The sequence below is a fragment of the Botrytis porri genome, assembly GCF_014898465.1.
Source record: "Botrytis porri strain MUCL 3234 chromosome Unknown BPOR_010, whole genome shotgun sequence".
In the NCBI taxonomy this organism is placed as follows: Eukaryota; Fungi; Ascomycota; class Leotiomycetes; order Helotiales; family Sclerotiniaceae; genus Botrytis; species Botrytis porri.
In genome coordinates this window covers 683,290-965,773 of record NW_024066084.1, presented here as the reverse complement: position 1 = coordinate 965,773, position 282,484 = coordinate 683,290, and the positions used below count along the sequence as shown (strand labels likewise).

At 38.9% G+C, this 282,484-nt stretch overlaps 74 protein-coding genes across 74 annotated transcripts in view; 41 read left to right on the top strand and 33 right to left on the bottom strand.

Moving 5' to 3' along the window:
* EAF01_007737 (uncharacterized protein) overlaps window positions 1-287 on the bottom strand; it is a gene marked incomplete at both ends in the record, with an annotated part of 1,046 nt that extends 759 nt beyond the window's left edge. The window contains 2 exons of the mRNA XM_038915993.1: window positions 1-161; window positions 211-287. The exon at window positions 1-161 is cut by the window's left edge and continues 573 nt beyond it. Coding sequence (XP_038768464.1) covers window positions 1-161; window positions 211-287 — 238 coding nt within the window. The remainder of the gene's footprint in view (window positions 162-210) is intronic.
* Window positions 288-755: 468 nt separating this feature from the next.
* Window positions 756-3,462, top strand: EAF01_007736 (uncharacterized protein). Its single transcript, XM_038915992.1, has 2 exons — window positions 756-1,636; window positions 1,688-3,462. Exons 1-2 carry the CDS (start codon window positions 1,124-1,126, stop codon window positions 3,281-3,283), a joined length of 2,109 nt encoding a protein of 702 aa, XP_038768463.1. The 5' UTR covers window positions 756-1,123; the 3' UTR covers window positions 3,284-3,462.
* A 3,885-nt stretch (window positions 3,463-7,347) lies between these two features.
* On the top strand, window positions 7,348-8,466 carry EAF01_007735 (uncharacterized protein; the record flags this gene model as incomplete). The annotated part of the gene is made up of 1 exon (XM_038915991.1): window positions 7,348-8,466. One exon carries the CDS (start codon window positions 7,348-7,350, stop codon window positions 8,464-8,466), a length of 1,119 nt encoding a protein of 372 aa, XP_038768462.1.
* Window positions 8,467-9,350: 884 nt separating this feature from the next.
* EAF01_007734 (uncharacterized protein) lies at window positions 9,351-11,669 on the top strand (the record flags this gene model as incomplete). The annotated part of the gene is made up of 2 exons (XM_038915990.1): window positions 9,351-10,790; window positions 10,974-11,669. The coding sequence occupies exons 1-2, from the start codon at window positions 9,993-9,995 to the stop codon at window positions 11,667-11,669; spliced, it is 1,494 nt and encodes a 497-aa protein (XP_038768461.1). The 5' UTR covers window positions 9,351-9,992.
* Window positions 11,670-22,589: 10,920 nt separating this feature from the next.
* EAF01_007733 (uncharacterized protein) lies at window positions 22,590-24,260 on the top strand (the record flags this gene model as incomplete). Its single annotated transcript, XM_038915989.1, has 3 exons — window positions 22,590-22,713; window positions 22,782-23,828; window positions 23,881-24,260. 3 exons carry the CDS (start codon window positions 22,590-22,592, stop codon window positions 24,258-24,260), a joined length of 1,551 nt encoding a protein of 516 aa, XP_038768460.1.
* Window positions 24,261-27,395: 3,135 nt separating this feature from the next.
* On the top strand, window positions 27,396-27,874 carry EAF01_007732 (uncharacterized protein; the record flags this gene model as incomplete). Its single annotated transcript, XM_038915988.1, has 2 exons — window positions 27,396-27,589; window positions 27,657-27,874. The coding sequence occupies 2 exons, from the start codon at window positions 27,396-27,398 to the stop codon at window positions 27,850-27,852; spliced, it is 390 nt and encodes a 129-aa protein (XP_038768459.1). The 3' UTR covers window positions 27,853-27,874.
* A 425-nt stretch (window positions 27,875-28,299) lies between these two features.
* On the bottom strand, window positions 28,300-29,569 carry EAF01_007731 (uncharacterized protein; the record flags this gene model as incomplete). Its single annotated transcript, XM_038915987.1, has 2 exons — window positions 28,300-28,410; window positions 28,630-29,569. The coding sequence occupies one exon, from the start codon at window positions 29,567-29,569 to the stop codon at window positions 28,688-28,690; it is 882 nt and encodes a 293-aa protein (XP_038768458.1). The 3' UTR covers window positions 28,300-28,410; window positions 28,630-28,687.
* A 654-nt stretch (window positions 29,570-30,223) lies between these two features.
* Window positions 30,224-32,589, bottom strand: EAF01_007730 (uncharacterized protein; the record flags this gene model as incomplete). The annotated part of the gene is made up of 4 exons (XM_038915986.1): window positions 30,224-30,582; window positions 30,828-31,609; window positions 31,694-31,980; window positions 32,056-32,589. The coding sequence occupies 4 exons, from the start codon at window positions 32,587-32,589 to the stop codon at window positions 30,224-30,226; spliced, it is 1,962 nt and encodes a 653-aa protein (XP_038768457.1).
* Window positions 32,590-33,410: 821 nt separating this feature from the next.
* On the bottom strand, window positions 33,411-40,702 carry EAF01_007729 (uncharacterized protein; the record flags this gene model as incomplete). The annotated part of the gene is made up of 9 exons (XM_038915985.1): window positions 33,411-34,297; window positions 34,345-34,665; window positions 34,716-38,646; window positions 38,757-39,058; window positions 39,111-39,223; window positions 39,279-39,485; window positions 39,542-39,747; window positions 39,800-40,010; window positions 40,063-40,702. The coding sequence occupies 9 exons, from the start codon at window positions 40,700-40,702 to the stop codon at window positions 33,479-33,481; spliced, it is 6,750 nt and encodes a 2,249-aa protein (XP_038768456.1). The 3' UTR covers window positions 33,411-33,478.
* Window positions 40,703-41,556: 854 nt separating this feature from the next.
* Window positions 41,557-43,439, top strand: EAF01_007728 (uncharacterized protein). The gene is made up of 4 exons (XM_038915984.1): window positions 41,557-42,285; window positions 42,344-42,362; window positions 42,418-42,969; window positions 43,025-43,439. The coding sequence occupies exons 1-4, from the start codon at window positions 42,244-42,246 to the stop codon at window positions 43,198-43,200; spliced, it is 789 nt and encodes a 262-aa protein (XP_038768455.1). The 5' UTR covers window positions 41,557-42,243; the 3' UTR covers window positions 43,201-43,439.
* Window positions 43,440-44,221: 782 nt separating this feature from the next.
* On the top strand, window positions 44,222-49,129 carry EAF01_007727 (uncharacterized protein; the record flags this gene model as incomplete). Its single annotated transcript, XM_038915983.1, has 12 exons — window positions 44,222-44,620; window positions 44,673-44,778; window positions 44,839-44,926; window positions 44,983-45,037; window positions 45,089-45,593; window positions 45,642-45,660; window positions 45,712-45,789; window positions 45,850-46,210; window positions 46,265-46,519; window positions 46,578-47,336; window positions 47,387-48,874; window positions 48,940-49,129. The coding sequence occupies 12 exons, from the start codon at window positions 44,222-44,224 to the stop codon at window positions 48,964-48,966; spliced, it is 4,140 nt and encodes a 1,379-aa protein (XP_038768454.1). The 3' UTR covers window positions 48,967-49,129.
* Window positions 49,130-54,056: 4,927 nt separating this feature from the next.
* EAF01_007726 (uncharacterized protein) lies at window positions 54,057-54,986 on the top strand (the record flags this gene model as incomplete). Its single annotated transcript, XM_038915982.1, has 1 exon — window positions 54,057-54,986. One exon carries the CDS (start codon window positions 54,057-54,059, stop codon window positions 54,984-54,986), a length of 930 nt encoding a protein of 309 aa, XP_038768453.1.
* Window positions 54,987-57,093: 2,107 nt separating this feature from the next.
* On the top strand, window positions 57,094-58,726 carry EAF01_007725 (uncharacterized protein; the record flags this gene model as incomplete). The annotated part of the gene is made up of 2 exons (XM_038915981.1): window positions 57,094-57,441; window positions 57,965-58,726. 2 exons carry the CDS (start codon window positions 57,094-57,096, stop codon window positions 58,724-58,726), a joined length of 1,110 nt encoding a protein of 369 aa, XP_038768452.1.
* Window positions 58,727-60,466: 1,740 nt separating this feature from the next.
* EAF01_007724 (uncharacterized protein) lies at window positions 60,467-61,726 on the top strand (the record flags this gene model as incomplete). The annotated part of the gene is made up of 2 exons (XM_038915980.1): window positions 60,467-60,717; window positions 60,931-61,726. 2 exons carry the CDS (start codon window positions 60,467-60,469, stop codon window positions 61,724-61,726), a joined length of 1,047 nt encoding a protein of 348 aa, XP_038768451.1.
* Window positions 61,727-62,183: 457 nt separating this feature from the next.
* EAF01_007723 (uncharacterized protein) lies at window positions 62,184-63,307 on the bottom strand (the record flags this gene model as incomplete). The annotated part of the gene is made up of 3 exons (XM_038915979.1): window positions 62,184-62,230; window positions 62,308-62,959; window positions 63,008-63,307. 3 exons carry the CDS (start codon window positions 63,305-63,307, stop codon window positions 62,184-62,186), a joined length of 999 nt encoding a protein of 332 aa, XP_038768450.1.
* A 1,041-nt stretch (window positions 63,308-64,348) lies between these two features.
* Window positions 64,349-65,197, bottom strand: EAF01_007722 (uncharacterized protein; the record flags this gene model as incomplete). The annotated part of the gene is made up of 1 exon (XM_038915978.1): window positions 64,349-65,197. The coding sequence occupies one exon, from the start codon at window positions 65,195-65,197 to the stop codon at window positions 64,349-64,351; it is 849 nt and encodes a 282-aa protein (XP_038768449.1).
* A 1,351-nt stretch (window positions 65,198-66,548) lies between these two features.
* EAF01_007721 (uncharacterized protein) lies at window positions 66,549-69,080 on the top strand. The gene is made up of 2 exons (XM_038915977.1): window positions 66,549-67,024; window positions 67,080-69,080. Exons 1-2 carry the CDS (start codon window positions 66,900-66,902, stop codon window positions 68,524-68,526), a joined length of 1,572 nt encoding a protein of 523 aa, XP_038768448.1. The 5' UTR covers window positions 66,549-66,899; the 3' UTR covers window positions 68,527-69,080.
* Window positions 69,081-70,468: 1,388 nt separating this feature from the next.
* EAF01_007720 (uncharacterized protein) lies at window positions 70,469-71,241 on the top strand (the record flags this gene model as incomplete). Its single annotated transcript, XM_038915976.1, has 4 exons — window positions 70,469-70,499; window positions 70,555-70,611; window positions 70,723-70,878; window positions 70,985-71,241. The coding sequence occupies 4 exons, from the start codon at window positions 70,469-70,471 to the stop codon at window positions 71,239-71,241; spliced, it is 501 nt and encodes a 166-aa protein (XP_038768447.1).
* A 542-nt stretch (window positions 71,242-71,783) lies between these two features.
* EAF01_007719 (uncharacterized protein) lies at window positions 71,784-73,025 on the top strand (the record flags this gene model as incomplete). Its single annotated transcript, XM_038915975.1, has 5 exons — window positions 71,784-71,877; window positions 72,027-72,176; window positions 72,291-72,455; window positions 72,572-72,727; window positions 72,826-73,025. The coding sequence occupies 5 exons, from the start codon at window positions 71,784-71,786 to the stop codon at window positions 73,023-73,025; spliced, it is 765 nt and encodes a 254-aa protein (XP_038768446.1).
* Window positions 73,026-73,071: 46 nt separating this feature from the next.
* EAF01_007718 (uncharacterized protein) lies at window positions 73,072-74,419 on the top strand (the record flags this gene model as incomplete). The annotated part of the gene is made up of 4 exons (XM_038915974.1): window positions 73,072-73,243; window positions 73,600-73,752; window positions 73,815-73,875; window positions 73,933-74,419. The coding sequence occupies 4 exons, from the start codon at window positions 73,072-73,074 to the stop codon at window positions 74,417-74,419; spliced, it is 873 nt and encodes a 290-aa protein (XP_038768445.1).
* A 1,559-nt stretch (window positions 74,420-75,978) lies between these two features.
* EAF01_007717 (uncharacterized protein) lies at window positions 75,979-77,970 on the bottom strand (the record flags this gene model as incomplete). The annotated part of the gene is made up of 1 exon (XM_038915973.1): window positions 75,979-77,970. The coding sequence occupies one exon, from the start codon at window positions 77,968-77,970 to the stop codon at window positions 75,979-75,981; it is 1,992 nt and encodes a 663-aa protein (XP_038768444.1).
* Window positions 77,971-78,862: 892 nt separating this feature from the next.
* Window positions 78,863-80,095, bottom strand: EAF01_007716 (uncharacterized protein; the record flags this gene model as incomplete). The annotated part of the gene is made up of 1 exon (XM_038915972.1): window positions 78,863-80,095. The coding sequence occupies one exon, from the start codon at window positions 80,093-80,095 to the stop codon at window positions 78,863-78,865; it is 1,233 nt and encodes a 410-aa protein (XP_038768443.1).
* A 1,095-nt stretch (window positions 80,096-81,190) lies between these two features.
* EAF01_007715 (uncharacterized protein) lies at window positions 81,191-82,124 on the top strand (the record flags this gene model as incomplete). The annotated part of the gene is made up of 3 exons (XM_038915971.1): window positions 81,191-81,268; window positions 81,403-81,850; window positions 81,910-82,124. The coding sequence occupies 3 exons, from the start codon at window positions 81,191-81,193 to the stop codon at window positions 82,122-82,124; spliced, it is 741 nt and encodes a 246-aa protein (XP_038768442.1).
* Window positions 82,125-82,602: 478 nt separating this feature from the next.
* Window positions 82,603-85,867, bottom strand: EAF01_007714 (uncharacterized protein; the record flags this gene model as incomplete). The annotated part of the gene is made up of 3 exons (XM_038915970.1): window positions 82,603-83,091; window positions 83,154-85,564; window positions 85,621-85,867. The coding sequence occupies 3 exons, from the start codon at window positions 85,865-85,867 to the stop codon at window positions 82,603-82,605; spliced, it is 3,147 nt and encodes a 1,048-aa protein (XP_038768441.1).
* Window positions 85,868-129,074: 43,207 nt separating this feature from the next.
* EAF01_007713 (uncharacterized protein) lies at window positions 129,075-129,884 on the bottom strand (the record flags this gene model as incomplete). Its single annotated transcript, XM_038915969.1, has 1 exon — window positions 129,075-129,884. One exon carries the CDS (start codon window positions 129,882-129,884, stop codon window positions 129,075-129,077), a length of 810 nt encoding a protein of 269 aa, XP_038768440.1.
* Window positions 129,885-130,218: 334 nt separating this feature from the next.
* Window positions 130,219-132,633, top strand: EAF01_007712 (uncharacterized protein). Its single transcript, XM_038915968.1, has 3 exons — window positions 130,219-130,353; window positions 130,409-131,250; window positions 131,443-132,633. Exons 1-3 carry the CDS (start codon window positions 130,257-130,259, stop codon window positions 132,340-132,342), a joined length of 1,839 nt encoding a protein of 612 aa, XP_038768439.1. The 5' UTR covers window positions 130,219-130,256; the 3' UTR covers window positions 132,343-132,633.
* Window positions 132,634-132,785: 152 nt separating this feature from the next.
* On the bottom strand, window positions 132,786-133,091 carry EAF01_007711 (uncharacterized protein; the record flags this gene model as incomplete). Its single annotated transcript, XM_038915967.1, has 1 exon — window positions 132,786-133,091. The coding sequence occupies one exon, from the start codon at window positions 133,089-133,091 to the stop codon at window positions 132,786-132,788; it is 306 nt and encodes a 101-aa protein (XP_038768438.1).
* Window positions 133,092-137,111: 4,020 nt separating this feature from the next.
* On the top strand, window positions 137,112-139,484 carry EAF01_007710 (uncharacterized protein; the record flags this gene model as incomplete). Its single annotated transcript, XM_038915966.1, has 5 exons — window positions 137,112-137,222; window positions 137,282-137,794; window positions 137,855-138,568; window positions 138,624-139,208; window positions 139,293-139,484. 5 exons carry the CDS (start codon window positions 137,112-137,114, stop codon window positions 139,482-139,484), a joined length of 2,115 nt encoding a protein of 704 aa, XP_038768437.1.
* A 773-nt stretch (window positions 139,485-140,257) lies between these two features.
* EAF01_007709 (uncharacterized protein) lies at window positions 140,258-140,647 on the bottom strand (the record flags this gene model as incomplete). Its single annotated transcript, XM_038915965.1, has 1 exon — window positions 140,258-140,647. One exon carries the CDS (start codon window positions 140,645-140,647, stop codon window positions 140,258-140,260), a length of 390 nt encoding a protein of 129 aa, XP_038768436.1.
* Window positions 140,648-140,788: 141 nt separating this feature from the next.
* On the bottom strand, window positions 140,789-141,082 carry EAF01_007708 (uncharacterized protein; the record flags this gene model as incomplete). The annotated part of the gene is made up of 1 exon (XM_038915964.1): window positions 140,789-141,082. One exon carries the CDS (start codon window positions 141,080-141,082, stop codon window positions 140,789-140,791), a length of 294 nt encoding a protein of 97 aa, XP_038768435.1.
* Window positions 141,083-141,448: 366 nt separating this feature from the next.
* EAF01_007707 (uncharacterized protein) lies at window positions 141,449-141,937 on the bottom strand (the record flags this gene model as incomplete). The annotated part of the gene is made up of 1 exon (XM_038915963.1): window positions 141,449-141,937. The coding sequence occupies one exon, from the start codon at window positions 141,935-141,937 to the stop codon at window positions 141,449-141,451; it is 489 nt and encodes a 162-aa protein (XP_038768434.1).
* A 1,687-nt stretch (window positions 141,938-143,624) lies between these two features.
* EAF01_007706 (uncharacterized protein) lies at window positions 143,625-144,746 on the top strand (the record flags this gene model as incomplete). The annotated part of the gene is made up of 1 exon (XM_038915962.1): window positions 143,625-144,746. The coding sequence occupies one exon, from the start codon at window positions 143,625-143,627 to the stop codon at window positions 144,744-144,746; it is 1,122 nt and encodes a 373-aa protein (XP_038768433.1).
* Window positions 144,747-145,091: 345 nt separating this feature from the next.
* Window positions 145,092-147,671, bottom strand: EAF01_007705 (uncharacterized protein; the record flags this gene model as incomplete). Its single annotated transcript, XM_038915961.1, has 9 exons — window positions 145,092-145,666; window positions 145,723-145,889; window positions 145,964-146,196; window positions 146,245-146,256; window positions 146,330-146,557; window positions 146,611-146,777; window positions 146,852-147,125; window positions 147,194-147,227; window positions 147,427-147,671. The coding sequence occupies 9 exons, from the start codon at window positions 147,669-147,671 to the stop codon at window positions 145,092-145,094; spliced, it is 1,935 nt and encodes a 644-aa protein (XP_038768432.1).
* A 922-nt stretch (window positions 147,672-148,593) lies between these two features.
* Window positions 148,594-149,780, top strand: EAF01_007704 (uncharacterized protein; the record flags this gene model as incomplete). The annotated part of the gene is made up of 4 exons (XM_038915960.1): window positions 148,594-148,859; window positions 148,967-149,021; window positions 149,085-149,167; window positions 149,255-149,780. The coding sequence occupies 4 exons, from the start codon at window positions 148,594-148,596 to the stop codon at window positions 149,337-149,339; spliced, it is 489 nt and encodes a 162-aa protein (XP_038768431.1). The 3' UTR covers window positions 149,340-149,780.
* A 280-nt stretch (window positions 149,781-150,060) lies between these two features.
* On the bottom strand, window positions 150,061-151,294 carry EAF01_007703 (uncharacterized protein; the record flags this gene model as incomplete). Its single annotated transcript, XM_038915959.1, has 2 exons — window positions 150,061-151,166; window positions 151,225-151,294. The coding sequence occupies 2 exons, from the start codon at window positions 151,292-151,294 to the stop codon at window positions 150,061-150,063; spliced, it is 1,176 nt and encodes a 391-aa protein (XP_038768430.1).
* A 480-nt stretch (window positions 151,295-151,774) lies between these two features.
* On the top strand, window positions 151,775-152,914 carry EAF01_007702 (uncharacterized protein; the record flags this gene model as incomplete). The annotated part of the gene is made up of 1 exon (XM_038915958.1): window positions 151,775-152,914. The coding sequence occupies one exon, from the start codon at window positions 151,775-151,777 to the stop codon at window positions 152,912-152,914; it is 1,140 nt and encodes a 379-aa protein (XP_038768429.1).
* A 203-nt stretch (window positions 152,915-153,117) lies between these two features.
* On the bottom strand, window positions 153,118-153,521 carry EAF01_007701 (uncharacterized protein; the record flags this gene model as incomplete). Its single annotated transcript, XM_038915957.1, has 2 exons — window positions 153,118-153,288; window positions 153,357-153,521. The coding sequence occupies 2 exons, from the start codon at window positions 153,519-153,521 to the stop codon at window positions 153,118-153,120; spliced, it is 336 nt and encodes a 111-aa protein (XP_038768428.1).
* Window positions 153,522-154,994: 1,473 nt separating this feature from the next.
* EAF01_007700 (uncharacterized protein) lies at window positions 154,995-157,062 on the top strand (the record flags this gene model as incomplete). The annotated part of the gene is made up of 4 exons (XM_038915956.1): window positions 154,995-155,117; window positions 155,175-155,703; window positions 155,755-155,886; window positions 155,936-157,062. 4 exons carry the CDS (start codon window positions 154,995-154,997, stop codon window positions 157,060-157,062), a joined length of 1,911 nt encoding a protein of 636 aa, XP_038768427.1.
* Window positions 157,063-158,496: 1,434 nt separating this feature from the next.
* On the bottom strand, window positions 158,497-159,078 carry EAF01_007699 (uncharacterized protein; the record flags this gene model as incomplete). Its single annotated transcript, XM_038915955.1, has 1 exon — window positions 158,497-159,078. The coding sequence occupies one exon, from the start codon at window positions 159,076-159,078 to the stop codon at window positions 158,497-158,499; it is 582 nt and encodes a 193-aa protein (XP_038768426.1).
* A 136-nt stretch (window positions 159,079-159,214) lies between these two features.
* On the bottom strand, window positions 159,215-160,013 carry EAF01_007698 (uncharacterized protein; the record flags this gene model as incomplete). The annotated part of the gene is made up of 3 exons (XM_038915954.1): window positions 159,215-159,475; window positions 159,576-159,630; window positions 159,703-160,013. The coding sequence occupies 3 exons, from the start codon at window positions 160,011-160,013 to the stop codon at window positions 159,215-159,217; spliced, it is 627 nt and encodes a 208-aa protein (XP_038768425.1).
* A 1,184-nt stretch (window positions 160,014-161,197) lies between these two features.
* EAF01_007697 (uncharacterized protein) lies at window positions 161,198-162,379 on the top strand (the record flags this gene model as incomplete). Its single annotated transcript, XM_038915953.1, has 1 exon — window positions 161,198-162,379. The coding sequence occupies one exon, from the start codon at window positions 161,198-161,200 to the stop codon at window positions 162,377-162,379; it is 1,182 nt and encodes a 393-aa protein (XP_038768424.1).
* A 2,567-nt stretch (window positions 162,380-164,946) lies between these two features.
* Window positions 164,947-165,470, top strand: EAF01_007696 (uncharacterized protein; the record flags this gene model as incomplete). The annotated part of the gene is given in 2 exon segments (XM_038915952.1): window positions 164,947-164,955; window positions 164,970-165,470. 2 exon segments carry the CDS (start codon window positions 164,947-164,949, stop codon window positions 165,468-165,470), a joined length of 510 nt encoding a protein of 169 aa, XP_038768423.1.
* A 311-nt stretch (window positions 165,471-165,781) lies between these two features.
* EAF01_007695 (uncharacterized protein) lies at window positions 165,782-167,154 on the top strand (the record flags this gene model as incomplete). The annotated part of the gene is made up of 3 exons (XM_038915951.1): window positions 165,782-165,919; window positions 165,974-166,162; window positions 166,654-167,154. The coding sequence occupies 3 exons, from the start codon at window positions 165,782-165,784 to the stop codon at window positions 167,152-167,154; spliced, it is 828 nt and encodes a 275-aa protein (XP_038768422.1).
* A 1,193-nt stretch (window positions 167,155-168,347) lies between these two features.
* Window positions 168,348-169,822, bottom strand: EAF01_007694 (uncharacterized protein; the record flags this gene model as incomplete). The annotated part of the gene is made up of 4 exons (XM_038915950.1): window positions 168,348-168,445; window positions 168,539-169,103; window positions 169,156-169,329; window positions 169,391-169,822. 4 exons carry the CDS (start codon window positions 169,820-169,822, stop codon window positions 168,348-168,350), a joined length of 1,269 nt encoding a protein of 422 aa, XP_038768421.1.
* Window positions 169,823-171,205: 1,383 nt separating this feature from the next.
* EAF01_007693 (uncharacterized protein) lies at window positions 171,206-172,889 on the bottom strand (the record flags this gene model as incomplete). Its single annotated transcript, XM_038915949.1, has 3 exons — window positions 171,206-171,544; window positions 171,607-172,688; window positions 172,739-172,889. 3 exons carry the CDS (start codon window positions 172,887-172,889, stop codon window positions 171,206-171,208), a joined length of 1,572 nt encoding a protein of 523 aa, XP_038768420.1.
* Window positions 172,890-173,761: 872 nt separating this feature from the next.
* EAF01_007692 (uncharacterized protein) lies at window positions 173,762-174,205 on the top strand (the record flags this gene model as incomplete). Its single annotated transcript, XM_038915948.1, has 1 exon — window positions 173,762-174,205. The coding sequence occupies one exon, from the start codon at window positions 173,762-173,764 to the stop codon at window positions 174,203-174,205; it is 444 nt and encodes a 147-aa protein (XP_038768419.1).
* Window positions 174,206-175,158: 953 nt separating this feature from the next.
* On the top strand, window positions 175,159-175,368 carry EAF01_007691 (uncharacterized protein; the record flags this gene model as incomplete). Its single annotated transcript, XM_038915947.1, has 1 exon — window positions 175,159-175,368. The coding sequence occupies one exon, from the start codon at window positions 175,159-175,161 to the stop codon at window positions 175,366-175,368; it is 210 nt and encodes a 69-aa protein (XP_038768418.1).
* A 911-nt stretch (window positions 175,369-176,279) lies between these two features.
* Window positions 176,280-176,870, bottom strand: EAF01_007690 (uncharacterized protein; the record flags this gene model as incomplete). Its single annotated transcript, XM_038915946.1, has 1 exon — window positions 176,280-176,870. The coding sequence occupies one exon, from the start codon at window positions 176,868-176,870 to the stop codon at window positions 176,280-176,282; it is 591 nt and encodes a 196-aa protein (XP_038768417.1).
* Window positions 176,871-179,696: 2,826 nt separating this feature from the next.
* On the bottom strand, window positions 179,697-181,861 carry EAF01_007689 (uncharacterized protein; the record flags this gene model as incomplete). Its single annotated transcript, XM_038915945.1, has 6 exons — window positions 179,697-180,137; window positions 180,190-180,624; window positions 180,676-181,127; window positions 181,201-181,337; window positions 181,502-181,566; window positions 181,811-181,861. The coding sequence occupies 6 exons, from the start codon at window positions 181,859-181,861 to the stop codon at window positions 179,697-179,699; spliced, it is 1,581 nt and encodes a 526-aa protein (XP_038768416.1).
* A 1,429-nt stretch (window positions 181,862-183,290) lies between these two features.
* Window positions 183,291-184,418, top strand: EAF01_007688 (uncharacterized protein; the record flags this gene model as incomplete). The annotated part of the gene is made up of 1 exon (XM_038915944.1): window positions 183,291-184,418. The coding sequence occupies one exon, from the start codon at window positions 183,291-183,293 to the stop codon at window positions 184,416-184,418; it is 1,128 nt and encodes a 375-aa protein (XP_038768415.1).
* Window positions 184,419-185,351: 933 nt separating this feature from the next.
* EAF01_007687 (uncharacterized protein) lies at window positions 185,352-187,046 on the top strand (the record flags this gene model as incomplete). Its single annotated transcript, XM_038915943.1, has 2 exons — window positions 185,352-185,549; window positions 185,604-187,046. 2 exons carry the CDS (start codon window positions 185,352-185,354, stop codon window positions 187,044-187,046), a joined length of 1,641 nt encoding a protein of 546 aa, XP_038768414.1.
* A 1,093-nt stretch (window positions 187,047-188,139) lies between these two features.
* EAF01_007686 (uncharacterized protein) lies at window positions 188,140-189,064 on the top strand (the record flags this gene model as incomplete). Its single annotated transcript, XM_038915942.1, has 3 exons — window positions 188,140-188,521; window positions 188,569-188,783; window positions 188,912-189,064. The coding sequence occupies 3 exons, from the start codon at window positions 188,140-188,142 to the stop codon at window positions 189,062-189,064; spliced, it is 750 nt and encodes a 249-aa protein (XP_038768413.1).
* A 454-nt stretch (window positions 189,065-189,518) lies between these two features.
* On the top strand, window positions 189,519-191,906 carry EAF01_007685 (uncharacterized protein; the record flags this gene model as incomplete). Its single annotated transcript, XM_038915941.1, has 3 exons — window positions 189,519-189,563; window positions 189,622-189,885; window positions 189,948-191,906. 3 exons carry the CDS (start codon window positions 189,519-189,521, stop codon window positions 191,904-191,906), a joined length of 2,268 nt encoding a protein of 755 aa, XP_038768412.1.
* Window positions 191,907-192,808: 902 nt separating this feature from the next.
* EAF01_007684 (uncharacterized protein) lies at window positions 192,809-194,811 on the top strand (the record flags this gene model as incomplete). The annotated part of the gene is made up of 4 exons (XM_038915940.1): window positions 192,809-193,061; window positions 193,162-193,530; window positions 193,601-194,545; window positions 194,601-194,811. Exons 1-4 carry the CDS (start codon window positions 192,922-192,924, stop codon window positions 194,809-194,811), a joined length of 1,665 nt encoding a protein of 554 aa, XP_038768411.1. The 5' UTR covers window positions 192,809-192,921.
* A 614-nt stretch (window positions 194,812-195,425) lies between these two features.
* Window positions 195,426-197,476, bottom strand: EAF01_007683 (uncharacterized protein; the record flags this gene model as incomplete). Its single annotated transcript, XM_038915939.1, has 3 exons — window positions 195,426-196,288; window positions 196,341-196,665; window positions 196,721-197,476. The coding sequence occupies 3 exons, from the start codon at window positions 197,474-197,476 to the stop codon at window positions 195,426-195,428; spliced, it is 1,944 nt and encodes a 647-aa protein (XP_038768410.1).
* A 2,202-nt stretch (window positions 197,477-199,678) lies between these two features.
* On the top strand, window positions 199,679-202,191 carry EAF01_007682 (uncharacterized protein; the record flags this gene model as incomplete). Its single annotated transcript, XM_038915938.1, has 7 exons — window positions 199,679-199,815; window positions 199,885-199,937; window positions 199,991-200,924; window positions 200,971-201,171; window positions 201,224-201,390; window positions 201,444-201,650; window positions 201,710-202,191. 7 exons carry the CDS (start codon window positions 199,679-199,681, stop codon window positions 202,189-202,191), a joined length of 2,181 nt encoding a protein of 726 aa, XP_038768409.1.
* Window positions 202,192-202,654: 463 nt separating this feature from the next.
* Window positions 202,655-205,263, top strand: EAF01_007681 (uncharacterized protein). The gene is made up of 3 exons (XM_038915937.1): window positions 202,655-202,967; window positions 203,024-204,333; window positions 204,425-205,263. The coding sequence occupies exons 2-3, from the start codon at window positions 203,082-203,084 to the stop codon at window positions 205,060-205,062; spliced, it is 1,890 nt and encodes a 629-aa protein (XP_038768408.1). The 5' UTR covers window positions 202,655-202,967; window positions 203,024-203,081; the 3' UTR covers window positions 205,063-205,263.
* A 1,425-nt stretch (window positions 205,264-206,688) lies between these two features.
* Window positions 206,689-209,090, bottom strand: EAF01_007680 (uncharacterized protein). The gene is made up of 3 exons (XM_038915936.1): window positions 208,962-209,090; window positions 207,790-208,762; window positions 206,689-207,735 (listed from the first exon to the last, which is right to left on the bottom strand). Exons 2-3 carry the CDS (start codon window positions 208,380-208,382, stop codon window positions 207,123-207,125), a joined length of 1,206 nt encoding a protein of 401 aa, XP_038768407.1. The 5' UTR covers window positions 208,383-208,762; window positions 208,962-209,090; the 3' UTR covers window positions 206,689-207,122.
* Window positions 209,091-217,066: 7,976 nt separating this feature from the next.
* On the bottom strand, window positions 217,067-219,873 carry EAF01_007679 (uncharacterized protein; the record flags this gene model as incomplete). Its single annotated transcript, XM_038915935.1, has 6 exons — window positions 217,067-218,084; window positions 218,131-218,348; window positions 218,441-218,552; window positions 218,606-218,900; window positions 218,962-219,334; window positions 219,421-219,873. 6 exons carry the CDS (start codon window positions 219,871-219,873, stop codon window positions 217,067-217,069), a joined length of 2,469 nt encoding a protein of 822 aa, XP_038768406.1.
* A 597-nt stretch (window positions 219,874-220,470) lies between these two features.
* Window positions 220,471-221,315, top strand: EAF01_007678 (uncharacterized protein; the record flags this gene model as incomplete). The annotated part of the gene is made up of 3 exons (XM_038915934.1): window positions 220,471-220,612; window positions 220,667-220,956; window positions 221,010-221,315. 3 exons carry the CDS (start codon window positions 220,471-220,473, stop codon window positions 221,313-221,315), a joined length of 738 nt encoding a protein of 245 aa, XP_038768405.1.
* A 704-nt stretch (window positions 221,316-222,019) lies between these two features.
* On the top strand, window positions 222,020-223,492 carry EAF01_007677 (uncharacterized protein; the record flags this gene model as incomplete). The annotated part of the gene is made up of 4 exons (XM_038915933.1): window positions 222,020-222,053; window positions 222,107-222,466; window positions 222,529-223,408; window positions 223,468-223,492. 4 exons carry the CDS (start codon window positions 222,020-222,022, stop codon window positions 223,490-223,492), a joined length of 1,299 nt encoding a protein of 432 aa, XP_038768404.1.
* A 406-nt stretch (window positions 223,493-223,898) lies between these two features.
* EAF01_007676 (uncharacterized protein) lies at window positions 223,899-226,591 on the bottom strand. Its single transcript, XM_038915932.1, has 2 exons — window positions 225,994-226,591; window positions 223,899-225,938 (listed from the first exon to the last, which is right to left on the bottom strand). Exons 1-2 carry the CDS (start codon window positions 226,255-226,257, stop codon window positions 224,211-224,213), a joined length of 1,992 nt encoding a protein of 663 aa, XP_038768403.1. The 5' UTR covers window positions 226,258-226,591; the 3' UTR covers window positions 223,899-224,210.
* Window positions 226,592-227,605: 1,014 nt separating this feature from the next.
* EAF01_007675 (uncharacterized protein) lies at window positions 227,606-231,019 on the top strand (the record flags this gene model as incomplete). The annotated part of the gene is made up of 4 exons (XM_038915931.1): window positions 227,606-227,782; window positions 227,849-229,037; window positions 229,088-230,425; window positions 230,478-231,019. The coding sequence occupies 4 exons, from the start codon at window positions 227,606-227,608 to the stop codon at window positions 231,017-231,019; spliced, it is 3,246 nt and encodes a 1,081-aa protein (XP_038768402.1).
* Window positions 231,020-231,304: 285 nt separating this feature from the next.
* On the top strand, window positions 231,305-233,806 carry EAF01_007674 (uncharacterized protein; the record flags this gene model as incomplete). Its single annotated transcript, XM_038915930.1, has 2 exons — window positions 231,305-232,519; window positions 232,574-233,806. The coding sequence occupies 2 exons, from the start codon at window positions 231,305-231,307 to the stop codon at window positions 233,804-233,806; spliced, it is 2,448 nt and encodes an 815-aa protein (XP_038768401.1).
* Window positions 233,807-234,298: 492 nt separating this feature from the next.
* EAF01_007673 (uncharacterized protein) lies at window positions 234,299-235,408 on the bottom strand (the record flags this gene model as incomplete). The annotated part of the gene is made up of 1 exon (XM_038915929.1): window positions 234,299-235,408. The coding sequence occupies one exon, from the start codon at window positions 235,406-235,408 to the stop codon at window positions 234,299-234,301; it is 1,110 nt and encodes a 369-aa protein (XP_038768400.1).
* Window positions 235,409-237,197: 1,789 nt separating this feature from the next.
* Window positions 237,198-238,949, top strand: EAF01_007672 (uncharacterized protein; the record flags this gene model as incomplete). Its single annotated transcript, XM_038915928.1, has 2 exons — window positions 237,198-237,383; window positions 237,437-238,949. 2 exons carry the CDS (start codon window positions 237,198-237,200, stop codon window positions 238,907-238,909), a joined length of 1,659 nt encoding a protein of 552 aa, XP_038768399.1. The 3' UTR covers window positions 238,910-238,949.
* A 250-nt stretch (window positions 238,950-239,199) lies between these two features.
* EAF01_007671 (uncharacterized protein) lies at window positions 239,200-239,760 on the bottom strand (the record flags this gene model as incomplete). Its single annotated transcript, XM_038915927.1, has 2 exons — window positions 239,200-239,385; window positions 239,596-239,760. 2 exons carry the CDS (start codon window positions 239,758-239,760, stop codon window positions 239,200-239,202), a joined length of 351 nt encoding a protein of 116 aa, XP_038768398.1.
* Window positions 239,761-240,448: 688 nt separating this feature from the next.
* Window positions 240,449-241,535, bottom strand: EAF01_007670 (uncharacterized protein; the record flags this gene model as incomplete). The annotated part of the gene is made up of 2 exons (XM_038915926.1): window positions 240,449-240,640; window positions 240,699-241,535. The coding sequence occupies 2 exons, from the start codon at window positions 241,533-241,535 to the stop codon at window positions 240,449-240,451; spliced, it is 1,029 nt and encodes a 342-aa protein (XP_038768397.1).
* A 690-nt stretch (window positions 241,536-242,225) lies between these two features.
* Window positions 242,226-242,802, top strand: EAF01_007669 (uncharacterized protein; the record flags this gene model as incomplete). Its single annotated transcript, XM_038915925.1, has 2 exons — window positions 242,226-242,650; window positions 242,727-242,802. The coding sequence occupies 2 exons, from the start codon at window positions 242,226-242,228 to the stop codon at window positions 242,800-242,802; spliced, it is 501 nt and encodes a 166-aa protein (XP_038768396.1).
* A 414-nt stretch (window positions 242,803-243,216) lies between these two features.
* EAF01_007668 (uncharacterized protein) lies at window positions 243,217-244,928 on the top strand (the record flags this gene model as incomplete). The annotated part of the gene is made up of 2 exons (XM_038915924.1): window positions 243,217-243,408; window positions 243,456-244,928. 2 exons carry the CDS (start codon window positions 243,217-243,219, stop codon window positions 244,926-244,928), a joined length of 1,665 nt encoding a protein of 554 aa, XP_038768395.1.
* A 10,757-nt stretch (window positions 244,929-255,685) lies between these two features.
* On the bottom strand, window positions 255,686-257,518 carry EAF01_007667 (uncharacterized protein; the record flags this gene model as incomplete). The annotated part of the gene is made up of 4 exons (XM_038915923.1): window positions 255,686-256,811; window positions 256,863-257,076; window positions 257,128-257,195; window positions 257,256-257,518. The coding sequence occupies 4 exons, from the start codon at window positions 257,516-257,518 to the stop codon at window positions 255,686-255,688; spliced, it is 1,671 nt and encodes a 556-aa protein (XP_038768394.1).
* Window positions 257,519-275,977: 18,459 nt separating this feature from the next.
* On the bottom strand, window positions 275,978-276,495 carry EAF01_007666 (uncharacterized protein; the record flags this gene model as incomplete). The annotated part of the gene is made up of 2 exons (XM_038915922.1): window positions 275,978-276,382; window positions 276,442-276,495. The coding sequence occupies 2 exons, from the start codon at window positions 276,493-276,495 to the stop codon at window positions 275,978-275,980; spliced, it is 459 nt and encodes a 152-aa protein (XP_038768393.1).
* Window positions 276,496-277,735: 1,240 nt separating this feature from the next.
* Window positions 277,736-278,356, bottom strand: EAF01_007665 (uncharacterized protein; the record flags this gene model as incomplete). The annotated part of the gene is made up of 2 exons (XM_038915921.1): window positions 277,736-278,274; window positions 278,329-278,356. 2 exons carry the CDS (start codon window positions 278,354-278,356, stop codon window positions 277,736-277,738), a joined length of 567 nt encoding a protein of 188 aa, XP_038768392.1.
* A 2,209-nt stretch (window positions 278,357-280,565) lies between these two features.
* On the top strand, window positions 280,566-282,204 carry EAF01_007664 (uncharacterized protein; the record flags this gene model as incomplete). Its single annotated transcript, XM_038915920.1, has 3 exons — window positions 280,566-280,699; window positions 280,804-280,984; window positions 281,040-282,204. The coding sequence occupies 3 exons, from the start codon at window positions 280,566-280,568 to the stop codon at window positions 281,427-281,429; spliced, it is 705 nt and encodes a 234-aa protein (XP_038768391.1). The 3' UTR covers window positions 281,430-282,204.
* Window positions 282,205-282,484: the final 280 nt, after the last annotated feature.

The window sequence follows — 282,484 nt, the reverse complement described above, 5'->3', positions numbered from 1 at the left end:
CAAAGTTCGTAACACTGATTCCAAATAGTGCTGAATCGAGTCCGGCATAAAGACCTGTAATACCCTCACGCTCGATGATGTGCTTTACAGCGTCAAGGAATCCCGAATCAGCGCGTTTTGATTCGACTTGTGCGCGCGTGGAAAGCGTAATGAGAGGATAGCTTCAGTTTGTTAACCTTTGAAATGCGGAGAAGGATAGGGGTCTAATACGTAAGAGCCATGGAGAGAATGCCCCCACCAGCACCGGACAGAGCATGAGCAACATTATCTGATTGTTGAGCTGCCATGATTGTTTTGTATAGGTATATGTGATGTTGATGACGTTCTGATATTGAAAATAAGGAGTGTTAATTTAATATGGAGAAATTCAAGATTGGAACTATCATATGAAAGACGTGAAGAATGAAGAAAGATGAATTATTATTATTCTCAATACCTAGGTAGTTTCGTCCGCTCTTTACATCAGATGGATGTGCATTGTCAATTTACATATCAAAGGCCCAATTCCGACTTACCGAGGCATTGCGGAGCCCCCCCTTGCATTGTCCCGGAGATTCCCCACCCCCAATTTAATTTGTACTAACACGTGCTTGGGAAGCAATCCACGTGCCGATGATCTATTCTTATCTATGATTAGTAATCACTCGGCTTGGAAACGCCAAGCTCAGATTAAACTTCACTTCAAACTTAACATCAATTTATTTCTCCTCATTAACAATTATTTGGTTCAAAGTATAATTATCATCAATTATTCATCATTCTTGTCAACGCTAAATATATACCCCTTTTTGTTTAACTTGTCGCGAAATATATCTAATTCTTTGTCATTAGTTATATAGTATATACCCAACATCGTTTGTTTCTATCGTTAAAATCATTTGTCTCTCTTGTCAGCTGTCAATTGGAGTACCGGTATCATTATTAGGAGACAGGGGAAGCGTGTCTTTCATTAGCAGTTCTTTCCTTTGGGTGTATATTTCAAACATTAGAAGTAAATTTCATTATATCTATCAAGTCATCATATTGTAGTCAAAGTTGCTCACACATTTTCTTAAAACTACGCATTTTCAATACTTGTATCAGAAATTTTATCTGGGTTATCTGAGAATTCAAAAGTGGGAGAATGCTCCCAGTCCTTCACGTCCCTGCAATGACCCCTGAAGCTACAAAGCGTAGTAAATATGCCACGATCGCGCCTCAAGGAGGCGAACAATATATCCAAGCCCATAATCAAGCGCCATGTGCAAATGTACAGGATAGAGTGATGCCTGAGCATCCGGGACAACCTTCGTCGCTAGGCAATTCGTCGTCAAGTCACCAGAATTCTCGAAGTCTACCGTCGAGAGAAGTTACAGACGAGAACTTTGACGATGCCTACGTAGGCTTCATCATGTACTGCAATCCTGCTGTGGCATCAGATACAGATACTGCTGAATTGAAGCGAATATTTCGCGCGCCTCCAAAAAGTGATAACAAAAGTTTCAGCACTTTTGTATTGTTCGAATTGATTTGTAAATTAGAGAATAAGGAGATTAAAACATGGGCACAATTGGCAATAGATTTGGGAGTTGAACCTCCTTCTTTGGAGAAAGGTCAAAGTGCCCAGAAGGTACAACAATATGCTGTTAGGCTCAAGGTATGCGAGTAGATCTCAGAAACTCGTCAATGTAACGCTAACAATATTTAGCGGTGGCTGCACGCAATGCATGTTGATGCATTTTTTGAATATTTATTGAACAAACCTCATGTGTATTGGACACAAGTACCATCGCCTGGCGAACCACCATCAGAGCATGGTCGGGATGGGGTACCCGCCGATGAAGATTTGGCTCTCCGCGCTTTGCTTCCGGAAACAAGACCTAAGCGCGGGCGAAAGAAGGCTGAGGATAGGGAAGAGGATGAGATAGGAAGATCACCATCTCAACGTCCTCGGTTACACTCGCCTACACTGTCTGAAGATTTTATGATTCCCAGGGCGTCCTTACATCCGGATAGTGCTACACCAGCGACAGCAAATTCTTCTTTCCAGCAAGGCTTCGATACTCGTCTAAGCCCATGGTCTGCAACAGAAGTTCGAGGCCCTTTAGTAGACAACTTCAGATGGGGTGCTCCACCAGAAAGTGCAACTCCTCTATCAGCTTATCCACAGTCAGCTCTCACTCCATCGAATAGAACACATCTATGGCCGGATAGCAATGAACCTCAATCAGCCACAACGCCAAATAAATCTCGGTCGAGGCGTCGTCATGGGCCTGCAGTATCATCAGCATGGCCAAGTAATGGTAGTGCCTCTACTAGAAAATTACGAGGTAGACCACCTAATAACCGTTCTGTTACAGATGGTCCTTTTTCAACCTTTCCTGCCAATCCTGGTTCAACAAGAGATACACCAACCGCTACTCCTATAGTAGCAGATTCCGAAATCTCTCATTTCTTTCCTGCTGGCGTCAGGGTCAATCCACCTACTGCCATTCCACAAACTCAAAATTCTCGACCAAGCCGACTTTCACTACAAGTCCCACAAAGAAAAGGTGGAAATGTTCGATTAGCAACACCGCCACCACCCGTGGTACTTCTAAACGGAGAGACCGATACGAATATGCAAAATGATTTGATTGAACAATCTCAACAAACGTCATTAATGGAGTATTTCAACAACACTGCCAACGGACCCCAGGACTCCAGTTTCGAACACTTTGTCAGTATAGCATTCCGACAAAACGAAGATTTTGACCGCACCAACATCGATGCTTTAGAATCCCATTTCATTGGAGAAATTCTTGCCGCCGAATGGTACGACGTAGCCGGAAATTCAATCCAACGATGCTCTATAGACGAAGCATCCAAAATCTGCAAGCAAGTCATCCGAAATCTCCAAGCCGAATCTAGCAGCACAGAAGCATTCCTTATTAATCTTTCAGCACTAGCAGGCGGTCCCCTCATGACACGTCTTCGCGTCACAAGACTTGAATTCCCCGGCCCACCCCCAAGAACGGATTATGAATGTCATTGGAAAATGAGATTCGGTAGTCTTGAAGGGGATTTTACGATAAGAGCTACAGTTGTGGAGAATGATCTAGAGATGGGAATGAGGGAAGGAATGGGAAATATGGGGAGAGGAATAGATAATAATGAGGAGAGTTGGAAGGCGAAATATCTCAGTTTGCAACAGCAGATTAAGGAGAGAGATGCAAAGGTTATGAGGCTGAAGAGGGGAATGGTCGATGCGTTGGTTATTAGTGAAGAATGGATCAAGGGAGGTAAAGTCTTTCAGAACCAATGATGGTGGAGGTGGTAACAAGGCTTGATAAAGTTTGAAATCGAGGCAATATTCCGGTTTGGGAGTTCGGATGGAAATCACGGTGGTTGATAGAGGGGTTTTCTAGTACGGTGGTGCTTGAAATATATATTTAGCATAAATTCGATATCCACAAGGCATACTACAAGATACATATTTGTTAAGAAATTTTGCAGAACTCATTCATACATTCAGAGTCGAGAATACATGATGACAATAAGGGTTATTTATACCCAGGAGGTGGGAATATGTGATCATTTGTATCCACCCCCCTGGTCATTAGATACGCAATAAAACTTTTATCGTGCGAGTGTATGAGTGAATGAGAGATTTATTCACATAATAGATGATTTCTTCCTAATCGAATCCTTTCCTCTCGTATGTAGTCAGATCACCAGTTAGATTTCTTGACGTCGGTGTAGCGTTAGGTAGGTATGTTCTATATATGTAACACAACCCGGTGGGATCACCCACGCCGCAATCCACAAGTTGAGGAAAGTAAGAGAAAAGTTCCAATGATCTTGCTAGAGATGTCTTTATTATTGACTCTATAATTTCTTTTCGATTCGAAGAAACTACATCCACAATGTCACTTGGTGCATAATCTTACATGTTGATGGATATATATCATAGTTGTCTCATGTCTTCTACATACTTCTATTAAATTTCCTTCTCCCCAAACCCCGTTTTTATACTCTCCATCTCTGCCTCAGATAACAGGAATACACATAGTGCGCTTTTGAAGGATTACTTTTACTATCCTGGATCCAATTTATGTTTAGGTTTATCTCGAACTTCGAGGATAAAAATCGGTAGGTTGTGGATTGAAGATGGATTGTTGGAATGTGATATTCCTATTGTTTTACTTTTGCTTTCGAGGGGGATGATGGGGATGATGGGGATGATGGGTATGATGGGGATGATGGGGTGGAGGGTTGTGATGTTGTGAAATTGTGGAATTGTGAGGTTGTGGAATGAAGATCGTATTTGAGAGTCAGGTGGAAAGCATGGTAGGAGTGAGAGGATGTTGGGTGAGAAGGGGGTTGATGTATTTTGGGATGGAGAGGAATGGATCGGATTGCGTTAATACGGTGCACAGAGGTGCGTGTTAAGAGGAGTGAGGATGTTAGTTTGATATGATTTTGAATCTTGGGATCGAGCTCTATTAGAGTCAGTCCAGGTAATTTGTTGCGCGAAAGAGAGAGACTTGATGCGATGGATGGGAAGTGCTGGAAACCAAGTTGTTCGTGTCTTGTAGCTGTGTATCCGATGATTAGAAATGAAGCCTCGATACTCGTAGGTGAATAGTTGGACTTTTGGAAGGGAATCCCGAGGGAATTTGAAATGTATACTCGTTAGTTTCATGCTAGGTTCGCCATGATTGGAGCAGGAAATCTGAGAGTTGATGCGGGGTCGCTTTTCCTCGCATGTGGTGTTCTTCGAAGGAGTGTGGGACTCGATTCGAGTATTTTGATGTGCAATAGGAGAATTGAAAGCTCATTATTTGAGCTTGGGGGGGATTTCCCAGAATTGAAGGGCGAATATTCGGAATTAAATTTATACATTATGTACTGCATATTTCTTGGCCCTAGATAAGAGACAGAAAGAATATGGGAGCAAATGAGCGAACGAAAAAAAGAAGCAACGATTCTTCAAGCTCTTTTAATAAATGACAATGATACCCTCGTGCTAGAAGACTGGCTAGATGAGAGAATGGAACATCAGGATTTCAACTCGAGTGTCCTGATGACGGAGTTGGGGGCTGAGGAAGAAGATCAGAAGATATTTTATAGAGGAAGTTTTGCGGCGATGATGGTGGGTTTGGCGTGCCATAAGAAGGTGGGTGATAGGTTGAGACTGGAATTTATGGGTTTTGAACTGGTGTGAAGAGATGATGAGGTGGGGGGGGGGGAATGGCCGGTGTGGATGGAGGATGAGAGGGTTAGGGAGAGGGAAATGAGAGAGGTGGAAGTTTGGGGGGAAGGGGAAGGGGAAGGAGGATGATTGATATTATTATGGGATGAATCGTTGTGGTGAGAATGGAGTGTGGCTTACTAGATTGAATTTATGTTTTTCTCTCGAAATTCGAACTCTCTTCAAGCATTTGAAGTAATTTGAGATTCCATCCATTTCAGATATTCAATCTACATCACCACGATGTAGCGAACCAACGACACTTCATAAATTTCCATCAAGCCGCGTGGATAAATGACGCGGGAAGCCGAACACCTCTCCGATAAATTTCTACTTCTAAATCACTCGAGAATACTTTTCTCTCCTCTCTTCAAACCCATAGAGAATCCGAGGATACGAATTCACCAACAGTCCCTAATGTATCCAAAAAACACACAGCTCCCGTTTCAATATACAGTCAGAATATACGCGAATGAGAAATCATGATTCCTGTTACTATGCATGATTATCGATATGGCCGATGTATTTGGAGGAGTAAGAAGGGGAGGGAAGGAGTGTATTAATAGAAATGAAAGTATAAATGTAATCTTATAAGATCTTACATACGAATCATGGTTTTTGGTATGGAGTGATATGTCGATTTGTAAGAATGGTCAAGTAAGTACTCGTAGATACTAGAAATCATTGAATAGGTATTGCTCATAACTCTCTCCTCATCTATGCGAAATCTTACCGAATCATTACCGATGTGTTGACTCTCAAAATGATTAGTTGTAGTGTTTTAAAAAGTTACGTTTCTCTTTATATCAATCAATAGCTCTGATTTGAAGGAGCTTGAAGATGTTCCGATGGTTTTTGAAATCATTGTTTGTTGATTTTATATTGAATATATAGTATGAGTCAACGACTGTGGTAGTCTACTATTTCTCTACTTTAGCATGTGCTTTTTATGACGTTGCGAATATATACTTTAATAATGTAGTCTTATCACAATAACTACCAGGGGCTGTAACTCAGTGGTAGAGTGCCTCGTTTGCATTGTCAGATATCTTCACTGATAAATCTCGATGAAGTCCAGGGTTCGACTCCCTGCCGCTCCAATAAAATTTTGCACTTTTTTGTATCCATCCATCTATCCAAGAGTTGTTGATGTTTTCTCATTTTCGTGTTGGAGGTTTCATGTAGCGGGGTGGGAGAAGGGGACGTCGCTGCTTTTGCGAGTGGGGTGAGTGCATCGTTTACTCCGTATCACTTTTCTTTCTTGATGCATGCCCCTGTGGAAAATTCGAGAATGGTAGGTACTGGGGGTAGTAATTATCTTTTTTGATATTGAGGAATAACGTCTTCTTGCTTTCATACTCTGATATACTCTCTTCATCGTAGGTAGCTCATTAGGTAGCATTGGAACAAATAGGTATAGGTAGTTTGTACATTTTGAATGCCCTAATTGTCCCCCATAAGTATTATCATATATATCAGTCTCGTAGAGCATATAAAATCGTAAAACCGGAAAAACGGAATAAAACTTCTTTCCGTGGCTTACATAATCCCAGTCCCTGGTCGGACGTCGGCAGTTCAAAACGTCATGAAGAGTTTTTTTTTTGATTTATAAGCTCTAACTTAACGGATCTTCGCGAATTACCGCAACATGGGGCAAAATGATCTTATCCATCTGTACGGAAAGCTCCAGATCTCTGCAGAAACTATCTCTTCCCACAATATCAGAGAACTAGCCACTTTCATAATATCATTCCCCCCGAACACCCCCCCCCCCCCGCTACCCTCGGAGATATCTTGGATGCATGATACGCCCAATCAAAGATACTCGCTACAATCTTGCTACCGTATACACGCTCTCTCTCTCTGGTATAGTAAGCATCGATAATTCAATGACATGGTTGCTAGGACCATCTTGCTGAACAATCAACTTACCTGGCTTTTCCCCATTCATGCGCAACTGCGCGATGTTCCCACATATCAATTGAAGGAAGGTATAAAGGTAGGTAGGTGGTCTCTTCTTGCTTTCAATTCATTCCATTTCATCTTGATTCAGTCGAGTATATACACAGACAAGCAATTGAACCTGTAACTACACATTCATACATACACCAATCACCCGATAATACGACACAAACATGTCTTCATCACCACTTTTCACCCCTCTCAAAGTCGGAACTTCCGAGCTCCAACATCGAATCGCCATGGCACCTCTCACTCGATTCCGTGCCGATGACAACCACGTACCCCTTCCAATGGTTACCGAATACTACGCCCAACGTGCTTCTGTTCCTGGCACACTCCTCATCTCTGAAGCTACCTTCATTGCTCCCCAAGCCGCGGGTTATGCCAACCCCCCTGGTATTTGGAGCAAAGAACAAATTGCCGGATGGAAAAAGGTCACCGACGCTGTACACGCAAAGAAATCATACATCTGGATGCAGTTGTGGGCATTAGGAAGAGCTGCAGACCCATCAAACTTACAAGAAGAAGGTGGTTACAAACTCAAGTCTTCGAGTGATGTTGCCTTCGAGGGAGGTGGCAAGCCAGAACCTTTGACCGAGGCCGAGATCAAGGAATATATTGGTTTATACGCACAAGCTGCCAAGAACGCAATTGAAGCTGGATTCGACGGTGTTGAGATTCACGGAGCAAATGGTTATTTGATCGATCAATTCTTCCAAGACACAGCCAACAGACGTACCGACTCCTGGGGAGGAAGTATTGAGAACCGCGCACGTTTTGGTCTTGAGGTTACCAAGGCTATCGTTGCAGCTGTTGGTGCTGAGAAGACTAGTATCAGATTGAGTCCATTTTCTCCTTTCCAAGGAATGAAGATGGCAGATCCTGTTCCACAATTCTCCTACATCGCCCAAGAACTCAAGAAATTGAGCCTTGCATACCTGCACGTTGTTGAGTCAAGAATTACCGGAGATGCAGATTGCGAAGTAACTGAAAAGGTTGACTTTTTGATCGATATCTGGAACAACATCAGCCCAGTTCTCCTCGCTGGAGGTTTCAAACCCGACTCTGCAAAGAGAGCTGTTGAAGAATACAAAGGAAAGGATATTGTGATTGTATTCGGAAGATACTTCATCACCAACCCAGATCTTCCATTCAGAGTTAAGGAGGGAATTGAGTTCACTCCATACGATAGAGATTTCTTTTATAACAAGAAGGAGGCTGAGGGATATACCTCTTATCCTTTCAGCAAGGAGTTTGAGGCGCAACAAAAGGCCATTGAATCTTCAGCATAATATATATACATTTAGACATGTTTTTATAGACGCATGGATGGGTGGATGGATAGATAGATAGAAAGATAGATAGATAAATACCCAGTAGATAGATAGAGTGTATTAATGTTATGATATACTTTTTTAAACACAATACCAGTTTCATTGCATTGTGATATGAGATGATTCAAAGAGAAGTTCGATTGAGAGCATTCATCATTACCACTGTGAATAAGATAGGCTGCTTACCACTAGGTGGCTTTATATTCTTCAAAAGTTCTTGAAACCTTGAAGATTCAGTAGTCTGATGTACTGTAAGAAGAATTGGGAGTGGAATTGGAGTGCGTATATGAAGCGGAAAGAAACCCTCGATGATCTTTCGTTTTCTTGCTAAACCTTGTGATTGTTCCGATTGATTTAGTTGTCCCAATTGTTCTGATTAATTATCCCAGTTGATATCAATATCCCAATTCATATGATATGAGAAAAGCAATGACCAACAACTCGTTGATATCAGAAGAAACGGGAGAAATTTACCTAGGTCTTCGGACCAAGGATTGTTTGTACGTTTAACGAAAGAAATTCCCCTTTTGTCTGATTACCTTGAAGTTCAACAAACTGATTGACTACTTAGATATTCACTCGACATAGCTTACATGTCCCAAGGCCGAAGATATAAAAAGTTAGAAATCTGGGGATCCCCGGATCGTTGAATAGCTAGCTACCTACCTTGTTAATAAAGTACCGAGTGAAAGCAGAAGGAATGCTAATACCATGTCTTAGATCAATCGCTGAATACAGTAAGCTCGGTCGGGCCGAACACTAACGAGCTTATAATCGGAGGAGGGTCTCCAGGGTTCTTACTCCTATCGATGTAGTATTCCGATCCCTTAACTTTCCAATTGCGTTTTCAACCGCGCTGCGCCATTTTGTACCTCTCCTCTTTTCCTTTGTCAACGTACGAGTTCAGTTGGGGGATGTATATCAAGGATGCTAAGATTACATGTGGAAACATAATTGAATCCTTTGACATACGGAGAAATTAGAAACCAACCCACTGTTATTCACAGAACAAAACCCATAACATCATGCATTAACTTTCCTTCACTCCTCCAAAGCTTTAAATGAATAAATGGGTTGGCTTTCTTCACGAAGTACAGATTCGCAAGCTCATAAGTTCATAAATTCCGCTCCTCCACATATCTCCTATAGGATAGAATTGTCGAGACGAGCTCGAATCTGAACCCCGGATTCAAACGTCTAGCCACCACCTTCCTCTCTTTATCATATCTCCAAAAGGGACGTCCAACACTACCTATATGCTAGGATCACTATTTACACCTCTTATTATAAGCTTGACTCTTCCCTGAGCACGTTCTATGTTGCATTGCTCTTAGGTAGCTCGGAGCTAGGTTTACCATACCTAGCCATTTCGGCCCGTCCATAATCCCTCATTACGGTTGTGAGACAACCCCAACTGGACCACATACATCCTTCCTGGCAGGACCTGGCAGGACCAGACCGGCATCGACGTTCAAAACTACACCATGACATTCCTTCCTAAACGTTACTTTCGTGCCCCACGATCCCCCCTTCATCCCCATTCACGTCTTCCGAATCTGGTTCTCGCTCTCTTGGTGTTTTTCCTCTTAGATGCTTATTGGATCATCATCCAACTTCCAAATCCAATACGTACTATCACGCCTCCATCTTCGGCGATTGATTCATCGGATTTGACGTCAAATCAACATGAAGCCTCCTCATTATCAGGCCAAAATCCTTTGTCGATGGAAAGGGCTGAAAGGGAGGGGGATCAAGAATCATTATTGTTTAGTGATGTTGAAAATAGACAGGCCTTTCAGGGATCTAGACCACAAATCGGAAATCCCAATAATGAAACAATTTTCATAGCAGCCATATTTCGTAAATCTGAAATAATGCTTAGGCAAAATTGGTCTCCGGCTCTTGTATCCCTGGTTCATCATCTGGGCCCCCAGAATGTGTATGTCTCGGTTATTGAATCGGGTTCGTGGGATGGGACGAAAGCGGCCCTGATAGATTTGGATGGGATGTTAGGGGAAGCGGGAGTGGAACGAACGATTGAATTGGGTATGGATCGTCTGGCTCAGCTTGAAGAATTAAAACATGTGCCAGAGGAGGGGCAGGATAGAACTGGATGGTTGCATACAGGGAGGAAAGAAAGTGAAAGTGGGTGGGAAATGAGACGGATACCTTATCTGGCGAGATTGAGGAATAGAGCTATGGAGCCTCTGCTGAGGGTATGGGATGAGGGCAGAGGAAGGAAGTTTGATAAGATTTTGTGGATTAACGATGTGGTTTTTACGGTATGTTGCCACGTGTTTCTTCTCCTTTTTTTCTCTTCGTTTGTGACTTATGTTCATGGTCATTGTCATTTTCATTGCCATCGCCTTCCCTTATCTCTATCTCTATTCTCGCTCTATTCGTTCCATTCATTCCATTCACTATTTCCATCCCTACATCAGAACGTCTAGCTAAATCCAAAACAGACAACCGATGTAACAACTTTACTTGCTACCAACAACAACTTCTATGCAGCAGCCTGCTCCCTAGACTTTTCCCTTCCTTCCCAATACTATGATACCTTTGTCCTTCGCGACTTATCCGGTCGAAAAACTTCATCACTTTCCTGGCCTTATTTTTACGCCTCACAATCTCTAAATGCATTGAAAAGAAATGACCCCGTACCTGTTAAAAGTTGTTGGAACGGAATGGTCGTTTTCGATGGGGAACCTTGGTATCCTTCCTCTTTCATTTCCTCGAATTCAAAGAAGGAATTCCAAGGTCTTAAATTCAGAGGCGTCCCTGATTCTCTCGCGGAAAAACATGTAGAGGGTAGCGAATGTTGTCTTATTCATGCAGATAATCCGCTGAGAGAAGAGAAGGGGATTTATGTGAATCCGAATGTGAGGGTGGGGTATAAGAGGGAAGTTTATGAGATGGTTAATGGGAGGGGGGGATGGCCTGGGAGGTGGGAAGCTGTGAGAGGAGTTTGGGGGGCTAGGATAGGGTGGGTGAGGGAATGGGGGAGTGGGTGGGTGGAGAGGGGACGGGTGGAGAGGAGAGTGCAAATGTGGGTTCAGGAGGGGAAGGGAGAGGGAGAGGAAGGGAGAGAAGAATTGGGATTGGAATGTTTGATTAATGAAATGCAGGTGTTGTATCAGAGTGGGTGGAGACATATTTGATTATTTGGGGTTTCTTTTGTTAGATTTACATTCATTTGTTCTGTCGAGGAGTTGGCTTGGTTATTGGGATTTATTGAAATGTAGATGTTATGGGTCGTTATTGGAGTTGGCGGGCGTGGAATTTTGGAGGATTGATTGCACCATATATGGATGAGTATTGTCTTATATAGTCATGTAGATGTATACATTTGGTGCAAGAGAACTAGGCAGAATGGAATAGGAAAAAAGGGGAGCATACAAAATGCATATTTATCGAGGCACAGGCAGGAGGTATAGCAGGAAAGATTTATTTTATATCGATTTTGGGATTGGCCTCTGGGGAATTTTGAAGGGGATGTTAGAGGGTTTAATATAGTGTTCAATTCGTTGCAATGATTTTGTTGTGAAGGTTCAGAGTGATGTTTAGCTACATATCGTGTGGAAAAGGATTTAAGGGGGAGATGGTATCACAGAGAAGAAAAGAAAAGGGGAGGTCGAGTGGGATCGGGAAATTGTGAGGATGTTTTCTGAAAATATGTTTTCAGATTCTTAGTTGCGTAATATTCTCATTTCCTCTTCGTCCTGCTCCTCATCCTCATACTTATATTAATCATCAATATCACATTTACAATTACGAATACGAATACAGGGATAGGTAAGACTTATAACGAACTTACTTACAACTTACAACTTACAACTTACAGATGTAAACTATAACTACAGCCCGGAAGCAAACTATAAGAAGCATGGAATGAATAAATGGATGAATGGATCGGTGATCTGATTACTCATCAAGATGATGAGATGAGATTGATATGTATCCGAGAAAGTTCGGATCCGAATATACATATTCACATTCACATCGTATATTCTACCTAGGTAGGTCCAGGTGGTTTATGGAATATTCATGGAATCTTCAGAACAGTAGTAATGGGAGTTATGGGAATTATAATAATGGTGCGATTGTGAGATTATGGTAAGTAATCATTTTTAGTAGAGTCATCATGGTAATGGTGGGATTATGGGATTATGATTATACTAGGTAGGTACCTAGGGAGTCTTTTGAATTCACGAGACTGAGACTACGAGACTACGAGACTACCCGTGGACGGGGATGAAATGGTGAGTGGGTGAGATGGGATGGATGGATGAGGTGAGATGAGTGTCATGTATGAGTATTTATTCTAGGTTTTTTTTCTTCAAGATGGAAAATTAAAATAATGAGGAAAAAGGAAGTGAGAATCATAAAGAGAGGATAAAGGGAATAGAAAAGGAAGAAGCGAGTGAGTAAGGAGAGAAGAGAAGAGGAGAGAAAATCGATCGGTTTGAGGTTTGATTTTAATTATATGAGAAGAGAGGGAAGGAGAGGAGGGTGAGATGAAATAGGTTGCGATGTTATGGGTAGTGTAGTTTTAAATAAGATGTTATGGGATAGTACGATGTATGTGATGAAAGAGGTGGGTAGGATAAAGTTTTAATTAGTGTGAGAAATATAGATAGATAAATAGATAAATAGATAAATATTTAAATGGAGATTATATATATTTATCTATGGATAATATACTTTAGATGTTTAGATAATCTACTTACTTATAGACATATTATATAGCTACTATAGTACATACCTACCTATAGTACATCTGTAATCAAAATTCGTAATGAAAAGTTTGATAGATTTAAGACTCGAGAGTTGAGACTGGAGACTCGAGAGCTGGGAGTCGAGACCCGAGAATTGAGATTTATTGCTAGTGTAACTTACGTATTGCACAATAGGAAGAGAAATTGAATGGAAGCGAAGATGAAGAGTAGACGAGGTAGACCGAGAGAATGGGAAGGGAATTGTACATTGTGCATTGTGCATGCATGATCGGGATCGGATGAGGAAGGGGATGAGAGAGGATAGCGAGGATGGATGGGGTCTCTACCATCTAAGATGTGATGTATGTATTATTGATGTAGATGAGTAGACTGGAATAGTGAATTATTTGTACATGGGTTCTAGGAGACGGGAGATGGATATGTAGATACATAAACACATAAATTCCTCTTCTTGGAAATGAATTGAAAAAGATGCAGAGGTTTATATAGCTATGTATAGGTGGGTGTGTAACTATATCTAACGAAAAGAAGTATGTAGAGTACATAGCAAAGAGATGAAAAGATATTTAGCCATCACCTAATTATCTATCTATCACTCTTGCCTACCTCTAGAAATAATACTAAAATTCTCCTACCTACGTACTCAACCTTATCTACACCCCATCCATACACTCAACCCCATCTACACACCCTAAATACTACAATACACTTTACACCCATTCATATAATCCAATTTCTTCTCCTTTCCCCCCTCCCCCTAATAACTAACTGCACGCACGCACCCGTCTTGGAACTCGCTAGATAACGCGGAACTGCAAAGTGCAAAGTAAGTGTCTATCGAGTATTAGGTATCTATCTATCTATCTATCTATCTATCTATCTAGGAGATAGGGGATGCATGTAGGATGCCGTTGGAATTTATCTGGGTGCATAGGGATTAGGTCGGATTGGATTGGATTTGATTGGGTTTTCTTTAGGTTAGGTTGTATTGGGATTGGGATTGGGTTAGGTTGATGTGATTTGGGTCGACTTTTTGGGATAAGGGGGAGAGGGATGAGATGGTATGATGTGATGGGATAGCATGGGAGGACACATGATATGATGGAGGGATATGTTCAGCATTTTTCTGAATATGCAATCCAATAGAATAGAATAAGATAGACGGAATGAGACAGGTGAATATTTATGTATTGAGTACCTAGTTTCTAGGTAGATAAGAATTGAGATTCCCCAATAGATGAATGAAAACATGTCCCAGAAATTTCAAATATATCAATATCCACCTAGGTACTCTTTAAACCATACAACCCAGAATCTTTTCCATTCCCTACGCCCGTCAAAATTCGCATAAATATGAATATAAATATAATAAACCTACATACACACATACACCTCTGTATACATACATAAACAAATCTCCGCATTTGATGACATGCATACACACATGCATATACACACATACACACACACATACATACATACGCGTCCCCTCCTCCAACCCCAAAAGCCCATCACACTTCCTACTGGTAAACCGCAGCTCTCCCCGTTCCCCAGATCTCCCCCCCCCCTAGAACTTACATCTCTTCCTTCCTTTCATACAAACGAAACCGATTCAAAATCGCAAAGGAATTAATAAAAAAAAGAATACAAAATACGTTCCCGTATCACCACACTCATCACACTTCCATCACATTACACAAAAAACAAAACATGATACCAAAACGGCACAAAACCATCTTACCGGCTCTGAACCTGCATTTTCCGAACCGAGTATATATGTTGTGGAAGTCATACGTATATTACGTATGTAGAGATAACATAGAGTGTTATGTAGTGTAGTGTAATGTACGCCCGTAAACACGCTTTAGCCATCTTTTTTTCATTTGTGAATAGAAGATTAATTTATTTCCAGGGGCGGGATATGGTGGGTGTGTGAGATGTGGTGTTGTGGTTGGGAAGTGTGCGATGGGACGGAAGGAAGGCTGGAAGAGAGAAGGGCTGGCAAGGATGAATGTGGAGAGAATGGTGAAATGTTTTGCGATTTTGATTGTTGTGGTTGGATTTGTCTTGAAAATCTTCTGGAGATAAAATCGTGTACTTTCACTTATTTCGATGGGGCAATCAGGTGCAGCTGGATTATTGAACGAGCTTGCTTGGTATAAATGATCATGCTATCGGCTCGGGTAGATACAGTACGGCCGACGTGGTACGAACTGGCTTCATAATATGGTAGAGTCTAGTCTATGACTGAAGCTTCATATCCAAGTACAAAGTATAGTATCATGCTTGGCTAATCTTGCAACAAGCGCTGGAAGTTTATTTAATAACAAAAATTAGGTACGTAGATGAGTATGACCAAATCTCCAATGTAGTCGTCGCTTACATGGAGCTGGCTTGTCTAACATTGACGGGTAAAGATGATTGAGTAGTCAATATCAATTAAAGAAAAAATGCCAATATAAAAGAATCGGGAGGTGATATGAGCATTTCTTTATTACTGGACCGTGATTAAATATGTCCCTGACTAAATCCTTTAAAATGGTTCGTTGACTTCTGATTTGGTGAATGAGAGCAGCTGAGCTCATCTCATATATGTCTAGGATACTTTCCAGCCGTGTGTTCTTGAGGAACCATGCTTCAAGATATAAATGCAAGTAGCATGCGTACTTTACACAAAGATTCAGCAGAAAGAAAGAACGTCACAATCATTCCATCCCAGAGTATGTTTTTGTGTTCAAAATTGTTTTGGAAACTTTATTTGGTGTAGCCATACATCCGTTCGAGGCAAAATTTGAAGGCCATAGAAAACTTCTAGGTAAGGGGTAACATGGTGATCAATTGGCGATATGAAGATACGCCACTGTATGGTATCACGACTTGTAGGCAGGTACCCTTAAATTATGAGATGAAAATTGGGGGTAGATAAATGAAAATGTTGTGATCCCGTGAGGTTGTACTTCTTGAGAAATTTTACTTCAAATTCCGTTATTCAATGAGAGCGAAAGAAGCTTCGTCGAGACTCATCGTGTTAGCTGGGCACATTCATATGATTATATGAATCTTGTTGATGAAATAATAAGGCAGTAAGAATATGTGATGTAAGAATATGAGCACATAGATAGAGTACCAGGTGTATTCACATTTTACCAATCCACTTAGATTGGTTCGAGGTGTACAACTTCAAGTACATGGAAGTACAAGAATGATCGATATAAGGTTCCATGTAGTCGGTAGCAAACGGAACTAATTGAATGGTACATACTGATCTCCATGATGTGACTTGATGTTCCACGATACAAGTTATCTGTCACGCAGGCCGAGTGGTAGGAGAGAAAGCTTCAGGGAAATTATGTGCTTGGAAGAAATTCCCGGAAGCTGGATTCATCCACAGAACCATATTCCATGATTGGATGGAAAGCTGTGAAGTGTGGAAAGTACATGTATTTGGTGCAGCATGCATACCGCGGAGGCATTGTAATGAAGTATTGCCATGGATCTTCATTGATTTGGTGGCTTAGCACATGGCAGTCCAGACTTTGAAAAGGCTGGAAATGGGTAATGGTGGTGTGGAGCGTGTGGTAGAGGGGAATGCTCGAATGGGCTGAGAGGAAGAAAGACACCGAAAAGCGAAAAGTACCTCAAGCCTCATGATGAGTGTAACAGTAACATCAACAAAGTGCCATTTCCAAGTACGAGTCTGCTAGTACAATAAGTCACCTCAACCTTCACTATTCATACATACCCAGTACATACATACAAAATTGAACATCTGAATTGAGGACGTGAAGGATCACCTGGGCATAAAACGAATGGGGGCCGTGCAGGAGACTGAGCCACGAGCTGAGGATGAATTCTTGATGATGATTGATGGCCATATCCGAAGGATCGTCGATGCGGATGAAGAACCCGTCAGGAAATCTGACTGATCTTTATTGTTCCTTCAAGATCTGAATATCAATCAATCCTCTTTTCTTCCTGCCGAAATCCTTCTTACTGGATGAGGTACGTACCTAGGTAGTTAACGTTAATGTAGCGTTAGCGCTAGCGTAGCTTTAGCAATATGGAGTATATAACTTACAGATTTTAAGTTATACCGTCTATCTTATGTTTCGCTACGTGAATGCTATTTCGAGTTTTCATTTTGTATATTTGTATATTTGTATATTTACAAGATATAAAATACTACCTACTGTAGATATCAATTATAAATCCTTTTTATTCATTTGACTGTACCTACTATTTACAGAGTATTACCTGACCTGAATAGCGTCATCACATCTTGTCAGCTCTTATTAGGCCCTTTCCATCATTTTTACCATTTACCCCATTTTAACAAAAACTCCAATTCACACCTGGACTTCATTTATTGGCTAATACTTTAAGCTTTCACTCCAAATGCACGCTCACACGTTGTTACGGAGGTCGATCTAGATTTACCACGTTCATACATCGTGGATTGATCAGCCTAACTTACACTCTAAAGACCTCCTAATGCAACTTAAAACCCTGCAAGGGTATTGGCAAATTGCTAAGATTTTCACTGAGATATGATGGTCCGAATCTTGGCCCAAAACCATGTTTCGGGGCGGTTATGAGGGCTGCCACAGGGCACGTCGATTGATTTAGCTTACTCCGAAGCATTGCTGGCCTCTACTGCAAGTTCATCACCATTTATTTGTTCATGTCACCTGTAATCACGGCGGCGTGACGGCGTCACCTCCTTCATGAGATGCATCCCCCGAGCCGAGGATGAGGGATTTCATGAGTAAGAGTAAGAAATTCCAAGGTTTAAACTCGGGGATTCGTGGATTCAATCCAGATTGGGCTCACAGCGTCGTAGGCAAGGATTTATGAGTAAGCTCCCTGCTGCCCTCCCCTCCCCTCAATGATACCGGCATCCTGATATCCTGGGTGAACAGCGTCTATTGACAAGCGCCAGGTAGCAGATTGTAACAAATCATATCATTGATCAACAATCTTCGGTCCTTTACAAAACTGCAATGACACCGATAAACATTTGAGCCTGAATGCACAAAGTGATAAAGCCCTGTGTAATACTTTGAGAAGGGGTGAGATCTCACTCCACACAAAACCCTGGTGAAGTCAAATACCCTGTAATTGGTACCTAAGTACCTTTCGGTCGTCAGACGGGCGAGAATAAGCATCTAATCTAGGATAGATAAGTACCTCTATAGATCATTGTTGACGAGGTGGTTCACTAATGAATCATGTCACCGTTTTGTACAATGAATCAGTCTAGATACCATCCTATTTAGTGATTGACGTACTCCGGAGATCTCGAATGTCTGAGAAAGTTTGAAGGGGCGTGTGTAGTTCTCGGTCAGCGTGGCCCCGAACCTCCAGATGATTTTTTGAAGCCCTGTTCTTTTATGCCGCGCATTGTGCAGCAACAGGGTCGGAGCAGGTCGAAGCCTACCGTGTATACTAGGGTCCTTTCATCGGGGAACAAGGTTCAAGATAGCTTAATGCTGCTTTTGAAACAACGGCAGATATATGCCAATGATGAATGGATAAATGTGTTAGCTGATATCGATAGCACTGCTCGTTTGATAAATTGGGTATACGGGATGGGATGGGATGAGATTGGAATCACTGGATAGGATGCAACGGCAAGAATGCCGTTTTGAGGAGACGAGCGATTAGAGTTTGTGTGAAGAGATGCAATATCCAACTACCTAGTATTTACCAAGGTGCTCCGCAGACACTCCGTAGCCTCTTCGCAGGCAAACTGCAGTGTACATTGTAAGTACTAGGTAGACACTCTGTAAAAAACTTCCCGGATTAATACTCGGGAACATTTTGTGGAGAAGTTTGTCCTGTCAGGCACGAGCGTTCAAGAAACAGAGCCATAGATTGATCTGAGCTTTGATCTTTCTAGATGGGTAGATATTGTCGACAAGTCTAGGTAGTAAAGTAGTAAGCTGGCACGATATCGATCGATACTGCAAGTCAATTGTCTTGGATCAAAGACCTCATGGATGCTTGGAAGGCTTGATATCTCCGTCTAGCCCCCAGACTTCAGAGTCAAGATGGAAGGAAGTCCCTAAGACACTTTCACTTCCAAGCTTCTCCTAGATTCTGTAGTATCGTTATTTCGATATCATGTCTTAGTCCCGTACAACTTATATTCTGTGCCAGCTCAACAAAGCCGTTGAGAGTACCTAGTCAAGTAACACAATGGAAACTGTTTCCCTGTCATTGTCAAGTCAAGATCTTCGGGATTTTCAGTATTGGGTGAGGGATTTGAGTTGCAGTATCTGGAGGAGGTGACTTATCAGATCAGATCATCTAATCTTCAAAACTATGAGAGACAAAAGACATTTTGCTCTCGATCATATCGAATTCCCATTGAGCTGTGATTCCCAAGGAATACCAATGAACAATCAGACCACGCTAATCACATCTACTTGCCATGTATCATGATCATGTAGCTTTGCGAGACCTGCAGCATGCCTCAGTTAATTAGTCATACATGATCCAGATACCAATATTTGACCCAAGAGCCTCCCGCGCGCGATGTTGAGGTATTGAGGGGAAATGGATGAAAAAATGGGGCAGCTATCGATTATCTTGCTGTCTGTTCTAGTCTGACCTGATCCAAAGAAGAATAAGCATCAAATGGCGACATGTCCAATCATTAATCTATCACGATTTGACGATGTAATCCATGGATATATGGCTGACATAAATGATTAGGGGATGCGGCACAGACAGTAGCCAGATGAGAATAGTTTACGAACTCGATACCCAGGCATTGATGGAACAGTTATGATTTCTTATGATTGCTTAGATATCCTTTCGGACTTCTCACACTTTCGATTGTGATCTCGCCGATGACTTGCATGGCTACTACCGATTATCTTTCTTGTACTTCTCTCTCTGCCTCTCTCTCTCTCTCTCTCTCCACAATCCAAGGCGCTATAGTCATATAAACTAGATGCTTAAGCTTACTTACTTGCTCCGAACTAATGCAAGTAAACTCAAACTTCACAAATCCCTCTTTCGGAGTCTTTCCCTTAGATGGCAGATAGATGATACATACCTACCTACCTATGGCTAGCCAGAATTTACCGGTTTCGGTCAATTGATATGATCGATCTTTCATTGCGAGGGGAGGGAGGGGGAGAGACAAGCTGGGGAAGAAAGTCTAGTTTTCAACCAAATACTATTAGTTAGATAATAATGAATGAATAACTATAATTACTTTTTCTCGAGGAAATTACACTTCAATTGGTTTAGATTGACATTTAAACATGGCCATAAATAATCCTAGAACATGAGGACAATAATCCTAGTACCAACCCACGCAGCAATTGCACATTGTAGAAACACAAGGGAGGAGCATCATCACACCCTTTTAATCCATTTTCATGGATCCAGTTGATGGGTGGTCATCAAATCAAAGTCGAGGAAAGTACTACATAGAGGGTTTAGTACAATCTACACACACTCACACATTGATCAAATAACCTTCCCATTCTATATCTGTGGAATACTTCTCTTTCAGTATTAGAAAAGGGAACAAGTATTCGGAATCTTGGATCTTGGCCGCACAATCAAAGAAACATCGGCAGTTCAGATTTTCCTGGATATAACATACCGGTATTCATCCAGTAGAGCTTAATCCTATGGCTTTAAGTCTCGACACAAATCACTCCACCGTGTTTTGTTACACCTTCCTACGAAATACTTGAATCTCTTCCCCCTTCATCTTCTCTCATCTCTCGCCAATATCAAATACGAGACAGACCATCTTTCACCTCCCAAAAAGGTGCTGAAACCTACCTACACACTCTACACACTCTACATATCATACTCACCCTTTCTTCAAGTCAAGTTGGCCATTTTGCCCGTGGTGCACATATCTACAAAGTTTCTCCCTGAGTCGCCATCATTGTACTCTTGCACTAAGAGATTCCTTGACCCTGTCCTCCTGTACAGCACCCAGTCCAGTACAAAGGGAACCCACAATCCGCCTTCCACCATCCACACCATCCACACCATCCACACTTGGCGACCATACGTCTTCCCGACTGTGCACCTCATCATTGTTATTAAAAAGAAGAGACTACCAATTCCCCAGTCTATTGTAACGGTCTCCATAAACCTTTTCCCACGCACAATTTCAACTTCACAAGGGGCTGGTCGTTCTTCTTCTTCTCCTTCACAATTAGCACAAGCCTCAAGGGATCTTCTTCTCCTTCTCCTTCTTCTTCTTTACTCCGTACAATCAGCACAAGGACTCTTGTTCTTGCAAATCACCAAACCACTTTTTCTTTCTATCCTAGAAGGAGGGGAATCGTATCTGAGTACTCGAACTTGGACACATTCTGCTTACTAGGACTGGATTCTGATAGCTAGGTATGTACTACTTACTACTTGTACTACTTATCCGTTACTAGTACTTGCACCTGCACTTGCACTTGCACTTCTTTCTTCCCCCAGATCTGTTAACCACCCGAAAACAGACTTTCCTCGATCCAATTATATACGGGACCACATTCCAGTACTCGGTCGTATACTTCCTCCCATCAACATCGAGCACAATTATATACTTTATTGGTATCACGAAAACTTATGAACCTCATCATCACCCTTGATTGAAGATATCTTTTATACAAACAGAGCAAAGTTGAACGTCCAGATTTTACCAAAACCCTTTTTATTCTTAATTTTTTTATACTTTCCACCCGTGGCTACTTGTTGAAAAGGGAAGACGAGTCGATACATATTACGGTACATTACCTCCTACATACTAGGTACTTTACCCATACAAACTCAAAATCCCACCAACCCACCATAACCACCATAATCACCATAATCACCTTAACCACCTTAACCACCTTTTAACCAACGAGTCTTTAGTGCTGTACGCGAGGACCCGACCACCGATCACCGCTCCCCGAAAACCATAATCCATCATTCTCCCTTGCAGAACAAGAACACAACTTTACCTTTATCTGCACTCTTCCAGAAAAATTCTTAAATCCTCACACCATACAAAGCTTCAATTCAATCTACGACTCAAGTTAACTCTCACGAGATACGATACACAATATATAGCATACGATATTCGAGATTCACTCCTCAAGATTCAATATCTTCCCAACCAGCTTGAACCACCTTGAACCACCCAGGTATCCTATCCATCCTATCACTCCAATACTCCGAATTGTCTCTCTTCAATTGCGACTCGCGAATCGCGAATCTTGCCCGCTTTCTATCTTCAGTCCTAAATTAAGAAAAGCCCCCGCCGCCACTCAAAATAGAATAGACGATAAGTAATCAGAGCAAGCGATTGCGTCGATCAAATCGATTAGGATGGATTCACGTCCGCCATCAACTAGAATGCCCACTGGGCTGGCTGAAGTTTTGAATGAAGTCGGCCCCGAAGAGCGTATGAGAGACTCTGCTTATTATTCGAATCTAGATTCGTCATCGAAGCGTGAGTCTTGGGGCATTCTCTTCAACATGCGCTTCTAACAACATGCTAACGAATACTTCCCAATTTAGATAACTCGCAACAATTATCGAACGGCGAAGTCATCATGGCACCTTCGCCAACTGGTTATCAATCCTCCAGTGCTGATATAAGTCCCTCGCCTGCAGCAAATCACATTGCCAATCAACAGCTTACCTCTCCAACTTCGAATGGCATGAGCGTCGCATCAATGGTCTCTCCATCATACGAACATTCCATGGCGAATTCACTACTGTCTATGGGCCAGTCAAATAGACAATCGTATGGATCGGGACTGGGAGCTTTTTCAATGAACGGAGATTCCCGTCGGGAGAGTGTCGATTCAAGATTGGGGTTTCAAGAGTTGCGACTCAATTCCCCATACGCCAGCCAGAACCAATCAACCACTTCTATCCAAAGCACTTTACAGCAGCAGCGCAACCCTGGGAATGCCGCCGATCGCTTGTCAAACCCTCGATTCTCGAACAGCTATCAACCTCAACGTCTGCCAGAGCCGCCAACATCCCCCAGAAGTACAGTCCCAAAGACTGCCCCCAAGATTACCGGTCCTGCCATGTCTAGCATCGCTCGAGCTGCTGAACCAACTAGGGGAGAAGCCTGGGCGTTTCCTGAGGAGCCAATCAGAGTATCAAACTCACACGATCGCCATGCCGAGGACAGCCAGAGCATAAGCAGAGTTGGTACCTCGTTCTTAAATCTTGACTCGAGACGTAGCAGTATGGCAGACTCGGTCGCAAGCAGCCAATATACCACAGAATCACGCCTGCCAGCTGGGCAGAGAAGATTGGAAGATGGAGTGTCGGTCGATTTCAGATCATCGCGAGCATCATCTGAGTTTCAAAATGTATCACATCACCATCATTCTCTACAAAATCGACAAGTGCATGATTTACAAGCTGAAGATGCCGATTCTCCAAACAATGGGCAACCTTACAGCCGCACACCTGAACTTCGTGTCAGCCACAAACTTGCGGAAAGGAAGCGTCGAACTGAAATGAAGGAATTGTTCGAAACCTTGAGGGATTTGATGCCCCAAGAGCGCGGTAATAAAGCTAGCAAGTGGGAGATATTGACAAAAGGTATTCAACCCGAACATCATACATTGACTATGTACTAAGATGATTACTATAGCCATCGCCGAACACCACACACAGACAAAGGAAATTCAAGATTTGAAATCGAGGCTTCACAATTCACAACTAGAGAATGAGAGTCTTCGCCGTGAGAACAATGTCATCCGCTTGGAGAACTCACAGCTTCGTAACGAAGTAAATCAAGGCGGCTCCAACAATCACCAGTCTGTGATGAACGGCTTCACTCCAATACCACAGAACAGCGGTCAACACGTCAACATGAATGCGTACCAACAAGAGAATTATGCTCCAAGAGGCTCTTATCAACGCGAGGAACAATTGCCACCACTTCGTGGAATATCACAACCTGAATCCATGAGTGGAGTTCAATATCAATCGGACTTGAACCGTAATGGTTATCGTGATCCTCGGTTCTAGATCGAGTTCGAATTGTTTGGACGATCTATGATTCGCTTTCTCGATAACATTTGCGACAAAAGTTTTCAATCCAAACAAGAATTTCACCTTTATCATGATTTGCCTGCAATTGTCTCTTCCACGAGAGTCTACCCTCTGAAGATTCACTTTTCTCCGGTCACGAAGATCTCTTTTTAGCGATATTATACCCCATAGTGTTATGAAAATCCGATTGAGACCGAATCTGGCTCTTTGTTACTTGATAGCTTTTCTCGAGCATACCCATTCTTCCCTGCTTCTCACCTATCTATCCACGAGGAACGTGTTCTATTAGAAAACCCGTTGGCGTTTTAAGTTTTACTTCGCAGTATCTATATTTCCTCTTCTTCTTGCACTCGTCAATTACTTGACGTGTTTTCAATATCTTATTACATTGAATAAATAAAGTGGCCAATATGGCACTTTTCTCTCTTATACAAAAAGTGGAGCGTACATTTCTCGTGCGTCGAGGAGTTAACATGGGTTTTTTTTTGCATTTCTGGTATGGAGCAGATGGGAAACTGCAATATCCGGGTGAAAAAAAATCATAATCGGATTTTATGGGTGGGCGATGATATGGAATATGGGAGATACTGATTCTACGAAAGAGTGGAAGAAGGCGTTAATCGATTATACCCGCTCTCATCTTGTGGTTTCTATTACTATCTCACCTTTTTGAAGACCATTTCGAATTTCACTGTTCGATCGTCTTTGATCGAATCAATTGGAGATGGGAATCTAGAAAGTTGGATAGACGGAAATTTGCATGGACAGGATGAGATAGCACAAACTACTTGGGCGCTGCGATTTTTGGACTTTTGGGCCTACTACATTACTTAGATTTTGGAACGTACGAAACAGGGGCAGGATTGGGGATGTATGGATCAATGGGAAGATGAATGGTTGGTTGGGGGTGAAATGTTAAGATAATGAATGCCGCTCGTCAAGACAGGAATAGAATGGATGGCATTTGTCTGAAATGATTTCAGTCACTGTCGTTGTTTAATTATTGCTATTGAATGACTGATTTGCGAAATGTAGTATGTGAAGTTGTGTCCTCCTATAGTGTGAATGTCCTAGTGTGTATATTTCTTCCGAAAAGTGATGGGTGGGTTGATATCTGATTTTGAATAGTTGACTAGTTCGAAGGCTCCTTCTGCCTGATTTGTCTAGGGGCTTCTCCGGCAATTTCTAGATGGATCTCACCGTATAGCTCGAGTGAGCATCATGCGAGTTTGAAAGAAGAGGACGGGAGGGGGAAAAGAAAATATTTTGATGAGTAATGGCGAGATTGAATGGATTGTTTAAATAAAGGGAATAGTGATATTTGGTAAAGAAAAAGAGTAGTAGCCGGGGTAGGGCAATTGGATTGAGAAGGTAGTGGAAAGAGAGAAGAAGAGGAGAGAGGGAACGAAGGAAAGAAGGAAGGAAGGGAGAGATGAGGGGGTGAATGAGTGGAAGGAGAGGGATGAGGGATATGAATGGGGAAGAGAACAAGGGGGTTGTGAGTGGATGATGATATTATATGATATGGTACGGTATGAGATCAATATAAGAGGAAAGATCGAAGAAAGAAGAGGAGAAAGATTTGATGTCATGTCATTGGATGTCATGTTAGGTCATGGGAGAAAGTAGATTGTGAAGTTGTGGTTGTCTTGTTGTCTTGTTGTCTTTTTGAGGGTTTGTTTTTGTTTTTGGGGGAGAGGGAGGTAGAGGGGAGAGAGTAGATTTGAAGATTGACGTCTTGATAAGTATCGAGATCTGAAGATGCGAAGATCTGAAGAGATAGATAGTAGTGATGATGATGACGATGATAATGAAGTCATTGTGTATTGTTCACTGCTCACTGCTCATAGGGTTGTGAATGTGAATGTACATGTCATGATTCAGATCTCGTGTTTCATATCCATCTGATGTTGGGAGCTGAGTTGGGATGCGTGTGGATGGGGATGTGGATATGTATTTACTGGTAATTGGATGGATGCATAGATGCATAGACTCGCATCGGCTTCAGTTAGGGTGCTAGGGTTGAGGGTAGAAAATCCCTAGGTAGGTACTCTAGATGGGTACTTGGGTAGCTATGTATAATGTAGGATATCGAGGAAGACGTCAGACTTTGATTTTTATCAGCGGGTGGATACATGATATCAAGTTTGAATAACAAGTGGTTCTGAATGCTGAGAGGTACTTTTCTTATTGTCATTATTGAATTGTATTTTATTTTTATTTTTAAGAATAGCGTGGTGGAATGGTTCGCATGGTGAAACGTGATGGATGGATGTGGTTGCGATGCGAGGTTTGAGGTTTGGGATTTGGGATTTTAGATCTTAGCTTTGAGAACTTAAGAAGGTATGACGTCAATTCTCTTGTTACTATTCCTGCGATTCTTCCGATTGATGTCAAGTATACTAGGTAATGCGGAGAGGAAATGATAGTGTCGTCTGATCATTAGGGCTGTGATGGATGGCGCTGGATGGATGTCTAAGTGGACATACGGGGTACGCCTGGAAGGGAGATGGTATATTTCGTCATTTGATTCGATTGTGCTTGGATTATTAGATGAAAAGGGGGTTGCGAGGTTGGGGTGCAGGACTCGGGACTCGGGAGGAAGTGTATTTCTTGCTGGGAAGTGAATGATCATTTGGAGGGGAGGGGAGGGGATGGGATAGGATGATATGATATCATGTTATAGGAGGTTTGTACTCTATTGCGAGAAAGGGAGTAGGGAATTATGTGAACTGAGGTTTTGTGCATTGTGCATTGTCATGACTTCAATGTGGAGCTGAGAGGGAGGGGAAGAGAGGGGAAGAAGTATGCTTAATGGGTGGGGAGAGGATGATTGTTGAATGTATGGACTTGTACTTTATGGGTATGGGTATATATATCATGAGGAATTCCCAAGTTCTAGGAGATTCATTCTTTCACATCATATCAGATTGACAGTAAAGAATTTACTCTTCTCTTCTCTTCTCTCATATATATTCTACAAACACATACAAGGTACAAGATACAATATCTCCAAACCAAATTCTCATTACGTACATTCCACTACACGTTTAATCACTCCTTAAAACTCCAACTACTTCACAAATCCCACACCCCTCAAACCATCTCAAAATGTACACCCAAATCTCTCAACTCACCACCGCTCTCGCCATCCTCTTCACTCTCACCACCGCACTTCCTGCTCCTCTCGACACAAATACAAAAATATCTTCCTGTTCCACCGATACCGTTGATTCCACATGCATTGATACATATAATACTTGTATGACAGCTGCATCTGGGAACAATGATGCGATTGCTAGTTGGTAAGTTTAAAGTTTATCCCTCATTCAATCAACAGAAAAACTTAGAAAAAAACTAACAAATCAATAGCGCAGTCACCCTCTCCACCTGCACAAGCGCAAGCGCGAAAAGAGATGAGGAAAAACATGGAGAAGAGAGTAGCAACAGTCTGTACGAATGGTGCGTGGGGAAGTGTGGCGTGTGTGGGCGCGTTTGGCACGTGTATGAAGGAGGCGAATGGGGCGGGGGAGATTACAAGTTGTGCGTTGGCGTTGAGTGCGTGTGAGGTGGGGGTTAATACGAAGTGAGGGGGGGGAGTGGAAGGGGAATAGGAGGGAGGAGGAAAGGGGGATGCCATAGGAAAAGGATGGGATGGAATGGGATGGGAGTGGTTGAAAGAAGAGAGAAGGGGAGAGACAAATGCAAGGACGATTGGTGTGTATTACTTTGTAATTTATTCGGATTTAATTTGAATTTCAAAGAGATGAATCATTATAAGAATAACTGTATTTATGTATGTATGTATTTCAATCAACCCATTCATATGTATCCGAGTTCCAGTCCAGCAACCTCGTCAATCCCACTACATCACATCATATCACACAAAGTTTTTGCAACAATTTACCAAAAATAACTAACTTGGAGCTGCATCCTAATTCCTGATCACCACCTCTCTTCTCCCTCTCATATTTCATACTTGATTATCTCCATATCGACCAATGTTTAAAAAAAACTAATAAGGAACCTCAAAATAACTGAAGTAATCGGTGGGATCTCCCCCTTCTGTTAATCCTCCGCCGGGAACGTAGATTCTGTTTCCGACGGCTACTGCGGATGTTCCGTGCTAGAGGGGAAGAGGAGGTTAGTAGGAATCGTTATTGTGGAATTTGGGGTTGAGGCTTAAGGGGGATTTGAGTGTCACTTAAAAGAAAAATGAAGGGGTGTGAAAAGGGGGAAGAGTGGAAAAGGGGCAGGTAGGATGGAAACAAGACACGAGAAATCCAAGAAAAGCCCTCAGAACGAACAATCCTCAAAGTCAACAAGAAGAGAAACACAAACATACCCTCGGAACATCCATCGGCGCATAACTCCTCCACTCATCCCTCTCAGCATCATACCCCTCATTCTCCGCAAAAACCCCCCCTCTCGCTCTCCCTATTCCCCTCCCCCCCTACAACAAAAATCCTCTCTCCCACCACCGCACTAGCCACCCCCCCTCTCGGGGTCAGCATCCCCTTTTTCTCGCTCCACCCCCCAACCTGAAAATCATACATATAATTCGTTCCCACCACATTATCATGTCCAAACGCTCTTCCCCCAATAACATAAAACGGGCCATTATCCCCAATAAACCCCTTTCCGGCATGATCTCTCGGTTCGGGGAGATCAGGAAGAGAAGTCCATCGCTCGAAACCGGATGTGTAGGCGGTGAAATAGGAGACGCTGGGTTGGTAGGTTTCGGAGACGTTGAGAGAGGTGAGTCCCCCAGCGAGATAGATGGTGTTTCCGCGACGGGCGACGGCTGCAGCGCCGATTTGGAGACCGGAGGGAATGGAAGTGAAGAGTTGCGACCAGGTGTTGCTGCTGGGGTCGTAGCGGTAGCAGGTGCGGCTGGCGAGCCAGGTGCCGGCGGGAGAGGGGGTAAGGCCGCCGAGGAGATAGATGGCGCCGTTGAGGATGGCGGCGTTGGCGTGGTTGAGGGGGAGGGGGAGGTCGGCCGCACGGGACCATGTATTGGTTGTGAGGGAGAAGCGCTGCATGAGGGTTGTGGTAGGATAGGGGTCACTGGTGGAGTTGGAGGGGATGATGCCGCCGAGAATGTAGATGTAGGGGTCTAGATATACGGTTGTGTGTTCTTGACGGGGATAGAGGGGGATGGATGGGAGTCGGTGCCAGGATCCTGGGTTATAGGTGAGGTTGGTGTCTGGAGGAGATTGTGGGAGAGCGGTGCTGAGAGTGAAGAGTGAGAGAATGATGGGGAGTGAAAGGGGGGGGGAAATCATCGTGATAGATTGACAAGTAGCACACACAGTATATACTCAAGATACACTAAAGATTCAAAATCTCAAAAACGAAACCAGAGATCAACTTTTGAATGCCGCAAACCTATGAATTTATAAGCTTTTCGAAACATAAATCGGGAACAGCGAACTCATAAAGTAAAAAAAACCGACACTACATTCTAACACCAATTGAATCCAACATTCCCGATTGGTCAATTGCCATCCCCTCAACAACCTGCAGTCCGTGTAACTAAGCAACGTAAATGATCGACCATTGACCAATCCATTTTTATCCAGATGTCGAACATATGCAGGTCGCCATATCAAAAACGGTGATACGACTGCGAATCAAGGATCGATGATGCCAAGAGAAGACTCGGTGAAGCGCGCATCGCATTGCATCTGCAAGATATCAATAGTTATCAGATGTGCGACCCAAACATGCAGAAAGTTTTAATTAGAGTTTTCTCCCCATTGCATTGGTAAAGGGTCGCGGCGACAGAACGGCGTATTCGTAATGCGAAAAGTCGTGTATCTCCTTGTATATTCCCACAATGAACGAATATAATTAGTTGAATCACTGACCACTTCTAATTTTTGAACCTATATTCATCTTCCCATAGTCTTTAGATCCACTTAAATCCCTTCTACCCATCAACTTCCCTCATAAAAGCCTCCCTCGCCACCACCCAACTCCATGAGTTTTAGCACCTCTCCCATCCTTGCTTTCTTCTCTAATTCCTTTCTCGATATCTTACACTTTGCCGTATATCCGCACTTCTTTCCACCTCCAAAAAATGTTTCATCCGGACAACTATGGCCCCATAGCTCCAGCACGAGTACCCAGACGACCAATCCGGTGACAGTGGAAATCAGTGTGAGGGAATCTAGGGATGAGAGAGGAAGACATATGAGTATTATGCAGACAATGAGACGGTTTACCAGGCGGTAGCGTTTAGCGAGTCGAATGCCGTGGTGGTCTTTTTTATGGATGTGGCAGGCCGATATGATACCTAAAGGGAAAAGGTCAGTTGAGGGATATGAAGACTAATGAGTGCATGGTATGACGGGACACTTCTCGACTTTCGACATTTCATGACTTCACAATCTATCTTTTCATTGTTCGATCTCTCATGAGATATTGTAACAATTCCTAAGATATGCGAATCGACATGTTAAGAGATATTTCCGAATCGATTTCTGCAGTGTCCTGTCAATCCATACACCACTGGTGGAGAGAGTGAAAGGGAGGTCATACCCATACAAAAGAGTGCAACCCCGAAACCAGCACAATAAAACCAACGCAACCCATGAGAAATCTCAGATTCAGATTTCTCCTGGTATGCTTCCGTCAGACTCTCAAGAGAAGTATCACCACAATCTCTCGCAACAACGAGTCTAGAAAGTGCAGCACCCCCTAGAACATAACTCATAATAAAGGGTAAATGTGCAAAACTCCAGATGATAGAAGCGATAGCATCTCGTCGAATAGCATGCGCAAAAAGATCCATACCGTCTAAATCAAAATATATCCAATTAAAAACAAATGCTTGAATGAGGCCCAGAACGGCTTTTCCAAAGAATGCATTTAGCCCAAATGACGCTGCGTTTTGATAGATAATAGCGACAACTGAATAGCCAAAGACCAATGTCACAAATGCGTTTGTTCTCTCAGTTTTATGTTCGATATTTGTAGCAGGGTAGAATTCAAATACTCGATCGGTCCACTCGGCCAGTCTGGTTGAAATGAATTTAGAACCTCGAACGAGGAATACTACACCTACCGCCCCTGTTAAATCTATGAATATGGCAACAGCAATGATGGCGAATCTTTGGGGTAAATCGACGTAGATGCTTCCTATCCAAAGAATACTGGGGATCAGAATAATGATGGCTTGAGCTATTAGCATGCCTCGAACCATGGGTATAAGCCATGCGAGAAATAAATAATATGAGCCCATGAAAAGCCGAGCGGTTAGATAGAATGCTACTAGCATTGCGTATGCGTTTTCGAAGGCTTCCAACATATTTGTGGTGAGACTATCTAAGATTAGCATGAAAATAAGTGCGCATTGATGACAGCATATAGAAAGAAGCATTAGATGAATATACGTTTTCACTCACCCAAGTAAACACGCCATGACAAACATTATTGAGATTCTTTGAGCTATGTCATCGGTTTCGAACCAAGAGATAATAAGAGCCAGATCGCTCCAAATCTTCCAACTCATGATAAAGGTTATGACAAATCTTAGGAGCTCATATCCAGTGGGACTTTCAGCGGCATGATCTCCGTTTATAGCGAGAATACCGACGTATAAAAGGTCCACAAAGAGTTCAAATGATGCTACTTCAGTAGTTCCTGATGCTCTCCATAGTAAACCGCGGTGAAAATATTGCCTGACAGTGGGCTGAGATGCTGTTAGTTCGAATACAACGAGGAGAAAACAAAATGAGTGTGCATTAATATCGTTGTTAGACTTCACCTTTTTATATAGTTTCACAATTCTCCCCTTCCTCTTTTCTGCTGCCCAATCCTTCTTTTCATGATCATCAGGTCCATGATATAACGAGCTCGCCCGACTGGTGTGTTCCGGCCCATCATCATAAGTTCTCAAATGCGCACTATACCCATATTTCGAAAAATTCGCATCCAATGCCACGGAATGATCTGTCAACATATGAAGCTCTGAGCCCAAGGTTTCTAGTTCTAATTTCACATTTTCGAATTCATCATAAGCGTCACCGTGCTTATCTTTTAGTGCCTGTCGCTTAGATTCATGATGACTATGCGCGGTTCGAAGCGCGTCGAGATGTTCAGGAGATCCATTGATGACGAGATCAAAAGGTTGATCTTTTTCTATGGTGCTGAGACGTCGACGGAGGAGATCAGCTTCTTCTGGAGATGGCGCTATGTGCACTTTTCGGCCATTGGGAAGCATGAAATTGCGAAGTCGATGACCTCTGTGGTGATGACTGTGGGGAGTGGGAGTCCCAGGCGAAATTGGGGTTGTAGACATCTTCAATGTAGGTATGTGAGTTGCGTAAAAGATAGCTCACACTTGGATAGTTATTGATTTTTATACAGATTGATGCTGTAAGGTATTTATATGGCTGCTGATACCAAGAAATTGTGGCTGTCCGATAAACAAATGGAGTCAAACAGATACTACAATATCATGTACTCAAGCAACGTTATTGATTGTCATCCAAAGTCCATACCAACAAAAGCAGAAGATGTCGATAAATTGACATAAAAGACCATCTTTAGCTGACATGAAACCACCTTCATTCATTAAGATGAGAGGAGCAGTGAGCTAGGGGCCAAGAGAAAAAGGACCAAGCGTTTGATCGCCAAGCTTAGTAATCGCATCAGCTCTCAATCCCCTCGCTAGGGGTATATCATAAGGCGTTGAGAAATTTACTTTATGTTGTTCTATAAAAGTTATGAAGTTCCTTGTTTGTTATTCTGAAATGGTTGGCTAGGTATCTAGTATTTCATTTTAGTTGTGTATTCCAAAAAAGAACAGAAGAGACTCAGGAGTTACGATTACTTCGGATTAGATAGAATTAGCGTTCGGATCCGGAGTGTTGGGTCAAGTACCTTCAATCCACTTTGATTGGTCATCTCTGGACGGAAATATTAGGCCCCTGAGAGCTGAGGGAACGTCCGTTATTCGTTATTCGTGATGATTGCTGTTCTCAATTCGGGCTGCACGGTCTGCGATTAAGGTTCGTTCAATCAAATGGCCAAGGAAAAAGGGAACGAGATCGTATTGATAAGCACATTGACTTGATAAATTGAGATGATTGGTTTAAATTATAGTTTGAGCCACAAGTAAGCCTTAAAAAGATATTAACTTCTATAATTCCAACTCACACCCAGCCAGCCAGGTTCCATGATATCGTCTAAAAACTACACAATTTACTCTTTCCACAAATACCTCTCGCCAACATTTCAATACTTCCGCTGCTCAACAATTCCAAAACCTGTAAATTGGCCTCAAATTCCCTCGCAATGAAATTCCTTACCTCAATTGCGACCAAAGAATCTAATGCGTAGTTTGATAAACTTCGTGTAACATCCATATCTTCTGCTTCCAACATCAAAACACAAGGTAAAATATGTAATAATCCTCGTGTAACGGCTTCCTGCGCTTCCTCAATTGTAGTGGCGTTCTTGAGTGCGGCATTGAAGGATATGTTGGCTGATGGAGAATCGGAGAGAGATGACGAAAGAGCCTCGTGAGCGAGTCGTAGATGTTTAAATTTGGCATCATTAGTCCAAAATGGTGGTGGAGTGGTGATACGCATTCCCGTTATTGTGTGATTGTTGCATGTACTAGCCAAACGACCAGTAATGGCAGCCCCGAGAAGTGCTAATACCTCTGCTTCGCATATAGTGTCACTTCCGAGATTTTTGCTTACTTCGGCTGCTGCGTCGAGGTTTTCCGCGAGATATCCGGCGTCGGACACGGCGGTAAGATCCAGGGATGAGGCAGGCAAGCCTTGAGCGAGACGATATTGGACAAATGCGTTTAGGAATGTATTGGCCGCAGCATACGAAGCCTGACCCCTGTTTCCCACTGCACCGGCGGCCGAAGAAATAGCGACGAAAAAATCCAATTTTTGCGACTTGAGAGCATTGTGGAAGTTCCAAGCACCTTGAACTTTAGATTCAATAACCGAAGTATATTCTTCGTACATCATCTTCTCAAATAGAACATCCTGCTCCTGTTAGTTATATTCAAATATCACCAGACCGTTGTACTTACTCGTAGGACCATAGCTCCATGAATGACACCTCTGACTTCAGGCAGATCGGTAAGCTCATTCGTGACCAAATTATTCACTGCCTCGCTATCTGACACGTCACAACGTCGAATTACGATATTGGCACCAACAGTACTGAGATCATCAACCATCTTCTTAACTTTCCCAGTGACGGAGCCATTTCTGGACACAAGAACAAGATGCTTGGCACCTTTGCTAACCATCCATCTAGCCATACTTCGGCCCAAACCACCAGTTCCTCCAATGAGAATATATGTGGCATCTGGGCGAAGTATCTTGCTTCTCTTATCAGCGGGGGTGGCCTGTGATATTGTTAGTATTTTGCATGGCAGTGTATTTAGAAATAACCAACCTTGACCATGTCATCTTGCTCGGGTGCGATGATTAATTTCCCATCGAATTTTGCTGATTGTAATGTCTTGAAAGCTGTCTCAATATCCGAAATTGAGAAGACTGTGGTGCTGATAGGCTTGATGGCACCTTGAATTAAGAAGCTAGAGATCTTTGAAAGAACAGCGCTCAAAATTTTAGGTCTTTGAATACCCAGAGATACCAAGTCAACTGAAGAGTAACTTCTGTTGGTTCCGCTTCCAAGTTTTGGATGATTTTCTTGTTTTGCGAGATTGACGAAGCGCCCAAAGTTGCTCAAGCATGAAGATATTTCTTGGAGCGTATCTGCATCTGTTGGGATACAATTCAACACAATGTCAAAGTTGCCTCTGTATGTTTGTTGGAGATCTTTCGGACCGAATGAAGTATTATGGCTTACAATTATCTCCTTTTCAGAGAGGCCGTACGTTTTTTTGAGTAAATCCTTCTTCTCAATGCTGCCAACGGTTACGAAAACCTTGACACCCATAGTCTGGGCGAGATTAATAGCTGCTTGCCCGAATGCACTGGATCCTCCATGAATCAAGACAGCATCGTCTGGAAGTAACCGTCCTATGTCGTTCAGACCATAGTATGCAGTGCAGAATGCCACAGGAATCGATGCACCAACCTCAAATGATATATCATGATTGATCTTAAAAGCAGCAGAAGAATCCAAAAGAGCCCGGCTTGAGTAAACTCCTTGAGATGCTGCAATTCCTGCAATACGATCGCCCTTGGCAAAGTTGGTCACACGACTACCTGTTTTTGTAACGATACCACTACATTCGCAGCCAAAGCCGGCATAATCAGTATGCCCTGAAACAGCAGGGAGATCCATTGAATTCATGCCGATTGCTTTAACCTCAATCTCGATCTTATTATCTTCTATTGATTCCTCTGATGATGCATCGATGAAGTGAAGGGTTTCCAAAACACCTGGTACTGAGATGGCCATCTTCAATGGTCGGTGTTCTTGTCCAAATCGTGTCAACTCCAGAGCAGAATCTTTTGTTTGTTTGTGAACATATTCATTCAATTCTGAGTCATTGATGATACGTGGTGTAAGGAATATCCCATTTCTCTCCATAAATTCCATTTCACAGTTTGCGTTAGCTTCTGGATCAAAAACACCTTTGAAGACTTTCAAGATAGCGTTGGAGGTATTCTCATCAGAAAGAACGCTCTCTGGATCCAAGTCCAAGGTTGAGAATTTGAGCATTGTCTCGGACCGAATACTTCTGCTTAGACCAGTGACCATGTTGGTCGTAGGATTAGATGAATCAGCATATGCCCCTTTGACCACCCAGAGTACTCCACGGGATCCGATCAACGCTTTTTGTAACGCAAGGAATTGGGAACATGTGAGTGTTGACAACAATGGCTTATCAAGCTCTGAAATGACGAGACAGAGCTTTTCGGTTGTGTCAACCTGAGATAGATTACCCATCTCGGGTCTTTTCCCTGTCAAATGCTCTAGAGAGTTGGCCAGTAAGGTCGAAAGAGCTGATTGCTCATCCGAACTCTCATGAATAATGACGATTTCTTCGGATGGATAATCACGACTTTTTACTTCATTCGTTGTACCATTCACTGACCCATTGGATGCCTCTGATACCTCATTGGAGGCTCCATTTTGTTCTGTAGAGGTTGAAGGCTGGAATATAGGCTCCCAATCCAGTTTGTAACAAAGTTCCCTGTGTATGTCATTCTCTGAACTTGAATTTGTTTCTACGATTGGCGAAACTGTCAAATCGCGAATTGTGATTAGTGGAGCTTCTGATAGGTAATTGTCCACGGCAAACATTGAGACATTGGTGGCCTTGGGATAACCAGATAGAAAGGTACCCTCACAAAAGGCCCGAAGGGATGCACCCGGACTTCTCATGAATTTTGTTATTTCTCGGGATATCGTTATTTGTCCAACGGATGAAGGCAAATATACAGTATCCAATGAAGTCTTTCCTGCTTCAATGATTGGCCAATACATCTCAATGACTTGTTCGAGTAATGCTGGATGTATTATCATGTCTTCTTGATGCTCCTTTGGCATTTCTTGCTTGGTATCAGGAACCACGACGTGTGCCATCGAGGCGTTTTCACAAGCGAAGCAATCATTCATACCTTGGAAACTCGATCCGTATGAAACACCGATGTTTGAAAGCGAATCGTATAATTCGGATTTGTTGATGACACTTGTCGCTGCTTCAGTAATCTTTCCGATACTTGATTTCATCTCAAGTCCAAGATCGTGATTGCCTAGTTTAGTGGCTACTATTCCCTGGCAATGCAAGGTCCATCCTTTATTTGCAGCCCACGAATGAACTTTGAACTCGTCCCAAATATCAGAAGCACAATTGTCTGATATGCGGGAACGTAGCTGAAGAGTGATTTCGACAGGCTCTTCAGTAAGCATAAGGGGCTTGGTGACCGAGACATCGCGAAGCTCGAAGTTGTCGTATTGAATATTATTAGATGCTGCTTTCTGTGATGCTGCTTCGATTGCTATCTCAATGAAAGCAGACATGGGAAAAAGTGTCAGGGATTGAATTTTATGGTGTCGAAGCCATGGAACATCATCGATTCGAAGGATATTTCTCCAAGTTGGCTCCAGATCATTCGAGTAATTGGCCAGGGTACCTAGAAGATCATGACGTTGAGCTGTGCGACTTTTGTGCTTCTGAATCAGGCGTGGTTCATGCCAGTACTTTGATGTGTGGTTCCAAGGGTATCGAGGCATATCGATCAGCAATGAAGGAGGATTTAGAGGGGGAGTAATATTAATGGCGCCAAGGTCAAGAAATGCGCCTTTCGTGAATAATGTTGAAGCTAAATCGATTGCTGTCTCTACAGCATCCTTCTTTCTCACAAGCGCAGATGAATAAGGAATTTTCATTGCATCCTTCCCACAAGCCTTGAGAATCTGCTTGATTGGGCCAGCAAGGGCTGAATGAGGCCCAAGTTCAATGAGCATATTCACACCAGTTTTATGTCCATCGCCTGGTGCACACATATCTGTCAAAGCTTCAGAAAATCGAACCGCTTGTGTCAGATTATCTACCCAATATTGGGCCTCAAGTCTTGAGCCCTCAACAAGGTGACCGAGTAACGAAGAATGGAATTTGACATTTGAAGTTTTGGGTGGAGCAAGAGACTGAAGGCAGCTTCGGTAATCTTTTGAGACCAAGCTCATGTGATGGGAATGATAAGCCACATCAACTTGTAGCTTTCTGTTGAACATTTGTTTCTGTTCCATTAATGCTTGAAGTTCGTCGATTGCCGGCTCGTCTCCTGAGACAGTCAAACTAGACGGACTGTTAAAGCAAGCTATACGAGCTGTCTTTGCGCTAAGTTGATCGATGAGTGGCTCTATCTCTTCCTTGGTACAGCCTACAGCCATCATTGACCCCCGAAGATCTGGAAACTTCTTCCTTAATCCAACAGTCGCTAGACCTCTGTAGTAGGCAATAGCCATGCAGGAGTCAAGAGGTAAGATTCCAGCTGCGTATGCCGCTCCGATTTCGCCACTGGAATGACCAGCGACGGCTGCTGGAATTACGTTCCAACTTCTTAATAAATCAGTCAAGGCCAGCTGGATAGCTGTACATGCAGGTTGACTTATATGAGCTTCATTGATAAGCGACGATGTGGCATCTTTGTTTAGTTCGGTGATGAGGGAGAAAGGAGCCCCGAATGAAATGAGGCATTTGTCACAAGCATCTAAGGATGCAGCGAAGACCGGATAATGTTCATAGAGCTCCCGGCCCATTGCATTCCATTGAGCACCCTGTCCGGTAAATATGAAACCTATACGCAGTGGCTCAATCTCTCTCATTGGGGTAACCTTTCCAGAATTAAGTGCTTGTATAAGCTCGAAGGATGATGTGGCCGGAATGGCGACTCTCCATTGTAGTCTAAGTATTATTAAGTTAGTACCGGTGCCGTCAATCTTCTCGGAACAGGAACAATACGGTTCAAGTGAGAAACCTTGAATCGTAACTAGATGGATGAAATGAGTACTTACAGAGATCTTCGTTGTCCAAGTGTGTAAGCAACGTTGCTCATTAGACCATTTTGAAAGAATTCCGGTCTTCTTTCTAAATAGATTCCAATGTTCTTCATGAGTGCCTCTAGCGCTCCTTTATCGTTCGCGGACAAGGCGATCATTCTTCTACCTTGCAGCGCTTTCTCGCTAGATTCGGGCTCAAGTTTAGCTATGAAAGGCGCTCGTTCTAAAACAACATGTGCATTTGTACCTCCAAACCCAAAGTTGTTTACACTAGCAAACTTCTTAGCTCTTGGCCACGGGCGTTGACTGATCGGAACCTATGGAAAATCAGCATTAAGTCAGTCTACTATAGGTTGATCTATGACCAACCTTCAAATGCCATTTTGAAAAGGGTATATTCTCATTGGGCGTCTTGAAGTCGTGATTAGGCAAGATGAAGCCTCTTTCAAGCATCATAGCTGCCTTAATCACGGATATGATACCTGCGAGATATTTCTTAGCCTTTTGGGCAATTGAGGATAACCAAGTGATACTCACCAGAAGCAGCTTCCAGATGTCCAATGTTTGATTTCACGGATCCAATGAAGAGGGGGTTTCTGGCATTTCTGCCTTCTCCAAATACATTATACAGAGCGGTAGCTTCTATAGGATCTCCAACCTTAGTACCGGTTCCGTGAGCTTCCACGTAACCTGTGTCTTTTGGATCGATACCAGCACTTTCGTAGACCCATTTCATGAGCGATTCTAATTCGGTCAACATTACGGAAGGCAATCTCAATTGGAATACTCTCTGGACTTACCTTGTGCAGAACCATTAGGCATAGTTATTCCGGGAGTTTTACCATCTTGATTGATGCCGCTTCCTCTTATCACGGCCCTGATGTTATCGTTATCCTTAAGAGCTTGCTCTAAAGGTTTCAAAACAACCAAACCACAACCCTCACCGCGTCCATAACCAGTGCCTCGGCTGTCAAAAGAAAAAGATCTTCCTTCATCGGAAAATAAACTGTGTATATTAGATGGGATCCCGGAACGCTATAGAGTTATGGCAGACTCACCGAGAATTTGACATCGAGATCCAATTTTCTGGTAGCATATTGAGATGGCATCCACCAGTGATAGCCGATTTGCACTCTCCGTTTCGAATACTCTGGCAAGCCTGATGTAAGGCAACCAAACTCGAAGAGCACGCAGTATCCATGGTAAAACTAGGCCCTCGTAAATCAAAGAAGTGAGAAATACGATTTGACTGCATGGCAAAAGCGCATCCTAGATTGATTATTTAGTAAAGCACAGTGTGTGATCAAAAAGAGTTATCTACCTGTAGCTTGGTACATAGGAATATTATCGGTGTCCACAAATGATGCGGATTCGTACTCTGAAAATGAGCCACCGACGAATACACCCACATCCTTCCCAACAATTTCATGTTTCGGGATTCCCGCACTCTCCAAAGCTTCAAAGGTACATTCCAGTAGAATTCGTTGCTGAGGATCCATCGAAGTTGCTTCTTGAGCTGTAAGACTGAAAAACGGAGCATCAAAAAGCCCTACATCTTCTTTGAGAAAATTTCCACCAGCTGCATTAAAACAGCCCGCCTTCCCTGGATTTGGATGATAGAAGCTTGCGGTATCAAATCTTTCCTTCGGTATTTCTGACCAACCGCTTCGAGCTCTCGAACAGAGCTCCCAAAACTCATCTGGAGTGCTAACATTTCCCGGCAGCCGACATGAAATTCCAACGATTGCTATGGGTATCTGCTTTGCAAGTTGGGGTTGGCTATACCCAGAGATATATCCGTCTTTGAAAGCTTGAGAATAAATGTCTTTGAAGGCCTTGACTTCAGGCGCATCGTCGCTTTCTGCTGGAGCAGCTTCGAAGGTCTGCTCTGATACCGTTTCCTGAACTGCACCATTCGTACCCTCCTGGGGCGAATTCCAGGTGATCGCTGAAGGCGCCATTTCTGTCTTGCTGTTATTAAAGTCGTATGGTATTAGAATAACATTGTAAAATAAGAATCACAAGAACATGTAAATCGTTTTGGCTATATCATGCGCTGAAGTGATTTGTCAATTCCTTTTTGGGCGCCAGTTCACGCTGATCTTCACTTAGAGATAGTCGTGTTTCAAATGATAGCTAGAATGATGGGAGATATGAGCTTTGAGTTCCCGGTCAAGTGTCGGGTATGCAAACGGATAAATTCTCGCACGGCTGCCATCCCATGTTCAAAGCGGGTGGTATTGCACAAACCGTGTCAATCAAATCTTGGCCTTTCATCCCATCTAATTGACAATTCATTCTGATCATAAAATGGAATATCGAAAGGGCGGAAATGATAAACCCGTCAGGTTCTGGGGGGACAAACCTCTCAAAGCGTGCTGGGTATTGCATCACGTCTTATCATCCCCATGTTGCATCGGTCTGCACCCGGTAATGAACTCTGTCGTCGTTCGTTCCATGACCAAGAATTGATCGTAACATATACTTTCAACACCACGTTCCAAAAGATATGGTGAGCATGATCCATGAACAATAACAAATGGAGCATTGACCAACAGCTGGGCCTAAAGCTTAGCTACAACACAAACCGTGAACACGGGGAAAGAGGCATGAAACAGGAATGCAGACAAAAACAAAGCTGAAGCACATACTTCCTTTTCTGATTCAAGTTACCTCTAAGCTAGGGTCGGTGAAACCGGCGATTAGTGCATACCTGGCAAGTCAGTCCAAGGATTTTACGCTTTTGACTGGACGTTGTGTTGTGCACTGAACCTCATTTCGAAACATCCAAAAGGACTTGAGATCAGACTCGACTAGAAAAAGTGCATTTGCATTTTGCCTTCACCGTGTCTGTGTGTTGTTGGTGTGGCGTACCTAGGCAACCTGATCATTCCTCCAGCCACAATCACACAAACACCTCACGCCCACCACCTGGGCACTCCAGCTCCAGCTCCCAATCTTCTTCGACTCAAGTGTTCCTGATCGACCGGTAATCCCCTCACCTCCATCCTCAAATACCCCCCATATAATCTGTGGATCTATACCCAGAACTTCTACCCAGTGGTCTCTTATTGAATAGAAACGATCTAAGATTCATTAATGAAGAGTCGCCAGTCCAATCACTCAATGAAGATGCAGGATATCCACAATATCCGACTCGGTCGAGATCACATCCCCAGTTCCTTCCGTCTGTGCACATCATCTTAAACTTGTTACAAGATGACAGACTTGATTTGAAGGGATGTTTGTATTATCCAAGTTTCAATATAGAGATCTCCAGAAGTTGGATGGGTTCCCTGGCTGTGAAGCAATATGGATCCTTGACCAGATCTTCCATTCTTAAAAGCTTAAGGAACTTCATAAACCCCGGATAAAGACCTCTATCAAACTTTATATTTGCAATAAATTACTCGCCATTCCTACCGTTAATATAATATTAAACTTTTCTATATCAAATTTCAGAATCTCACCTTCCCAGAACTATTCTCAATCATTCTCAATCATGAAGTTTCTATGTCTTTGCGGAGCATACGGAAGCTCAGATGTAAGTACAATCCCTTAACATCGCTTGCAAACTTAGTGCTTAAGCTGACCATACGCAGAAATTTAGAGTGCAGCTTGGTGTGTATCTTCGGCAGTTCTTATTGACATGTGAATCATGCTTACTTTAAAATAGCTCCTCTCATTAAGGAATTAGCGTCTGATGAGACTGCCGAATTATTCTTTGCTCATGGTCCAGTCGACGCCTTTCCTCCCGAAGGATATGAAGATTATTTCGGCCCGGGGCCACATTATCGATTCATAAAGCCCGGAAATACAGAAGAAGGTGGAAGTGATCTTCTTGATCGCATTCGAAACTTTCCCAAGGGTGCAACCGCAGAGGATCAAATGCGAGAACTTATGAGGGGTGGAATTGGCTCCGCCGTTCCTGTCCCAAATGCAGATGGTACTTATGGTGATGAGAGTGCACAAGATGCCATGGAGTACTTATACGATATTATGCAAGAAGAAGGACCTTTCGATGGAATCATTGGATACTCAGAGGGAGCCACAGTTGCAGGAACGCTGCTTTTGCATGAACAAAAAAGATTCGAAATCGAGGGAAGAACGCCAATGTTCAAGTGTGCTATATTCTTTGCCGGGTGGCCTCCAATGACACCAGAATTTGATGGAATTGTTCTTGCGGATGAAACCGATTTGACAATCACCATTCCAACCGTTCACATCAGTAAGTCTAAACAATTCTCAAATGCACCATAAACATTCTCTGACGTTCTATTTAGTTGGCTCGTTAGACCCATATCTTGCAGGATGTATCTCGCTGTACAATGTGTGCGATATGGACAATGCGTACCTCTTCGATCATGGAAAAGGTCACACATTGCCAAGAGATCCAGAGACAGTCCGAGAGCTTGGAAACATAATACGCACAATGGGCTCAAACATAGGCCTTTTGTGAAGTATCAGAGGAGACAATGCAATGAAGCATTTATTTGAAATGCCTAATAGAAGGTCTTGCGCCCTTGTAGTGAGCAGGCCTCACACATGCTGTGGAACTTGGGATTGCTAGACCGTACACAGGACACTTTTTTCTCCCTTACAAAAAGTTTAATAATTACACGATACCAAATTTAGAGGCGACTTGGCAGGATCTAAGGCATTATTATGACTATTATATTCATAGTCCAGAAATATTATTTCATCAATTGACAGAATGTTAATTTGTGATGATATCATTGCGCTGGTGTTTGGTCATCGCTTGATAGAACAATCATCCTTCTCGTTGAACCTACATATATATTCTTCGTACCTGGCTCTATAAATTTACTGGGAGTAGCTACATGTACATACCATTCTTCAAAGTGGCGAAGAAGTTGTTTCGTGCTCGGTGATCTCAAGTTTCACGATTTTCACATTCTGAAGGGGACTTTAGCCGAAGGTGCTATTATGCAACAATTGCGCCTATGTATTCTGCCACGCCAAGTCAAAGAAAGAAACAACTATCCTTTCAACTTGTTTGACTTTAAATAAGTAATAGTCGATCTTATAGAACAATGGAGATCGAGAATTTTACATACAGAGGTGGATTCCCTGCTATGATTATTCAAGGGACTTATCAGCAGATAGGCAAACTTTGAACAGGATCAATTGCGCTCATTTCTTATTCAAACAACTGCGCATTAGATTTCCTGTCATGTATCATGTTTCAATATAGACCAATCAGGCCGTGTACTACAGCATTCAAAGCTCGCGGTCAGACCAAGGGTTCTCCATATGCACGGATGTGAGGTCTATTTCTGGCTCCACCATCAATCTTTAATTTCTTCTCCTGAGACCTAGTCAGGTTTACAATGAAAGAGAGGGGCGATTTTGAAACAAGAAACTTTATGTAGACACTGAGTGATGTTGATTTGCCACCTTGAAAGAGGTGATACTGTTATGAGTATCTCTATGGAAACTTTACCTCTCAGAAAGTAAAGATGGCGGGGAAAACTGATCGCAGGTCGTCATCATTACCTCCACCAAACTTCTCTCAATCAAATGTACCTTTATTGTCAGATGTGGAGGCAGGCTATGAAGATGGCGAGAAAACAGATCCGTCACCGTCGAGTATAGGGATGGCAGAACGGAGTCACAAATCTTATGGAGCTCCATTACAAACAGACGCTCTAATGGAAGAGATTCTCTTCCCACATTCCGGCGACTTTAATTCACCTACCTCGCCAGCGCAATGGCCAGCCTCAGCAAAGGAACCTTTACTTCCAGGAGAGGAAGGTATTCGAATAGACGATGGGAACGTCGAAGTTATTGATCCTCAACCGAAAACTAAGGCACCTTATATCAGCGCAGAGTATAAGCTTGCATTGTCTCATTTTAGGGTGAGTGTTCGCCTTATACTGGACACCCGCACATGACTAAAATCTCCAATAGCGAATATTCTCTTATACAAATAGTGATGACAAATTACTCCTCTTTGCAGCAGGAGGTGCTTCAGTGTTCACCGGTATCACATTACCTCTCATGAATGTTGTGTTTGGTAAGAACTATGAACTTCAATTTGTCTGGTGACTGTTCGCAGTGCTGACCGTATCTCTAGGTTCACTGGTTGGTGATTTCAGTGGGTTTTATAATCCCAACTCGGATGAAACGAAAGAGGTATTCACCGAGGCTATCAATCAAAATGTGTGGGTAGCAGCATGTGTAAATAGGATTGATGATAGATACTAATGCGAATGTATAGAATTTACATGCTTTATCTGTTTTTGGGCAGGCTTCTCCTCGATTATGTCGCTGTTGTGAGTGGATTGCATATATCTCTCCTCAAAAATTCTCTAACACTCTTATAGCTGGGATTTCGAATGGTGAGCATTCGAATCTCCGCATCAATGCGAATAGCGTACCTCAATGCCCTTTTTTGTCAACCCATTTCGGTGCTTGATACCTTACCATCAGGGCAAACAGCATCCATCATCACTATTACTGCGAATATACTCCAACTTGGTATCTCGGAAAAGCTCTCCATGTTTCTCCAAAGTCTTTCTTTAATTTTGTCGGCTTTGATAGTCGCATTTTACTACAATTGGCTGCTCACACTTGTGACTAGCACTGGCTTAATATTTATCATTGCATTTTATTCATACACCATTCCGCGCTTGGTAAAGATGCTGAAGCAAGTCGAGGAAGCTGACCAAGTCTCGTCTTCTATTGCGAGTGAAGTCTTCAGTTCAATCAGGATGGTTGTCGCTTGTGAAGCTGAAGGGAAAATGGCAAACAGATATGCTGCATGGGTAAAAGAATCTCGGCGGCGAGGTTTACTTATGTCTCCCTTGGTAGCAATCCAGCAAGCTCCTGGTACGTCCTCACAAGCCTGTTACCTTACTTATGCTAACCAAAACTTAGTATTTTTTGCAATTCATGCGTACGTCTTCACCACACCCCTCATGAGAATTTATTCTTACAGAAGTAACAGTACTTTTGCAATGTCATTTTGGTTCGCCATAAAACTGTACCTAGAATCCGAAATTGCTAGCGTCTCAACTATAATCATGTTCGTTCTCATTGATCACCCTACTTCACTTTGATACATGACATTAATCAATAACCTTAGCGTTTTATCGTCTATAATGACTATAGTAATGTCTATTGGGGGTATAGCAGCCCCCATTACTGCTGCTGCACAAGCCGCCGGTGCTGCGGGTATCCTTTTCAGTATAATTGATGCCCCACAGCCGAAAACAGATGGTGTCAAGGCGCCAGATGTTTCTTCCAGGGAAGATATCGTTCTCGAGAATGTTAATTTTGCCTATCCTCTGAGACATGATGTTAAGGTGCTTGACAATCTCAGTGTTCGATTTCCTGCAGGAAAATTGACAGCTATTGTCGGAGCATCAGGCTCAGGGAAGAGTACCATTGTCGGGTTGATTGAAAGGTGGTATGAGCTTGATGGAAATCTCACGGATAATGCCATTGTAAGTTTCAAGACATGAAACAATGCTTGAATATCATCACTGACAAATCACAAGACACTTTTCTTCCGAAATGGTACAATCACTGTCGGCGGCCGAAAATTACATGAGATTGACTTAAAGTGGTGGAGGTCACAAATAGGACTTGTTCAGCAAGAGCCATTTCTATTCAATACTACTATCTACAGAAATGTGGAATATGGTTTGATAGGTACCAAATGGGAATATGAATCCCACGAAAAGAAAAGGAGATTAGTGAGACGAGCTTGCAAGGAAGCATTCGCAGATGAATTCATCAAACGACTTCCAGAGGTAATGCTAGCCCTGGAATCATGATTTATCCATTTGAATATGTTTCTAACTTTCATAGGGATATGAAACAATGGTAGGCGACTCTGGGATAAAACTCAGTGGGGGTCAACGACAGAGACTGGCAATTGCGAGAAGTATTGTTAAGCAGCCAAAGATATTAATTCTTGACGAAGCAACCAGCGCTATCGATGTCAGAAGTGAAAGAATAGTCCAAGCGGCACTTGACAAAGTTTCTAAAAACCGAACTACGATCACAATAGCGCATCGACTATCTACCGTTATCAAGGCTGACAATATCGTCGTTATGAAGAAAGGTCAGGTAGTACAGCAGGGAACTCATGAACAGCTGTTAATGGACTTGAATGGTCCATATTGGGCACTTGCAAATTCTCAACAGTTGGGAAATGGTGAGCTTTCTAGGAAAGAAATCGATACCCTGAGCGATCCGGAGAAACAAAGAGTAGACTCGCCAGCATTCGAAAGGATCAGTCTTGAGGTAGAAGAAGATTCACCCAGCTTGGAAATGCAATTCCCTGTAGCAAAGCCAAAAACTCCCGTGGGAAGCTTTATACTTTTTCTTTGGGAACAAAAGCCACGATGGGTTTTGTATATGATAATGTTTCTCAGCTCCTTGGGGGCTGGTGCTTCATTCCCATTGCATGCATTTCTATTTGCAAAACTCATTTCGCTATTTAATTTATGGGGAAAGGCTCTTCAAGTCCAGACCAATTATTGGTGCTTCATGTTTACGTTGTTGGCCATCAGTGTGGGTCTCAGTTATTATGCCCTCGGGTGGTCTTCAAATACAGTCTCATTCGTAAGTTTTTGTCAATTTTCGGCTACCTCAGTGACTAACAATACTGTCAGAATATCACAGCTACATATCGCCAAGAATACTTTCAAAATGTTCTCTCGAAGCCCGTATCATACTATGATGAGGAAGAGAATTCCGTGGGTAGTCTGACGGCTAGAATGGCGAGTGATCCTACTCAACTTCAGCAGTTACTCGGAATCAACATGGCAATCGTGCTCATTTCTATGTTTAACATTTTTGGATCTGTGGCAATGTCCTTTTATTTTGGCTGGAAACTCACTTTATTGACCGTGGTGACGACGATGCCAATCATTCTAGCCGCAGGGTTCTTTCGACTTCGATACGAAACCCAATTCGAGAAAATGAACAACGAAGTATTTGCTGAGAGCTCAAAGTTCGCTACTGAATCTATCGGTGCTTTTCGAACGGTATCAGCTCTTACTCTCGAATCGGAGATCTGTGGACGATATGAAAAACTCTTAAGAAACTATACGAAAAAAGCTTTCCGGAAAGCTAGATTCTCTACTTTTATATTTGCAATGAGTGATAGTATCGCGATACTATGTATGGCCTTTGTTCTCTGGTATGGCGGCCAGCTTCTAGCGGACCATGAGTATACACCTTTTAATTATCTAGTTGTATACTTAGCCGTTGTACAAGGTAGTACTACCGCGGGTCAATCTCTAAGTTTCGGACCAAATGTGGCGCAAGCTTTTGCAGCAGCAGATCGTATCCATGGTATGAGACCTGAAGATAGCAAAGTTGATGAGTCGGTGCTATACGATTTTGCAGATGCTCACGATCCGGAAAAAAGCTCACGTGGAGTCAAAATCGAGCTCAAGAATGTTTCTTTCAAGTATCCTACTCGTGATGTTCCAGTGCTCAACGGACTCGACATGATTATCGAAAAGGGTCAATTCGCAGCCATCGTCGGTCCATCTGGATGCGGAAAAACAAGTATCATATCTCTACTCGAGCGCTTTTACCAAATCCAGAGTGGTCAAATTATGTATCAGGACACGAACATCAATGATATCTCTCTTGAAGAATACCGGAAGTTTATCTCGTTGGTTGCGCAAGAACCCTCCTTATTTGAAGGTTCAATTCGCGACAACATTCTCCTGGGTATCTCAGACGAAGAAGAGGTATCAGACACCGTACTCCATCAAATCTGTCGCGACGCAGAGATCCATGACTTCATATCCTCGCTTCCCGAAGGTTACAACACTGCCGTAGGCGCCCATGGAGTTGCACTATCGGGTGGTCAGAAACAACGTATCGCTATTGCACGAGCCTTGATTCGAAATCCAAAATTATTGTTGTTAGATGAAGCGACGTCTAATTTAGATTCTGAGACAGAGAGGAGTGTGCAAGCTGTGTTTGAAAGGACTGGGAAAGGAAGAACCATGATTGTTGTTGCGCATAGATTGGCGACTGTTCAGAATGCGGATGTCATTTTCGTCCTAGGAGAAGGAGGGAATGTGGTGGAAAGAGGAAGTCATGGACGTTTGTTGGGAATGAAAGGATTATATTGGCAAATGGTATGTTTCTCATGTTCTAATTGGTGGTGTAGATTCTAGAGTGAAAGGCTAATCATCGACTGTAGTGTCAAGCGCAAGCTTTAGATCGATAAAGTTGGGAGAGTTTTTGGTTGCTTCATTGCCATGTTGGAACGTATTTTGGGGGATTGGACGGAGTATTTGAAGTTGGCGACTTTAGTGTATCTGGCGCATTGTGTGTTTGTTGAATATAATGGAACTCAGACACCGGGAAATCTTCACCCTCACGAGTAGCAAGAGTTTCAAAACGTGGCATCATCTCATCATTTTTCTAGTTACAAGCCATTCCACAGCATGAAATCAGAATGGTAAAGGCCAGTCCTACCTGCAACACACTTTTGTGGGTGGAAAATGCATAAGTTTATCCATCAATTAATAAGATGGATTTTGTAACATTTCACGTGATGTGATATCTACCTTTTTTCACTCGAAAGTTTATTCAAAATAATTTTAAATAATCTCAAATTTAGACATGCAACAAAACACCAGACATCACGCGACAATCACGGGAGTAATGAGGCTTACTTGCACTGCCAATCCCAAAGTACAAACGGCAGACGAGATTAGGCATCGGTAAAGCTGTATCACGGCTCGGGCCCTGGAGTCGAGAGACACGGAAAGGCGAAGCAGTCGACTACTTGGTCGACTCAAATGCATTTTAGGTTGCAAAGTCAAACATTGTGTTGGGCTTTGATTCTGGTTGAGAGGGGGCCTTGTCAAAGTCTAGCTAGCTACGGTTACACTTAATGTATGGTTCCGCGCGCACGTTAGAATCTGTAGTCGTCCGCGATTCAAAGTCGCAGGTATTGCTTCGCCACTGCTTCGCCAGATTTTGGAAAACTTGCAAGGGACTCTCAATATGATAAAGGTTATTGGTGGACCTTTATGGCTGACACAGCAAAGAAGCAAAAAACAGTATTTGCAGGAGAGGCTACGCATGTTTAAGCGCCGTCCCGCCAATTAACCGATTTCCCTACTACGTGCACATCCCTGCTATATACACGATCTCGATCACCCATTTTGAATAACTTTAAAAATTAATAACAATTCCAATTTATAAGATAAAGAACTAGCAATTTAATTGATAAATAACAAAATATAATAAAATCTTTAGATTTTGAATTTCAATGAAACTTGTAATGCTCATCCTTTATTAAATTATAATATAACCTTTTTCTTTTTTTTCTTTAAATTATTAACCTTTACAGTATTAAAGAGCTTTATAATCTTTATTAATATTAAATCTATAATAGAAAAAGTTTTAGGAAACTTTTTATCTCTTTTGATTAAAGATTTTATTGATTTTAGAGTCTTTTTAACCTTCTTTTTCATATTATATTGTTACGACGGCATCCAACATACCGCATCACATGATCAGAAAGTCACGGGATTAGGGACTCCCACTGGATCCCACTGCTCCTACCTGGTGGGACACAATGGGATCAATAGGACAACAGAGAATGAAGGTCTATATAAGAGAATAGGTTTCATTACAATATAAAGCTTTATACTCAAGAATAATCATTAATTTTATTACTATAATTATAAGAATTATAACTAATTATAACCTTATTGAATTTCTATTTGAAATTTAATCTAAATCATCTCAAGAGAACTCTAGACACTTCCACGTGACCCTAGAGGCAGCTCCTGTAACATATATATAATCTGATAATCAATTTTTCTTTACAATACCCTCTTTTTTTGTTTCAATCTCCTTCTATTCCTTTTCAACTTTCTTTTTAGATTTTATTTAAAACTTAGCTTCCTTCTTTTACTCCTCTTTAAATACTTTATTTTCTTAATATACTTTAGTTTTAATAATAATAGAAAATAATTATAAAAATATATTATTTCTCTTTTTTTTAATAAAATTTAAATACTTTTAATAAGCTTTTTTTCCGTTTTTTAAGCTTTAAACTTTTTTTTAAATCTTTAGATCTATATTTTTATATAGAAACTTCAGTTTTTAATATAATTACAGCCTTAAAAAGCTTTAAAGTAATTTTATAAATAAAAATATAATGAAATTCTAATTTCATTCTATATATTGTTTTTAATGTATATAGTGTAGTAAAAGTATCCCTACAAGTTTTAAATAATATAGGTAATATAAAAGAAACTTTTGGAATAATATAGTTGATTATAAGACTCTTATTTATAAAATATATACTCGTTTTTCAAAGAATTATAAAATATTATACCTTGTATAAATAAGCTTCTAAACCTTTTTAAATATACCCTAAAATATATAATTTATTATACAATAATTCTCTTATTATTATATATCAAATTATTTAATAATATACTGTAATTTATTGAAAAGATATTAAAGGTTTTAATATCAAAAGGTTATAATTAATATATAAAATAAAAAGAAAGAATTAAAACAATAATCTTTAATTTATTATATTTTGAAAGGAATTTTATATTAATATAATTAAAATAATTAATAATAATAAATAAACAATATCTTCCATTTGCTTTTTAATATGTAATAAGATCGAATATGTTTATAAGTTAATATAAATTAAAAGTATTCAATAATTATTTATTACTTAAGGCTTCAAAATAGACTTTATCCTTTTCCCCTGTTACGGGAGCTGCCTCTAGGGTCACGTGGAAGTGTCTAGAGATCTCTCGAGGTGGTTTAGACTAGACTTCAAGTAGGAATTCAATAAGGTTGTAACTGGTTGCAATTCTCGTAACTATAGTAATGAAACTAATGATTGTTCTTGAGCACGAAGCTCTACATTGTAATGAAATCCCATTCCCTTATACAGATCTTCGTACTCTGATGTTGGTTGGAGTTTCTTGGAGTCCTGGCTCCTGGGGACTCCACCACGTGACACTTGTCACATGGCATTCTGTTACCCATCGTAACATCCCCTACATCCTAAACCCATATATCTTATAGATCCCCTAAATCTTCTTTATAAATAAGAACAGAAGGGAGAGCTATTCTATTAGTATATATAGTTGTCAATAGGGTGATAAACTCTTTTGATTTATCTTGCCTAGCTTTTATCATTTTGCCTCTATTATAGGCATTAGCACTTATTATCCTCTTCATAATCCTACTCATACTAATTATAAAGCTTTTCTCATACTAATTATATATATCTCTCGACCATATATCGTATTTTATAATCACTTTTATTAACTAAATTAAAAAAAGAGGGATATTAGCAAAAGCGTTTTAAATAATAAAAATCAATAACAATAAAAAATAATTTAAACTAAATTATAAAAATAATCAAATATAATAATATTATTGACTTTTATATATAAATTATCAATATAATGAAGATATCGACTTTTAAGATATATTGAATACCTTTTAATAAAATTACTAGTTTAATTCTTTTCTATCTTTTTATTTAAAATCTTTTCTATAAGGGTTTTAATTATATAGCTTATAAGAAGAATAGATTTTTATATTAGCTTATTAATTTAATTAATTAAAACCTTTTTCTAATTATTAGAAAGTATTTGTTTTATATTAAAAAGGAATTGTTTTTTTTGAGGTAATTTTATTTTTATATTATTAAGAAAATATGGATTAATCAATTTTAAAGAAATTAGCTATTTGAATGTATTTAGAAGTTTAAATCCCTTTTAAATAATCTAATATAAACTTTATATAAGCCTTTAAAGGTATATTATTAATGTTTGAAGCTATAATATTGATATTTTCAAAGTTGTATATATAATAGGAATGTGTATATATGTTACGGGAGCTGCCTCTAGAATTATGCGGAAATATCTAGAGTTCTCTTGAGATGGTTTAGATTAGACTTCAAATAGGAATTCAATAAGATTATAATTGATTGTAATTCTTGTAATTATAGTAATAAAACTAATAATTGTTCTTAAGTATGAAGCTTTACATTATAATAAAACCCCTTTCCTTATAGACCTTTATACTTTAATCAAATCAATAAGTCTACTTGACTATTCAAATCGACAAATCAAATCGACTTTTCTTTACATAACATTTGTCCTTGTGATCTAATAAGGCTACTATTCATTTAATCTATACTTACTAATTAACCTATAGCCACTATATATCCTGTACCTATTATAGAATAAATGCTAATAAAAGATAAATATTTATCTTTTAATCACTACTTATTTATTCAATTATCATTATCTTTAATTACCCTTTAATTCAATTATCCCTATAATACTGTTTTCGTAGGTTCCAATATCAAGGCCTTAGGTTTATCTTATAATCCATATTGCGGTGCGGGTACCTCCGTAACAATATAGTAGGGAAATCGGTTATGTAGTGTTTCCCAACTTGAATGACATCTCAACCTCGAATATCGATCAATTATCATGAATGATCTGCAACTGATTGGAGCCTACATTGTGGGCTCTAGACGCCACAGAAGTGACGTAGGTAACACTGCTCATGTTAAATATCCGAAACAAGATACTTCAGACGCGTCACGGAGGACATCATATTGGTGAAGTCCAAAGGCCCAAACGGAATCTTAAGTACAATCATTGGATGAATAGGCTATTTGCAGCACCTTTTATTGGAGGCCTAAATCTCGCATTCACTGAATTCTATACTTGGTCACCAACCACGCGTCTTGTCTTGTTTTGATATGAGCATTTAGAAGTTTCGAAAAGTTTCAAATTTCCGCGTGTGTTACACCGACTGCGCCATACCTTGATTATTTAATCATATTGGCTAAGGCCGTTTTCTGGTAGCCTTCCATGCAAATGCGGGACATTGCAATCTACAAGGTCCCGATAACCTATCGATCTGTGCTTCTCTGAATCCATTCGCGGCTTCAAATGCAAAATGCCGAATATTACATCAGCCCAGTTGTATTAGCCTGCTCCATGCAGCTCGAGAACGACCAGAACTCAATACTGTATTAATCCTCAATCCATGCCCATGAGTCATTTGTCCCAATGAAATATTGTGGCGTTGAAAACGTGTTTTAATGTGCGGGTAGACACATCATGTTGCTTTATGCTTTAAAACGTGATGAATCTAAAGGCCCAACTGGAAGTGCACTAAATAATCATAGTTCGTGCTCGTGTTTACTTACTTAATATCGAAGATGCTCGAAAATCACATTATAAAGGAATTTGAAAGATGTTTGAAAATAATCCAGGCCCGCAGACTTCTCCCATAACCTTCAAAATGGATTACAGTATTCCTCCGATGACACCATTTGACACACCACCCAGTATCACATATGTACCTCCGATGGCAATCAAGAAAACCACACAGGACGAAAGATCTCCCATTCAGATTCATGATGCGGCAACATTCGAAGGACAACAAATTGGCGCTATCCTTCCAATCAGGAGAGCATTAAGACCCACGGCTTTCTGTTCACCGCTCGCAAAAGTCGGTGATTATGTCGAAATTCTGGCTAACTACAACGTCAGTCAAGTTGAAGTCAAGAATCTTCGTACTGGTATGTCAGGAACCATCGATTGGGAGGATCTGCTTCCGGTTCCGTACGACGGAAAATGCGGTTGCGTGGGTGGAGGATGTCGATGTATCTACGAAACTTGGCAAGTATATTCTGCACGCCGTCCACCGAGACTGACGCCCGTTTATGGTGGTCAGGATATGAGCGGGTCATATGGTATGGATTTTAAACTTCCCACAGAGGAGGAGTGGATAAAGGTTGATGACGTCAATACCAAAACTTACACATCGACAGCTTCGCCTCTTCAGACGTCTAATTATCAAAATTTCCCATTATATACGACCAATTTTACAACAAAGACACTTCCAGATGTGAACGACCCCTTGACAGCCGCCGGACAAACACCCGGAGCCATTCTAGCTGTGAAGCAACAAGCGCACTATCCTCACGACTTTGGCCCAATTCTAGAAACTGAAATCGGAGATCGATGCAAGTTTCTCGAAGCCTGCGAGCGAGGTTGGGGCAGAGTGAACGTTAAAAATCTCCGCACTGGGAAGGAGGGATATCTGCGATGGCAAGCTTTCAAGCCGGTTAATCCGAGAAATACATGTTCTTGTCTTAACGCCTGGTGTTACTGCGAGTATGAGGATTTTGAGAAGAGCAAAGCGTATTGCGAAGCTCATAGATTATGAAATGAATTGGGTTGTGGTTGTGTTGGATGACGTAATGATGTTATGACTGGTAGAGGTTGTTGGATAGGATGATGGATTCCCACTTCACTTAGATACTTTAGGCAATTGGGGAATAAGCGTGCATTCTTTTGGAAAGATCACTCGTTTTAATAACTGGTGGATCTGAGATGCTACTCTGTGTTGAGCTTACGATTGCTCGAGATATTTGTTAGTCTAGGTAGCTCAACAAAGCCACTACTAGTAATATTTCAGTATGCGATGACCAAAATAGATGGTACAACGATTTTAATCATAGTTGTGTAGGTTTAGCGATTTATTTCAACATATGATATGTTCTGTTCCAGATGTAATTGGATAAACTTCCACCCAAGACCCCCCAAATTGGGGCATTTCCAGTATGCAAATTCCCGCCTGCAAGCACTCATAATTCTACGCGAAGCCACTGCCTTGGCTAACCCACTGACTTGGCGGCCCAAAGTTTGTGCGGGGTCCTAATCTCGTTTCCCTTCCTACTGCCACTTTTATTTTGATTTGACCTTTCACACTAAAAAGAGCCATCGGTATCCAACTTCAGGTACGAATACACTTAAGGAAATTCTAAGTGGTATTGTTTCGAAACCAGTTTTCTTGTTCACAGCTACGAGAGATTGTTCGAGTGACGGTTATGTGAGTGTTCGACTAGGTGAGATTCTTTAACTTTCCGAAACGACTATCTAGCCTAAACTTGGAGCAATTATCAGACTGGGAAATGAGATAGTAGGGTAGATAGAGCCCAATGAGATAATTCGACAGCTAGAAACGAATCAGTGCTTAGATAATAGAAGATAATTTCTTCATCAATTTGAGCTAGACCAAGTAAAATTAGCTTAGAGAACGGACACAGAAGATGGAATCTAGCACAGAGGATCGCCTTTCCACCCCCAATTTTATAAGGTGGACATGACGGTATTAATGCCTAAAATTCGATGTAAGCGCAAGCGAGGTGTATGATAGAGAGCAAAAATAAATTAAAAAATAGTCCCATTGCCGGGTCACAACACGATGTAGCTATATCGTACTTTAGACACGGATGTGTAGTATTTATATTAAGTCGGGTACCCTACTTTCGGGCCACCCCCCTTTTGGGCCACTTTTTACACCAAAAATGGAATTTTTAACTTTCTTATTTATGAATAGAATTTATTGAAAATTTATATATATATAATTCAGATCGTTTTGAATCTAATCTGAAATTTTGAAATTTTTAGGATTTTTCTGTATTGAAATCTAGAGCTTCAAAATATCGATTTTTAAATTTGTATGAGAATTACATACAAATTTAAAACTTTTATAAAATCTTTAATAACTTTTTAATAAAAATTGCTAAAAATAAACTAAAAAGTTTTATTATAAGTTTATAGTATATTTACTTTAAAAGATTAAAAAAAAAAAAAAAAACTTCTTGTAAATAAATATTTAAAAGAATACCCTCAAAATTATAGAAATTATTTATACTACTCTAAACTCACTGTATACTATATCTCTATATCTGTTAATTTTTTTTAATTTTTTTTTTAATTTCTATATAAATTTAAATTCAAAACTTTCAAAAAGATATACAGTTTTCTTTTAATAATTGTTATTAAAAAGTTATTAAAGATTTTATAAAAGTTTTAAATTTATATATAATTCCTATACAAATTAAAAAATCGATATTTTAAAGCTCTAGATCTCAATATAGAAAAATCCTAAAAACCTAAAAATTTCAGAATAAGCCTAAAATGGCTTAAATTATATATGTTCAAATTTTTATTAAATTAGATTATATATTGATAGAGATATTGATAGACTAAAAAAGCGATTTTTGGTGTAAAAGGGTGGCCCAAAACAGGGGTGGCCTGAAAGTAGGGTGGTCGATTTAGTAGTCGAGGTTTAGAAACAGTCTTTTGCCAACAATTTTCGTCATTCATTTTCAGGACTTTAAATTTCTGTGTATCTTCGAATTAGATGATCACAATTGCCATCCTTTCTTTGATTGCCCACCTACAAACTTATTGAATTGTGATACCTAGGTAGGTAGTATCTGATTTTGAAATTGGTGTGTGACGCCACACTTTACTTTCCACAAATGTGGCTGGAATTTGAATCCACACTATGTCTCGAAGAATTCTACGATGGCGATATTCCAGCATATGCAATTCTTTCACACCGATGGGGCAAGAAAGAGGTAACATTTCATGATATGCAAGTTGGTGATTGTACGAATGAAGAAGCACTCGCAAAAATTCAAGGATGTTGTAGGCAGGCCGGACTAGACGGTTGGATGTATGCTTGGATTGATACTTGTTGTATTGATAAAGCGAGCAGTGCAGAGCTCTCAGAAGCTATCAACTCCATGTTTCAATGGTATCAGAAAGCAGAAATTTGCTATGCTTATTTGAGCGATATTGAAAAGCATCCTCATCCTTCAAAACCGGTAAAACTAAAATCCAGTGATTGATTCACAAGGGGTTGGACACTGCAAGAACTACTTGCTCCACAAAATTGGCCTTCTTCGACCGAAACTGGTATCTAATTGGTAGTAAGGAAGATCTTTAAGATGACCTTCGAGCAATTACTGGGATTTTGGACATGAATATCTGGAGAAGCGCTTCTATTGCCCAAAAGATGTCTTAGGCTTCTCGAAGATCGACAACCAGGGTTGAAGATCAGGCTTATAATCTCCTGGGTCTATTCGACGTTAACATGGCCCCATTATATGGAGAAGGCAAGAAAGCCTTTATGAGACTTCAACTTGAGATATTGGCTATATCTGATGATGAATTAATATTTGCATGGAGAGATCCGAGTGAGATAGGAGGGGGGGCTACTAGCTCATTCTCCAGAAGCTTTTCGCGACTCCGCCGAGATCGTCACTAAAGTATTTGACACCATACAAAAACGGAATTCAAACTCAACGAGAACACCGTACATTATGACGAACAAGGGCTTACATTTAGGAGTCACCACTTGCAACACCTTTCACAGATTGTTCTTGTGGTTATGTTAGGCATCTCGCACACGAATCTTCCGCCTACCTATCAGACACCAAGCTTGCCCCTCTACAATGTTGCTATGAGGGGAATACCAATTCAGATAACCCATACGTATTGGCAGTATACCTCATTCACAATAGTGGTAACGAATTCTCGAGAATCGATCCCGAGTCCATCGAGATAATTGACATTCGTCGACTCGATAGAAGTCCACTCTCGCACGTGAAAACTGAAACAAGTCCGTGCCTGGACAAATTTGAATATATGGAAAATATGTTCGTCAGGCAGAATCAACCTATCAATAGGGTCCTTGAACCTTATGATTTTTGTACAGAGACCAAGGCATTGGCAGAGTTAGGTTTTACTACGATGACCGAATGGCTATCTACTACTCGACAGACGAAAACAACAAAATCTGAGCATGAAATACGAATGCAAACCAGTCAATTACAGCCAAATGGTATGACGGCCATAATAACCTTCACTCAGGGTACTAGTATGGAAAGAGGCTACTTGGGAATCCACGCGTTTGTATTCAATATTACGATTACTTCACGCGGATCTCTCGTTAGTTTGATGGAAGTACCAGTGCATCAAAAGCAGAGATTACTTGAGTATGAACAAGAGAGTTTCAGTGATAGGAGAGCACCACATGCAAAATCTCTACTCAGACGACTTTATGCTGGGAATTTGGTTGCCCCAATACTTACCAAGGTCGAAGACTGAGGTATCGAGTTCACTTTGAATTTAAGAAAAAGGCTTTGTAGACTCGTGGTAGTGATAGAGATAGATACAGCTTCAAAGATGTTTTCAGTGGGTTCTGGGCAGCATCTTAATACAAAAAGTAACTAAAAAGTCATCATGCCAAATCTTGGAATAAATTCAAATCACATTCGATACTTGCCGGCTGTTGCACAAGACCTGCTGCTTCGTAAATATATATAGCCGACAGATAATTTGCCCATGAATATGTCTTGAGTTAAAATGAGAATCCAAGAACCGAGGCCGTGCTACTATTCACTTCTGTCTATAAGATCGGGAAGCTCAACTGATCTCCAGAATATGGATGCATTACCAGTTCTCTATCACTTGGCAACCCTACTTCACAAGTGATTCCAACCCCATTTCGAAGGACAAGAGTCTAGATATGCAAATCTTTATCAAACGGGCGATTTCAAGGCGCCAGAATTTTCGAATCTGAGTTTGCGAGTATCAGGTTTGCTCTCGGCTGGAGATGATACAATTCGATTTAATATATTCCAACGGCAAGAACTTTGCTTGTAATCACTTTATTGGAATTTGGCGGTTTTAGTATATTGCTTCGGTGGGGCAGCATTCTCAAGCTTACCCTGACGCAATATTCATTTCTCCCACCGAACTCGCGCTGGAAACACTCTCGCCTACATCGCATACAAAAAGAACTGCACGCAGTAATGCAAGGTAGATCATAGTAATTGGGGGACCAACAAAACCATCTGTGCCCTGCGTATGCCCTGCGTGTGCCCTGCATTTACCCCGCCATGCACCACTATTTACATTGTCCTTGACAGGCTCAGAATTTGATGAATTGTTGTAGAGCCGACCCAATGATGAAGGGGAGAGCATTCCACCGAAATGAATGCCCCGATTAGTAAGGTGGCAGTGAGATTTGTTTTTAAATGAGACCTGAACTGGATGCTCAAACATTTTGAAATTTCAGTGGTTGCGTAAACCCCTTGTAAGGCAGATTGATCAGCCTGTCGCCTGACAGTACAGATGCAACGTAGTGTAAGAAATTGCCCATACGAATTGTCTCCAATTGAGAGTTGATGCCAAGATAGAAGCCTATAGCACGACTGAAACCCTACCAGCCGGCAATGATAGAAGAATTTATACCTCCGTAGAGAGGGATTGACAGGACAGCACTCAACAACTGCAGAGTTGCAAGCTTGATAAACAGTTTCTTGTATCGATAGATACAGAGCAAGCTTCAATTGCCATCAAGTGCTTTTGTCTGGTATTGATAAGAATCTAATACCTGAATTATACATGGCTCTCGATGAGAGAGCCTATGCTCACGAGTAAAGGATAATATGAAGAGGCTAGAAGGCACTCTTGATGTCCTGTTGATATTGGAATTATTCGGTTGGTTTGCAGGCTAATTTTTGATTGGATAAAAGTTTCACTTAAAACTGAATCCTGTCATTCAAATGGGATGATCTAGTCCTAAACTTGTCATCTTTGAGAATATATTTCTACCAATTTCAAAGAGCTTATGGATTGTCAATTTTCTTTTCCATGACCAAAAGATTAACTATTTGGTTCATACTTATAAATACCTTACTTGGACCACCATTCGGAATAACAGTTTCCCCGAACTCCACCATGGATTACTTTCACCGCTTTACCTCTGGTTCAAAAGATCAAGCTCAAGCTTCGAACTCTCAATCCCTCTCCAATTGTACCAATTCTGCACCTTAGCAAAAAATGGAGAACCATCGACAGCAAGAAGAGTCTGTCGCTTCTGCAGTATCTTCTCCATCTGAACCCAAGAAGCCAAGAAAGAAGAAGGTTCTGTTGATGGGTAAATCGGGTTCAGGAAAGAGTTCTATGAGAAGCATTATATTTTCGAACTATGTCGCAAAGGATACAAGACGATTGGGAGCAACAATTGATGTCGATCTAAGCCATGTCAAATTTCTAGGAAATTTGACACTCAATCTATGGGACTGTGGAGGGTGAGTTCTTGTTATATGATAATTTCCAGCTTTCTATAAACATGGGGTGCGGGGTACTAGTCGCAAGTTACATTCGAGTTTTGGCAGACTTTATCAGATGTCAAATTGGTCCCCATACTGTTCGCAGATCAATAATGAACTTTCCATATCATTATAGTCTCTATTGCTGCATTTTTAATATTACACTTTTGAACGTGGCTAACAAACATCTAGTCAGGATGCCTTCATGGAAAACTACCTCTCTCAACAACGTCAACATGTATTCTCTAGTGTCGGCGTCCTCATCTACGTTTTCGATATCGAATCTCGGGATTTCGATCGTGATCTCTTGACATATCGTTCGATCATTACCGCGCTCACTCAATTCTCACCAACCGCAAGTATCTACGTCTTGATTCATAAGATGGATCTTGTCCTTCCGAACCAGCGTGAGGATATCTTCCATGAGAGAATCTCACTCGTCCGATCTAAATCAGAATCATTCAATATCGTTCCATTTGCAACATCTATCTGGGATCAATCACTCTACAAGGCATGGGCGGAAATCATTCACGATCTAGTTCCTAATCTCGGAGAAATCGAAAGACATCTCTCTTCACTTGGTACTATCATTGAAGCTGAAGAAGTTCTCTTATTTGAGCGCTCTTCTTTCCTTGTTGTCTCGAGCTGGACTTCCCCAGAGGGAGAAGCAAATCCTACCACTGATCGATTCGAGCGTCTTTCAAATATCATCAAAAACTTCAAACAAAGCACCTCTCGTTATACTGGTACACCCAAATCCGCCGAACAGTTCAGTTTATTCGAATTGAAGATGCCAAACTTCAGTATGTTTGTCGTTAAATTTACAACCAATACATACCTTGCGGCCATCCTTCCACCGGGAGAGGAACGCTTCAATTGTGCTTTGGAGAATGCGAAGATTGCTGCGAGGGATTTCGAAGAACTTGATAGTCCAGCGAGAAAGAGTGCTGATAGAGGTGCAACAAGTACCGAGGCTGGAATTGTTTAGATGGATATGAAGATCGATCGATAGATAAATGCTACTTTCAGATATGACGATATGATATGACACAATACAATGCAAATGGGATCTGGCATGGCGTTGGATTTGGGAATACCCTTGGCTTTTCATGTATAATAAGATGGCAGGGAAGGAGCATCGGCGGGGCGAAATTAAATAGTTGCTAATAAGGTTTACTCAGGTATCCTATGCCCGTATGACTGTGACTCAAGAGATATGCCATGTTTGTGTGACGGTGCCACATCTCGGAACATAGGTACACACTTTCACAGACATATGCTCGCGTGCGGTGATATTTCGAGGCTAGTCACAAGTGTGATGATTTTAGACGAGATTATATTCGAGCTAATTTAAAAACAACAACGTCAACAAAGAGGGTGGCTTTTCACAATTTGAAGTAATATCATTATTTTGGTGTTCGATTGTGGCCTTCAAGTCCCAACACTCACGCAAAGGAGTCCAAATCCACACCGAGACCACAGAGGGTAGTATCTATAGCACATGTCAGTATCTAACCGCGCACATCTCAAACGGGAGATAGAAGGAATGAGAAAGAGATCAAAGTATACCGAGACTATACTGCTTAGCAACCGCTTTTGTCCAACCCCCCATAAAGGTAGTCACTGTATTTACACCCTCTTTATAATCCTGTTGCACAGCCCATAAGGGCAAATCACTTCCAATGTCTGTACTCCTACTGGCAAATATACCGCTCCATTGATTACCATTTGCATAGATGCCCCATCTCAATCCTGTGGCTTTCATTGCTGCGACCCATTGCTTGGCGAGCTTTTCGTTGGCCGCAGCACCGAGATTCCAGGCATTGCAGGGAGAATTGGAGACGGATGTGGGCTCGATATCGAGCCAGAGAGTGTGGATGTTCATATTGTTGTCGGAGATTACTTTGAGGTATTCGGCCATCTGGGTATCGACGCTCTTGCAGTTGGGCTCGGAACCGGTTGGTGTACCGGTGCAGGGGAAGAGGTAGGAGTCGATGCGGGTGAAACCAGCGGCTTTGGCGTTTTTGTAGGAGGCTACGAAGTTCTTGTCTACTTGGCCGCCGGTTCCGCAAGCTTGCTGGTATCCCCGTATGGCGACTACGTCTTTGGTTTTCTTGGCGCACTCGAAGAATGCTGAGGTGCCCAGTTGGGATATATCGATACCTAGAGAGCCCGCACCGGTAGATGGTGGAGTAGTACCACCGCCACTCTTGATGCAGCACTAACGATTGTTAATATATGGAACTTGGAAAATGTGATACAGGCGCACCTGAATATTAGCCGGTCCGGGACAAAGACCGCTACTGAAAGAACCACCAGAGCAGGCGACGGATGTCGCTTGACATGCACCCTTTCCGCTGGAACATGTTGCTACGCAGCATTGATTATCGACACCTCCTGGACAAGCACCAGCGATGTACTTTCCACCTGAGCAGGAGCTAGAAGTGCTCTGACAGAAGCCAGGACCGCTAGATGTTGAGCATGCAGTTGATGCTCTAGGAAAAAGAGGGTTGCTAGAAGCGACAGCAATGATACCTGTGAAGGCAATGAAGATCTTGGAGAAAGACATAGTTGACAATTTTGAACTATCGAAATGAGAAAATATCGAAGAAAGAATGAGAATAATATTGCATACTAAGTAGAAAGCTGAGAATAAGGTATATGACGATGCTACTTTCCTATATTTTTATATCTTCACTTATTCTCAACGATCAGCCTCATATTGGGCAGGATCGTCACCTTCATTTCCACATTCTTCAGCCTTGCACAGCCTTATCGTCATTGTGTGTCATGCTTCTCTCTTGAGTGACGGTGGTAAAATTCTGCCGCCTGGTTAGGATTCCAGAATCCTTCCGCTATTGTTCGTATTCAACGGCAGAACAGTTTTTAGTGTATCGTTTCAATCCTTAATCTCCCCAAAACGCGGGGCGAGAACATGGGGTATGTAATCTTGTGTTACATTCAGCCGCTGCCATCACTTGAGTGGAATTCTGGACACCCTGACTTTGTGTGAAGCTGGGGATAATGGTAATGCATCTTCCTTGAGATATACGTGTTCTATGAGAAGTTGGTTGATGAAGCTCTCATGATCATTTGTAGGAGGGAAAGGATTGAATGGGTTTTGAGGAAATGCGGGTATGCAACCTTGAGCAATGTAACGCTTATGTAATTTTAATCTTGGTTGCATGCATGCTGTACCACCTCAACAACCCCAACTAGAATCGTTGATAATGTTGTTACCGTTCTAATGTCGATCTATTTTGGTACCAGAAAATCTCGAATCTCGTTTCCACGACCACTGATGTTATGACACCTTACCATTGATCGTCGGTGCTTTTCTTGGAGTGCGCCAGCAAGATCCTTCTGTCGCACAGCTGAAATAAAGCCAGTTTCGGCTCATTCGTCGGTGTTTATCCATTCCCGATTCATGCCGTTAGCATCGACATCACACACAAATCATGAGAACTAAGTTCTGTTCTGCATGTTCCAGAAGCCTGAGATCAATCACATTGTGTAAATGTGATGAATTTTGCCTTTATGCGCTGAATGTCATTGAAATACAGAAATCAAATTTGCTGGACCGAATCGACTGTTCATGCCGATAACCCCTTCATGGAATGTCCCGATCATCTCCATGGAAAAACCTCAAGATTGCGCCAGCAACAACCAATCCATCGTGCCTGAAATGCGCGCTATCCTTCGCATTTTTTGCAACCTCCTTATCCTTAATTCCGCCACTCTCGACGCGCATTTCAATTTCGAGATGCACCATATCTCCGTCAAACCCAAGATGTCCTTGACTCGTAAACAGTCTCTCCCTCAAATACAGACCTTGAATCTTTGTATGTTCCGTACTGGCCCAATTCTCAACGTTGTCATCTTCAGACAGCAAATCAGTTGTCGACGCTGATGGTACAATAGTCACTTGATCTTGATGCATTTGGTGTAGACTAAGCTTTTTGTCTTTCGTTTGGAACAATCTCTGTCCCACAGACGTCAAATCCATCTCCGTATGTGACAATTCCCATTTTCCAGACGGCTCTTGTTCCACTTTTGCCCCTAAAGTCCGCGATAATATTTGATGACCAAAGCAAACACCACTGAACTTCATATCTCTTCTTTCAATCCAAAGATCTCGCAAGAATCGGAGCAATTGTTGGATCCATGGGTCATCTCCATGAGCATCGTACATGCTTCCTGTGATCAATATGGCGTTGATCGATGGATCAACGTCGGAGACTTGAGGAACGTGCCCATGATGGCCATTTTCAGGATCATCGACAACATAGTGCATCTCTGTCTCTATTTTCAAGGGTGGGTCGTGTTCTTTTCCAGCATCTTGGAATAGAGCGTTCAAGATATCACTGTATCCGCCTTTTTCGTCTTTGATATCAGGATGCGGCGAATCTGTCTCAAGGACCAGCATTCGAACTGGGTCTTCGGATTCCTGAGTTGCCATTGTTGCAAAGCTCATTTAATCAAGTCGAAATCTATGCTGTGGTGGAATCACTCGAGTTGAAGGGAACGGTCGCTGTCTTGCCGCTGAATGATGGATTTTCTCTTCGCTCCTTGTTGCAGTATAAGGCGCGCAAATTATTCAGGACGAGGATTCGTGCTGTTATGTATCTGGGATATGTCTCATAGGCAAGAAATTTCGAGTCATCATGGACAATGACGAGGTTCTCCACACAGACTAGGCTCGGCTCTTAGCCAGTGCCGAGCAAATTTTGGCACCAGCATAGTATGAAGCGTCACATTTCCCGTCATTTGTGCTCTGCAGAAGCTCCCCGTACCAATTTTATCGATTTAGAAGAGAACTTTTGTCTCCGTACAAGACTAGAAAAGTTCCTATGACCTTATGCCAACTTCGGAAGCCAAGACGCCAGGCTTTTCAGGTTAGCCCGTCAGTGACGTCGATCGCTCGATTTTCCCTCAGCCATCTAGGCTAGGATAGGATACCAGTATTCAAACTTAGAAAATTGGAACCGTATTCTTGGAACCTTTCTAGGGAATCATTGGCCAACATTTAAGTGTTCAAAATTTCAAAACGCCTTGCTTGGTTGAATGATGGAAATTCTCGTCCAATTGAGAACTTTGTAAGATTGATCCACGCTCGGGGGCTCAATAACTCTACTAAATTAGTTTTGGGGGAGAATGAGGGGATCTTCTAATTTTATCATTTAACGTGCTATTCAAGTACCAAAACCATTTCGTAGTAGTTGATTTCCGGAAATGTCTCGTGGATCTACAGCTAGGCCAGCCTGTGGGTCTCGGGGCGGGATGTCCATTTTCGATATGGCAAATTCCCTACTGAATCAACTATGGAAAGAATCATCCGCTGGTGTGTCAATCGAAACGTTTCTCGATATTGACATCAGAGAACTCTTCAAAAGTTCCGTACAAAGTGCGACAATCAACGACCTCTTTGGCTGATGAGACTTTTACATCCATTGCGCGTCCATCTTTTCCTGGCTTTATATATATTCATACAACAAAGTGTATAGTTATATGAAATCCAAGTACAGTCTTCTTTGTCAGTGTGAAGGAATCGTGCTTATCTTAATAAGCTGAGTCTTAGGTCTGGGCGGGGACTATGTCATTCATATGAATGATTCCACGAATCGGGGTTGACTTACCCCCAGGAATGGAATGTGCAAGGACCTCATGCACAGCGGCTCCGACAACGTTGTAAGATACAAGTATGTACCCAGTACATATTGCTAAATCGCCTTATCGGCACACTTTTCGTATCTCACAGTACGGTGCAATTCTGAATCTGGTTCGCAACTTGGTGAAAACCTGAACAACAAACACTTTTAAAGGCTATTTCAAAGCTAATTTGAATCAGATATTGTGAGATTTTGCCAAGCTTCGGACTCTCAGAAATTTGTCGATTTTTCCAATCAAAATTGAAATACTAAAAGCTTTCAGGTGTCAAAAATGGGAGTCCGGCTTTATCACCTGGCCTGGATGACCCACCAGTTCCTTCAGCGTTCAATATATTCCGACAGGGGTAAGGATCAGCTGTATACTCGGTTGTAGCGGACGTGAGATCCATTTTGTCATGTTACATTTGAGCACATAGCCCTGCTAGAATCTTGGTGTTCTACAGCTGCATTAGTAGTCGTCTCGAGATCTTCTTCCAACACACCATCCAGAAAATGTTCTTAGTTATAACACCTCCACCGCAGCTAAAACGAGATCCCATTACAGGGGAAGAAACTTCAATACCATTACGAAAGCGAAGAGGATTGCCAAAAGTTCACTCGGGTTGTACAACATGCAAGTATGCCTCCCCGAAAAGCCTACATTATTTTCCCCCTATGCCTAACAAGCACCAGAACTCGACGAATTAAATGCGATGAAGGTAATCCAGAGTGCAATCGCTGTAGAATATTTTATAAAGGCACATCTCAAAAGTGTAGCTATTTAACACGTGAAATTCCAAAATCTAGAGTCGCAATCAGGACGATCCTACCGAAGGAGGTCGCGAATAGTATCGGGCAATCACTTTTCAGTCATGGTCCCATAAACAGTGTTTCCGATATCACATTCGAAAGTCCAAGACACTTTCAATACTTTCGGTTTTTCTGTAGTGATGTTACCACTCAAGTTTTCGGTGGATTCTATTCTGAACTGTGGAGCTGTGTCATTCTTCAAGCATGTCATGAGGAACCATGCATTCTCCAAGCCGTTTGTGCAATTGGGGCTCTCAGTAGGGTCATGAAAGCGCGCAAGCAGGGCCATCTTATGACGATGAATGATGATTATAGATTTGCCATACAGGAATATGGTAAAGCTCTTGGAGGAATCAAAAAGCTCATACCTATCCGAATGACTTTACTTGCCACATTACTCATATTTTCCTTTGAGAACTTTCACGGAAATCAAATGGCGGCGATAACTCAAATCCAAAGCGCTGCGAGTTTACTGCAGGCATGGATGAAAGGCCGCGAAAAGCGTCAGATAACGGATCAAACAATATCACCCGCCCCGAATATTATTGAAGACGCCATTTTTGCCACGTTTCATAGCACGCATATTGGGTTAGTTTCTGCCATCGATCCCACGATTGCACAAGCACAAGATATCATACATGGAACTCAAATGTATATTCCCAGCCTGATTCCAACGCGATTTACAAGCATCGATAATGCAGGGGCAAATTTCACGGCAATTTGCAAGCAGGTCATCAGCTTTCTCATGAGCACAGTAACACTTATCCGAGGAGGAGAAGAGCCCACGGAAGATAAAATATCAGATTCGGCAATATGGAATCATCGAATGCTCGATTGGTCTCCAGCAGCGGTTGAATTCAAGGAGATCTTAAACAAACTTGATCAATGGCATATTGCTTTTGAGCCATTGGCCGCGCGCGTGAGAGAAGAAGATGCCGAAATTATGAGAACTCGTGTGTTAGGAGCGCACTGGCTAACAACACGTAATAGCTTTCATTCGGCTTTCTTTCCACATACTCCTGCTCATTTCTATCAAGGCAGCTTTGAAGAGGTCGTGGAAATTTGCAAAATAGTTGCTGCTCATCCAAATTTCGAAAAGGGATTTGTGTTTCATGCTGGAATCATACCATCACTCATGGCAGCGGCGATGTTCGGGGTTAGTTCTACCCGGAAAAAGGCCATAAAAGTACTGCTAGATATTGTACCTAGGAGAGAAGGTAACTGGGATGCTGCAATTTGTGCCAGAAATGCTATTGCTGCACTGAAAATGGAATATGATAAATCAAGACAGGCTACTCGGGAAACGAATAAGGTCGTGGAGGATGTGTAGAACACAATGTCAGGGAACGCTAAGACATTAAGAAGATTGAGTGCATCCTACTGCACCATTCCCAAAAAGAGGATACATCCAGCATCGAGATGATAGGTATGTTGGCAGAATTGATACAACCGAGGATCTCTCGTCTAGGAGAGGGTGGGACAACATCTCGCTTCATTCGGTTTTGCATACCTTTTGATTAGCAGCACATTGGGTCGTTTGAAGCCGAGAGATTTTGGTTTTCTGCATACATTATTTGCTCGCGCAACGGAAAGGGACTTTTAGAGTTTAATGTTGTAGATGTATTATTGCAGGCAATATGCAGCGAGTTCGAGGTATATCTGCTCAACACACACTGCTTTTGGCAGTTTGCTTGTTTGCTTGTAAACAACTGGATACTAGTCATTGTTCAATTGGATTGGCTCGCGGATATTAATTTGTTATTCTTCTTATGTTTTTCAATTCAAAAACATGTTCTATCTATTTCTAATCTTGTTTTTCGCTATTTCACTAATTCTGTTGTGGTTGTTCGAATGGTAGTAGATATCTGATTGAATTCAAAACAATGTATCAGGCCACCCCGGAATATTGAGATCCTTCCCCAGGCCATCGATTTAGAATCTTTCCAATATCCCAGTACAGTTGCCTGGTAGCTGAATCTAAATTTTTTGTTTGTTTTTTTGAATAGAAATGATTAGGCAGGAAATTCCTAATGCAATCAAAAACGAGAAAAAAAAGTGATAAGTTACACAAGATGATGCTGGTATCCGGGATAAAAACAAACGGAGAAAGCAAAACCAATATACACCAAGTTTCATGGATAAGTTCCTGCAGGCAGTTTACGCTCAAAATAAGTATCTATTGGGTTTCAGTGCGTGCGAGTACCCCGCTGTTGTTGCGGAAGAAATGTTCGATTGTGAATATCTTGGAAATAAGATCAGAAGAATTCAATGTACTTGAAGTATCTTTGAGATAGAGATGAAGAGATAACAATTATGACTATTGTTCTTAGCTGATCAAATCAGTTTAGAAATGAATGATCTGCTATACAGAATAGATTGGAAATTTGTTTCAATGAAAAAGAGTTATCCCTCACTGTGTTACGGCCTTTACAAAATAGAAACGTGACATTGAATTATTTGACTTTATTCCGACTTCAATTAATAGATAACATCAAGCTTGCAGGACTTCTAGAGTACCGAAACTTGATTTTCCCATTGCAGCTCTTTCCTCCCGCTTCTTTTGGCTATTCAGGATTCACTTATTTAAAGTCCCAAATCTCGACCCATTCTCGCACATCCTTCTTCTTCCTCACAAACTCAACAACCTTCTACAACTTCCATCAACTTCAACAATACTCTGATCAATCATCTATTTTCATCTATCGCATAACATTCTTGAATACTGTGAGTAATTTCCTATTTCTATTATCATTCTCTTCAATAGAAATGATCATGATCTATGAGGGACTGATACTAACTTGGATTTCTAGATCGTCGTCGTCGATATCGCACAAAGCGCCCTCTCCACAGCAACTACACTTAACAAGAAAACACCCACCCAACCAAGTAAGTTATTATTCTCTTACTCCAACAACTCTCTATTATCGAACATTCCCATCTATCAATATACTATTCTTGTCAGTCTTGACAAATAAATTTTCTTCATAATTGTCGCAAAGTGCGCTGTTTGGATCTCCCGATCTTGTTCACCTTCACTTGAGCATACTCAGAATTCACTGTTGATCACGCACTAAAAATATTCTCCATCTTTCGTTGTCTCTTTCTCTCATCACCTCTTTCATTTCTTCTTGCTTTTCCAAACATAATCTTCCACTTCCCACTCCTCCACCCTTTACATACCTTTGCTACTCCGACTTACCAGTCTATTCGACTATCCAAATTCAAAGAACCATACTGATTTATCCATTTGCAGCACTTCCAATACCGCAGCTATGCCAAATTGGAAGACGTACGAAGCAACCGGTATGTTCATGGAACGATTACCTTCTCTCTTACAACTATACTCACACGGTAATAGTTCGCCTCCTCAGCGCCATTGTCGCTGCCCACCCAAACCTCAAACTCGATTACGCAGGTTAGTGATCAATTTCATCCAGAATCCGCCCTCCTTCTCAGTTTTAGCCCTGCACAATTTCAATAATTCTTCAAACATTTTTCTTTTGTCTTTGATCCCTGATTTTGCCAGCAATATCCAAATACTACGGGGATGAGTCAAATTATCAGCAGATTTGGCGCGGTATGAATGGTATAAAGCGAAATGCCGAGAGCCTCCGAAAAGCAGTCGATGCAGGTCTCAATGCGTCTACCGTCGATCTCGAGAATGATTTTAGCGTTAAGAAAGGTATCATTCATCATGGACTATAAGCTATTATTATTCACTTTTTTCTTCACCCACAATGAAAATTTCGCGGAAACTCCTCCTCGTTTGTGTATTGATTTTCATATAGCAATCAGCGTTCGCTTTGGTGGAGATTGCACCATCTCTGCACTTGACAACAGATTTAGGCGTCTGAAGTCCGATGCTAAGCTGATCAATGCTGCCGTTGCCAAAGGAGAAGATCCTATCCTCATGAACGTGGGAGATACAAAGGGAGAAATTGCCTGCAAAGGAAAGGGTGGGAATGAGTTGAACTTTTTCGTCTCTCCAGTTCCATATCACAAGAGCACAGATTTGTCAATTTTGCCTACACTAATGCTGCATTAGCGATTCCTGAACTTATGGGATCAGCAACTCCAGCTAGTCACATCTAATCGCAGCTTCGAGAGACCATCAAACCTCTTGGTGAACGCTTGATTGCCATGCGTGATCCCGACGAGGACTGTAAAGATGTCGATTTGACAGACTTGGGTCCTCATCGATATAAGGCTGGTCAGGAAGTTCTGTCCATGTTTTCGAATCTTTGCTCTACATTTTAACACCAAGCACATTTCCTTCTTTTCGAATTCCACTGATATTCCCTTAGAGATTGCTGCAAAGATGGGATCAGATGTCACTCCTATTAGTGTCAAAGCACAATTCAGTCGAAGCTTCAGAGTTCTGGCTGCTCGTCAAAATGCTTTATGTGCTGTTGGCAAAGACCCCAAGGATGCCAATTTGGACGGATTGGGTAGTCAACAGAAGACTGGTGATATTTTTATTCTTAAAACAAGCTCTACTCATGTTTTGCGGAACACTGCCATACCCACCAATCACACTTTCTTTATGTTTGCACAAAACTGATCTTAAGTCCAGAGGTTGCCAAGTACATGGGCTCGGATGTCACTCCCACAGCTATCAAGATGCAGTACAATGCATCCATCAGAGCTCTTTCCCGCCGTCAAATAGCTTTGTTTGATGCCGGTCAAGATCCTTTGGATGTCTCTTTGGAGAAACTAAAAGGTGGTCGGAAGTTCTGTCAATTATTTGCTTCTGGATTTTATGATCACGTTTCACTACATTAGCTTGTTGATTTTCATTCTGTCTGGGCACCACTGATATCACATCATTAGAGACTGCGAAGGTCATGGGATCAGACATTACTGCTTCATCTCTCAATAATCACTTTCATCGTACTGTCAAAGTTCTTGGCAATCGTCAAATGTGGATGCTATCAACGGGTCAAGACTCTAAGAACGTTAGCCTTGATGGTCTAGGAGGTGGTCAGAAATTCTATCATCTATTCTACGGTTTTCATGGGCAATTTCATCACAGCACAGCACAACACATGAATTCTTTCAACCACAATTGGCCAGCACTGACACCTTGACGGTTAGAGATTGTTGCAATCATGGGATCCGATGTTACCGTCGAAGCCATTAAGCAACAAATTGGCAAGCGTATCAAGGTTCTAGGCAGTCGCGAAACCAAGATGCGAACAGCTGGTCAAGATCCTAAGAATGTTGACCTGGAAGACCTAATGCCTTCCAAGAAGGAAAAAGGTGGCCAGGAACTCTGTCTATCTTTATCTTTTGTGCTTTTTTCTTCAATTTATATTGAACATCCCCTGGCTCGCTGCAATCATTGTCACATGATGCCCATGGCTGATCAATTGCAGAAATGGACAAACATATGGGAGATTGTACTGCTTCTAGATCTGGTCTTCGATTTCAATTTGATACTCGTTACAAGGTCATTGCCAAAGATCAAAAGGCTATGCTGGCTGTAGACAAATATCCTTTAACGGTTGATATTGCCACTAGTGGCAAGACCGGTTTGAAGTTCTACCATGTTTTACTCAGAGAATCTGATTTTTTATTCTTTTATATCTATACACATATTTATTTCAAGCACATATTAACTCTTGCCCAGAAGTTCAACAGTGTTTTGGTTCAGATGCTTCTGCTGGTGGAATCAAATTCCAATTTGCAACCACCATCAAGAAGAATGTCGACCAGATTCGCAGTGCGAGAGCTGCTGGCAAAGACTGCAAGGACATTGTGTTCAATTCCAATGGTCTCCTCGACTCACATATTCTATTGCGAGGATTAAATACATACATGTTTCCCTAGCACTACCCAATCGTTTTGTTTTCAATATTAATGTTGATCAACAGAAATGGCAAAGCACTTCGGTTCGGACACAGATGTCACCTCAATGAAATGGCAATTCCGCGGCATCAGAGCTGGTGCTAAGATCCAACAAGACGCAGTGCTCAACGGAAAAGATCCCAAGGACTTTGACGTAGCTCTGAATCCTGATCCTAGAAAACGCGGCAATCAGGGCGAGTGTTCTTTGGAAGCGATATTGTTTCGTTGCTGTTTCATTTGATCTATGTTCTGTTAAGAAATGACATGAAGAATACATCATCAATCTGACCCATCATCTAGAAATCAGCAATATGTTCGGCAAGGACTCTACAAGAGGCGGAATTGAGTTTCAATTTCGAGCTTTAAAAGCCAATGCACATCGCCAGCGCGAAGCGTTCGAGGCTGGAATTGATCCATAAACCCTCAATATTGGTACCATCAAATGCGAGAATTTCCCCGTTGCCCTCTCCTAAATTTCATTTTGTCATTAGCACATACCTTTAATTTTTTAATTTTTATTGGAAAAACTCAGGTCAGATATTAATATACATAATAGCAATGGCAAAGTGGTTGGATGATGGCACCACCATAGCTGCTCTGGAGCATCGATTTCGACCAATCAAAGCTGCTGCTAAGAATGATCTTGATATTTTCTACCCCTTTCACCCTGGTGTTGATATCACACACCTACGCCTTCATATTTCATTTTGTCATCGTCAATTTACCACTACCACTCATACATTGAAGGAATATTTCACTAACATCTCTCAGCCACCGCCGAAAAATTTGGTGATGGTGTTACAGGTAAGGCTGTTTCCACTCGCTTAGAAAGGTAGGTATTCGCTCTCCCCTTTTTATTCACAAATAACGAAACTAACATAAACGACAGAATGCGCAAAGAACCCGCTTGGGATCTTGATTCTCCACCCGGTACTAATGATTCCCTAGGTACAACACCCAAGAAGGCTCGTGCTCAACGCACCCCCAAGAAATCCGCCAAGAAGGCTGCTACATCCAGCAATGAGGGAGATGATGATAGTGACATGGATATGGCTAGCCCATCCAAGAAAGGCTCTCCAGTGAAGAAGGAAAACCTCAACAAAGTTAAAGGCAGCCGCGTCGAAAAGAAACCCGCTACTCCTAGCCGTGCTGCGAAGAGTAATATCAAGAGCTATGTTGATTCCGACGACGAGGGAGACGATGATTTGATCATCAAGGATGAGGATGTCGGAGCTTATGATTTTGGTCGCGCCGCAGATGGTGATGAGGATATGCTTGGTGGTGGTGGATTTGGGGGACATGGTCATGGAAATGGTCATGTAATGGAAGGTGATGATGTGGAGGAGGAAGATGTTTTCTACGATGATGAGTCTTAGATTTTTCGGGATTGGGGAGGAGATGATATGATGGAATGGAGTATCTAATTACGCGATGACAACACACGATCACGGATTCATGCGGCGGTATTTAGGATCCTGGATGATGCACTTTCATCGCGAAGATACGACAAGACAACCCTCTTCATCGTCCGACTTTCCTCAAATTCTCGATGTGACACTTTCCTCGCCTATTCTTCACGCAAATACTTCATGATTACCTTCGATTGAGATAACCTCATCTTATTATGCTTTCGACTTTTGACTTTCAATTTCCAATTCTTTCTTTTACAGTTTCCTTCATCGACTTGCTTTCTCTCCCTCGCCTGGGTACTTCGCTATCACATTCGCATAGCAGAAATTTCCCTCCTTTCCTTTCGACAGGTTAAGATTGTGCTTTGGTCATCTGATTTCATCGCTTTCTCTTTCTGAGGCTCGCAACAACAACTCAATGAGCTCTTGAGAGAGCAGCCAACTCTTCTCTGGTATCTACTTACTGGAGAGAGATACCTTTGAGCTCTCTGAGTCTGCGGTGTTATTAAGCAGCTTTGGCTGCTGGTGGATGGATACAAATGCTGTTAGCATGCTCGAGAACACTCACTCGCTGGATCCAGCGTTCTTCAACTCGTCTTGATTTCTCGCGCGGGGGGTGCAATACAATGCGATTCAATGCTTTACGACAAGATACGATACGAAACAATACGAGAGGATAGGACACAACAACTCGCGACTTCCCCATCCACTTCAAATCAAATCAATTTCTTTCATTTCTTTGGTCCGCTTCAGGTGTTTCATATCTCTTCGTTTATTCATTCGGTTCGGTCTGGATAGTCAGTCAGTTCGCCAATCAGTCAGTTGGTTAGTCAGTTACTCGTTTAATTCAGAATGGTGGGATTTGGAGGAATATCATAGTCTCACTCTCTCTCATCTGCTACACCCACTCCATTCACTCCATCCACCTCCAAAACCTCAGGATATCAGATTATCAGCGAATGATTCCGAATGACAGGCAGATGAATAGAAAGCAGATGGCAGACAGACACAGATAAACGACAAATTGTTCCGTTTAATCTCTTCAGGATCGGGTGTTATGAGAATTATGAGAATTCATTATGGTTAATCAATGATAGTCCAGCCAGAATGAATAAAAGTTTTGCGAGGTTTTTATTATCTTTGAAGTTTTGAGTTTGTTTGGATGTGAGTCGTAAGTGATGTGTGAGATATGTGTTGATCGCGTTTGAGTGTGAATGTGAGGAGAAGGAAATAGATCCCCAATAAATTCCATGTCAAAAATAACAGAGCAATAAAACGACGTTAGAATTTTGCAAGGAAAAACCAGGAGAATTTCCGTTCTCTCAAAATTCATATAATAGTACTCAATCTCATAATTCATTCTCCTAAACGCCCAACACCATAACTAATCCCACCCACCAATCATGCATGCAAGCGACTAATTCATTCCAATCCACAAGATGCATCCGCATCCGCCTCCAAATCCAAAGCAGCCATGCAATCAATAACCATTCTGATGCGATTTCCCATCTCCAGCTACCATCTTACTAATTCAAGAGAACATCCCACAATCCCTCTCCCTCCACATAAGCATGATGAATAACATTAACCAACCAAACATCCTCTTTAATGCCATCAATAATCTTCCTCGTTTGACTATCCTTCCCATAAACTCTTGCCCATTCTCCCCAAATGCCAAATGCTTCTTCCGTCCATGCTCTAAAACTAACTTCCTCGATAATCGTTGGTGTAATGATTTCTTTTCCAGGAAATGCACCCCATGTAACTGCATTTGTGCTTCCGACCGCTTTATCACTGGATATGAAGTCTCCTTTAGCATTTGAAGCGTAGAAAGAGACTATATCACGGAGTTCAGGGGATGTAAGTTTAGCCTGTAGAGTTATCCAATCTGCTGTTGGAAGGAAGAGTTCTACGAATGCTTTTTGAAATACGAATCCATTTTTGGGTCCCCATCCAAAAATTGAGTCTGAGGATTTGAGTCCGTTGACTGCAGGTTGGGAAGCTACCGTCCACCAACCTTTCTTATTGAGGCTGAGGAGTTGCTTTTTGATGGAGTTGGTTTCTTCATTGAGGCCTTCCTCACTCCAAGGAATGGCTGTGAGTTGACCTTCTAGATGACGAATGAAGATGTCCGTGATATCAGCTCTGGAACCTGGATGCCCCCAAAGTTTGATAGCTTGATTAATAGACATGTGGAGTGAAACACCGTATCCATCAATCTCTCCATAAGCAGGAGAACGAGCATCACCCCAACGACCGTTAGGAAAGTCATCCCATGTGGCCTCCCGACCAAGACTACCTTCTCCTTCACTAATCGCAAGCGTATTGGCTCGAGAGTTGACAGCTTCAGCTGGAATGCCAGCTTCTAGTGCTGTGGCTTCAAAGCTAGGATTGGAGGTTTGAGGTGCAGTAATTATAATGCGATTATAAGGATCCGATCCAACAGATGATCGACGTCTGGAGCTACGTTTGTGAGAACCACTATGAATAGACACCAAATCTGCAATATCAGGAATCGTAGGAACATATTCTGGCTCCAAAGCGGCGACGGTTTCAGCGTCTGGAATAAGTTGTGTGCGTTCCAAAATGAATGATACCGCTTTCTCTAAATTGAGGGTGTAGAAATGGAAACCTTTAGGACCCGAGTACTGAGATTTTGTGCTCTTCAAATGCTCGACCATTTCGCTCAAAATATCCACTCCTACTTTTTTGACCATCTCATCATCTCCTCGAACCGCATCCAATCTTGTTATGATAGTTGAGGGTAACTTCGCGTGGCTAAGTTTCGTAGTTCGTTTGATCATTTGATAACTTTGAATTGGCATCATGCCAGGTATAATAGGGATATTCTTAAATGCGCCACTAGGGTGCTCTCGTAGCTTTTCTTCAAATCCATCGTATGCATCGACATCGAAGAATAATTGTGTCATGATGAAATCCGCGCCCGCTTGAACCTTCTCCACCAAGTATGGCAAATCATGTTCCAGGCTTTGACCCTCTGGGTGACCTTCATCCGCATGTCCTTCTGGGTATGCCGCCACTCCCACACAAAAGTAATCGCCGTATTGTTTTCTAATATATCGTACCAAATCGATTGCCCACTCAAACTCCCAATCCATAGCAGGCGTATCACCATTCTTCTCATCAATGGCACGATATTCCTCACTCCTAGGGGGATCGCCCCTCAAAGCCAATATATTCCTAATTCCCAATGCCTTTGCATCTTCCAATGCTTGGTCCACCAATGCTCGACTCATGTTTGTGCAAGTCAAATGTAGACACGTTGTGAGGCCCAAATCCCTCTGACATAACTCTGCGAGTTCTAAAGACTTGGTCGCAGTTGATCCACCAGCTCCCCATGTAACAGTGACAAATAAAGGTCTCAATGCTCTAGACATTCTATCAAGACGAGCACGTAGATTCGAGGAACCCATTGAGGTCTTGGGTGGAAAGAATTCGAGGGAGAAGTAATTGGTGCCAGGAGGCAATGCCGCGATCTTTTCTGTGATTTTCTCCATTTTGTTGTGATTGTTCTTGCACAGATATTCTATCAAATGCGATTATTCGAATTTGCCTTTGAATTGATGAATTTGTTTCTTGTTGTGTTCTATTTTCGAAATCGTTCGTTGGTTTTGTATCATGTAGGTATGGATGTATGGTAAGGCTGGCTGTTTTGATGTGGCGGGGCTACTATTTTTTCCTTCAGGTGGGATGTGATGAGGGCGATCAAATGACATTAAAGAATAACGAAATACGGCACCAAAACTTGATACAATTGGTGGTTTCGATGCAATATAAGCCAACAAAAGAGAATTATTTGGAAATATATCTTCATTCTAGGTTTCTTGCCAAATAATCTCGTAGATCAGGTTACATAGAACGTCATTTAATTAATACAATTGCTTCCAATCATTGTGCCTTCGTAAATATGAGCTTACAGGTTACAGATAAGCCGTGATTGTTGTTGATCAAAGGATTCATCAAAGAATTCTACGAGGTCATACAAAGATGGTGGCACCTTTCCTGTATAATGTTGAGTATTGCTCGACGTTTTTGTTGTCCAGGATTCGGTGAATTGTTCCCAGAGAAAGTGTCACGAACATTCTGTCAGGCTAGCCACAGTGTATTATTATATAACTTCATACTGCATTAAAGTGCTAGCAACTTGTAACAGCAGACTTGTGGAAGTATTCTATCTATCGATATAAGTCTGATGTATTGTACAGTTGTAAGCCGAGTACTACCATACTTTACAGCCTGTTGCAGATAGACCTATCTTCAGATCCTAACTCCACACAAGTCCCTTAACCAATCTTATTCCCTTAATTTATTGACAGCCAAAGAGATGCCTTGGTGAATCTATCCTCATCTCATCTTTCCCAAGTACTCCTTTCAACCCATATCTTCTTATTACTTACGAGCAGCAGCTTGCAAATCCTCCAAAACTCTCTCTACAATATCCCTCTTCCGAACATAATCCATGTTGAAATAATCCATCCAGACTTTGCGGCAAGACCATGTTTGGAAAAATGAATTTGTTACCCAAGTTGGTTCAACAATAGATGGCCGTGGTGGCGGGCGGTTAGGATCAGGAGGGATGATCGAAGTCGAAGTGTAACCCCAGTATTCAATAGTGGTATACTTAGTCTTGCGTGGATTGCGGGTGACGGTTCTGATCTTTCCCGATAAGGTGAAATCATCTGGTGGAGGACGGCATTCGGGTCTCGGAACGGTGATGTACGGATCTTCTTTTCTTTTGGCGAGCCAACGACCAGCTGGTAGGTCTTCCGGCTCTGGAAGTTGGTTGGTTGGTGCTCGGATAACTTCCTTTTCGGTTGGAGATTTTGGAGATAAATCTTCTAAATTCGAAGCACGTGTAATAGTCATAAGACTTGTCGATTTTGTGACCCTGGCAATTTTACGTGTAATCTGCGCCTGGAGATGGTCGCTAGTCTGTGATGCAGCCTTAGTCGGTTTTTGGAGACCACTCTCACTTTGTTTTGCAGTCGGCTCTTCGAAAACATTGCGAACGGGTGATGCAGCAACTGAGCGGTTTGAAATTATTGCTGTGGAGGTAGGAGTCGCAAGTGCCAATGGACCTTTTGGACAAGAATCTTTGATACATCGGTAGGTACCTTCGCGGGTTGTAGATGCATTTTTAAGGACAGAGATTGATACAACAAATTCATGGCCTTCGTCATTGAAGGTCGCCATCAATCTACGAATAGCAACTTCTTCATTGGTGCAGCGTTGCATAAAAGCCCAATCTTTTCCAGTATTCATAGTATTGACACTTCCACACTGCAAAACGATCTCTTGTTCATTGATTCTTACCCAATCAGCCTCGTTGTATTCCTCGAGATCATGTGATGGTACAAGTTTGAGGTCCTTAGGGTCGATATAATGTGGCTCTTCTCTACCAAGTTGAAGATTTGGTGTGGCATCATCGTTAATGCCGATTCTTCCATGAAGGTTGCTCAAGAGATGAGTTATGGTTTCATAATGACTAAAGAGCATCTGATTCTCTTCGGAGAATTCGATTGAAGTTTGATTGGAAGGAAATGGATTATGGGAAGTAGATGCCTGACTTGAGCCTACGAGGACTGCAAGGCCAGTCGCGCCGATGAGGACTGATAACAACATCCTGGAGTTTGACTGTCTGGTGTATGAGCGTGAGAGTTTGCGTATGAGAAGAAAGAAAGTTGAACATGTACGTAGACAAGACTTTATATATGTATATTATGCTTTAGAAAAAAAAGAAGAAAAAAAAAGATCAACCACTTGTCACAACGTCACTTTCCTTAAAGTTTAGCCATCCAGTAAATTATCTACTATTGGAACTAAGATGTATGCAGCTTGACAAGTAGAAGGTTAGTCACGAGATTAGTTCTACTATTGTCCTATCAAAACTCTGACAGTAGGATGCTAGCATAAAACGTTCTTGCTCAAAATAACGATATTGATCGAACTATCAGATGGATGACCCTTCAAAGTCTTTAGAAAGCCAAAGTATAGTGAAAAGGGAGATAAATGAAGAAGTGATGGTCAACTAAGACTTTAGCTCAACATCTGACATCTGACGTGACTCCAGAGCTCTCTAGTTCTTTCCTAGCAAATTCTCGGCGCAAGATAGGTAAAGTGATCATCACTTGATGACTCTGGTATATGTGTTCATTAATGAAATCACTGCAGAATCTGGAATGTCAAAATTGCAAAGAAACATGACAGGATAAGAGGTTCATCCAGTTTTACATGATGCTCAGTATCGTTTCTACTCACAAAGTTGAAAATGCATTGATGTAAACCGCTGACAAATTAATAGCGAAGCTCGGAGAATTCCGCTGGCACATCTAGCTAGTCTCTGAAATGATTAGCGGAAGCTGTCACATCTGCGATGACTAATACAAATTCCTTATCTTTCTTTATCAGTTAGGAACATACTGTGATATCGCGATGGAGACTTCTCTAATCGTCGGCGTGTAGATATTACCCCTCCATACAAAGAATAATTGCATAAGGTATAACTTCTTTAATATGAGGCATCTGAGTTAAGTTTTTGCTATAAGTTTGGTAGGATATTGAAAGATTCTTTTGGTTCTTTTTCTTAATTCTTTCCATCATCGCATCTCTGTCACTTATCTTCGTCTCGATATCTCCACATTCCCTTTACCGTGAAGGAATTAAATAGTGAAAATCAAGAGAAAGCTTTCCACTCCTACATACACAACTTTGATATCAATGGCAGCAGGAACAGACGCAGAAATGGCAGAGCCCACTCTCCCCCAAACTTACAATGCATTCTTCTACGGTACTCTCGTAAGTCTCTCCTCTCTCTCTCTTTCTCGCTGACTCTGATTTTCATACTCGCTTTTTGCCCTCCATATTCTACTCTTCCTCTACTTTCTCCACTCTTTGTTCCTTTACTATCACTAACCCTTTCCCGCAACTAGATGGCCCCCGAAGTTCTCTACCGCGTAATCTACGGTGCCTCCAACCACCCTTCCACTTCTCTAACCATCACTCCCGCCCTTCTCCATGACTACTGTCGTCACCGTGTTCGCTTTGCCGACTATCCAGCCATCATCTCCGAGCCAGGTCATACCGTCCGCGGTACCTACGTAACTGGTCTTACGCCCTCCAACATGCGTAATTTAGATTACTTCGAAGGATCTCAATACGAGCGAAAAGTAGTCACTGTAAAGCTCCTAGCCCCAAAAGATAAAAGTACACACGGCGCCAATGCAATCATGGCCGAAGCTGTCGAAACCGGAGAAGAGAAAGAAGCGCAAACATACGTCTTTACAGATCTGAATTCTTTAGAGAAAGGAGAATGGGATTTCGAGTTCTTCAGACGAGAGAAATTGAGAAATTGGGCGGATGAAAGTGAGGAGTATGCCGGTTTGTGAACACGCTTTCTTGATATGAAGGGGAAGATCTCACTAAATACAGGAATTTAGAAGTTGATGCGAAGACTGCGAAAAGCAACGAGAGTGAAATTGGGATTCATGATTTCCTGGATCAACCGGATCCTACGGGCGGACGGGGCATCAAAACGGCTATGGGAAAGGAGTTGAAGGAGTTAGAGGATAAAAAAAGAGAGGAAGAATGGATTCTGGAGGAGAAGAAGAGAATTGCTAGAGAGAAGTCGGAGTGTCAATGTACTATTGGATAGATGAGCATTTTGGGGTTGATTTGGGATAGATATCAGGAAAATGCATAAGATTGAATTTTATTGCATTGGGAATCTACTATTTGATTTTTAGTACAAGATTTGTGGTTTGGCATAGAGGAAAGTGGGTTGCATTTCTGTTTTTCAGTACTGAAATTGGAGCGCAGGAAGGATAGACATAGAATTGACATATAAATGATCCACGTTCACTTCCTGGGTGATCAAGCACCTGGGAAGTACTAGTTGCCCAGCTATATTCTCCTTATGAAATTCTTCACTTGACACTTTTTATCGCACCTGAATGTAAAGAAGCATATCTTATATTTAACCAGTGTCATGATTCCTTAAAATAGAAGGCTAATACTTTACACAAAGTAACTCCATCGCCATCTATAAAAGCGCCATCGCAATGCCCGTATAAAAATATAAAAGAAATCTATTGTCCCCCCTTCCCCTAATTTCCAAACTCCTCATGTTCAAATCAAGCAGCCCACTGTCTCATCCACAACTCCATCCAGCCGCCATTGACCGGCTCCAATTGTCTCAACGTCTCACTCTTAGCAGCCGTCTTCTCCGTCTCCAAATTCGCAAGCCGAGCTCCCTCTGCCATCGTCTCGTAAAATTCTAAAAGTTTAATACCCCGATTCTGAGCGATTTCTCCACGATCGGCGGATTGGCGAAGGAGGGACACCCATTCTTCCCACGAGACGATCTTGCAGTCTGCGCCGATTTGGGAGGTGAGGATGGGGGAGATGGTGGACCAGGTTATGGAGGTGGGGTTTACAAGGTGGTAGAAGGGGGTTTGGGTTTGGATGGAGGGAGAAGAGGAAGAGGGAGTGGGAGTGGGTTCGGAGAGATCGGCTAGGTCGAGGATGATGTGGGAGAGGATATCGACGGGAACCCAGTCGATACGGGTCATGGCTGCGAGGGTTGTGGGGACCGCTTTCATGTATTGAGATGTTGAGACGATCTGGGATTGTTTGTTAGGATTCTGCTATTTTGTTTCTTCAAAAGGGAGAGATGGAAACTTACAGTAGGGAACCATTCCTGGATATTCCATCTTCCCTTCTCTTTCTTCACAGGTCCAGATACCTGTCCAACACGCAGTACCTGTGTGCGTACACCACCAACTCTATTAGCTTCCGCCAAAAGCACCTCGGAGATAAGTTTGGAAGAACCATATCCCATAGCTGCTGCATTCCAATCATCAATGATAAGTTCTGGAATAGGCTTTTCCCAGTTCTTTCCCTGCGTAACACCGATCGAAGAAATGAATGATACAATAGCGTTATTATTGCTATGTGCCGCGAAATCAATAAGGTTTCGTACGCCTCGGATATGAGGTTCAAAAGATGCAAGACTCAAGTTAAAGTCTACTTGCCATTGGTTGTGGATGATATGGGTGACATTGTTCAATAACTCATCATATGATTCTTGATCGAGTCCAAAGCGTGGTTGCGACATGTCGGTCTTGAAAAATGTAACCTTGCTGAAATCGGTGTTGAGACCATGGCTTGAGCTGGCACCCCTTTGTCTCTCCTCACCATTGACAGCTCGGTTAAGTGCGTAAACTTTAGAGATGTGTGGTAAGGCGACTAGATCGTCGAGCATGTAACTACCCATTGATCCGGTACTTCCTGTCAAGATGACGGAAATCTTAGCATGTGAATCATGAGCAGCGGTGCCTGAAGTCTTGGTTGGCAAGTCTTTGGCGTATTTTTCAAACATTGCCTGTCTCTCTTCGAAGTCGGTTTTTGAAGAATCTTCTTGGTTCTCTAATGGACGAGCAAGTTTGAAGACAACTGATGCGAGAGATTTGACGGTTGGGTTTTTGTAGATGGTACTAGCTTGTAGTTTCTCGGTCTCGACATTGTCCTTCTTCAAAGCTGATCGCAATTGCCTCAAAAGAGTGAAAACGAGTAAAGAATCAAATGATCCGCTTGCAAAGACGTCCTCATCAACACTAAGTTCATTAACGTTAGCTATCTTAGCAACCAAATCTTTCAATGTAGAAGTCAATGCTTCCAAAGAACTAGTATCGAGATTGCTGTCATCACCACCTTCTGTGTTGGCGAAGAGCTCTTCAATTTCCGGTTCGTAGACTTTTATTGTTGCTGCACGTTGAACAGTGCCCTTTCCAGCACGCAAGAATGGCTTCTCGGGTTTGGCGAACATAACGAAGCCATCTTTGATTTGGCCGTGAGTTGGTGAGCCTTTGTTTGCAGTGTCGATGAAAGGTTGGATACGAGAAATCAAATCCTTTTTATTGTCTTCAGTCACTTCTATTGGGTCGATCAACTCGATAATGACAGCAGGTTGGAAGCGAGCTTGGCCAACAATAATTGCTGAGCGGACTAATTCGTGTTCGTTGATGGCTTGTTCCATTGTGACAGGATTTAGCTTCTCGCCGTTTGAGAACACAATGATATCATCTGCTCTGCCACGATAGAGCCACATGTCTGGTTTTGTGGGGTGTTTGGAATACAAATCGTTTGTAGAAATTTCATTGAGCTCGGGGAAGGTATGGAACATTCCTTGTATTTTTTCCAACTTTGGATCTCGGACGACAAACATTTCATAGAGACCGTCACCTCTGTCCACAAATTTGAGACCATTGTCGGCGTGAAATTTGAAGTATCTCCAATCTTCTCTTCCTGCCCAGATGAGTGCGAAAAGGCTAGCTTCTGTGCTTCCAATCAGATTCTGAAGAACTGTGATCTTGGTAAGGATATCTCCAGCTTGTTGTCCAACTGGTCCACCACCAAAGCAAATGTACTTGATGTTTTTCTTTTGAATCAATTCTAGACTCGAGGAAGAGAATGCAAGTTCTTCGACTGTTGATGGAGCAAGCATCAAAGAATCAATACCAGCATGCTCAACCATATCGTCCACTAAACTGGACGTTACTGGGGCTGATGGTGATGCCAACACAATGTGAATATCGTGAAACAATGCGCTGAAAAGAGCCATAAAAACACCGGCAGCATGAAAAGCTGGGAAACTTGAAAAGGCTTTTGATCCTTTCCACATGTCCGACTGAAGGGACTCTCCATTTTCACATTTCACCAAACTTTGTGCATCCAGAACGGCACCTAAAGCATGTCGAACAACAATAGATTTAGGAAGACCTGTTGATCCAGATGTGTGCAAGACAAGAGTAGGCTCTTGAGCTGCCTCTGCCCATGTTTTATTGTAGGCATAATGTGGAACTGGTGTTTCGTCGAGGAAGAAGTCGAGTTCTGGACAGTCGAGAATAGTCATTGGACGGACCTTAAGGACTTCACGGATATTGCTAGTACTGTGGCTGGGTAATAACCAAATGTTACACTCGGCTTGTTTTATGACATTGAGATGTCCTTCGACACTATTTCTTGGGGAGTTGAGGAGGATCTTGTAGCCTGCTTTCACGAGTGCTATGACAAGGATTTGATATCTCAGATCCCCTTCAAAATAGTTAGCACGCAACATCAACGCGATCGCATGTATATTCTAGACTTGCCTGGACCAACATATCCTACGGATGGGAAGTTCTCGCCCTTTCCAAGCAACTCCTCGATCCACCAAGCAGCTCTGTTTACCGCATTGGCGAGGCGCTTTTGTGATACTTCGACGAAACCATCTACTGCTTTGGTGGTTTTCGCATAAGAATATATGATACGATTAGGATCGCTTACAGCCTTTTCGTCAACCACGGTTGGTAGTAAACGCTGTCCGTAAGCTGGAGTTTGTCTTTGAACGGAGCCCATTTCAAGTGCTTATGTATAACAGGTCGAGTAATAAATAAAAAGGGAATATTTGTATAGTTTGTTATTATTGGAAGCAAATACTTCAAGTTTATTGAAGAGCAGTAAGAAGGTGATGATAGAATGAAATTGATGATGAACTGAAAGGAAGATTGCGATACTCGGGATTTAGATGATACTTATATCTCCAGAGCCCCCTATAAAATGGAGACTTTTGACCCATCTCATGAATGAACGACGAGATATCTCACCTCCATTGACATCCACCTACACATACTCAAGATCGGAGTGGGTTCGATGGTTTCTTGTGTTCCGATCCGCCTAGCGGGTATATCGGAACTTACGACACGCTCCATACGAAATTCAACAAAAACCCTCACTAATAACGACTATAGCGTCCATCAAGCTTTGCCTAAGAAGCGCGGGAGAAAAGTGCGGCCCGTCAAGATGATTAATTAGCTCACCGTTTCGATTAAAGCCAGCATTAGCCTCGAAGTGATGGTGCAAAGATCAAATGTAGAGTTTGTTGATAGAAATTTGCCCATCTACCCTTTCTCAATCCATACGAGCTTCTTGAAGCTTTTACAGACAAGGTCGCCTTGATAGCTATAGGAACAGTGCGGAGTACTCTTAGCACTAACGCCGGCAATCAGAAAAGGGTGCGATTGAAATAGGACACGCTAAGAAAACTAAACTCTATTAAGTACAATCTACACTACAACTCTAAAATGAAATCTTCAATCGAAAGCCTGATTAAAACGTTTATGGCTTCGCTTAAACGATCTTCGAATCTCTATATAATAATAGCTTTTTATATCAATTCTAACGAATCAAGGTATTCTAATAATTCGAAGAATCTAGTTCTAATTTGCTCTAATCACTCTTTTATATTCAATCTTATACACATATCACCTGACTCAATATCATATGATTCCTTATCAACTTCCACCTTCTTTATACCTATATATAACTCAAACTCATATTATTCGAATTTTACAGTGTATTTAAGCCAATCAGACTCCTCTATTTCCTCAAAATATAATTATACTAAAAACACATACTTATATAAAAGAAGCCACTATTTACTAAACATATAATTACATTCCTCATTATTTTCTTCGAAATATAATATTATATAACGTGGTTTATTAGTAAATAGATTATATTAATGAATGAGTTATTTTCACTTCAATTTACTTTCTTTTCTTTCAATATATGTTTTATTAATAATTTATAATGAATTCGAATAATAAAGAAGCTTATATATTCCTTACTATTGAAGTTATTCAAAAAAATAAAAAATAAGTATTCGAAAGATTATAAAAATATATAATATTTTGAATATAATATTATAATAAAGAATAAAAGGTTTTACCTTTTATTTTAAATGTTAATCTAAATCTTATAATCTTTTGAAATTAGAAAAGGATATTATTATCGAATATATACTTGATATGAATTTGAAAGGTTTTCTATTTAAATTTAAGAATATGAAAGATATAACGAATTATATTCTTGAATTAAAAGGTATATAGAATATTGAAAAGCTTTAAACATATTAATTTGTAAAGCATCGAATTAAATTGAAGATACATTTTAATTATATTTATAATTTTCAAAAAGCTTTTTATAAGAATCCTAAGCTTATTAAAGAGTGATTTTAATTAATTACAAATATATAAACGAAATACAACATTTTGAATAAAGATTTCTATAATTTCAATAAAACGAATTTTATGATAAAGATTATATATACTATGACGGGCATCTTAATAATTATAGTAAAGCTCTTCTATTCTTCTTATCAAGACTACACTATTATATACATATTTGCTTAAGTAAACAATATTACCAAGTAGTATATTATATCTCCCTTAGTTTAAAGAAAATAATAACGTTCTTATTATTTATACATATAAATCATTTAATATAATCTTTTTTATACAACTAGACTTTTACCTTTAATATACAATACTATTTCAACAAATATTATCTATTACTATCTAAAAGTAAGTAATATCAAATTACCTCCTTCAAATACAAATAATTTATAACTATATATATTTAATAAACTAAAAAACAATAAAAATTAATAGCACAGAGTTATACCTATTTAATATCAAAATAATATAATATTAATTATAAATATATTTAAAGTTCACTTTTAATTATAAACATTTACTTATAAAAACTCATACTTCTCCATATCTACTATAACTATATAGCTTTCAAGATTATATAAATTCATCATATTAAATAACTTCTTTGTTACAGCCTTATTTATATTTATTTCAATTAATATATGAATTATAAAATGTTTTTTATAAAAAATATATTATATATCATTAATTCATACTTTCAAGCTATCTCTATATCTAAATACTACTTTCAATATTAATTTTTAATTAATCTTATCTTCAATAACAAAAATATTAAGTATTACCTATAAATCTTTAATTTATCTCTCTATTCCTTTACTATTACTTATTTTAATTAATATCTTTTTAATCTTAATTCCTATCTTTATTATAATTATAAAAAGCTATTCTATATCTTTCAATAATTAATATAGTATTTGTACTATTATATTATTAAAGCGAATTATATCAACTACAATCTTTATTATTTCTGATTTATTATTTAATAGACAATTTATAAATAGGTTGATAGATTTGATATATACTTTGAACTCATTATAATTATACTTATTATATTATAAAATCTTCTTTTAAGAACTAAATTTATTATAATTTTTCTTTGATTTTAATATTATGAATATTTCCTGATTGATTAACCTTTTAGCTGATTTGCTTCTTTTAGAATTATTTCCTATATTTCTATTATATCTTCTATCGATAAGTATTAATCCTTTTATAATTTTTCCTTTATATATATTATCTACATTTAAGAATTATCCTTACATTTACACTTTAATATTAAAATTAAACAGAAATATTTATAACAAAAAAGCCTTTCTTATTACTTTACTAATAATATTATTTTTATTAAATACTTTTCCTAAGAATATCAAATTGTTGTTTCCCCTTAGTCTAATTATATTTTATTCTGTACACCCTACTTTAATTATATAGACTTTTCCTTATAAAGATATTATTAGAAAATCGAAAATCTTAACCTTTATATAGATCAATCTGTTTATACTAAACGTTTTTAAATAGAATTTACTGTATTTATATGTCAGAATTAATATATTAAGTAATACTATAATTATATATATCGAAGGGAATATATATACTAAAAACCCATTTATCTTTTTACTATTATGAAAATTGTTGAATAACAATTTTCATAATATAGACAAATTGTAGTACTTCTAGTTATATATATTATTAAGATTTTTATTATGTTACGGGAGCTGCTTCTAGGATCACGTGGAAGTGGCTAGAGATCTCTCGAAATAGTTTAAACTAGATTTCAAATAGGAATTCAAATAAGGTTGTAACTGGTTGCAATTCTCGTAACTATAGTAATAAAACTAATAATTGTTCTTAAGTATGAAGCTCTATATTATAATGAAACCCATTCTCTTATATAGACCTTCGTACTTTCCTGAACAGCTAGAAGAGCTAATCTCTCCTGGAGCACTGTCGCTCTATATCTATCCATTACGTAATATTCATTCTCGTGATTTATAATGATACTACTACTTATCTAACCTATACTTACTTTGTAACCTATAACCGCTGTCCACCCTGTCCCTACTATAGAGTAGATACCAACAAAAATAGGTACCTATCTTTTAATTACTAATTACTTATCTGATTATCTTTATCTTTAGTTACTCTTCAATTCAATTGTCCCTATAATACTGTTTTCGTAGGTTCCAACACCAAGGCCTTAGGTTTATCTTATAATCCATATTGCGGTGCGGGTACCTCCATAACATATTATTATTATTAAATAATTATTTCATTTAATCTATCTTTTATTATCCCTTTATCTTTTTAATAAATATATTATTTACCTTAATCTTAACGAATTAATTTAAGACTATAATGCTATATATATTATACAACTATATTTATATTATATTTATAAAGACTTAAAAGTTTATAAGAGTTATACCTTTAGCTATTATATTATATTCTACTGAAAGATTGAAGGTACCTGCTCATATATAGATTATATTACTTCCTTTACCTTCAACAACCTTACTTTTTATATCACTATTATTATTATTTCCATTCTCAGCTTTATTTTTAATATTATTATTCTTATAATCCATACTATTAGCTCTATCGTTATATTTATCAAAAACAATCTTATTAATAATAATACCTATCTTTCTTTTTTTATTAATAGTTTTACTATTAGAATATTGATTTAATAAAATAGATATACAGTATTTCTTCTTTTCTTTTAAATTCATTGGATTGTTATTACTAATATTTTTAGGGATATAATTCTCCTTGCTTTTCTTCCAGTCTACCATCTTTTTTAATTCAGTATATATAACTTTAATATTGTTATTATTTAGGGTTGACAATTTATTTTCTAATCCTTTTATTAGAATCTTATGATTTTTTAAAGGATAATCTCAAGGTTGTTTGATTTTTTCCTTTTTCCTTTTTCATTATTATTTTATTATTATCTATAATAAAGTAATAATATTGATATAAAATAGAATTAGTGGGAAATAAAATGTAAAAGTAATATAGTATTAATATAACATAAATTGTTTTTACAAAATAGATTTGTAAAAAATAAAAGTAAAGTTAACAAACTATTAGTTAAAAACTCTAATATATAAATAAAATTAAAAGATAAATTGATTTGATAATAATTTGTAAATTAATTAATTTATAGGTTAATAATAAATAAATAATAGATTTTATAATCTATTATTGTTATTATGATATTAATAATTGCCTGTTATTAATTAGCTATCATTTTATTGTTTTTAATGATTATATATATTTGATTATTATATCTTTATATAATCAATCATATCCTTGTTTTATATATAATAATTTCTTTTTGGTTTCTTTTATTAATATATTTTTTAGCTATTGATTTTCAAAATTCTAGCCTATACTCTTTCTATCTTATATAATATCTTATTATATCTATAGGAACTTTTCTTTCTTAATAATTTTTTTATTTCAAACTTTTTATAATCTTTAATAATAACTCTATTAGGTTTGTCTGGTTTAATATATGTATAAGGATCTTTTTTGATGGGAGTTAATTTGAGATATATAATTAATATAATTGAATATATTTTCTAATATTCTGATATATTAAGTTTATATGTTAACATATCTATATATTTTATTATAAAAAAAGATCTAGTATATTATTATTTTAGTTTTTTATTATTTATTAATAAAATAAAATATTTCTTGTATAATCTCAAATAAATTAAATCTTTTATTTCGAAAAAGATAGGTTTATATACTTTATTATATTATCTTTTTGATGTTATAATGGTGAAAGTAATATAATTTATAATATTCATTCGAAATGATTGGATTGGTAAACTCATTATTGTTGTATTAATAAACTGTATTATATTATTAAAGGTAAAACTATATACTATTTTATTTAATAATCTTTTTATACTTTTTTATTTAGAATTGTTAACGTGGTTTATCATCGAGTGGCCCATATTATCAAGTAGCCCATTTTCATTTCAATTTATACTTTCAAACCCATATTATTCAATAATAATTAAATCAATTAATTAAAACTATTAAGAATCTAATAATCTAGGATTTATTACATTATTTTGATAGATTCTTATATTATATCCTATCTTTCTACATTTACTACAATATCAATTAGAAAATGCTTTTCTATTAGAATTCCCTTCTTTTTGATGCTTATCATGTTGAATCTAAATATCAACCTTTTATTAAGATAATATATTAAGAGCCTCTTATTCAATAAGCACTCCTCCTTAATATAATTGAGTTTTTTTTATATATTAATATTTACTTAATATCTTATTTGCTATTCAAAATATATAATTCTCTATATTTAAAAGTGTATTCTTATAAGTGTATTCTTATAAGCTAATCTTTTATACTTTTAGCTAGAATTAATACAATTTCGAATATAAATATAGAAGAACTTAATTAATAACGAGTTATTCGAGATTTAATTAATATTAATTAAGAAAAAGCTTTTATTGAATTATAAGGAATTTAAAAGATCCATTGATTTAGATTGAAAGAGGGGGGGGTAGGTATATGAATTTGAATATCTAATTTCGAAAGTATAGTTTCAAAATTAAATAGGATTAAATTTATTCCTTAGAATTCTAATTTTATATTCTGAAAAGTAATTGATTTTTTATATACAATTTTAAAAGCTATAAAGAATTCAACCTTTGAAATATGATTGATATATACCTTAATAAATCCATCAATTTGATTATCATATGAACATTTTAGATTGTTAAAATAGCTAATATCAAATGATTGAATTAAATAACTTAAATGTAGTAGTAAATATAAATATATAATATTGTTCTCTTTATAGTATATTTGAAAAGTTATTGATTCGTGACTTTCATACTTATTTAGTATCAACATTCGATATTTACTCTTTCTTCAATTCTTAGTATACTTATTGAAGTGTTTCAATTATTCTAAACCTGTCTCATTATTCGTTTATCTATTAGATATAGGTTTAATAGCCTATTCCATAAGAAGATTCGTTTCAATATATTAATTGAAGAGATGAACTTGTTCTTGAACTATTAAAAATAAGGGAATAGTTTCATTCTTTTTATTTCTATATATTATTGCTATAGCTTATTCTCGATTACCTAATTATACTATCTTATTTCTACTATTTTGTTTAGTATTAGTTATTACTATTGTTACATATATAATCCTCATTATAAAGCCTGTTTCATCGAAATTATAGAAATCTCTATTCAAAATGTTGTATTTCACTTATATATTCACAATTAATCGAAACCATTCTTTAAGAAGCTTAGGATTCTTATAAAAAGCTCTTTAAAAGTTATAAACATAACTAAAATATGTCTTTAATTTAATTCAACGTTTTACAAATTGATGTATTTAAAGCTTCCTAATATGTTTTGTACCCTTTGATTCGAAAATATTATTCGTTATATCTTCTATATTCTTTAATTTAAATAGAAATTCTTTTAAATTTATATCAAGTATATATTGAATAATTATCTTTTCTTTTAATTTTATAATTTTATAACAATTTGCTCGAGTTTCTATACGAAAAGGTAAACCTTTTATTCTATATTAAAGAATTATACAAAGAATATTATAAAGTATAACAATCTTTTAAATGCTTAATTTTTTATTTTTATGAATAGCTTTAATAGTAAGGAGTATACGAGCTTCTTAATTATTCAAATTCATTATAGATTATTAATAAAATACATATTGAAAGAGATAGATATAAATTGAGATGAAAGTAGACTACTCGATGATATAAGCCACTCGATGATAAACCATGTTAAGATAAAATTGTAATATTAATAGTATCTCCCTTCATTTTTTTATATCCTTTATTAAATTTAAATAATATTTTCATATAATCTTTATAATTTGATTTATAATCTCAAATTGCCTGTTTATTTATATATAATATATTATTAAGTATAACAAATTTATTCCTAACATTATGAAAATAGTTTTTTATATATTCAATAGGAATTTCAAATTCCAATTATTTATAATAATCTTGGGGCATTTTTAATTTAAATTAAATATTTTCATTACTAATAAATATCCCCACTTTTTTATTAACTATATAGATTTTCCTATAATTAATAAAACCTTTTTAAACAATTTACAGATATCTATCATTACCATATCAAATCCATTTATAGTTTTTAATAATATTAAAATGAAATTAATAATAATAATATAGAATAATACTAAAAGGGCCGGAATTGACTATAGTGCGCCATAAGGCCTATATCTTTTTGTTGAGAATACCTAGTATTTTCCACAATAATAAAGATATTCCCTAATTAGAGCGAATATCTTTTTGATATAAAAGTTTCTTTTTATAAGGTTTATAAACTTAATATATCCTAAATAACCGTTTTTATATAAAAGATTAAAGATATTTGTGAAGAATGTAGGGTTCCGGAGGAATCACGGTCGGGGCCGAAGGTCACGCTTATATAATATATTATGTGATATAATGAAAAACCGAGCCTTTTTGAATCTAATAAGGGCTTTATAGGTACTCAAAATCTTTATATATACTATTCTTTGAGTAGTAGGTAATGGGGAAAAATGAGGATAATTTAATTTTTTTATAATATTATATGATTCACTTTAATTATAAGCCTGGTAAGTATTTGAATTATAGAATATTTTTTTAAAAGATTTTTAAATAACTTATACAAATTTATAAAATTAGAATATATTTATTATACTTTTATTTTCTTATAATCATTTTTTATCACATATTTTCTTTTTATAATATAATTTTATTAATTTCTTGTAAAATTCTTTTCGAATTTAAATCTTTATAATAAAAGTTAAGCTAATTATTCTTCTTAATAATAAAAAGAATTATAAAAACGTTTTTCTAGATAATTGTATTAAGTGAATTAAATAATATAAAAAATTAGAAAAAAAAAAAACTTTTGGAATTTAGAAATATATTGAGTTTAATGAGGGTAATAATAAGATTAATTTTTCTTTAAAATTTATTCAATTAAAGTGTTACGACGGCATCCAACATACCGCGTCACATGGTCAGGAAGTCACGTGATGGACCTAGAGGATCTAGGGGATCGAAGAATAAACATCTAGATCCATAGGATCCAGAGGATCCAGACAAGACAGAACTGTAGGTTCTGCAGAGCAGGAAGGTCTATATAAGAGAACAGATTTCATTACAATGTAGAGCTTCGTGCTCAAGAACAATCATTAGTTTCATTACTATAGTTACGAGAATTGCAACCAGTTACCAACCTTATTGAATTCCTACTTGAAGTCTAGTCTAAACCACCTCGAGAGATCTCTAGACACTTCCACGTGACCCTAGAGGCAGCTCCCGTAACATAAAGTTATTTATAGTTACATTTTGATTGGAATTATTCATTATCAAATCTATCAAATAAGATAATATTGTTATTAAAAAGATTATAAATAATATAAATACTATTTTATTTTAAAGATACTTAAAGAAATAAAAATAGCTTTAATTCTTATGGAATAGTAATTTTCAAATGTATAAGATTAGATTTAAAGAATGAACTCGAAATAAAAAAGAGTATAATATAATTAAGATATAAATTATTGAATTAATATTAATTATTATTTTAGTGAGGGTATAGAATATATTTATTATTAATAACGGATTGTATTTCACAAGAATACTTATTATAATATTTCAGAAAAAGCTATAATCATTTGATAATAAGATATAAGAATTAATATATTTTAGGTACATTAAAGTTATTAATAATATTAATAATTAAATAATATTAAAAATAAATTAAAACTTATTTTAAGGTAATGAAATATAAAATTTTGGAAATTATTGAAACATTAGGCATTAAATTCTTTTTGATTGGAGTTGTAGTTAGATTTATATTAGAATGAATAAGTTCAGATGTTACGGGAGCTGCCTCTAGGGTCACGTGGAAGTGTCTAGAGATCTCTCGAGGTGGTTTAGACTAGACTTCAAGTAGGAATTCAATAAGGTTGTAACTGGTTGCAATTCTCGTAACTATAGTAATGAAACTAATGATTGTTCTTGAGCACGAAGCTCTACATTGTAATGAAACCCATTCCCTTATATAGACCTTCGTTCTCTGTGCTCAGTCGGATCACAAATGATCCTTCTGATCCGATCAACTGGATCACTAATGATCCCTCTGATCCGGTTACCTAAGCGTCGGGGTCACGTGACGTCTATTGTGGCAGACCATCGTAACACTATCCCCTTCCTAGCTTAGCGCTTGTCCCCAAGCGTTACTTATAGTGTTTACCCCACTTCTTGTAATAATGTAATGACTGATTTCTTTCTTTCATAATGCCTGTTGTTAGGACTCCCAAATCAACTGAAAATCGTGCTTGCTTGTATACCAAATTCAAAGAGAGAGGTTTTATTATGGATGATCCTTGTGCTCGTTGTTCTTCCCGCAAACTGGAATGTCGTGTTTTGTCAGAGTCTCGTCGTTGTGGTGAGTGTGTTAAAGCTGGTCTGAAGTGTGACCTTCTTCCTCCCACTGTCTCGGATTGGGATGCTTTGGAGCGCGAGGAACAACGTCTGGAAACGGAGCGCCGTGCTACTCTTTCTAAATTGATTCGCCTCGACACTCAGCAACGATCCCTTCGTGACCGTGCTGGTGCCATGTTGCGTCGTGGTCTGAAAACCTTGGATGAGCTGGATGCAGCTGAGGAAAAGGATAGGTTGGAAAATGAACGTGTTGAAAAGGAGCGGGAACAAGCATCTGTTTCGACTGCTGATCCTAGCGACGACTCCTTTGCTTTCGATTCTTCTTCTTTGGATCCTTCGATCCTTGCCTCAATGGATTCTCCTTCTTTCTGGGCAAATCCGGGTATTGCTGGTGGAACGCCTCCAACTTCCCAGGGCAGTTGAGGTTTGTTCTTGGTTCCCATGAATTCTCGGTATGTGGATAATCTAACCATTTGATTAAATACTTGATTGTGCCTCTGACGTACTTGCAATCTAGTATTGTTTCGACATCGTATATGGCGTTCGGGTTAACTGGTTCGATTTCCGTAAATGGCGCACTTGGCGCTCCTGGTGGTGCTGGTTCGAGTAAGGATATGTGAAACACTGGGTGAATATTCATCGTGTCTGGTAGTTTCAACCGATAATTAACGGCTCCTATTACCTTATCAATCTTGAATGGTCCTAGTTTTCTGTGATCTAGTTTATTGCTTGGTCTTTTGGTTTCGATGTTTCGTCGTAGCAGATAAACTTTATCCCCCTCTTTAAGCGTAGGTTCCATACTACGTTTCGTATTGTAGTAGGCTGCTGTTCTGGATGATATAAATCTTAGATCAAGAGCAAGCTGCTCTTGTAAATCCTTTAATTGTTCGACTTGTATTATTGCTGATTCGGCATTAACCTCCTGTGGTATCGGTGTTTGGTATGCTTTAGGATTGAACCCAAAGTTAGCGCGTGCTGGTGTAATCTTTGTGGTTTCCGTTTCCGATGTGTTATATGCGAATTGTGCCATAGGTAATAGTTCTACCCAATTGTCCTGTCGGTAATTTACGTAGCATCTAAGATATGCTTCCATTGTCTGATTGGTCCTCTCTGTTTGACCATCTGTTTGTGGGTGGAAAGATGTCGATAGCTTTCTCTTGATACCCATAAGTGCTAGCAAGGTAGTCCAGAATTTCGAGGTAAAGAGCTTGTCTCGATCCGAGATTATCTCATCTGGTACTCCGTGTATGCTTACTATGCCCCTTAGGAACACATATGCTAGTTGCTCAGCATCCCATGTTTCCTTGAATGGTATCATATAAGCAAATTTTGTTAGTCTATCTACTACATTGAGTATCGCGTCGTACTCAATTCCTGTAGTAGGATCTTTTGAGAGTGGTAGTTTAACCACAAAGTCCCATGTAATGGACTTCCATGGCTGAGAAGGCATGTCTGGGGTCTGGAGCTGACCATACGGAGCGTGTCGTGATGACTTGTTTCGTATGCAGGTGTCACAATTTCCAACAACTTCTTCAACTATCGTTCTCATTCGTGGGAAGTAACTGATTTCCCGTATTCTTGCAAATGTTCTTGCAATCCCTTGATGTCCGTGTGCGGGCAACCCATGTTGTTCCGTCACAAATTCCTTGGTCATTCGGCTAGGAATGTATACTTTTCCGTGGAAGTATATTGTATCGTTTTCTATCGTGAATCCTGGTTCTGTTGCCTTGAGTATGCGTATTGCTGTAGCATCGCCTTCGTAGTATGATTGGATCTTGTTCTTTAGATGATTATCTTCCAATATATGAGTGGCTGCTAGTTGCGGTGCATTGTAGACCAGTGATTCGCCTTCCCGTTTGAATATAGCGTATGATTCGTACGACTTGTTTTCCTGATATTCCGGTTTTCGGCTTAGAGCATCGGCTCTAGCGTTTTCTGATCCCTTGACATATGAAATCTTAAAATTGTAATTGGCCATGGTTTCCGACCATCTGACCTGTCGTCTGTTTAATTGCTTCGTTGTGGTGAAGTAAACCAAGTTCTTATGATCCGTATACACCTGTACTGTGTATTTTGATCCTTCCAAATATACTCGCCATTCTCTAAATGCATCGACTATCGCCAGTAGTTCTTTGTCGTATATTTCGTAATTTAGTTCGGCTGGTGATAGTTTTCGAGAGTAGAATGCGATTGGTTGATATTTCTCATTCTGACCTGGTTGACTCAGAACTGCCCCTATAGCGAAATCTGAGGAATCCGTTTCCACTATGATTTGCTTTTCTGGGTCAAATGTTAACAGTATTGGTTCTCCGGCTACTGCCTGTTTGAGTGCTTCGAAGGACTCCTGCGCCTTGGCGGTCCATTCGAACGTTCCTTGCTCTTTTCTGGTTAAATTGGTTAAGGGTACTGTAATCCCTGAATAACCTTTAATAAATCTTCGGTAGAAGTTGACGAATCCCAAAAAAGACTGTACTTCTTTAATCGTGGTAGGCTGCTTCCATTCGAGCACTGCCTTGACCTTATCCTTGCTCATCTTGAGCCCTTGGCTTGATACGGTGAATCCTAGGAACTCCGTTTCCGTAACATGGAATTCACATTTGCTTGGTTTACATAGCAAATCGGCTTTGGCTAAGCTTTCGAGGATGCTGCTGACGTCCTTGATGTGTTGGCTCTCGTTGTTTGAATATACTAGGATGTCGTCCAAGTAGCATATACAACAAGTGTCTAAGTATGGTGACAACACATTGTTCATGAGTCTCATGAAAGTAGCTGGTGCGTTAGTTAGCCCGAACGGCATAACCTGGTATTCGTATAGCCCGTATCTTGTTTTGAAAGCGGTTTTCCATTCCTCGCCTTCCTTCATTCTGATCAAATGGTACCCGTTGCGCAGGTCCATCTTGGTGAATATGGTAGCTCCGCCCAATCGATCTCTTAATTCCGTAGCTAATGGAAGTGGATATCGATCCTTCTTGGTAAGCGTGTTGAGCTTTCTGTAGTCCACAACTAGTCTCTTAGTACCATCCTTCTTGGGTACCCACATAGTTGGACTTGCCACTTGGGACGTGGATTCCCTGATCCATCCCTTGGCCAAATTGTCATCGATATATTCCCTGAGCGTCTTCAGCTCATCGGCTGACATTGAATAAATTGGGGTGTGCACAGGCATCTTGCCTTCCTCCAATATTATCTCATGATCCCATGGCTTGTGTTCTGGCAAAGCCTCATGGATCCCTGGTTCCTTGAACACATGTTCGTATTTCTTGTACTGTTCTGGTATCATAGGCTCTTCTGCCTTGATTGCGATTTCCTGCCGTGTCGTTGGCTTCTGCATTTGTAGAGGAGGTGTACTGGCCTTCGCTCTTAATGGAGGACCCTGGACTGGGTGTCCTACGTCGCCGGTGTTGTTCGCGTTCAACTCTCCTTGGCGCGTGTTACGTCTCGCGGACGCCTTGAACGTGTCGTCGTGACCGTTCTTGCACTGATCAAATGTCACTGTCTCTTGTGACCAATCTATCTTAGGATTGTGTGCCTTCAACCATGGCATCCCTAAGATGATCTGTTGTTGGCCCAATGGCACAACGTCAAGCTGTATAACCTCTGAATGTTGGGTTATGTTCATTTGTACTGGTCGTGTCTCCTGTGAAACATTCCCGTCAGATCCTGCTAGTTGTCCGTCAACTAACTGCAATTGGTAGGGTTTTTGTTTCTTCTGGAGTGGAACTCCCAAGTACTTTGCAGCTTCTGGTGCAATAAAGTTTCCTGTAGCCCCTGAATCTATCATGGCTTGCTGTATTTGTCCGTTTATTTTGACCTTGCAGTATATCTGTCCTGCTTGTCCTGTAGCATTCAATTGCTGGGTAACTTGTTTTTTGTCTGTTTCATTGGATTGTTGGTTCCTTGTCTTTCTTTTCTTGGGGAACCATCCGGTTGCTTCTTTATCTGATCGATGGATTCCGCAGAATTCATCATAGCAAGCAGTCCAGCTCATCATCGCGTGATCTGCTGGTATCTCTTCCTTAATACATTCTTCCGTTACCGACGGTGATGGGGTTCGGTAATACTCCTGTTCCCACAAATCTACTGCATTCATACCCTCTTGGTTTCGTGGTAACTCATCCAATAATTTCCGGAATTCTTCACTGGTGAAGGTCTCAGTTTCTTCGGTCTTAGCTGGATGTTCCTGGGATACAAAGGTAGCGTTAAGTTGGCCTTTGCCGAACTTGGGTTTGAAGTTGTCTTTCTTTCCTCCTGTCTTCTTACTTCGGCAATCCGCTGCCCGGTGCCCTGTTTTTCCACATTCAAAGCATAAGTTGTTTTCTCGTCTACGTTTCTTTTCCTGATCATCATTCCTGTTTGCGTGGTGCGTGGCGTCTAACTCCATAGGGTCTCCGTATCTCTGTGGATTGTATCGTGGTCTACCCTCGTTCTTGCGGTAACGCCCTTGGTTTTGATTTTCTTGAGGTTTGTATGATCTTTGGCTTTGCTTAAATCTGTAGAGACGATCGTCGGCTTCAATAGAGTCCTTGATTAAGTCGTTCAAATCATTACTCTCGCCGTCTCGGTCTAGTTCCAATCGTACTTCTGGTTTGAGCCCTTTTCGGTAATGGCTCATGATGGCGGTCTTATCCCATTTGGTCATTCCTGCATATCTTCGGAACTCCGTAGCGTACTTGAGGGCTGATCCTGTTTGCTTGATGTTAAAGATCTTTTCCTCGGCTATCTCTAACTCGTTGGCGTTTCCGAAAATCCTACGGATTTCTGTTTTGAACCCTTCGAAGCTCTCGAAGATTACTCTGGTAGGTTTCATGCGGTATCGCTCGCTGTTCTCGAAGTAGTCCCGCAAGTATGGCTGAATCCATTTGCCTGCTTCTCCTCTGAGGTATGATACGGCCCATACACTCTTGGATTCCTTTTCGGTAAACTTGTCTTCGTTGAATCTGAAGTAGATTTCAAGTTGCAAGAGGAAGGTGTCGAGTTCCTGTCGACTTCCTTGGTATTTGTCTGGTAAGGCAATCTTGAGTGTTTCGTTGATGGTAATTTCCTTGGGAGCATCGGTCATCTCGACATCGTCGGTGTCGGGTGCTTGTGCCTGACTGCTCGCGGATGCACTGGTGGGTGCCATATCGTCGGTTGGTATTGAATCGGTACTTGAAGCAGAAATGGTGCTCAAAGTGTTACGGGAGCTGCCTCTAGGGTCACGTGGAAGTGTCTAGAGATCTCTCGAGGTGGTTTAGACTAGACTTCAAGTAGGAATTCAATAAGGTTGTAACTGGTTGCAATTCTCGTAACTATAGTAATGAAACTAATGATTGTTCTTGAGCACGAAGCTCTACATTGTAATGAAACCCATTCCCTTATATAGACCTTCGTTCTCTGTGCTCAGTCGGATCACAAATGATCCTTCTGATCCGATCAACTGGATCACTAATGATCCCTCTGATCCGGTTACCTAAGCGTCGGGGTCACGTGACGTCTATTGTGGCAGACCATCGTAACATCAGAGCTTTGAAATATAATTATAATATAACTCGAAAACTTTGATATAAGATTTCTGTAGAAATGTAAGGATATTTGCGGTATACTTGTAACTACTTTTCTCTATATAATATTAGTTAAAGGAAAAAATGAGGATGGTATAGATTAATATTTAATACTTTAAGGTGGATCATTTAATATAAATGTATTTAGGTTATACTTATATATTAAACCTGGTAAGAGATTCCACAAATGGCCCAGTATTAAATGCTATCGACTAGAATATATACTTATTAAATTTAATTCGGAGTCGATCTCGGGTATATTTATTAATTAAGATATAAGGGAGATATTTGATAGGGTTTAATTGAATAAATTCAAAGATAATTAAGTTATTTAAAGAGAAAAGGAATAATTGAAAGTTTATATTAAAAAAAAAGGAATGAAAATTTTATTCCTTTTTTATAGGATAGATAAATATCATTATAATTATCTTAAACTCAAATGACTTTAAAAAGATTGAACTACTTATTAATATTTATTCTAATTTTAAATTAACTAATTATTTATTATTAATATTTATTTTAATGAATAATTGTAGTGTAATATATATTATAAATGATAAAAAATTGTTTATAAAAGAATTATATTGAAAAATTAAAAATAAAAGGAAAGTTTATATTAAATTCTTGTTCTTTTTAATTGAATGTTATAGTATAAAAGTGATTAGTAACTATCTTGAAGGTAATATAGGGCCGAATATAAGGAACTTGATTTTTAAGAATATTACTTATATCCATAACTTTAATATCAATATTATTTTTAAGGTAATTTTTAATAAAACGAAAATCTAATATTATAATTTGAATTGTATATTAAAGGAGAATAAAATACTTAAGAAAAGTAAGGTTATTAAAAAATTGGAATATAAATTTATAATTTTTTTATTAAATATAAGCCTTTATATTCTTATTCACCTTCCCTATATATTCTAAATAATCTGATTGATATTCTAATATATTTAATAATTATAAGAAAAGTGTTGAAATGGTTTAGACAATAAAAAAGAAAGTATTTAAAATCGAAAAATGATTCAAATAATCTTTAGCATAGGTGTATAGATTATTTGAATTAAAAAGTATTGAAATATTTAATTTATTTAATAAGAAATATTAAGATTATAAGAATACTTTATATTAAATGTACATATTATTCAATAGCTTATATGAAATAAGTGATATTTTGCTAGTTAAGTTTATAATCATTAATCAAACCCTTTTAAAAAAATAACTTGGAATCTTTTTAATTTCGAAGTTGGTTATAATGAGTTGTTTTAATTATTATTAATCAAAAACGAATTTAATAAAAAGATTTTCTTTTTTCTTTTATTACAAAAGATTCTTATATATATTTATAGAACTATTTAGAATTTTAATACTTTTATAAAAAGATAATATAGATTATCAATCTATATCTTATATTATAATAATAATACTTTAATTATAAATATTAATGGGGAAATAGAATATTAAAAATGGATATAGGAATAAAGCATAGGTTTTGAACTCACTTTTATTTATACTTATGAGTCAAATAATAATGCTGAAAGAGTAGAACAAAAAGTATATATTAAAGTAATTGTAATATAAAAGGGAGCTGATCTTTCTCCAGATCTTTAATTAAAGAGTATATTAGTAGTAACTTATTTATATAATATTAATCTCTCAAAAGTATTAGATTGAAAATCTTTGAATAAGAAATTGAACTTATAATTCCATAAATACTTTAGACATTATAATTTAGTAATTATTTAAAAAGTTACTTCTAATTTGTAACCAAATTGAAATAGAATTTATACATATGGATATAGAGTATATTCATTTTTTAAGAATAAAAAAGCCAAAAGATATATGAAAGACTTTAAAATTTATTTATACAAATCTATTGAATATCTTATTGAATATATAAACAAGAATATATATTGTATTTAAATATTACAACTTAAATAAGTTATTACAATAAGAAATATAATATTTGATAAAGATATTTTCTTCTCATCAATTAAAGATTTTAATAGTAGGATAGGTATTGATATTATAAAATATATTATTGAATTATTAAAAAATAATGAAATTAAGGAGTAATTTTTTATAATAGAACATGAAGATAAATTAATCTTTAATAATTTAGATGAAGGATTAGTAGATTTGAAAACGAGGAGTGCTTTATTTATTAGGGAGTTTGTTTTTAATAAGAATCTAAACTTAAGAGTAAATAAGGTATAAGTATTTTCAATAGGGTTAATAATATTCGAATATATTTCAAGTTTGATTAATATTGGTTGAAATAAGTTTATAATGAGGAAGATTATTTTGTAATTATTAGAATGCGAACCTTCAATAATTTAGAATGATGGAAAGAATTTAGGGGAGGAAGAACAAACCTTTAATTATATGAATATCCTTATATATTTAATTATAGAATTATTGCTAATAATCTATAACCTAATTATACTCTCATTTTGTAATAAGAATTTAAAACTGGAAAATGAGTATTATAAACCTTGAATTATAGTATTATAGTTAATATAACTAGCCAAAAGGACTTGGATTAGAGCCCAAACTACTGCTAAAAAAAGATTAAAAGTTAAAGCTATATAAAAAGCTATAAAGAAAGAGAAGGCTAATCTATCGATCAACTCCATTCTTAATATAACTTTCGATAAAGAGATTAGAGTTATTCCAAAATCCAAAATCCTTAGGTATTAGAATAGAAAAGGATAAGTTCATTAACCAATTTAATATAATTAGAGGAAAAAACTTTTAAATAGGATTGTTTTTATAATAATTGAGTAAGAATAAAGTATTGTTTTTTTTAGTACTTTTCAATAGCACTATTATATTTGATTAATTTGAATAAATACTTGGAAATAGTACCAACTCGAAAGATAAGGTATTAATAATTATACATACAATTATTACTATATTTATATAATAATTTGAAAAAAGAAAATTAGGTATTATATTTAGAGTATCTGATTTTGAATTACTAATCATTTTCACTTTGGTGCTAAAAGGGGACTTTTTAAATTTAAATAAAGTCCTACCAATTCTATGTATATATATAATATTATTATTAAAGAAGTTGATAAGGTATATAGATTTAAAGAAATATATTTTTAAATTATATTTCAAGTATATAATGGAATTAGAGATTTAAAGGCTTAAAAGTATAAACTATTGAAGAATTTTTAAAAGATTTGAGGTTTAAATATACTTATTATTTTTAAAATAGATGTATAATTATAAGTTGAATTTAGATGGTTATTTGAAAAGATGTAAGATTAAATTAATAATATACAGGGATTTATAAGATACTTCAACCATTGAGACTATTTTTGTTGTCATTTTAATAATAGCATCATTTTGAATAATAATGGCGCTTGTTGTATAAAAAGACTTAAAAGTGAAGTAATTTGATATAATAAATACATATATAATATATTTAGATTGAATACTTTCGAATTTATTGTTTGCTTTTTACTAAATGATTTTAGGCAGCTAGGTATGGTTATAAAAATAGACCAGGCTCTTTATAATTTTAAAGATTTTGTGGCATTTTAATATGGAGAATTCATATCGAAGTTAAAATGCTTAGATTTAAAGGATAATAAAGAAGATTTATGTATTTACTATATCAAGAATAGGATAATGAGATTATTATTTTTTATAAATAATTATTTTATAGTATATACGAAGAAAGATAAAAAAGAAGCTTATTAAATAATGACTAGACTTGGACATTATTATGTACTAAAGGAATTAGGTAATATTAAATGATTTTTGGGAATTTGGATTATAAGAAATAGAAAACTAAAAAAGCTATAATTTATTTATAATACTTATATTAAAAAGATTGTAAAGGAATTCAATCTCACAAAAGAAAAGTATTTATTAATACTTTTATTTTATTATAATTTGTTTTAATATAAAAAATAATCATTTAAAAAGGATATCAAAAAGTTTCAAGAATTAATTGGATCTATTTTTTATTTTATTATTATAATTTAAGTAGATGTAGTATTTATTGTAAGCAAATTGTTATAGTTCTTAAAGAATTCAAACCCTATTCATTTAATAATTATAATGGAAGTAATATCTTATTTTTAAAGTATTAAATTCTTATTAATGAAGTATATTAAGGATAGTAATAGTACAATACAATGTATTATAGCATTTAATTCTTTATTTACTAATAATCTAAAAACAAGATGATTATTTTAAGGGTATACAATCTTAATGTATTAAGGTTTAATGATATGGAAAACTTTTTATTAAAATATTATAATTATATTAATAATGAAAACAAAACTTTTCAATATTAAAAGGATTATAAAAAAGATTATAATGTTTAAGAGGTATTTTAAAGAAATATGACTTAAGGTAATATTTATTTAAATCTTTTATAACAATTAATAAACTATTCGCTTGATAATAAAGAAAAACTATAGAATCCGGATAAAGCTATATTATATTAATATTCAGAATATATAATTATAATAGGAACACAGAAAAGAAAGCTTTATTATTACTTATATATCAATAGATGAAATACCAGCTAATAATTTAATAAAAGTATTAATTCAATAGAAGTTTAAGTGTTTTCAGTTATTATTGAATTATTAAAATCTTTATAAATATATTAAAAAGATTAATTAATATATATCGAATCCGGCTAATATAATTTTATGAAAAGTCGGTAAAGTTATAAATATTGAACAAGCTTATTATTATCAGTTATATTATATCTTCTTTCATTTATACTTATATTTTCTTTTATTTATAAGTATAATTTATTATTATAGATAAACTAACATTTCATTTATTTAAAAATATAGATTTAAAAAACACTAATTGAATCCGAAAACATTCATTTAAAGCCTACCAAACTCATTATCGAAACTATTCATTATTACAGGATTATATATTAGTATTATTTGAGAATTGATAGTATAAAAACATACAACAAGTAAAGGATAAACAAGAAAAATGTTACGAAAATTAATAACAATAATAAAATAAATAAATATAAAATAAATCATTTAAGTAAAAAGAATATAAAAGAAAAGTATATTAAAAAATATTTGAAAAGGAATATTTTCAATTTAAAGTTAAAATAACTCGAATAAAATTGAAAAAAATCTGGGAACAATATTTATTTGAATAGAGATAAAAATATATGTTTTTTGAAAAGAAGGAATAGGTTAAGAGAACAAATTAACAGGAATAGGGCTATTATTATTCTAAAAAGGATCCCAATTATTATTTCAAATCTAAAAGGTAAAGACTCTCCGGAAAACAAAAGATCTTTTAATAATTATTAATAAATCAGATAACTTAATGGGCAATGTATTAACCAAATCTTTACAAAAAGAATTAATTACATTTTTAAATCCTAAAATAAATTCTAACTTACTTATATAAGCAGCTATCTGAGCGTATATCTTTCTTATATCTTCTGTAACTATACAAAAAAAGAGTAGTATTTTTGCTAAAGTAATCATATTCTAATGGATAATGAAATTCGTCTGGTCGGTATTAATATTACTTTTGATTTTAATAAGCCTTTTTTTAAAATACTTGTACAAATTCTTTAAATAAGTTGTTTTATAGTTCCGGTAGCTTTAATAAATAATGAAATTATTATAATTAAAATAGTTCGAAAACTTATTTAATATAAAATATTTAAAGCAAAAAAGGTAAATTAAAGAGTTTGTAATATCAAAATTAAAATTAATTAGGAAAATGATTAAGATAAAAGTAATATAGATCATTTACTAAAACTTAGTAGTATATCTTTTCTTTTTGAAAGGATATCTTTTCTCTTTAATATAATTCGAATTAGAATTTTCAATAATAATTAAAAACTTATAATTTTAATTAATAGGATTAATTATTCTTTTGGAGAATTGGTTGAAATTAAGTAAGTATATCTCTTTATCAAGTTTATTATTAAGAGGAATAAAATTATTAAGAGTAAGAATATTATTTTTATATCAAATGGGAATTTTTCTTTCTTTAGGTATATTATTATTAATATTATTATCATTATTATAATATTCAGCTTCTTTTTTGTATTTATTATTTTTATATTGGTTAGGGGGAGTTAGGGAAATGTGCTGAGATCGATAAGGTAGAGATTGTTCAAAGTTAATTATAAACAACCCAGTATTATTTATCGCAGAAGGATTATTGCTAGCAGATTTCGATATATATTATAAAATAGAAAGAAATAAGATAGAAATTGAGGGAGATTATATTCTTTTTAATTTCTATAAAATAAGGAGTTAGTATTAATTAGAATAATTAAAGGCTATTAGAAAGAAGCTATATTATTATACTAATTAAAGGAGATAACTCATAGAATATAATTATTAAAGAAAACAAATTAGAAAAAGGTAATATTGATATTAAAATGATTGAATATTAATATATAAAAAAGAAAGGGGAAAGTTGGCTATTATATACCTTCGAAAACACTTGTAAATTAATTAATTTATAATATTATTTACTATATTAATATTACAAATACTTTTCAATTTTATAATAATAAAGATTGCGGATAATTATATAAGAACCAAAAGCTTGAGTATATCAAAAATGACCATATTTTAGTACTTTATAGTTAATAGTTATATAAAAAGATAATGAAATTCAAAAAGAAAAAAGAGATTGAAGATGATATGTATAACAAATGGAGTTATATTGAATACGAATAAGCGAAAAGTACCGTATTTACGCGTAGTTTTACGATGTAGCATAATAAATAATAAGCTTTTTTTAATAATAATAAATAACTATATCAAATTATAATACAATTTGCGTTTTATATTATAAGGGAATTAATGAAGTAGGATTATAAGCATTAAATAAGAACAACAATTTTAAGCCTTATATCAATACTTTAATATATAGGGACTTATAGAAATAAAGAGTATATAAAGAATATAAAGTTCCGGAGGAATTATGGCCAGAATTGAAGGTTATATTTATATAATATATTATATAATATAATAAGAAATCGGGCCTTTTTGGGCCTAGTAAGAGTTCTATAGGTACTCAAAATCCCTATATATACTATTCTTCGGGTAGTAGGTAATAAAGAAAAACGAGGACAATTCAACTCTTCTTATAATACTATGTGATTCACCTCAATATTATAATGTATTATATATAGAATATATAAGTATCTTAAGTTTTTATTACTATCGATTCTATATAAAAGATTATTTCGAATTTCAAATAGAAATATTATTACATTATTCTTCAGTATATTGTTTTTAAATATTAAATCGAATATATTTAACTAATATGTTTCTTTTTTATATTCCTTTAACAATTTTTCATGGAATATATTAGTTATTTTTATTAAGATTATTATAAAGTTATATAAACTTGGGCCCTTTATAGCTGGTCGAGTGAACAGAAATTCGGGTTCTTTAGGACTGTAGTCTAACGCTAATGTATTGTTTCCTTTATATAGTAGGTGGGATAAAGTGTTTAGGATTATATTCTCTTTATTTATTTTGTGTCTAATATTAAGGCTAAATATGAAGATAAATTCAGCCGTTAATATTAATTTGAGATTCAATTTGCTAATTAATATAGTAATTATAATATCAGATTTCTTTGAGATATACATTAATATATTATAGTTTATATATATTATCACAAACAATATTTTATTACACTGAATAATATGATTTACCTTATGTAACCCCTATACTAAAGCTATCATTTCTAACTCAAATAATTAATATCTCGTTTTTACATCTCAAAATTATTATAAAAGGAAAAGAATTAGTTTTATATTTGTTTGTATAAGATACTTTTAAAAAATTTCATTTCTTTTAATATAATATAATATAATATTAATACCTTAGGCCTTTAAGATATCGAAATCTATAAATAAATGTTGATTTGGATTTACATATATTAAAATTTGTTTTTTTAATAATATTAATTTTATTATCTCAAATACTACCTATTTTACTTCTAAAGATATTTAGAACAATTTATATATAAAAAAGTTTTTCTAGCTTTTCCCTTATATGGCGCTCTTTTTAATAACTAGATCTTTCTTTTCTAAAATAGTTCGATTATCTGAGTATATCTTTTAATAAACTAATATAAATATTCTATAATCTCCAGGAAGTATTTCAAATCTTATAAATTCTTTGGAAAAGCGATTTTCCTTAATACTTCAAGCTAATCTTTTATATTAAAGAGTTTGTATAATATGATTTAATATTGAGTACACCATATTACTAAATACATTACTTTTATCTCAATTTATACTCTCTAATTTTAATACATGATTAATAATTATTTATTATATAATCAACGAGAAAAGAAGCTCAAATACTCTTAGTTATTGAAGTTATTCAAAAAGATAAAAAGCTTAATATTTATAAAGTTGTTAAACTATATAATATAATATATATAATACTTCTCTATAGAATGAAAGATTTACCCTTTTGTATAGAAATTTAAGCGAATAATTATAAGATTACAAAATTAGAAGAAAAGATGATTATTTAATATATATTTGATATAGGTTTAAAAGGATTTCCATTTAAATTAAAGAATATAAAAGATATAACAAATAATATTCTCAAATCAAAAAGTGTGAAATATATTAGGAAGCTTTGAGTATATCGATTTATAAAGTGTCGAATTGAATTAAAGATATATTTTAATTATGTTTATAACTTTCAAAAAACTCTTTACAAGGATTCTAAGCTTTTTGAAGAGTGGTTTCAATTAATTACAAACATATAAGCGAAATACAGCATTTTGAATAAAGATTTCTATAATTTTGATGAAATAGGCTTTATAATAAGGATTATATATATAACAATAATAATAACTAATATTAAACGAAATAATAGAAATAAGGTAATATAATTAGGTAATTAAGAATGAACTATAGTAATAATATATAGAAATGAAAAGGGTGGAATTATTCCTTTATTTTTAATAATTTAAGAACAAGTTTATCTTTCTAATTAGTATATCGAAACAAGTCTTTCTATAGAATAAATTATTAAATTTATATTTAATAGATAAACAAATAATGAAATAGATTTAAAATAATTGAAACACTTCAATAAATATATTAAGAATTGAAGAAAGGGTAAATATCGAATATTAATATTAGATAGGTATGAAAATCACAAATCAATAGCTTTTCAAATATACTATAAAAAGAATAATATTATATATTTATATTTATTATTATATTCAAATCATTTAATTTAATTATTTGATATTGACTGTTTTAGTAATCTAAAATGTTCATATAATAATCAAATTGATGGATTTATTAAGACATATATTAATTATATTTCAAAGATTGAATTCTTTATAGCTTTTAAAGCTATATACAAGGAATCAATTATCTTTCAGAATATGAAATCAGGATTTTGAAGAATAGATTTAATCCTATTTAATCCTAAAGCTGTACTCTTGAAATTAGATATTTGAATTCGTATACCTACCCTCCCCTCTTTCAATCTAGATCAATAAATCCTTTAAACCTCTCACAACCTAATTAAAGTTCTTTCTTAATCAATATTAATTAAATCTCAAATAACTTGTTATCAAATAAGCTTTTCTATATTTATATTCGAAATTATATTAGCTTTAATTAAGAGTATAAAGAGATTAGCTTATAAAAATATACTGTTAAATATAAAGATTTATATACTTCAAATAGTAAATAAAGTATTAAGTAAATATTGATATACAAAAAAAACTTAATTATATTAAGAAGGAATGTTTACCGAATAAAAGGTTCTTAATATATTATTTTAATAAAAGATTGATATTCAGATTTAATATAATAAGCATCAAAAAAAAGGGAATTCTAATAGGAAAGTATTTTTTAATTGATATTATAATAAATATAAAAAGACAGGTTATAATACAAGAACTTATTAAAATAATGTAATAGATTCTAAATTCTTAAATTCTTTATAGTTTTAATTAATTAATTCAATTGTTATTGAATAATATAAGATTGAAAATGTAAATTGAGGTAAAAGTAGTACATTTGATGATATGGTGTACTCTGTGTTAAACCATATTATATCTATTTTCTATTTTAATACAATTATAAAAAAATAATCGATAAAACATTTAAAATTCTTAATAATAATATTATATTTTATAAGTTTAAAGAAGAAATAGTATAAATAATCAAAATGTTTAAATAAAGTTTTGTTTATGATTATTATATTATTGATATATACTTTAATAAAATCTTTAAGATTTTTTAGAATAAAATTTATTTAATGTTATATATATACTAAGGAATTTCTAAATCCTATTAATAAATAATTAAAAATATATTATTCTAAATATATAATTATTATAAAACATTTTTTTAATATTAAATATACTTGTTATTAAAAGAAAAAAGAGATATAATTCATTATTATAATATATTTATAATCTTAAATAACTTTAAGAATATTTTTTTAAAATAATATTAAGTATATATTATATATATTAACTTTCAACGCCCACCCACATACTACATATAGAAGCCCTCACAAAACCCCTGGATATCTATCTAAACGAGCTACAAGCTATAACAAGATTCAAATTGAAAAGGATAAATATATTAAAACTAATTTAGAAAGAATATAATAGAGTATATAGGAGATGTAGATTTATAAAAAGATTAAAAAGAATTTATATTACTTTCAAAAGGATGAAGCTTGAATAAGTCTTATTTAAATTAAAATATAATAAAGTTATTAGGAATTATGAACAAAAATATAAAATAAAAGAGAATAATAAACGAATTCTATATTAAACAAATATAATAATCTATTTTCGATTTCAAAGTATAGTAGATTAGATGACTATATAAAGAAACACTTTTCAGAATCATTACGGATTTAGAACACCTGTAACTCTAGATTATTGAATTAATAGGGACTAATTCAAGATCTACAATAATTTAAAAAAAAAGATTAGTTTAATAATATTAAACATTAAAACAAAAAAGATAGGTTTAAAAGGTTTCCTTGTAAAATAAAGGGTTTTAGAATATATACTGGAATATACATAATATAAATAGAGGAATTAGATTACTAATTATATTATATTCTATTATACAGACATGATATTATAACAATAGAGGCTCCGAATCCAGATATAATGGATGTACAACTTTATACGAAACTCGAGATCATTTAAAAGGGTAATCATATAGCTTATCGAAACAGAACTACTTTTTTAGTATATATTTTCATTAGAAATATTAATATATAAATATTAAAAACATAAATCGAAATTATAGAAATAATTATAGGAATACAATAACATTAATAAAACCCTATTGAATCTCAAACTTCATTCTTAAAGAATTGAGACGTAACTTTTGTACTAACTTTGTCATCATTATCAAGATCCTCCCCCTAAAAACTATATTATATTAATTAATAATAATAACAAAAAGGATATAAGAAACAATTTATAATAATATAATATATATTGATAAATTAAATGAAGAAGAATGTAATTGACTCTATAGCCTCGATTTATTGTATTCGTATAACAGCTTCAGTAGCGGTAAAAGCGTGGCGCAATCCTTTAATTATAGTATGTATAGTAGCCTCAAATGTATTAAAAAGATCACAATACTCAACAGGAACCTCAATAAACTAATCGATATTAATGATATTAGTGATGATAGGCAATTTTTTATAAATACGAAGGTTATAAGTAATTATGAAGATATCAAGGTTCTAATTATTATTATAAATATTAGGATTACCTACAACCCTTTGTGTATCCTCCTTATAGATAATAGTGATATGTAAAGCAGCTATTATAATATTCATACAACCTATAGAAATCTATATCAATAAGTGTTTTATCAACTAGGAATTCTTAAAATTAAGATTTGAAAACAAGATACTCATATTATAATACACACCCTTTTTAATATAACAATAGAGGCACTTCTTATAAGTATGAATATAGGTTATAACAAGATTATAAGTAAATTAATACAGGTATTTGACATAACAACCACGAAGTGGACACATGATAGAACAAAAGCAGAAAGGGAACCTCTAAGCACCTACCCTCTTCTTAAAAGGCATTTTGAAAGGGTACTACTTTGAAAATAACAAATTGAAATTCGAGTTGATAGAGATAAAGAAATAATAAAGTAAACATAAAACAAAACACAATAGGATATTTAAAGGAAAATAAAGGGATTTATGTTTTACCATAAAGGACAAAATAAATAATAAATAAAAGATCAAATAAAATAAATAAAAAGAAAAAGAAAAAGAGTAAAAAATAAAAAGCAAATAAAGAAATACAATTGTTATAGGGTAAAGGTAGGTAACCATAGAGTTATATTATTGTAATAATAATAATATCAATAATAACAAAAATTATTGTATTATAAAAGAAGAAAAAGGGAATCTACATTACCATATTAAATAGAAATAGGTTATACATTATTAATTTATAGAATAAAAACAAAGCAATTATAATGATATTGTCTTCAAAAATATAGGTATTATAGATTATAAATATTGAATAAAATAGGTATATAATATAAATGATTTAATAAGATATCAAAAAAGAGTAGATTTTTATATCTTTTTCTTATCTATTTCATTTAATTAGATATAGATATAAGTATATCGTATAGTCTTAACATAACTATATAGATCAAATCGATTATGAATTTACTACTACTACTACTATATTAATTTTATTAAGATTATATATATTTATAATTATATAAGTCTTTTTTTTTAATAAATAAAATTCATTACACTATAAACATTAAAAAGATAAACAATATTAAAAAACGAATTTGTTCAAGGTATTCCTATATCATTAGATTATTAAAACCCTTTTCTATTACCTTTTAATTCTTAAATTCTAAAGGGTAGGCCTTTATTTTATACTTAAGCTCTTTCTCCTATTCAAAATATAATTCTATAATCAATTATTTGTTCTCCAGTAATTTAATAAAGCTTACATTTTTCCAGAATATCTTTAGGAAATTGTTTAATAAATTCGCTAGTATTTTTGTTATTATAATATCCCTATATATAATAGTTTTAGTATAATGAACTATTTTATTTACTTTAGGTATAATATAGATGGTAACTGTAATAGGATATGGTAATCCTTTAATTATTAGATTTAATATTTCTTCTGTATTATATATTACTTTATAAACTTTATTGAAATTGAAATCTATTAAATTTCCGATTATGATATTTGTCGGTAAAGTAATATAATTATTTAAATTGTTATATACTAGTATTACTATAAAGTTAATATTGTATTAGTATATATATAAGAACAACAATATCTCTTTTGACTTGAATAGTAAATCTTTGTTTTCATCTTTTGTTTTGTATTGTATTAGAATTAGTACTGTTTGATCTAAAACTAGTTTAGTTTTTATCTTTGATTTTACTATAATACGTTTTTGATTTAATTTATGTATTGATATTATAATGGGTATTAAAACTTTATATAAATTGATTATCGCTTACTTTTTGGATATTAAAATGTTAATTCCTTTTAATATTAAAACATCATTTCCTATAATTATCTTAATATTTAGTTTATTTATTAGATGTACCTTGTATCTGAAATATATTATAATTAGCTTATTATCTTGAATATTTAAGAATATAAAAATAATAATAATATATTTAATAAATTAAATATATTTAGCTTTTATACCTTTTACTTTTATCGGTTTTGCTTGAATATGTATCTGTACATTCTCTAATAAATTGATAAGCTATTCTTTTTCGATTATTATTATTTAGGAATTTATATTTAAATAAATCTTTATAAACTTTATCTTTATATTAAATTATATATAAGCTGTAATGAAATGCCAGCCTTTAAATTCATATTTAATATTAATATATTTCCCTATATTGATAATAGAGTTAAAGAATATTATCTACTTTAAGTTCTTATCTTATTATATTTCTACTATTTGGAATAATATTATTCGTTCTTTATTCAAAAGTATATAATTCATTTATAAGTATTTAAACAATTTATTATAAGAATTGAACTCTTTTTTTGTAGTATTTATAATTCATAAATTGTACTGATTATATAATTAATAATATTATTATAATAAAGTAGTTTATAAACTTATTATAATATTTATTTGTTTCTTTTTCAAATCTAAACAATCCTATAGATTATAATGTTATATTCCAGCTATATCTATTATAATTATCTAACTTCTTTTAAGCCTGTTCCTCTTAATTATAATCGATCAAAAAAGAGTCACCCCTTTATAGAAAGTCTGCCCCTACTTTATACTCTTTATCTAAAATGTTTATAACAAATGATTTGTTTATTGTTACTTGAAAAGCTTTTTACTTATATTATTGAGGTTACAATTATCTTTATTATATTTGTCTAATATCTAGGCTTTTAGGTCTATAAGTTTAATAATTACCTTATTACTTATAACTATTCTACATTAATCTAATACATTTTAGTTAAGGTTTATTTGTCTTTAATGTAGATAGTAATTTACTTTTTATATTATGTTGTTAATTTTAACATTATTATTAATCTATTAATTGTTGGTTAGAGTATTATTGTCGAAATTGATATAGATTTAATTAATATCTGTCTTATTCTTGATAATTATTATTATAATATTGATTTGTTTGAATCTTATTGTAATTAAGATTATAGTTTTCATATTGATTTTTATTTCTTATTGACAATTAGGATACAATTACTTGAAAAATCAATTCTAAATTATTAATTTATTTAAATAATTCTAATAGTTAAGTTTTTAGTTAAGAATATTTAATATATAATTGAAAATTCAGAATGAGATTGTTCTAAATGATAATAAATTGATGTTACGACGGGTAACATTGAATCATGTGATAAGTGTCATGTGATAGGACGTTGGAGCCTTTGGAGCCTAGGATTCAAGGAGCCAGAAGCTTTTGAAGTTTAGGATCCAAGGGATTCAAGTAGAACAAAACTATAGGTTTTGTAGAGCAGAAAGGTTTATATAAAAAGAACGGGTTTCATTATAATATAAAGCTTTATGCTCAAGAACAATCATTAGTTTCATTATTATAATTACAAAAATTACAATCAATTACAACCTTATTAAATTCCTACTTGAAATCTAATCTAAACCATCTCGAGAGATCTCTAGACACTTCTATATGACCCTAAAGGCAGCTCCCGTAACAATTAATTATACTTGAATATTATACTAATTATTTTAGTATTTTATAATATTATATTAATAAAGCTTTTAATTATATAGCTGTCTTATAAATCCTTTATTCTATATTGATTTTTAAAGAGATTTTATATAACTATTTTGGAATATATTTTGAAATACTTTTTTAGAATATTATATAAAATTATAGTTATAATTATTATAATAAGTGTTTGTTTCATATTGATTAGTTCTATAGTATGCTAGGTATATATTACCTCATATAAATAATTAGAAAAGACTTTAATTACTACTATATTACTATTTGTTAATATAAAGTGCTTAAATCGAAATAAAAAGGTATATACATTGATGTATATAATCGATTTCTTTATTATTATCACCCCAATATTATATACATCTTTTTCTAAGGAATCAAAATAGCTTATTTTATTTATCTTTAAGAATAATTAGTACACCAATTACATTATATTTGGGAGGTTTGGTGACATTATTGGTAATACATATAAACATATCTAATATACAATTGCTACTAATATCTATTCCAACTATACTAATATAAAAGATATATTTTTGAATTGATTTATTATATTACTCTATAATAAGGTAGTTTCTAATTAATTATAAATACTTAATCCTTTATTATTAAAAGCATTACTCTCTTTTTATTTAAACAATCCTTTTATATTATATCTTTCGCATCTATTAAGAAGTAATAATATTACTGTTACTTCAAATATATTATTATCTTCTATCTAACAATTATAACCAAAACCTATAAATTAAAAGTTATTTGTTTTTGATATATTTAATAACAACTAAGATATTATTAAATTATTAAAATAAAGCCAACTTGCTTATCCTCAAATATCCTGTTTATATAACTATCTTTGTAGATATTATTCCAATAATAAAGATGTATACAATACCTGAAAGTATAATGTAATGCCTTGTATTGACTCTAATAAATTCACTGATTTAATAATAAATACAATTGTTATTAAGGCTATATAAAATAGGAATGAACTTTATAAAGAATCCTTTACAGATTTAGATTTTTAATTATTTAAATGAATATTAGAATTATATTTTAAGCTTTTTCCCTCTTTTTATTACAATTCTTTATTTACTCAATTTTCGCTTTTATCTTTTAAACTTCAAATCAATTCTAAGACTATTGTTATAATAAAAGATAAAAGAGTATAATATACTATCTTCTTTTCAAAAATCTTTATTACCCATCTTAAAGTTGTTTTATTAATTGTTCAATTAAACAAGAAGCTTTTAAAAGTAATATAAATAGAATAAGTATAATACTGTAATATCTCTATCTCATATAAACTTAATATTTGTTCTAAAACTATTATATTATTCTTATAAATATCCTCAATAATAGATTACAATTTCTTAAGGATTATTTTATTAGATTAATATTTTGTTTATAAAAAAGCAAACAATTAATAAGCTTAAGTAATAGTCTCTACTTTTATCAATTAATATTAAATTACTAAAGAATATAGAATTTGAAATTCTCAATAGTATTCTAACAATTAATAATTCTTAAAGTTTTTTTCAATTATACTTAATTTAAAAAAATATTTTAAATAAAAAGATTAAATTAAATTCAAACTTATTATCAAATGTAACAAGTATCTTAATAATTATAATAAAGCTCTTCTATTCTTCTTATTAAGACTACACTATTATATACATACTTACTTAGGTAAGCGACGTTACCGGGTAGCGTGCTATATATACAGTAATAATTATTATTAATACTGAAAAATGTAGTAAAATAAATTAGTACAATCAGGTAATCGAGAATGAGTTATAGTAAATAATATATAGAAATAAAAAAAGTAAAACTATTCTCTTATTTCTAGTAGTTTAAGAATAAGTTCATTTGTTCAATTAATATATCGAAATAAATCTTTCTATGAAATAAACTATTAAACTTATATTTAATGAATAAATAAATATTAAGATAGGTTTAAAATGATTGAAATACTTTAATAAGTATATTAAGAATTGAAGAAAGAGTAAATATCGAATGTTGATGCTGAATGAGTATAAAAGTTATGAATTAGTAGCTTTTCAAGTATATTATAAAGAGAATAATATTATATATTATCACGGAATTCACTATATAGTGTAACCCTATAGGACTAATCCTAGTATTCTTTTGAATTACTTAATTATTTATATGTTCTATATACTTAATTAGATAATTCCATTATTTAATCAGGGTATATAAAGTAGGTGTGATTTTTATAATCATACTTCAAGTTAATTTAATTTATAATCATTTTATATATTTATCTTTAGATTGAGGTAATTATTAGACCTAGTTATTAACTTCATAATAGTTATAAGTTTGATTAGTATTTATATTATATTCTTATTATTTATATATATCTTTTGATCATTTTAATTTATATATATTCATTTTTATTCATTTTTATAAGAACTTGTTATATTCAAATTCAATTCTTTAGAAATCATTCGATTTATTATTTATAAATATTAATTAAAATGATTTTTAAGTATATAATACCTCTATATATCGAAAGATATCTAAAAGAATATCAAATTAATAAATTCCAAAATTATTCTGATTATTTCAATCAGTTTTGGAGAATCCTTAAAAGATAGAAAAACTTTTTATTAGTTAATCTTTATTAATAAAAAAGATTAGTTTATTAAGGATTTATTTAAGCTTATTATAATCATCAATCTTATAAGAAAATACAATTTGAACAATAATATAAAGTACCTTGCTAATCTTAATACTTATAAACAATCTCAATAAAAGGATTTAAAAAGAAACATTAAAATAATTTTATCATTATCCTTTAAAAAATTAATACTTAAATCTGTAAAGTTTAAAGTAAGCATTTTTCAAGATATTTTAGTAAAATACTTTATATTTCAAAAAGAGTATTGTTATTAAAGAAATAAATATAATATTATATATAAATTATAAAATTATTTTATTTTATAAAACTCATTCTCGAAAATAATAATATAAAAGCTTTATTATTCAAAATAATCATTTAGAAGCTATAAAATAAACTTATATTTACTATTACAACTACAAAATCTATTATTACTTAAGAATATCGAAATGTTCTTTAACAAGTAATTATAGATTGAATTGATTCAATCAAGTAGTATAATAAATAAATTAAAGTTTATATAATTATAAAATTATATTATATCGAAATAAAGAATAACTTAGTAATTATTAACTTTTTATAAACTATAAAAGTATATATACTTTTCATTTAAATAAATATTATACTTATTTAAATTAAGATTAATAATTAATTCGAAATTCCTAATTATTTTTTAAAGTAATTTGAGGATATCTTTAATAATTTAATCTATTAAAATTCTTTAGTATTTAAAAACAAGGATATGTTCTTAATAATTAATTTTGAATCTAAATAAAATCTTAACAATCTATAAGAAAAGTAAAGTAATACTTAAAGAAAAGGTTTTAAAAGGAAAACTGATTAATATAAATGTCCTTATAAGTTAGAATCTAATTGGAAAAACAGAAAAGTAAATGCTAGTTATTATTTTAAGATATATTAATTAGTAGAGTATATACTTATTAAAAAATACGAAATTTGAAGTTCAGTTTTATTAATAGAAAAGGAGTATAATAATATATAAAAAAGAATTAAGAATAATTGATAATTGAATATATAGAAAACCTAGGAGTAAAAAGAATGAATTAATTCAAGAAATAATATTTCTCAATTATTAAATTTAAGAAACTTAGAATCTGTCGGAACACATGACCAACAACATGACATTATATGTAACACTTTACCCCATATACATACAAAGTACATAAGTGAGGGTAGTATATGTATATAGATATAATAATTCCTTTTTCATATGAAAAGGGTAAACAGAAATAAACAACCTTTTTATTCATACATATTATATATACACATCTTACCAAGTCTACCCAACAGAATCAAAAATAATAATTTGTTTTATTTAAGGGTTTATTAATTATAGAATATATATTATTACCTTTAATTCACTTTATTAATTATCTAATAGTACTATACTTGATAATAATAGTATTATATACTTAATTAACAATATTAATCTCCTTAATAAACATGAATATATATCTTCATCAATATTAAACTATATTAAAATAAAAACAATAAAAATTCAGATTATTGAACAAGATATTTATACAATTAAGAATATTCTTTAAAGACTTTAAAGCTTAAAAAATGATCTGATTCTTTGAATATTATATATATTTCTAGATTTTATATCAATATCATTTCGGAAATAATGCTTTTAAATATAAGAATATAATTTTTAAGGATTAATTCTATCTTATAAAAAGATAATCTTGAGAATAATCATATTATTACTTAATATATTTATAAAAATAACCTTTTATTTTTAGAATATAAATCTTTTTTCTTCTACTTACTCAAACTAAATTTTATACCAATAAATTCAAATCTACTAATATATCTCATAATCAATATTAATATCAAATAATCATTTTACTAATTAAAAAACTTATTCAAACCTTAAAAAGATTTTATAGACTTATAATATAAAAGATTAGAATATTTAAATAAAAAATCTTTTAAACATCTTATTTTCTTAATAAGAAATATAAAAATAAAAGGACTTATTAAAATCAAATGTATTAACTACTTATATACTTATATTAAACAAATAATATCATAAAATGAATTTCAATCATTTCATCCTTTTTATAAATTTCAATAAGATTTATTCGATTTTCTATATATATATACTAGAGTATTCTGACCTCTAATAATCAAGAATATATTTAATAAAAAGATCTTTAGCTTTTTATTATACTAAAAGATTCATTTTAAAATGTTCAATATAATCCAGAACTTTCTTTCTTAAACATTTTGAAAATATAATCTTTCAATAATTTATATCAAATAGAATAATAATATGTTAATTATTAATATTATAAGAAACATTATATATAAGAATTAAATTAAAGTTAAAGATATAAAACTTGAGTTATTTTTATTTAATATATACAAATTAAATGAAGAATTTGAATGAATAGGATAAGAAGTAATTATTAAATAAATCAAAATGTGAATTTCCTTAGGTATACTTAATCTTTTATAAATCGAAGTGATATAAGCTACTACTTATTTATATAATATTAATCCTTTTAAAGCTCGATTATTCAAATCTTTAAATAAAATGCTAAATATTTGATTTTATAAATATCTATAATTATCTGTTCTAATAATTGTAAATTACTTAATTATCGATCTATAGTCAAACTAAAGTAAAATATACTAATATAATTGTAAAGTATACTTTCTAAATAAAGAACGAGAATTAAGTATAAATAAGAGAATATATAAAACTAATCTTAAAATTAATATCGAATATCTTATTGGATATATATCAAATTTCCTAATCTATTATATCTGAATACCTAAGCTCAAGAAGATTATTGTTATTCAAAATACTACTTTTTTCGAAAAAAGAATATACAAAATAAATAAAATAAATAAAATTATTAATATATACATAAATCAAGAGCTATAATAGTTTACATTAGCTCTCAATATTCAGCAAATAATCAATATCGATAATATTATTATTAATCAAAATAATAATATAATAACTTCAACACATATTACTACTAATTCAATTAATATTATTATACACATTTCAAATACACCTCAAAACGAGCAGAATTTAAGAATATTTTTGAAAAATAAAAGCTTATATATGAATATTAAAAGTAGTAGTACACATAAGGCTCTATATTCTGAAAAAACCCTAAAAATAAAAAACCGAATTCAAATTCAAAAACGAACTATTAATTAAATACAAAAATCTATTAGTTTTACTTTAACAATATTAAATAATCATAATAATTAATTAAATAGTATAAAATATAAGCATATTAATAATACTACTCAAATCATACATAAGGAATACAAGAGTAATTCAAATATTCATTTTACTAATATTATAAACTCCTATATCATTAAAGAAATAATATCATTAGAAAGATTATCTCCTTCAACATATATAATCAATTAATTTAAGAAAGATCAACTTTCACTTTTTTTTAATTGAAAATCTAAAAGATAAAAAATCATAAGAATTAAACTCCCTTATTTAACTTTCAATCCATTTGAATATTAATCCTTTGATTTTAATAAATCAACTCCTAATATCAATATATCTATAAATCATTATTATCAAATTCAATAACAAAAAAGGCTATAAAACAATTCGTTAATTATTAATCATATATTTATAAATACTTTTATTACAAAATTATTATTAAAAAATAATTCCTGTATTAAAGATTTCTATTCAACATTTTGATTTAGTTATTCAAATATAAATATATAAAGAGAATATCACTTATTTATTATTATATACAATATAATCGCCTTTATTATATGAACAAAACCTAGTTCTTTTAATGCATTTAAAAATAAAACTTTAGAAGAGCTATCTAACTTATATTTATCAGAATTATCCAAAATATTTTAACGTTACTATTAATTCAAGAATCATTTCCTAAAAAAATGATTTAAATATAAATATAAGATTAAGATAAACAATCTAAAAAATTATAAAATATAATATGAAATTAATATAGAAGATGTATTAATTGCTTTTATACTATTGTAATGAGTATTTATATATAAATATAATAAACAAGGATTTTTAACATAATATCAAGCTAAATTAATTATTTATAATAATCTTCATATAAAAAATACAATTAAATTAACCTATACCACAACATTTACTAGAAGATTATTTAGGATTATAATAATACTAATAGTAAAATATAATCTGAAAATAAAGTAATTTAATGTTGTTAATATATTTATTAATATTTATAAGGATTTATTAAGTATATCTATAATTTATTACTTACTAGATAAATTCAAAGAACCAAATAAGTACATAGTTCTTAATTATATACTATATAGTCTTTAAGATTCCCCCACATTATAATTTAAGGATTTTAATAAAACATTCGAGAATTTAAATTTAAATTAATATAAAAAGGAACTCTATCTTTTTATAAATCCAAATCAAACTATTTTAATACTATTCTTTATAGATAATATATAAATTATATATTATTATAAGTATATATTAATAATTAATAATATTATCTTTAATATCAAGATTATCTATAAATTGAAAGATCTAAATAATATAAAGTGGTTTTTAAGTATTCAGATCATTTATAATCAGAAAATAGGAAAATGTCACGGAATTCACTGTATAGTGTAACCCTATAGGACTAATCCTAGTACTCCTCCGAATTACTTAATCATTTGTGTGCCCTATATACCTAATTAGGCGACTCCATCGCCTGATTAGGATATATAAAGTAGGTGTGATTCTTATAATCATACCTTAAGTCAATCTAGTTTATAATCACTTTATATACCTATCTCCAGATCAAGGTGATCATTAGACCTAGCTATTACCTCCGTGATAGAAAATTATAATTAATATATAATATTTATATTAAGAAGATTATAAAGAAGTTTAATTTTAATAATAATAACACATATACTCCGCTATCAATTATAGAATTTATGAAATATAATGAAAAGATATCTATTATAATTATATAAATCTATTAAGAAAAGATAAAATTAATATTATATATTGTAATTATAATTAGAGTAGATATTATATTTGTAATATTACAATTTAATTATTTTCTAATTAATCTATCTCTAAATTATATAAAAGTAATTAATTATTATATTCAATATCTTTAAAATATAAGATACTATTTAATTAAATATTATTGAGAATAATTCCTATAGCTTTTATTATTCTCAAATATATTATTTATTAATAATAAAGAATCATAAAGATCATTATAAGGATTTATAATCTCATTGTTTAATAAATTAATAATATAAAAAGCTTTGAGACAAAATACCATTATTACTTTTACAATCAAAGTCGAATTACTTAATATAAAACATATATCAGAAGAGATATTAGCTATATTTTGATTCCTTAAAGAGATCAATCTTATAATTAAACAATTAATTATGATCTTCTATAACAATTAATAAACGATTAAATTAATAATAAATAAGAATAAAAGAATTATTACTAAGTTGAAACATATTAATATATAAAATATATGATTACAATAGGAATATTCAAAAGACAATTTCCATCTTATATATTTGTTTACAATAAAAATAATAGTAGACAAATTAACTAATAACTTATCATATCAAAAGTTTAATCATTTTATATTCCTACTAAACCTATAAGATATAAACTTTAGAATTAATAAGATCAAACAATATATTTTCCTTCAAAAATATACTTCTTTATAATAAATTCGATCTCAAGTTATATTAATTCAAGTTTCTATTTCTTTTTAATAAGCTTGTTATCAAAATCAACTACATCTTTTTTATTAATAGTATTATATTAATTATTAAGATTATTATTATTATTTATATCAAATTCAATCCTTTTCTTTTTACCCTTTGAATTATCACGAGCAAATTGAGATCTAGTCTTAAAGATTATTATATAAATCTTTATATCAATCTTTATACATTTGATTATAGAAGATTGAGTTATAAAAGAAGATCTCTATTTTTTAATCAGAGAAAAAGGTAATGATTTTTTTAATAAAAAGAAGTAAATAAATAATCATAATGATTAAATAAAAGGAGGAGATATAATTTATATTAGTAATAAAAACGAATCGAGATTAATAAACTCATTATTCTTTTTAATTATCATTAACATAATCATTATTATAATATAAGCCGACTTCTAGTTCGAAATAGTCTTCTAAAAGATATATTAATAGATTATAATAAAATAAAAGTTTAATATATACCTACTTAAAAAGTATTATAAATTCAAAATCGAAAAGCTTTATTAATCAAACTCCCAAAAATCTTAAAAAAATTAGAAGAGGTATATAAGTATATATAATATACTTCTAATATTTAAAAGAAGATATATTTCTCTATTTAAAACATTTACTATATTTCTTATAACAATTAAAAAGAAAAGAACAAATATATTCTATATAAGGAATATTATTTTATATATCCTTATTCCTCAAATTATACTTAGAATCCTTTCTTTTATTTTTTTAATAAACTTTATAAATAGATAATCATTTTTTATTCAATATAAAAGTAGGATTAAGATTATTAAAAAAAGAAGAAAACTTCGAAAAGAAGGTATTAATGCTATTTAGAAAAAGATTAAAAAGATAATCATTTTTTTCATTATTTATAAAAGGATTATTATAATTCGTTTAAGTAATTATTATACAATCTTTCTTTATACCAATTTGATAAGCTCAAATACTTTCAACTTTCTTCAAAAAGCTATTATCTCAATCTTACTAATATATACTAAAGAATGATCTAACCTATGTAATATATTTATCGAAATAAAACAATCAAACTTCAGCTAAAGGTAATAATTTATTATAAAAATATTAAACATTTAATTCATTAGATTTGATATTACTCTTAATAATATATATAAAGAACAGTTGATATAATAATTAAAAATATCAATAAATTTAAGAAATTCTTTAATAAAAAAGATATAATAAAAAAATATATTAAAAATATCAAATATAAATCTTAAAAAAAAGGATTATCCTTTTCTTATATCTATATCAATCAAATTCTATTCAAATCCATTACTACTACAAAGCATTATATATATACGAATCTATCGAATCAATTAATCCAAACATTTAATCAAGTTATGAATACTACAATATATATAATCCTACAAGCAAAAACCTAAAGATTAATACTCATTTCACAACTACCTACAATCCAACAACAACTTTCTTTTTCTTTTTCTTGAACAATTATACATATTTATATACCTCACACTCTTTCATTTAATAAATAAGTTTATTCAACAAATAAAAATTACAATAACTATTCGAGTAAAATACTTACCAACACTTATATTACTTATTATCTAAAAAAATTTCCTTTATTTGCTATATAAATCCTTTAATATAATCATCAAAGTATTAAGCAATTTAAAAAGTATATTACAAAATTTATTATATAATATAACCCTTTAGAATTAATCCTAATACTCCTTCAAATTACTTAATCATTTATATACCCTATATATCTAATTAAACGACTCTATCACCTAATCAAAATATATAAAACAAATATAATCCTTATAATCATACCTCAAATCAATCTAATTTATAATCATTCTATATACCTATCTCCAGATCAGAATGATTATTAGATCTGTCTATTACCTCCATGATATATATTTATATTTATTATTATATTCAAATCATTTAATTTAATTATTTAATATTAACTGTTTTAGTAATTTAAAATATTTATATAATAATCAAATTAATAAGTTTATCAAGGTATATATCAATTATATTTCAAAGATTAAATTCTTTATAGCTTTTAAAATTATATATAAAGAATCAATTATCTTTCAGAATATAAAATCAGAATTCCGAGGAATAGATTTAATACTATTTGATTTTAAAGCTATATTCTCGAAATTAGATATTTGAATTCGTATATTTACTCCTCCCTTTTTCAATCTAAATCAATAAATCTCTCAAATTTTTATAACTTAATTAAAGCTCTTTCTCAATTAATATTAATTAAATCTCGAATAACTTATTATCAATCAAGCTCCCTTACATTTATATTCGAAATTATACTAATTCTAACTAAGAATATAAAGAGATTAGTTTATAAAAACATACTTTTGAATACAAAGATTTATATACTTCAAAAAACAAATAAGATATTAAATAAATATCGACATATAAAGAAAACTTAATTATATTAAGGAGGAGTATTTACTAAACAAAAAGCTTTTGATATATTATCTTAATAAAAAGTTAATATTTAGATTCAACATAATAAGCATTAAAAAAGGGGGAATTCTAATAAAAAAGTATTTTTTAGTAAATGTTGTAGTAAATATAGAAAGACAGGAAATAATACAAGAACTTGTCAAAATAATATAATAAACCCTAGATTATTAGATTCTTTATAGTTTTAATTAATTGATTTGATTATTATTAAATAATATAGTTTTGAAAGTGTAAATTGAGGTGAAAATGACCCATTCATTAATATGACCCGCTCACTGATAAACCATGTTAGTAGTAAAGGCAAATGATTTATTTCGATTTAAAGATAAAAAGAAAATATGATTTATAAGCCTCGTATATCAAGATATAAGGTTTTAAATAAGCCTCGTAACACCCTCCTATATGTACATAAAAACCTAATCTTGAACATACTTTATTTCAATTCCTTATTAGGTTTAAGTTCAATTAGTGTGTCGCCATTTCAATCGCTCCTAAAGGGATAAGACAACGAATAATCAATCAGAGCGAAAGAAGTATTTGTCTTTCGAATCCAGAACGGAAATATCGGCTATATAAGAGTTGAGGCCCTGACTTATCGCACACCACCCTTTTTCGTAACAAAATCCCCGCAAAAATACTATTTTCTTATATAAATTAATTATTTTCATAATTCTTTAACTATTTGAAGAATTGATTTGAAAATTGTATATATAAGAAATAACTATATAAAGAATATTCAATTGAAATAATTCCTTGAAATTATAAAAATTAATAAAGTTATAGTTTTTTAAAATTGAAATTTTTCAAAATTTATAGCATATAATACTTTTCCTATATAAAAAAACTACTTTTTTCAAGTTTTTCAATACTTTCAACTTTAAGAACCTATAATTTTATCAAAAAAATAACTAAAAATATTTCATTTGTTTTTTTGAATCATTTTAATAATTCTCAATCTTATATATTATTTTTATAAACTTAATTCATAAATTAATTGAATTAATATATAGTTTAAAAGTTGAAGAAATGAGGGTTTTTGGTGTGTTTTTACTTAATGTGCGATAAGCCGGGGCCTAAACTCTTACATACATCATCAACACACAACGTCGGATTGCAGTGGTGGAAAAAGCATGTTTCATCAAAGCGCGGGCAGATTCACGGGAGCAACCCTAAAGCCGTAGACAATCTGCGTTTAGTTAGCCTACGCACTTTTGACATTTCTAGTGGCTTTTTGAACGAATGATATTTGATTCTACAAACATTATCTTGTGCTAGCATAACGCTCTCCCATACCAATCCACTCGAATATCAATATACTATCGTAGTATTTCTATCGTCTGCCGTCACAACCGAGGACTCCATTCAAACCAGGGAAGGCTTCTTCTTGATCCCCAATGCAGCAGCATGATCTTTTTTCTTTTTCACAACTCGTTTGAAGCTCGGAGGTGGCATTGCTAATGCCTCCTCTTTGGTAATCTTTGGTGCTGGTCCTGCACCGACATCATCAGCATCATCTTCTATAATCTCTTCCATGGCCTCCTGTCTCCTCATAAACGCCCTTCGAGCCGCTTCTTCGTCTTCTCTTTCCTGTCTTTCTCGTTCCGAATCAACATTTTCTCGTGTTACAGTGACTTCAGCTCCATCCTTTCCGACCCGTTCATTCCTTGCGTTTCTTGTGCGAATTTCATCCAATGCATCGGCGACAGCCATTTCCGTTTTTGCTTCTGCGGTTTTGTCCTCTAATTCTTGCATGGCATCTCGCTCTTGTTCTTCTCTTTCCAAACGATCGAGTCTCTCCTCATCACTTTCTTGAAGACCCCCTCCATTAGCACGCCATGGTTCGGTATTTCTTTTGGCGCCACGCTCACACTGATAATCCATGTTTTTAGGATCCGTCTTGAAGGTAATTTCGCCAGAACATCTCGTACATTTGATGTAAAACCTATAAATTGAGATAGCCAGGTATTTCTCCTCCGTAGTTTCTTTGCGCGCGTTGAACTTGCGCCCTTTGTAGATATATTCTCCACAAGCCGTACATTTCATGGGGAATGGTGCCATCAAGCGGACTGTCTGTACTTTTGGGCCTACTTGTTTGGGAGCGCGCGACTTAACAATCTTCGAAGGATCGAAATCAGGTGGGTAGTACTTGGTGAGAACTTTTCGCTCGGACATCTTGAATTAAGCTGCCGTAAATAATCTGATCGTTATCGTAGTAGATTTTTAGGTGTCCAAAGGGGATGAAAGTAATTTCGATTCTGATTTGGCGATGCAGTGATGGATTATAGGTGAGAAACAAGACAAGGCGACGAAGTTCTGGATCAAATTGATAGCCCAGTCTGCGGTAGAATGTGTTATGTAAGCCTTTATCGCCTAGCCTCGTGAAAATCATTGACAAAGATCTCAGCCTCGCGTCACCCCACGCGACTGCCTCGCTATGAAAACAAACATTAAACCTAATTTAGTACCCCTTCGTAATTGATATATCCTTTGAAATTGATCATAGTAATCGAAACTTGATTGTATGGATACAATTTACGATAAGATATGGAGAAATTCTTGAGAGATTGGCGGCAGGATGCTATGAACAAGCACCAATACGACTCGGCAATATTCATTGGAGATAAATTGCTAGCTATAACAAGTACTACCTCTTCCATACTCCTCTTGACTACTTTCTGGATCTAACCATTTTATAGAAAGTGATAAAGATGCTTTCTGGCTTGCACAAGTGCACTTCTCTACGGGAAACTATACAAGAGCTCAGAGTTTCCTAACCAAACAAGACTTGATAGCTCGAAATCCATCCTGTCGGTACCTTGCAGGCCATTGTCTGATAAAACAATCGAGATTCGAGGAGGCTTTGAGTATACTCGGCGAGAAGAACCCTACACACTTGATATCAACGGCCGGTCACAACAGGAAAAAATTACAACATACAAGAGGTCATGCCCGAAATGGATCAACGACACAGAGCAGTCGGCATAGACACGATGAGATAGCAAAAGATGAAGCGGCAAATGTCAAGTTCGAAGCTGCAATGTGCTTTCTACGAGGACTTTGCTATGCTAAACAAAATGCTTTCGATAGAGCGAAGGAATGTTACAAAGATGCTGTTCGAATAGATGTACAATGCTTCGAAGCATTCGAGCAGCTTATGAAGAACTGTCTGATGTCACCAGAGGAGGAATGGCAATTTCTAGAATCCCTGGATTTCGATACTATATCCGTTACGGACGATACTTCATCTTCACAAGAAGCTGCCGAATTTACAAAAATGCTTTATACTACTCGACTTTCGAAATACAAGAATCCTGCGGCTTTTACAACAGCGACAGAAACACTCTCAACACATTACAATCTTGCTACAAATCCCGATCTTTTATTGTCTAAAGCGGATCTGTTCTTTACACAATGCAGGTTTAAGGATGCTTTAGCCATCACAAATTCTATTCTCGAAGAGGACAAATACAATTTTAGTATATACCCCTTACATTTAGCATGTCTGTACGAATTACAACTGAAGAATGCTTTGTTCCTAGTAAGTGACATGGTCTTCTTTCTTTCCTAGCACACTTGCATTTATCGACTTCTTTTTCATGCCTCGCATTGATGAATCCTTGGTTCAGGAATATGGCGCATCTTTTTCGGGTGGACATAGCACGGCTCAATTTTCAGAGAAGTTCGAAGGAAAAGCTATGACACGCCATAAATGCTGACATTATATTGACAGGTATCACACGATCTAGCGGATAATCATCCAGAAGAGCCCTGTACATGGCTTGCCGTGGGAATCTATTATTTGGCCATAAACAAAGTCGCTGAAGCTCGACGTTATTTCAGTAAAGCCAGTATGATGGATCCTCATTTTGGACCTGCTTGGATTGGATTCGCCCATACTTTCGCAGCAGAAGGAGAACATGATCAAGCAATCTCAGCATATTCGACAGCAGCAAGACTTTTTATGGGCACTCATTTGCCCCAACTATTTTTAGGCATGCAAAATCACATGCTGAATAACATGACTCTAGCTGATGAGTTTTTGAAAACCGCATACGAACTCTGCAAAACCGATCCATTACTTCTGAACGAGATGGGAGTTGTATTCTATCACCAAGAACGACTCGAAGATGCCGTCTTAATATTAAGGAAAGCTCTCGAAATTGCTGAAGAGATCGACAGTGATCCACAAGCTTGGATATCCACTCGCTCGAATCTGGGTCATGCATATCGACGTCTTCATCAATGGGATGCCGCTTTGGCGGAATTTGATGCCGTACTTCGGCAGGGTGGAAAAGATGCGGCTATTTTTTGTGCAAAGGGTTTGGTATTAATGGAGCAGAGAAAACCTTTTGAAGCCGTTTTGATGTTTCACGAAGCACTTGCTATTTCACCTCAAGATGCTATTGCAACCGAATTGCTTAATAAGGCTTTGGAGGAAACGGCCATTCATGGTATCAATGGGAGTAGGATTTTTGATGATGAGGAAGATGACATTGAGAGGGAGTTATCATTGAGAAAAGATGAGGTTTTAGCAAGTTTAAGACCAAGCAGAATGAAAGGGAAGGGGAAGTCGAGGAGCAAAGTGGTGATAAATGAAGTCAATTCAATGGAGCTTAGTGATGGTGATTAGTATTCTTTCGGTGAATTGGTTAAGGAGCTGGGGTCTCGGAAAGGTGGTAACAAGGAGGGGAGGTCTGAGATGGAAACCTCTCACGTCTTTACAATTGTTGGAGTTTTGTTTCTCTTTTAGGGGCGTATGACTGTGGGACGGAAGGCAATTGTGACAATAGCAGAATAAATGGGTAAAGAGGGGGTAAAAATGCATTCTGACTGGCGTATAGCATTTGAAACTTGATCACCTGTTCGCTAATAAGGGATGGTTGTTGGTCAATTTAGATATACATTTACATGGGGTATTAGTCAATTAAATGGTTATAGTATTATACACCAACCTATAGATAATAAGGAGCGAGAGATATCCAATTAATTTTCCGCCAAACTTCTAAACCGTGCCATACAGCCTGAAGTCCGAATCATCAATCATAAATTCGTACTCTCAGGCCTCTCATTCCTTTAATCTTCATCCCATTTTCCCCCCTTGACTCCATACCTCCAACCTAAATACCCCAGAGCCCCCATTGCGCTCCCTGCACTGATACTCCCAACTCTCACCCTCCAATCCACCAAAGAACCAGACTTGAACTTCCAAAGAGCACCAACTATCATACCGCCATACATCCAATCATCAGATTCCATCTGTCCTTTGCTTTCTAGAAGACGCCAGCTGCGATCCTGATATTCAATATCTGTACGCCCGTACATACGGGCAATGGTTGCGATGGTAAGGAGGGAAGTGACGCCGAGAGTGTTAGTGCCCATAGAGCGGAGATTGAGAAGTTGGGAGGGAAAGGATGAAGATTGGGCGCGGAAGTAGGGAGGCGGGCAAGGGGAGTTTGCGGTAGATGAGAGTGCTGGCGGAGATGAAGGGGGTGAGGAAAGCGGCGGTGGGGGGACCGCGAGTGAGGATGTGGGTCCAGAGGATAGGTCCGGCGTAGGGTTGGTCTTCGGTATAGGGGGGGTGGGGCCAGTAGCGGGATATTTTGAGAGGGGTGGGAGGGGTGGATTGATGGATTGATGGATTGATGGATTGGCGGGAGAGATGTTGGATGGTGTGTAGGGACCCTGAAGTTTAGGGTGGGAAATTAGAGTTTGATCAGGTTGTATTGTAAGATTATTTATATTCATCGATTTATGGGGCGGACTTCAATGACCCTTGTAGTCTTACTTTGTCGGATAATGGGATTCCACAAAACGATAGTTATGGAAAACGGAAATTAGGAGGAAGGGTATTGTCCGGCATAGAGTTTTTTGATGCCGATGCTATGCTATTCCTGTTGATATTCGAAGTCGTGAATGGAGATTTGGGAGTGGAAGGAACGCCGATCGGAGATGGTAGATGCGATGAGCTTTTTTCCTTTAATACTATATATACAATATTCACAATATTCACTATCTGAGTATCACTCCTGTTGAATAATGAGGGGTAGGTACCTAGGTAGCCTGATATCAGCCACGTTATCTCGGTGGTGTGACTTTGTCTTTGTTGTCTTTCGAATCTTCGCTTCACGATAATCTTATAACGTAGTTTATCAGCATATGGCCCATATCAGCATATGACTCATTTTCATCTCAATTTACACCTTTCTTTTTCAACATATATTTTATTAACAATCCATTATAAATTCGAATAATTAAAAAGTCTATATACTCCTTGTTATCGAAGCTATTCAGAAAAACAAAAAATAAAGTATTCGAAAAATTACTAATATATATAATATCCTATATACAACATTACAATATAAAATTAACAATTTTACCCCTTATACAAAATATCAATATAAATCTTATAATCTTTTAGAATTAAAAGAGGATATTATTATTGAATATATATTCAATATAGATTTAAAAGGTTTTTTATTTAAACTTAGAAATATAAAAAATATAATAAATTATATTCTCGAATTAAATGTTACAACGGATTAGTAACAGGCTGTAGAATCACTGACTTATAGGCTATAATGGTATTATAGGCCTCAGTGATTCAGCTGCAGTATACCGGGGGACACTAGGCACTCAAGGAAAGCCTCAGGCATGTATATAGTATTAGTTATAGAATACACTGAATCATAGGACATGGTTCCTAGGACAGTAGGGTCCTAAGAAGAATAAGCAATACAGGACACAGTAAGCAAGAGAGGTCTTGCTAGGATTAGTAAGCTCCCAAGGGATTAGCCCTAGGACAGGAAATAAGACAGGACGACAAGACTCACGGGACTAGTATCACGTGATGGACCATCCCATCAGTCCCACCGATTATTATCAATGGGATCAGTGGGATCCCACTACGCCCACTACTCTCAGTGAGTGGGATCGATGGGATCGCAGAGTGCAAAGGTCTATATAAGGGAAAGGGTTTCCTTACATGTAGAGCTTCGTGCTCAAGAACAATCATTAGTTTCATTACTATAGTTACGAGAATTGCAACCAGTTACAACCTTATTGAATTCCTACTTGAAGTCTAGTCTAAACCACCTCGAGAGATCTCTAGACACTTCCACGTGACCCTAGAGGCAGCTCCCGTAACATTAAAAGGTATAAAGAATGTTAGAAAGCTTTAAGCATATTAATTTGTAAAATATTGAATCAAATTAAAGATATATTTTAATTATATTTAGAATTTTCAAAGAATTTTTTATAAAAATCCTAAATTTATTAAAGAATGGTTTTGATTAATTACAAATATATAAACGAAATACAATATTTTGAATAGAGATTTCTATAATTTTAATAAAATAGACTTTATAATAGGGGTTATATATATAATAATAATTATTATTAATATTAAGAAATATAGTAGAAGTAAATCAGTACAACTAAACAATTGAGAATGAACTATAATAATAATATATAGAAATAAAAGGAATGAAATTATCCCTTTATTTCTAATAGTTTAAAAACAAATTCATCTTTTTAATTAATACACCAAAACAAATTTTCTTATAGAATAAACTATTAAATCTATATCTAATAAATGGATAAATAATGAAACAGATTTAAAATAATTGAAACATTTTAATAAATATATTAAGAATTGAAAAAAGAATAAATATCGAATATTAATACTAAATAAATATAAAAGTTATAAATCAATAGTTTTTCAAGTATACTATAAAGAAAATAATATTATATATTTATATTTACTATTATATTTAAGTTATTTAATTTAATTACTTAATATTAATTGTTTTAGTAATCTAAAACATTTATATGGTGATCAAATTGATAGATTTATTAAGATATATATTAATTATATTTTGAAGGTTGAATTCTTTATAGCTTTTGAAATTGTATACAAAAAATTAATTATCTTTTAGAATATAAAATTAGGATTTTAAGGAATAAATTTAATACTATTTAATTCTAAAGTTATATTTTCGAAATTAAATATTCGAATTTGTATGTTTATCTTCCCCTTTTTCGATTTAAATTAATAGATTTCTTAAATCTCTTATAACCCAATTGAAGCTCTTTTTCAATCAATATTAATTAAATCTCAAATAACTTGTTATTAATCAAGCTTCCTTATATTTATATTCGAAATTATATTAACTCTAATTAAGGATATAAAAAGATTAATTTATAAAAATACACTTTTAAATATAAAGAATTATACACTTTGAGTAATAAATAAAGTATTAAATAAATATTAATATATAAAAAAAACCTAATTATATTAAGGAGAAGTATTTATTAAATAAAAAGCTTTTAATATATTATCTCAATAAAAGATTGATATTTAGATTTAATGTAATGAGTATTAAAAAAAGGAGAATTCTAATAGGAAAGTATTTTCTAATTGATATTATAGTAAATATGGAAAAACAGGATATAATATAAAAATCTATCAAAATAATGTAATAGATTCTAAATTATTAAATTCTTAATAGTTTCAATTAATTAATTCAATTGTTATTAAATAATATGAGTTTGAAAGTGTAAATTGAGGTGAAAGTGGGCTATATGTTGATATGGGCTATATGCTGATAAACTATGTTATTGCAATTTCTGTGTACATATGTTAGCGGCATTAAAAGGAACATCTTGATCGTTATAATACAGTGGATTCGCTTAAATGGTACTTCGTATCTTACTCCAGCCTTATAAAATGAAGTCATCTCCTATTCTTTGTCTTTGGGTTAGGAGATTCAATAAGTAGTAGGTATTAGTTTGATGGGGCGGCGTTTGCTAGTGCAAATCGAATGTTTACTGCTCTGAGAGCCAAACGGTAATACGAAAGCGAAATACTTTGTGAGCATATTGTCGGGTCTAGGAAATTCGTTGTATGTAAGTAAAGGTAAGGTAGAGGGAGGTAGAGTCAAGATGACAAAAAGAGATAGGTGGGGCTTCGAGAATGTCTCTCCGACCATCCAGCCATCCCTCAACCTTGGAATGTAGGAGTCAATCAGCCGCCTAAGACCTCGAAACAACATTGCTCGTTCCAATCCACCGCGTCCATCTTTCTTGTACATTGAGTACCGGTATGTCGAGAAGAATATGGTATGCTAAAATCAGAATTATTTAGTATCATTCGTGTGGCGGATCTTCAATATGAACAAGCGGATTGATACCGTGGTATATCAACCTTGTCCGCACATCCCGCCATCGGTCACAATCTGGGAAAGATCTTCTCCATACAGCTACTTCCGTAGTTCCGCGGTTATCAGTAGCTAGACAGCAAGCCTAGCTTTCGATGACCTCCTCCTCATCATATCAACTTACTTCGACATCCAATTTTCCATTTCATTGTCTCGTCAAAGTTTCAAGAGATTATATACAGACATGAGTTCCATGAGTCTACCCAGAAAGCTCTGGGAGCATCCCAATCCCAAAAGCACAGCTATGTATAAACTGATGCAGGAAATCAATCAAAAACACAATCTTCAGATCGATGTAATTTGAGCTACCGGTACCTTTTCTCCTGTCTTTGATATACTAATTGACTACTTCAGAACTTCTGGGATCTCTGGCAATATTCCACCACTCACCGAGCTCAATTCTGGGATCAGTGTTTCCAATACCTCAACCTAATCTATAGCGGCTCATACACAACCGTCGTTGATGAGAATGCACCTATAGGTTCCATACCGCGTTGGTTCTCGGGTGTATATATGAATTTTGCTGAAAATATCTTGTATTCGCGAGTACCCGGTCATGCATCATCCCATGGAGGTACGATTGGGAAAGAAGAAGATAAGATTGCTTTGACTGAGGTTCGAGAAGGAGGAACAGAAATACGTGATATTAGTTGGGGGGAGTTGAGAAAAGGAGTAGCGGAATTAGCTAGTGCTATGAAAGACCATGGTGTTGGGATGGGTGATAGAGTGGTGGTTGTGGCTAGTAATTCTTTTGATACTTTGAAGGTGTGCCTGGCTGTAGCATCGCTTGGAGGTTTGTTTAGTAGTAGTTCGACGGATATGGGTGTTCAAGGTGTTTTGCAACGGGCTTTGCAGGTTGAACCAAAGGTATGTCTAGCATTTCCAGATGAAGTAGTGATGTGTGAAGAAGTAACTTACATATAATAGTATATTTTTATGGATGATTGGGCCGTCTACAATGGCAAGACTGTTGATCTTCGCGAAAAGATGTTGGCGATTGTGCATGGGATGAAAAATGTTAAAGAATTCAAAGGAATGGTTTCCATGCCTAGATTTCAAACGCCCTCAGATATCACCGACTTCCCTCGTACCCAGAGTCTATCCACTTACCTCTCAAAACCTACATCTCGAACTATTACTTTCGCCAAAACAGCTTTCCACGATCCTTTCTTCATTGCATATTCATCTGGTACCACTGGAACACCAAAATGTATCGTCCATTCCATTGGTGGCGCAATCCTCAGCGCAGCTAAAGAAGGAACTTTCCATCTAGAAACCGATCCCCAGTCTACTGTCCTTCAATACACCACAACCGGATGGATAATGTATTTCATGTCCATCTCCAATCTACTCAACGGATGTCGCGTAGTTCTCTATGATGGAAGTCCCTTTCAACCCGATCTCACTACCTTTGTAAAACTTCTCGGCAATTTAAAAGTCACGCACTTCGGGACATCCCCAAAGTGGATGGCCGAAATGCAGAAAAATAAGATTGCACCAAGAGATGTGACAGATCTTTCGAGTTTGCAGTCGGTGACGAGCACGGGTATGGTATTGTCGGATCAGCTTTTTGAATGGTTTTATGATATAGGATTTTCAAAAAGAGTGCATTTGGCTAATATTTCCGGAGGAACGGATATTGTAGGTTGTCTCATATTCTAGGTATGTTGACAACAAGTGTGCTGATGATTCGAAGGCAGGATCTTTTGGTCAAGGGAATCCCCTGACTCCAGTTTACATTGGAGGTACTCAAGGTCCTAGCTTAGGCACACCTATCGCGGTTTACGATGCTCTCGTCGAAAGCGGACAAGGTGTTTCAGTTGAGCACGGCACGCCTGGTGAATTAGTAGCTCCCCATGCTTTCCCTAATATCCCCGTCTTCTTCTTTCGCGACCACAACGGTTCTTTGTACCATTCCTCTTACTTTTCGAAATATACTCATGTCTGGACGCATGGTGATTTTGTATCCATTCACCCCGTAACTCATAACTTACATTTCCTCTGTCGAGCAGATGGCGTTTTAAATCCGAGTGGTGTTCGTTTTGGCAGCGCGGAGATATATAGTATTATTGAGAAATATTTTGGGGCGGAAGTCCAAGAGAGTTTGTGCGTGGGGCAGAAAAGAGAAGGGGATGAAGATGAGAGGGTAATGTTATTTTTAGTAATGAGAGAGGGTAAGAAATTTAGCGAAAGGTTGAGAGAAAAGGTGAAAGAGGTAATTGGAAGGGAATTAAGTAAAAGACATGTTCCGAAATGGATCTTCGAAGCCCCGGATATTCCTGTGAGTTCATCTTTTCAACTCTGAAGGAATCTCTTACTCTATAGATCTCGCGCATTGAAACTAATCTTCTGCAAACCTATCTAGACAACAGTAAATCTGAAGAAAGTCGAACTTCCAGTGAAGCAAATCGTATCGGGGAAGATTATCAAACCGAGTGGTACGTTGCTGAATCCGGAGAGTTTGAAATTCTTCTATCGGTTTGCGAAGGTGGAAGAGCTTGCTAGTGGAGACGGAGAAGGGGATGAGGGGGCGGGCAAGAGAGAGAGTAAACTATAGAGAGATAGATTGGGAAATAGAAAGAATGAGGAAGGGAAACTTGGGTATAGACTGGGTGGTTAAGTAGTTTAGGTATATTTGGTCTTGTCTTTGAGCATTAATCTATAAAAAAAAATACCGTGCGAATAGGAGTTTCAAAAGAGAAGAGCAATGTCTCTTTTGATTGGAGACAAGTAGAAGAATGAAAGTAGATGGAATGACGTTGCTATTTGAGGTAGGAAGTATCATTTTAGTATACTTCGAACTCTCTAATAGAACTGAATCATAGCATTCAAGACCCGCCAGACGTTTCGTCTATTTATACTTTTTCTTTCCGTTTGGAAGAGGAAGAAAAATGGCTGCACCTGCACGCACACACTGAAGCCTCAAAATCACACACCTTGAACACACCTACTTCCAACCCTATTACACTATTTGAATAGCCAAACGATTCAAGGGAACAAACAGGCTTCCTATACTAACTATGGCATTCAGTACCGGCAAAATTAAAATCCAATCAAACTACCACCCCAACTCATTCGTCTCGTCCCGATTATCCTAACTCCGCTACTGCGCAGAAAATGAAACTCAATAATATCAAACGAGCCCCAGAACCATCATCAAACCAAGTGGTCACAATATTCTAAGCGTAGTATCCACAACAATAGTCAACTCATCCTCCAAGTCTTGTGGTTGAGAAGCTGGAATCTCATGTTGCTGAGCCGCCTTCAGCCAGTTTCTTTCACTTCCACTCAAACTCTCAATATCATTACCTCTCTTCGTTGAATTGCTCATCACGTCTTCGAAAAAAGTATGGTCGAGTTCTCTTTCTGTGTTTTGTTGGATAGTTTTTGGTTGCTCTGTTTCATGTATACACATGAAGTCTCGATATTATTATCTCTTCCTGTTGTGCTACTTGTAAGATCATCGAAAAAAGTATGATCGACTTCTTTTTCCATATTTTGCTGAAGCGTTTTCTGTTGCCCTGTTTCATTCACATACGAATCCTCGATGTCTCCATCTTCCTTTGCTGAACCACTCATTAGTTCATCGAAAAAGGAATCGTCGAGCCCCCCTTCCACATCTAGTAACGAAATACCCATATCACTAGTACAGAACGTTGGGACGACCTCAGGGGAAGAAGTCGATTGGACTGGAGATTGTTCGAGTTGGCTATCTATCATGGCTTCATGATCCTCAAGATTTGAGCCAGTGTGTTTGTGTATATTTTCGCCGGTATGTTAGTTTGAGAAGACAAACAATTCCTCCTCCAAGATTGCAGTAGGTTCCCAGGAATCTAACCAATTTTCAATGATCTGGATACTCTAGCCGTCCGTCAACCCTCGAAAATACTCAGTGTCACGGACAAATTGAATATGGTGAAGATGAGCGTCTTTGATGGCCTCGATAATATTCTTTGGGTTAATCTTGGGATCTCTGAACCACATTTTTCCAGAGACGCATTCCTCCAATGTTTGGGCACTTGTCGTTTCGACTTCTCTTTCTACCAATGGTTGTGGAACATTTTCCAACGAAGATCTCAATTTCTCTGCAAGCTCAAGTCGCTGTGCCGCAATCTTCATGAGCATCTTGTTCAAATCATCCATGTGCCGACTCATCTCGTCTTTATTAGCATTCTCCTTCTACGTCCCCTTCTTTCTATGTGTTTCCAATACCTCTTCGAATATGACTACCATTTTCATGATTCGCGTCTTCAAGTCAAAGTTCTCCTCATAGACTGCTTCCAATTTCTTTTGGAGTTCATGTTTGATTTTCGTATATTGCGCATTTAAAACAGAAATCTCCTTATTAGCTGTTTTCAATTTCTTCATGAATCCATCTTCCATTCTCATATATTTCGTATCTAAGGCGAAAACTTGAGTAGTATATTGCTCATCGAAGACCTTCTTGGCCGCCACGAGGCCCGGGGTCAGCAATTTCTCATACAGTACCTCCGGCCATTTACTTTGAGGATTGCCAAGTTTCTAAAGTGTTTTTTTTTGCATAACCTCGGATAATCCCAATTCTGATATGGCCATTGCGGATGAACTGATGTCATTGAAAACCCATTCAAGAACGAATATTCCTTCTCTAGGCTCGGACCCAGGCTCTTTTGGAAGATCTTGTTCTTCTGCTTCTGTTTGGATTTCATTCCCTTGATCTTCACTTGAACAAGACCCTTGATTGCTATCTGAGGTTGCGATCATCTTCTTATCCCCCCTGGGCACATGGCCAGCTAGTGAAGTTGCCCTTTTAGAAAGAAATAGGCCCTTAATCATTCCGAGTATTTTGAAATCACCGTCGTGTATCTCAGATCCTATCTTCTCCTGAGACAGCTCTAAGTCTGTCGACGCGTGCCGGAGCTTCCCATTTCCGTTGATTTCATCAAATAGCTCCGAATATACCACTCCTGTGTGGACTGCCCGGCCGAATTTCAGCAAGTCTGAATTGTGCCAGCATCTCAAGTTGATCATAGCCGCATCTTCTGAGGGTAAAAATTCTTTCAATTCTGAGCTGGTAGGACTACCATCAAAATACAATCCAATGCCATGTAGCTTTTAAAAATCTCATTGTGTGTCTATTTATCGAAAGAGGATTTTGAAAACTTGTAGTCGAGGAGTCAGTACTTGCTCTGGCTAACAAACTTTCATTCCAACATTCCGTGGATCACACTGAGCCAACGATATTAATGGCCGCTTACCCAAAGCTCTCTCTATGGTTATACTTAGTGGATATACCAAAACAAAATAAAGCGCCATCTGTTACAAAATAGAGTATGATTCTTTTCAGATTGGGGCAAGCAGGTACCTATCCTACTTAAAGTGTATAACAACCGATCGCGCATACGACTGCTATCAAATACAGGGCCGTGGAACCCACAACCGTTTTTGTAATCTTGGTATTGAAGAGTATTAAGACACACCACTATCACAAGCGGCCTTACTTCCTATCCAGAAGGTTTTATCAACGTCAACACCCAGTGCAGTCTTTGTATTGCGTGCAGTGACCATCTACTCAGGGATGGTAATGGTGATGTAAATGATGTTTAATTGACTGGAATCCAGATCTATTCTCCCTTTAAGATCTGTTTTTGGATGCCAGGGCAGAAAACAGCCGCTTATTGGAAGTTCCCACAAGAAACCTCTCATTTCACCGCCATTATAAATATAGAACTTGCTGTTGGCTTTCACCAAGAGCGTACTCCTTCAGTCTATGCAGGAACAATAAATAGAAGGCTGTGATTAACACGTACTTTTTAAAGAATGTAATTGCTCATAGACCTCGATTGCCAATCTTTCAGCTTGGAGACTTTCCATATTATCCGCTGACTGCACGTTTGTATGTGGGTGGGACATCGTGATCGCATTGAATAATGACGAGAGTTGAGATGACTCTTGCTCTTCGAATACGGGTGACACTTTCAATCCACAGTCTCGAGATATACCGAGGATGGAGTTGTGGGTCACTGCATTTAATGCTGCTTCCCGTAAAACCCTTGGCATGACACCTGAAAGGTTATATCAAATTTTCTTTTTCGACTCTACGTACGAGTTTTGAAAGCACGTCGTAAGCGCCAATGCGATTTGAGAAAGTAGAGAAAGACATTTGATTTGTTACCAAAGATGTTCAACAAACGATGCCCCAATCCATTGAATCAACTTCACAGGCAACTCCAGCAGGCATCTGCGGCAGAAGACTGCGTCTCCCATACCGACAGTAAAGCAAAAATTCTGTCTTTCAGAGCAGGTAGACGATATGAAATTGCTGTGGCTACCCGAACGAATTGGAACGATTCCGTGAGAATTCTAAGAAATTGCAGCAGAATTATAATCGTATTGATTTGAGGAGAACTCGGCAATTATAAGATGAACTTCACTGGATAGCAACGGCAACTGCATCAAGTATTTTGTGTTTATGCCATATATGCATCAAGTGAAGACACAAGCAACAACAGAAGTGGTTTTCGTCCAGTAAGAAATATCACGTGAAAGACTAGTAAGGTCAAGGATAAACGCGGGGGATTCGCCAAGGGCTGACAGTTCGGGGTTCGGTAGAAATCACACCGGATTTCAAGAGTAGATATATCATGAGTGGAAGGAGTAAGAATTGTCAAGTTCAGAGAATTCAAATCCCATTACTTCTAATACAATCGAGACGAAAATGCCGCAAAAAGTGTTCAATGTTGCCTCGAACGATGTTCGAAAGGCCATCGACTCCTTGATTTTTCAAATGGTTCATATCAAGGATGAATCTGGAAAATTTCTATTGAAATTGGAAGATGGCAGAGTCATCGATACCAAAGGGTGGCAAGGATGGGAGTGGACTCATGGTGTTGGACTTTATGGTCTTTGGAAAGATCATTGTCTCACCGGTTCTCAAGACTCCCTGGAGATTATCGAAAAGTGGTTTCAAAATCGCTTCGATGAAGGGGGAACTACCAAGAATATCAACACAGTGGCCGCGATGTTGACGCTAGCATACGTGTATGAAGAGAAAAAGGTCAATAAGTTCTTGCCATGGTTGGAGAACTGGGCAGAATGGGCAATGTATGAGCTTCCACGAACAAAATATGGTGGAATGTCACACATGACATACAACTCGACCAACGCTCAAGAATTGTGGGACGATACGCTTATGATGACGGTTCTTCCATTGGCGAAGATTGGGAAAGTCTTAGATCGACCTCATTATGTCGAAGAAGCGAAAAGGCAATTTCTCCTCCATATCAAATATCTTTTCGACACCAAGACTGGATTATTCTTTCATGGATGGACTTTTGCAGATGGAGGACATAATTTTGCAAAGGCGTTGTGGGCGAGAGGTAACTCTTGGTTAACAATTGTCATTCCAGAGATGTTGGAATTGCTCGATTTGCCAACCAACGATTCATTCCGTATTCATCTTATCGACACTCTGGAAGCGCAGTGTCACGCATTGGTTCAATATCAAGAAGATGATGGTTTGTGGCGTACACTTCTGGACCAATCTGCAGATTCAGGATCCTATGTTGAAAGTTCTGCTACAGCCGGATTTGCATATGGTATTTTGAAAGCATTAAGAATGCGTTATATAGAAGGAGAGGAATATCAGAATTGTGCGATTAAAGCCATAAAAGCTGTGTTGGGAAAGGTTAATGATCAAGGAGAATTACTTGATGTCAGTTTCGGGACAGCAATGGGCCATACCTTACAGCACTACATTGATATTGATAGGACAAGTATGCCATATGGTCAGGCCATGGCAATAATGGCATTGGGAGAATTTTCAAGGGTTTTTATCTGATCTCCATAATCTCATCTCATTTTCAGGAATTGGATAGGAATTCTGGTAGACATTTAGGAAATCATGGAGGGAATGGAGATGTGATCCGTGTCACCCTCTAGATATAGATTAGCATGTAACGACTCATCTCAGAGTAACAACCAGACACAGAAGAGTTATGAATGAAAAATATAACGAATAAAAGAGTTTCAAGAACTGAAATCAATTGCAATTAAATACACTAACAAAGTTCTGCATACAAATTGAACACCCAGTTTAATTCCTCAACACCCCTACTTTCCAAAATCACCATACAAACTCCAAGTTAATAAAATTACCCACCCATCTAACTCTTCCCCAAACCCCCTAAAATCTCTCCCTCCTCTTCCTCCTCCCTCTCTCCGAGTTCTCCCTGGACAACCTCGCCATCTCCTCAGCCGCCTTCTCATCATCCACCTTCCTTCTCCTCGCCTCATACCACCGCATCCACACCTCAAAAGTACTCCCCCACAACTCCATACACCCCTCCCTCATGAATTTCAACCACTGCAACTTTTCTCCTATCACTTGATATCTCTCTTCCCACTTCCTCTCCATCCACTCATCACTACACACTAGCACCTGCGTCATGCACAAAAAGCGACAATAAAACGACATCGGCGACGAACCCAAATTTTCCTGCATCCTGTTTCCTGCCAAAGTACGGCATCTACTCAAATTAGGTTCCAACGCTGCAGTGTAGAGAAGATACACGAAATCCAGTTCTGCAAGTTCTCCTGCAAAGAAATTCTCGGGCCATTTTTTCAATTCCTCGATTCCCTCGGCCTTATATTCATGTCCAATTGTCCAAGTAGGTAATGGGGGGAATAATTCCAAGCGTACATCTTCGAGCTGGGCAAGGAGCTGAACGAGTTGTTCAAGAGTTGCGATTACAATCTCATCTTTATTTGGTTTTTGTCAACTTCGGTAATTAAATCATTGAGCAATCTACGAGTACCGACATTCCAACGGAAAAGCGTGGCGCGACGATCTCGAAATTTTTCATGTCTGAACGCTTCCGAGGCCTCTAGGAGATGGAAAGTTTCTTTGTGGGCTAATACTGCTTGCTCGAGCTTTGGGATAAGTAGTAACGCTACTTTATCACCTTGTCCTGCATCAGCAGCACTGCATCAGCAGCAATTGATGGTTTTTGCAGCTCAATGCAAACTTCACGTATTAGGGAGAGCTTGGCTCCTTACTCCTGAGTGAAGTCGTAGAATTTTTCTTCTTTTGATGCGCTTGCCATTATATCGTCTAAAACTTTGGAAGCTGTCTTTCTTGAAGGTGAAAATTGTTTTGAGTTGTACAGCTCTACCGATTCGGCTAACTCTTTAATCCTAGCTTGTTGTTTCCCTTCGTGAAACGAGAATCTAGCTGTTTTCATCAACGCCAATTGGGGAGCATTGAATTCATCGTAGTCCGTCCAATCAGCCTTGTATAGCGATCCTCACCCATGTCTTATTGACCGAGCATGAATTACTGAGAAGCCGTACTTCAAGTTTTGGAAGTCAGTAAAGACTTGAATCTATTTGGTGGTAAGAGTAGAGGTGGGTAGTAGAACTTACCCGCCGAATAACAGTATCCCAAAAGCTCAGCTTTCTCATATCCTCGAAAGTTTGAATCGGGATAAAGTAAGTATATAGCACATCATTATATTCCGCAACCAAATCCAAAACCATTGTTTCCGGAGTTCGTATGTGCATATGAAACCAACAGGGATAACTGGAAGCCATCCAATATGCGAGCAGAGCTGCAGGTGCCTTGAAGACTGGTTCGATGATACCACCAAAAACCTGATGCTGGTTAGCCAAGTATTGCAATATTTATCCACATTGGTATCAATTACACTGTTTTCCATTTCAAACCCCAATTCACACTGAGGTGAATTCTCGAAATATGGTTCGTATCCATAGCGAAGCTTGACTTCAGGATCGTCAAAAAAGTTAAAACCAATTGCATGCGTTAATTCATGAATCATAGTAATTGCTAAGTAATATTGGGCACCTGCTTTCTCTGCAGAGGTCAAGCGTTCCTCAAGAGTAAATCACAGATCTTGATGTCCAAAAATATCCAAACGACTGGTCTACCTTCACTATTCTCTCCGAGGTGAGTAACACCAAGACAATTGGTTTTTATAGGAGCGTCATCCCATGGCATACGGTAACCCGCGGCAAACCCCCGTATTAGTCTTTCCTGTAACGATTTCAAATATGCAGTAAAAGCCTTCTCGCATTCTTCAGAACCATTTGCAGTCCTAGCTTGTTGATCTCTGCGCCAGAATGTATAAAGACCGTCCGGAAGCGGAATGGTTGATCTCCCTCGACTCACCGGTTTTCGAGGCCCTAAGAGCAATGCATCTAACTAAGAAATAAGCCAATCAATTCTCTTCACAAGATCTACCTGACCAGGTCGTGGGAGAGGGGATATACAAATGGTAAAGTATGCATTTCAGAAAGAAATGCACTTGCTAATGTTAGAACTGGCTTCATTTCCTTCAATATATAAGGGTTATCCATGATTTAATGGCCACCTTCCATCACTTCGGGTGTTTGTAGAGGCCAATCCCCTTGTCTCTGCCCAAGTTTCTCCCAGTGTTTTGTGATAATATAGGATGAATTGGAATTGATCCAAGATCTGCTTCTTCCAGAACTCTACCACTGACTATATCAAAGTCGACAAGCTCCCGTATCGTGAAACCGCGGAGTTTCGCTTTTTGGAACTCCTCGATGCGTTTTCCTTTACGATCTCTTTGAAATTGCCACTAGGGTGAAGGTAGCCTGTGGGAGACCACCCGCTAGCTGCAGAAGCATAACCATGTGGAGGAACATAAACTCGCTTCTCTCCATATTTGGTCCGACTAACATTGAAAATTGAGTTTGTCGCTTGTCCAAATTTTATTGTTGGCATTGTCGGCAAATTTGAGAATGTTGAAGTTATTATGAGGAGTCAAAACTTCTTGTGAATTGATAATTTTGCTTCCTGGATGTACATTATGAAAATTCTTTGTTGAATGTTTTGAAAAGCTAACACAACAACAAAGAGAAGCAATTCACGATAAAGATGTCCTTTGAAGGACTGGCCGTGAAGGAGGGCGGACAGTCCCAGGCCAATGATACGAGAGTGAGAACCTTTTCTTTCAAGTATGGAAAGAAACGGAGGACTTTGAGGTAGCTTCACTTCACTGGAAGTATAGTGTATTCAAATAAGATCGAGTCATTCACACTCCTCTGGTAGCCAGTCTTTTACGATAGCAATAGCATGAAACTTCATTACTTGATCTCTGCATAGGCAAGATGTTTTTCTCAAAGAACTTGGTCTGAGATACACGAGAGATTTCAAATATGAACAGAACAGCATCTTGCGATAAATTTCGAAAAGCCGACTAGATATTGATGATTGCTTCTGGGTCTGGATATAAAATCTTGGTGCTAGGATTTGGCATGCTGGAAGGCACTGCTGGCTCTTAACAATGTCACAATGTTGAGAGCGTTTGAGGATCATAACAAACGATGGGACAAATAGGACCGATAGGACATTATACTGAAGTGAGTGATAAGAGAAGTGCAATCTTGGTGGTTCTTTTGAAGATCATTAACATGAATGTGTGTTTATGATATGATGAGACATGGCGAGAAAATGTCAAGGTAAGATTGACCTGCAGATGGAGGGAAGCTTGGACCATCAAAATGAATGACAGGGATCTCACTAGTGCACGTGACATGGAAAAGCTCAAGAAACTCCAGAATTATTTAATGGCTGGGATATCCTCGGAGAAACTCTATTTAGGAACAACAATAATCCGAACTCCCCCCATCCATACTGCAACAAGATGGGTTCCAAGCCTACTAAAGAGAGCAGTCAGCCTTCAACCCCACCACCTGCTCATCCTCCATTCAAATTGATTATTACACCCCCTCCAATTGAAAAATCACCACGACGATCTTCCGCATTCTCCTTGAGCTCTTTTGAACTATTTAAAGAACAAAAGTTTCTCAGACACGGATTAGGTCTCGAAAGATTTAATCAACCTTACAACACCCGGTTCCCATTATTCAACATTGGAAACTATTCCTACGAAGAAGATCCTCCTCAGAAGTAATCACCCTTTACCACCGCAACAATGCTTATCAAGTACGTATTATCATATCTATCTCACATTCTCCTCTCGATATTTGTGAAGCTTCCATACTGATAATTCGCAGAGTCCGAACTCTCACTGGCAAGGAAATCGAACTCGATGTCGAAGCTGACAACAAGGTACGTTTGTCGCAACAACTCCCTATCCATTCTTTACAACCTCAACTAACATTCCCATCACAGATCGAGAGAGTTAAGGAAAAGGTCGAGGAGAAAGAAGGCATTCCACCCGTTCAACAGCGTTTAATTTATGGCGGCAAGCAAATGTACGTTCAGTGCCATTTTACCCTACCTCTCCCCTCCCATTCCCTCCATTCCCTCCACCCCCAACGCCCCAACTAACATCTTCCCAGGGCCGACGACAAGCTAGTAAAAGACTACGAGCTCGAACCCGGAGCGACCCTACATTTAGTTCTCGCACTCCGTGGCGGCAATTAATACCCCTATCGTCTTTTTCCTCTCGACTTTCGACCGTGTTGCTGCCTACCGAAATACCCCGAACCTCCTTCTTCACGACTTTTACGCATTCGAGCAAGTTTTCATTGGTTACGTCTCTTTTTTTCCCCTTTTCACGATACGATACGATACGATACGATACAATACAATGCGATGCGATGCGATGCGATACGATGAGTTGACATTGACGGGCAGATGATTGGGCATTTCATTGATGGATGACGCGAAAATTCCGAGTATTATACATTGGGCGATTTTCTGCGTGCGTGCATGAATTCGATCTTGGCCGTCTGATATGGGACTAGATTTTCAATAGACCGCGCATATCTCTATAATAAACTCTTCATAAAACGCAATTTGGGGGTTGATCGAAACACGTTCATTCATGTGACAATACTCATTTGTGACAAAAAGGGTTATGCATAGATAATTATCATTTACAAGGCTGATCATATATGCTGGTCAACGTAACAGCCACAGACTCCACTCAACGTCAACAAGCCAATAATCCAGTCCCCAAAATCCCATTATTCCAGGAGCCCTTCTAATGTGTAGCAAAATATATCGTTACCAATGTCCCATGAAGAAATTTGGCCCCCCAAAACGCCTCGCTGACAAAAAGAATACCCCAGTTCTAAAGTTCCACTTCCCAATCCAGGACCCGATAAATGAGATGGTAAAATATACAAAAAATGCTGGCTGACTATCTTCTAGGTTTCTTGGGTCCACGATTGAAGATATCGACAGAAGCCGGTCGTCTACGAGCGGGCATCATAGCTCCGGGTGCTGCTGGTCGAGATGACGCTGCGGGTGGTCTTGCTGTTGCCTTGTTTGGTGGGGAAGAGGAACGAAGGCGAGTTGATGGTGCAACTGGTTTCACGATCTTGCGAGATGGCGGTGGCCGAGTCGACGTTTTGTGGGCTGGTTCTGTCTCTTCATCTTCATCAAAAAGGTTGTCTACATCATCCGCATCATCTCCGAACATATCGTCATCTAGCATGGTCGGGGTTCCGGCCGAAGTTCCACTCATAGGCTCCTTCGAAGATCTGGAAACTGGCTTTCTACCACTCATTGCGTCGCGTAATCTCCTTTCACGATCCTCAAGGGAAGGTCCACCAGATGATGAATCAAGAGAACGGGGGCTTCTGGCACCCGATGGCCTGTGTCTTGTCAAAATCTTTAATGCAGGTTGGTTGGCAATTTTGTATTCTTGAGACATTCCAACGGGGGCCCGTTGTACTTGTCCGTGGCTTAATCCACTGGTTAAGGTGTTGAGTTTGCTCCTTTGACTCATTTCCTTAGCTTCCCGACGAGCTTTCGTAAGTACGCTTGCACCATCCGTCATTTTTGTCCTACTGCCTCCGCCCCAGGTTAAAGAACTGGGTCCAGCATTCTGAAGCGCCCTTCCCTTTGTCAAAGGAACACCTCCATTATGTGCGCGCATTCCATAATCCCTTGGAATTTTCGGTAAACGTTTGAGATCAACAAATCTGCTAACATGATCTTGTTTGTGTTGCTTCAATGCATTCATTGAATTCATCAGAATGGCTTGAGCGCTAGCAACTTCCTCATCATGCTCGGTTTTGTATTTTTTGTATACTTGAGCCCACTTGGTTGGATCTCTTGGCACATAGTTCTTTGTTTGCCATTTAGGAATATCTCGAACGATAAATGCTTTCCAGAGCTCCGCAGTTTCACCCTTTATATGTGGAGATCTTTGCTCGATTATGTGAAGTTGTTCGGGGTTGGTGATGGTCTTGAGGATAGGGTAGGCTACTTGGTATGATGTGATTCCAATATCATACAAGTCTTAAAAGATGTTAGCGATGAACCATGAAATCATAATAAAGTAATATACAAAGCCTACCTTTGATATTTCTCAAACAGGTTGCTTTACAAAGACTGTACAAGGACTTGACACCGGTACGTTCTTCCATAATTTCGTTTCGTGTCAAAGGTAGGGATGTATGATATTTTCAAGGAGTACTCAAGGATCTCAAGATGTACCTAGTGTTGGAGAGGCTGGCCGTTCGAGAGGTTGACAGATTAAGCGTTTGGTGATATAAAGGAGGATTTCCTTTGATTAATTTGAGATTTTCGTATGGCAGAAATATAGAGATAAATTCGTGAAGTTAGGTTTCTTTCCTGAAAGTAAAATGAATTAGAATTGTTGTAGAAATTTGAAAATTGGTGAATAGTATGCTTCGTCAAGAACAAAGAAGAAGTTTGGGGGAATTTATAGATTATGAAGCCCGCACTGAGTGAAGTGGGTTCACTAGCATCTGGAACCCCGGACTAGATATGTACTATGGTGCGCTAGCGGCCGTGGTAAATTCATGGAACTATTCTTAGCTTTCAAATGTTCCACATCAATATCACGACCAACAGTCAATAATCGATAAATTCATACCTTCGAGATGGCTTCCTATCAACTTCTAGATCAAAGAGAGGAGGATGAACTACACAAATCTCGCCTTCTTAATGTCGAAGAGAAACCTTTCAAACGAATCACTAAACGTCTACTCACTCCTGGATTCGTCACTACACCTAGCAAACTTCCTACACCACCATTAGATACCAACGAAGAGATTGGGGAAGTTGATCAGCAAAAGGTTCTTGATGAGCGTCGTCAATTGCGCGAAGATGTACTCCTCGATTTCGCAGCATTTGATAGCAGTCTCGCGCGCATCCAATTTCTTCGCGATAGTAATGAACGCGAACGCGAGAGGTATAAGGCCGACAAGGAACATATTTTGGAAACAGCACAAGCGGTGAGAGATAGTACCGCTCAGTTAAGAATTCAATTGGAAGAGGCGAAGACTACGTTAGAACAGAGGAAAAAGTTTGACGAATTGGCCGAGAAAATTACGAATAATATGTTATTGCGACCACGAAAGGATCAAGAAATTAATTTGAGGAAATTGGAAGAGGAGTGCAAGGAGTTAGAAAGAGAAAGCAGAACATATGGTGAAACATGGAAAGAGAGGAGAGAACAATTTGGTAGAATTGTTGAGGAGGGAATGCAATTGAGGAGGTTGATCAGAGATGAGAAAGAAGAGGTCGAAAGACGAGAAGGAATGGACGGAGGGGAGGAAGATGGCGAGGTTGGTGATGGTGATGGACCGACTCCCCAAAGGCGAAGCAGTACAAGTGACGATGCAACACCAAGACAAGAAAGTCCAGAAAGAGATACACTTAAACCCAAACCCATGCCTTCTGGATCAATATCAAGATCCGGCTCAAGGCCCGGTTCAAGACCTGCTTCAAGGTCTGGTTCAAGGCCTGGCTCAAGAGGTAGATCAACAAGTCGAATAGCATCTCCAACACGATCAGAACGAGCTAGAAGTCGTAAACGTAGAGGGGAAGAGGGAGAAGGGGAAGATTTTGCAATGACAGATGCAAGTGCTAGACAAGTGGATATGGATCATTCAGCCGACACACCTATGGCGGATGGGATGAATTCAACACAAGTAGGAACACCAAGAGTCACGATTAATGAACCAGAAGAAGGATCAATAGATGAGGGAGAAGTTGGTGATAAGATGGATACCACATAGGTATCTTTAATCAATAATACTTTCAATACTCTGTACAACAGAAGGTACCATAAAAAATCAGAATGATACCCTCAATGACTTTGTATTATCTTGCGCTGTAAATTGTGCATTTCATCATAACCTTCACCCTCACACATCGTTCATAAATGCTTCGCAATATCGGGTATATTTATCGTGAATCATGATTTGGTCATCCACAATCCTTAGTTTCCAGCAGCAATAGCCTTCTTTGCTTGATCAATAACATCATTTGCTTTTTCCTCTTCTGCCTCAGAGCCACCTCTTTGAACTAAGTCCTCCAACTTAAGTATAGCATCTGCGAGACGTTCTCGAAGCGGTGGGAATACTGCTCTGGTCTCTTCGATTGCGGCGCGCTATTTGATTATTAGTTTTTGGTCCCAAATTATTGTAGTATAAGAGTACAAGAACATGCAACACTAACCTCCTGCTTCAAAGAATACTCTCTATTTTCATCCTCCTCAGTGGCTTCCTCTAATTTCTTCAATCGTGCCTGTTGAGAAACCAACTCTTTATGATATGAAGCTTCTTCTTTAACAAGACGAGCAACTGATGATGTAGCTATAGCGAGTTGAGATGGAGGCGCCATTCTGAGTGATTTTCTGAAAATTTCGGAAAAGAGAATCGTGTATGTTTGTTAAAGTTACGAGACTTTGAGGGGCTAAATTTTGAGGATAATGATACTGTCCAGGAGGGATGCTTGACCGCTTTTTGGGCAGAATAATAATGTCGCGAGATCAGATGATTTTCTTTCAATTCTTCACTCCAATAGTGACAACTACGTATCCATGGTAGTGCACAGGATGTGTCTAGAATTGTTGTTGGGAACATTGATTTGGTATCTTGTTAATCTTGTGTCGATAGGTAAGAGCTCTGTTTCATACTATTGTCGCTACGAGGAAGATTGGATCAAGAAAGGGGTAACTTACCTTCAACCGGTCATTATTTACTCGTATATATCTGCTTCTCGCCATTTTGTTCTAGAGTCATTAAGCAAGAAACAAACTTTTTCATTCACAGTAGTTAGTTCTAGCCACCAAATTCTAGCCACCGGGTTCTAGCCACCAAATCCTAGCCACCAAGCTCTAGCAACCAAGACTACGATATTGTTAAATCAAGAAGCCAGTGCTCACAATTGATGGTCATGAGAGCTGTCGAAATGATAGGAAATCATCAGCCGAGTCTTTCTATCGGACCGATCAGGTGACCATTGAGAAAGTACTCTGGTATAGACTGTCTTCATTCCTCTTGTTGTCCTTTTATACTTTTCTTCTAGTTCTCGTCATCTAGAACAGACAGAACAGGCTGTTTAAGGTTGCAAGTATGTTGAGCATGAGCCTTTAGTCACGCATATTCCTCAATGTTACATAAAGTGATAGATCGAAGTCAGATCATGTCGTTCTTCCAAAGCTATAATCTTCGTATAACATTACAACTACTTCCTGGTGCACAAGATGTCTCTCTAATGCCAGGAATATAACGTACGTCCTACCTAACCTTTTTGTCCGCTTGATGTCAAATTTCTCGCATAGAGTACGACATATATGTCTCAATGTAGGCAAGCTTTAAGTTGAATCAGGACGAGGACAATGAATCAGCTACTTAGAAAGCCAATTGCTGGTAATGACGAATCTGAAATGATTGCTCTTGTCAGGCTTTCACAGTGAGAGGAAGAGCATAAAGCTAAGATGTCTCAATGATCTCTTTCCATTGTCTTGTGTCGTGGTTCGCTGCAAGAGAGGGGGGATCTAAAGGCCCTACAAATTAGTTACAACCGCTTGAGATTTTTGCGGGGTGTGAACCCCTGGTGTAACTTCATTCTTCGCAGAGTCTCATATGTTATCAAACGTATTGACATTATTCACTACTTCAATATGTGATCATTCACAATGAACGCCAATAAATTTTGGTCATACATAGATCAACGAACTCATCTTTCGTAATTTATACAGTATAGGCTCATTACCTCGGTGAAATATGACTCTAGCTACGAACGTATTTATTCTCATATTTCCTAGTGTCCTTTTGCTTTTTCCCTATCTATCTTCATTTCGACGCCAATATGATTTTTCACTCTACTCTTATCATTGCTTTGTCTGCAGTATCATTCTTACCATGGTTATCCTTTTCCGCACCAACAGTGAGCCGAGCTACATCTCCTAAATATGTCTTTGCTCATTTTATGGTAAGTTATCCTTGTCAATAGTCTCTTAATACTTTATATTAATTAGTTTCTTAATAGGTCGGGATTGTCGAGAATTATGAACTATCGGATTGGAAGATAGATATGGCATATGCGCAAGAGATTGGTATCGACGGATTCGCTTTGAATTGTGCAAGTATCGATAGTTACACTCCAACACAGCTTGCCCTTGCATATCAAGCAGCCGAAGAAACTGGATTTCATGTTTTCATATCATTCGACTTTGCTTATTGGAATAATGGAAACACCAACAACATCACAGATTATATGAATAAATATGCATCTCATCCTGGACAAGTGCAATATAATGGAGGAGCGATGGTCAGTACCTTTGTGGGAGATTATTTTGATTGGGCACCTGTCAAAGCTCGAACGAATCATTCGATTTTCGCTATTCCAATGATGCAAGATCCGATTGAAGCAAGTTATCTCTCTACATCATTTGATGGCGCTTTCTCTTGGTTAGCATGGCCTACAGATGGTGGAAATAGCATTATCCCGGGTCCAATTTCAACTACATGGGATGATAAATTCCTTACATATCTCAAAGGAAAGCCATATATGGCACGTAAGTAAGTCATGATTTTAGAAGCAGAAATTATTGTTAACTTTCCTTTAGCTCTCTCTCCATGGTTCTCCACACATTTTAACTCTAAGAACTGGGTATTCATAAGCGAAGAACTCATCACCAATCGATGGAATCAAATGTTGGCTATGCAGCCCGCACTTATTGAAATTATTTCTTGGAATGGTAAGTGTAATACTTCATGAGGTTAAAATTAAGCTCATGAATATTCTAGATTTCGGCGAATCTCACTACATCTCTCCATCGGAACCGAATCATAAGGATGATGGTTCATCACAGTGGGCTGACGGCTTTCCTCACGATGGTTGGCGTATAATTTCGAAACCTTATATCGCTGCTTATAAAGCCGGAGCAAGTACACCAACTGTCACAGAAGATCAACTTGTATATTGGTATCGACCAACACCCAAAGGCATTACCTGCACGAATGACACTCTCGGTCCTCCAAATGGACGCGAAATGCTCGCTGATGATATATTTGTCACCACGCTCCTTACACAGCCGGCAACTCTGGTTGTTACAAGTGGAGATAAAACTCCTGTATCATTTGATGTACCTGCTGGAATCGTCACTACCAATTTCACCATGGGTGTAGGGAATCAATATTTCATGGTTACCAGGAAAGGCAGTCCGATTTTGAATGGGTATGGTGGTTTAAATATCGCCGATAAGTGCGAGAAATATAATTTCAATGCATATGTGGGATCTTTGAATGGTACCAGTAGTGATGGTCCACCACCACCAACTACTACAACCTCGACGAGTACTTTAATTACTACGACTTCTACCCCTACATCTACCTCTACATCGTCAACATCTAGTCCTGTTAATAAAACGAGTTCGACAAGTACGACAAGTGTTCTAATCCCGACTACAACCTCGTCTTCTACCACTTCTACCACTTCCATTATCCCCACCACAACCACAACCTTGTCTTCTAATATTACATTAACAACTAGCATAACTACTTCCACCACTTCTACCACTTCTACCACTTCCATTATCCCCACCACAACCACAACATCTTCCTCTTCCACCACGTCCACCACGTCCACCCCCGCCTCAACATCCACTTCCCCATCCACACCTTCTCCCACTGTCGTCTGTACCTCAGGCTGGGGTCCAGGAAACTACATCGGTCTCTGTCAATTTACCTGCAATTTTGGCTATTGTCCCCCAGGTCCTTGTACATGTCTCTCATATGGTGCTCAAATTCCTGAGCCACCGATTACGAATCAAGCGGGGTATCCGTTGCCAGGAGAAGATGATAGTTATTTGGGTTTGTGTAGTTATAGTTGTAATCATGGGTATTGTCCTCCTACTGCTTGTAGGTTGGGGTAGGTTTGTAGAGGGGGGCGGGTGACAGGGGGAAGAATGCAAGGAGGGAGGATGTGTGAATAGGAATATGGCTTCGTTTGATATGAAGTAGAGGTAGAGAGTTTGAGGTGTGGAAGTTTGAATACTTGATGGTTATTTGGGTATACGTTTGACATGGCCTCGTTTCCTCAAAGTTCGTACAATGATTTGTCAGTGTCTGGAACGCAGCAGAATGAAAGAATCAGGTGGATAGATCTCAAATGGCGTGAAGTCATCTCATAGTGGTACATGCATTCTCCTAGTTTGCCTAGATCGTCGAAGAATTCTATTCGATGAACTCAAGATGAGTGTCTACTTTCGCTCTTCAGTTAACAGAATTAAAATTCTTGACGGGTGGGGGAGGAGAATTTGAAAGAGACTTTGAGGAAGACTATAGGAGAGACTTCGGGAAATATTTTTGGAGAAACTGTGAGAGTAATCAATCGATTATTTTAATGATTCAAATATCCGCGGATAGAATTTTGAATTATCAAAAGATAAATGGCCCTAGCGAATTATCATTTTCCCCGATGACCTCCTAATCACTAGGCGATCTAATGTGTGAACCTTGACTGGAATTGACTGAACCTCATCAGTATGAGTAGTACGAGAATGAGAGGTATATATTAATTATGCAACTCCTACAAAATTACGATTTGTAATTTTGAATAGAGATATGAGGCATTCCAAATACCTAGAAACAATTTACCTGTAGTACATAATAACAATCCATGATCACATTGACCATGTGAGGTGTGAGGTATGAGCTCTGGGATGTCATATTTTAGATGTACATGACAAGGACTTTTGGTTTTAAACAAGGAGCCATATTATTTTCAAAATTGAAGCTCTAAACTAGCTGATTACAAAATGAATATAATTTGCTTCACATTTAAAGAAGGCTACTGAGCCTATGTAAAGTTACCAAACTTTGGATGAAAGCTACGTAGCTCATGGAAAGCTTCAAAGCTTTGTGAAAGGGCCCAGAAACACGTGAAACCCCTAAAAGGCTTTGAAAAATTGATTAAACGCCATGAAAAATAAAAGAAACACTATTACACAGTCTGATGACAAGTATAAAAGTTGGTTAAGAAAGTGAAGAGGGAACAGTACAGATTTGAAATCAGTGCTGCTTCAATAATCAGACAAATCGACCTTTATTTTGTACAACTTGTACGCAATAATCTAATGATTGGATTTTGCAGGTTATACACTGGGTCAATTCGTCATTCAAAATTGAGAGCTTCTGTAATCAAAATGATCAGAGTTACAGATTTTAAATAGACATTTCCAAGTCAAATCCTTGTTCTCATTGGCAATCTTCTTCCAGAGGTCATGATTTTCCAATGATTTGGGATGAACCAAACATCTGGATATCAGACCTCTGACAAAATTCATGTCATAATCCGAAGTGTGAGGTCAAGGCTGTAAGTTCCGCATGGCGACAAGTTGTGATGTCAACAATGTCTTCCAAGGATCTTCTGGTTTGGAATTGCTACTGCGAGAATGATCTGGATGGTGAGATGTAGACTTGGGGTAAATAGTAAGAGAGTCGTCAGTAATTTGACTTTTCAATAGCTTCAGACATCTCCCACTTCTCCGAGTTTGAAGGGTCGACATTAGTAGCTTTTTGTAACTTGAATTGACCTCGAAAAGCTCGGTCTTGAGTGCGGAATTGATTTTGGTGAGATATGCGATCTGATTGGTATGTTCTGTACATTCTTCCAATTCTCGACCACGCGTTTTTTGAAGATCGGCATGGTTTGTCCTTAAAGCACCGAGATCTATGTGTACAGGTCGAAGTTTCTTTAATTCGATGTTCGCAGTAGAATTCTCGGCTTCAAGCATGGTAACTTTCTCGGTACTCGAATTCAACTCAAACTTTGTGTTTTCTAGATCCTGGGTGAGACGGTCGATCGTTTCGACATTTGTCTGAAGTATTCGCTTTAACTCAGGGACTTCGGCATCGTACTTGTCTAAAGAAATTTTCAAATAGTTCATGGTAGCATCCTTTTTGGAGGATTCCTCCTTGAACTTAGAGAACTCTTCTTGTAGACGACGATAAACCTGGGATTCTTCCCGTAGATTTCGAAGTTCTTCATCATCACTTGCGGATTTCGACTGAAGTGTCTCTATCTCAGCAGTGTAGCGAAAAAAATTGTTCCCTCAAGCGTTGATTTTCCGAGTCCAGTATGTTGCCTTCGGTAGAATATGCAGCCATCTCGTCATCGTGTGAGATTTTGAGACCACTGATACAACGCTCCAGTGCAGATTGATTCTCAAGAAGAATTCTATTCTGTTCAAGGGCATTGGCATATTCCACCAATTGGTTACAACTTTTCTCGGCCTTTTTTTGGTCCTCAGATGCTTTGCTCATGAATTTAGCGATACTAATCAGCTACGTAAAAATTAGCAGGAGGACCACGAAAAAACGGTAAAGTTTGCAATGGTATGGTTATAAATTGAAGACGGGACAGTAAGAAATAGATGAAACTTACTTTGCTTGTAATGCCTTCAGTACTCTCGGTGAGAGCTGTCTTGGCAGTAGCGAAGCTATTCTGAGCAGATTCTACCTTCTCATTTGATCCTGCGATAAGAGTTTCTTGAAATTGCTTCAACTCTTACAACATTTTGTCATGAGAAGTTTGAAATGCATTGAATCTAGCATCGAAGCTTGCAGTTTTGGCTTCGGGAGTAGATTTCTCCAATCGAAGCTTGTCCGAGAAAGCTTTGAGCGATCTGACTTTCGTGTGAGCGAGTAGCAATAACCTATATAACTCTGGGGCCATCTCATTGAAAGATTGCTGCTCGGCTTGATTGAGGAACTGTCGAACGTGTTCGTTGACTGTTGTGATGAGATCAACAAATTCTATGTTGGAAATCGGAATTTCTTGGGGAAGTTCCTCTCTTGGAGGTATCGGCGGGGCTTTGACCATAATTGACGATTGATAAGTGATGATTGAAGTAAACTATCATTGACATGGGATGAGATCTGAGTCACGAAAAGAATAGGTAGTTTTTGGTTGATTAAGTGAGGCATCAGGAAAAACGTTGTTGCGAGAGTAACCTAAAATGGAATGGTACCGGTATTCTTCACCTACCTACCTAGGTATGGTATTTACTAGATAAGTAATACTTAGTACTCACTTACTAGTGTAGTCAAAAGATAGAATTCAATAGAGTGGAATAATTTCAAGATTTGATGTTTCGCAAGATAGTTTGATTGATAGTGATAGTAAAGCCCTGAATATTGATTTCATATGTAGATTCTGTCACTATCTAATGATCAATCCCCTTTTCTGTATGTACAATTAGATTCTTATTATCTACTAGATTTTGACCTGAATATACCGCAACATCATTGTATGTAGTGGTGATTTGTAACAAAACTCAAAAGGAGAGCATCAGTGTGTAATAATCTTACAACCGGAGTATATTGAACTGATCAAAGATTTCTATTCAACGTATTTGTTGCCCGGCAGTTGCAAATCTCTTCCCATTCCAATATCTCCGTGACTACAGAAAATGCGTGTAAACTTTGGCGATTCTCTACATCTAGGTGTGGGTGATATTGAATAATCTTCATATTTAAATCTACCAGCTCGACCAGATACCTCCGTACCCTCGCGTGTATACAGACCGTGGAGTGAGGAAGTTATCATCTAGTGCACTTGAACGATCTTCGGGTTCTACAAAGCAGAGCCACGGGGATAACTATGATTTGTACAAGGAATACCTAGTATATGAGTAAAAATAAGGGTAACAACACAGTTACCCGAGCAATATCAAATGTGAAATTAGGCAGAAATCAGGCAAACATTGGAAGTAGGACCGCACAATATTAATATATTATTTTCAACTTGGAATAATTCTTTCCTCCTCAACCACATAACAAATTCATCAACCTCAACGATGAATCCAAACTCGAGAGGCTACTACCCACCTGGGTATGGACCTCCGAATCCAAATCCCTACGCAAACCAAAACGCACAGTATATGACTACTCATCTGGTCAATACTATTACCCGCAACAACAACCTTGGATGACTCCGAATCCTAACGGAGGATAGCAGTCTCAAGGCTATCAACAACCTTACGGCACACCAAATCTTAACGGAGCATGGCAGCCACAGGCCCCCAACCGCTAAGTCACGACCGGCAAAGAGCTACAGCACAGAGAGGTTTACCTCAGTGCGGCAATTGCTCTCGCATACGTCATGAGCTGAAAAGATGTGATGGTCCGGTTAATGTGTTCGGTGTTATCGATGGATGTCCAATGTGCAACACAACGGACCACATTCTTTTTGAGTGTGCCCAGAACTGGAGATCCGATGCTAACCAACGCCACTTACTGATTCTCGGTCGAGATCAGAAAGCTATGGTATCATGGCCATCTGACTTAAATGAACATCCAGTTTGGAAGGCCCTATCCGCCGACACCAGACCAAAGATCTGGTCACCATCTTTCGCACTGCAATACCAATTGGAAAATCCACATTATTGGAGAGACTGTATTTACGCAGGAACATGGCAAGAAGATCCACCAATTGCAGAAGACCCAGCTTGTGGAAATCCTTCTCTTGTGAATCATCTTAAAGATGGATCCGAGAGAGGATTGATCCGCAATGCAAGCGGTTCCGGTCGTCGACTACAATCACAACTTCCTCCGCCACTGGCACAATATTTTCCTCCTCCGATGATGCCGCAATTTCCATCCTTTCCTCCGCCAAGAACAGCGCCCACCTCATCACCTGATACAATTACTCTCGCAGGACTTGAGGGTCTTACCAAATTCGCCCAGAATTCGATGGAAATTGCTCCCGCTGGTGGTAATAATGGTCGTGGTAGGAAGAAATTCGCCAACAAGGCTGCATCCAACGCCAGAGCCACAGATCGAAGTCAAGGCCCTACAGCGCAGACTGAGATTGAGACTTACCGCGAGAGATCGCCTCTGCCCACATCCGGTGTCAAATTGGCAGATCGCATGACTTATCCTAAACCCGATTCTCGTTGGGTGAAGACTAATAATGACGGCGATTTCTCCGATAATGACGTGGAACTTTCGGAACCCAAAGATGTGGTCACTGACATTGATGAAGCTCCGGAAGACGCAGCATCGGCAGCAAAAGCGGCTAAGAAAGCGATTTGCAATCTTAAGAGTCGTGCGAGAGCAAAAGCCAGGCGCCATGCACCCAAAGCCAAAGAAGGCGCTGATGCCGCCGCCGCCAAACAAGCCATCGTCAAGCAAGACATTGAAGCCGAGGCAGTCAGAGAGGTCAGCTTGAGCGCAGGAAGAATGTGACGAGAAGTGACTAAAGGCCGATAATGGCTTTAAGTTGCCTCCTCCCTCGCGGAAAGCCTCGCTGATCTTTTTCTCTCCTTTTTCTTTACTTTGTTGCTCCGCTTTAGTGTGATCTCTGGACCTTGGTGTTCATACTGAACCCTTGAGGGCCATAAGCGTCGAATTATTACCTTCCGCCTTTAGTAAGGCTAGGTATTCCTGGTGGAGCCAATTTTGTAACATGTAGTCTTAGACAAATGTGTCATTTTGCAGCACAAACTTGCTCCATGCACAAGTGATTCTTGTAGACGGGGAGAGAGGGGGGGCACATGATATCGAATGAACTAACAAATCGAGAAATTAATGGATTACCAGAAGTATATATGAGATGAAATAGAGTGACTAGGACAACATTCATTTTTTGGCAGCAGAATCAAGATGAGACAAAAAGTGGTATGAAGAATAGTTTTACACAGTTACTTGACTGGTATGTAGATCTCCGAATCTCTACTAAAAGATTCCTTGCTGATATCAAAATAGGAGGGGTAAAAGAAGATGGCAATGGGGAGTACAAGAGGCTCTCTCTGCGGTGGATCCTGTCGAGAAAGTCTGATTGAAAGTAGTTTCGGGTACCTATACGTACACCTTTTTGTGGATAGACTTCATGAATATCCTAGTTTCTAGACCAATATTTCTTGAAACCAGTTTTAAATCAACCATCTCGATGAACAAAAGTCAACACACATATTTTGCTGAGCATATCGTTTTATGAGTGATAGATGGTAAAGTGAAGTGAAGTTAAAGTTCGGTGAAAAATTTCCGACTAGCGATATGTGCCTGAGGATATACATCGGCCGCTAACTTGATCGCTATAGTAATGAGATAAGGATTGGGATTGACTGCCGGGGTTGCTAATTGCACCTCTCCTCCTTCACATGTACTTCGATTCTCGAGTTACCTACCTGGATGTTGATCAACTACATAAGGTAAAGTACTATCAACAAAACCTTGGAATCAATTTCACAGCTTCCAATTCAAACATGAAGACTTCAGCTGTCTGTTTCAAACTCTTATGTTCACGGGTTTCACGAGGCAATAGTCACAATGCTTCCGTGGATGGATGATGAGCATGGTGAATGGGAATGTATATCGGAGAATCCTTCTAATTTTCCCATCATTGATCTTTAATCTGAGCATAACCATCGACCACAACCTTAAGTATTGAATGCAGTGCTCTCTTAATTATCTTTCGAATCAATATTAAGGTACAAGATGTGATGTTAGCAATGGAGAATGTTTGACCCTGTTGATGTTGATACATTGCTAATTGATTCCTAGTCCAGGAGAACAAGAACCTACTACATCCCACATCATATAATAGCTGCATAGCAATTGGGTTCTGTCTTCTGCCAGAAGTTCGCAGTTGACTTGGTTGCTCTATTCATAGGATCCAGAGTCAGCCGAGATAATTTCATGCAGTTCGCATGTTAATAGCGATAGCGGGAGGTACTAATCGGTGAACGGGTCTGGAGGGCCTTAAGCATAGCCACTGAGACTTTCTTTAATCTGAGGACGCAATATTCCTGTTGAAATACATTTCGATTTGTCTAGGAAGACGTTAAGTTCTAGCTGCTCGTGATACAGATAGTTACGAGCTGGCGTGACGCTATTTTTCAAAAAACTATTGTCAAGAGTATAAAATGGGCTCTATATCTAGTTCGACCCAGGTTTCGGGCAGACAAATCAAGCACAATTCTCAGGTAGATTACATGCCGCGTTTTTTATACTCTTGTGCTACCGGCATTATGCATTTTCTTGATCAATCATAATTCTTGATTAGTCGACAGCCAATCACAGCAGATTTCCAAAGACAAGTTCCATATGATCTGCTTGATTTATCTGTCGAAAGGTCGGTAGCTAAGATTGAAATGGGGTCATGGAAACTTCACATCTACTTCTCAGGCCCAATAAATGTATTCACTCAACGGATACTGGTAAACAAAAAGACTTAATGAATCGATCATATCAGTTTCGAAGGTCGCATTACATGAATTGGTGATCGGGATTCATTTTATTCATGATTTTAAAACATTGGGTCTAGTATATGGCACCGAACTTTCTTTACACTACGTTGGGATTTAGACTGAACAAACATCGTATCAACTTGCCAGATGGATCAACTAGTTGTCACAGCAGCTACACCAGAACGGCTCGAGCGTGCCAAAACTCTTCAGCGCAAACTCTTAGGAATCATCTGTAAGAAAATTCGCTTGCAACGTTCATATATCGCGTCCTGTACTGACCCTGATTGCAGTGGCTGCAAGGACGACCTCATTTGAACTTAATCCAATACTTCAAGAGTCAAGCCTTAGTTTTAAGTGGATATTTACGAGTCCTGAATATGATGGGTTTCCTAGTGAACCGGACGAAGTAAACGAATTTCATCCACTGCCGCAAAAAATGACCATCAAATGGTCGTTGGAGGATATCGATAATTGCAACAAGGCAATCGTTGGAGGCTTCATTAGTATAACAGCATCATCACAATCTCATACATGGGATAGACACGATATTTACAGGTATACGAAATGTCGATCGTATGATTTCATAGGTGAGCGCACCAGATTCTGTTAGAGATGGGCGATTTAAATTTCTAGAGTCTTCGCTTGAGCGTCGTCTTATATCTCAGTATACGTGGATGAGTCCGGTCTCAAATGACGAACGTTTGAATTTTTACCGATGGAAGTTCAGTGAGACTTTTCCCCGGTTTTCGAAGACGCCTTTCTCTCAATGGCTTTCCGCAAATTACTTCGAGCTGAACAATGCTTTAGACACTGGGGCCTTGACAGTTGTTCCAATTTTTGAACATAGAGCTCCCCAAAAGATACTCTCAACGAGGAATTACAGGCCAAAAGTGCAGGCATTAATCAGCCGAATTCCACTTTCAGCAGTCATACGCTTCTATGAAAATGGGATGCAGAAACTAGCAAGCGAAAACGCTCAATGTAGCGAACCGCCTGCAAGGATTATACCAGGCAAGTCTCATGAAGAACACGGCACCTCACATCTCAAACTACTGTGCAACCAACCAAGCATGGAGCCACCTAGATAATCAGGGTAAAAAGGATGACTACAAAAACAACTATACCCGAGCCACACTCAACATTAACTTTTGCAGTCCAACTAAAAGAGCAAATCCAACGGGTGAACACACTCGAGAATGAGAATGATAGATTGAAGGTACAAGTCTTGCAACTAGAACGCAATCAGGCAATGCTGCAACAAGAGATAACAAATACGCGAGAGAAGGATGAAAAGGAAATTTCAGCCGCAAGGTTAGAGGGAGAGAAAATCGCGGAGGAAATTATATTGAGGCTTTAGAATTCAGCGAAAGAGAAAGGCAGGGTAATTGGGGTTTGTGCTATGAAGAAAATGTTTCAAAGGCAAGAAGTTCTGTCAGATCTTACAAGTCAGGTTAGCTACGACCACTCGACTCGTTCTCTTGTTATACCAAACTCCGGAGTTGAAGAAAAGCGGGACTTGCCAAATGCTCTGCTAAGGGTGAGATTGTAGTTCTCTTATCATAATAATAGCCCATACTGATGGACTACTTAGATGCCTTCAATGTGCCCAGATGAAAGTTGCAGCCGTACAGCCAGAGGAGAGGCTCTCCATTCACCCCTGCCATCCAACCTGAAGATTCAGACAGATAAGGCTACGATTTCACCCGAAGATGTTCTCCCTATCATTGCAACTTTCAAGCCCCAGAATTCTCGCCATCAATCTACCATTACCAATGCTTCGGTATAGATTCCACCTACTACCAACGCGTTCCACGAGTCCTTTCTCAAGAAAATCTTTGGGCCTATTAATCACACTCTCAACATCGTTCCGTCATCGCATATTTCAAACCCCGTTCAATGGACAAAGTTTCTCAGCATAAATCTGTACACTCAACCATATATCTTCCCTCTATCAAGCCCTATGCAAACTTACGAACAGATGGTTCATTTTATCTCCCAAACTACAGGTAAATCACCTCGAGCGACGCAAGGAACCGTTTATCCTACTACTCTCCGACTTTCGCAAAACACAGACGAATATTATTACATCGGTCATTTTGTCGTGAGCAGTGTGGTCACAACAGTAGATTTCAATCAAGTCTTGAGAAATTTGCCTGAAATCTCACCAAATGATAAGAATGCGAAATGCAAATTGCTCAAGGAAAGAAATCGGGCTTTGGGCTCAATGTCAGAATTGGTAGATGATTTGCTGGTGGATTTTATACTCTACAGTATGTCTTCTTTGGAGAAGAACAATACAAAATTCTTGTGGATGCAAAGGAGAAGGGCGAGGCTATGAAGGCTGCAGATCATACCATTGGTTTGTTGACAGAGGATTATAATCGAACCAAAAAATCTCCCACTTCAACTAGAACGATGAATAAAGCTAGTGAAACAAATTCGTTGTCGGAGCCCCATAACCCGAACGTTACCCCTCTGGATCTAAAGGCTCCGACTGCGCCTAAGACAATGCAGAGTGACCATTCAACTATCGAAGATCAGACTCTCCCAACGTCAACTCATCGTAGCTTCATCCATTCGTCACTTTCCCAGGCCCATGATATCCCAACAGAGCCAGCAGCAATGAGAGGTGGTCATTTGTCTAGCGAGAGTGAGACTTCCTTGGAGTCAAATCAACACGATTACATCCGTTCGTCCCTCTCTCAAACCATCCATATTCCTAAGGGACCAGCAGCAATGATGAGAGTTTGCCTGCCTGCTTCTGACAAGTAAATTCAATCAAAGCTAAAGTCATCCCGATCCAGCACTACTGGCACAAACATTTCTCTAGTAAATGGGACACCCGACCAGCCGGCGGTAAAACAGAGAAGCTACACAACTGGTGATAAAGTACTTCCGAAAATGTCAAATCATCATGACATTGTGAGCACACCTCTCACCCATCTCAAAGATTCTCATAGAGAAATTGCAATACTAAAGGGAAGACACACATCTAGTGATAAATCCGAAAGCTCAGCAACCCCCAATTGTCACCAAACCACCAACTCACCCTCCCTCCAAGGAAGAGTCACGCAGAAACCATGCACCGCAAAAGAAAACACACTTCCGATGATGAGAACCGAAGTCTTCGGGAACACTCAAGGTGCTTTAACAAAACTATTGGGCCTAACTCTGTGCAAATCAAGAGGGCTAGGTACTTGTGATCAGCTCATCGTGTCTGCGTTGATGGATTGCAAAAATCGGTTGGAAAAGGCAGTATTGTATTTGGAATGTGTTGGTGTATTCTGTGATTAGTTACAGAATGTCAAGATTAGTTTGTACGAGTGTTTGTTTTAACATCCTACTTGGATACAGAAGTTTTGGGCAATTGGATGTTCAATAAGATCTGGATATCTCAGATAATTCGATTCTCTCAAATGACTTGCTTATCCCAAACGAGTTGAATATTCTAAAGTGTTTGAATGCACAGAACAAAATTGTGAAATAAGTGCCAGATATTGCTTTATCGTATTCTATTACTTGAATACGTTTTCAATTCTCAATTTTCCAATCATTGCATCAAAGATGGTGTTCCATATATAGTAACCTCATTTTGATAGATAGAAAGTACGGTTGTGGAACAGATCATGATGAGATCCCAAACATCAGTCTCATGTATAACTTCCGCGAGTTTGAATCTGTTTAGTAATTGCGAGCGACGGATAGCATATTCGACAGCATGCTTTGCGCTTCTAGATTTCCTACGGTAGATCTAAAGCTCCATGTCTCTCAAGTTTGTGTGCTTCAAAACAAGAGGGCATGCCCACACGTGATGTGAACGATTATCTCAAGCACGTAGATGTATCCAGCTGATCAGTTACCAGTAATTTGGGGCCAAAGGGGCATTCAAACAGGGCTATTGTTAATTTTTTATCATAAATACATGTTGGCCATTTCAGTCCGTAATTATATTGCGATTGATGAGATTATGGCGAGTAAATCTTCGTCCCACTAACCATGGGTACAATGACATTCGCCACATCCGTTGGATCTCTCCATGCTGACCAGTCATGGGTAAGTAATCCTATACAAAATTTGTTAGTCCAAGATTCGAAATGCTCGTCTTCCTGTCTATGTCCATCTACAACTGAGAAACGGAAAACGCAAAAAGACTTACCCCATGTCTCTTCATAATCTTGACTTCCAGACCTAATATAATAGCTTCCACTTAAAGCCCAAACCATCCAACCTCCCTTGATAGAAGTTAGATAAGTCTTCAAACAAGTCGAATAAACCGTTGCATAATCCGCCGCTGTCTGGGCATGACCCCACTCCGTCATGACCACTGGCATTTGATTCGTGACACCAGCATTCAGAGCATTATATCCTTGAGACTTAAGACTATTTTGCAAACTCGAGCAGCTGGTAGTACTGCTTGCGTAATTGTGAAGTTCCAAAACCAATTTGTTAGCATAAGAGAAAGATGATTTGAGGAATTTTTGTGTGGTGGATGGTGTGAGGAGAGCGGCATTTGGAATGGTTGATAAATCGGTATCGAAGTTGAGACCGGAGATAAAGATTAAAACGTTGGGATTGGCGGTGTGGATACTGTTCATGCCAGCTACGACGTTGGTGTACCAGTTTTCCCAGTTGTATGAAGATGAATCTAGAGGTGTGTTGGATTTTGGTTCACGGAGTTCGTTGCGGAGTGCCATGGACATTAGGTTACCCCAGGATGCACCCTATTTCATGTTAGATATTCTCATGAATGGAGCTTGGGGGTAGATGACTTACCCGAGTAGCCATGTATGCAATACCTCGTTGCCAATTCGCAACATTAAAATAAGTATCTCCAAACCAAGAGTTTCCATCAGTATTGGAGCAGCACCAAATAGCCTTCGAGACATGATTATCAAGATGCACATAAATTTGCTGCTTGAAGCACTCTGCAGCAATAGCATCAAAGACCTATCAACCGACGATCATGTCAGCAACGTCTTCCTAATTACAGTAACTAGAATATTCGTACCTGCATCCTAGTTGTCTTACTTGTAAAAGTAGGATTGTTCTTAACAACCTGATTAAAAACAGCTGTACCATTAGTCGTCCCCAAAGCCTTTGTAAAACTCGTTAAAATCGATGTATCCACCTGACCATTGGCATAAAAATCATCAATCATTTCGATAGCATATGTAAGACGAATGACATTCATGCCTAGACTTTTAATCTTCGTCACGATACTGGCAATTGATTGATATTGAAGACCTTCAGGTATCATCGTGTCTGCAGCACCAGGCCAATTGGCACCAGCGTAAGACACATTATGTCCGGCTGAATCAAGAATCCATCGACCTGATGTGGTAAAGGGGGCATAAGGCCAGGAGGCTCGTTCTTCAATTGGAGATGCGGTAATGGATAAGAGAAGAGGGGATATCAGAAAGAGGATTTTTGAGAAGTACATGATGGGCAGAAGAGAAGAGTCGTATTCTGTGACTGCATAGAAAATCCCTCATCTTGTCGGGGCAGGACATCATGTTATAGAAATTTTGGCTCAAGTACTTCGAATGCAACAGGGTGGAGTCCGTATCAATTGAGCCATACATGTAAACGAGTCTCTTTTCTCTTTCCAAGAACAGGACTTCCCGTGGAATGAGCCATAAAGGTTAAATCTTAGTTTTGCTACTGATCTCTAATGATTGGAGCGCATGCTTTACTTCATTTGACTCCACTTGGTCAAAAACTTCAAAGTAAATCCGGCGGCCCCTTTCGGCCCATATCAGAATTATGCTCATCACAAGTAGGGTTGGGCGATTTGTAGTTATATAAAGTATAATAATGATCAAATCAATTATATCCCCTAAAATAAAGTAGGGATTTTGAAGAAATTTTAAAGGAATTTTGGATGGAAATCTTGAATTTGATTGGATTCAAGGGAGTAAAACTTTATTCAATTGTTTTTAATATGAAAACTATTAATAATCTTATTAAATTTATTCATTATATTATTAATAATTACAATCTCGTTCTTTAAATTGAGCTTTAGATTATCTTTTAGATCATTTAATATATATTATATATAGTTGTACTTTCATTAATTAAATCTCTTTTAAAGTTTTATATATAATAATCTTTTTAAACACTTATTTAAAAATGCATTGAATTGGACCCACTTTTATTCGTTTACTTAATTTTATAGGTTGATGAAACACCTCATAAGCATATAAATACACGTGAATAACACATGAATACTACGTATTATAATCTTAGCGTAATAATTCATATCGCTCAAAAACCATTATATTATAAGATTATATAAACATTCTCCAAATTATATAATTTGCCCAACCCTAATCACAAGATCAATATAAGGTTACTCAGTCAGGTCCATATACAGATCAAAGTCATAGATTGGTGATGTATGCATGCAGTTTCAAGTAGATACGACAATGGATCTGATGCAACATTGAAAATGAATATTTACCTCGGGGGATTCGGGGGACCATAAAATAGAGAGTTTGGCAGCTAATCAATGTGGGGTAGCGCCGGCTGATCTCCCTCGTTACAATGGATGAAGATTCAACAGTGGTGGAAAATTAGGGTTTGTGGGGAACTGGCGGGGTATAATTGGTATAACTTTACGCAACTATATGGGTTCTAATCATGATCTAACTGTTGATCCACCCAAAATAAATCGTCGAAAGGCCAAGATCCACTGCTTTATACTTATTAGACCTCATTCTCCTTCCATAAATAGAGTAAAGAAAACTCACATGCCAAAAGCATGGACTAGTGATAGTGATGAAATAGTATCCGACCTCGTTCAAATACCCCCATGAATATCACTTCATTGTTTAGGTCCAGGGGTTTCATATCTATATCCTGACACTGAAAGAACCGTTCCTAATCCTCGATGTACTTCGGCTTGAAATGGTCCAAATGGCACTCGCTCTCCATCTATTGCTATGTAACCATCTGACTGGTTCTTCGGAGTGATGCGGTATGCTTCGACTTTGCGGTAATTGACATATGGTAGGCCGAAGAATTCCCCACTCTCGACAGCCGGCATAAGTTGAAGTGCTTGGAGTCGACTAAGATTTGAATAATCTATGGTTACCATATCCATACAACCATCATTTGGAAGTGCAGCTGGAAAGTAATCTACATCTGCTCCCATCCAAGACATCTAAAAAGTATTGATTAGCTCAATTCCATAGTTACAGTACTTTCATCACGGAAAATACTCACATTACCACAGTAGAAACTTCCCAAGTTATCATGCTGCTCGACTTCCCACCCTTGAGGTAATGGGTCGCTAGAATTTCCATATTTCAACTCAGGTAAACCACCTTCTAAAGAATCATTCTCTCGTGATAATTCTTCAGAAGTACTTCCAGCTTCCATAGCTTCACGACAACGTCGTTTGATATCTTCTTTATCGTCCGTAACCACCTTGACCGCAATGTCACACGGGAAGATCTTCTTTTGGAGAGACTTCATAACAAAGCCATAGACGAATCGTGTTCCTCCCATCCACCGCAAATGCTCTGTTCCCAGGTCAAACTCAGCCACGATACCGAGTGCTTGCGAGAGAAATGATAGATGTCTTTCTTCACCTTGTGTGACCGAAATCAAGTCTAGAGGAGTACGAATTCCTTTGACTATTGAAAGAGCTGCAACACTGGTAGATCTGATATTACCATGAAGACTACAATGTAATCCATTTCCAGATCCACAAGGTATGTGCGCGATAGCCATTTTCGAAAGAGCTCTCTTCGCATCTTTGCGTTTGCCAAGACCATTGAAAACTTCAAATGGAAGACCATCTCCAGAACAACAGATTATCACATCATAAGCTTCTATGTCGAGTTTTTCCACGATATCAGTGGCTTCCCTTGAGGCTTTAGTTACTGTCACGTCGATAGATAGATGAGCAGCATCAAGAATAGGCGCAACTTCTTTTGCATAGATTTTCTCGGATTGTCCCTTTCCACTCTTAGGGTTAATTAACACTTTAACTCGTTTTTGTTGCTGGGATTTGGCATATGCGCGATCTTTGAGCCTAGAAACCCATGCTTCCACTAGGTCTCGCTCTTCTTCGATAACATAATTCAGTACCGCTGGTTGAAGAACAGTCTTTGAAATCTCCTTTGCGTAATTTATGATGAGTTCAGTCTCGGTTATCTCAGCCCAAAGGATCTGACGTAAAGGTATTGCCCTCAAATTTGATGACCCAACAGGTTCTGAGTAGGCAGATGCATCCAATGTTACGGAACGACGGGCACCGGCTGATTTTGCTCCTTTCTCTGGCTTTTTTGCAGTTTCGGCGCCTGTGTACTCTTGAGTATATTGAGGATATAACACGAAAAGACCTACATACCTTTGATAATTAAGGATTCAGGACTCAAGCATAAAGAGACATCTTTGCTAACAAATAGTGTGTTGTCAATATCGAATTGGCCAGCACTGCCACTTGAAGCAGTTTGTCCTGATGGGGGAATTGTATTAAAGGATGTAGGAGATGTTGCCATCTCAAATTCTAGTTGCAGAAGATAGTTGTTGACAAACAATCACGCTGTGCGTGAATGAACGTGATACCGAGGCTCCGAAAATATCCCGTATCAAATTATCCAATCCAATGCGAAAACGACGGCTGGATGAGCTCCTAAGGTTGAATTTCTTCGTCTCATAAAATCACAAAGAATTTTAGAAAATTAGATGGAAGGACATAAGTTGATAAATTTGAGGTGAATAAAGTATTTCACCATCCGGTCAAGTGAAACCCACGATACTGGTGCGACGCGCGACCTTCCTCATCTGGAGCACGAGTTTGATGATTACGAGGTTGTGATTTGCACAGACGTGATGTAATCCTTGTTCCTGGGCAGGGATAAAAGTGCCATCAATCTTGTTCGGCCGAACCTAATGTGACTTTACAAGAGCAAATTCTTCCGATGTCCAAGACGTTGTGTGGTGGTCGAGAGAGAAGGCCATAGAGGAGCTGACCATGGCCAATTCAGTACTTATATTCAGTGACTGCACATTACAACCGAAGGTACCTCATGTCTGTTGCCTTGTGGTGATGCTGATACTCACGTGATATGGATATTATGTGTCTTCTTGGCAAACGCCTATCTAGCACACTCCAATGGCTTCCCTCATGTATTGGCATTTTGATTTCACGATGAATATTCGAAATGACTCTCCAGATTGATCATTCACGTGCTCGAAAAGGAGAACGTCTAGCATCCCTTATTTATTCCAAGTCCCATTCTCAATCAGCCTTTGCAGAACCAATTCTCGTTCTTTAATTTTTTCTCCCTAATGTATTCCCTTCATACCCCTTCCCATTTGCTGTTTCCCATATTTATATCTTCACAATCGACAAAAGTTTGACAGAGCCATGCATTTTGATTCCGTGGCTCAAAAGGAGCAGGAGAGGAACTTTATGGTGTGGTTTCAAAGACTATTACAGTCAGAACCGGAACAGACTGCCTGTCGACTCGCAGGAAAACATCGGCCTGGAAATGGACTTACAGCAGTTCGGTGGAAGACTGGCGGGTATAATGTTACCTATCGCGTCACATATGATGATGGCTTCCAAGCCATTGTTCGTTTCGCTGCATTGGGTCAATCGCTCTATCGCACCGAGAAGGTTGAAAACGAGGCTATCGTACTCCAGTACCTCCGTAAGCATACCAAGATTCCAGTTCCACGGCTATTGGGCGTTGGAAAAATTGCTCTTGCACCATACATTGTTGAAGAATCCGTCGAGGGAGATCTCGCTTCTGGTCCGTTTATGACATCCAGGACAGAGCTGCAGAATTTAAATCCCAACATTAAGTGAGCGGAGCTTAAAGGTTCTTTACCACGAAATGGCCAATATAGTGCTTGAAATGTCTAAACCGGAATTTACGCGTATTAGCTCTTTTATAAGGACTTCCGACCATCGAATGTTATTGTTGATACAGAACCATTTCACATCAATGCAGTCATCGACCTCGAGTTCACCTATGCAGCCCCCATAGCCTTCACATATGCAGCACCTTGGTGGCTTCTATTACAGAATCCAGAACAATGGGAGCTTGGTTTAAAAGGCAAACTTTTGCCTCGTGATAAACCGCGACTATGTCTTTTTCTTGAGGCTTTACGGGAAGTTGAAGAGGAACAGATCAAAAGTAACAAGCTTATCGAAGCTCAGCGGCTCTCGGAACGCATGGAACAATCAATGGATAATGGACTATTTTGGTTTTGTCTTGCAATAAGGAACGCTCAAATGTTTGATGATATTTATTGGACTTTTCTCGATGAGATGTTTTTTGGGCCTCTAGATAAACTCGAAGACAGAATTCAATTTCTCGACGAAGAGGAAAAAGTTGAGCTCAACACTCTCTATGAAGTCAAGCAGAAACAAGCGAATTATGGAACGCTGGATCTTATATATCATGCGATGCGGGGGCTCAGTTAGACTATTGAAGGATAAGTCTGCTGAGTCCCAATCCATGGTTTTTGTTTTTGCAGAAACTTAATGTGTCATTCTCGTCAATCTTTCTCCGTCCACGATCGCCCTGACTGCTTTGCTTATACCATGAGCGCTATATCGTGGTTGCTTTGGCAACCATTGAAAGTCCGTTCGTGTCTCTCTCCACATTCTCTCGGTCGTCCATCACGGCGTGGCAATCGTCAATTCTGTATCATTCAATAGTTAGCTGCATTCCCCAGCCATCATTTGTCTTCTATACCATAATCGCACATGGAATCGTGTCCGCCGCTTCTATCGCCAATCTATCGACACCGACAATGCCTTCCATGAAATTGCAGGCTATGTATAATGCACTAGCTCAACATGGCGTCGCTCTTAATGGTTCCTCTGTACCTGTGCGTCGCCGATGTTATGTCGCGGTAGAGTTGGGGTCAAAAATAAAACCAAGACTGATAGGAAGTCAGATTGGTCAGGAAACTAAAAGATGGTACTCGCAGGAAAGGATTAGTGGTAAAAAAAATGTGTAAAACAAGGTCCTTGAACAGTATAAAACCATTGCCCGTCCATTCCCAACCCAAATTTTCTTGACATTCAAGTCGTCATAATCTGCTACCACTTTGCTAACATGCAATGAAAAATAGTCTCAACTTTAGGATAACATGTCACATCGATCAGATTGCATCTTCATCACACTAACTTGTAGTGATTCTCTGGAATTCAAGAGTGGCGGAGTATGATGTATATTCACTCTACCCTAGAAATAATTACAAATCAAAAGGAGAACAAACAAGGGCTGCTAAGCCCTGCACCGCTAGAGAGGTTTAACTGACCAAAAAATCCATATGAAGGATACAAGTAGATCCTTTAAGCCCCTCAAAAAGTCATGTAGAACCCCAAGAAAGGTTTGAAGGACATCAAAGTCCATTGAGCGCCAATAAAAGCATGTAAAAAACAAATGCAAGAAAAATACAAAACGGATGATCTTGAGTAATAATTGTAAAAGGGGAGAGATGGATGAGGATCAGAACAACGAGCAATTGGCTTGTTTAGTCCGATCACGTCTATCCTGAAGTTGGGTATCAGCACTAGAGTACCGATTTCTCTTTCTAATTCTCTTTCGTGACCCAGTTACTTGACTTGAGATAGTCATCAATGCACCCCGATTGTCCGTAAGAGTTGCGCGAAAACTCGTTGAGAAACTTGGAAGCAGGCTCACAGAGCTCAACGGCATCGTTGTAAGTCATGCTTCCGATGTCAGCAGGTTCGCAGTAGAATATAACGGTTCCTTATGGAGACGGTATTCAAATCGAACTCCAAAGTGCATTTCTACTGCCGCCTTACGTGACATCAACATTTCGGCAACTGTGTGGCTTGGGGGAAGGACATACCATAAGCGAGAGCAATCTCAGAGCTGCTTAACCGTGCCCAATTAAGGAGACTATTCAAGCTTAAAACGTTTCGTCTGCTCCACTACCGCTAACTCGCTTAGTGGCAGCTCGTCAAGCTCGGAAGCCTTTCTCTTTCGTTTGGCGATGGATTGACCAGACTCTGAGGTCGAGGTTGCTACCGCCAAAGTATCGACTTCCGATCCCGGCTTGGGATCTAAAGTGACTGCTAGCGGCTTTGGCAAGACGACCGCCGGGGATGCAAACCTTCTCGTGTAATAGAGTTGGGGCATTCTCGTGTGTCCCTCTGCCAGAGACCAAACGCTCGCATCCAGATATTGATTGGCGAACAGTCTATATACATTCTTAGCAGAGCAATCTTCCGCGGCCCGGTTGTATGACTCAAGAAACTTTTGGCACTCGGCACATTGCTTCAGAACCTTGTGGTTCTCCTTATCTTCAACAGACAAAGGCTCAGCGTAGAATAGCAGCTTCGATGCAAACGTGTTGTAACGAACTCGAACACCGGCAAAACATTCCTCTATCGCTTTAATAGATCCAAACGCAGTCAGCCAAAATATGGCCATCTTCTGTTTCACAGGACCAACAGAGTATAGCGGAGTGCCATCGAGGCTGAGGAGCATTGGTTTTTGGTATGGGTGAAATTGAGGAGTTGTAAGACCGAATGGCGCTTGATCAACTGAAGACGTCCGCGCTGGCAATGATTGCAGGAGTGAGGAAATATCAGTTTATTGATTTTGAGCCCGTTCCATCTTTACGTTTTCATTGACCTTCGACGCCTCAGCCCTAGAAGTTGAGCTTAAGCTTGTCGTTGGTTCATATGAAAATTACACAGCAGATTAAGGCTCTGTCTTTGGCGTGATTTCTTTTCCTTTTCTTTTAGCGGAAGATGCACATGTAGGTGCGTCTTCGCTGCCATTAGACTCAGAGTCCTCATTTGTTGATGATAGTGCGTATAGTGGCGCAACATCTACAATATGCTTGGGTTCGATTCCAGGAAAAGGACGGTTCTCGGCGAAATCTTTGACTAAGAATTGATTAGCTCTGGAAAACCAGATTGGCTTGCGACAAATGACTTAAAGATCTCAAGCCATGCGCGTTTCTCTTTCAAGTATGTTTTCCCTCCAGAGGACATGTCGGCGAGAGCTGGATCGTTCTCGATGATGAACTTATGCTTTTGAAGGGCAAATTGAACATCATCGGGACCGAACAAGTTGCCAAAATGTCTCGCTCTTCTGTAGAATTTGCTGGAGATGGATTGGTATTCCTCCATATATGCTTAACGTTGGTGGATGGTATGGCGGAGATTTTGGTTGTGAGTTTGAAGATGAGAGGGCTTCGATATCTTGATTATTTTGATTTTTCTTGTTGTGGGTGAGCTAGACCTCATTTGGATCCAGCCACTGAATTAGTTAATGAAATGATTGAATGTTGTTGGAAGTGAGGGTGTAGTGAGGTGAGAATATGAAGCTCGTTACTACAAAAGCGGCGATTTCAACGACCCTTTTAAGACGCCACATAATTATTGCCAGTGTCATATTTAATGCCGATTCCACACAATGACATACATGCTGTCACTTCTCAACTCGCCTGTCTGATTATGGCCTCTCAAATGTGGTTGTGGCAAACTTTAGATGGAATATAAGATTTTGTTACAAAAAAACGTCATGCATGCAATACATTTCCACAAGCTGCAAAACCTTAATAAATCCCCATATCATCTTGATGAAGCCATATTGACAAAAGATGAATGTCCTGTTAGCCGTCAAGAATGCCGTGAGTATCCCAAACAAAGCCCCTCAAGTCCTAGCAGAATATTCACCAGCTCAATCATTCGCTTCATAACATGCGCAATAGCATGTAACAAGTGAGAGGAAGACTTATCTGGGCATATCATTTACTCAAACGCTATCAAGAAAGCCTCATGATTGGACCTGGGAGGTTTAAATGAATAAATATATGAATGGTAAGAGCAATTGCAGAATACGCGTGTGACGACTGCATTTAACTTCTAGACGCACTCTGATGAAGATGCACCATACACCACTGAGGCATTAAGAAGATAGCAAGATTTTCATCTTTGTATTTTAATGAGCCACAGAGTAGTCTTCACTATCTACCACACGACATTTCAAGTCCATTCACAGTCTATGAAATACTATGTAGCCAGTCTCGTTCAATCTCATACCTAATCTATCAACCTTCTATTTGGATCTTTCTTTTTCTTCTCGATCGATTGCAATGAGTCCGTGAGCTTCTCGGATTGAGTTTATCTTTCAGTATGTAGCCCATAATTTCAGAAAGTTGTCAAGTACCAACCGTCAAGCACCATCTGTTCCCGAGCTATTATCCTCATTCTCACATCTCTCCGAATCTTCACTCTCAAAGTACTCAGCCATAAACTCCAAATGAATATCCTTTTCACAGTTCCCCGTGCTCCGGCACAAGCTCCGAGAACCACCAAGCTCTCTCCCAAGATTCGACATCGTTTCCACATTCACCTGACGGCTCGACAGTAAAGAGAAGACTGCAATCCCTCCCATTATACCCATTCCCAAACAAAAACGACAAGCCAAGCGAGCCTCAGTCTCCCCCACGCCAAACTTCAAATGCTCATCAATACCTCAGCACCCATTAACATTAACATCGTCTTCCCCTCCCCTCCTCTGCCATCTTTATTCCTCGCGATGGAGCGCTACCCACCCAGGTAAACATGGAACAGAATATAGAACATAAAACATCATTATTGAATTTATCAAGAGTGAACTGACTACATACATACAGCCAAAGTGTTTTTTTCTTCCTTGTTTCACGACCTTGATACCCATTCTACGAGAACCAACCAATCTTTGAATTCATTAGAGGTTGGTTGGGGCGAGGCCAGAGGTGCGAGGTGCGAGGTGCGAGAAGTGAGGAGGAGGGATTGAGAAGGATTGAGAAGAGCAGGGATGGGCCTCTTGGGGGCCTCTTGTGGGAGGGGGGTAGAGGAAGTTGAGACCATGATTCTTTTCGTTAGTTGTGGATGTGGGAAAGGTGGATGTAAAGGAGGGGGATAATAAGATGGATATCATCTTGCAACCTAGGCCAATAATCTAGCTCCGCCTCACAATCTAATATACTTTAGTATACTACACTCATACTCACTCACCACCCCCTCCACTCCATAGTACCAATCCCCCCATCTGTTCTCCCCGGCGGTAACGATTATTTCCACTGAATCTTCAACCTTAGGTATCATGGTCGGCACATATCAAAGTATTCGGAGGTCGGATTCACAGTCTAAATAAAGAACTTCAACGCTAAAGCAATATAAATCGTCAAGTAAATTAATTCATGTACCATTTCATTTCATTCATTGCATGCGTAGTCTAAATACATTTCCCCTATCGCCGATTTTAGGCATGAATCGCCATTGCGCTATCTTTTCCATCAATATAAAAATGTCCAATTTATGCTTGGTAAGTCGAAGCGGAAACATTTCCTCCACGTCCAGTCCAGTTGACGTGAATGTTCTTTCCGACTGGGTATTTCTCAGAGGCGTGCTCTGGCTTGATCTTGAAGGTGTGGGCACCGAAGTAATCTCTTTGGGCTTGGAGAAGGTTGGCTGGGAGATCCTTGGTACGGTAACCATCGAACCAAGACAAAGCAGTGGAAAAAGCTGGGGTTGGGATACCCATAAGAGCAGACTTGGAAACAACATCTCTCCATCCTGGTTGAGCCTTGTGGATAGCCTTGTTGAAGAAATCGCTGAACAACAAGTTCTCCAAGTTATCATCGGCACGGTAAGCAGCTGTGATATCCTTAAGGAAAACGGATCTGATAATGCATCCACCTCTCCACATCAAAGCAATAGATGGCTTGTTGAGCTTCCACTTGAATTCCTTGGCAGCCTAAAACATTATTAGTATCAAAATATATTTCAAGATTAGGATCTGATCGTACCTCTTGCATAAGCATGAAACCTTGAGCGTATGAAATAATCTTTGAAGCATACAAAGCTTGCTCCAAATCCTCGAGGAATTGCTTCTTGTCACCCTCGAATTTGTTTGATCGTCCAACGTAAGAAAGGACCTTGGAGGCACGAGTACGCTCCTCCTTGAGGGATGAAAGACAACGGGAAAGGACGGATTCGGCAATCAAAGTAACTGGCATTCCGAGGTCAAGAGCGTTAATGGCAGTCCACTTTCCGGTACCCTTTTGTCCAGCGGAATCCATGATCTTCTCGAGAAGTGGGGTTCCATCATCATCGTTGAAGTACATAATATCACGGGTAATTTCGACCAAGAATGAATCGAGGACACCCTTGTTCCATTCGGCGAAAACATCACCAATTTCCTTGTCTTGCATACCAAGACCACGCTTCATGATATCATAAGCCTATAAAAGTTATTTAAGAGCTTTAGAAAAGATAACTAGAGATTTACATACCTCGCAAATGAGTTGCATGTCACCATACTCAATACCGTTGTGAACCATCTTGACGTAGTGACCAGCACCCTCATCACCAACCCATTCACAGCACGCCTCACCATCAGATTTGGCAGCGATGCTTTGGAAAACATCCTTAATGTATGGCCAAGCCTCCTCGTTTCCACCTGGCATCAAAGATGGACCATATCTGGCACCCTCTTCACCACCGGAAACACCACTACCAACGAAACGGATGCCCTTCTCAGCCAAGTATTTTGTTCTACGGTTGGTATCGGGGAAATGTGAGTTACCACCATCAATGATGATATCACCTTCCTCAATGTGTGGGAGGATGGTCTCGATGAAGTCGTCAACTGGCTTACCAGCCATGACCAAAAGCATAATACGACGGGGCTTCTTCAACTTGGCGCAGAACTCTTCAATTGAGTGCGCACCCTCGATGGATTTGCCTATGAAGAATCACCGTGGTTAGATTTTTGATTCTGATCGTCTGCCAAAAGAGCAACGGGGAAATTGACATACCCTTAGCCTCATTCTCGAGGAAACGATCAACCTTTGATGTGGTACGGTTGAAAGCAATAACGTTGAAACCATGATCAGCAGCGTTAAGGATAATGTTTTGACCCATAACAGCCAAGCCGATGAGGCCGAAATCTCCGCTGGATCATTGTCAGTCAGTACACTTGAAGATTATGTTTGTTGGTATGTTTGATTCGAGAAGAAAGGTGTTTGATGGCGGGGTATTATTTTTTGCAACAACAACGACATGCAGGGGAACAAGTCTTTTATTGAATGCATCTCAAAGGTATGAAGAAAGACTTACGTTGCTTCTGGTGCAGACATCTTGAGATGGTTTTGTAGATGAATTAAACGTTGATTGAATTTATCCTGATGATATCTCAATGATTGTTGTTGACAAAAGAGTTGGGAATTGATTTGTTGTTCGGAAGAAATGGGGGGGGGAAGAATGAAGAGGGGAGACTAAGATATAAGAGGTAGAAAAGAGATGGATAGGATGGGAGAATGGTTAATAAGTAATGAAAGATGATGGTTGGGCCTTCTTCCAAACCACCATTTTAAAAGGAGGGGCAAAGCAAAGCTCTCTTGATATTTTATTATTAGTTTAACTTACTTCAGAAGCACCGGCACCGCTATTACTATTTCGTGGGTTTCCTGGTCTCATGTTCATGTTCATAGTCCGTACTCGACCCTTTCGTTCCTAAGATAGATACCTAGATGGATGACCTTGACCTCTTCCCTTACCTTGCTTGGATGAGATATTCCCCAAAATTGTCCCAAAGAATATAAACGCCGACGAGCTGTTTTCGGAAGAACTTTGGGAAGATAATACGATGTACTTCGTAGTTAGATGAATATTATGATGTAGTAAGGAAAATGATTGGATTAATTCTAACTTATATAACTATTTTGGTCAATTAATTGGATTCCATGGTATTGATTGGCTGAATGAATTACCCCTCCTTACTAACTCGTCCCTCCTTCATATCTTCGGTGAAGCTGTATCGAGAAGAGAAAATGGCTTTTCGTACATTTCTTTGCTCGGTGACGCCTCATGATTATTCATCTAATTTTGATGTTGATAATTGGTGAAATAAGAAACTGGCTTATTTGCTTGAGAGATTCATACCAATCATGTCTACTCGTGCTAGCTACGCTGATGTATGAAACAAAAGTATTCGCATTCTCATATCATAATACCTACGAAGTGCCTAACTAGTAGCTCCAACTATTCTTCATATCATATGGAGTACATGCCATACATACCATATATACCACATACATACATACCATAGACACCACAAGATCTTCCGTTGAACAACTATTTCGGTTCCTTTGTGTCAGGTTGTTGGTCTTGTAACTTGCAACTTGTCAGTAGTCAGTCCCCTCCACCCCACTTTCATCTACATATTTCCTTCTCTTCTTGTCATTTCTCCGGTTGGCAAATTGGTATGTATCACACACAAGGCACATTCATCTGCAAAGTACGATGTACAGTTTCCATTCTCGTCAACCAACTCTTCCAACTCAGGTCCTCGTTTATGGGAATTCTAGACATCTAGACTTCTAGATGTTTCCGTTTTCTTCTCAACGCCAACAGTTATGACGAGCCAAGTGATTGCTGATATTTATTACTAGGTATGTCGTAGTTCACCCCACCAAGCTAAAACAACCGGGAAATTCTACTTTCCGATCGGCCCGAAACACCATTTTAGAGCCCACGTTTTAAGGCATTACTGTAGGTAGTACTGAGTCAGCTAAAAGCTCAGCACGAGCTGACAAATTATATATCACGTGCTGTAAAATAATTCTAGATGCATTCTCGGCGCTCATCGTACCTGGACAACAACGTCGGTCGCATTGCCAAATCATAAACTATCACAACTATATCAATCAAATACGCGCACATTTCAACGCAAATTAATATCGAATCATAACATACCCACATCGAGAGAGTTCGCAACAATCACGATAGAGTTCCGCAAGAACTATTCAGTTTCTGTTTAGGATTCTTTGGTTGAACCAGTGCGTTTTGAAAGCGCGAAGGTACGTCTAAACACTCATCAAGAGATCTATACGTACAGCAATTCATCATGTCCTATCCACCACCACCAGGTATCAAATCCACTCCTTCGCCACATCCCTCCTTGCCCGCTCGACCACCTCCATCCACAAATCCACAAGCCGGCTTTAAACCTGTCTTCAGCAATAACAATAATGGCCCCTCGAGACCTCCTGCAACAGGAGGATATGGCGGCTTTACTGGTTTCGCTCCCAGATCGGTAGCTGCTCCAGTACAACCAAGCTATCAAGGCTTTCAACAACCTCCTACTGCTTATCAACAACCTCAACCATATAATCCATATCCTACTGCACCACAGCAAGAAGCTGCATATGGAGCCGCACCACAAATTCGAAATCCTTTTGCGCCACCGACAGCATCTGCAGGACGTAGTATGGGTGGATTTGATGAAGATCCAGAGATGGCAGCACAGATAGCACAATGGCAAAGCGCATACGCTGGAAAGGATGCAAATGCAACTACCGCCTCTAATAATGGTTATACTGGAGCCGTTCGGAAGTATCCAACAACTGGAGAAGCTTCAACATCAGCATCGAATGCGAATGCGACGCCATTAGGTAGAACCGAGGCTGGACCTAGTATGACATCACAAGCAATCACAAACGCCGCGCATAATGATACAGGTGTCGCAGCAATTGTATCAGATTCTAAGACCAATCAAAAGACGGTTGTACGAACAGGTGGCGGTTCACAATGGACAGATTCTTCCCTTCTTGAATGGGATCCTTCTCATTTTCGCCTTTTCGTTGGTAATCTTGCTGGTGAAGTTACTGATGAATCTTTACACAAGGCATTTTCTCGTTGGACATCATTACAAAAAGCACGAGTTATTCGAGACAAACGTACTACGAAAAGTAAAGGATATGGATTTGTCAGTTTTAGTGATGGAGATGATTTCTTTCAAGCTGCTAGGGACATGCAAGGAAAATACATCGGTAGTCATCCTGTTCTTTTGAGAAGAAGTACTACTGAGATCAAGGCTGTTACACCTAAGGACAACAAACATGGAAAGAATAATAAAAATAAGGGTAAAGGTGGTAATAGGAATGATGGAGGACAAGGTAACAAAGACAGGACTAGAGCTGGCATTCAAAAGACAGGAAGCAAAACCAAGGGTGGCTTGAAGGTCTTAGGATAATAGTCAAAGTGAGAGTTGATATCAAGTCTGCGGGTATTACGAGTAGGCCAGTCGAAGTTTATTGGGAGAGGAAGAAAGGACAAAATAGAAGGCGTGAGAGAGAAGTAATGATCGTCGGCGCATGTCAAAATACACAAACCGAGGTATGGCTTTGGATTTATTAATGGCAAACTTTCGATCGAGCTGATCCTTGAGATACAACGCCACGATAATGTGTATGGTCGAAATTACCCACAGCAGTACTTATTCTTTACTTGATAGATAAGCATAACAATTGTTTGCATTTATAATTCTATTAAACTGTATCTACATACAAGTCATACCTAGTCTTCAGTGAAATGATTCGTGTGGCAATGATTATCGGTTCGTATGGGGATAGTAGTAAGAAAATTGCTTCCCGTTAATTTGGTCAGCCAATTCTGTACAGAGCACATCCCGCCTCGAGCCCGCGTGCCTGCCAAACCCCCCTTCCCCATACTATCCTAAATTATCAAGATTTATTAATTCAGCCTTGATGATACCTAAATTGCAAGACCTTTTACTGGCTCGCAAGGACAATTCGGAAACATACCCCTTGTTCCATCGCATCGTGTTTCAGGCAAAACCAAACAGTTTTGATGTTGTCAAAGCTGTAAACATGTCAAAATGGCATGTGAAACCGAGATGAGAGATGAAAGATGAACTTGATCGTATTTGATTGATGTATTGCCAGGTTGGTGTGCTTTCGTTGTTGAATGTCCAGCGGATAGTCTGGTAGATTGTTTCTGAAGTGTTTATAAAGTGTTGATAGTACGGTTTTGTATGGTTAAGCGATTTGAGGTTGCGGGACAGAAGATATATATAAGGCTTCCTTTATTCTATTCTTGTGAACTACATGCATTTCTATTTTGCATTATTACGTTCTGATATATTTGATTGAGAGAAATTGAAAAGATGGGGAAAACAGAATTGTTGGCTTGTTCAGCTCTTGCTGCAATTTTGGTTTATGTATTTCCGCAATACTTTATTGTCGACCGGGTTTCGAGATCAGCGATTCGTTTCCTTCTAATTGATGTTTCATTATTTTCTTTCTGGCGAATGTTCATATATCCTTTTTTCTTTAGTCCTCTTCGTCATTTACCTGGTCCAGTGGTGAGTTTTTTCGACTCTTCAGAACTTCCTTCGACCATTAACATTAATATGTAGTCCTACAATTTCCTCTGGGGCAATGGCACAGCACAGTTTACCAAACCACCTGGACATCAAATCAAAGAGTTCGTTAAAGATGTACCAAATGATGGGGTGATCCGCATTCGATCCTTTGGCAATATCGAAAGACTTATTCCAACATCTCCTCAAGTATTGAAAAGTATCCTAGCGGATAATTCATACGATTATGAAAAACCATATGGAGTTCGGAAATTTCTAAGTTTGATTTTGGGCGAGGGTCCTATTATGTCAGAAGGTTCTCTTCACAAGTTTCAGCGCAAACATTTACTTCCCGCTTTTCAAGTCAAACATATCAGAGGATTATACCCCGTATTCTGGTCCAAAGCTCTTGGTCTTGTCGAAGGGATTTCTCAAGAAATAACCGAAACAAGTACATTGGAAAAAAGAAACGAATCACATATCGAATTTAGCGAATGGGCTACTCGTGTTACATTAGATATTATTGGTGTAGCTGGTGTTGGTAGAGATTTCGGCGCTCTTCGAAATCCAGATGATCCTCTCGTACGAGATTACAACGAACTTCTCGAACCTACCTTTAGTAAAGGTATTTACTTCGCAGCCAATATCTTCGGTCCTCAAGATCTCATTCAGAAGCTGCCTTTTAAATATAGCAAAGTAATTGCTGAAACGACCGGGAATCTCCGAACCTTCTGTCGCGAAGTCATCGACAAAAAACGACAAGCAGTAAGCGAAGGTAAAACAGTCGACGGAATGGATATTCTCAGTATCCTCGTCCGATCCAACGATTTCAGCAATGAAGATCTCGAAGACCAACTCCTTACCTTCTTAGCCGCCGGTCACGAAACCACATCCTCAGCACTCACATGGGCCATCTATCTCCTCGCCATCTATCCCGAATGGCAAACTAAACTCCGTCAAGAAATCCACGCTGCGATTCCTTCTCCCAGCGATCCCAACTCCCCACAACCAGATCACACAATCATTGATTCTCTCCCCATTCTCAACGCCATGATCCAAGAAACTCTTCGTCTCTACCCCACTGTTCCTATCTCCGTACGCAAAACCACCCGCGCTACAAGCATCACACTCCCTAACTCCGCGCCCATCTCCCTTCCCCTCGGAACACGCGTGCTTATTTCCCCTCTTGCTATCAACCGCTCTTCACTTCTCTGGGGCCCCAAAGCCGATGAATGGTCCCCGGAGCGATGGCTTCAAGACGGATGTGCGAATACTGGGGGCGCGGAGAGTAATTTTGCGAATATGACGTTTTTCCATGGTGAGAGGAGTTGTATTGGGAGAGGGTTTGCGATAAGTGAGTTTAAGTGTTTGTTGGCGGGGACGGTGGGAGGGTTGGAGTGGGAAATGTGGGATAAGGAGGAGGTGGTGAAGGTGGGTGGGGTGGTGACGACGAAGCCGGTGGGCGGGATGAATGTTAGGATGAAGGTTGTGGGGTGGTAGGAGTCTTTGTGGAGGAGTATGGAGCAGCGGGAGGTTGTTTGATCCTTGGGATGTCGTTGAATTTAAGGGTGTTAATCTGGATTTCCCGCAGTATTAGGCGTTGGGTGCAGGTGCAAACCATTAATAGTTAAGATAATGAATACCTTACAACTCTAAAATCTACAAGCGATAGAAATAAACCAAGTAAGCGGAAATATGATCTCATCACAAATCCCACACCTAGCAAAGTACTCAGCCATAAGGATCCGCCAAAGCCCCCTCCCAAAATCTACATCCGCCTCATCCACACATACCATCTGGCATCATCAGCAGCCCATCTCGGATGGCTAGGGGAAAATGGCAGGCTGACTGGGAGGAGATGGCAATACTGAAGGGGAGGTAATAGGAACGCTGATCTGGAGTTGACGACAATGCGGACGAAAACGCTGGTCTGGAGTCACTGGCAGCTATGAAGCTGAAATTGACTGCTACGCAACGCATCATGTAGTGCGAAAAGCTCTGTACCTACAAATCGGAGTCAATTCTTGCAAGATGCGACATGAATTATTCTTCAAGTTTCCCCCTATCTTAATCCTCGAAGCGATGCTTTAACTCTCTCGATATCGATATCCTATAGCCACTTATTGACAACCATTCAAACTCTCGAGCCGGTATCAGAATAGCAATATCCAACATGAATCTCTCCCAAACTTCACTTTCACTTTCCTTATCATCGTCCTCAACATAATCAATCATACTCGCCTATCTAAATTCACTACACAATACCAAAAGTCAACTATGAATCTAAGCGAATGGAATTTTGGTACGCTCAGTAAGGTACTGCAGACACCTTGTGGTTCTCTCCAAGCCTCTTCTTATGTGCCATAGCTTTAATTGAAAAGGTTTTATCTTCTTCTTTCCCTTAAAAGTAAATCTGTTTCTAGAAAATAACTCACAACCACTACGACCTGGATTACCACCATCAGATCGGCAACTACAACACGATTACCATCACCAAACCGACAACTACAACTAACAACCACGATCAATAAACACAACTAATTAACGATACACGATAGCGTAATAGCAATTCATACATACTTTCACAATTACAATGCTTTCTTTTCAATTACACCCAATCGCTCCTGCGACTCCCATCAAGATGCACGAAAAGATTGTTCATAAAACACTCAAAGGTAGAGTTACGAAGAACCTAAAAAAGACGGTAACCTCCCCTAAGAAACAGGTTTCTAGCACAGATGAGATGATGTCTAGCCCAAATTCAACTTCCGCAACCTCTCCTAATCGTCTGAATCGTCTCATTCATTACCCCTTGAGCAAACAACAAGCTGCTTTGCTTCGAGGAATAAAGACTTCCTTGGAAAAGTCTAGCAATCCCGTTGAACGCGTTGAACCCAAGCAAGACCAAATGGATCTTGATAAACGACCAAATATTTTAACAAGACGAATTCCTCTGGCGGAATCAAGACCAAAAGGTCAGAAAAGTCAGAAAAGCTAGTATTCAACTCAAAATTCGCCAAAGAAACTAGCTTTGGCGGAGTTGTCAAGAACAAGAAAGAGGCAAAGCCGGTGCTCCTCGAGAATTTTCCAAAATGTCCAAAGTCTCCTCTTGCTATCTCAGAAAATCGACTCTTACAACGTCCAAACAGCAAGGGTCTTCTTGCCTTGGGTCGAGAGGTAGTAAAATTTGGGGTTGGGAATGTTTTGAGATCCCTTGAAAGCGATGCCATGGATACTGTTAGTATATACTCTTGTGTGCCCTATAAGCTCCTCGTTATATCTCTCGGCTATGTAATTGACTTGCTGTCATTCCTCTTTCGAAATGTATTATCCATCCAGATACAATAAACTAACGATCCAATCAGAGAGAAGATTATGACTGGAACTACGATGGATTCAATGGATATCTCTTGGAAGAGCATAATGCTAAATGTGTACAATTCCTAGAGATGGATTTGGAACCCGAGACCTTGATACTTTATTACAAGGGAGAAGTCAATGAATATGGTATTGCTTGAGGTACCATAACCTGATGTTTTGGCACAAAATTGAAACTTTGGGAGGACTCGTTTGTTGTCCCCTTGGGATTAGATTGGACTTCATTGGCGAATACCGCAACCAACTTTCTCCTAAGAATATGGTAAGAATAGCTACTCATACCTTTGGCTGAACCAAAGATTTTGAGAGACTGGTGTTCTCTTCAGCGAATTTTTTGTAAACCTCTTACGCGTTCTTTGTTTTACGATTTCACAGGTCTCCTTCCTTGTAAGTTGTATTGAGGTAAGATATCACGTGCTAGATGAGAACTAGTGCCTTTTCAACTTCCATCACCAAATTCGCGTCAGCTAACATTCGCGGCAGATTGATTGTGAACTTCACCTATCAATTATCAATTTCTCTCCCGGTCGAATTTCTTCGAACTTGCGCCAGTTACAAGCTTTTCTTTTCGCGATCTCAATTATTACCTTCACGATGCAGGTAATGCAAGACCCCTCTCAAGGGGTTCATCGCGACTTGGTATGTTTACAACTTCTCCCAACTTCAATTATCAATGATAATCTAATTCATTGCGCAGTTACATCACGTTCATCTTCTCTCTACATATCGATTTCCAATTACACCTACACAATTACATCCGGAAAGAGTCGCAGAATGGCTTTTGAATGGACCAAAAATTACTCGCGATCAAGCTCCGGTTTATTGGACTTACCTGGACCGACCGGTTGATGGCACAGTCTTATTATCATGGCAAACGCCTACATTGGGTCAGGAATTCCCAAGTGATGGCTACGTTTGGGCTCCCGGAGAGACAGCTTTCTCCCTCGAAGTTATGGGCTGCGTGAGTTTATATGAATGAATGCGATTTAGGCGGAATTTGACTGATCTTGTTTGCTTTCGCAGACTCTAGAAATTTATCATTGCAAAATTGGCTATGGTACTGGAGAACCTATCGCATCTCATACTCGTCGCCGATATCGACTTTTACCACCACGAATTCCAAATCAAAACCCTTCACCTGATCCAAATCTATGGATTATACATTATACTCAAGCTCCTCCCGAGGATCGTCTCCCACCACATATGATCCCAATCAATCAGCAAATCCAAACCATTATGAGTACACGACAATACTTACATCAACAAGGTCAACTTATTCACAAGGAGTTTTTACTTCATGATAGAGCAAATTGGGCAAAAATCGATTTCCCTCGTGGTCATCCAAGAGGTGCTCCAATGTATGCAGCAAGCGTTCCACCAAGAGTTCCTCAATCAATGGCATATCCTACTCATCCTCAACCTGGTCCACCATCAAAACGCGCTCGTACAGCAAATGTTGCTCAAGCCGCAGTCGCAAATAATGCTGCAGCAGTTGTCGAAGAAGATGAAGAAGAAAACTCTAGAGGAGATTGGTTTGATCTTACAACACCTAGAGAAATCAGTTATAGCAGATTCCTTGCAAATTATGAGTGGATGGAGGAAGTACTCTCTTCACCCTACGCTATCAATCAAATCGTTCCTACGGACCTCGGACTTGGTCTTCGTGGTGAATTAAGCAGTCTCACTGAAGGCATATTTAATGCACCTCTCAAAGAAACTGAAGAACCAACACTGAATTATGTTGGTCGTCTTGATCCTGGAAAGGCAGATGAGTTCCGTAAAAGAGCTCATGATACTATTGCTCAAACCAACAAGGATATTGAAAAAATGAAAGCTAAGCACGCAAAGCGTCTTGCAAAGTTTCAAAGAGGTTCTCTTATTTCTCAAGCTGAGAAAGAATTACGAACAGCCGTCGATGATCCTTCGGATATTGGTCCCGAATATTGGAGACTTGAAGGTAAAATCGATGAAGAGGAGAATGAAGAATCTGAAATTCCAATCAAGATTCCTTCCAAGGTTGATGATGTTCTTGCAAAGGTTGAAGCTTCTCTCGGTCGTCATGCAGTTGCAATTAGTGAACTTCGACGTATTCAAGATGGCGGATATGAAGAAGTTACTGCACGAGCAAGTCCTCCACCTTCTCAACCTTCTCGAAATAATTCTCAACAAAGTGGTGTTCTTATGAATGACACTGACGTTGGTGATGTTGATATGACCAATTCTACTGCTGGTTTACTGGATCAATTCCACAACAGTAATCCATCTTCATCACACGCCACACCAGTGAGTGCCAGTTATCCAACTCCTGGCCACTTACAACATCCTTCTGCAGCAACTACACCAGCTGGAGCTTTACATATGGCATCTCCACATCTTTCCCAAACTATGGGAACACCACAAATTACGCAACAGAGTCAATCTCCCCCACAACAAGAACAAAATGATGTTCATATGCAAGATTCATCTTCAACAGCAGAAACTCAACAACCTATGACTACAACAGCGCCGCCTACAACCGGTGCTGATACATTAGATTGGGTTGTTATACCACCAGGAGGTGTCTCACCTACAACAGACCCTTCTAACAATAATACAAACAACGATACACCAAAACCTCAAACTCAAGCTCAAAATCAAAATCAACAATCAGCGTTATCAGATTTTTCCAAGCCAACTTCCGATAATAATACATCAGAACAACCAACGTCTTCTACTTCCTTACCTGAACCACAACAGGAACACCAAGAACACCAAGGAGGACAGGAAGAACAAGAACATCATACCGAACTCAACGAAAATGATTTCGATCTTGAAGATTTAGATACAGCTGGTGATGCTTTAGCTTCATATGATGCTGGTGATACCATGGGCGATGATGGACATGGTTTGGGTGATCTCGTCGATGATAGTGCATTTGGCGATGCTTTTCACGGCGTCGATCATCATAATGATCATGTCGATGGAGATAATCACGGCATGTAAGATAAGTAAGGTTGATGTATGTTTTGGCATCGATACCGACTTGACGCATGACAAGAGGAATTTCTTTAGAAATATTTACGCGGACGGGGTTCGCCACAACATAACTAACTACTAACTTTGGTTTCTCAAATCCACATTTTTATAATTGAAAACACTCCTACCTTGTGAGTGAGGAATTTCCTCCTCGGTTTTATCCCTTGGGGCATGAAAGAACCTTGATATTGATAGAAATTGTGGTTTGGATACTGATATGGAATATTGGTTTTTGAGTTGGTGAGCTGGGTTGGTGAATAGATTCTACGGATTCTGAGATTTCCTTTTGATTTGGGTTGAATCGGACTGAACCAAACTCCGGCCGTCTTGTACTGATAAATGGGTGTGTTCATGGAGGGGTTAAAGGGGTTTGGCTCTAAGAATCATCATGGGCTTGGTGGATGTGGTATTGGTCGAACTATGGCGGAATTTTGCTGATAAATGAAGGTTGGTAGAAGGATGAATTCTCTACCGAGAAGATGATTTAAGCGTTCATTTTCAAATTTGTTTGCTTATTAGTTTCCTATTCTGCTTGTATGATTATACTATAAGTTGTATGAACAGAGATTTTTTGTTTTATCTTGCTTATAACATGATCGTATCTCACATTTTGTATGCCAATATTATGTGAAATTGGTGACACCATTCAATGAATTAGTAAAATAAGTATTGTCAACATTTTCAGGAATCCTTAGCCACAAGATGTTCAATAGCAGAACACTTTTGAATGGCAATGGCTCTAGTGTAACTCCCCGAACCAAACACCAAACACCAAAAACGTCAAGACACAATTTCAATCACATGTTATGCCCCTCCAAAACGCGGGGCACATTTTCCAGACACAACACACAAGTCCTCAAAAAAGTTGGCAGCGCGTACCACAATGCCACTTTTAATATCATTTCCTAAATGACTTTTGTTTCAATCACAGAGACATTCTTTTGTAAAATTTGATACGTCTTCATTAATTCCTCATCTCAAGATGGGAGACGATACAAATGCTGCTGTGGCAGATCCATCCGTCATAACCATCGATAACATTTCGACCAGAATGCCTCCTCATGATATCCACGGCGTTGAGAAAGCTACTGATCATTTATATGCTTTGGTTGATATGGGAAGGTATATTTCTACTTCTTATAAACCTTCTACTTCTTTACCTCCTACCTCACAACATAAGAGGATGGAAAAAATGAAGAATCCCCTACTAAATAACCCCTAGCAACGGAATCCGCTTCTCCATCTCCGACCTCTCACCTCCTACGTCCCGTCTCCTTCCGTGTATCTATCGGGATCGCGCTGCCATATCTCTCTACGACGCTCTCCACTCCTCTCTTCCGGCATCTCGAGAATTCTACTTCGATACCGAGACGATATCGCGCGTGGCGGGGTGTCTTGCGGGATTCAAAAAGATATGCGATTCGTATGGTGTTTTGCGGAAGAATATTGGGGTGTTTGCGACGGAGGCGATGCGCACGGCGGAGAATCGGGAGGAGATGACGAGGGCGATTGGGAGGGAGAGTGGGCTGGAAGTGGATATTTTGAGTCCGCAGGTGGAGAGTTTGTTGGGGGCGTTGGGGGCGAGGAGTGGGTTTGGGGGGGTGGAGGGCGTCATGATGGATTTGGGGGGGTGGGAGTGTGCAGATGACGTTTATGGATAGTGGGGATGCTGGGAGGGGGATGGGAGGGGATGTGGAGATGAAGAATGAGGGAGAAAGGTATTGGACGAAAAGTGCGGCGTGTGCGAAAAGTATGCCTTTTGGAGCAGCGAAGATGACGGCGAAAATGAAGGGGGATGATATTCATGATATTCGCACTGATATGCGTTCTCGGTTTCAAGAGATATTTCAGGGATTATACCACAGGTTTCCCAAACTCCAGAAGCATGTGAAGGATGAAGGTGTGACGATATATTTCTGTGGTGGAGGATTTAGAGGTTATGGGAGTATGTTGATGCATACTGATCCCATTAATCCATATCCTATCCCCTCTATCGCCGGCTATACGGTATCCGGAAAACGCTTCAAACAAACGAAAGAGATGCTCAGAGTAAATGCCGAGGAAAAAGAAAAGATTCACGGCATGAGTAAAAGACGTCGGGAACAATTTCCCGCCATCGTCGAAGTGGTCGAGGGAATCATAGCAACCGTTCCTAATATCAAAGAAGTGATATTCTGCGGGGGAGGAAATCGCGAAGGAGCTTTATATCTCAAACTTCCGTCTCAGATACAAGAAACCCATCCTCTTGTTCTTTTCCCCTCTCAATTATCCAACACCCCTACCCAATCCGCCGCGCTTGCCAAAATCCTCGCTTCTGCTCTCCCGGTTGCTCAACCGGGCACTGAAATCTTCACCCCAGAAATTTTAGAATATGTAGGAAAACATATGGGTGATAATATGGCGGATATATCGAATCTCAACGCGGCGCGCGCATTGCATGCGCCTATTTCCGGGGCGATTGCAGGAATGCCCGGGTTGACGCATGGGGTTATCGCGGTATTGGCATTGACGATGTGTGCGCGGTGGGAAAATGATGTGGGGAAGGTAGATCGAGGGGGTGCTGGAGGGGTTGAGAAAGTTGCTGGGAGAGGAAAAGGCGTGGTGGTGTGAGTATATGGGGGCGGTGGCGAGGGTAGTTTGTGGGGTTGTGACGGTTCCTAGGATCAGTGAAGGAGAAGTGGGAGGGCTGAGGTTTGAGGGAACGTGGGAGGAGGGGTTGGGGAAGAAGGGGAAGAAGGAGGGGGTTTGTTTGAGGGTTTTTTGGGAGGGGGAGAGAGAGGTGGATTTGGAAAAGTTGGTGGGGAAGGCGGGGAAGGGGTTGGGGATGAAGAGGAGAGTTGAGATTGCTTGGGGAGAGGGGAGAGGGGTTTGAGTGGGGGTTTGGGTCTAGTTCTAGAGATGTGACAGGGAGAGTGGAGAGGGGAGGGCCGAAGAGGAGAGGAGAGAGCTTAATGGTAGAGAAGAGACGAAGAGACATTCATGTGATATGATAATTATAATGATACCCCAACTCTATACTTACATACACGGCCATACATAGTCATAGTCAAAGACAAAGTTAAATGATATCCAATCAATCAAGCATTCTACAATGTTTATCCAAAGAAACCAAATATCTTCATACGCATTCTATGCTATGCTATGCTGCCACCATCCATCCAACCACCCATCCACATATTACCGCCCAAACCCATCCAAAAATAACCATCTAAGACAAAGTACCTAGGGAGGCACCTAAAATGCATACAAAAAACGCCGGGTATCCCCATCCAATTTCATGCTATCACCTGCTTTCGTTGCATACCCACATCACAGTATGGGGTTCATATTTATATAAATATATCCTCATCTCCTCTTCTATCGCCGTCTCGCTCCTTGTGATATGAAAACAAATATCTATATTGAAAATGCGATTGAACCCAACCCAATTCGTTTCAAGGCTCCCATCGATGCCCCGATCAATCCAACCAACCAACAATAAATCAATCAATCACTCAAATCCTTCTTCGAACTACCACCCACCAACGGCGCAAATTCAGCTCTTGAACTTTCCCCCTTCTTAACTTGGAATCTATCCGGATTAGGTAACACATCACCATCACTCGTAACATAACTACCTTCCTGACCATCCCAATCACTTTCCCCATCTTCACCGTCCGCATCACTCCCACTTTCTCTTGCTCTTTCCGTCGCTTCATGAATTCTATGTGCTTCATTCTGAGCATCTTCTCTCATTTTGCGAATTTTGATCCAATTATATGCTGCGATTGCACCTATTGTAACGAAGAGACCTGAAATGTTGATTGGGGTGAGAGGATCATGGAAAACCAATCCTGCGGCTGAAATGGTCACGACTTCTTTAAAGATACCTGCGATGGAAAGAGTAACGACGGATGTGCGCTGCAGCAGAGCGAACTCAGAAGCTGTCATGCAAAACGCTATGCAACCAGGGAATAGAAGAAGTAAAGGACCAAAAAATGTACCTTTCACTTCGACTAGACTTTTAAGACCCTCCCAAAGGGCGGGAAATCCTTCTACAGGGGTAGCGATGACGAGAAGCGAGACGAACATGATTGGAGCTAGGTAGAAAATCGAGGAGAAAGGGTTTGAAGTTGCTGGATTGCGGAGAAGAAGGATTTGTGTTAAACCCCAACGAAAACCGGAGAAAAATGCGGCAAATATGACAAGGACGAAACCCTTCGTTGAGAAATCCACTTCGCCAAATACCATCATTACCACACCAATTGTCATTGTGAATATGATACCGACTAAACGCCATGAAGGGGTTTCGAGACGAAACACGAATGCAAAAAGGAGTACAAATGCTAGAGCTGAGGATTTGCACATTGCTTTTGTATATATTAGCATGGAAATATTTTGAGATCGAAAGGGAATACAAACTATAAAATGTAAGGGTGATGAATTTCAAAGACATATTTCCAAGACCGATATCCAATCCCGTTGCCATTCCACAAGGTCCAATGCGCGTAAAGTAAAACATTCTCGTCATTAACGGTTTCTTCGAATCCACCTCATGTTGAGCCATATCTGAATCCGATACATGTGTATTATGAGGATTGGATAAGGAATCGTATCGAGGTCGGAATTGAGGAAGAAAGTAAAGGACGAGACTCGCGAGAGAGAATTGTACTAGCATATGCAAACATGTCGTAAATAAAGGGAAATGGAAATTGAGATGTTTTGGGTCAAACATCCATTTGTTATACTATTTGAGAGTTAGAAATGTCTACGAGATGGCAGATGAGAGATGATGAACTTACTATAGATATTGATAGAGAAAATGTATACCAAAGTCCTATCAGAACTCCATTCATTAAACTCTTCCTTACAACATTCCAATCCGCTTCTTTCTTCTCATCTATTGTTACTTTGACATCTCCCGCAATTCTATGCTCCATTGATTGGTGCCGTATCTTCTTCATCTTTCGTTTCGCTTTGGATTTAGCAGTTAACCCCGTTTCCTCATCATCTTGTAAATCACCCTCTTCTGAGAAATGATTCAATTCCATATCATCACTGGTTGATCTCGAATCGTCGTCTGATACTCTATCTCCGGATTTCGAATCCAATCCAATTGTCGATGTTCTCGGTGATCGCTTTGCTCTTGGGGCTCGTAAACTTCCATCTAAATTGTTCATCATGCTACTCCTCCTCCGCCGATGACCTGAAGATTGTGAATCCATGTTTGTATCTATTGGATGTAAATCTGCGAGAGCTGTGGCAGCATCCGGCTCCAACAATTCTTCTTCCGACCGCGCCGATGCTTCAGATGTTGAGGTTCTTGGTAGAGTTTGTATGGGAAAATGTGACTGCGAGGGTTGCTTTGACCGTGATTGTGTTTGGAATTGTAATTGTGATGGCGAAGATTCGAGTGAAGTGTTCGTAGTGGAGATCTGATCGGATCTGAGTAGGGTATTTGCAAACTCCTCCTCTTCTGCGGCTACTTCTTCTTCCCTTTCGAATTGTGAATGATGTTGTGCAGGATTCTCGAATGTCGTCTCTTCTTCTAAGGCCATGGTAATTACTGATACTGAATCAGGGTTGATTTGCTAATGTACTTTCATTATATTGGGCCTGTAACCTTTCGAATGGTTGTAGGAGTGTGGAGATCAGACCCTCAGACTTTAACTATGTTTACTCGCTATACCGTGATGAGTTGCGATTTGATTACGATTTAACTCCGATTAGGGATAATAATAAGTTTGGGATCTTTTGGTAATCTTGGCAAGCATCCAGGGGGTTCGAAAAGAGGGTCAGAGAATAGTACAATGTACAATGTACGAAGTAATGAGTTGTGTTACTTGGTGATGGCGAGGTGTGATCCAAATGCGTGTGAGCTTTGTACTCCGTATGTGTACGGTATGAGGTATGAGGTACACGCGACTGGTTACTTGCTTGACTTGGCGATTGATTTGAGGACGAATGAGATGTTGTGAAACGAAATTAAAGGATTTCATTTTGAGCGGTTAAAATGTGAAATTTCTATACTTTTGGGGTTATTTTCTGATAATTAGCATTCTATATATCATTCACTCATTCACTCACTCACTCACTCACTCATTCATTGCTAGATACATCCCATAGGAGTTGTCATTTTATACCTACCTGCCTAGTACAAGATTGAAGACTCGATCAAGGGGCATATCACGTACATTGGACAACAAAGATATCGCCATCATTGGGTACAATAGCAACGGGAAGGTGGTTATACCTAACCTACCTAACCTACCTATCTATCTATCTATAGCTAGGAGATTGCTTTGACCTCAGTTGTCCACTCGAGTCTCGACTTTGTCACAATATGATATCAGGTTTTGTAGGTTTTATGTTAGGCATGGATCATCGTCTTGAATTATCTACCCGTGCTGGTACCCATCTACATCTATTAAATGGGATTCTCTCTCCCTCCCTCTCATTGGCCGTTAGCACATGAATAAAGTCTTGACCGGACAATGCGGACATCCGTGATGACATTTCTACTTTCTACGATATATTACTCACTCACTCCACTCCACTCCACTCCAGTTCCCACCGAGCGACTAGGTACCTGATAGATTGAACTACTTCAGTCTTCCGCCCCGTTCCGACAGCTATCATCTGAGTTACACCCTAGTTCTACTCCGGAGGTATGTAATGATCTGTCGTTCTAGAAGTAAAAAAGTTCCTGAACATCTTGGGCATCTTGGGAATCTTGAACATCCTTCATGGTTCCTCCCACAGATCGTCCATCCACTCCAGGATGAGGTGAAAACGCACAAATCACAATCATAATCAGCCTTAAGAGCTAAAGTACAATGGACTGACTTCCTGTGGAGTTGACGAATGAAATGTTAACAAATGTCCAGATCCAATAAAGTATCTGATCTCGAATGTTGACAGGATTCACTCCCACTCCCACTCCTACCAAGAGTAATTACTTCTTTCTTGACCGCTTATGTTGTGTCAGACGATGAAGCCAAAAAGTCATCTTCTCGTAGCTATTTGTTTCGCTCCATTAAGCGAACACAACATATCTTCTTACAATTACTTCATGTTGTCCCCCTGACCCTTTTGAGGTTCTTGGTCAAACAAAGATAATTCTGGGAATGGCATACGAGTAGACCTCTGGGTAACGGGACATCTCTATCTCCCTAGTACCTACTCGCGCAGTATCGATTGAGAAATTCAACCATCACATGTCGTCGTGTGGTCGCGTTGTTACTAAAAAGAGAAAGGGACCTGAGTTGGGTTTAGTTTCAACGGAACGTCGGAAATGTCAAGCGTTCCCCTCACATCCCGTCCGTAACGTAGGTAGGTATGACGAAAAGATCGATCGCGTTTTCTCCTCAAGCTTCTCTCGTGGCTATCCGAGATCCCACTCCGATATTGAACCTTCTCTTGAACCAAGCATCGATTGAGCTATGAGCTACCTGTGGCTAGATACTCAATTAATAACAAGGTAACCTACATGCAGCAAATATAATAAGCAAGCCATCATTCTTATGGCTACACAAACAATCTTACATCTGGTGTAAATCCATTGACGTATCACAATTCACCCACTCGTAAGATTGACTTAATTGCAAGAAAATCTCCTTTTCCTGCAATATTTCGTTACACGGTTTTCATTGCTTTGTTCTTTTCTCTTCTTCGGCCTGTTTACTATCTTCTCGTCATCTCTCATCAAAAGGCAACTTGCATCAATCATTTCAACAAACGCGTACCTTGATCGATCAACAATGTCCGTCCCCGGTATTGCGCAGGGCTCTCGTCGCCATGATACAGGATATCTGCCAATTGAGAATTATGGTCTCATTGGGAATATGCGAACTTGTGCGTTGGTAGGTGTTGATGGAAGTATTGATTTTATGTGCTGGTAAGCTATGTTTTGCAATCGAAGGAGTATCTCTACACCTCCCTGAATACTCATCATTTATCAATTCAGGCCAGACTTCGATTCTCCTTCAATATTTGGTCGACTTCTGGATAAAGACAAAGGTTGGTTGGGAGCTTCGTTTGTAATGTCGTCTCAAAATACTGGGGATATTAAGCTACCCCTTATTTACCTATCCCGCAACGAGCTTCATCAGTTACCCCGGATTTGATCTTAGTCCTAAATATTGTATTTACCAATGCTAACTCTGCGAATCCCTCAGGCGGTCACTTTTCCATCTCACCTGCAAAGGGAGTTACTTTCAATACAAAGCAGCAATATCTGCCATCCTCAAATATCTTACAAACTCGATATATCCATGAAGAAGGAGTAGTTGATTTGATTGACTTCTTTCCACGTCCAAACCATAGTCATGTCGCAAAGAAAAGTTCCATGCCTTTCCGGGAGACTACAAAAGTTCAGGGTGAATTGAAGAAATGGCTGGTACGACGAGTCGAATGTATTCGAGGCAGCGTCGATTTAGGTGAGAAAGATCCAGCACACTGCGGTAGTCATCATATCTCACAACTTTGTTTAGATGTGGAGATATTTCCAGCCTTCAATTATGCCCGCGATGAACACGATCTGGAAATCCTCATGCCGGAACATCCTCCAGGAGCACTTGAAAGTAAAACGGTCACTTTCTCCAGTAAAGATTTGAAGCTTCAACTCGATGTGACTATTGATCATGGTGAGGAGAATATGGAATCATGCCCTTCTCTAAAATTCCGCCGAGTAAGACAGGAGGAAGGTAAAGGTGACGGTGTTGTTGCCAATATACGATTACAAGAAGGTCAAGCTATTTCATTTGTCTTGCGTGATGACATCCCGGATCATATCACCAGGGACGTCACTACTGAAGTTTTAGATACACAACAACATGACACTCAAAGATATTGGTCAAATTGGATTGGTCAAAGTAAATATACAGGTCGTTGGAGAGAGGTTGTGGCTAGAAGTTTAATGATTTTGAAGCTATTGACTTATGAACCTACTGGTGCGATCATTGCAGCACCAACGTTTTCTATTCCCGAAGATATTGGAGGAGTTCGGTAAATATCTTGAGATCTTTTATAGGTATCTAGCTAACTTTACAAGCAATTGGGACTATCGATACTCCTGGGTACGAGATTCTAGTTTCACAATTTACATTCTACTCAGGATGGGATTTGTCGATGAGGCAGATGCATACATGAATTTTATCAGTGATCGATTTAGATTGTCAAGGGGTCCAGATGGTGCTTTACCAATCATGTTCACAATTAGAGGCGAGACTGATATTCCGGAACTTGAGCTTAGGTGAGTATCTGGAATCCCTTTTTCTTCACTTCCATAGACTAATCATTCATAGTCACCTCTCTGGTTATAGAGATAGTGGACCTGTTCGTATCGGTAATGGTGCAGCTTTCCATCAACAATTTGATATCTATGGTGAGCTTATGGACGCTATCTACCTCTGGAACAAGTATGGAAAGCCTGTCACTTGGGATCAATGGGTAGCAGTTCGAGAAATTTTAGGTATTTTCTTTCATGTCAATCTTCCACAAGTACATTAGACTAAGATTCTTTAGATTACGTTTTGAAGATTTGGCAAGATACCGATATGTCAATCTGGGAAGTACGAAGCAAGAAACAAAACTATACATATTCCAAAGTCATGCTTTGGGTAGCATTTGACCGTGGGGTACGTCTCTCAGAGAAACGTTGTTTGCCATGTCCGAACAAAACAGAATGGTTGAGGGTTCGTGATGCTATCTACGAAGAAATTATGGAGAAAGGTAATTTGAATCCAGATGTTATAGATCAAAGAAACTTGGGCCAACTGACAAATGTATAGGTTACAACACTGAAAAGCAAATGTTTGTTCAAAGTTATGAATCACGCACTATGCTCGATGCTTCTATTCTCATCGCACCACTAGTCTTCTTCATCTCTCCCAATGATCCTCGTTTTCTAAACACAATCGATAAAATCCTTCTTTCTCCGGAAAAAGGAGGGCTTACAGAAACTGGTCTCGTCTTTCGTTACAACACCGCTACATCTGAAGATGGTGTAGGTGGTCGCGAAGGTGCATTTTCTATGTGTACTTTTTGGTTGGTGGAAGCACTTACCAGAGCTGGTGTTTACGATAGAAAGTATCTGGCAAAGGCAGTTAACATATTTGAAAATATGTTAAGTTTTGGTAATCATTTGAGTATGTTTAGTGAGGAGATTGCGAGGAGTGGTGAACAATTGGGGAATACGCCACAAGCATTCAGTCATTTGGCGTTGATTAGTGCAGCATTCAATTTAGATCGGGCAACGAAAGGGAAGAATTAGGATGTTGATGAAGTGGTAAATGGTGGAAGGGAGATGGTATTTAGATTGATTCTGGAAAATGGCAACTAGACTGTTACGACTTTTACGATGGGGGAGAGAATGGAAAACTTATAGTATGTCATTCAGGCTGGTGTCGAATTTGAACTTCTATTTCGAATTACCACATAATACCCAATTGCTTCCATTTCATTCAATAGGTAATTACCACCTACCTACTCGCAGACATTGAACCTCTAAAAGGTCATGAATGATATTTACATACGGATTTATCGTTACACGCTTTTTCGATTTCTGTACAAGTAGTCAAGTAGTAGACGTCTTTGATGTGTAGCATAACATAAAACCATTCTGGATATACGAAAGGCATTGAATACTCCATGGATCATCGCCTTTGCTTCCTGCATTGGAATTTTGTTTGATGTTATGTGTGTCTTCTACATTTCTGCATCAATTGTTCCTTCCCCCTCCGTTCTAAGAAAGGAAGGACCCTTAAGGCAGCGAGCTCAGACTTAAAACCGTTCACTTTTACATGCACGAACAAATTCATTTCCCAAATCACATCTTTCTCATCTCCATAAGTTTTGATCTTCAATTCGATCAGAAGATTTGAGACCATAAACTTCAATTTCGGATTCAAGCCATCTCAAATATTTGGTAACCTTCGCACTGGTGGGGTACAATCGTGTCGCGACAGATACCATCTCAAGTTCTCATCACCAGAATTGATATGATATTCATGAGCGGCCAGTAAGAAAAGAGGGTAAAGGAAATACAAGGTATCACCAATTCTGCTCTCTGTATACTCTCTCAACAGAGCTAACTTTTGATATAGTTCTCAAAGGTTGTCAAGAATCAAAAGCGACATCGTCGAAATCGTCGTCGTCATCACCATGCCAAGACTTCCAACCAAAAATGATCAGATTCATCTGCTTCGCATGCAACTGGAAGAAGAGCAAAAATCATCTGCTAGTCTCCGTCATACCATCAAGGCCAAGCAAGCTACTATTGAAAGTACTCTTGCGCAGTTAAAGGATGCGAAAGAAAGTCTGATCCAAGCTAAATCTACTTCACCTTTCATGAGAAAACTTCCTGCCGAACTTCGTCTCAAGATCTATAAGCTACTCCTGGTCAATCCAAAGTTGAGTGAAACTGAATCTATTGGCAAGGCTGTCGAATATGGAAAATCTGTCAAGTTTGAACTTACTCCAGCAATCTTGAGTACCTGTAAAGCAATTCACGAGGAAGCGGAACCTATTCTCTACGGCTCCAACACTTTCATCATCGAATGCATTGGTGGTTATGGTCCAGTTGGTTCTCTTCATGTCCCACAATCACCGCTCACCAGATTTACGGATCCTAGCTTGGATGATTTTGATGATAGTGATGCAGAGGATGATTTGGAGCGCACCATGATGGGATACTCTGGAATAGAAACGTCTTTTGATTTTTCCACATTCAGCCCCTTGAAGAAGGTTAAGCGCTGGAGAATACTCACTGGTGCATACAGACCAACTCCAACCAACCCAGTACCAGCAAAGTCTTTCGTTCACTTTTGTCAAGCATTATGTCAAGAAGCTCCAACACAACCACAAAGATCTCTCGAAGTCGTCCTTGCACTTGCGAGAGTCAATAACGGTATTGCTACGATTAGGACTGAGGATACACAATACAAATTTTCGCAAGATCAAATGAACTATCTGCTTCAACCACTGAGGCTTTTGAGAGATATTAGATTGGAGTTGAACATTGCACAATTTAAGACGGACTTACCGCAATCTACCCATTTGTGCGGCGCTGGCCCTGAGTATTACTTTCCTTATAGCGAAGCCCAAACGGTCGAGGCCAATCTCGAGAGATCTATGAATTTGGCATTACCTATCGTTCAAAAATACCAGGCTATTGCGGAGGATCTTTCACCTGTTGAAAAGGTATTCAAGATGTATCAGCGATTAGAGCGATATGTAGTTTCATTCGAAAGATCTGGACATTTTACGAAGGACTTGATCACTTTGCAAAGAGGCCATGAAGCTAGTAGGAGAGAAACTCGTCATTTTGGTTGGCAACTTCCTAGTGCTTCTCTTGGCAACCCTTTCAAATCTCGCTTACCTTCATCGTATCATCCAGTGGAGCTCGCCTTTTCCAGTAAGTCAATCCTTATTCTTAAAGCACGAACTTGCTTCTATGCTCATATCTGATGCAATGTTCATCTGGAAATTGCTGACACTTAGGACAGAAGCCATCATAGCCAAAGATAAGGAGGATGTCACAGAGTTCAAAGCTGCTAGAGCTTCTGTTTTGAAAGAACTAGATCCTCAATACAGAAGAATGGTCGATGCATCTAAGAAGTTGACAGCTTTCGTCGAAAAGGAGAGACTTTCAGGAGTATTTCATGAATGTACTGGTTGTGGTGTATTTCATCAATACGAAGAAGATCCATACGAGAGTAGTCTTGGAGAAGATTTAGATCGCTACATCTATGAACTCGATAAGATTTCCAGTTTATTGAATCGAACTATGCCAGATCATATTCAGATTCAAGTACAGAAAGGAACCACAATGTATGAGGCAGCATACTTTCATTTGGAGAGAGAAAGACTTTTCCGAAAGTTACGTTGGATGCAAAAGCAAGACATTGTTGTAAAGAGTCCTTTACAAATCGCTAAATGGACAAAGCGACTTATTGAAGATATGTGGGAGGACTGTCAACGTATTAGCTGGCATAGAGAGTGTCTTTTTAAGGATGATATTACAGATATTGGTTGTAAAATCAATAAGAAATTGGGACAGGGATTGATGGAACAAGAATTGGAGTGGCTCGAAGGATTTGAGAGTGATGATGAGGAATTTCATGAATTACATTATGGAGATTAATTATTGGGGAGAGATCCGAGATGGAATTTTTGAAGTTGTCAAGGAGTGTTTACACGTGGAGAGAGATACTGGGGAGTAGCTATTGCAAAATTTGCTTATGGGAAATGGAATGGGATACGTAATGTTGTTAGTTAATGGCTGAGCTGAGCATGGCATGTTATGGCGATATTAAAATATGGGAGTATGGAATCTGGCTGACTGGCTCTTCTGGCTCTTAATACTAATTTATTGTAATTGCTACTATTATCACATGTTGATGTATTGTGCTTGTGTGATTTATTTTTTGCCTGATGTTTTTGGAAGAATGGGACATGGGAAGAATTTAAGAAATGGAAGAAATGCTGAGAGAGGAACGGGAGAGAGGGGTTAGAGGAGGCTATTAATTCGTCACCCCCTCCGCACCCCTCTCTTTTCCTTCCCTTCTTTCTTCCCCTCCACTCCACTCCACTCCCTTCTACGAAGCATTTCTTCATACAAATTGCAAAAAGCTCCATCGATACTTAGGTAGTACATTTACCCTTCATTCGCTGTATTACGGATTATACTCTCGCTACACAACACTATTGATATTTATATATCTAGATGAGATAGTGGTAGTTGAGAAACATCCAACTGTTGGGGGGTTGATTATTGAGATGATGGAGAGGATGGGATGGTAAGGGGGGTTGTAGAGGGATTGTGAGAGGGATTTGGGGAGGATATGTACTCTGTAGATTTATATAATGATTGTGAGGGTGGGTGGGTGTTGTGTTTTATAGGTTATGATTACCACTACTGAGAAAGAAAATTGAATGAAATGTTGATTAATAGATAGTTCGTATATACTTGGCAGATAGGTATATTAATATAAACGTTGTATTCATCAGATGATAGGTACCTATGGAAAAGGGAGAGGAGAATTAATTGACGAGTCGAAGTCGGTAGTGTCTAGATGGTTGATGTGAAATCTCTAATCTACATCTCACATTCCGCATCGCAAATCTCATTCCCCTCCCCAAATCATGAAAAATAAACCTATCTATCTAGTACTTACTCTTGAAATTCCCCTCCTGTCCTCCTTTCCATCTTTCCAAACTCGGGCCCTATTCCGATCTGTCTACTCCCTTCCGTACTCCCTGGAGTATCGACACTCCCCTACTCCCCTATAACCATATCAAATAAATGTAAGAGTCTTACAACTTGGAATATAAAACACAACAGAACAGATACACGATACATGGAAGATATAAAATACAAGATAAAAAATACAAGATAAAAAATACGATACACTCTCATTTCCCATCCCCATCTCCATCCTCATTCAAACGAATCAAAAGATAAATAGGAGATCTTCACTTATATATATATATATATATACACACACACACATATACATACATACACACACATACACATATATACACATATATACACAAACACACAAACAAAAGCGAAATAACAAACCTCAAACCTCATATACCAAATTCTAAACCATTATATTCATTCACATGTCCTTTTTTCTTTCCTTTTCTTTTCTTCTTCTCATCCCATCCTATCCCATCCCATCTATCCCCATCTCATCGAATCCAATCATCCCTACTCCCTACTCAATCTGGTGATATACCTCAAGCGGTGAATTTCTGCCCCATCCAATCACGCACCCGACTCTAGAGGAAAATACCAAGCTACCCCTCATCATAGATTCATACCTACATATACATATACACATTGCCAACGACGTACATCATTTACCACCTCCTCCTTTCAAAGGATTCACGTACACACCATCAACTATCGCATCTCATCATATCAATATCCTCATGCTTTAAGTTTTAATTTCTTTCTTTCTTTCATTATGTGCTATGCTATGGGTACAAAACCATGCCGGACATTACAGTACCGACGAGGACGTTGCGTTCCTCTTCAAATTTTAGCCAGTCAGGTTGCCCAACCAAGGGCACCGAGTAGCAAGTGGTATCATTCATCCCATAATTCCTCAAAACATGCTATGCAAAACACCTGTTATGCTGCTATTATTTATTCCACCCAGACGCCATGCTAAGTGTGAAACATTACCCAGATTAATAAATCCCTCCTCCTACGGAAATCGAAGTCGTCGACGACTTGAAATCCATTCCTATCATCGAAAGTTCCCACTCATCATCGTCACCATTCGCAGCGCTGGCGTATTCTTCATATTCGAACCTCGGTAGGACGAAATGATCTTGTATCAAAGATTGTTGTAGACTATAAGCCACGGCAGAGATATTATCAACCTCGACAGTATTCTTGAGAGTCGAATTTGGAAGTTTGGCGACAATTCGCATATTCGATTTCCCCATCGTAAAGTCGGTTACCTCTTCATATGAACTATTCACTGCGATGTATTGTTCAACCTCATCGTTGAAGCGAACACATTTTCTTGAAGAGGTCGATGTAGGGGATGATCTGCCGGAAGAAAGGGAAGGTAGGGAAGATTCCATCGATTCCGATCCAGCCGATGGTGAACGTTTCAATAATACATCGCATATTCCTCGTTGTTTAAGAATCGGCTTTACATTGACGTCTGCGTATGACATTGATCTCGTCAGTTTTGGTCGACAATCCATATCCATTGGAGAAGAAAATAAAGATTTCGAGGAATCTGGCTTATGGAGTGGTCCGTAAAGCCATGTTGTATCATGATCTTTTTCCCTACTATTGCGTTAGCCTTGCGCTGACAAGAAACCCCAAGTTAAAGGTACCTACCAGCCAAATGTTGATGGATCGATTGTTTTCAGGTTGGATCGTTTCTTCGCCCAACCTCTCCAAGATGCATTCTCTAATCTCTTGCTATTTTCATATGCGGTACGATGTGATTGAATGAATTTCCAAGACGCCCATAAATCCTCTTCTGGCCAGTCGTGTGCGAGGTAATCTACATGATGTGATGGTATAACTCGAACACCCAAGTCATCCACGGTTTCGGTGATATCGCAAGGCTCAGTGGATTCCGGTAGCTCTGAAAGTTCGGATGCTGGCGATTGATCTGAAGGAGAGAGGGTTGTTGGAGTACTGCATACTGATATATCATCTTCGAGGTATGTCGGTTGTAGTGTTGGAGATTGAAGGTAGTAGTCGACTTGAGCGTCATATTCCTCCTTTGGAACCTGATCCTCGTTGTTGTTATTCCATTGTATATCGTCATACCTTGGAAATTCGAATTCATCATCCTCGGCATCGTCCATACAGATAACTTTCAAGGCTGATATCTCGGGTTGACGAATGATTCGCGGCGCAACATCGACCAAATCCGTTCGATCCACCCACTCAAAATATTCATCTTCTCTGGAGAGATCCATTATTTTTTTGGTTGATAGTTATTGAATTGATAGAGGGAATCCAAGTTCGGTGGGAACATTAAAAGATAAGTTGATTCAAAATTGTGGTCGTGTGAGGGAAAATATATGTAAAAACTCCTTTGTGAAATTTGATTGATGAGTGAGAGTTGGTACGGTATTGATTGGTATGATGATACCTACTAACACGCACACTAACAAAATCCGTTGGGGTAGCTTAACGGTTTTTCGAGCTTTTTGATACAATCCCAACGTCAAAAAAATCCCCAGACAAAAATCAAATTCGCATCGCAAACATGGTATGATATGTGGATGGTTCTGGTGTGAAAGAATTGGCAAAATGTTTTGATGGGTATAAAAGTTCTTTCGAATCTGTTTTATAACTTTTCCTGATTAGCATTAACTAAAACGGATAACTAGTGAAATTGAAGTGTGAAGAAATTGTTGAGATTCTGGGGTAAAGTCATGCAAGGAAGTGGATGAGGGTGGATGACGGATGGCGGATGATGGTGATTGATGGTGGATTTCTCGGGATAATGCTGTGACTATGATACATATATGAATAAAAGGAGGACGGCTTACTTGTGTTATTGTGGTGATTGTGTGGTGATTGTGTGGTATTTGTGGTATTTGTGGTATTTGTGGTATTTGTGGTCTTTGTGGTATTTGTGGTCTTGTGTGGTCTTGTGTGGTCTTGTGTGGTATGTGTGTGTGGTATGTGTGTGTGGCATGTATGGATGTATGGATATGGATATGAATATGGATCATGGAAGGAAGTAAAATATCCAGCGGACAACGGATGGTGGACACACTTTATGGATACTAACAAGCCCACGTCCCAGTCTAAGCCCAAGCCATTGATGATAGTAATAAAGAATTATGGATTATAGATTAAAGATTATGGCTTGTATGGATAATAGTCCGATCTTATATATATACTCCGTACAGAGCGTGCAAGAGAGAAAGAGAGCGTACAGACAAAATCCCGAGCGGATTATGAAAATAAGAATAAAGGTAATTTAGATATTATTTTAGTTCTTACTTAAATTCCGTCATACCATATATTATACTCATTACTACTTCGTACTTTTAATACATACAAGCAAGCAAGCAAGCATTAAGATCCTACCTTGAACAATCAAACCTTCCAAAAGTATTCTAGCCGAGCCACCGAGCCTTATGCTAATGAGCAATCATGTGCCAAGTATACCTAGTAGTAGATAGGTATGATACAATCGATATCACATCAATGTTGTAAGATTACATTTTTGATCGTCCGTCCTGAACTTGTGCGGAGAGTGCTGAGATCTAGTTTGTTTGATCTAGATGGGTTTGATTATATCACATTTCTGAGGACTAAAGAGAGAAAAAAGAAGTAAAACAGAAATTAAATAAATAGAAAAGATGTTTTATTGATTTGAGTGCATTTGATTGCATTTGATTACCGCTTGGGCCGTTACATTCCTCGATGAATTGATATGGTTGTGAGATTAGAGGGAGGATAGATCTATATTTTGTGGTTGGTGATAGATAGATAGTCTGATGGTTTTGTTCTTAGGTAGGTTGGTAGGTATGGACGGTGTCTATGTATGGAGGTAAATGAAGGTATATGTCCGGATGTGGAAGAGATGGAGAGATTATTACTAGGTAGAGGGAGATTACTCGAGGTGCTAGGTATGTATGTATGTATGTATAAATTCTTTCTATTCATTCATTCATTTATTTATTCATACGTTTATTCATGTTCATACCAGATACTAGATACTAGATACTCAATACTTAATACTAAATACTAGATAAAATAAAATAAAATCACAAGGTAAACCAAAATATGAAAAACCAAATTATCTGCAGAGTAGTACTCAACCTGCTAGATAGTCACTTCACACACTTACCGCCCTACCGCACCCGGGGGGGATCGCGAATGTTTCCTTCCTGTCCCTAATGGTCGAGGTAGTGATCTTCACTGCGCTGTCAAAGCATACGTCGGTACGTGATATTTTATTCATCTAAATTAAGTTGTGAAGATCTTTTTGGTGTGGGTTTGGGGTATGATTATTCGAGCTACTGTATTCCACGGACTTTTCGGGTGGTTTATTTGTGGTTTGTTTTTACATCATTGGGAATGCGGATTCGGTCTCTAGATCTATCTGGGAGGTAGGTAGTTCCTCTTTTCTTGGGATAGACGGATCGAACGGTACCGGTATTATACATCCATCTAGTACAGAGATGGAGGTACTTTTGAGGACGGAAGCACGAAGAGATGGAAAAAGGGAATACGGACGGTATGATTATGTGATACACGTCTCAAACATACAAGACCCTTTTCTAGTTGTGATTCATGAGATCTGATCCAAGGCGAGGAACGACTGGCGTGAATGTGTCTCGAGATGTGGTTCTAGAATTGCGCGTAAGGTCATATGGATTCTTTCTTCATCTGAGCCATGTCTCCATTGCTATTTGCTGTGCGCTTCAATTCGATTCGTCAATGTGGTCAATGTCCTTCCGCGTTCCTCTTTCCATCCACTAGAACTAGATCTGGATGAGAATGAGGCGAAACGTTATGAAGAGCTGGAGTAACTTGGGACATCGTATATCTTCCTCCTCTCCTCCACGTGATCGGAACTCGGATACCGGACTTCCCATTCCCAGGACATTTTCCGTATTCTGCCCCTATATCACGAGATTGGACACTTGATAGTATGTAACGTTGAATACGTGAAGTCATAGTGGGTGGATAAACTTTGGGAATGACATTATTACATTCATTACATTCTGCGGTCGACCAATATCAAGATTTGCTATATTTACTATGTTTGGTATGGTAACTATATGGTCGATTTCGATAATATAAAATGTACTCGAGTACTCGAGTAAGATTATCTGCAAAGCACTTCTTACTCTGTAGGTGCTTAGATTTTCGGGGACCGCACTTCCCCATATATGCATATCGGACCCCCGCTTTTCGGTGTTGGGAATCTTGGAATGCTGGGGTGGTGTAATGGAAGAGTGGCTTGGTGGATGGAATGAATGAATGGAATGAATGGATGGACATGGATGGAATGAATGGATGGACATGGATTCTAGGAATGAATGGATGGACATGGATTCTAGGGAGATGGGGATGATGTGAAGGCGCCCCACGTTACACGTTACGAGCATGGAGGTGGGAGCCGCGGTTATGATGAGGTAGAGGAGAGACAGATGGACAACTACATGGCTCGAGAAACAACTAGCTAGATAGACAATGATACAGTTAGTTGGATACATACCTACGACAACGATACACCTCCACAGCGAGCCAAGAATCCCAAATCTAACAAATACACCATCTTATACACCTCAGAGATCATCTTACAAAACTCATTAATTGAGAAACACATATCAACACCCACACATACACACACACAACAATACAAAAACTACAATCGATATACCAAGCATACTATGTGTGTCATTGCAATAGGTAGTGTACTACTGTAGTATACATGGAAGGTTACTTAGCCTGGAAGAAGGTCTTAGGTGGAGTTCAGCTGGGGATTAGCATTGATGAGATGACATGTATGCACGGTATGATACGTGATACCGAGTAAAGGAGATCGATCGCGAGACTTGTGATTGTTGTTTTGCTTTTGGATTTGGACTTTGTTTTTTGGTGATGAGGTGCTGGGTGGGTTAGTTGCATGAGTAGGTAGGTGGGTGGAGTGTGTAGATTACATAGGGTATAGTTAGTATAGCATAGTATGATATGGTATAATACAGCATAATATAATATGATACCTAGCTAGCACAAAGTATATAACCTGGAGTACACAATCTGGAGTCTGGAATCTGGAGTAAGGAAACTCAGAGACGTGGCTATCAAACATACATGAAGATTTACCGACATCTCGACATAAACACCCAGTAAGTAACCAAGTAAGGTTATGCAAATCAGCAAAAGAACCTACACGGAGTCAAGGACTCAAACCAAGTGTCAGTCCAAGCAGACTTGACACCGGGAGAAACAAAATGAAGAAGACGAAACAAAGTTTCAATGAGGGAGAAGTGTGGTATCAGGTGTCAGTCAGGTGTGTGAGATCTTGGGTATTAGGTACTAGGGGCTAGGTATGGATATGGAAATGGAAACGCACTGGATCCGTGAAATGGATGCTCGCACTCTTGGGCCTGGGCAGTGGAAAGATTTTGCTGGGGGGATGCGAGGATGGGATTTCATGGCTGTGAAAGTTTCGAGAAAGGGACTGTGCTGTGTTTGGTATTGGGATGTTTTCATAGCGGTAGTTGGGGTGTGGATGAGTTATGTTATACCGCCTTTGTTAGCTAGGATTAGTTTCTATACTGTGGTTTATGGAATAAGTTATATCACATCGCTTTTTTTTGCTGGTAGAATAAGCTTTTTTTTCTCAATTCTTATTTATTCTATATATATATATGAATAATAAATTATTCTTTATAAAATACAAAGATATTAATGTTTTTATAAACCCTATAAAATGGCGGTATGATATAACTTATTCCATGTGTAACTATAGTAGGCAGAATGATTCGATTGCTGGCAAAACAAAAGCGGTGTAACATAACTTATTCCGTATAAGTCGGTATGGTATGTAAGGGGTAACTTCTTCAAAATTACATCGATCTCTATCTCTATATATCTCGAATATTCTCAAGATGGAACTATATGAATCATTAATATCATTATTCCTCCTATTCCTCCTCTCCTTCCTCCATTATCGAAAAACTCTAAATAGAAATAACTTCCTCTATTGTTTCTACAACTAAAGCCCAGATGTCTACCTTCCTAAGCATAGTACAGAAATCAGTGATCGACTCTATATGACAAGTTACCAAATAAGTAGCGTGTATACCTAAACCATCAGTGCAATTAGTCCCAGAATCCGATATACTTTCTCACCTGCGCCAACGCTCGATCTTCACGAAATTTTAAAATGTCGTCTCTTTTGGTCTTTGTATGTATGTAAATTATGGGATAGTTGCACTATGATCTGCGACTATAGCAGCTACTAGATGTGCGCTCATCGAATTATCGAGGTTGGTTCTGAGGGAGGGATGTAATCTTACTTTGGCTTACGTGAATGGATGGTCTGGTCGGGTCTGGTGCTGGTGTTGTCTTGTCTTGTTGAGCAGGCAAGAGTCTGGCTGGTGAGATAGATAGCTAGATAGCTATTGTCTACAGACAGAGTAATATAGTAAAAATGAATCTGACAAGTTCGGAAAGCTAAACAGGACGAGACGAGACGACGAGACAAGGCTTGCAGGTTTTGAACAAGCTCTTCACTCACTCCCGGGTAAGAATTCAATCTCATCTGCCAACTCAAAGCTTAAGTTTTCTTGGGGGGACAGACTCCAAGTTTGCGAATGGTAACCTTACTAAGAAGAATACAGTCTCGTGTGAGTTGGATACATCTAACTATCCGTTTCCATCAGAGAAAGGTCTTACATCTGGGATTTGATGATCCACTATTAATTCATACTATTGATGCTTATTTGAGACGAAATAAGAATGAATAGCTTTCTCATTTAGCTTTTAGTTTTGAGAAAATGATAATTTTTTAATCATCGAGGAGTGATTGGATCTTGTTGATGTAATTAGATGTTGGTATGGATGGTGATGGGTGCCGCTTGCTAATTGTTCATCTCTTGCGATGTGATTGTATGAACGACCTTTTTCTTGTTGCTTATTGCTTATTGCTTATTGCTTATTGCTTATTGTAATGATTTATTTGATTACCTTGCGGTTATCTTACCACCTTCCCTTCTCTTTTTCATTCTCTCAATAATCAATAGTTTCCCTCACATTTGAATGTCATCAAACATATCACGTATAATGCCCACTCATCAGTCGCCTTGTCTACTCCGTACAGAACCTACCTACATACATCACCCCCAACTCACCCAAAAGGTTCAACATCGGACCCCTCGGACCGAAGAAAATCCATTCCATTTATTCGCTTACCCAATTAGTTTCTCTCTCTCTCTCTCCAAACAGGATAAGAATTCGTATCGATTATCCAATCAGACACCCTAGATGCCCAATCCCCTATCTTCCCCTCTCGTTCTTTCATCATCATGTCTCCATATCTAGCATTTACACATTCAGCTATTGCAAGATAGATCGCAGCTAAGTGCTAGTATTGGTTGTTCCCTTATCGAAATAGTAGATGGTTGGATATGCTGTCATCTCAAGGTTTGTACGAAGAAGGTGGTAGTGAGGGGTCTTTTGATACTTAGGTGGGTAGGTAGGGCGGTACAGGTACTTTTTTGAATGGCGAGGATATTACTCTAGGGGGGTTAATAAGCTTCGGGGTGTTGGGTTGAATGCAGGGAATGATAGTCATCTGATTGATCATTGATGATGAATGATGACGAGATACCTTTTTGAGGCTGACTTGATTGTACAGTATGGAATGGTATGGTGTGTTTGTGTATCCGAGGATATTTATGCAAGAAGTTGTCTGCTACCTAGTGATTTATTATGGTGTTCTGAGAGGAAGAGGATAGTGACTAGTATGTTCACCATCTTCTATTACCAGGCTCTAATAATATCAAAAACGCATTCATTGATTTCCCGAAATGAGACTGTAGAGGGAGACGGCACGTTCGATGATGACATAGCTAATACGGGTGCCGAAGAGAATGTGTAAACAAGTACTCGTATCATCATCTCAAATTTGTTAAATGGAAATTGTGAACTCATCACTCCATACTATTTCACGTCTTATCTCTCTGCACAATGCCAAAGTCCCCATCACAATTCATCTTGAGATGATAATCTCACAGCTGGGAAGCAAGCAAGCAATGTGCTTGAGATTCGTAGCTTTAACGATGCATAAAAAATATATCTATGGGTTCCAATCATTTTCCCCTTGTCTTTCGTACGTACGAGCTGCAGAAACTATATCTCTTCAGATAAGAGAACACAAGTGGTGAGTCTCTGGATGTATGAATGATGAGAATGGGAATGGTTAAATTCGAGAGTATTCCAACCGATCGATTGGTTGCTTGAAAGATACAATAACACTCTTCGTATCGCGTCTAGCGATTGATCTCACCGGGTAGAATCAGTTCAATAATGTAGACTACACGGCACCGATAGATCTTACTCAAGATCCATCCAAGATTAACTCAAGCATGGAGAATGGCATGAATGGCATGAATGGCTTAGAATGAAGGATAGTTTCTTCTTTGGTTGTTGTCGGTAGCTGTTTTTGCCTATCGATCTATTGATGTTGTTGATTTGGAGTATGGGAGAACTGGCTTCAATTTTCTTGATACCTTGATTCTACTATTGTGGGGGTTTAATGTGTTTATATATGGAATGAAAGAGGAAAGCGCGTGTAGTAAGTTGGGTTATGTTCTATTGTATGTTTGTTCTAAGAAACCTGTTGGAACTTGAGGTAAATCTTTCGAAGATCTATCTCCAGCTCAAGATTTCATACCATGTCATATCATCATGTTCATCGGCACCATTCTACCCTTCCCATTGAGACCTTTCATCCTATCTCCTCATGAGATATCTAGCAATTTTATGCAAAAGCCACTCCTGAGATTCTAGCCCTAGATTTCAAGCTCTTCTTTTCTAACTAGATTCCCGACGCGAACCATCCAGAATATCCTGACAACATCCTAATACCATTTCTTAAATCTAGAAATGAAGTTCCAGATGGCCGTCTTTCCTATTTCGTTTAACGAGTCTCCTATTTTCAAGCTCGCACGTGTATGTTCTTACCATGAACTAATGCGCGGAATTCGAATCCTTTTGAGAGAAAGAATCGAACTTATTGACTCGGTGTGATATGAAATTCAGCGGTGTCGTAAGAGGAAGATTCTGACCTGTGGTCTCAATATTTATAGTCGAGTGTACCACCATGGTCTATGGGTAGATAGATGTACTATTTTTGTATCCGCTGTATTGATAACGAGAGACATGTTGATTTTTGCGAAGATAATGAGAGTTTGGACATGAGGGATAGACTCCCGTTCAGGGTACAAGTCGTTCAACTACCGGTACCCAGTTTGAGAAAGTCGCGGAGGGAATTCTATTAACCGTGTGTTGTTGGTGGATTCCGAGTATAAAATCTTGGATCTTGGTATTGTTGGAGCTGATGGGAATGGATGAGGACCTTAGAGTTGGATATGCATTTTGCTTTGAACGTGGAGGAGTTTGTGTAGGTAGGTGAATATGGATAGGAGAATTCATTGTCGGTAAGCGAGTCTAAAGGGTGATATACCAATGAGGGATGATGGGTTGGTGATGAGGAAAAAAGGATTGTTGAGATACGAGAAGATCAATACACATCACATGGTTGGGGTAATGAAGAGTGGAGAATGGATCAAGAGTTTTCTTCATCTTCCTAGATGGGAGATACTAGTGTTATATCTGAGTGCATTGTACGTGTCACATTCTAACGGTTGTATGAATGCAGAAATGCAACACTCGTGTAGATCCATCTCAAGGGAAAGCTGAGCTTCCCTTCCAACCATGCCTAACACGAAAGCATAAGATTGTTGTTTTCGTATTAGGTCAAGTATCCCGATCTTTTCCCAAACCTGTCAAGTGTTGTCATCACACCTTGAACATCATCGATCGAATTAGATATATTATTGAATTTAACATGTCTGGTACAGAATTCTCTTTTGACATAAATTTAAGGTCTTCCCAAACTTCATCGTCGAGACAAATCATCTAATCCCTCCTTCAACTCTCCAACTTCAGGGCTGATACTCTCACTACTCTTCAACGTCATCACCGCCCCTTTCTGTGCAATCTCAATCAGTTCATCTCCCAATTCACACCCTCTCGCTAATCCCGATATCAAGACACCCATAAATGTATCACCAACCCCATTAACACTAACCACATCACCCTCTTCAACCTTCTCTGCCACTGGAAATAACCTCATATATACACCACCGACTTCCTCATTTCCATTAGTACAACGAGACAGAATATACGGAGCATGATCCGGATCTCGAAGTCGTGGATCCGTAGGCAATAATATAGAGGTAAGTAAAACTCCTTGAGAACCAAGCTTAGTAAGAATAGTCGGGATGTAAGGGAGAAGTTGAACAGCTTTGACGGGAATTCCTTGATCAGTAAGATCTTTAGATGTCATCTGTACGAAACGATCTCGAGCACCGGTGCTAGGAATACCGAGAGCATCGATTGTGTGCCACCATTCGTCAGTCTCGAATTTACCGTTGGTAGTGGCGGCTTCGTGCATGGAAGTGAGTTCATGCTCGTTAGGAGTTGCGAGATCAACAATGTTTTTGGGGAAGACTGGGAGTTTATTGGCTTTGAGAGATGAACCGGTAGGGCGTTCAAAAAGACGTGCGGATTTAATGGTTGAGACGGGTTCATATGCGATCTTGATGGAAGATGAAGATGATTTGGTGGCGCTCAAGAACTCTTGGATGACTTCTGACTGCCAATTTGCGTCTATAACGACCCATTTTGTGGCAGATGTCAGAGACTTGAGTTTGCTGTGAATGCTTCGAATAGATGAGTCATTGGATGGTCTAGCAAATATATCCATATCGGCCATGGCTATGACGAGATCCTTTTTTCCATCATTAATGGCTACATACTGAGCTGTACGGTAGTCGCTTTCTTTTGAACATATAGTGATATCATCAGTGTTAAGTCCATTGCTTTGTAAACTTTGAAGTATCGATTTGCCGACCCTAGAATTATTAGAATTGATTGATGATACGATTGTAGGTAACTCACTGATCATCAGCAATAAACGTATATAGACTGACAGGCTCCTTGCTACTAAGCTGAGCTGCACGTAGGACGTTATAACCAACACCACCTATCGATGATCGGATTTTTGCGATATTCGATGTATGCATCTGAGGAGAAGATGCCCCTGTCGATTGAGTGGTACGAGGAGTATAGTCACAAGCGAGATCTATAGCTATTGAGCCTACAACGATTATGCTGGGCTACAGGAAATAAAGAATTAGAAAGTGGTAATATTCTAAAACATGGGTTCCTCGAAAAAACATTGTGGAAGGCAAGGAGGATTGTTGCAAACCTTTGAAGTAGAGACACTGGAAGAGGACAGTTCTAAGCTAGGGTGATTTGGGTCTATCTTGTTTAAATTGGCTGTAGAGGAAGACCGCGTGAGGACTTTACTAGTGTTTTCCCTATGAATTTCTATTGAGCCAATGTTAAATGTTTGTTCCCATGCTTCACTGACCAGCGTTTGGATTCATCTGATCTTAACCTAGAAAGCTCAACTGCTACTTTTGTCGCCATCTTGACATTAGATTCTATCAATGCCCGATTTGCTGCAGTACTATTGCCCTTTGTAAGTTCTTTGATCCTTGCCAAAATGAAGGGAGTATTTGAATGGCCATGGAAGCCCTGTTCGGCGGCTTCTTGGACTGCTTGATCGATTGCCTTATCGATCTCAGACTTGGGAAGGGAGAATTCTTCAGGAATTGGATTTGCAAAATGAAAACCGCTAGCAGATCTAAAAAAGTCCTGGGCATCTATTATTGTTAATCATCGCTTACTAAATGGAAAGTGACGAGGCATAGAGTCAAAACTTACAGATAATGGCAGCAGCTTCTTCGGCATTTTGAACAACCATAGGACTTTTAACACCACTATCACGAGTGAAAAATGCCGGATAGTCGATCGGCCCAGTACGTCCATCTGCAAATGTGAAGACTCCGGCCCCTTGAGTTTCTAGATACTCCAATGTCCGAGGAATATCAAGAAAGCTTTTACAGCCACTGCTGATCACGGCAACTGGGGTACGTCCAAGTTCAGTGAGGTCGGCAGAAATATCCATACTGTCCTGACCTCCACGATGAACGCCACCTAGACCACCAGTTCCGAAGACACTAATTCCAGCTTTACGTGCTAGTATCATGGTACCAGCAATTGTAGTACCACCAGTAATTTTGCGTCCAGTGATCCCCTAATTACGGTTAGTTCATTGTCAGTTTTACCCAGAACAATATAGTATGTTGAAATGGACAGATCAGCACAGAAACTGCCACTCACCATTCCCAGAATATAAGGCAAATCTCTACGAGAAACCTTCATAGTTTCCGGTTTACCAGCGGCAGATGCAATAGCAGTCAACTCCTCCTTGTTCAACCCCACACGTGCAACACCATCCAAAATTCCAATTGTTGCTGGAATTCCTCCATTCAGACGAACGACATCCTCTAAATCAAGGGCCAACTTGACATTATCAGGATACGAATATCCGTGAGTATAAATGGTGGTTTCTAAAGCTACAACTGGTTTCCCATACTTCGTAGCCTCTCTCACTTCGTCCGATACTTTGAAGAGTCTAAGCTCAGCGTACCCAAAGCTCGGCCTATGAGATCTCTTTTGATAACTGCCACGCCCTTGATTAGAGGGGTTGCTAAAATGGCACTTGGATGATAAGGTGCTGGTTGACACCGAAGAGATTCGGATCCCACGTATGGGCCGAAGTATGGAATTCATGATGTGAAGTACTCTAACATGAAACCGTGAGGGTTTAAGATGGGGAATTCAATTATGTACCACTAAATGAGTCAATAGTGAGAAGATATTATCTTCACAGCCATTTGTTGGACTTATGACATCCGAGTATATTTACCAATGAGGTGTAGACAAGACAGTGAGTGGGGTGTGAATAGAAGCCTGTTAAGTTTATTGATAACCTTATGTTCACGTGATCTAAACGTGACACCTTGGAAGGTTTAGAAGGATTTTTGACAGATGAAGCGCCATCGAGAAGTCAATTCAAGCAATGCAATATATTTGATACAAGCCAACCTGTTCATCAAACTTTGATTGGACTTCTTCTTCGACATTTCGGAATCAGTTGACCGAACCAATCAATTTGTTGATTTAAATACTGTTATGCATAATTTATATTAACTCGTAAGGAATATTTCTGTCATGAAATTGGAACGGAAATTTATCCCCTGGTCGTTATTTCGTATATTGTCATGCTGATATTACTTGTAAAACCAACTGCCCATTCTTCCTTTTACATGATGTATTCATTGCTTCTTTGCTTTTCTGTACATTGTGGTTGCTGAGTATCTTTTCGCCATGGCGGCATTACAATCCATCATTCTTTTCGTCTGTCTCTGCGTTCAAGGTATTTCCTCTCAAGAAATTGTCAATGGACAAATTTATACTCCCGGTATCGCGATAGTCGATGCGCCGCAACCAAATACACCACTTGGAGGGGGTAAGTTCTAATAAACACCTAAGTCTGAATATTGTATGTTTTCTAATTGTTCAGATTTCCTCCAAGTTGCGCTGGATGTCTCCTCAGATGGACAGCTTCAACTTCCACCCTATCCGAAGAACGCTGTCTCGGAGATCTACAATATCACCATGTTTCTCTCCAGTTATACTACAGGCAAAAACTTTACAATCTCAAATGGAACCGCGACAGCAGGAAATGCGAGCTTAGGCGAGATCATGGCTCAAGAATTAAGTAGCACAGTTAAACATGTAAATTGGGTTTGGCCTGATTGTCTTGTTGGTGATGGTATATCAAACAAGAACACTGCAAGGGGGGCATACAATGTGCGTTCTTGATATCCTTCCTATGCTTGTGATTCAATCTAACATTATTGTAGATCTCCATCCGCCAGAATTTCAGATTGAATAGAACTGATCAGTACACGATTTTCGACCTACCAATCCAAGTCACCAACTCCATACCTGAACAAAGTGGTAGACCTTCTTGTGATTCTATCAATAATGATTTGATTCCTTGGGAAACATTAAACGCGTCGGCAAATAACTTTACCCGTATTGCAGGGACGTCCATACAAACTACTGCCTCTTCACAGGATGGAATTGGGGCTGGAAGCTCTATCGATTGGAGATCTGGTGTACATTTTGTATGGATAGGAAGTTTGGTTATGATGTTTGCGTTGTAATATATAATACATTGAGTTAAGGGGGGAGTTCTGTATTTATTTGCGATCCCATTTAAGTTCCATAATCCATCGTAGGCATCTTTGGAGGGGCCTTTGAAGTCCCGTTTCCGTTGCATCAGTTATTAGTCTGGGAGCTAAAACTCCGTAGCAAGCTAGCAACCAATTAGCCTAAAATTCTAGATAACGCTTGGCTTTTCCTAAAGCTTCAAGTGTCCTTTAAGATCTTCCTATATTAAAGTCACTTAGTTTCTCACAAGATACTAATTACTAGACAACTTCATTCTCTGTATATTGCCAGGTAAGATTTCGGGACCATCGATTGGAGTCGAAAGAAACTCCCAAAAATTTGCCGAAGATGCAATCCAAGATAAAAGCAAAGGACGAGAAGCTTGCGAAGTGTGATCATATAGCCCCATAATACCTACACCTCTCATGGAGAAACCTACGCGCTAGACCCCGCTCCCCGCAATTCAAAACTCAAATCATTCCTCAGTTGGCAAACTTCCCCTATTCTAATTGGTCAATATGTGCTTCGACAAATGCTAAGCCGGATATCTGAAATATCGTAGTCGAGTCAAAGGTAGTGACATTCCTGTCAAGATGGTCTCTTTTCTCACCCTTCATCCCATTGACACTTCATTATCCATACATCTCATCGACCAATCCTCATAACTATCAATAATATTACACAACAGACCGGAAAGATGCCAATGCATAACGGATGGCTTCCACGCGAAGGTATAACCTTAAACTCCCTGAGCTCGGCACACCAAAGCTAACACAACATGTAGGTTTCCGAAGCGATTCCCTCGGTAGCATCATCAAGAAAACGGCATTAAATCCCGCATTTACATTGGTCTTCCTTATTCTAGCTCGTTACACTAAACGGGGAAATGATCTTTCGATTCTGCATGAAACGACCTTTTCTCGAATTCGAAAACTCTTCTATTTTGGGGTTATCAGATTAGTATCGAACTATTTGGAAAGAGGGGTGCAGAATAATTGGGTAGACGATGTATATGATTGGGAGAAAGAGATTGTGTTGATCACCGGTGGTGCGGGTGGGATCGGTGGACAAGTAGTAAAGCTTTTAGCAGAGAAGGATATCACAGTTGTGGTATTAGATGTGATTCCTATGACTTTCGAGACGAGTAAGTTATCTAGCTATATATTGCCGAACTCTCCAATTGAATCATACTAACTTCCCCCAAAGCACCAAATGTGCATTACTACAAATGCGACATCACCTCCCCATCCACCATCGCCACAGTCGCATCTCGCATCCGTTCCGAAGTCGGTAATCCCACCATCCTCATCAACAATGCGGGCGTCGCGCGCGGAAAAAGCATTCTGGACTCCACCGAAAAAGACATCCGATTTACCTTCGACGTGAACACACTCTCGCACTATTTCACCACCAAGGAATTTCTCCCCTCCATGATCGACAAAAACCACGGCATGATCGTCACCATCGCCAGTCTCGCAGCCTATCTCCCCGTCCCAAACATGACCGACTATGCCTCATCCAAAGCCGCCGCCCTCTCTTTCCACGAAGGACTGACCGCCGAACTCCTCACCAAATACAACGCCCCGAAATTAAGAACGATAGTGATTAACCAAGGATATACGAAAACGGCGCTGTTTCAAGGATACAAAAATGATGCGACGTTTTTGCTTCCGACGCTGGAGGTGGATACGGTGGCGGAGGAGATTGTGAAGAAGATTTTGAAGGGGAAGAGTGGGCAGGGGATTTATCCGGGGTTTGGAGTTACTCTCACGTGGTTGAGAGCGATGCCGGGGTGGTATCAGAATAGAGTGAGGACGAAGGGTCATGATATTATGACGAATTGGAAGGGGAGACAGGTGGTGAATGTGGATGAGTTTTATGAGGAGAAGGAAAAGGATGGGAAGGGGAAGGAGAAGGAGAAGGAGAAGGAGAAGGAGAAGGAGAAGGAGAAGGAGAAGGAGAAGGAGAAGGAGAAGGAGAAGGAGAAGGAGAAGGAGAAGGAGAAGGAGAAGGAGAAGGAGAAGGAGAAGGAGAAGGAGAAGGAGAAGGAGAAGGAGAAGGGAAAGGGGCTTGAGGAGGAAAGCGGGTAGGTTTTCTTCTTTTCAATTTGTCTTTTGGGTAAAATTGATGAGCTAATTGATTTAGGTCGACGGTGTTGGTTAATCCTTGAGCTTTTGCGAATGAAAAGTTGGCTTGTTGTGTTATCGGAAGACCAAAGCTATTAAATCGGATTTTTATTTGAAGTCGTGGGCTTTGAATCAATTTTTTGAGTACACTTTCAAATGGAGTGACGGAAGCACTACTCTAGCCATTGGCGATCAGCATTATGAGGTACAGAGAAAACTCTTGGCCTATTCAAGTCTACCTAGCCATACAGAATATCCTTCAATTCCCTCTCTCTCTCCTTCTGACACCACAATCCCCGTAACTCCTCGTTATGAACCCCTCTTAACTATGAATGAGCAAGATAGGATCGTATGTATGGTCAAGACAAAAGATTGCAATCATTGATCACTTTTCTAATTACTTGTGAAAGACTGAAATAACACAAAGCATCGCTCAGAGACACAATCACATGAAAGTCATCAAATATATCAGATAATCAACATTTTAAATTTTTATTTACACGTTTGAATACTACTCAATCACTCATCATCACAACTCTCAAGTTGCACGCCCCATATAGTACCCAAACAAATCCCAATCATGAATCGGACTGGGCCTTGAAGCTGTCGTATAACGCCCAGGATATCAACTCTCAAACGCCGGATTCATAAACTAAAGGTTGTGCCTACGACAAAGATAACCTTGACGCCAATCGCTGTACCAGCGTTTCCTTTTTCCTTAAATGCATTATGTACTCATACAACAACAGACTATTTTCTTTCTCAAGCAGAAACGGAGACCATTCTGGATGCTTCCAACAAAGGTGCCGCAGCTGAGGGACCGGGAGCATTCTCCTCAGCAATTTCACCACCAGCTTCTCTTTCAGCCCAGGCACCCCAAAGACCTCGTTTGCCTCTAACACGGATTGGCCCCCCTAGAGAGTTTTCTGGTTGTTCAACCTTGACGGCATCTTTGGTTGCAAGTACTAAAACTTCAAAGAACATCTTGGTAGCATCAGCTTTGCTTGTTGTACCCTCTGGTAATAAGTCCTGGAAAAGAACGCTGGCCTTCTTGCGCTTGTCTGGGCTGTTAGCTGCCTCATCGCCAAATCGTTCACGAAGTAGATGAACAGCGTGAGTGGTACCAAGCGATACAGGGCCGCTATCCGCAGGGTGTACAAGAGGTGCAGTTGTCTCATCAAATTGGTTGCCTGGACTTACGCTGCGGGCTTCTCCTAAGCCGGCGGTAGCGTTGTGTTCGTCATCGTCAATGTTGATATTCAACTCATCATCACCCCCCATTTCAATGATTGTGCCATCAGCAGCAATCATCGTGTCATCCCGGCCTAAACCAGCATCACCAGCAAGATTGGCACCAAGATCCTCTTCCTCTCCAAGATCCAAGCGTGGTGATTTGTTGGCACCTAGTTCTTGCTCACCATCCACACCAGCAATATCACCATCACGTTTACGCTTCAAGTCTCCTGTCCTACGAACAGCATCGAGTGAAAGCATTCCACGGAGCTCTGGTGCCCAACCCATACTTCTTCCTTCACCCATAATATTGGAAACAAAGCCACCATTCTTTTGCATTTCCATTAAAGCCAAGAGTTGAGGATCGCGAGGAAGGAATGACTGAGGACGTAAAATAGCCTCGTGATTCTTTTGCAATTCTTGAATAGCATGCTTAGAAATGGTAGTATCATCATCAGGCATCAAAGGTTTGAATTTTCTGGCACGTTGAGCTGGTTGGCGGAAGATTGACTGTTCTGTCTCGTCTTCTGGTGCGAACAATCCAGATGCTTCTCTTTGTTGCTGATTTGCCTCGACTTCGGCAACAATGGTTTCATCGATATCGGAAAGTGGCGATTCGGAAATGCGAAGGCGCTCGAGTTCCGGAGCACGTGGAAGAGCAGAGATATCTGGTTCTCCACCAATGTTAAGCATGTCGATATCCCCGTCATCATCACCGATGTGGAATCCAACATCATCATTACCAAACCCGAGATTGATTGAATTTTCACGATCTCCATCATCAAAAACATCCTTTGCTCTTGGTTGGATATCCAATTCACTGAGTAAGTCATCTTCAACAGCTCGTGCTGCTGGTGCATCTCGTCCAAATTCGAGACTGATATCAGCTCCAGATCTATCAGCTCCAGTCGTCTTAGGGTTTATATCGTCAAGTCCAAAATCAAGACCCAAATCAAGATCATCATCTAATGGTTCCAAAGCAAGCTCATCCTCATCTGCGTTGTTATCTTCGACACTATTTTGTAAGAATTGGCTGTTGTTGAACTCGTCCTGCAAGTTGATATCACGGCTAGCACCTCTTCGTTTGCGACCCAATGCCGATTCTTCGTCCAATTGGGAGAAAAGGAATGATGCATCAGGCATCGGTGGCATTTCGAGGTTGTCTCCTTCAGTAAGCATATCGGGAAGCATAAGAGCATCTCGAGAAGGCATATGTAGTCCGGCGGGAATATCATTGTTACCGGAGAGACGGAAGGCCTAGGTTGGAAGGTTTAGTATATACATTGAAGCTATTGTGATAATTAAAACGTACCATTTTAATTTTTATGAGAGCTTCATTGCAATCATCCAGTAAATAACGCGCTTTTCGACTATAAATCCTGACCACTCCTAGCAACAATTGACCACTTAGACGTAAAGCCATTGGTGCTTGATTGGGTGTGACGATAGCTTCGACACTATCCTTGACGCTGGCTTGTAAAATGTGATTTTTTGACAACTTGCGCTCTAAATTTGCCGAAAGCCAGACACGAGCCAAAGGCCCTGTCTTGCTCAACAAAGTCTCTGAATAAAACATGGTGATAGCAAGAAGTGTATGGCGCCCTCGCGCGAGGAAGTTTAAGTTTTGTTAAGTGGATTCAATAATGGAAACGCGTTTATGTTGCCTATTGTTGCCCGTCGACTCTTTCGTTCGTTTGATGGCGCGTCGAGGATATTGATTTTGACAGCTCCCAATGAATATTTGTTATGAATTAAGCGCGTCGCGGAATTAAATTGTAGTAAGAAGCCACAGGTATCGAAAGAACAATATAGCAGTCGTAGCAAAGAATTGATTGTAGTGCTTTAATGCAATGCGACGACGACGACCAGGTGATAAAGCTTAAGAAAGGATGGGGGAGTAGATGGGTGGGGAGGTTAATGTTTGCGCAATGAAGATTGAAGAAGAATCAAGAGGCTGGGATACATTTTGAATTATAACGCTAAACTATCAATGGCTAAAAGCTTCGTCAACAAGCGGGTCTAGAGCCTAAACCTGTAATTTACACGTGACATTTCTAACTTTTAATGTTTATTTATCTATTCAATACCATATGCAGTTCGAGCAAGAGAGAGAGGACAAAGAGAGAAAACCTCGACCAATTGATATGTGAACAGAGTGTGAAGTATGATAAATAAAACAGTGGTAACATCTTTCTAAGCGAGCTGGGCAATACTGACCTAGATACATTTATATACCTATGATAAAGTCCTTACGAGCCTGGTACCTGGTACATGTTTATTTTATAACAACAATTCACTGGTGGATTTCCTTACGGAGCAACGGTCTTCTTGGTTCTATAGCTTTTTTTCTCCCTACAGAGTATATATATACCTAGGTAGTGCTTGTTCAAACTTTAAACCCCCTTCCCAGGCCTTCTAGAATCCGATTCAAGGCCTAGAGACCCCCTTTGAGAAAGTCCCGCCCAGGCATGCGACTCAACTACAGGGGAGGATATACCAAAAAACCTAGACCGTGCTCAACTCACTGGAGAGACTGATTGCCTACTGGATATGATACCTTGATACCTTGATGCTGGATACTCTTCTACGTCTTGAAACTGGTAGGAAAAGTTATTACGGGGAGACGACACGTAATTCGATAATTACTATGGATCAAAATCTAAAAGACTATCAACCAATTCTTTAAGAAACACAATTACACTACTGTCAAAGATCAATTTCTTGCATGTTGGAGTTGGGAGGAGCTCTTTTGTTTTGTTTAATGGGTGGCCTTTACTCAATTCTTAACTTAGCACATTTTCTCTTTCGTTTCAGCCAAATTCGCATGCCTCAGTGATAGGCATTAAGCATAACGACAGCATATACTGCTGCTCGTTACCTTCGCAGACTCTAAAAAGGTTTTCTGAATAGTTGAAATTGAGGCTATGTCGTGGCCGCGCCCTGCAAGATCTGGTAGTCCTTCGGGATCTTTATTGCCCATGGTCAACCTTCCATCGACAAATGGTAGAGAGCCAATTTCAGAGCCATCTTCGAGACCAAGGTCAAGGGAGAGGGCCAATTCAAAGAGCAGACATACTCGATCGTCCTCAGCAATGGCCAAAGTTAGTGAACGCCCAATTTCAGCTGAACCAGAAAGAACCCCGACTAATACGACTAATGCGCAACAGTCAATAGCAGATGAATTTTCCGGTCTTACACCAGCAGAAACCGCAGAACGATTACAGACCTCACTCACGTCAGGTTTGACACCCGCAGAAGCTCTTGCGAGATTACACGATCAAGGACCGAATGAACTTCCCCACGAACCTCCCGAACCATTATGGCTTCGATTTGTGAAGCAATTTAAGGAAACCTTGATTCTGTTGTTGTTGGGTTCAGCTGTTATGTCAGTAATAGCTGGAAACAAAGATGATGCGATCAGTATTGCCGTTGCAGTTACAATTGTGGTCACAGTAGGATTCGTACAAGAGTATCGTTCTGAGAAATCGATTGAGGCATTAAACCACCTGGTCCCCAACCATGCACACATAATACGAGGAGAAATGAGAACTACAACCCCAAGAACACCTGCATGGCCCCCTAGCGCCCGAGATGTCCCAGAGACGGAAGCATTGATGGCAGACTCTGGATCTGACGCGGATTCTAGTTTGGCAGAATCTGTATCACAAAAAATGATGGCATCGAAATTGGTCCCTGGAGATCTCGTTCTGTTTACTACTGGAGATCGTATACCTGCCGATATTCGTGTCACAAAAGCTTCAGATTTGACAATCGATGAATCCAATTTAACCGGAGAAAATGAGCCTGTCCGAATCACTGCGGAAGCGAGACATATAGATTTTAGACCCGGATCTAGCTCACTAGAACCACCTACATCATCCGATTATGCGTCTCCTGCTAGTGGAGCTGTAGGTGCAGATATCAGGTTAAATAGCACGACTAACATTGCTTTCATGGGAACACTTGTAAGATCTGGGCATGGTCAAGGAATTGTCTATGCAACAGGTGGAAATACTCATTTTGGAACAATTGCTGCAAGTGTATCGGAAACGGAAAGTCCCAGAACTCCCCTACAGCTTTCAATGGACGATTTAGGGAACCACTTGAGTCAAGCTTCTTTCGTTATTATTGCGGTAATATCTTTAGTTGGATGGTTACAAGGAAAAGCATGGTTGGATATATTCACAATTTCGATATCCTTAGCTGTTGCAGCTATCCCTGAAGGTTTACCAATTATTGTTACAGTCACCTTGGCTCTTGGCGTACACCGAATGGCACGACACAATGCTATAGTACGAAAAATGCCAAGCGTGGAAACTCTAGGATCGGTCAATGTTGTTTGTAGTGATAAAACAGGTATGCTTAATGAATCCCATAGCTTGTTCGAAGTACTAATTCTTCCCCAGGTACCCTTACCATGAACCATATGACTACCGTCAAAATGTGGTATTCTGATGCCGATGCTCCATTGGATGTTGATTCGGATGATGAGACAGTAGAATCTAAAGCTGATACTGTGGCTCTTCGTATTCTTCGCATCGGAAATATAGCTAATAACGCGCGTCTTACTCATCTTCATGCTCCGTCAGCATCGTCGGTCGCTATTTTATCCTCTACTCAGGGCCGTGCTTCAGGGCAAATCTTAAAGAGCAGGTGGGTCGGTCAACCGACTGATGTTGCGATGCTTGATATGCTTGATCGATTCAGAGAGCACGATGTTCGTGAAGGTTTGGGGCACCGTATTGGAGAAACTCCATTCAGTTCTGAAAGAAAATGGATGGGTGTTACCATTGGAGATTTGGGTCCGGAAGGTACATCGAGTCCAAAAGAACATGCTTATATTAAAGGAGCTATCGAGCGAATTTTGGAGAGGTGTGATACATACCTTACAAAAGACGGTCGTGAAGTTCAATTGGATGCGGCAAAGAGACAACAAGTTTTACAAGCTGCCGAAAAACTTGCTTCTGAAGGACTTAGAGTTCTTGGTTTTGCTAGTGGCCCGGTTGCTAGGCACGCCAAATCATTAGCTCCAACAAGCCGAAGTGCAACACCAGTCTCAAAATTAGACCACCATGTATCTCACAGCGAAGACGTATACAACGGTCTTACATTTGCTGGATTGGTTGGTATGAGCGATCCTCCACGAACAGGTGTTTCGAAATCGATTCGACGACTCATGCGGGGCGGTGTCAAAGTGATTATGATTACTGGAGATGCTGAAACAACTGCCCTGGCTATTGCAAAGAAGCTCGGTATGCCTATTGCAGCACCACGTGCTCATTCAGTAAATTCCGTAGAAGTTAGACCAGTCTTACGAGGTGATGAGATAGATGAGATGACCGACGAAGAGTTACAAGCCGCCATAGCCAATACTTCCGTATTCGCCAGAACCAGTCCAGATCATAAAATGAAAATTATCAGAGCCCTACAAGCTCGTGGTGATATTGTCGCAATGACAGGTGATGGTGTCAATGATGCACCTGCCCTCAAGAAGGCTGATATTGGTATATCTATGGGTTTACAAGGAACAGATGTTGCCAAAGAAGCTGCAGATATGATCTTGACTGATGACGATTTTTCGACTATTCTCAAAGCAATTGAAGAAGGCAAAGGGATTTTTAGTAACATACAAAATTTCCTCACATTTCAACTCAGCACAAGTGCTGCGGCACTTAGCTTGGTTTTAGTCTGCACGTGTTTGGGATTCAAAAATCCTTTAAATGCGATGCAGATCCTTTGGATTAGTAAGTTAAACTTTTGAATTGTAACACACATTCGTACTAATAATTTCTCTAGATATCATCATGGATGGACCTCCAGCTCAATCATTAGGTGTGGAGCCAGTTGATCCAGATGTTATGAATCGCCCACCCCGAAAGAGAAATGCTCCTGTACTGACAAAAGCATTGATCACTCGAGTACTTACGTCCGCTACCATTATCATGCTAGGTACCATGGCAGTTTATACTCACGAAATGCTTTCAGATGGCAAAGTCAGTAAGAGAGATACAACCATGACCTTTACCTGCTTCGTTCTTTTCGATATGTTCAACGCGTTGAACTGTCGTTCAGAATCAAAGTCTGTCCTCAGAGGTGAAGTTGGTCTTTTTTCAAACAAGCTATTCAATTGGGCAGTATCGTTGAGTCTTGGTGGACAAATACTAGTCATATACTTCCCCTGGCTTCAGGAAGTATTTCAAACAGAAGCTTTGGCACTTACAGATTTGGTTGGCCTGGTTATTTTAACAAGTTCTGTATTCTGGGCTGATGAAGCAAGAAAATGGTGGAAATCAAGGAGTAGGAGAAGGCTGGGTAGTGGGTATAGTCAAGTCGTTTAAATGAAATATGGCTATTAATGCCTATTGTATACATAGATTTAGTATTGCATAGATTCCCAAGCGTATTGCATTGTAGTAAACACAAGTAAGGAGAATTCACAATGATTTGATCAATTACACATAAGAATTAACTTTGGATATGATTGGAGTGATGGGTCAAATTAGTGATCAAATCGTCAATATAAATCTCGCTTACCCCACACCCAAAAAGATGACACCTAAAGATGCCCCCGACCTCAACACCAGCTTCCCCAAAGAAGAGCTACCCATGCCTCAACCCACCCAATGCCTCCACCCGGCCTCCAAAATGGCAGTCTCACACCTCTACCCACAACACCGTCTCCAGAATCAGCTCAATCATCCATTCACAATGCTTCCTCCCTAGCCTCTATCCAAAATATCCTCTCAAACCTCCATACCCGCGACGCAGCGATCACTACTAGTCTCCAATCCCTCATCTCTTCTCAAGCCTCCCTCTCTCGCGATCTCGGCCGACTCGATCTCTTACGCGCGCATCTTGGCACAAATGTTATAAATACCAGGGCGATTTCAAATGGAATGCTGGATAATGCCGCCGGCACGGCCGAGAAATTGAGCTCAAAAGTAAAGGAATTGGATTTAGAGAAGAAACGAGTCGAGGAAACATTGGGCGTTGTAGAACAAGTCGCGGAATTGAAAGCATGTGTCAATGGCGTGGTGGGTAGTATGGGGGCTCCGCAAGACTGGGAAGCTGCAGCAGGATATATTGCAAGAGCGTCGAAGATCCCGGCACATATTGTTGAGGGCAATTTTGCGGCAAGGACAGTTCCGAGCGTCGAGGTACCGGATGCGCCAGGTGTGACGATTGAGGAAGCGAAGAAAAGCTTGTGCGGATTGTTTCTGAGAGAGTTTGAGAAGGCGGCTGAGGAAGGGGATGGAGTGAGAGTTACGAGGTTCTTTAAATTGTTCCCATTGATTGGGAGGGAGGAGGTTGGGCTGGATGTTTATGGAAAATATGTTTGTCAAGGAGTAGCGGGAACTGCGAGGAAGAATTTAAAGGAGGGCACGAAAGGGGAGAGAGGTAAAGAGGGCTTTTTCTACGCGCAGGCGTTGACGAGATTATTTGAACACATTGCGCAGATCGTGGAGGGACATGGAGGGTTGGTGGAAAGGCATTACGGGGCCGGGAAGATGGTTAGAGTGATAGAGAGATTACAGGCTGAGGCGGACGTGCAGGGCGGGATTGTTTTGGATACATGGGGAGACGAGAAAAATGTCGATAGGAGATTGACGGATGTGAGAAGTTATCCATTTTCTTTCTTGGTGCAAAGCTTTCTACCGAATCAAAGACCAACTGGAATCTCGAGGACGGGCTCACCCGCAGTTGGGGTGGCTGCTAATGGAAGGGCAAGTGAAGATGAGGGTGTGGATATGAAAGAAGTAGATGGCCTTTTGAATGAGATGGCTGTGATGTTAGGTCGTTGGTCATTATATACTCGATTCTTGAGCGGCAAATGCAGGGTGAGTCCAACATCAATACCAGGCCTTCTGCGAGCCATTTCTAATTTATCACAGGATCCGGAAGCTAGCCCGGATGATCCTTTGATCATGCCAGAGTTATTAGACAAATCAGCTCTTAGTCGAAAAATCTCAAATCGTCTGAAGGATCCATTTAATGTCATGACTACATTTTTCTTTCGACGATCTGTTGAGAAAGCATTTCAATTGGATGAATCTCCTACAGGACTATCTCTCAATCTATCAAAATCTATAGATGGAACTCCTCCATATATAATCTCTGCTGTTGATGATGTTATGTATATCGTCAATGCAGTACTTAAACGATCCATCTCAACATCTCAACGTGGTGTAATCGAATCTGTTGTACCAGCAATTAGCAGAGTTTTGGGAACCGATTTTGTAGGAATGGTTCAACGCAAAATGCGAGACGAATCGTACCCCAAACCACTCGTTCAAGGCGGATTTCCACCGGAAGATAAAATTATCGCCTTTATCGTCCTGATCAACAGTCTTGTTGTATCAAATGACTATATCTCCAGAATTGTGTCTAGTCATCTCCAATCTTCTGAACCAAACAGCGCATCTCAACCTAAAGGTGTACCACCCGCTCCAGCTTTGAAAGACATGTTCCCCTATGGTCATGATGCCACTTTCGTGTCCAATTCTCTTACAAGTCTCAATGCGACATTCTCATCAAAGACCAACGAGTTGATCGGCGAAGGTCTTCAAGTAATGTTCAATAATGTCGTTAAACCAAGGCTTCGTCCAGTGTTGAGTGAAACCTTCTGCGACGTAGATTATTCCCTTACACCAGAAGATCTTGCCGAAATAGCTCGTCAAAACGACACTGATGATGATCCTCAAGAAATACTACAGGACATGGTATCTCGTCGATTCGAACATCACTGGGATGCTCTCATGAAACCTATTCAGAGAATCATGTCTACGACGCCATTCAATACTCTCCTAGAGCAAACCGCTCAATATTTAGCAAGAGTTCTAGAGAGAAGAGTTTGGAATTATAGCGGGAAAATGAATGCACTAGGAGCAACTAGGATGGAAAGAGATTATGGAGGCATTGTCGGAGTAATTGCGAGAGGAGGAAAGTATGGATTAAGAGATGTTTTTGCAAGGGTATTGCAAGTTGCCATGGTTGTCAATATGGATGAGGAAGAATGGGAGGCGGTTAATGTTGAAGGTGATGGATTGTGTGAAGAGGAAGTAGAGATGGTTTGGGTTTTGACGGTAGATGAGAGGACAAGGGCTAGGGGTATGGTCAGGGGGTGAAGTTTTAAGGAGATGCCCTGTCATTGTGTGAAAAGGATATATAACTCCCCTCGCATATAGGAGTCTAGGCGTTGAAAACTTCGTGCATCATAAAAAATATTGAGTTGAAGGGGAATTTTGACGTTCCGATGGAAGCGAGATATTTGCTGGGAGTGAGTGGTATGGGATAAAAAGAACTAAATATAACATTGATACCAAATAAGATAGCGATTCGAATTCTTAGCCTCTTATTTATTTCGTGATTTACACATAAGCGAGTGTTCGAGCCATGCAGAGCATCTTGTTATTTTCAATAGCGTATATTAACACAAAGTAATAACAACTAATAACCCAATCAATGATTCTGCCTACTTCGAAATGCAATGTAATACATCATCGCACATTTTGAATACATACAAGAAACAGGAGACGAACAAGCGAATCCATTCTACCACGCCACACCAATTGCTATCCAACCTAAAACCCAACCCAAACCCCACAAATCCAAATCCATCACTTAGCCCCCGCCGCTTTCGCCGCTTTCGCCGCCTCAGCCAACTTCGCCTTCTTCGCATTCCTCTCCGCCTTCTTCGCATCCTCAGCCCTCTTCTTCCTCTTCTGTCCCTCCTTCCACCTTGCATCATAAATATGCCACATTTCCGTCGCCCCGGCTTTTGCCGCTTCCGCAAGTCTCTTCGCCGCAATCGCCTTCCACTCATCGGTGCCCTCCTCCGGCTCAGGTGTCTTGTCCACTTCATCCGCCCAGCCCAATCTCTCGAGCAACTCGACCAACTCGCGTCGGTTGAGCTTGAGTCCAAACGGCGCTTCGATTTCTTCGAGGAAATCAGTACTGATGCGTCCGCGATTACCTTCGTAGTCGCGCACGAGACACATGGTCTCGTCGTCTTTGAAGTGGCCATAGACGAGCACGATTTCGCCCGTGTCGAAAGGAGGTTGTTTTAAGGGGGTTTGGGGTGTATATTTTACTGGTTCCTGGGGTTCGAGGACGCGGAAGAGAGGAAGTTGGACGGAATCGATACGCTGCTGCGCTTCGCGTTGGTAGAAATCAGGGGCTTGGGCTCCTTTTTTTAATTCGAGACGGTTGATTCGTTGAATTATTTCGGATCGTTTTCCTTTGGTGGGAAGACCGCGTCGTCGGGCTTCCCATTGGAGGTCTAGACGACTCATTCCTCTGGGATTGAATGGTAAGCGATGATTATCGCGGAATTGTTCATTGGCCCATATTTGAACGGGCAGTGAGCCATCGATTCCCCATGGAAAAGGTAATTGTTGTAGATTTCTATATTTGACACGGCCTTGATCGAGTCCATATCCTTCGAGCCGTGTTACTAGGGGCTGATGATTTTGTATATCATAAACTGGTTCGCCTAGATCAAGAAGAAATTCTCCCCAGCGAGGAGCGAAATCTCCGACCCAAACTTTATCGGCAGAAAGTCCTTGGGGTCGACCATCTATTGTTAATTCTGGGTAGGGAAGCCCTCGTTTATCGGTTGGGGGAACGAAGCGGTAGACGCAGAAGTCGAGGTTGCGCCATGGTCGCTCGAGATATTGTCGAGCTGCGGCGCGTTCGGCCCTTTCTTCGCTAGTCAAAATGCCGGCCATGGCTGCTAGAGGGTCGGAGTATGTAAGTATATGCTGGCCTTGGGTAGGGATATGATTAGAGTTTCATGAGATTAGAATGGGAATCTCAGTGAAGTTTCCTGGGTGTCAAGGTTCCAACAGGAAAATTAGAGATGGAAACTCGAGATAGGGTTTGGAACTTACTGTACAATGGTCTAAAATATTTTCGATCCTCAAAGGGGATAAAGAATGGCTGTTGGTAAACAAGCGACACGAACTTTCTCCTTTCATGTTATGTTTAAGATGAATTTGAATGACGGATCCGGAAGGCGAACAAAGACTTATTCGAATAGCGCCAAATCGAAGCGAATTTATCGAGTTGAATTTCAGGAGATCTTTATTCCTCCGTGTTTTTGTCACTTCAGTATTTCGAGGTTAGGGCTTATATTGTGGAAGTTGATTAGAAAGAAATATAATGACAAAGATAAAGTGATCACGAGGAGAACGAAAATTGCTGAAGAAGCTCTTGTCATATCCTTGATAGGTCAAGCAATTGATCAGAGAAGAGAAGTTCATTTAGGAAAAGACCACTGGAACAAACTCACACATCACTTACATAGCTATGAGAATTCTTCACTTCCAAACTAAGGGTAGCTTTCTCATTTTGGCTACACAGGCTCTTCATAACATCAAATGATATGGATTACTTCCAGAAGTGAAAGAGCTCTCAGTCCTGAAGTGTCCTCTACCCAGGGTTTGCGCTCCAGTCTCGCATTGTTTCTGAGCCCATCTCACTTCCATAGAGTTCTACTACGCCATCCTAGACCAATCCTCTCATACGTTTTTTTTTTCATTTAGGAAGCGTTTTCGGTATTGAAACTGGAGCAAGTGATTTCACTTGATTAACGTCGAGCAGAAATGCCACTATATTTCCCTTCTCGCATTCGCCATCTATGTATTCATCGATGCCTTATGAGAATTCATATAGGCCTGCACAAATTCCCAATCATATAGGCACTCGCCATGTCTAGTGTGGTGCTCATGGTGAAATAGTAGAGCCTGTCATCGTAATACACCCACTTAGAGACGAATCAAAGGATGATATGTCCAACATAAAGCAGTGCCTGGGATTCGACAGCCTGGTTTTAGATGCATTCTAATTGTGATAAGAAGAGAAAAGAATAAGACAAGTGTCGAGCAAGAGGGCTTGTATGAGAATGCAGAATTTCTCATGAGACAACAGACATTTTACCTAGCTGCTGTTGATAATAGGAAATGAAGCATAGCACCTTTAGAGTGCAGACATATTGGATGGCTTATATGTGTAGCTGTTGCAAAGTAAGACCAATATTTCCTCGAAAAATAATCAATAAAAAGCTTCCAAGTAGTTTATATGACTTTCAATGGAAATTCCTGATTGTTCGATTTGATGTCAATATTCAAAAGAGTACGAAGTTTAGGTGCATTTTTGGTTTGTTCACATGAAGAATGCAATTGTGATAAAATATTCACTTTCCTTACCAAAAACACACCTTGCACATAGAGAGTGACCTGCCGAGTGTTCTTAGGTGCACACCTTACAAAATACTAGAAACAGTCACATTTCTCGTACTGTTTTTGATCCCTGTACATTATCCCTGCAAATTTATTCTCTATCAGACAAAAAAAAGTTGACGAGAAAACGAAATATACTTGAATATTCTACACAATCACCCACAATGCCTCCCCTACGGTCCAAAAGTCTGCCAATGGTAGCGCAAGACCAAAAAAGGATGCGCGAACAATTCTTCAAGAGAGTGAGGAGAGTGCCAGTGACAATGAGAGTGTGAACATGATGGATAAGGATTCCTCTGAAGAAGAGTTAGACAGACTTGTTTTGGGAGATGGTGCAGGATTCACGGCTCAATTGGGTCAAGATATGGATTTCAAATCAGAAGAAGAAGAAGAAGAAGAAGAAGAAAAGGATCAAGATGAGGAACAAGAGGATATTGGAATTGAGGGTGTTGACGATGCAGATGTACAACTCCGCCGCTCAATTATAGAGAACAATCACTAACTCTTTCTCTATAGCTATTTTTCCTTGACTCCGGACCATCCACAGTGCCTCAAGATGCATTGATACCACGCCCACAACCTGAAGACGAAGAAGGAGGAGATGCGCTGGCCTGGGAAGATAGCGACGATGATCGATTGAATGTATCTCTAGCTGGAAATTCTCGATTAAGAAAACTTAGAGTCAATGAAGGAGAAGATATAGTTAGTGGAAGAGAGTACACACGGCGACTACGAATGCAATTTGAGCGCCTCAATCCTGTTCCAGAGTGGGCGCAATCTTCTAGGCCGGCAAAACGACGTCGCAGGTCATCTGCAGCCTCCAACTCTTCGATGTCTTCGGAAGATATGGACGTTGATGATTCCGACCTTTCTACATTACCTCTCGCAAGACTTCTTCAAGACGCCGGAGCTCTTACAAAAGAAGCACCTGCAACCTCAAAAAGACCAAAACTCAGACCTGAAGTTCTCGATATTCAAAGAACGAGGGATATACCCAAAACTCAACCATCAGCTGTCACTTCTCTTTCCTTCCATCCAGAATACCCAGTCATACTTTCTTCAGGGCCATCATCGACTTTATATCTACATCACTATGCGCCTACAGCCCATCCACATCCGCATCCACAACTTACTAGCATTCACGTTAAGAAAACCCCGATTGCTACATCCGCATTCCTTCATCCTTCCGGAGATAAAATCATTTTCGCTGGTCGACGCCGTTATTTCCATATCTGGGATCTTCCTTCCGGAGAAATAAACAAGGTTACGCGCATTTATGGGCATAAGGATGATCAAAAGACTATGGAAAGATTCAAGCTCAGCCCTTGTGGCCGATATATGGGACTGATTGGTTCATCGAAGAAGGGAGGCGGTCTTATAAATATTCTTGATGCAACCACAACACAATGGATAGCATCAGCAAGAATTGAAGGCAAAAATGGAGTTGCCGATTTCGCCTGGTGGAGAACTGGAGAAGGATTGACAGTTGTAGGAAAGGGTGGAGAAGTAGGAGAATGGAGTATGGAAACTGGATCTTTTGTCGCTCGTTGGAATGATGATGGTTCCATTGGTGCTACTGTCCTCACACTCGGTGGACCAAATGGACCCAAACAACTCGGTGGGGATCGATGGGTAGTGATTGGATCTCAAAGTGGTGTGGTCAATATTTACGATCGCAAGAATTTCATCTCAGGAAACGATATTAAAATACCCGAGAGACCGGAGCCAAATAGACGACTTTTGCAATTAACGACACCCACAAGTCATTTGCAAATTAGTCCTGATGGACAATTGTTGGTTTTTAGTAGTAGGTGGAAGAAGGACGCTTTGAGACTGGTACATCTACCTAGTTGTACAGTATATAAGAATTGGCCAACATCGAATACGCCATTGGGAAGAATTTCATCCGTGGCATTTGGTAGTGGAAGCGATGTTTTAGCAGTTGGTAATGAAGCTGGAAAGATTAAGTTGTGGGAAATTAGAAGTTAGTGGTATAGATTTAATGAATGATTATAGTGTCGGATTTGACATACTTTTGTTGAAAAAAGGAGAAAACAATGTATTTGATTGGCAGTGAGGAATTCACAAAACTATGTAGGTCAAGCTTGATCCAATTTTTTTCAACGTTGAGATCAGTCATATCATCCTATCTATTCAAGCTCCGGAATTCATAAAAGTAAGATCTTCACATATCCACAACCCTTTCAATTACCCTCTGTTATCTATTTCACGTATTTCATCCCTACTCTTCACAATCTCCCCTCCCTTCGTCGCCCCATCTATCTCCTCTTAAAAAGCAATCCCCTAACCGGCCCCCCTTTCTTCGCCTCACTCAATGCATAAAACTTTTTTTCCCTAATCGTATACGCGAGAAGCTCTTTTTGACTCGAGAAAATTTTCACCGGGATGCCGGTCTCATAGTGTTCCAATAGTTGACAGATATTGACGTGGACGTTAGAGAGTGCCTAGAGGGATAGATGGATGTGTTAGTAAGGGGAGATTTGAGATTTGAGATGTGAGATTGATGACAGGGATGAGTGAGGAGTGAGTGAAAAGCGAGGGACGAAGTAAAGAAATCCAGTGAATGATAACTATCACAAACCCCCCGAGACTCCAATCTCCAGCCTACAACCCCCCCTCTTCCACCCCATCTCTTCTCCTTCCAAACAACGCACAAGAACAACACTCAAACCCACCTTTCTACACGCATTAATACTCCTCAAATGCCGCGCTCCAGGAATCTTCACATCCGCGCACAATTGTTGCCAATTTCGGAGATCGCTTACGTTTCCGAAGTATCTATCAAAGTCTCCTGCGATATGGGGGTGACGGGGAGGCATTTTGTGGTTCGTGGGAGAGAAGCTGGTGGATGCGAGCGCACGCGGTGGACAGGGGAGAGAGGTGGGTCTGTGTGGGATGGGATGAGGAGTGACGAGGTAGAGTAGATGTTTATGGTTGGATATTTATTTTATGGTGGGAAATTCAAAGCATGGGATGAGTAGGATGAATGAGATGAATGGGATGGTTGGGAATCTTTGAGTATGTCTTTATGCATGGTTGTATCTTTGATAGGAGTGCATGCAATTTGGTGCCGGGAGTAGAGTATGTAATGATGCAACAGTGTAGAATCAGAAAGGAGTGGAAAGGTGCAGGTAGAAGGCTTCACGGAGAAAAGGAAACGATAAAGAGCACCAGAACAAGGGAGGAAGGAAAAAGAAAAGAGAGATCAAGGTAGGAAAAGTAAAAGCAAACGAGAATATCAGAAGAACATGCAAAAATGCTTGTATATGCGTTGTGTATGCAGCTATCCACACTCCAGGCCATTACTATCCCGCCCAAACGCAATATGATGAACGCGATACAAATCCCATGCCAATACGCTATAACTATCCCAGCCAGCCATACTATCCCAAACCCTGATATCCCAACTGTAAAATCAAATTCCCTAATGTCATTCATTTGCTCATAAAATCATCCTTGCGTAACATTTCAGAAAATGACGCCTCGAGAACCTAATTAGATCTGTTCCTAGCGTCCAAAAATATGCGCCAACAGAACTCTAGCAGGACCACCTTCCTTAGCCTTATGCTTTGGATAAATCTTGCCAGTGTTCAGTGTATATGTAGCAAGTTTACGTTCGCTTTGGTATCTCTTGACTGGTTTACCTTCAGCTTTGGCGTCGAGGAAATCAAAGATATTAACCCAGACTTTTCCTAGAGCCTATAGACCACAGATATTAGCATCATAACGAGATCATAGGAGAATTTGTAGTATTTACCTTGCGACACTTAGTAATACTAGTGGGTATCTCTTCCAAGCCAACATCGACGCAAAGTCTTTGCCAGTTTGCAAGCTCAGTTTCATTTCCGAAATAATCTTCCCACAAGCCGACTACAGTCTTCTTCTTGGTTTTGGCAGTCTTTGCCTCGACAGAAGCATCCTTCATCACTTCTTTCTTTGGTGGCTCTGGTTCGGCATGTTCTTCAGAAGCTTGATCCTCTTTGAGTCTTTTAATCAACTCACTTGCCGCAGCATGATCATCGAGATCACCCCATTTAAAACCATGACCTATCATGAAATCTTTCATGTCGTTCCATCCCGCGTCTTTGAACCATTTGTAGTTGGATATTTCAACCTGGGCTTGCTCTTCCTCCTGAGCTTGTCGAGCCTTGCGTCTCTTCTTCCGCTCCTTCTCCTTTCTGTTCTTTGCGGCTTTTTGAAGGATCTTCTCTGACTCGGAATCGTTTGTATCTTTGTCGGAAACAGCAATGTTCTGGGGGGAATCGGTGATATTGCTGACAGCGATATCTGCGGGAACAGGGTTCTTGCCCGAAGAACGATTTCGACTTCTACCCTTCTTCTTTTTATTTGTAGAGATATCCTTGTCTGCCTCTTGCTCCAGCTGATCAGCTTTATCTTGCACAAGATTGACATTTTGAAGTCCTATGATCACATCGTGGAGATGGTTTGGATCCGCAGCATGAGGTGAGGTTGAGGGTCCACAGTTAGACTCAGTTTCGGGTGGTGTGTAAACGGGAGCTCCATCGTCGTTGCTAGAGTCGTCGGAAACACTTCGAGGTGGGTTCTGAATGGGGTTCTTCGATTTTTTGGCCATTGTGATAGAGTCCTAGCAAGATTTGGACGGATGTGAAGGTTGTAATCACGAATGATGGATAGTGAGTGATAGCACTGTGGTGGGGTGGGAGGGGTGCAGGTAAGCAAGTTAATATAACTATCTGGTAGTGCACTGTACTGTAGCAATGTGGAATACCGAAACCTTGATATACCTTATTCACATATTATATTTGAATAGCACAATTGATGATGATTTATATGGTGAAGGATGCACCATATGAATGAAGTGAAGTGAAGTGGCTTTGCAGTGATCGATCAATCAATCAATCAATCAATTGGAGGCTATGGTGTGGTTGGTTTGATACGCATGGTTCATGAGAGATTGGAGTGGGTATAGGTAATTATTATTATGGGGTATGGGGTCACTTTTAGGGTCCGCTGAAATGGTACTAGTCTCCACCTTTTTATTACTCAGCCTTGCGCTACTGTAACATTGCAATACTCAATGCGTTCAATTGCTGGAGTTTCTTCAGTTCCTTCAATCAATACCTTCACCAGGTATCTTCTCCGACCCCGGTGCGACCATAGGCAGATTTTGTATCTTTCCATCTTCACCTGTTATTCTTCTGCTCTTACCACATGATGAGGTGGCCGTTCAGGTGAACATGGTACACACAAGGCTTTCGTGTTGGATACAATGGACCCTTGGTACCATCAATAGGGCTTCTCGATGATCGTGTCAAGCCTACCAGGAATCTACGCGTGTTCCCGAAGCATTGGACCATATAATCTGCCTTGCTATCATCCAGAAGGTATTTCAGCCTTGGATAGATACACTGGACTCAGCTCCGGCAAGAAAGGCTTCTCGACAACGTCATTAACAGTGAAGTCCACACGAAATATAGCTATTCCAATCTCCTTGTTCGAATATGTTGGATTTCTGCCTGCTGCAGCATTTCAGCGGCAAGGACAACATGATTTCAATATTGTTCTGCTGTTGGTTGGCAATGTAACCTGCAATGTTCCGACCCGCTTTGCCAGAGAAAGCAATGCTTCTCGCAAAGCATCACCCTCTCAAATGCATCTTCACATAGGATCGGTTGAACTATTTATTGCGAGTGTAATAGCAATTCAAATCATCTTTGTGGGAATGCCGTGAGATTATATTTCAGATCAAACCAATTCTTCGGATCCGGCTGATGATAATTGATTCATCACACAATCAATACAGTAAGGTACCAACAGCTGATAAACGTAAGCCAGAATTTTTTATCCGGGTGTATTCGGATCCGAAGGTTGGACAATGATGTCAAGGGCAACATTTGTCTGAGATGTTGTGTAAATAGCTGCCCGATGAGATGTCCATGGGCGCTTTTCTTTGCATGTTCAGTAATTTGCAACGGTTTTCAGATAATTTCTTTCCTGACGAATTCTTGATTTTCTTTCAAATACAATCAATCTTCTTCAAGACTCACTCACTATTCACCAATCACTTCATTTGAGCGGCACCAACAGTAGAGAGAGATGTGTCAAAGCAGAGTTTTGATCAAACACTGAAAGTGAGAAGAACATTTGCGCGAATCGCTCCCACCTATGATTCGCACCACCAAACCCCATCAATTCCAGGCACTATTTTGAATTTATCAAGGATATTGCGGCCGGTTGAGCGCACCATCATTTCGATTATTAATACATAGAAAAGTCTCGTTCAATTATTACAAATGTTGGAAGCTCAAGAGCGAGGACACACGCGAATGGTTGGATCTGAGGAAACGTTGTATGGTTCCAATACATCACATACTCACTCTGTAGAAAGAGTTCCTACTGGCAGCACTCATAAGAGTCATGTTAGCAGCCACAAGTTTGAAGATCCGTCAAATCTCTCAGACATAGCTCTTGTTAATTATCCAAAAGCACGTATTCTGACTCCCCAGTTTCCTTCAAGACTAACTGAATATAGGCGGATGCTGAATTAAATGATGTCCCCGCACACACTAAACCCAATGATGCACTGGCACCAGAAACCGATTTATATGCAGGCATTGTTGGTTGGGATGGCCAGGACGACCCAAATAACCCTCAAAACTTCCCTCCAAGCCGAAAATGGCTTCTTCTCGGACTAATATCAAGCATCACTGTTGTCAGTCCTCTAGCATCTTCTATGGTCGCTCCTGGTGTGCCCTATATCGAAGAGACATTCAAAAACCATAATGAAACACTCAGTACATTTACTGTTACAGTCTTTCTTCTAGGCATTGTCTTCGGACCTCTTTTCTTATCACCATTATCAGAGATTTATGGAAGACGACCTGTACTATGTGCATCCAATATCGTCTTTTGTCTCTTTCAAATAGGATGTGCTCTTGCTCCGAATCTTACCGCACTCATAATATTTCGTTTCTTTGCGGGCATTGGCGGTTCCGGATGTTTGGCACTCGGTGGTGGTGTGATAGCCGATCTCTTTCGACGCGAGCAACGTGGAGCGGCTTCAGCAGCTTACACAATTGGGCCTTTGTTTGGACCTGTAATAGGACCTATCTGCGGAGGATTCATAGCGGAAAGAGTTGGCTGGCATTGGATTTTCTGGGCTATATTCTGTGCTGGCACAGTAACAACAATTGGCATTGAAATATTCAATCGCGAGACCTATCCTCCTGTTTTAATCCGAAGAAAAACGCAAAAACTTCGGTTAGAGCTTAATCGTCCAGATCTATTATCCTGCTATGATTTAGGAGGTGATCCTAGTACCAGAACAGTTCTTCTCAATGGCCTTCTTCGACCACTCAAGATGTTATTCATGTCACCAATCGTTTTCATACTTTCGATATACATCTGTTTTGCATACAGCTTACTGTACTTATTGTTCACTACAATCACTCCAGTATTTCAAGAACAATACGGATGGAGTGTAGGACTTTGTGGTCTTGCATATATTGGTATCGGCATTGGATTCTTCTCAGGTCTAGCTCTCGTGACGAAAATCTCTGACAAGACAGTCATACGTATGACCGCGGCAAACAACGGTATCTTCGAGCCGGAAATGCGTTTACCAGCTTGCCTTTTCTTTTCATTATTCATTCCCATCACCTTTTTTTGGTACGGATGGTCAGCCGAAAAACACGCCCATTGGATCGTACCAGTCATCGGATTGATTCCCTTCGGATTCGGTATGATGGGGGTTTTCATTCCTATCCAGACATATATTATTGATAGCTTCCCTCTTTTTGCAGCTAGTGCGACAGCCGCTATGACTGCTAGTAGGAGTCTTTTTGGTGCTTTGTTACCGTTGGCTGCGCCAAGTATTTATGCAAAATTAGGACTAGGATGGGGAAATACTATGCTGGGATTCATAGCTGTAGCGATGATTCCCGCAACAGGTTTGATTTATAAGTATGGAGGTCAGATAAGAAAGAGATATCCACTTGATCTATGAGGAATGAGAGTTTCTGGTTCGGTTACGGCATTAGGGTATATGGCTGAATAGATAGATTGAGGAGTTGGGAGTCGGGCAGGGACGGCATTTGTACCTATATGTGTATTATGGTTGACATCGAAAACGAAAAGATAGATGATATTCAATGAGTTATGGTTTACACTTTGTTATTTCGAGGGAGATGTTTCTAATTTTTTACTGCGCAGTATGTTCAAGACATGTGTTCTTTGGCTATCGATGCTCCGAGCGGAGTGTATTGACTGTGGAACTTGGTATGATCTCAATAAAGGTCAAAAAGGAGCGGTTTATAAATCACAATATACAGGATGATATCATCTCATGTTTAGAAAAAGTTCTCTATTGCAAGAAATGTGGAGTTTCATTTCAATGAACAATGTGACGCTTTAAACGAACGTGAGTCCCTACTACCACAGTATCTTTCTGTGTCGATGTTCTCCGAAACTTATTCCACATTCCTCCTTCACATCCAAAGATTCTAACATCGGCGCCCAACCCCATCAATCCATAGCTGCAGTCATATCTCCGAACTCAATCTCCCATGCACCCGTGTCCAGAAAGCAGACCAGCAGAACGGGAAACGTCGTAGTACGACCCAAGAGGAAATTCCTAATTCTTCTTCACATCCGTGTTTCCGCTCCCGTTCTTGATGCTACTCATCGGTGGCGAAGCATTGTAAGAACAAGAGCTTACGCAATGTTTTCGTTGACAATCCACATACTTGCTGAAGGTTTCGATTTGGACCGCTCTATCAAATCGCTTGATGACTTTTCTGGCTGTGGTCCTCTCACACCTATGTGTATTTTAGCGCGGGGAACTGGACCTTGAGAAAGTGGTACTTATATGATGATGGTTTGGTGTCTGGATTTGATTTGATTTGATGAGAAGTGCGAATTGTTGAGTAACGATGTTGTAGATGCTTAGCGTGGTATAGGTAATGATAGTGTTACTGATGCTGTGGATGATGCAGGAGTAAAATTTGAGGACAGGTGAGTGTGATGGCTTCTTACATACTAAAGTCCCTCTTTGAATATGAAAATTGTGGTTTCATGAAGCTGCAAGCGAACTAAGATACTTACAGTGTGCATACGCCTCCAGAATCTTTGAAGTTATTGATTTTCACATTTATTGGTTAGATTTCACAGCCCTGCATGCAATATCCTCATTGTGGGAAGAAGACTAATAGCAATAAGTCCAAATTTCTGCCCAACCTATATCCTTTCCTTTCTTCATCCCATCAGATAAATCGAGATTGACTTCAACCACTTCACGAATTTTTTTTGAAACATTAAATCGGTGCTTATATACCTCTTCTCTTTGTCTATATCTAAGACATAGCTCTGAGGCGCAGAACATAAGGCAGCTGTGCTCAAACACCATCGTATGTATACCTTTGTGTACAGACAGACCTGTATGGAATTCTAAGACCTCAACAATACTCTTTCCGTTCCTCAGGAAGGAATGATCTTTTCTAGCTTATGATCCTCTTGGAGTTGAATTTAATGGTTGGGTTTTATTCGTGAAACAACACCGACTTCATCCGGAATGGGTTGTTCCTGTAATGTAAAGGGGCAAGCTATTATTGCTTCTTAAAAGGCTTCTGATTTTTGTTCCTTGAATATAATTTATCTTGAGTGTCTTGAGTGTGACGTGGAAACAGACTAGAATCTCACGCACTTCAGGCGAAAGAATCGTCACCGAGAGGAAATTGAGGAAGGCTCGGGCTAGAAACTATGCAGCTGCAGTCTGGAATTTAAGCGATAAGATTTAAATGCGGGATTTGGGAAGATGTCAGCCAAAAGACGACCTTTGAAAATGTACTTGTGTGTCGTAGAGGCACCTGGAAATATCAAAGGTAGGAAAAAGCGTGATAATAAAGCGTTGGATGAGTTTGAGAAATTGTTGTGAGTAAAGATGATCGGAGGAACACTCGGTTCGAACAAAGTTCAGAGATATTGTCATTAAGAAGAAACCCTTCCATGCTTACACAGCTAAGACAAGATATGTAATTAGAGGTCGTAGATTGGTTTACACTGCACCAGCTCTAGTTGCGTGGTCAGGCAGCTTCTACTTTTACTCTTTCTTGTCGACATCCTTAGCAATTTACAATGGTAGTGGCCATATACACGCCATGATAATCGGTTGAGTTTAGTCATTTAAAAGGGATTAGAGGCTTGTAGCAATTGGGTGAATTTTGCCAACACTATTAGACAGTGAGTAGACTAATATCCCATGTTATTGGGATGAGACATACATCTAATCACATAACTTTCTAGTAGCACTAAATCCACTACTCTAATTATTCACCCTATTTCAACGATGCGTGTTCTTCGTTTCATTTCCACAAGTTCAGGTGCCTTTGGCACGTCATATAAATACCCTTTTCAACATACAACGTTTGTCAAAAGCACGTAATCAACCTCGACTAAGGTTAATGGCTTGTCTGCTCGTCCCCATCATAGAGTACATTCATGGCACGAAAAAAGATGGTTCAATTCCCATTCTATCTATCTGGCGAATAACTTAAAAACAAGACGACGAGAGATTTGGAGGTAAGATAACCATATAAATTGATAGCAACAACAAATCATCGTCCCGTAACCTATGACAACCATAAAGATTTCACCTCTTACTTACATCACACCAAGTTTTCAGATCAAGATGTCTAGTATTATACAGCATCAACTTAACCGGAACTCTCCCATAGCAATGTTGTCTGTGCATGAAGTCGACCTCTAATGTCAGGAATTCGGTTTGTGTGCTCGATTCAAGGGAGCCTCTCGGCGGAGGCCTTAGATAAATCTCCAAAAAAAGTTCGCAGGGCGGGAAACTGAATGGGCAAGAAGAAGTAAGTGAATGAGTGTCTGATGATTTCGAACCAATCAATTGTGTCAATGTCTCTTCCAGATCCTACGGTTTTCCTATTCTGATTTTAACCTCTCCAGTTCTTTTATTTTCGAGTTATATAAACAATTCTCTCTTCATAGTCTGTCACATCTTGACCAGATTGTGAAACCCGGAGGTTGGACGATGATAGTTCGTAGCAGGAAAGTTACCTTAATTGTTACTATTAGCCCAGCATTAACGCTCAATACTGCAAGACTTCCTGATATTTTTACTTTTGAATTGTTGATGGAGCTGGAGAATTGTCTGAAAGTTCGGCGATTGACAATAGAAAGTCGAATAACAACAGCAATTACTAGCTGTTATTATCTCATAACTCCCATATTCCCAACTTTCGGAAACGACAACAATGATAGATTCCTACTCCAATGCCTAGGTAATCACTCGATTATCTATCCATTATTCTACGTATCCAAAACACTTAAGCGACTACAACTCATATCAAAAATCTATTAACAAAGTCAAAGACACCCCCTTGCCCACTGTGACATCGGCCATGGAAACTCTTGTCTTTGTGAGATCTAGTCCGGAGAAGCATTTATATAACCTTTCGAAGGAGCTAGTAATCACATGATCATCTCGTGGACACTGGAAGCGGAAGTAATTGAGGGAAGGTAATAATGAGTGAATAAATCACCTGCTTGGAAACCTTTCTGCTATATAAAGACTATCCGCTCACAACTTGCACCAAAGATCAGTAGCAGAGCTACCGAGGACTAGATCTACCAGCTGATGAAATTGTTTATCTCATAGGAGTAAAAGCCTGGATGCTGTGAACTAAGTGTGAGCTGCGATTTCATTCAGGAAGACGTCAAGCTAAGTGAATATAAGCAGATATGTGAAGTAAACAGGAACATCAAAAACTTTACTGTCCCTCCTTCTCTTTCCTCTCATGGTCCCCACTCCCAAAACAGCGAAATCTATCACTCGCATTATCAATTTCATATTACCACATCTCAAGCCCATTCTATGTTTAGATGTACTGGCTTTAACCATTGTATCTCCTGATATTTGAAGTTAGCAACATTAACTGCCTGTGGATCGAAACATATAGACTTGTTAACTATATCACTGCCCAAAGAAACAGGATGCTAAATTTCGGCCTTGAATCTTTTACCTCCAGTCTCATGGGAAAATCACCAAAACAAGCCATCTCGTTAAAGACATGGAGATGATGTTGGTATTTACTGGGTGCAACAATTCAGAGAAAATAATAAGAAGACAAGGTATATAAAGCAGTCAAACTAGAAAAAGGCTGATAAGGAAAAGTGATGAGTGAATGAATACATACGCAGACTGTGAGATTCTATAATAAGTATACTAAATTACTTATTAATATCTTACTAATTAAGTTATATATGTATTAATAATATAAGTATAATATGATTTATATTATATTATTATATTATAGTAACGTAACGTATGGGGAACTCGGACATATGGGGAACTCGGACACTTTTAGCCCATCACCAACTTGAAACCGCAATAACTTTTATTATGCATACCCAATCACCTTCTACATCTGCTCAAATTGAAGAGAAGCTTCAAAAGGCTATAATTTCACTTCAATTGAAAGAATTTAAATCAATTAGAAAGGCTGCAGAGCATTTTGAAGTCCCTAAGTCTACCCTAGCTGATAGGCTGGCTGGGAAGAAAACACGTTCCCAAACCCACGAAATGGCTCAAATTCTTTCAAACGCAGAAGAAAATACTCTTGTACGATGGATTTCACGACTTACCATCACTGGATTCCCTGCTACACCTATGTTGGTGAAGGAAATGGCCGACGAAATTCGTCTTCGACGCGTTCGGGGTCGCGTCATCTCGAAATCCTACCTCGACAGAAATTCCACCTATAGGCCACGAATGGATCTATAGATTCCAAAAACGACATCCAGAACTTAAAACATGCTATTCACGTCAATTAGAGTCTAATCGGGCTAAAGAAGCAACTCCGGAGAATATTCAGGCTTGGTTTGACGCGTTTCGCACGCGTCTCATTGAGCGAAAGTATGAATTAGATGATATGTATAATATGGATGAAACCGGATTTGGAGTTGGAAGTACTCAAAGTACGCGCATTATAGTCGATTCTACTCAGAAATCGAATTGGAAAGTTACAGCTGGCAAGCAAGAATGGATAACTGCATTTGAATGTGTCAATGCAGCTGGAAATGCTCTATCACCTATGGTCATTTTCAAGGCTCAGAATACGAATTCTGCATGGATTCCAAAGGACACACCTCAAAGCTGGCAGTTCTCTACTAGTACAAATGGATGGACCTCAAATAGCCATGGATTAGAATGGTGAAAAAGGGTTTTCGAACCAGAATCCAAGAAAGTGTCAGGTGACCGACCTCGACTTTTGATCATGGATGGCCATTCAAGCCATATTACAGGTAGCTTTATTGCTTTCTGTATAGATAATGATATTGATTTACTTATATTACCTCCTCATTGCTCTCACTTGCTTCAGCCACTTGATATTGCGGTGTATGGGCCAATGAAACGATATCATGCTTTAGAGGTCGATCGATATTCTCGAGCTGGTGTAAAGCGAATCCAAAGAGCTGAATGGGTAGAACTCTTTCAAAATATTAGAAAAAAAGCATTGAATTCTTCTAATATTAAAGCTGGCTGGAGAGGAGCTGGTTTAGTACCTTTTGCCCCACGAAAAGTACTCGATTCATTACCATTTAACTCCTCCCAGCAACCTTCTACTCCACAAATGAGAACCACCAATCAAGACCTAGACTTGTCTATACTCAGGAGTTCTCCTCCAGATGGAACAGAACTAAGGCAAGCAAATCAGATCTTTAATACAGCTCTAGCAAGCAGTGGTTCTCCTGCATCGCCAACTCGTCGATATGCCAAGAGAATGACTAGGCTTGTAGAATCTCAAAATGCTGAGATAGCCCTACTTCGGAAACAGCTCTCTGATGCTCAGGAGGTAATTGAGACTCGAAAGAAAAGAACTAAAGGCAAAAGAGTCAAATTACAAGGTCAATTTGTCTTTAGTACTAAGGAAGTATTGAAAATGGTACGTGAGGCGGAGGAAAAACCGAAGGAGAAAAAGCCACGAGGACGGCCACGCAAACGCCCAATTGAAGAATCAGAAGAAGAGATTGAAGAAGAAGAGCTAGAGAATAGTTCAAGTGATTCGGAATTGGAATTGGAGGATTGTGTGGCTCGTAGAACAAGATCGCGTGTAGAATAATTGAAAAAGTGTCCGAGTTCCCCATATGTCCGAGTTCCCCATACGTTACGTTATAGCTATACCTTTTATTAAATTGATTTATAATGAAATAGAATAAAATAGAATTATATAAAAGATTATTAATAAATTAACTAAATTAATTGATTGTATTTTTCTTTTATTATATAAAATGATTCTATAAGATTCGATTTAAATCAATTTTATTTATAAGTATAGAAACTATTAGAATTTCATTATAAATTATATAAATCTAGAATATTCTTTAAAGAAAATCTAAGAAAAAGTAAGTAAATTCAATTCAATTAAACTCTCTTTTATAATTTGTCTTCAATTCAACTCTTATATTATATTCAATTCATTCTTCAAGCTAAAGTGACTAAGTCTTTCACTATTACTAGAATATTATTATTATTATATTCTGGAAAATTACCTCCAACACAGACTTTGACTTTTATGGCATAATTCACATACCAAGTAGTCTTTGCCTCCACCTCCTCCCCCCCCGGCTTTCTACTTCCTGATTTAGAGATGTGTGATCATCTCATCGAGTAGTATATATCCTAAGCCTTCGAGAATTGAGCAGTAAAAGAACACATAGCGCGAAGAGGTGTGCGAATTGAGAAGACTTCGAGTATACATCGAAACCCAAATCATAGATGGATCATGGTGTGGCGTTTAGAATCGATCATTCTTATAATCGTGAATTGCAAGTAGAGTAATCCAGATGCAACTGATTAAATCAAATTGAGAATGGAAGGATAGTATATAGAATAAACGACAAAAAGCATATATCTGAATAGTGACAGTAATACTTAGATACCGTTAACATCTCTTCCTCTCTTTTTATTCCCAATATCCATCCCCAATCGTAGCTTATTGATTCTTCCACTAAAGAAATATTGATGCTAGCTCCAGCTATAGGAGATACAGATAAGCATGCACATCCATTCGGGAGACGGCACACTCCATGTGAGAACTCAGCACAGTTTGTGCGTTGAGTGTCTTGAAGTATTGGAGAGATACATACAGAATTTATATACCCCCCCCTCCCTCCATAAACTCTGCTGCAATTTGGAATGTGGAGGTTACACTGAGTATCAATAAAGAGGGAATCATGAACTCACATTGAACACACCAACTCTCAATCAAAGCATCTCAAAAACGAAAAAGTGAATCATCAACATCCATCCTCTCTTGACTTCATTTCCCTACTCTTTTCATCCCTAATTCAGTAACTGCTCCAAACTTGACTACCGTTCGGATATAAAAGCCTCCTTTCAATCCCTCAAAGGGGTTCAACAGATTCATGTTACACTCTAATGAGAATGGTTACAGGTTTCTGATCACGTCGTCATCCTCAAAGAGTAATACTCCTCTCATTAGAATTTGATTGATACTACTCTTCAGAAGTCCAGATATCAATACCAAAGTCTCGAGGGAAGACTAAATATACATGACGAGGCAGGATGGGAATTGATGGACGATAATCGCCAGCAAAACTTAAAATCTCAAGTCACCAACCAAAGAAAGAGGAAACAACAACAACTATGATGGAATCCAAACTATACAACTTAGTCAATCACTTCCGCTACGCTGACGCATATATCTATCGATTGAAAAAGCCAATACAACCCCATTCAGAAATTTCTCAGAGACAGAGGCCCCGCCATCATCTGCTTGATCCAAGCTATGTGCATTGTACCGCATCAAAATCAAACCCCCGGTCTCTTTTATACCCCCTCCACCCCATACAACAAGAACTAACCATAGACTCTCATAGAATCCTCGAGTGCATTGAAAGGAGTGCATGACCCAGCGACACAAGTGAATACATCCATACATAGGGGAACCATACGAATAAAGGAGTTACCTCTGTTTCTCAATCACTCTCTTGCACCCATATCTCCTATCTTAGACTTACTTAACTTACCTATCCATGGATCACTTCATCCCCGCACTTGAAATGTTCTGTTGACATCAAGCCGAAATCCAACTAGTATATCTAATCAACATCCATCTATATAACCATCCCATCCCCCTATCATCTCAGCCCATCCAAATCGAAAGACTTTTAAAAAAAAAACCCCCCTCGAGGTTCTCATACGCCAACTACTTAACTTGGTATAAATACTGACTTGTCTATCCATCCATCCATTTATCTATTTATCTATCCATTCATTCATCTATCTATTCTACCATCAAACCCAGACAATCGCAAGAATGACAAGAGTAACAAGAATAGACATTCACATTGCCATCACCCTTACACAATCCAGAAAAGAGAAATTCAAGACTAAATGTAATAAGATTAGATGAAATGAAATGAGATATATAAAGAATAATAGAAAGAACAACACTTATCTATTGACTTACCTACCTATCTAGAGATTTCGAATAACAAGATAGATAAGTAAATGGTCATGAATGTAGGTATCAGGATAATTCTGATTCCATCCAAGGCCAACTCAATACATTTCATTTCGCTGTATTATAACCTATCTCATCTCAACCATCTCAACCCATCTCAACTCATCTCATCTCAACCTATCACATCACATCTCAACCTATCTCAACCCATTACATTCCATTCATTCAATAAATCCCCTCCCCCCTTCAAATCAATAATAAAACCATTCTTCTCCCCTTAGCTCTCTTTTCCATTTCCCCCTTCCCAGTAATTCATCACTATCACCATCACTATCACCATCACCATCACCACCCCCACATTCATCCCACGTACCTACTCTGAACCCACATCCTCCATCTTCCTCTCCACTTCCGCTCCCCATTCCCTCTTCCACTCTTCCACTCTTCCACCACACCAACAAACCCCATCACCCCTCTTCACTCTCAACACTCGACTATCGATCCTTATTCTAACCCCCCTTCTAAGAAAAATCTCTCAAACCCAGCCCCCCCTTCCCTCTCCTCAATAAACTATCAAACACCATTAAACACCAAAATAAACATATATCATATACCTATAAAACACGTAAGTCCAGATACATGTAGGACTACAGACACTAGGAATGGATGGAAATGAAAGGGTCATTACCTAGCTAGGTAGATGAAGGCATTTCTGTGAGTGAGTGAACATATACATAGGAACATACTCATGTATACACAGGAAAGAAGGATCAATAATCAAGGATAAATAAAAGCAAAGTCATTACTTACCGTATCTACCAATAAATAAATCCCAAAAACAAGTGATTTAAGCACAACTACCTAGCCACTCAATGGCATCAACTGTACCCCTCATATAAACATTTCATACCTCACAAGCAATCCATCAAAAACCCCAAAATGTAAAATTTTAACTTGTTTTTTTCATTTCATATCTTAAGTATCATCTCTCAACACGGTTTCTTTTTTCAAGAATACTTATGAGGAATAAGTAAAGCAGTAAGTAAGTAGAAAGTAGTAGTCTCATCAGCATGTGACAAAACTCTACATCCATTTGGGGTTGCAAATACGTCTCTCCACCATTTTCCTTCTCCTTATTCCTAGTACTCCAAACACTTATACAGTTAAACAAATAAAAGTAAGTTTCTGTCGACCCCAACAAAAGTAGCAGAAAGCCCAGCTACTATATCATCTTCCAACCCATCAACTGTATTACGAGAAAAAAGGTATCAGTTTTTTTCATCCCCTGTTCATCCACTTATTCCACACCCTGTTTTCTGAGAGCCCCTTATGTCAATCATTATCTCTTAACAATCCATCTGTATTTCTTTTTAGAAGCAACGAGAAAAAGCAAACAAGCTTAACATTGCGAATACACAAATAATTGTCAAACGTATCATTAGAAAGGAGTAAAGCTCAAGATCCAGACGCAAACGATTTGTTGATTGATGGGAAATATTAAAGGAGTTTTAGTGAATATCGGTCTATGGTGAAAATAGTCGAAGGAATTGAACGCAAATCGAATATTTCGAATCCATGGAAGCGAGGTGCATGTGCATGTGTATGCTGTTGTATGTACGATTTGAAAAAAATTCCAGAGTTGGAAAACTTTGAGTTGATGTAGAGAGTATTGAAACATTCTTTAGCCGATGACAAGACTAGAAGTTTGCTTCTTTGCAAAAAAGGAAATTTGATAACGTCATCGTGTTTCGGCCATTTATGGGTCGTTCTCATGGTAAAAAAAAAAAAGGTTCGTGTAAAGAATGTTGTGGTCCGGGATTCCTGATCCAAGAAAGGTTTGTTTTTCGCTGAATCGACTCGAAGATCGATATTAAAAAGGACTCGCTGATAACTCAAAAAGTATGTCGAATGCATTGTTTAGGTTAGAGACCTAGACAATGAGAGTGTGTGTGGCAAGCAAGACACAAGAACTCTTTAGATGCACGCCAATACGCCAGAGCAAATTTGTTTGATATAGAAAAACTTTCCGTAAAACCTTTCGAAGATGAAAAACGGACGACTGAAGGAAGACTCATCCGAGAAATTAGAAAATCGGTGAGTGATTGTAGAAAAAAAAAACAGGTCAGGGTATCTAGACGACCTGTTGTAATGAGTGTCGGAATCTGTTCCGAACTTGGAAATACCAAAAAAAAACTCCGAGTGAAAGAATGCAATGCCATGCTAAACGCCAAATCAGATGCAAAGGTATTATTTAGTATGAGACTTGTCTTCGTGGAGTACCTCGGTCGTAAAATATAGGAGAGCTCATCATAGGGGAGCTCGTCATTTCTGTCGTTAACATATTGCCACTCGATTTTGATCGACTGGGTGCAGTAGGGCTATCATCAATTTGTCCGTGTTGGCCAATGGCATAAGTGTGTGCTCTGCTGAGCTTGGTTCTATTTTGTCGAAGTCTTCCCATTTCTCGCTCACATGTGTAAGCATGTTCCTTAGCATCCATTTCAACGTAATTCTGGGGAAAGCAACGGCCTTGATGTTCTGTAAAGAAAGCACTGTAACCACCATCCAGGATATACACTTCAGGGTAAGAAAGCTTTGGGTATTGTTCGACGTTAGTAGTACGATCTTGTTGTCGTACGTGACGAGCCATTATGGGTGCTCGATGTGCGGAGTATTCGCAATGAAAAATTAGGAGGGTTTTGCCAGGGATATTTTCTTCAAACAATTGACTGGTCAATAATTCTTTGTCATTATAGTTGACAGCACCATCGATATGTCCACCCTCGTATTCATATTCGAATCTGCAGTCAACAATCATTCGTTGGTCATATTCATCATCGTATTTCCCATCAAGAATTTCTAACAAGGTCTCCTTGGCAATTCTAGGAATGCTATCCGGTTGACCTTCTTGGAAAAAGTGTGGTAAGATTGGTTGGTGTATTTCATCAATATCCATGACGGTTTCCAAGTTGCTCGACGTGTTTCCCTTTTCTTTGACAATATCTTGTGGACTTTCGAACATGCTGAGGGATCGTCGAAATTGTTTCCTAGGCCGAACTAACGGATTGGAAGTTCTGCGGGAGTGGCTACCAATGGGTGATCCATTGACAACTCTGCTTGACACACTTGAGAATGGTCTGCTCAATCGGGGTGGTGGTGCCATGATTCCAGCCGAAGGACGTTCAGGACGTTCTCGTGGTGGTGATTCCATGAAACATTCGCCCAGAGACATTGATGTAGAGGTAGACAACTTGCTGCTTCCAGCACCGAAGCGGAAGGGAGGCAATTGACTGTCGGCGTTTTGTCGAGGGAGGGTACTCGTCGAGAAACCCTTGGTACGTGAGAGGGATGGTCGTAGTAACCCATTTTTGCGTCTCCTGTAGCTTCTATTAGTACGGCCATCATTGGAATGTGTAATTTGCACTTACTCAGCACCTAAAGGTTTTGGGGCGTCCAATAGACTAGAACGAATTGGAGAAGACCCCATAGCTGTATCTTCCACTGGTGTACCTACTGGTGTAGGTGAAGCCATCTCAATTTGCGCAGAGAAATATGGTTGCTTATGTGGAAGAGGGGAAATATCCATCCTTTCGTTCAATGGACCCGGTGAAGAGGAAGGTAAAGGAGGAGTAGTAGCACAATCTATATCTTGTTAACATCTCCTGTCATATCTTCCTGCAGATCAACTCTTACCCCTACCATCCAATGACCCAAAAAGATTCGATGTGAAGAGAGATCGACGAGGAGTTGGTAATTGAGGGCTGTAAATAATTGATGTCAGTAAAAGATACACACAATGAAGAGTTTGGAATTGAATGTACCTCATGTCAATGTGAAAATTTTGAGATAGATCTGCCGCCAAGCTTGCTGTAGGTGAAGAACCACGGACAGGTTTGACCAAGAAGTAATCCGCTTTGGCAGAATGCTTCATGCTCAAATCCCGAAAGTCGAAAGCACCTGGACCGAAAGAATTTGCAGTGACGTTTGACATGTGTGCGTGTGGGTGGGAGGCATACATATCATTTCTAGCCCAAGCTGGCATGAATGATGAAGGCTGCATTGCAGCTATGGGTGAAGACTCCATTATGAGCGGGATGTGAGATTAAGAGGTGAATTGACTACTCGAAATTATACTATCAATTGAATTGATTCAACCAAAGTCCACTGCAGGGAAGATCCGTTGATGTAATTATGAGTTGTAGTATAAATGTAGAGTGTTCCGAGGTCAGATTGACGGCAAACAATCAAATGGGGAGGAGATTCCCAAATGTCGTTGCTATACAACCTGTGAACAATGGTAGAATGCTGCAGGTTCACGAGGAGCTGTAGAGATTGAAAAGGTTGTCCGACGGGAATTACTGGAATGCTTGGTGCATCGAAACCTATCGGGTGGATTGTATCGCCTTTTGGTATGTTCTTTTCGGTCGGTGATTGAATTTGGTGGCATAGACCGGTTTATTACTCGAGTGTCGGGTCGTGATTAAGGTCGAGAGATCGATTTGTCGGAAGAAAAGGTCTAATGGTAGGTTCGAAGGATGGTCGGCCCTGGTCGATGATATATCTCACATATAAAAGAAAGGCTGGTGTGGGGGAGTTGACCTGTTCTATTTTTCTTGTTCCCTTGGTATGTTTGATACCACGGCGGAATTATTGCAAGGGATCTTTGGCTTGGTGGCGTCCAGTTGAAGAAGACAAACCAAAGGGGACCAAAGAGAAAGGAAGGGAAGGGAAGGGTCGACGGTCGAAAGTTAAAAGGGTTAGTAGTCGTGATAGTAAGAGAAGAAGAGGAATTGAGAAGTGCGAATTGGTTGAAGATAAATGAATTCGAATTAACTAAGGGTTTATCCAAGCAAACAAGAAAATCGGGATTTAGTGGTATGAATTGGTGTCGCCAGTGGAGTTCATTTTCTCATTACAATTATATTCCTTGGATGGTCCTGTCGCTCTGGTGTTGTCAGGGAGATTAAACAAAAATGAATATATTTCGTTTGCGAGGTAGCTAGGTAGCTAGTTAGACGAGACGAGGTGAGGGGATACCAAGAAAGGTACGTACAATGTCTAAATGCCTAGGTCGGTTCTCTCCTTTGCTGTCTCTCATCCCCTCTCACTATATTTTCTTCTCTTATTATAGACAAACTATAACCAAAAGAATACTAGACTTGCTGTCTCTTAACCTATCTTGATTGGGTTCTTTTCTCTTCATTACCTATGCGTGCTACACCTGCTATGCGTGCTATGCGTGCTATGCTTGCTAACTTTACTATCCTAATCCTAACCTTAACCCTCTAATTATTTCTGATATCGTGATCCTCACATGAAGTACTAGGGACGTGGGTAAAAAGGTACCTAGCAGGTAGCTTTGGTGGGTTCAAAAGTATCCAGGTCGAACCACTCTCGAACGAATCGCACGGTAGAATTGGCCTCTCTCTTGCTAGGACATGCCCCATGGAGGCCAAAAATCTACAATATTACGAATATGGTTAATGCCCACCTGGATTTTGCTTTGTCTCCTGGCTGCGGGGATCTGCTTTGTGAACTGGGCAGCAAAGGGTTGGAACTCGTACATGATAGAAGGGAAGAGGAATATTTAATTGTTACTTCTTAGAGCTAGACCAACCATCATCCACAGCAACCAACTAAAACATAGCTACTCACCTAGTCAGCTTCTAGCCTTGCTGATGGGTCTACGCCAACTTACTTGGTACCTTGCTTTTGATGGGGATCCATGAATCCATCGGTTCTAAGAATCCTTACCTAGTTCGCAGAAAGACAAAAGCGAATAGCACCAGAGGACAATGAGTTAGGACCCCCAGAGGTGGATGGATGGGCTGTTGTCGTGCGGCGAAGGAGCGGAAAGTATCAAGCATGATGGATTGGTTCATCAAATACGCTCCATCCGTACGGTTGCTGAGTGAGAAATAGACATCAACATGGGTTAGTTTATGCTCTGCAGGTGACCTTGAGTGATATGCAGCTAGGTATTTCATACGGATCAATTGTACAAAGAAGGTTATGAATCAGATATGTAACAATTAGATTGATGATGTCGTTGGAAGTGCATCGAGATGGTTTTGATAGAAGTATAATTGATTAGACGATATTGATCATATTCAATACCGGTAAGTATATTGGCTTCGGAAAGCCATGAAGGGACTACCATGGTGAATGTGAGATGAAGAAGCAAAAACGATGGTAGATGGGAGCTAGTATGTACACTCCTCATGGTAGATTGATTGTTTAATCTACAGTGTGAAAAATGTATAATGTCTCCAAGTATAACTCGCACATACTGGGTTCTGCTGCCACTTCTCGTTCTTATCACTGGCTGATATCACTGATTCTACCCATTCGTTATCCTTAATCATGAACATGACATTCTGATATTGCTGGGGAAGAGGATGCTCTCTCGATAGCCACACGTTTCGTTATCCCATCCATCTAGGTATATCCATTGAAAGAATGCCATCAATATCGATATCAAGATTCAAAACCAGATCAAAGTCGTTCATATCTCGAATATCATCTGAACCATGAATTGATCAGTCAAATCTGAAAGCAAAACAACTATTGCCCGATTAAGTACATTCTAGATGCAAAAGCGTAGGACCTAAAATGCACAGGGCATAGGCATACCATACACAAGGTTATGAAATTTAAGCTTTTGCGTCTTAAGTTTCATGCATTGATTACCTAGCTATATTTCGTGGGTAGCTTGCAATTGCATCACGTTATCGATCCTAGCTTTTTCCCGTCTTTGGTATTGGCCAACCTGAATATCTTCCCGCTTTGGTGTTTATACATCGTGCTCCGATCTTCACTTTACACAATTTCATTCGTTCAATGGTTCTTTTGTTCTATCGTACATATCATATCCAGAGTTTATACATTACAATAGTGGGCGCGAAAACAAAGCGTGAAAGTAAATATTTACCAAAACGCGTCTCCCCTCGATTTACAAACAACTTTCATCAGAGGGTCACCTGCATTTGGTCTTGCTGTCCCGATATCTCGAAAGTGGCAGCTTTCTCTATGCTTACCAGGTGATGTCTACATCAAGGGAAAGATTACTCAATTCGATCAATGGGCGTTCTATTTTCATATCGGCTTCCATGTTCAATACTCCGTAGAGCAAGCACGATACTGATCGGTACCCCTGAAGAAAGCGAGAAAACCAGATGCCTGGTATCCCGAGCGCCTATACTTATTGTATCATAGGTAGAATCTTGTGCGACATTATTGTCTATCTGAAATTGTGTCAAGGTTTTATGGATAGCAATTACATATGTCTCCATTATCCAGCAATATAAGCATAAGGTTGTACATCCCATTCGACCATCAAGCGCGGACATAATCCTTCAGATTGAGGTCTCACCAGAGGTCGACCTATGAGAGTTGACATGGCATAAAATTATCCACAATTTTGTTCCATCGTCATTGTTTGTTTCTGCTCCCGGACTCTACAAGGCAGAATCATAAAATTATGTTCTCCATATGGCCTCTAATGTAGCCGCCCGGGGTAGTTAGCTAAGTGTCAATTGTATTTTAATCATCAATCGTCGTCGTCGTTGATAGATCAGCTGATGACTTTCCGTATAATGATATATTGACTTCTCAACCGAAGGATTCTCAATTAGAAACACGAGGGGGACGAGTTGAGCAGCGGTGTGGGTGTCCAGGTCAACCATGATGAAGATGGACGAGGAGACTGATTGGAGAAAGGATTCTTATCGGATATGCCGTACTAACAAGTTACAGATACAAATTTCATTACGATATTAAACCAATGGCTCGTATCACCGTGTTCATAGCCTTGCCAATCCAGTCTATGTCCTCCGAGTATATCTAGGGGAGGCTTGGCTGATTATCATCTCATGAGATTGGTAGCCTGGCCGACCGACGCCGAAATTCGCTCCCGCGGATAAACTAAAAGTCTCAGGAGACGAATTTCAGCTCAGCCTGGAAATTTGAGTGATTATCAACGGGGAAGAAGATGTCGTAAGTCAACGAATAAACTAATGATCCCTTCTAGTTTCCTTCATGGTGAGGAGAACTGACATTGCTGACTCTACCGCGGGTCAAGTTCATCGAGATCCTTTTGCTCTAGGCTTGCCTCCTTTTCTTGAAGAAAAGAGGACCTCAACTTTCCAGAAGATGGTCATAGAGCAACCGGGCTACATCGTTGATTAATATCAACGGAAGAACCAAGGATAAATCACCTTGGAACTCAACAAGGCTACTCGGCCATCTTCTTTCAGGGAAAAAAAGGAAAATCATATAACGTGATTCATCACCGAGTGGATTATATCACCGAGTGGATCACTTTCACCTCAAATATTTATGTCTCAATTCAATATACATTTTATCAATCAATTATTATACAATTGAATAATAATGAAGCTTGAATACTCTTAGCTATCAAAGTTATTCGAAAAGATAAAAAACTTAGTATTCAATAATCTATTAAGTTATATAATATACTATATACAATACTATATTATAGAATGAATGGTTTTACTTTTTATATTAAATCTCTATCAAATAGTAGTAATTTTTTGAAATTAAAAAAGGAAATTATTATTTAATATATAATTAATATAAATATAAAAGGTTTTATATCTAAATATAAAGGGGTGGAAGATATAACGAATTATATTCTTAAATCAAAAGAAGCAAAGAGAATTGAAAAGTAATAGATGTATCGATTTATAAAACGCAATAAAAAGTTAAGGATATATTTTACTCGTATTTATAACTTTTAAAGAACTTTTTACAAAGATCCTAAACTTATTGGAGATTGGTTTCGACTTATATCGAATATATGAAACAAATTTGGTATTCTTAATTATAATTTATAGAATTTCAATGAAACAGACTTTATGATAGGAATTATAAATACTGGTATGGTTGTTATTAGCTCTAAGAGATCCAGTAGAAGTAAAGCTATACAGCTAAACAATCGAGAATGGGTGACAGCGATTATATATGACAATAGTGAGGGGGACACTATACCTTCATTTCTAATAGTTCAAGGACAGATGCATCTTTCCAATTGGTATACAGAAACCGACCTTCCTGTAGATTGGATTATTAAACCTACTTCTAATGAATGGACAAATAATAAGATAAGGTTAGAATAATTGAAACATTTCGATAAATATATAAGAAATCGAACTAAAAGTAAATATAGAATATTAGTACTGAATGAGCATAAGAGCTACGAATCAATACCATTCCAGAACTATTGTAAAGAAAATGATATTAAATATATATGTTTATTATTATATTCAAATTATTTAATTTAGCCTTTTAATATTAAATATTTTAATACTTTAAAATGAAAATATAATACTCAAATTGAAGGGTTTATAAAAGCATATATTAATTATATCTTAAAGATCGAATTCTTTATAGCTTTCAAAGTTGTATATCAATGGTCAATTACAAATCAGAATATAAAAGCTAGGTTTCAAAGAGCAGGATTAGTTTCATTTGATTCTAAAGTAGTGCTTTCCAAATTAAATATTTGAATTTATATATCTACTCTTCCCCCTTTCAATTTAGATTTTTAGATCTCTCAAACTCCTTATAATCCTATAGAAGCTCTTTTTTAATCAATATTAATTAAATTTTGAATAACTTATTATTAATCAAGCTCTCCTATATCTTTATTTGAAACTATATTAACTCTAATTAAGGGTATAAAGAAACTAGTATATAAGAATACACTTTTAAGTGTAGAAAACCGTACACTTTGAAAAGTTAATAAAGTATTAAGTTAATATCGATATGTAAAAAAGACATAAATATGTTAAGGAGGAATACTTACTAAACAGAAGGCTATAGATATATTATTTTAATAAAAAGTTAATATTTAGATTTAACATAATAAGTATCAAAATAAAAGGAATTCTAATAAAGAAGCATCTTCTAATTAATATTATAGTAATTGTGGAAAGATAGGTTATAATATAAGAATTTGTTAAATTGATATAATAGATTCTAAATTATTAGATTCTTAATAGCTTTAATCAATTAAATCAATAGTTATTGAATAATATAAATTTGAATGTGTCAATTGAGGTGAAAGTGATCTACTCGATGATATGATCCACTCGGTGATGAATCACGTTATGTAACGTTATACAATATATGAGTATATAAATATCCACCAGTAAGAGCAATTGACTCGTCAATGTCACGATCCGAAACAAAGTCTGGATCTGGCCAGTTCAACGTTTTGATAGCCTTGTCAAGTTTGCTCGTTTTGTTTGTATTCTCCACATTGAACTCTCGAGCCTTGCTATACCAATTGATTATTGCCCCCCTTTCCCCCCCCTTGTCTATTCCGTACACTGTCCCATATACTTTTTAGAGACGGAACAAGAACCTTGAAAACAGGCCAGATTTTCAAGGAATCAAGATTTTGTTCTAAATCCTCCGAGAGCAGGAACCTTGAATCAAATTATCTCCATCTTTAATATTTTACTTCTTCGATTCTCACTCCAGATTTCGATTGCCGGGCAAAGCAATTGATGCCATTGGCAAATTCTCGTAAAGTATGCGTCTCCATTTTCTGGAAGCGACGGTTATGTTTTGTCCAAAACATTGAATTCTATGAGGGTATTCCTAAACAAAAGGAGATGAGAACTTTGACAACACAGAGCGAGCTTATATGAGAAGAAATTTGGCTCTCTTTTTGATCAAACATGTGGTCTCATATCTGATATGAGCAATCATCATCGATCAGTTATCAAAAATAAACATCGTAGGGATATTAGAAGCGAGCTGAGAGACAATCATCCTCATCTACCAATGAGATTTCTCAACAACATCCAATATGTCAGCCGGGGTTTTGGACTCGCGGCGGCTACACGTAACACGATATAAGGCCGGCCATAGATTAGATCTTGCCTGTGTCGGATACGGCAATGGAACGGGAAGGTACGTGAGGAGTACAATGATTTGGCAGCTATGCAAGTTGCCGCCTTCTTTACATGAGTTCTATTTTATTCTTTTATCTATTATTATTATTATTTGTGAATTTGTTTCAATAATAATAACAATTATTATTATTATTATTATCATTATAGCATCTTTCGTGTAAAGGTAGATCATATGTAATATGCAATATGTAATAAGTCTTCCGACTCCGAGCCAAACGCACCAAAGAAAATTACCCTCTCGGAAGACGTGTCAGTCAGTTATCAAAGGAATTGGAAATAAACAACAACGGGAATCCCACTCTCGCCAAATGGAAACGACGTCACGAGCTTTTTGGCGATGGATGTGCGTATTGCGCAGTGATGTGATTGCAGATCTTCGGAGAGGGCATGTAATCATGTAATACGGTAAATTGAATTTAAAGCTTGGGTCTTATTGTGGATGTCTTATTTTGGATTTTATCTATGATATCGATACCCCGCATGGATCGCATTTCTCTCGTGAAGATGGGAAATTTTGAAGAGGATGCTGGAATGTGGTATGGGATTGAAAGATTGGGAGATTGGATGGGTATGGTATGGTATGGTGTTGAGATTTGAAGATCTTTTTTTATTTTACTTTGAGTTTGCGTTGGGTTTGGTTCTTGGACCCCTCTATTTAGATCTCTCTTGTCTCTGTGCTCTTGTCTCTGTGCTCTTGTCAATAAACAAACTGGACTGGTTGCTATGCTATGCTGTGCTATGCTGTGCTATGTGCGTGCTCTGTTGTAACTTGTTGATTCTTTCTCTCTCCCTTATATACATGCAATGCAATGTCATGCAGCAAAGTGGACATTATGGATATCATACATAACCTTTCACGCCCGTGGTTTCGGAGGCTTGCATATATCACGAGCTTTATGCTGGATGATTGTATGTGAGCTGAGTGAAGATTGGATTGATGAGTGATGATTGGATTGATGATTGAAGAATTATGCTTGGTACATTGAAACCCAAGAGAACATAATTTCTATATGAATTCAATTCTCTTGGAAAGTTTTCTCTTCCTTTGATGATTATGATAGGAATAGGAATAGGAATAGGAATAGGGATAGGTATTCTCCCACCTTGACCCCGCAACTTCAATGCGATTGCTGACTGGGGAATCATATTTTATATTTTTAATTCGTTAATCAATCATGTGTAATGTGTAATGTAAATGGATAATGGATAAAAAGCCCGAGATCCCGAAAATCAATCAAATTTCCAAAAAGAAGATGGCTGGAAATGGTGGGCTGTGGTTTTCTCAGCTGGGAAGGTGGGTGAGATGGGTGAGATGGGTGAGATGAGGGGGAGGGATGGATGGAGGGATAGATCATGGAGGGGAATTAAGTTTTGCTAGGTAGGTAGGTAGGTAGGTAGGTATGTAGGTAGGTAGGGCTTGCTAGAGCTTTTTCTATCTATCTAGCTTCTTTTACTGAGTTGATAACTAAGTATTGAGTATTGAGTACCTAGGTATAGAACTCGAGAGTTATTGTAGTGTATACAGATACATACCGGTAGATGAATACTAGGTAGGTAGATGGATCAATAATTTAGAAGGCCTGCTATGATATGATATAAGTTTTTGCTTCAGTGTGTGCGACGCACAGACTGGTCGGACAGTTTCATATCTCCATGTGTTCTTCGATTTCCTAGATGGGCGATATAATTGGGGTATAATCGTATGGTTCAATTTTCGCAATTGGATTGGATGGGAATGAAGGCCATTTTTAGAAATTGAGAAAGTCAGAAAGTGAGATGGGAGAGAGGCGAGAGGTATTTTGGGAGTTGAATTGGATTGGGTTGGAAGGGAAGGGGAAATGTCGGAGTTTGCAATTTGGGTTTGGAGTTGCGTTTGATCTTCACTGGGTGATGGAAGTATGGTGGAGGGATGGATGGGTATTGAGTATCAGATTGATAGATACGGTCGTTGGATTAATAATCTGTAGATGGCTGAAACCTAGAGGAGAGTTCTCGATAGTATTGAATTCATGATTTTTGTGCTGGTCTTTGAGATGGATATCACGAGATGTATCTATCAACATGTTAAGTATAAGCGTGAGCCTTTCCCTTTCTGGGGAGGAGAGCAGAAAGTAGAGTAGAATGGGAGCAAAATGATTCCTCTATGATTGATTAGACAAAATCGCACCACGAAAGAAAAACAATAACAAAGATGGATGCTCGAATTGCGAGTTTGGAAACAAGAGAAGTGTAATGCAGAGCCAAATCAATCTATCTATTCATATAAACGAAGAACTCTTCCATCCATCCGCTCAAAAATCTCCATTCCGCTCGAGAATTCATCTACATATCATAGCGGAGTATTTCACAGTACCCAATATCCAATGCCGAAAGAACAATCAGGAATAGAAACATAAATAGAGAATGGAAAATCATCCCGACCCCTTTGGCATTTGTTCTCTTGCTTTCTCTGACGTTTGCGTTCCTTGTGTACATATATATGCAGGTCTTGGTTGCTTCGTTTGATCGGTTCGCTTCTGCAGGTATTACTTACATGTATGAAGGGATGGAGGGATGGAGGAGGTCGGTATCTAGACCTGGGTATTTAGTATTTCTTTGTAACGGTACGTATCTTCTCGATGCGTGGGAAAATCGGATCGGATCGTAGGTTTTGGTGTTAGGGTCTTGTATGTATCTATATATCCATGTATCTAAGTGTGTTATATCGAAGCTTCAGAGTGTATATAATCCTTCCTCACATTTACATAATGTATTTTGTGTACAATATCTTGTAAAATCTAGATGTATCGTGCACAGCCGCGCAAGATGGATGTGGAAAGCAAAGCAAAGCACAGCCAGTTGGCCCGCTCGCCAGCCGGCCCGCACCTATACTATGAACGGACGGAGTATGGAAGAGGGGAGAGGAGAGGAAAATATGTAATAAGCCCGCGGCGAAGTAAAGCTTGAGAGCTGTCCGTTCCACTCGAGCTAGCTAGCTACAGCCCACCTACCATCTTTTAGTACGGTGGTTTCCCTCCTTGCCCAAGTCTTGAGTCTTGCTAGGGAACTATTTATTTATTATTCGGGATTTGTGAAGTCAGTTGTATTATGCGTTATGTATCATATATGTATATGTAGATGTGTATATTTAAATACCTATATATATATGTCTTGTCCCTCTTTGCTTCTGCATGTATCCATCTCGAATCTGGAATCTCCAATCTGCAGTGCATACCACCGGCCCGGTATTTAGATCTCTGCGCGGCATCTACGAAGACGTAAGCTAAGCTAAATCATAGCTATAGCTAGGTAGCTATAGCTTGAAGCTTGTATCAAAAAAGTTTTGGTATGAATGAGGCATGCCCCGCTCCGCCGGCCCTCCCCCCCAAAAAGAGAGACTAAAGGTATAGAGACCTAGGTAGGTAAGAAAGCTCAGATCATTTAACTAAAGAAAATGATTCTAGAAAACCCCGAGAGGAAAAGGAAGAAAAAGGTGGAGTTCCACTCTTTTTTTTGGATCCGTGGTTAGGTCCGTATGAATTATTATTTCTTCTTAGTGAATTTGTTTTTCATGGTGTTTCTCGGTATGTCCTACGGGTGTTTCGGTTGCTGGATTGTGGGGGGTTCGGGTAGAATATACATTTACATTCTAAAATAACGGGGGTATTTTGTTCTGGATGGGACCCTGATTTCTTATGGTTTTACTACTCTCAGTTGGTGGTGAAGTGAAGCAGATAGATGGGTGGATGAATGGTTGGATGGATATCGATATCCACAGTGCGGATTCCCACTCCTCCAGGAAGGGAAAAAAGAAAAGAGGTTTTCTTACGAACGATGAATGGATAGGATAGGATAGGATAGCAAGCTTTCGCTCCGCTCGGTGCAAGTGGAGTTTGTTTTAACTTTCTAAACCGTTGCTGTGGTAGAGAAAGATTTTTTTTCTTGGGCGTCTTTTTTTTTCCTATTCTTGCCGAGAGATATGCAGTGGTCAGATCCATCAGAGTCTGGGGTTTGGAACTTGAAGAAGATCTTTTACGAATTGCTACGTAGATTTACGATATCGAGTGGATATATGGCCGAAGTGGTGACAAATGGCTCATGATGGTTCGTGATGGTTTTTCTCTTAGGCGTGTGATGTTAATATATACTTGCGTGGAAAATTTTGTTAGTTTGCTCAGGAATGGACATAGCTATGGATCATGTTACATATATATATATATATATATATATACATAAACTGTCATGGCGGCTTGCATTTTTTTATGACAATTCATTTTCAATCTATTCGGAATGTACTTATGATGAAACTTGTACAACTTTGTTCTTATATATAAGCACAATCACGAAGGTATTCATCTTCATCGGAAATGAATATTCTTTTTGGATGAAGTGACGAAACTTGGATTAACACATTGGGTTTGGTCGTCGGTGATGGAATACCAGTAGGATATCTAGTATGATAGCATAGGACAGGATAGCATAGCATAGCATAGCATAGCATAGGATACAAGACAATAGGGTTAGGAAGGCATCTGCCAATGCCCAAAGCTTTCAATAAGCCCAAGAACTATGGAACTATGGCATGACCGTACTCACCAGACCTGACAGACTTGACTTACACTTTCCTGACTACTTACTTACTTGACACACTTAACACACCGACCGACCATGAACGATACGATCGAACGAACCCAATTTCGATATATTGGAAATTTGAGTTTCCACATTCACGTCCCCCCTTAACCCAGTCTCTGGGGAAACCGGCGATTATATACGTACCTAGTATCAATCAAGTTCTGAAGTGTGTCTGTCTTCTGTGTGTCTGTTTCATTTCGCCTAGGTCTAGAGTCTGTTTTACACAATACATGAAAGGTCCCTTTGTTTTACACGCAGTCTCTAGACTCTCTAGACTCTTTCTTTTATTTTATTTGGCAAGTTGACTCGACTTGAAGATTTTCAAAAATCTTCTTTTTTTGGTTTGATGCTCGTGAGGTAAGGTAAGTTGAGCTCATGAGCCTCGTCGCCCAACCTTGAAACAATCTCTCCCTTTTTTTTTCCTTTTTTCCCCTGGTATTCTCGTTTCTCCTGTCTTGTCTTTGTCTGATTCGGACCAGTCAGTGGAATCGGATATCACTATCTGACCGGCCGTTTTGTTCGTCGCTGCGGAAACCTGAGGGGGTAGGTGTGGTGGAGTGGAGATGGGATGGAATTAATTTTGCGTTGGAGGAACAACGATGATCTGATCGGACCCTGGATTCATATATTTGAATCCTTCGAACCGGGAAAAATCAAGAAGATAATTGATTCATGATTGAAATGAGTGAATTGACTGCGGGCTTGAATGGAAATGGAAATACCTAAAAGGTAAACGAAGAAAAGGAAGGGGTAAGTAAAGACTCGGAATATCGAGCTGTAACTTTTGATGATCATCGTGCGTATCAAATTCGGAGGATGATCGTATCATCATGGATAAGTCAGTAGTTACGTGAAGATAGTATGCTGTCATCTTGACTCGAGAGAGTTATTTTTTGAGTTTTATTTCTTTCTTCCTGATAGCTAGGTGTGAAGCTACGTAAATCCCGTACGTTACATTCCAATGATTTTCATCGTATCTATCTATCGTGGACGAATGAATTTTTTGATCCGTTTATGATCTTTGATAAGAAGAAAGTGCAAGTGCCACGATGGATATAGGGATGTATGTGTATGATATGTATCCAGGTATATATGCATTATGGATGGTGCATCTGCATTGCATTGCATATTTTGGGAGGAGCAAAATTATTGATGCACGCGTGCCGTGTGCATGGGGGGATTATCGGTCGCTTAGGGAGGCATGAATCGTAAGTGTAGGGTGGTGAAGAAATGTATATAAAGTGGATGGAAGATCAAATGGTTGGAGAGTTGAATGGATGGATTGCATTTGCAGCTGCTTTTCAATAGAATCATGTATGTATGATGTATCATGCAAAGAGATGGATGGGTTAGGGGTGGAGGTGTTGTGAGATGGCAAGTGTCATGTCATGTCATGCAATGCAAAAGTACCCCGCATTGCTGCGTCGGTATGTGTTGATGAGAAAGAACGTGATGGCGAGAAATTTTTTAAGGGTTGGAGTTTGTGGATTGCTGGTGGGTAGAAGAATGGAGGATAGAGTTTGTGGATGTTGAAGGGTGGAGGATGAAGAATGGAGGATACGAATGGAGATGGGGAGATCGACCGGATGATCGTGGTGGAGGACATAGACATGAACTTGAGGGGTGGCAATGCTGTGTTGTCATTTTGATTATAGGGATGAGATGTTATCATGACGATAACTAATTGTTGTTTGATAGGCGGCAGATGAGCTCATCTATGAAAATCATTTTGCCTCCAAAGAGCTCTCTCCAGCCTATATGTCACATTACATCATTTCCAGCCCGTTTGCCATGCGTTCGATCTTCCATCATGGATATTCACCGCCAGTTATAGTGACGGCATCATGAGTTTTATGAATGTAAAATAGTTCATGAGAGGAAGGGTTTATTCATTGTTTGTTCAAGTGGCCTGAGTCTCTCTCGAGTTTCCACGTTGTCGAATACCAGAGGATGGATTTTTCTATTAGGATTCTCCCCTCACTTGATATCCAATGGTTGAAGAAAACATGCGAGAAATTCTGCAAAGTGGTGGATATTCTACTAAAACAACATATGCAATGCATCAGATACCGGTGCAACATCGGGCGTCCAGTATTGTCAGTGCTGACGGGAGGGGTAGAATTGATTGCTAAGACTATCGTTGCTATCATTGCTATTGTGATTGATATTGGTATATTTTTGTTGTTATGGTTTGTTTCATGAGTGAATGTGCTTTGCGGCTATTTCAGGTTTGTTGTTACTAGCTCGCTCTATTCTGCAGCTTTTTCCTTCTTAGAATACATAGAACTTATGGTAAATATCATGTATTGTGGTAAGAAAAGGTGGGATTATCAATGAGGGGTTGAAAATGATTTATGAATCAAAATGAGAAGTTCTGATTTGAGTTCTGGGGGTTTAGGATGGGTATGTTATGTTCCAATGTCTTCGTGCGTAAAGTTGATTCGTTAGTTATCTAGAGCAGTGGAAGGGGTTATAATAATGAATAGTTGTGAAGACCTGGTGGGTGGCTAGGGGTGAGGAAAGACACCGAGGGAAAAGGGGGAGCGAGAGGATCGTGAAGAAGTTGATTTTGCGAGGGAAAGAGCGAGAGTGGACAGGCCAGGGGGGAGCAATCGCTTGTGCGCCCGGATGCTCACGATTTCCCCTTTACCTCACTTCTGGCTTGGTTATATAAGATAACCACTTGGTTGATCATTCCCAGTGCGGATTGAATCAAGATTAGGGAAATCTGAAGAACATGATGCCGAAATAATTTGATACAAAGTGTGTGAGAAACTGGTCCGAGTCTTGGGCAACTTTGATTTTATTATCCTCTATTCCTCGCCTATATCTTGTGATTTTTTTCTCGTCTTATCTTGAATTTTTGTTGCGAAACGACTGACAGTTGTCAAGTGCTGTGGGTTTGTCAATATCATGGTCATCATTAAAGTTGTCACTTTAATTTTCATTGTAATTCCTACTCATCGTTTAATCCATCTAAGAATTTCGGCGAAATATAGATAGATGAATGTAGCGGGCAGTATTAAGGTAGTCTGCAAATAGCTAAAAAGGTAAAGAACATCAATGGGATTAAAAGATGAGCTACATCCTTCGCAGTCCACTGTGTACTTGCTGGCGTCACAATGAAAAGAAAGTTTTAAAGAGCAGAGGTATTTATATCACGATGGGTGACAGCAGAAAGGGGATCAGCTATGGACCCCAGGCAATGAGTGAGTGGATATGATCAAAAAAGATGGAGGATGGGCATACGGGTAGTTGAGTGGTCGTCAGGTACTTCGGAGCTGAATGAGAAGACTGGCCATTGGGGGTACTGAAGTTTTAGTGATAGCCACTTGGATTGGTGCTTGAGCAGTCTCGTCATCTATGATGAGCAAATATAGACGTGGAAAACTTAGCAGATTCGCGAAGGAGCTTTATAGGAGGTGAAGTTCTCTGGCAAAGATGGTAGTCGGAGTGCCAAAAGATTGTAGTGAATCTTGAAGTGTAATCGGAAGCGGAAGAGCATGGAAAAGAAGAGTGCATATAAAGAGCCTCCTCCTTTCATGAAATTGATTTTCTATTCGGAAATGTTAGAATTTGTTTCTATCCCGCAACAGGGGTAAGACAATCTTCAATCTCGAACGCACACATAGTTCAAGCCAGAAAACAATGAGGTGCTGTTGTTTTTTATGTGAGGGGGAAAAGGAAGGGATAGATGACAGACATTATTGATTTAGTGACATTGCCATCCATTCCACACCTGTCGTCATTTTCATACTTTTACGTGTTATTATCAAGTGATTTAGACATTAAGATTCGAAGGCTTAGGGAATAAAATAGGTTCAAAACTTTGATCTGGAAACGGGATATTGTTCACGTAGATGAATGGCATATGTATTCTCTCCTAGGATGAAACTCCTTGTTTCTCGTTATCATATACATGAAAGTGGTAGAACTTAGGAGAGGGTGTGATATTAATAGGGAGAGACGGCCAAAGAGGAGGGGCAGAAGAATGATCTTGAGGAGATGTGAGGTTCAGTGACTAGGGAAGCTTAGAAAAGGGAACTGTGCGCTAGTATGCTCACTACTTTATCCTCTGGGCCTCCTAGTCTACAGATACTGTTTTTGTTATAAAAGTCGTCGTTCCGGGCTTTTATAATTTTTCCAAACAATAAGTGCGGGAGAATGACCCCAAACATAAGTTTTCTCTATTGTATAGAAGGAACCTTCCACAGTAATATGCCTCTGACCATACTCCATGGTCTAACTTCGAGAGAAGATTCTGTTTTACTTCTTACCACCTCCAAGGCCCTCTGATGAAGCAAGGATTCGCTGCCATTTTCCGGTTCACACTTCTCTCTGTTGATTCTTAACCTCTTTCGTTGCATGTTCCTCAGTCCGATACTATGGCAAGTGGAGCCAATTTATAAGAGAGTATGTTAGCATTGAGAAAGTGGCAGTAACAAATAGGGAAAATGTGGGACGAGATGGTGAATGCGTTAAACCACAGAAATCTGTATAGAGTTGAGAAGTACTTGGCGAATTGATAAGTCTGTCTGAAAATTAATTCGTTCGTTCCTTTGGTCGTCTTAAAACTCCGTAAACAAATTCTTCCCTGGGTCGTTCAAAGGCGTGGCATCTTCGACGTGATATCTCAAGAAATTGAATAGCGCGGCAAAGGAAACAAACTGAGGGCGGGCAAAAGTTCCAGTTTCGTCACTGAGTCCAAGAGGCTCTGTGTCTATTATAATTTGGCATGTAAAGTAAGATCAAAACAATCGTCAAGGATTGAAGAGACGAATTGATTTGTATCTTGTTGTCACTCTTACCAACTTCATAATTGTTGTCATCATGATTTGATTGCCATGTCCCCAACGTTGAGCCCTGTCTGACAAATCGGAGGACAAACGCTAAACACAGCTGTGGCTTGTCAGATATTCCATGATATCCCATCATAGAAATTGTTATCATCCGCAAATCATTATACATACAGCGCTTGGAGTCGTTTCAAAGAGTCTCAGTCCAATAAATACACTTTCCCTTGATGGTAATCTCTCCACAACTGCGGGGTACACTTCCAAACCTTCTATCAACTGTTAAATAAACGTTCTTATTCCTTAGGTTTCAAACAGCAAACTGCACAATGATTGGGGAGAAATTATGAGATCTGCAACTATCGTCGTTGGTGGCAAGGCTTCGTGTATTTCTGAGCTAGTTGCGAGGTGTCTAGATGTTCGTGGTGGAATGAGCACGAGTTGGATGGAAGTTGGGACAAATCTTAATGCTATCATTCCTCTACTATCGGCTATTAATCACTTTTCATTGTCATATATTTTCACTAAGACTATCATTGACCTTCCATCTGATTTTCACCACAGCTTTTGCTCCAATTCAAATCCTCATCTTTCTTGCAGTTATCCTTGGAACGCAATAGTGGTAAAAAGCGAGTCTCAAACTCCTTCAACATGTCTGTGTTTTATTTTGATTACTAGTGTGGGACTTAATGCGTTAAGAATGGTAGGAAGAGGTGCTTATATACTTACTACGTGGAAAGAACTCTGGATTCATTGGGGTAGTGAACCAGGGTATGAGATGAGGGGTTGAGTCCGTATTTCGCTGTAGATTGGGTTTGTAGGGGGAAGATTAAGGGTGAATAACAGGTGTTGGAGTTGGGAAGAGCGTGTGGTAGAAGCTGATGAGAGATGGTGAATCAAAATGCATTCATTATGTTGCCTACTATTTTCTCGATACCTTACCTCGCCTGCACATGCTTTCTAGAAAATTTGTTCATCCTGCAGCCTATTCTAAACCATCAAGTTCTTTTCTGTGATGAGAATTCATCGCAGGAACTTACGAAGTCGGATAGGCGGTTACCATGTAGTGATATCGGATTAATTTAGGTGAAATCCAGGATTCAAGCTCCAAAATTCAGATTTCGTGGTGTGAAGTTTAAGAATACAATTTATCCTGTCGTCCAATATAGGTTTTCACTGTCATTTTAGGTCTACGCCCTTATTATCTCTGATACCATCTCATAAAGTGGTGACATTAAGATCTTAGACTGCACTTCTGACGAATTGTCGCCTCATAAGTCAAATTGTGATTCCTGCGCAGGCTATTCTTCTCGCCAGTCTGTCTATCTTTATCAACGTGGAACGCCTATTTAGGTGTAGAATATGGGAATTAGAAAGAGTGGAAGCTGATATATTGAGGTCGTAGAAAAGTGAGGAGTCTTGCAGGGGACTAATAGACAAGTGAACAGAATTCTGTAGATCGATGATGCGAACTGAAGTAAGTAAATGACTTCATGGTTCACTACTGCCATCTGAGCATTATTTCTACACTCGGGAAGTCGATAAAGGAAATCATTGCCAAGGTATATAAAAGATCTCTATTCTTGATATAGTGCAATAAACAGGAATTCAACACAATGATCATGGCAGAATGCAGGCTGAGTCGAATTCTCACCAGAGGGCTAGTCATGTCTCTCTACTCTACATTCCGGCAGGTCCAGGATCTCTGAGGAGGACAAAACTAGAAAAAAATTATTTTTTATTGTCAATTCTTACTTATTGTTATCGTTTTCATTCCAACCCGTATCCCTTTTCCCGCCCAAAGATCAGTCAAATACCACGAATCCATGTCCAGTGTTTAATCACAAGCTTGTAAGCCCAAAGAAACAGAAAGCCCCTCCTTGATCGGGCTAGAGAGTGAAAGGTACGAGTTCCTATACTTCAGTAACTTCAGGAAAGGAGAGTGCTTTTATACGATGAGTTTTATGGTATTATCGTGCCGTTAGGAAGTGTGACGACGGATAAAAAATGGGGCAAATAATGAGACGAACTCCGATTTATTGAATCCAGTTTCGTGCAGTATTTCTGCAAATCATATGTAAAACTCAATTCAAATCAATTGTTCTCAAACAAATCAAACCGGTCACTTCATCTGCTTTCCTCAAACTTAGTCCTTACTCAGTGATACCACCACCCCAATCACTAGACTCAATCCTACCGCCTCTCAGACCACAAAAGCTGCCTATCAGAAAACGGCCGCGTCTCAAACTCGCACTTCAACACCATCCTACAAACCATCACCACTTCCTTCTTCGCATATTCTTCATCCCTCCTCACCTCCCCCTCATTTCGATCCCACGTAATAGACACAATCTCCGCACCTTCTCCATCATTCGGTTTCACAGCAAAAATAAAATGATCTTCTTCAGTCCAGCTGCGACTGATATGGATATATATAATTCCATTCTCATCAGCTCCTTTAGGAGTGATTTCCCATCTGTGATCCATATCCGGCGCCTCGAACCCGGTTTTGAGTTTGCTGAGGTCGGAGGAACTGATGTGGATGTTCCATGCTGATGTTGCGGAGTCTTCCATAACTTGCGTGATTTGCTTAAATGGCTATTAGATGTGTATCTTTGAATATGAAATGTGTTTTAGAAGTTAGTACCCGAGTTTACTAAATCGAAAAGCGTGGTCTTAACGGTGTAAAACGATTTGCGAAATTTGCTCATTTGGTTGATGGGATTGATGCTCCCCTGCTTTATCTATATCGATGCACTTGTAATTAGTGCTTACTTCTTTTCCCGAAATTGATTCATGATTGGTCAGCTTTCTCGGCTCTTTTGTTGTTGAAAAAATGAGCTCGCCTAATTATACGCAGGAGAAAAAAATTGATGGGATATGATCATTTAAATTTCTACTGAAATTTTCTGAAATAACTGTATCAAAAATCAACCACAAATAAGTTAAATGAGTTCAATAAAATCAGGAGAGAAATTAATTTCTTATTACTTGAATTAATTTTAAAGGTTTTATTTAATGTAATTTTAAGGGGGAGTAATCAAGTTACAAAGATACTACGAAAATGGTCAAATTCCGCTTGTTTTTTCTCTTACGAATAGCTCGCTTAAGATACGCCCCTTAAAATCTCCGCTTATGTTCGTACCGCGCAGTTTATTAGATGCTCAAGCTTACAAAATCTGTGTTTTTGTAAATAGCGATCAAGTGTCTTGATACAAGTATGTTTCAATGCGTGACGAATATGAAGAGATCTGCGTATACACCTGCATCGTCGGCTCGAAAGCTCATGCTTTTGAATAATACTCCTTCAGAGTTTCGGTAATTCGACCACATCATGACGAAATAGAGAATCAGAAAGATATCAGCAGATTTTAGTACTTTCCATCTTTCCAACTTGTACTTGCTCATGTCAATCTACTGCCTCCTAACTTCTCAAGGCCTCGCATATCCCTAGACAACTTGCGTCCTTCGTCGTGCTTGACTAGGAACATTTCCAATGACTCTGTTACCTGAATCTGGTTGCATTGATTGAAACCAAAAATTCTAGTATGGTAAAAGCATCGATTGATCTGAATCTATATACTTCGTGACAAGGACTAGTTGAGTTCCATAAAAAATAGATTTCCTCTCCCAAGTAGTCGCCCACTAAATCCGACTCTGTGATTTCCTACCCTGAATTATATCCTAGCCCATTAATTTCCCAATAAAGCAACGTAAAAGAATAACATAATAGAAGACGACTTCCAGTCCAAGGAAAATGACCCCATTTACACCCCTCCAAATTACTCCTAATCCTAAGAAAAATTATTTATAAGAAGAAAAAAACCTTCGATGCCAAAGAAAAGACACGAATGAACCAGTGTCACCTATATACCCTAAAACCTGGACTTTTCCGTTAACCTTTATTATACCCAAAACAAAGACACCGCCTAAGTCTCGCTTAGAACCTAGTTATTGTGCATTGCTAGCCCTGTTAAGAATCCTTCTCCACTCGGGGCTATCATATTGAAAAGGATCTCGATTCGAAGAGGACGCTGAAGAGTAACGACTAGTGGTAGAGGCACGAGAGTTACGTTGAACGGTGGCAGCTGTGTTATTTAGGGGAGCGTTAATAGAGGAAGTTCTAGAATGAGCCGAGGAATGTCTGGATGAATTGGAATTTCTACTATTGCCTCTGGCTGAGCGAGCAAGATCCTGGCTTGTGGGCCTACTGGTAGCGCTAGATTGACCAGCTATGGAGGCATCCATAACCGGCTGCTGGGGACGTGCTGGTCGAGGAGGAGCCTGATTTGATTGAAGGGCATTGTTCGGGACTGACCTGGGAAGTTCTTGAGGTGCCCGATTAGGATGGACATAACTGGTAGAGGGACCTGGTGTTGATGAATATCCTGAATCATTAAGAGATGCATCAGGAGTGCGAGGGGGTTGTTGCGTAGGATCGTTGGTATCTCGTATATACCCATCTTCAAGCAACGTCGTTGTACTTTTAACTTCGAGAGGCCTAGATATACGGCCCGTTTAGGCAGCTTTGCGAGCTTTTTTACGTTCATCTTTTTTTCGGAACATATTCATGATAAACAACCGAGTGGTCTAGATTAGTAGAAAGAAGAGATATTTTTCTGGCTTTCAATGATGCCAACGAGTGAAGTATGATCAGCTAAAGAATATATATGTGTATATAAATGTTTTTCCGCTGCTGCTTTACATTTTATATTCGAGGGTGTCTCGAAGTTTAAGTAGACAAATTTTGAGCTTCACAAGGTGTATTGAAGAAGCCTGGCTATATGAATAACCGAATAAATAGAACAAAATATACTATTTTTAAAGATAAACACAGTCACGAGGTGTCAATAAGTCCCGGCGATGAGTACTAACATCTTGACTCGGAGAAATATATTACTCACTGTTACTTGAAATTCACTACAACATAAATGTTCGATACTTCATTCTACTAAATGACACATCGTTGATGTTCCACTCTGGGTTGAATGAAAAGCCATCCACCGTTCCAATTCGACTTGGATCATGCATCGATGTGATCGAAATCACAACTGAATAATAAACCCTCAACGATTCCAACCCACCTTGGACAATATGTCCATATACTGTTCGAGTTCTAACTGAACGACGAACAAGATGAAGGGCCGACGATAGCATGTTCAGCCCTAACATTGATAGGTTACGATGTATAGGGTTCCTTATTTGCCCTCGATTTGCCAAGACTTTGAGCGGTGATTCTGGCAATGTATTTGTCCATGATGAGACTTCATCTAAGATTGAGACTATGTCACAAAAGCCCTAGGAAGTAACGAGTACAGAATAACCATATATCTTGAAGACAATTGAGAGGGTAACTGATATTGGAAATGCTAGACATGACTTCTCATGCGGTCTCGAGGCGGTTACTTCAAACCCACATCTAGCCCTAACGCGGGGTTACTACCCCACCTCCATCATGAACACAAATTATTTCTAGAGACAAGCAAGGAACTTACTTCTATTGTGCACAGGAGCATGACGTTTCGAAGGTTTGAAGTTTTCAATCAGCCGCCTCCATTGGAATGCTTTAAATCAATATTGAATGATTGACTGGAGATTTGAAGGCAATCAAGCATCAAAGAAACTCTGGTCGAGATCAAGCAGAGCCGTCGTTCGCATGTACAGAAGCACGTATCGACATGCCTCACCCTACAGACTATACTGGCAATTGGGCTTCATGAAAAGAGAAAATTTGTGGGCAACAGTCTGCCAATCGTTATATGTATGTAAGTTGAATCACTCGAATCCAGAAGTTGATGTGATAGAAACGCAATCATTGCAAAAAAACACCATTACTTGTGCGCAGATCTAAAGAGACCGACATAGCCACTATCAGAATGCGATAATAAAGGGATGGAAAATTGTTTGCGACGAGAAAATACTTGGAGGTTCACCAAAACAATTATCGATTGGAAATTGCGATGGCAGATATGATTTTCAATATCATATCTTGCTTATTATGGTGGAAACCTTATTTTTCTGGTTTCAAAAATTATTTGCCTGAGCCTTAGACAGTTGAGGTACTATATAAATTTAAAAGTATCAAAATACTTCGCCTTCGGGCATTGTAAGTATTTACCGATCCTTTCGCAATCAACATCCAAATTAACGATTTCAACAGTGGTCAATTTGAAACGATACAGAGAAGATTAGCATGGCCCCTGCACTAAGGATGACACGCTCAATCAAAGAGAAGCTACCAATTTTTTTGCATTTTTTTCGACTGGATTTATGTCGCAAAGGATGGATAGATAATGTTCATGATTTTTGCTATTTCATTTTCTTGAGGGTCTCGAGATCTTTCTGGGTCTGATTAGGTAAGCGAATGAATTATGGATTTCCGAGTTCCACAATTTTTGGAGTCAAAGCCTGGATCTTTTTGTCTATGATGTATGGAGGATGTGTTTGTAGATATTCAGATTCTACTTCAATCGTGTTCAATCTAGCTTACACCTTGAATGACTTGATGAAAAAATACAATAATACTCATACTATATATACAAATTCAAATCGAACATTGAATCTTGATATTCATCAACAGAAGTGATATAAGATCCGTCGCCTTAGAGACCCACAACATAAGACGCGCTTAAACGCGCCGACCCCGCGACTTGACGCTTGAGATCCATATCAAATATACTTTAACTTTAACCCTCCCATGAATAGTTAAATTTCTCACAATCATTATATACAAGTACAAGAATTTCCCTTTGTGTTCCCCAAATTTATATCTTCTGCAAAAATGGATATCGATGAATTTCTCAACGATCCATTCGAGGACGCATTGCGACCCAGAAATGCCAATACACCCGAGGCAGACCTACAAGCTTTAACAAGAGCATGGATTAATGAGCGTGGAGCTCCAGAGATTCTACCGTTGGTTCACACCCATTTTCACCACCTTCGACGACTTCGAGGGTCCTACGATATTCTTATTTATCCTTATTTACAATCGGGACTGACATCTGCTGAGATAATAGATGGCCTCCCAATAATCTCGTCGAGCGAGTTACAGAACGAATCAAAAAGCAAATCGAGAAAGTAGAAGAATTAACTGGAGATATGGATCCGAAGACCAATTTTGGTCTAATATGTTTACAAACGGAGTTGGAGAGGTGGAAGTATCTAATTAGAGGATTGGTCAGGGCTAGAATCGCAAAGGTATGCCTGAAAGATGTATGACGTGGATGCGCATTTGCTTACTTGCACATTGTAGATTGATGTGCATACTTTACACTATCTGAGTAACGAAGACCTTCGAGCACGATTATCGGAAACCGAAATTGCGTATGCTACGAGACATCAACAGCTATTGCATAACCATTACTTATCGAGTTTCTTGGGGAGTTTCCCGAGCACATTACAGAATTTAAATGATCAAGCTGGAGGTATTTCTATGATTAGTGGACCGGATGAAGATACAGCGGTATTTGCAAGAGGTACGGGAAGTTACGAAGAGTTTTCTGGTGATGGTGGTAGCGTATCTGTTTTGGGAAGAGGGAGAGATGGTGATGATGTTAAAGATGTTGGGAGAGGGGAAGTTGTGATTGCGAGATGGTCGGATATTAAGGAGCATGTTGAGAGGGGAGAAATGGAATTGGTCTGAAGAGAGGTGCACTAACGACAAGATGCACCATGCACTGTGCTCCTCGCCATCTTCAATGACGATAAACGACAATGCTGCCAATAATGGCGCTTGTGGTGCGATTTACCCATCCGAAGCTCTCTCGTTTGGCGACTCCTCTACTTGCTTGTGTCGCCGAGAAACATTTTGTCCCAAACATTACCATGGCTGGGGCTCTCGTTGGAATTCACACCTATTGCGAATTATCACACTTTATGAACAGCTAATAGGGTATTACCTGGAAATACATCATTTTGTATCAGGGGAGACAAAGAGATATCAGAAAGATTCGAGAAAGGAATTTCGCACCTTTCTCAATTAACTCACTCAGCAAATTTGCAGTTCCGTCTCGAGGGGTATTCAGAAGACCTGCTCCATCTAGAGCAGAATTTTATGGATTAACTCTTACTTATGAGATAGGCAAGTAAAAGCCGACACCTGGGTATACAGACTCCAATAAGGAATTAGAAGTACTCGATAATGAGAGTTCTGGCTCACATATTTCGCTAATGTTAATTCCGTGAGTGTTTGCACGTGAAAAAGCAATTTATTTTCCTCAAGTATCCATGTATTCCAATGCATTGATTCAAGCGCAAGTATATATGTATGTATTCAAGCTTTAGCGGTCCGGGTTCAGAAGGAGAAGAGGAAGCAACAAAAAACGCATGAAACTTTTTTGTCTACATTTTCACAGAAGTGTTCGATTTCCGGTACTTCACGTCATACAACTGGGTGTTGAAAGGTGATTCTTAGAATATCAGGAATTGCCAATACGGAATCCGGGAATGTTGAATTCTCCCTCAAGTAAACAACCTTCCTGGTCTTCACATACCGAGTATATCTGCAGAAGACAAAGAATCACCATATCAGTGCTCGGGGATAGTAACAATTCACAAGGACTTCTCGGCCCAGCCCTCGTTTACTTCGCGTTTATAAATTTGGGTCATCGGTCGCTCTTGTCAAAAGACCCTATGGTAGCATGGCTAGGGGACCAGCTGATTAACTGTGAATGGTTAGGTGGAAGGGAGATCCGTCGA

Bases quoted from the DNA above. Each gene is read 5' to 3' on its own strand.
- EAF01_007736 (XM_038915992.1), top strand. From the start codon at position 1,124: ATGCTCCCAGTCCTTCACGTCCCTGCAATGACCCCTGAAGCTACAAAG. The intron at 1,637-1,687 runs GTATGCGAGTAG...AACAATATTTAG, and splicing joins AATATGCTGTTAGGCTCAAG to CGGTGGCTGCACGCAATGCA.
- EAF01_007728 (XM_038915984.1), top strand. From the start codon at position 42,244: ATGAAGTTTCTATGTCTTTGCGGAGCATACGGAAGCTCAGAT. The intron at 42,970-43,024 runs GTAAGTCTAAAC...CGTTCTATTTAG, and splicing joins CATTCCAACCGTTCACATCA to TTGGCTCGTTAGACCCATAT.
- EAF01_007721 (XM_038915977.1), top strand. From the start codon at position 66,900: ATGTTCTTAGTTATAACACCTCCACCGCAGCTAAAACGAGATCCCATT. The intron at 67,025-67,079 runs GTATGCCTCCCC...AACAAGCACCAG, and splicing joins TCGGGTTGTACAACATGCAA to AACTCGACGAATTAAATGCG.
- EAF01_007712 (XM_038915968.1), top strand. From the start codon at position 130,257: ATGGAGAAATTCTTGAGAGATTGGCGGCAGGATGCTATGAACAAGCAC. The intron at 130,354-130,408 runs GTACTACCTCTT...ACCATTTTATAG, and splicing joins TAAATTGCTAGCTATAACAA to AAAGTGATAAAGATGCTTTC. The intron at 131,251-131,442 runs GTAAGTGACATG...TTATATTGACAG, and splicing joins TGAAGAATGCTTTGTTCCTA to GTATCACACGATCTAGCGGA.
- EAF01_007681 (XM_038915937.1), top strand. From the start codon at position 203,082: ATGCCAAGACTTCCAACCAAAAATGATCAGATTCATCTGCTTCGCATG. The intron at 204,334-204,424 runs GTAAGTCAATCC...CACTTAGGACAG, and splicing joins AGTGGAGCTCGCCTTTTCCA to AAGCCATCATAGCCAAAGAT.
- EAF01_007680 (XM_038915936.1), bottom strand. From the start codon at position 208,382: ATGGATCTCTCCAGAGAAGATGAATATTTTGAGTGGGTGGATCGAACG. The intron at 207,736-207,789 runs GTAGGTACCTTT...ACGCAATAGTAG, and splicing joins GATCCATCAACATTTGGCTG to GGAAAAAGATCATGATACAA.
- EAF01_007676 (XM_038915932.1), bottom strand. From the start codon at position 226,257: ATGTTTTATTCAGAGACTTTGTTGAGCAAGACAGGGCCTTTGGCTCGT. The intron at 225,939-225,993 runs GTACGTTTTAAT...CTTCCAACCTAG, and splicing joins CTCTCATAAAAATTAAAATG to GCCTTCCGTCTCTCCGGTAA.